The following is a 288,358-nucleotide window of genomic DNA, read 5'->3' on the forward strand; positions in this document are numbered from 1 at the left end:
TCTTGTCTGCCTCAATACTGGCGCCCCTACTTTTCTTTCGGACACATCTCACACCTATTCCCATTTAGACCTCTCTATATGTACTCCCCAACTTGCACGCCGGTTTGAGTGGTATGCACTTTCTGATACATATTCGAGCGACCACTTCCCGTGTGTTATCCATCTCCTGCAGCATACCCCCTCTCCGTGCTCCTCTAGTTGGACCATATCCAAGGCAGACTGGGGGCTCTTCTCTTCCAGGGCGACCTTTCAGGATCAAACCTTCACAAGCTGCGATCGTCAGGTCGCACACCTCACGGAAGTCATTCTCGCTGCTGCTGAATATTCCATCCCTCACCCTACTTCTTCTCCACGTCCCGTACCGGTCCCCTGGTGGACCGCAGCATGTAGAGACGCTTTACGTGCTCGTCGACGTGCTTTAAGCACCTTTAAACGCCACCCTACAGTGGCGAATTGTATCAATTATAAACGATTACGTGCTCAGTGTCGTCGTATTATTAAAGAAAGCAAGAAAGCCAGCTGGGCTGCTTTCACAAGCACCTTCAACAGTTTCACTCCTTCTTCTGTTGTCTGGGGTACCCTGCGCCGGCTATCTGGCACTAAGGTCCACTCACCAGTTTCTGGCTTGACGGTCGCGAATGACGTCCTTGTGGCCCCTGAGGATGTCTCCAATGCCTTCGGCCGCTTTTTCGCAGAGGTTTCGAGCTCCGCTCATTACCACCCTGCCTTCCTCCCCCGCAAACAGGCAGAGGAGGCTAGGCCACCTAACTTCCGCTCCTCGAATCGTGGAAGTTATAATGCCCCATTCACCATGCGGGAACTCGAAAACGCACTTGGCTGATCACGGTCCTCCGCTCCAGGGCCTGATTCTATTCATATTCAGATGCTGAAGAACCTTTCTCCTGCGGGTAAAGGTTTTCTTCTTCGTACTTACAATCGCATCTGGATTGAGGGACATGTTCCCGCATGCTGGCGCGAGTCTATTGTTGTCCCAATTCCTAAGCTGGGGAAGGACAAGCACTTGCCTTCCAGTTATCGACCCATCTCGCTTACCAACTGTGTCTGTAAAGTGATGGAGCGAATGGTTAACTCTCGATTGGTTTGGCTGCTCGAGTCTCGACGCCTACTTACCAATGTACAATGTGGATTTCGTAGGCGCCGCTCTGCTGTTGACCATCTGGTTACCTTGTCGACCTTCATTATGAATAACTTCTTGCGGAAGCGCCCGACCGCGGCTGTGTTCTTTGATTTGGAGAAGGCTTACGACACCTGTTGGAGGGCGGGCATTCTCCGCACCATGCATACATGGGGCCTTCGCGGTCGCCTCCCTCTTTTTATTCGTTCCTTTTTAATGGATCGACAGTTCAGGGTACGTTTGGGTTCTGTCCTGTCAGACACCTTTCGCCAGGAGAATGGGGTGCCACATGGCTCAGTTTTGAGCGTCGCTCTCTTCGCCATCGCGATCAATCCAATAATGGATTGTCTCCCAGCTGATGTATCAGGCTCCCTTTTCGTGGACGATTTTACCATCTATTGCAGCGCGCAGTGTACACGTGTCCTGGAGCGCTGTCTTCAGCGTTCTCTTGACCGTCTTTACTCCTGGAGTGTCGCCAATGGCTTCCGTTTTTCTGCTGAGAAGACGGTCTGTATTAACTTCTGGCGCTACAAAGAGTTTCTCCCACCGTCCTTACGACTCGGTCCCGTTGCTCTCCCAATCGTGGAGACAACAAAATTTTTAGGTCTTACATTTGACAGGAAACTTAGCTGGTCTCCACATGTGTCATATTTGGCTGCCCGTTCTTTAAATGTCCTCCGTGTTCTCAGTGGTATGTCGTGGGGAGCGGATCGAACCGTCCTGCTTCGTCTATATTGGTCAATCGTCCGCTCCAAGCTGGATTATGGGAGCTTCGTATACTCTTCTGCACGGCCATCCATCTTATGCCGCCTCAACTCCATACAACATTGGGGTTTACGACTTGTGATCGGAGCGTTTTATACTAGTCCCGTAGAGAGTCTTCATGCTGACGCTGGCGAATTGCCACTCACCTACCGGCGCGATATACTGCTTTGTCGGTATGCCTGTCGGCTACTGTCAATGCCCGACCACCCGTCTTATCGTTCCTTTTTTGACGACTCTCTCGACCGTCAATACGGGTTGTATGTCTCTGCCCTGCTACCCCCTGGAGTTCGCTTTCGTCGCCTCCTTCAACACCTTAATTTTTCACTCCCTGCAACCTTTCGAGTGGGCGAGAGCCACACGACACCTTGGCTCCAGGCTCAGGTCCGCGTTCACCTTGACCTCAGATTGCTCCCAAAAGAGGTTACCCCCGGTTCGGTCTACCACTCCCGTTTTGTTGAACTTCGTTCGAAGTTCATCACTATGACCTTCATTTATACAGATGGCTCCAAGACCAATGACGGGGTCGGGTGTTCTTTTATTGTCGGGGCACAAAGTTTCAAATACCGGCTCCATGGCCATTGGTCGGTCTTCACAGCTGAGCTCTTTGCCCTCTACCAGGCTGTTCTTTACATCTGCCGCCACCGACATTCTGCTTATGTCATCTGCTCCGATTCCCTGAGCGCCATCCAGAGCCTCAGTGATCCGTATCCGGTTCACCCTTTCGTGCACCAGATCCAACGCTCTCTTCAGCAGCTGGTGGACGTCGGTTCTCCGGTTAGCTTTATGTGGGTCCCTGGCCATGTTGGTATCCCTGGGAACGAAGCTGCAGATGCCGCGGCCAAGGCTGCGGTCCTCCAGCCTCAGACAGCTTCTTGTTGTGTCCCTTCGTCAGATTGTAGCAGGGTTATTTGTCGGCGCATTTTATCGCTGTGGCATGCCGATTGGGCTGCACTTACAGACAACAAGCTTCGGGCATTGAAACCTCTTCCCGCGGCTTGGACGTCCTCCTCCCGCCCTTCTCGGCGGGAGGAGGTTGTTTTGGCCTGGTTACGCATTGGACACTGCCGGTTCAGCCATCGCCATCTGCTGACGGCTGCGCCGGCGCCGTTCTGCCCATGTGGGCAATTGCTGACGGTCCGCCACATTTTAATGTCCTGTCCGGATTTTAACACACTGCGTCTAGATCTTAACCTGCCATGTACTTTAGATGCCATTTTAGCGGATGACCACGAGCAGCTGCTCGTGTTCTTCATTTTATCAATTTGACAAACCTCTCTAAGGACATTTAATGATGCTGTTTTTTAATCCTATGCCTGTCAGTCTGTCTTTTATCGTGTTTTCCCTTTTAGTTGTTGTTTTGAACTTGTGCCTCGCGACGCATTCTTAACATAGTCAGGGCGCTAATGACCATTGAAGTTGTGCGCCCTAAAAAAAAAACTCCTGCTATGTCTTCTTTCACTGCCATTTGCAATATGGTGTCTCTTTACGGGGTAATTCTGCAGGGACCAAAAAATTTTCATCTACAAAAAAAGAGGATATCAAGTCTATTTATGGAGTTACAAACTCTAAAACCTCCTGCAGACCACTTTTTAATGACTTAAAGGTATTGACTATCCCATCACTTTTTGTTGCCCAAAACTCGAACATCATCTTAAGGGAAGCTGTACACTAATATAAAACTTGGCAAATGAAACAGATCGATATCCCCATAGCTAGATGATACCAATTGCATAAAAATGCTGAAAGATGGATTAAAATAAAATGAACTGATGTACCAGGTGGGCATAATTAAAGTTACCCTATTTAACACGGAAACTAATTACTGTACAAGTACCAAACTTGGTCAAATTAATCTCAGGGACATGGAGAAGAGAAATAATGCAGAATCAATGCTGCAATGGTACGCTATGTGATCAAAAGTATCCTGATACCTGGCTGAAAATAACTTACAAGGACATGGCACTCTCCATCGGTAATGCTGGAATTCAATGTGGTTTTGGCCCACCCTTAGCCTTGATGACAGCTTCCACTCTCGCAGGCATATGTTCAATCAGGTGCTGTAAGGTTTCTTGGGGAATGGCAGCCCATTCTTCATGGAGTACTGCACTGAGGACAGGTATCAATGTCAGTTGGTGAGGCCTGGCATGACATCAGCATTCCAAAACACTCCAAAGGTGTTCATAGGATTCAGGTCAGGACTCTGTGCAGGCCAGTCCATTTCAGGGATGTTTTTATTGTGTAACCACTCTACGACAGGCCATTCATTATGAACAGGTGCTCAATCGTGTTGGAAGATGCAATCGCCGTCCCCAAATTGCTCTTCAACAGTGGGAAGCAAGAAGGTGCTCACAACATCAATGTAGGCCTGTGCAGTGATAGTGCCATGCAAAACAACCAGGGGTGCAAGCCCCCTCCATGAAAAACACGACCACACCATAACATCACTGCCTCTAAATTTTACTGTTGGCACTACACACACTGGGAGATGATGTTCACCGGGCATTCGCCATATCCACACCCTGCCATCCGATCACCACATTGTGCACCGTGATTCGACACTCCACACAACATTTTTCCACAGTTCAATCGTCTTATGTTTATGTTCCTTACACCAAGCGAGGCATCGTTTGACATTTACCGGCATGATGTGTGGCTTATGAGCAGCCGCTCGACCATGAAATCTAAGTTTTCTCACCTTCCGCCTAACTGTCATAGCACTTGCAGTGGATCCTGATGCAGTTTGGAACTCCTGTTTGAAGGTCTGGATAGATGTCTGCCTATTACACATTACGACCCTCTTTAACAGTCAACAGACGAGGTCAGCCTGTATGCTTTTGTGCTGTACATGTTCCTTCACATTTCCACTTCACTATGAGATCAGAAACAGTGGACCTAGGAATGTTTAGGAGTGTGGAAATATTGTGTACAGACATATGACACAAGTGGCACCCAATCACATTCATAGTCTGCGAGTTTCATGAAGCGCCCCCGTATGCTCTCTCACAATGTCTAATGACCACTGAGGTTGCTGATACAGAGTACCTGACAGTAGGCGGCAGCACAATGCATCTACTATGAAAAACATATGTTTTTGGAGGTGTCCGGATACTTTTGATTACATAATGTACATCATACCATTACATACCGGTACATTACTGATACAAAATAGCCTCAATATGGTGCCCATCAGTGTTCAGAAGAGTCTGAAATCACAGGCTTGCATTTTGCACAGCAGAACAAACGATGTCTGTAGGTATGCTGGCTCTCTCTCTCTCTCTCGATACACAGTGCTGCAGATCAGGACATGTGTGAATGTTACCCTGGTAAACAGTCATTCAGGTAGATCTACAACCAGAAATCACAGGGAGTGAGAACAAGTGATCATGCTGGCCAAGCATTTGGAAATGATCAGCTGGTAATTCTATAGTTTCCAAATGTGTTTCAGAGAAACAGGTGAACTTAACAAGTGATGCGTGGTGGGAACCCATCTTGCATGAAAACTGTTGAGTTCAATGCGCCTCTCTGCTGTAGAGTAGGTGTGACATGCTGGCGAAGCGTATCACATTAACACTGGCCAATCGCACTACACACCTTTGGTGCTTGAGAGCCAATCTGTTCAAAAAAGAATGGGCCAATGATGAACGTAGCCATGAAGATACACCATACAGTGACACATTCATCATACAGAGGAACTTCATGCACAGTGACTGGAGGTGAAGATCATCACAGTAGGCAATTCTGTGTGTTCACCTCAACCACCAGAGAAAAATGAGCTTCGTCTGTCCATATTATGGTCCACAGCCAGCCTTTGTCAACTTAAATCCTTGCAAGAAAGTGAAGAGTGAAGTCAACAGGTCGTTGTGCATCCCGCGATGCAAGTTGCTGTACGATATGGATCTCGTCAATTTCATCAACCAGTCGTCGGCCTCTTCACGGAGCGACACCTAGTTCTCCAGCTGATACAAACTTCTTCATCATGCTCCGCACAACAGGTGGAGAAAGAGGACCCTTCCATAATCCTTTCAGCCAGCGATATTCTCGAAGTACAGTTGCAGCATTACTATTAGTTTGATAATAGAGCTTCACCAATAATTTCCTACTCCATTTGTCCAAGCTCATGTTGATAGGTCAACAAGTGCACTGTGACTGGTCTAGTGTGCGAGACTATGCATCACGATATGACTGCCCACTGCACATGGTGGCCATAGTTGGAACTAGATAGTAATGCTCGGAGGCATGGAATTCATGCACCTCATACTTTGGACATAAATGCTACCAAGTTTGGTACTCATAAGGTAATTAGTTTGTGTTAAATAGGGGAAGTTTAATTATAACCACCTGATACATACAAGGGTAGTTTGAAAAGTTCTCGGAGCGCAATAAAGAAAAGTATTCAAATCACTGAAACTTTTTTCTTTTTCAATGTAGTCTCCTTGTAGATTAATGTACTTCGTCCAACGATATTCCAGTGCCCTGATCCCATCTCGAAAATGTGTTTCCTCCAGGCCTGCAAAATAGTTGTCAACTGCAGCTATCAGTTCTTCGTTTGAAGTGAATCTTCGTCCGCAAAAAACAATTTTCAGTTTTGGAAAGAGATGGAAGACTCATGGAGCATATCGGATGAATAAGGTGGGTGTGGCAACAACTCATGCCTGTAGAGGTGTCAGTGCTAAGAGACAAGTAACACAGCACGAAATAACCACAAGAAATCAATGTGGGATGTTTGACGAACATATCCATTAGAATAGTGTGGCAAAATCTGGTGTTAATGGACTATGGCAGCAGACGATTTACACGAGTGCCTCTAACAGCACAACATCACCTGCAGTGCCTCCAGCAGGTTAGCACTGATGTTAGCACACTGGACTTGCATTTGGAAGGACGACGGTTCAAAAATGTGTCCTGATTAAGGTTTCCAGTGATTTCCCTGAATTCCTTAAGGCAAATGCCGGGATGGTTCCTTCGAAAGAGCATGGCTGCTTTCCTTCTCCATCCTTCTCTAAGCCAAGCTAGTGATCCATCTCTAATGACCTTGTTGTCAACAGGATGTTAAACACTAATATCCCCCTTGTAACGTTCCCTGGCAAACTCACGTTATTAAAAAAAAAAAAAAAAAAAAAAAAAAAAAAAAAAAAAAACAAGAGTTTATTTGTACCATATACGCCGCTCTGGGCAAGTTGTATACAGGGTGGTCCCGAATTCATGGTACAAACTTTAATGGTAGGTACAGGACATTGTAACAAGGATTTATTGTATAGGAATGTATAGTCGCAGGTGACGCGGTGAGGCGTAAACAGGGGAAAGAGAAATGGAGTGATCGGTTGGTGTCACTGCCGGTAGAGGGCAGTAGATGAACATGATGTATCGCAGTAGGGACAAGCGCCATTCACAATTGTGCTGCCGTAGACGATGGGTGACTTTACGTATGCAGAAAAAGCAGACATGCATTACATGTACGGCCGTGCAAATGGTAACGCCAGAGCTGCGTTACGAATGTATCGCGCGGAGTATCCTAATCGACGAATGCCGGATCATAGAATTTTTCAACGGTTACATCGTCAACTTTGTGAAACAGGTACGTTCGACGTCAACAGACATGACGCTGGTCGATTAAGAGCTGTACGCACTCCAAGACTGGAAGAACGCATCTTGAACATAGTGGCTGATAGACCCGAGTCAAGCACAAGAACTGTTGCGCGTGACGTACATGTGAGTCATCAGACTGTATGCAGAGTGTTAAATGAAAATCGCTTACACCCCTTCCATTTTCAAAAAGTACAAGCATTGAATCCGGCAGATTATCCTCTTCGCGTGAACTTCTGCCAGTGGTTGTTGCAGCAATGTGCGTTGCAGCCGGATTTCGTAGGTCATGTGCTATTTACAGATGAAGCGACATTTTCACGCGAGGGTGTCTTTAATGCGCACAATTCCCATGTGTGGGCAACAGATAATCCACATGCAACGCGTCCACATGCGTATCAACAACGTTTCGGTATTAATGTGTGGGCTGGTATTGTGAACGACTTTTTGATTGGGCCATACTTACTACCCACGCGACTCTGTGGCGACAGCTATCTTATTTTTCTGCAAGAAGTGTTACCAGAACTGCTGCAAGATGTTCCGCTCGCCATTCGTAACCGCATGTGGTTTCAGCACGATGGAGCGCCAGCACACTTCAGCACTGCTGTACGGAATTACCTGAATGCCACGTTTGGTGCTAGATGGATTGGGCGTGGTGGACCAGTCCCTTGGCCACCCCGATCTCCTGATTTCTCTTGCCTCGATTACTTTTTATGGGGACATCTTAAGAGTCTTGTTTATGAGACTCCAGTTGACTCAGATGAGGATCTCGTTGCTCGCATATCTGTAGCTGCTGCAGGTGTGCGTGAAATACCAGGCATCTTTGAACGTGTACGCCAATCGCTGCACCGACGCTGTCAAGCATGTATCGCTCATGGTGGACGCAATTTTGAACACTTACTGTAAACATGACACTTGTCAACAACGATTTCAATAAAATCTTTCGTTTTCCTTTCGGCCGTTATTTCCCCTGTTTACGCCTCACCGCGTCACCTGGGACTATACATTCCTATACAATATATCCTTGTTACAATGTCCTGCACCTACCATTAAAGTTTGTACCATGAATTCGGGACCACCCTGTATATCGTAATTATTGAACAAAAATATTACTGAATGTGGTGTAAAAGACATTTGTTATTCTCCTTATATTTTTTGTTGTAATATTTCTCTGTATTTAGGATAGGAATTTTTCTGTATTTATTATGTGATTGTAAAATGTGTCAGTATTTGCGATAGCAGAGATATGTTGCCAGAAGAGAATAATATCGTCAATTTGCAAAGAAATGTTAATAGTCAGCAATACTATTTAAGCACAATGCATTATGTATTCTTTGGTCTTCTCTGTTCAGAAGTCATTGCGGTAGGACACTGTGAAAGAGTTTTTTACGAATGTGTAGACTTCTTTTGTCTCTGTCTGGACTTAGCCGCCATTAGACGATGCGTTACGAATTAATGTGAGTTGTATTGTTGTTTGATCTAAATATATTAGAGTTTATCAAAAGTGTGAATTATTTATGTAAATTAGCTTGCCCACGTCATCTATAAAATTTCTTTAAGAATTTTTCAGCATTTTTTAGCGGTGTTGCTGGGCTGTGCCGCGACCAACAATAGCAAACCCGTAAATCGGGAACAGATGCATAAAAATCAATGGTGAATTAAGAAATTGTTCTTCTTTTTCAGAGATCCTGTGGCTGATAAAATTTGAATTAATTATACGTTTGTGCATTCGTAGGCGGATAGTTAATGTTAGTTAACATTGAAATTTAAACAGTTTGGTTCTTTAAAATAACTCAAATGCATAGTGAAGTAGGTTTGATCAGTGATAAATGTCGGCTTGGCAATAATTAAAACATTTTCTGCTGATAGAGATAATCTTGTGTTCTATGGCTAGTGCCGGGATAAAATTCAGTAAGAATATTTAACAAAAAAAAACCCACTGCATCTGGAAGGTGTATGCCAAGGCCGAATGATTTAAAGGACTCAATTCTCAACCTAATATTCTTAACCAGTTCATATGAGTTCACATAAATATTATTTTTTCTTTAAATGTACGTAATAATTAAGTAAGTAAAAATTTTTATTACCACACGAAAATAAGAGAGTGGTTCTACAACAAAGTTCGCACGAAAGAAAATTAACTTAAAAGCAAAAGATAAAATTTATTATTCTTCTTTAACGAAATTTCAAATCAATCCCATTCATTACGACGATTTCGTTAAATTGGCGCCCAACGTGGGGCTCGAATATGCAGTGGCCACTAAATACCCGTGAGATAACTAGGGAATTAATATAGTCGAACTTTGTTGCAGAACATTTAATAATTTTTCTATGTATTGTATGTATTGCATAACCAATATTGTGTGGTAATACCTGTGTATGATTTTTTGCATGAGAACACTATGTACCCAGAGGCAAGCTGAAGAAGAGAGCTCAATATTTCGAAAAATTAATTACCTACCACAATATCAGGGGGCAGCTGCACCCAAGATAGATCACCAAAAGGTAAAGCTACAGTGTAGTTGTCCTGTGGGTAGTAAAGTAGCCTCAGTGCAGTGTTCTCGGATCATTAGTGGTGTGCTTGTTGTTAGTACTTTGTTTTAAAATAACAGGACATTTAGGTAGTTAGTGATTGTAGTATATAGTAAGTGTGTATTAGTTAATGTCCATTTCTTGTGTGATTATGTCAGTGAAACCTGAGTGTTAGGATATTTAGTTCAGATTTTATTTCTTTTGTTTACTATGGTTAGATTGCGTAGTCAGAAAGATATCAACAAGGATAATGAGCAACAGTCAGTAAGTAGTGATACCGAGTTGGAAAGTGGGACACAAAGTAATGTTAGTGACGTAGTTCAGGAAGTACAATGTGAAAATCTGGGGGCAGAAGGGCAAGAAATGTTGCCATTGCCACCCAGTGATTCAGTTGATAGCGGAAATACTGTGCCATCTGCAAGCACTGGACACGGACCAGAGAGTGGTGTGATGTCAGAAGTGCAATCATTAAGAGTTATGTTCGAGCGCATGCTCAATTTCCAAGCTGAATTTGTACATATGCAAGCAGAGCGTGACCAGAGATTGGTAGCTGAATTTGCATGCAAACAAGCAGAACGCGATAAAGAACGTGATGCTAAACAAGCAGAGCGTGATAAAGAACGTGATGCTAAACAAGCAGAGCGTGACCGACGCCTGCATGAGAGGGACTTGCAGTTGATGCAAACTTTAGAAGTTATGCAAAGTGAGCTTGTTAGTTTGAAACAAAAATATGAAACCATACCCAAAACAGTGCATGAATTAAGCGAAAGAGTAGACAGTATTCAAGTGGCTAACGCCAATATTGTAGAGGAAATTAGTGTCCTGACTAACAGAGTCGAGCAATTGGGAATTGACACAACTCAAGTAATTGAGGACAAAGTGATCGAACAAGTGCACAAAGTAGAAAATGAAGTCATAAAAGAAATAGATCAGAAAGTGCACGCCGCAATTGAGGCCAGAGATGTGGGCTCAAGTGCGGATGTGCAGGATCTAAAAAAGATAGTGCACAAAGACATTCCGCTGTGGCAGCGGAGTGTGGACCGTCGTCTTGCCGAAATGGAGCTTAGCTTGCGGCATGACGAGGCACAAGCGTATGTCACGCCAGCCAGGTCCAACAATGATAGGCATATAAATACTGCAGTAAAAAATTGCGACTGCGAGACAGAACAGGCAACCAATGTAAGCGAAACAAATAAATGTCATTCCAAAGTAGTGATTGAAGAAAGCTTGATTAGGAACCGACAGTTTCAGATCTTTACAACGGAGAAGAAATCTGTTCACCCTGTAGTGTTTATCAAGGGATTTAGAAACATTTTGCCTAGCGTTTGGAGTCATACCCAGAAAATACGGTTCGTTATGTCCTACATACAAGGAGATGCTGCATTATGGGCAACCGAAGCAGCTGACAGTTGTGATACATATGAGCAATTTGAAAAAGCATTCTTGGCCAAATATTGGTCAACATGTATCCAGGAGGGATTACGGAAGGAGGTATATAATCCAGAGCCGTATTCTCCACGACTAGGCAATTTGCGAAAATATTTCGAGAAGTACATTAATAAGACCCGTTACTGGGACGAACAGATTTCATCCCGGGATTTGATCAGGCTTTTGAAATCACACTTGCCGATACATGTAAAGGAAAAGCTTATACACGTGCCTGAAAATGATATGGAACATTTCTTGTCTGTTCTGGACTCAATTGACCTGATTCAGGAGGACGTTAAGGCAGCCTCTGAACAGGCTAGAAGTAACGGAAATGGTTATAGAAATGGTAGAAATAACACGCCTCCACCAAGTAATGGAAACGGCGGAGGTAATAATAGGAGACAAGAGTATGCACAAAACGGAAATAGAGGTAGAGACCGGAACGGCAATAGTCCGCCGGTGAATAATGACCGGAAAAGGAGGTTCGATGACCGGTATGAGACAGGCCCACCAAGCAATAATAGATGGAAAAATGCCAGGGGGCCGAGCAACATTAATACTTATAATCATGCAAACCGAACTTGGCCGCAGAACCAGAGGCCCAGTCCGGACCGGCAAAACAGTGATAGGTATGACAATAACCGACCGCCACCACAAAATGCGCCAATTGCGCAACCGTGGCGGCCGACGCAACACAACGTGCACATAGTGGAGGTCTGTGACACAGAGCAGCCACGCCCATCCACTAGCAATAATTCAACAAACTAGATGCAGCCGAGATACGCTCTCCATCGTCGGCTGAGGTTTGGAGTGAGAGCAGCCCGACACAGAACAAAACACCGAACAAAATCTGTATCCTTAGGTATAATGACGGGGTACAGATGGGAGATGAATTAATAACTGAACCATCCACGTGCGTAAAGGAGCACAAAGACAAAGTACAAGCGATAATAGAGATCAAAATTAATAATATTGATGTGCAAGCGGTCGTAGATACAGGTGCTACTGTCAGTGTTATGAGTATGGACTTATTCAAAGTACTGGGAAAGGAAAGGCGTATGCTGACTTTTCCCGTGAATAATTGTAAAGTCACTGGAGCCATAAGTGCACAGCGACAAATAATTAAACTCCAAGTGCGGGTAGAGATGTATTTAGGGGATGAAGCCATAGCGTGCTCATTCCTGGTAGTAAAGGGTTTAAAGGTAGCCTGCATTTTGGGGGTAGATTTTTTAAGAGAAAGGGACGCAATAATCGACCTTTCTCGGGGAAAACTAAGCTTGATGAATGCTGGTAGGAGAATAGAATTGTCCATGCTCAGATCTGAAGAGGTACCCGTACCTAATTGTAATGCTATTAACATAAAGTGTAGGAATCAGTCGATACTACATTTAGACAATCATGGTCTAGGACAGAATCTCTATTATCCTGACGTACAAGGTGATCAATTAAAAGCAAATGTGGACGCACTTGTGAACAAAGTATCACAGTCCGAAAATTTGAACTCTATGCAACAGCAGGATTTGGTACAGTTATTATCTAATTATGCAGATGTATTTTCGGAACGACCAGGAATTGTTAAGGGATATCAGTACAATATCGAGGTGAAGCCTCACAAAACTTACTGCCAAGCTTCATACTCCATTCCTTGGTCCAAGAAGGAAATAGTAGCTAAAGAAATAAGAAAACTGATCGAGTGGGGAATAATAGAACCGTCTTTGTCCCCTTATAGTAGTCCTTTGGTGGCGGTAGCAAAAGCAGACGGACAGGTACGGTTAGTACTAGATGCGAGAGACATAAATGAAATTATTGTACCTGTTAGGACTCATCCGGAAAATCTTGATGAGCAAATTCAAAAATTTCATGGAGTGCAATATTTGACATCTATTGATATGAGAAGTTCTTTCTGGCAAATCCTGCTCACACCCGAGTCGAGGAAATATACTGCATTTATATTTGGGGGAAGGAGCTACCAATTTAGGGTACTACCTTTCGGCTTAAATGTAAGTGCAGGAGTTTTCATAACAGCCCTCGACGCGGTTTTAGGTCCGGATTTGCTGCAAAGGGTAACAGTGTATGTAGACGATCTAGTGATTGCCACTGCCACCTGGGAGGAGCACGTAGAACTACTGAGTAAAGTCTTAGAAAGGTTTAAGCAAGCGGGAGTAACAGCGAATCTTGAGAAATCCAAATTTGGACGTAATCAGATTAAATTTCTAGGTCACATAATAACACCACAAGGCATCAAGCCTGACAGCAAAAAACTTGATGTAATTCGTGGGTTTCCTAGCCCGAGAACTAAGAAACAGCTCAAAGCATTTATAGGTCTAGCATCTTTTTTTAGACGGTTTGTTCCCAACCAATTAATGAATAACGAATCTTTATTGAGCCTGTTGCGTAAAAATGCGCACTGGGTGTGGACAGAAGAATGTCAACGCGCATTTGACGCTATGAAAAATGCCTTGGTGAACGCAAACATACTGCGACACCCAGACATGACAAAAGATTTTTGTATAGCGACAGATTCGTGTTCATACGGTCTGGGCGCGTGTTTATTTCAGTGGGACAGGAGCAACGACCCCACAACAATCAATGTAGTCGGATTTGCCAGCCGCACACTAAACAGCTGCGAGAGAGCATATTCCGCTACCGAATTAGAGGCTCTTGCAGTGGTTTGGGCGGTAAAGAAATTTAACTATTACATCTATGGTAAAGAAGTCAAAGTATTCAGTGACCACCAGGCTCTGAGCTATTTAATGACTTGCAAATTATACCATACCCGCTTGCTAAGATGGAGGTTAGCATTACAGGAATATAAAATTAAAATCGTGTACCTAAAAGGACAAGATAATGTTGTAGCAGACGCCTTGTCGAGGCTTCCACTAGGGCAATCCTCAATGTCAAATATTTTGGAACAATCGGAGGAACATCGAATACTATTAGTACAAGATAAGGTACATAGGAGGGACTTTTTACATATGTGTAAAAATATGTCTATATTGCAGGAAACTGATCCGATTTGGCGAGATATCATTAGCAAAATTAAAGAAGGAACCAGTCTTAAAAGTGTTCAGAATTTCAAAATAGTAGATAATATTCTGTATTATAAAACAGGTGTGTCAAATGACCATGGGGTCGTGTGTATACCACAACAGGCTATCCCAGCTGTAGTGTGGCACACGCATTTAGCATGGGGTCACGCTGGGATAGGCAAGACAATAACGATTTTGTCCAAATTCTGTTATTTTAAGGGGATAAGCCAGCAGACTCGCACCATTATCAGGACTTGTCCTCTGTGCCAAAAAGCTAAGTTTCAAAATAGGTCCACAAGGTTTGAACTGCATCCTATAGTGCCTCATCGACCACTTCAGTTAGTATCTATAGACATAGCAGGACCCTACCCACGAGCCAGGGGTGGATTGAAGTACATTTTAGCGGTGTATGACCTTTTCTCTAAATATTTAAAAATATACTGCCTTAAATCAGCCACTGCTCGTGGAATAGTTAAATGGTTAGGGAAGGAATATTTTACACAAGTGGGTAAGCCTGAAGCGATAATATCGGATAATGCTTCCTATTTTACAGGCCATACCTGGAAAAACTATTTACATGAACAAGATATAAAGCATATACTAATTTCCCGTTTTCACCCACAAGCAAGTTTAGTAGAGAGAACATTTGGAGAGTTAAATAAATTTTTCAGGTTATACATTGCATATAAACACACAAGATGGCCAGATCTGATACCTAAGTTTGTAGAAGTTCACAACGCAACCCCGCATGCTTCTACGGGGTATCCACCAAACGAGATTATAATGAATAATAATAGAGTTTTGAATGAGTGGCTGGCACCTTTGCCTAAGGTCCCAGTCATTCCTGAGCCTAAGGAAGAGAAGATAAGAAAAGCAGGGTGCAACCTTACCAGGTGCGCTCAGAAAAGGAAAGAAAAATATAATCGACATGTGACGAATAACCAAAAATTTAGTGTTGGGGACTTGGTACTCTTACGCAATCATCCTAAGTCCTCGGCATCCTTGAAACAGAATAGCAAGTGGCAATTGGTGTACAATGGACCTTTTAGAGTAGTAAGTGTGCCACATGAGTGTAGCTATCTCTTAGCAGATCCCCACTCAGGGAGAGTACGGGGAATGTATCCGCGTAAGGATGTAAAAGAATTCCTACAGTAAAAGACTAATAGTCCTATGTGGACACCATTCTTTTGTAAATAATGAACATTAATGATGTGTGATCTTTAGAGATAATGTACTAGTGTAGAAGTGTTTAGTTATAAGAATATGATTGACTTTCTCATGTGTATGGATATTTGTGTTATGTACTCTTTTAATTTGTGTTATCTAGAACATGCTCTAAATGTTTGCACAGATAATCTGATTAGTGCAATTATTTGTAGTGTTAAGCTGTGACAGAGTTCAATCAAAAAGAACATTTTAGTAATGATTAGTTAGTGTACTACATAATTTTCTATGTGCCCAAATTTGAAATATTTCTTGGCACAATCTTTTCTATTATGTGTATGTATGTAGATATGTGTAGCTGTCAGATTGACAGATTCGAACCCAGAATAATATCAATAATATGAGGCCCTGAGAACTTAATTATCTCACCAATGTTATTAGAGAAAATAATGCACCCAGTAGTGACCCGAGGGCACCACGGGAGGCAAACTTGTTGCAAATTTATGTAATGCAAAGTTACGCACAAAGAAGCTTCAATTGAAGCATGTGCAGATTCAAACAGTAAAAAAGAGCTAGCCAGATACAGTCCAAGTCAATTTTTGCCTACAGAGACTACACTGTAGTTACGTAGGACGTTGATAGTAAAGTGTGACATGAGTTCAAAGGAGTTATTGAACAATATGCCTGAATCCGGCTGGAATGCACAAATAAAATCTACTCGAACACGAATATAGATGACTTTTGGGCAAACTAATACCAAATTTTAATATTTTGTTACCATGTACGCAAATATCACACCTTGGTAAAGAGTTACGAATGTGCTATTACAAAAAAAAAAAAAAAAAAAAATTTGCACAGCGGACATTGTAAATAAAAATAAAGGAACTTAAACAAAAGTGCAGTATTGTGTGGCAGAGACAGACAGTGACTGTTAAACCTGCAGCAATACGTCACGGAGTAGTTGAGTATAAGTAATAAAAAACTGTATCATCGCCGTGTGTGCAAGTGGACAAGGAACTAGCACGACACGAACAGTGAACCGATAACGGACGGTGGATCAAACTTTAACTCTTTGTGTGTCAAGGGACGCTAGGAAAGCGCATTGACTACAGAGATACATTTTGTCCAAAGGTGAAAACTTGCGTGTGACTAATGACAAGTCATGACATGGTGAAAAATATTGTATGCCCATAAAACGTGTTACTGTGCCAACGAAACATTGTGCAAACCAGACTAGTGAAGGCCTACTGAGTAATAACTGCCACTAACTGTGTGCGTTTTTTCCCACAGCAGGAAAAATGCCTATAAGGATAGTACACTGTTTCTGAACTTGTTGCATGTTTCCTGGAGCACTGCAAGAAGACGTCGCACGGGCGAGCGGATATCCAACGCGCATCCGGCTACATCAGCTATGCAGCGGCCGCAGCAGCCCGTAGCAGACTAGACAGACAGCCACGCCCCTCCGCGCCGTAGCTGTCAACGCCGGGGGCGGTGACCTACACGGAGTCAGCGCGCCGCGCCGAGCGCCGCTCAACAATCACTCCGCACCGCTCACCAAATACAGCATTATTGATTTTTTTTTTATGTTCACATAAACTGAATAACATGTCAATGACTTCATTTCGATAAACATTGAACTTTTACTACGTAGGACAAGTGACCTTGTAGTGTATCACAAGAATAATAGTATCACACACAAAAAACTTCAGTCGAACTGTATGTGACTGTGATATTGTATAATTGTGTAACCGTTTGTGACGAACTGCTAATTTAATTCAAATGAATAACTGTTAAAGAGACAATATTGACCATGAACCAACTGGGATGGCTGGGCTCCGGCACAGTTTTGCCCAGGTTTTCTGTTTGCCTACGCCCAAATGGGGGAGCCATGAACTTATATAACCCTGGGACAAAATAAAAGAGCCATTCCGTAAAATATACAAGTGTAAAGAACGTTACTGGCACCATTGTGTCAAAGTGTAAAAACTCTTTGCCAAATACTGCCAGGGGGCAATGTAACGTTCCCTGGCAAACTCACATTATTAAAGAACAAAGAGTTTATTTGTACCATATACGCCGCTCTGGGCAAGTTGTATATATCGTAATTATTGAACAAAAATATTACTGAATGTGGTGTAAAAGACATTTGTTATTCTCCTTATATTTTTTGTTTGTAATATTTCTCTGTATTTAGGATAGGAATTTTTCTGTATTTATTATGTGATTGTAAAATGTGTCAGTATTTGCGATAGCAGAGATATATAAAATGTTGTCGGAAGAGAATAATATCGTCAATTTGCAAAGAAATGTTGATAGTCAGCAATACTATTTAAGCACAATGCATTATGTATTCTTTGGTCTTCTCTGTTCAGAAGTCATTGCGGTAGGACACTGTGAAAGAGTTTTTTACGAATGGGTAGACTTCTTTTGTCTCTGTCTGGACTTAGCCGCCATTAGACGATGCGTTACGAATTAATGTGAGTTGTATTGTTGTTTGATCTAAATATATTAGAGTTTATCAAAAGTGTGAATTATTTATGTAAATTAGCTTGCCCACGTCATCTATAAAATTTCTTTAAGAATTTTTCAGCATTTTTTAGCGGTGTTGCTGGGCTGTGCCGCGACCAACAATAGGCGGCACATTTAAAAAATTATCAAACCCGTAAATCGGGAACAGAAGCATAAAAATCAATAGTGAATTAAGAAATTGTTCTTCTTTTTCAGTGATCCTGTGGCTGATAAAATTTGAATTAATTATACGTTTGTGCATTCGTAGGCGGATAGCTAATGTTAGTTAACATTGAAATTTAAACAGTTTGGTTCTTTCAAAATATCCTAAATGTGTAATGAAGTAGGTTTGATCAGTGATAAATGTCGGCTTGGCAATAATTAAAACATTTTCTGCTAATAGAGGTAATCTTGTGTTCTATGGCTAGTGCCGGGATAAAATTCAGTAAAAATATTTAAAAAAAAACCCACTGCATCTGGAAAGTGTATGCCAAGGCCGAATGATTTAAAGGACTCAATTCTCAACCTAATATTCTTAACCAGTTCATATGAGTTCACGTAAATATTATTTTTTCTTTAAATGTACGTAATTCTTAAGAAAGTAAAAATTTTTATTACCACACGAAAATAAGAGAGTGGTTCTACAACAAAGTTCGCATGAAAGAAAATTAACTTAAAAGCAAAAGATAAAATTTATTATTCTTCTTTAACGAAATTTCAAATCAATTCCATTCATTTCGACGATTTCGTTAAATGCAGAAATGATTAGCATTTCACTCACCTCAGTTCAGCACGTGTCCTGTTGCCTAGCAGACACAGGGCCCGTCACGGGCCTCATAACTTGTACCATGCATAGTGGTATCGCCGCAAATAAGGCGCGAATGGCGTCCAGTGATTTAGCTATCCATGCTGCATTTACCTGGTTCCAAAGTTCATCTATGGTGGCTGCCCCCATCGTTTCATCATACCCCATACATGTTCGACTGGTGACAAGTCTGGTGATCTGGCATTCTAGTGCATCCTGTGACATTAAGAAGGCACGTTTTCGTGCAGCAATATGTGGTCGTGCATTGTCTTGCTGAAAAATAGCGTCTGGGACGTTGTGTAGAAAGGGTACGGCTACAGATCGCAGAATGTCTTCATGTGGGTCACACTGGTCACAGTGCCCTGGACACGTACCAGAAGCGATTTGTGGTCGTACTCAATACCACCACATACCATAAGGTCTTGAGTTGGCGTTTTACGTCTTGTGCGAATACAGTCAGTGTGGTGCCGCTCCCCCTGACTGCGGTGAAGCAAAATTCGGCCATCATTTTCAAACAAACAGAACACTGATCCGTCCGAAAACACTGCCTAGTGCCATTCCTGTCCCCTGTCACGTCGTTCCATACACCATTGCCGCTTTTCTGTACATTCGTCAAAGGCAGGCAGAGAAGTGGACGACGCGCACCTAACCGATACCGTAATATAGGGGGCGGCCTGTCACCCCTGATAGTGTACGATTTTTTACACTTGCACCGCTGCGCCAGAGTCGAGGAGGACGCAGATCTGTCCTGCTATACCATTAGGATGAGGCGTCGATCTTCTCGGAGAGTAGTCTGGTTAGTGCGACCTGACCCAACTCCTCATGTTCTACGGCCTTCCGTGAACCATTCGGCACTCACCCGTTGTGCTGCCAAGACATTTCATCCCACACGAGCAGCAATTTCCCGGATGGATGAATCACATTCTGTCATTCCAATAATGTGTCCTCTTTCAAACTCACCGATCTGATTTGCGCATACATCTGCGAGGCATCCTATACGTCTGCTCAAGTCGCACTGATTCCTTATCTTCGGTTTATAACGAGGAGAGCCGCGGCCACATTTTACTCGTAGTTCGTGTTGTGCCACGATATCGATGTTTACCTTGAACTTGTGGGCCGACATGGTTCAAATGCTAATCATTCCCGCGGAACATGCAACTATACATCTCCTGTCAGTGTGGGCGTCCTGTCTTTAATCGTTCAAGGTGTTTTTGGTGTAATCCCTCGGAGAAAGATCACTGAAGGTGCAGTCATTTTGCCTCGCGTTTGCAGTTTTCTGCTACAGAATCGCTGATTAGTGTCCAGCAGTAATCGGCTAACACAGATGCAGTCAACTTTCCCTTGTATGTCATTTTCATGTTCTAAATTGACTGGTGAAAGCGTTCTCCGTGATCGTCGGTTAAAGCACCACAGTTGTCAGGAAGGCCGGCCGGGGTGGCCGAGCGGTTCTAGGCACTACAGTCTGGAACTGCGCGACCGCTACGGCCGCAGGTTCGAATCCTGCCTCGGGCATGGATATGTGCGATGCCCTTAGGTTAGTTAGGTTTAAGTAGTTCTAAGTTCTAGGGGACTGATGACCTCAGAAGTTAGGTCCCACAGTCCTCAAAGCCATTTCAACCATTAGTTGTCAGGAAATAACTCCAAGTGGGAATCTAGGAAAAGTTACTTTAAGGACGTGTTGCACCCCACTCTACCTGTTTCCATGCCAGTTACAGAAAAACAGTAAAATTTTGTTGGTTTGTGTAAGTTCCGCTGAGAGACGCCAGGCAAGAGCAGTGCAGAAGATTTGACACAAGATTCTTATAGTTTTCTGCCCTCTTGTTTCCTAGAAAGTTTGTTGATCCCTGAACAAAGGCATCACAAGCTAATTTCTCATCAGATGTCAGAGCGATGTTGAAATACTCATTTTTGTACAGTTTGCGTATAAGGGGACCCACTTAAATCATTTTATTTTCGCCTCGCGTGGATATTTCTCACGCAAATAGAGGAATTATTCCCCAGTTTTGTCCATGACCTTGACGAAGTTTTTCATTAGGCCCAATTTTGTATGAAGAGCAGGGAGAATTATGTTCTTGGATCCGACAAGTGCTTCGTGCATAACATTGTGAAGTCCTGGTCCATGTGATTGACGTTTAGGCCAATCTTTGCCAAAGGCACAGGAAGCAACAGAATTTAGTATTGCCAGATCGCCGGAAATCTGCCATTTAAACTTGTCATAGTTCATTAGTAATAACAACTGTTTCGTGTTATATGTTTCTTTCATCTTAGATGCATACCCTATCGGAATCGATAGTATGAAGTTGCCATTATGCAGTAGCACACACTTGAGACTTACTTTGGAGGAGTTTACATCTACATGGATACTCTGCAAATCACATTTAAGTGCCTGGTAGAGGTTTCATCGAACCACATTCACAATAATACTCATTATTCCAATCTCGTACTGCGCGCGGGAAAACGAACACCTACATGTTTCCATGCGAGCACTGATTCCCCTGATGGTCGTTTCTATGTGCGTGGGAGTCAACAAAATATTTTCGCATTCGGAGAAGAAAGTTGGTGATTGATATTTCGTGAGAAGATTCCGCCGCAACGAAAAACGAGTCGATGAACAACTTCCGCTGATCACTTTTATAATCAATACCCATAGCTGCCATGAGTCCCTGTAGATCACTACAAAATGCCATGTTCTTTCCGCTTTCTCAAAATGGAAGGTATGGCATATGGCGGTTACTGAACACAGACATATTTACCGCCCTATCAAGACAATTCTACTGTTGTGATCTTGACGGCAACAGTTCACCTTTACACTTCAGCAATTCTAGATCCCTCAGTAGGTGAATAAGTTTGTGTCATTTTGTGAATTTTGTGTACATTGATCGGTACACAAGTGACAGGGATCTTTAGAAGAACTGTGTTTTGCAGGTGATGGTGCAGCACCAAGTTCATTATCCCCCTCGTCACAATCACAGTCAAGTGGGACCGAACAGGCAGTCCGTCTCCGCGAGGTACTGCAGGCATGGCCAACAGTACGTTAGGATATGCCAAGGAAGACTTTTTTCTTCTTGTACATACCACGTGTTAATGGAGTTGTCATACAAAAGTAACAATCATTCACATGGTTTGATGGTTCTAGCCAGATCGTATATTGTGTTCGAGCATTATGAATTACTTCGAAGAGAGCGGTCTGCCGGCCGGAGTGGCCGAGCGGTTCTAGGCGCTACAGTCTGGAACCGCGCGACCGCTACGGTCGCAGGTTCGAATCCTGCCTCGGTCATGGATGTATGTGATGTCCTTAGGTTAGTTAGGTTTAATTAGTTCTAAGTCCTAGGCGACTGATGACCTCAGAAGTTAAGGCCCGTAGTGCTCAGAGCCATTTGAACCATTTGAAGAGCGGTCTATTGACACACAGTCAACATGGGTTTTGAAAACATCCTTCTTGTAAAACACAACTAGCTCCTTACACACACGAAATGTTGAGTGCTATTAACAAGGGATTAAAAATTGATTCCGTATTTCTAGATTTCCAGAAGGCTTTTGACGCTGTAACACACAAGCGGCTTGTAATGAAACTGCGTGCTTATCGAATCTCGTCTCAGTTATGTGACTGGATTTGTGATTTCCTGTCAGAGAGCTCACAGATCATAGTAATTGTCGGAAAGTCATCGAGGAAAACAAAATTGATTTCTCGCGTTCCCTAAGGTAGTGTCCTCTGTTGTTCCTTATCCATATAAACGATTTAGGAAATAATCTGAGCAGTCATGTTAGGTTGATTGCAGATGGTGATATCGTTTATAGTCTAGTAAAGTCATCAGAAAAGGAAAACAAATTGCAAAACGATTTAGAAAAGATATGTGTTGTACGAAAATTGGCAATTGACCCTAAATAATAAAAAGTTTGAGGACATCCACATAACTGAAAAAAGGAATCCGTTAAACTTGGGTTACAAGGTAAATCAGTCAAATCCAAAGGCCATAAATTCAACTAACTACCTGGGAATTACAATTACGAACAACTTAAACTGGAAAGAACACATAGTGGATAATATTGTGGGGAAGGCTAACCAAAGACTGCGTCTCATTGGCAGAACACATAGAAGATGCGACAGATCTACTAAAGAGACTGCCTACACTACTCTTGTTCATACTCTTTTGGAGTAATGCTGCGCGGTGTGGGGTCCTTACCAGATGGGATTAACGTAGTACATCGAGAAAGTTCAAAGAAGAGCAGCACGTTTTGTATTGTCGCGATATGGGGAGAGTGTGTCACTGGCATGATACATGATTTGGAGTGAACATCATTAAAACAAAGGTGTTCTCCGTTGCAGCGGAATCTTCTCTCGAAGTTTTAATCACCAAATTTCTCCTCCGAATGTGAAAATATTTCGTTGATGCCGACGTACATTGGGAGAAACGATCATCATAATAAAATAACTTAAATCAGAGTTCGCACGGAAAGATATCGGTGTTCGTTATTTCTGCGCGCTATTCGAGACTGGAATAATAGTTATTGTGATGGTGGGTCGCTGAAGCCTCTGCCAGGCTCTTAAGTGTGATTTCCTGAGTATCCATGTAGATGTAGATCACGGGTGTAGCAAAGCCCATGGAAGACGTTTTACGATTCAATCACGAATGAAGACCAGAGACGCAAGATATGCAACACATGAGGGAAACCAGGCCTTGACCTGGCCCCCGATTTCACAGACGAAGTACAGTCTGTACTCCTTAATACATGGCGTTACTGGCATCCTTTTGCGATTTCAGTGTTGTCTGTCTCCAAATGCAGCAAAAACTGTTAGCACTGCTGACGAATTTGCGAGGCATATTGAATCACAGGAATCACAACGACCACAGTGACTAAATACACTTCAGTAACACGTTCTTCCAGAACACCAACAGAACACAGCTTGTTACAGATGGAAACTGCGCTTAAGGCCAGATTCTCATTCAAAATAGTGGAAAATTCGATTTTCATTGCATTTTTTGAAAGGTATATGTGTTTAGAATGTTGGGACGAAAAGGTTTTTTAATTCGCTAGTTACAAAAGTTTGTACAGCCCATTGTTCGGTTGAGTGCCACGGCCGCCGTGGGACGCTCTCAGCCGGAAAAGCCCGGCTCAAGTGGAAAACTTGTACTGTGACGCCAAGTTCACAAAGAGATTTATATAGCAGTGCATGCAAACATATACACCGAAAAAGCTGAAGAACAACGTGTGCAGGCTGCAGAACGTAGCATATCCGGCTCAGCCAGATCGGCTTTTCTCGCCCAAAAGAATGACGGAATTGCTCTCCAGGAACAATTTGAGTTAGAAGAAGGGTTGATATACGGCCCTGGGATTGCAGACTAGACGTTAGTAACGAAAACACTTTTTTTTGGCCAAAGAAATTTTATGGCCGCCCTATTTTGTTAGCCATTTTGAATTCTGAAAATATAACTTCAGATTTGTGTTCAGCGACATCAAAAATATATAATAACATGTAGCTTTTATCCAAATTGAACTAATAATTCATATAAACTTTAAACAGATTTTTCTCGAGGAACAATGTTTCAGAACTTCTTGCAGCATAAAATAAAAACGGCTCAACCTATTAACTTCTACATTTGATCCCCGACAAGTAAATACTTGTCTTCGGAGCCTATACCTATAATATATGACATTTGTTAATATTAACTATTTTTGCAAAGCTATAAAGAGTGAAACGAACCCCCAGAAATCGAACTCAAAGTTCGAGTTAGCACTATATCGTTAAATTTAAGGTTATTTAATTGTGGTTAGGTGTATGCTCCCATGAATTTAATGTTGTACCGACTGATGTTATCCATTTTTGATTTCAGGTAACTCCTGAGGGGCTACACGGCCTGCGTACTTCAAACTCGCAGTCCCTTGATCAAACCGTAATTACGGGCACCATTTTCTTTTTTGTATTGAAAATGTAAAATAAAGTTCAAAGTATGATCAGTCATAATCCCCAAACAAGTCCCTTGTATGTCGTTTTTTCGTCTCAAAAAAAATTCCAAACTTTGCCTATTTTTTGATCATTTGAATGAGAACCTGGCCTTAAATGAAACATGCTCCGTTCCTCCCTTCCTGTACTCATTCCCTTTCTTGTTTCGAGTCCGGGCTAAAAATTGCGACAAAATACACACAGCTCTTGTTTCCTGCAACTTCTTAGTGTCTGCCATCAGCGGTATTTCGAAACCTACATAGGAAGGAACTGACAATGAACGCTAATGAAATATAAATATAAATAAATGCACCGCCCATTTAACTTGGAAACGACGGCTAATCTGAGTGTTTCATTGTCGCCGGCGTGGTCGACACAGGTAGCAAACGTTTATTTCATCCCAGTTACATTTTCACTGCCGGCTAACGTTATCACTGTTTGTCACGATTCTTTGTAAACACTACAACTATATCTTCAAAGTTATCACCAGTAGCTGAAAGCTTCCAAGAAACCTAGCATGCGCCGTTTTTCATCTGCAAACAAAAAGCCAATATGGCTGTTAACTCTTCTGTGACGAGCAAAGATATAATGCACGTACTTGTAGCGTGCATCACTAATGAAAATACCTGCAAGAACACGCTGCAGCAGAGCTGTGTGTTGAATGTTGATACGAATTACAGTATTTAAGAACAAAAACCAGGAGCGCGCTATTGTCTCAAGTAATACGTCAGTAAGAAAGTTGCCAACTATTAGGGTAATCTTAGGTTTTTTCAGATGATGCAGTTACGTGTAATGAAGTGCTGTCTAAAAAAAGGTGCACAAATATTCAGTCAGGTCTTAATCAACACCGTTTACATGGCGCTTCAAAACCGGATTTTGTAAACCGATTTTTGAACACTGCTTCTGTGTGATAATGTAAAGACTTCAAAATCGATTCTGAAAATCTGCTTCTGGTTGCCAGTTTTCCAATTCCGCGATCCATTTTCGCTCCCGTATAAACGTAACCGATTTTGAAACGGGCTTCGATTGGTCAAGCTACGTCTTGTTTTCAGAATATTCGATTAATATGGACTTACTGGTCACTAAAGGATAAGCAGAAACATTAGACTGAGCACGAAGATCTAAGTGAAGAGAAACAACGATTATATTGACTAAATTAGAAACTGGACCCCACATTTATCTGAGCTGGCAAATTCGCTTCAGACCTTTACATGTAAACACGACAGCTAAAAACGGTTTTCGAAATTAGCATGTAAACGTAGTGAATAAAATTTGAAAGTTGTGCACAGATTAGAATGATCAAGACACTGAACCAAACGGACAAACTTGGTTTTCAAACAAAATTAATGAAGTCTTATTCAGAAATACGGTATTGTAGTGGTTGTGTTGTTGAGAAGTACTGTACGATGCAATGTTCTTTAGGACATGCACGCATGTCTGAAGGAACAGGTTACTGCGACGACTACAGCCATTATGAAGTACATGAAATGAATTCGCAGTTACGAATATGGACAACCATCAGCTGTAGAATGGAATGGCGACTATGAAAATTTCTACCAGATTGGGATTCGAACCCGGATTTCTCGGTTATCGCGAGTGGGATAGTGACGATACCATCTTATCATTTCTCAATTTATAACAGTCATATGATTATGGACATTGTAATATGTGTTGTGGTTGCATTCATTTGATTCTACGTATAGCAAAACTTAACTTAAAATAACTGCTAGTCTCTATCCTGCACTAACACAACATCTCATACCTCCGTTTTAGAAATGTCACTTTCCACAATATATAACAGTTTTTCGAATGACTTGATCCTGACAAGGGGAACTCATCATCGCCCCCCCCCCTCCCCCCAACTCAAATTTAGTTGTATGTTGGCCCATTGGATAGCCCGCTAAAACTTGAACACAGATCAAGCACGAAAACAGGAAGAAGGTGTACTGAACCGTGGAAAAAGAAAAAAATTAGAAACAGCGAACGGTCTAAATTTAATATGTGCAATATCTAGCATCGTTCATAGAGGTCGTGTCGCGATTGTGTGGTCAACGCTGTTAGACTGCGATGGCACAGATGCGGGTTCATATTTCGCTCGGTACAAGTATTTTCTTCTTTTTTTTTTCACAAAATTACAAACTTTCCGTCCAGTCATTGACGTCTCTGTTCGCTGTATTCAAGGTTGTGAATGTCTCGCGGCATAATGCCTGTTTGCAACAGCGACGTGTAACGAAGGGACCTCCAGACGTTACGTACCTCCTACACTAATGGCCATTAAAATTGCTACACCAAGAAGAAATGGAGATGATAAACGGGTATTCATTGGACAAACATATTAAACTAGAACTGATATGTGATTACATTTTCACCCAATTTGGGTGCATAGTTCCTGAGAAATCAGTACCCACAACAACCACCTCTGGCCGTAATAACGGCCTCGATACGCCTGGGCATTGAGTAAAACAGAGCTTGGATGGCGTGTGCAGGTACAGCTGCCCATGCAGCTTCAACACGATACCACAGTTCATCAAGAGTAGTGACTGGCGTATTGCGACGAGCCAGTTGCTGGGCCACCATTGACCAGACGTTTTCAATTGGTGAGAGATCTGGAGAATGTGCTGGCCAGGGCAGCAGTCATTTTCTGCATCCAGAAAGGCCTGTACAGGACCTGCAACATGTGGTCGTGCATTATCCTACTGAAATGTAGGGTTTCGCAGGGATCGAATGAAGGGGTGAGCCACACATCTGAAATGTAACATCCGCTGTTCAAAGTGCCGTCAGTGCGAACAAGAGGTGACCGAGACGTGTAACCAGTGGCACCCCATACCATCACGCCGGGTGATACTCCAGTATAGCGATGACGAATACAGGCTTCCAATGTGCGTTCACCGCGATGTCGCCAAACACGGATGCGACCATCATGATGCTGTAAACAGAACCTGGATTCGTTGGAAAAAATGACGTTTTGCCATTCGTGCACCCAGGTTCGTCGTCGAGTACACCATCGCAGACGCCCCTGTCTGTTACGCGGCGTCAAGGGTAACTGCAGCCATGGTCTCCGAACTGATAGTCCGTGCTGCTGCACACGTCGTCGAACTGTCAGTGCAGATGGTTGTTGTCTTGCAAACGTCCCCATCTGTTGACTCAGGGACTGAGACGTGGCTGCACGATCCGTTACGCCATGCGGATAAGATGCCTGTCATCTCGTCTGCTAGTAATACGAGGCCGTTGGGATCCAGCATGGCGTTCCGTATTACTCTCCTGAACCCACCGATTCGGTATTATGCTAAGAGTCATTGGATCTCGACGAACGCGAGCGGCAATGTCGCGATACGATAAACGGCAATCGCGATAGGCTACAATTCGCCCTTTATCAAAGTCGGAAACGTCATGATACGTATTTCTCCTCCTTACACGAGGCATCACAACAACGTTTCACCAGGCAACGCCAGTCAACCGCTGTTTGTGTATGAGAAATCGGTTGGAAACTTTCCTCATGTCAGCACGTTGTAGGTGCCGCCACCGGCGCCAACCTCGTGTGAATGCTCTGAAAAGCTAATCATTTGCATATTACAGCATCTTATTCCTGTCGGTTAAATTTCGCGTCTGTAGCAAGTCATCTTCGTGGTGTAACAATTTTAATGGCTAGTAGTGTATATAAATCTTCTTTTCGTAACAACCTTTCCAATAACTGTAAAACAGAATAAAACGAAATCAATCAAACCCTTCTGATTTTTTAAATGCATATTTATTTATTTGCCATGTAACATTAGGCTATACGAGCATGATACACTGCCATGTCCAAACTTCCATACGTCGCAACCATCTGTCTACAACCTGCACTCGTACACCCACCCATTATGTACATTCCCCTGAGGGGAGCTATCTTAATTGAAGGTCGCCGGTCAGGGTGGCCAGCGGTTCTAGGCGCTACAGTCTGGAACTGCGCGACCTATACAGTCGCAGGTTCGAATCCTGCCTCGGGCATGGATGTGTGTGATGTCCTTAATTTAGTTAGGTTTAAGTAGTTCTAAGTTCTAGGGGACTGATGACCTCAGAAGTTGTCGCATAGTGCTCAGAGCCATTTTTAAATGAAGGTCGCTTGCCCGGTGTCAGCGGATAAATACGATCTTGCATTGCCTGCGCTGTTCATAAGTACGATGCAGTGTTCCGACAAGCTTTTGGAAGTTTGTGTTTGGCTTTCAAGTGTGCTCGGATAGCCTATTGTAAGACGACTGCTAGCAATAAACGTGAAATACGGGTTCGAGTGCTGGTCCAAACAAATTTTCATTGTAGTCATTCCACTATATAGCTGATGGTTGGCCATACTCACAACTGCGAATACATTTCATGTATTTTATAACGGCTGTAGACGCCGCACGGCATCGTCCTACTGAAAAACGCATACACTGCAATATCGTACTTGTCTACTGACACCGGGAAGCGACTTTCAGTTAAAATGTCTACTTCTACAGAAATATACACAATGAACGTACGAGTGCAGGTTTATAGAATTAGAATGTGGCAGTGAGCCGCGCTCGGATATCTTAATGATAGGCAACCGGTTTTGATAAGCAGGAAATCCGGGTTTGAGTCCCGGTCCGACACGAATTTTCATTGTATTCGCTCCATTATACAGCTGATGAGTCATCATACGCACAACTGCAAATACATTCCATGCGTTTCAAAACGGCTGTGGTTGCCACAGGACCTGTTCTTTCGAACACATACGCTTGCTCGAAGAACCACGGCATCGCGCTACTGAGCAACTTACGCACTGCAATATCATAACTTCACATTCAGTTATCAGTGGCGGCTGAGAGCACAGTCCAACAGGGGGGTGAAACTCATATAGGGATTTCCGGTAACACGACGTTGGTTTGGTCCCAGGCCACTTGGAGCGCTGCAAGTTTACCAGTTTATAGTCTCGTGTTCCTATTGGATGACGTAGCCTTCCATAATTGTTTTGGTATCGTAGGAACGTGATCGTGATTTTTCGTTTAAATTGCAGTGTAAGTATGTTGCTATTATTCTGCTTAATTTTTGGATGCATTCGGATTATTTGATGGTGTGATGATTCAGTATTTACTTTTTTACTTTTGTTTCATATAGAACACGAGGTTGTATCGTCACATTACGTTCTGTGGACTCTTGAATATTTGTTCCTGCAAAGAAATACAATTTCCGTTGCTCAGTTTACTTAAAGGGTAAGTATATTTCTTATTTCTGTTCATATTCCCTTGTATTTCAAAGAGAATCCCATGCTAGCAGCTTTTGACGTAGTTGGTATTCAACTTTCCGAATCCTGTAATGGAATATAATAATGGCTCTGATTCATCTTCCTTTTTGTCACAAAGTACTCTTAGTGACGTAATAAGTACCATTTATCGTGCCGTTTACTACATACCAAATATTGGACGTGTTACAATTGATTCGTAATGCCTCGAGTGTGTTCTATTTCCCGTTTTCGACACTAAATATTCTGTCCAGTACATAACACTCTATCCAGGTAAAAAGTGTTTGTTGCTGTTGTATCGACAAAGGTTGTGTTCTCACATAATAAGACATTTGTTTGGAAGTCACACAAAGCAGGTCCTTCAAGCAGTTGGACATTTACACGTATTATTGTGGCAATATCCAATGCAGTAGAAATCTTCTCGCACTTTAATGCTGAACACAATGTAATACAGATTTACAGCTGTAACTGTTACTGATAATGTACGGTTGAATTTGGTATCTACCATGGTATCTAGATGCTGAAATATACTGAAATGGTACAATAAGCAGTGTTTCTACTGCCTGATAGCACTGTTTCACGAAGTAGTGTTGAATATAGAATATAGTGCAACTACGCTCACGCAGTTATATATAGAGTGATGTGCATATCCGTAGTAGAAATGAGAATTTGTTTCGTTTTTTCACTATTTTGTAGCAATACCACATCAGATTACAAGCCATGATAACAGTTATCAATACTTCAGTACAGGATAGCTGCATTTAGACATAAGCTAATATGATTTTTAATAGTGATATTAATTTCACATCGAGTTTTCTTTAACATTAATCAATGTAAACCGTACCTGATCTTTTTTCTCGTTCCTAATTTTTGGTTTGAATAACATTTCAGACACATGAGAATGGATCATACAGGAAGAGAAGAATCCAGTTTGAGATTGAAATTGAAATAATCGTGCAAGTTTCCCGGATGCAGGAGTAGTTATTATGTAAAAACAAATTCCAAACACAAGAATAAAGATTTCTATAAATTTCCAGCTGCATCAAAAAGTGAGACTTTAAAGAAGTGGAAATTGATCTGTAATATACACTCCTGGAAATGGAAAAAAGAACACATTGACACCGGTGTGTCAGACCCACCATACTTGCTCCGGACACTGCGAGAGGGCTGTACAAGCAATGATCACACGCACGGCACAGCGGACACACCAGGAACCGTGGTGTTGGCCGTCGAATGGCGCTAGCTGCGCAGCATTTGTGCACCGCCGCCGTCAGTGTCAGCCAGTTTGCCGTGACATACGGAGCTCCATCGCAGTCTTTAACACTGGTAGCATGCCGCGACAGCGTGGACGTGAACCGTATGTGCAGTTGACGGACTTTGAGCGAGGGCGTATAGTGGGCATGCGGGAGGCCGGGTGGACGTACCGCCGAATTGCTCAACACGTGGGGCGTGAGGTCTCCACAGTACATCGATGTTGTCGCCAGTGGTCGGCAGAAGGTGCACGTGCCCGTCGACCTGGGACCGGACCGCAGCGACGCACGGATGCACGCCAAGACCGTAGGATCCTACGCAGTGCCGTAGGGGACCGCACCGCCACTTCCCAGCAAATTAGGGACACTGTTGCTCCTGGGGTATCGGCGAGGACCATTCGCAACCGTCTCCATGAAGCTGGGCTACGGTCCCGCACACCGTTAGGCCGTCTTCCGCTCACGCCCCAACATCGTGCAGCCCGCCTCCACTGGTGTCGCGACAGGCGTGAATGGAGGGACGAGTGGAGACGTGTCGTCTTCAGCGATGAGAGTCGCTTCTGCCTTGGTGCCAATGATGGTCGTATGCGTGTTTGGCGCCGTGCAGGTGAGCGCCACAATCAGGACTGCATACGACCGAGGCACACAGGACCAACACCCGGCATCATGGTGTGGGGAGCGATCTCCTACACTGGCCGTACACCACTGGTGATCGTCGAGGGGACACTGAATAGTGCACGGTACATCCAAACCGTCATCGAACCCATCGTTCTACCATTCCTAGACCGGCAAGGGAACTTGCTGTTCCAACAGGACAATGCACGTCCGCATGTATCCCGTGCCACCCAACGTGCTCTAGAAGGTGTAAGTCAGCTACCCTGGCCAGCAAGATCTCCGGATCTGTCCCCCATTGAGCATGTTTGGGACTGGATGAAGTGTCGTCTCACGCGGTCTGCACGTCCAGCACGAACGCTGGTCCAACTGAGGCGCCAGGTGGAAATGGCATGGCAAGCCGTTCCACAGGACTACATCCAGCATCTCTACGATCGTCTCCATGGGAGAATAGCAGCCTGCATTGCTGCGAAAGGTGGATATACACTGTACTAGTGCCGACATTGTGCATGCTCTGTTGCCTGTGTCTATGTGCCTGTGGTTCTGTCAGTGTGATCATGTGATGTATCTGACCCCAGGAATGTGTCAATAAAGTTTCCCCTTCCTGGGACAATGAATTCACGGTGTTCTTATTTCAATTTCCAGGAGTGTAGATGAAGGTGTCAACTGTAGTTATTATTATGTGTGTGAGGATCATTTTTATGAAGCAGATTTTGTGAACTTTACTAGACACAGGCTAAATCCTGGTGTTATACCAAAGCACATGGAATTGGTGTTGCATCACCCTCCCCCAACCCAACTGTGTTACACTGGTGGTGGTGGTGGTGGTGGTGGTGGTGGTGGTGGTAGTGGCGGTTTCACCAATCATGTGCAAATATAAGTGTGCACGAGACAGGTCACAATGCAAAATCTACAGTAATTCAACGAAGCTGTCCCCCTTTACAGAGCACAGATGATGGTGAGTACAGCTTTTTATCCTCACCTGTTTATGATGTTGAAAGTAGTCCAGGTTTAATGGGATCTTGCGTTTCTAAACGTGATTTAACTCCAAGAAAACACAAAATGTATAAACTGCATAGAATTACAGTTTCCAGAGTGTGTAAATTGAAAAAACAGCTACAGAATGAGAGGAATAAATTGAAAATTCTAAAAGAGTTGTATGATGACAGGAAATTTCAGTTAATTGAAGAAGAGTTGAATGATGTGACTAAAACTTTTATTAATAGTCAGTTAAGAAATGCCAATATGCAGCCCACAGCAGTATGGTGGTCTATACAAGATAAGGCATTTGCTTTATCTATTTATAACCGTAGTCCCCGGTTGTACAGATATTTGGCCACATACTTCTCCCTTCCATCTGTCAGGCTGCTCAAGGGAGTGCTTTCCCACATACCATTTGATACAGGACTTAATCCAGCTTTATTAAACTTTTTAGCAAGGGAAGTAAGTAATATGCATGAAAATGACAAGTATTGTGCTCTACTTTGTGATGAAGTGTCTCTGGATGATGGTATGTACTATGATGCACACAAACAGCTAATATATTGGTATCAGGACTTCGGTCATTTAGGACGTTCACCTGTAGCTGCTAGTCAAGTATTGGTTTTTATGCTGAAAGGCATTCACAGAACTTGGAAACAAGTTCTAGCATATCACTTTACCACAACCACTTTCCACTACACCCATTTGAAATCACTCATTGTTCACATCATAAGTGAACTACAGAATATTGGGTTCAAAGTGGTTTGTACTGTATGTGACCAGAATGCAACAAACCATAATGTCCTTAAGCAACTGTGTGAAGCAAATTTGTTGAGGCCCAGTATATTTCATTTTGTCGTCAATAATCAACCAATTGTTACCATTTATGACGTACCACATCTGCTCAAAACCACTAGAAACCCTTTGATAGATAATAAAATTCAATTTGAACCTCACAAAGCAGCAAAGTTTGAGTAGATCAGTACATTGTTCTTTTTGGATAAAAAAAAAGGTTCAAAACTCTACCCAAATTAAAATCACAACACTTTAACTTTTCTGATTCCCATGTCAAAATGAAGGTAAAAGTTGCTGCTGCACAAATGAGCCATACTGTTGCAGCTGAAATTGAAACATATGTTTCTACTCACATATTACCATCTGAAGCTATACACACAGCTGAGTTTGTGGAAAAGGTAGATAATCTCTTTGATTCACTCAACAGTAATCAGCAATATCCCAGGGATGGAAAACAATTTAGGTGTGCTTTATCAGAAAATTCGCCACATTTAGAAATGTGGTATAGCATATTGAGGGAAATAGGCAGCTGGCAAATAATAGATTTAAAAACGGGAAGAAACAAGACTAATATGTTTAGCTTCATAAAAGGTTGGCAGATTACATTACAGTCTATTATTTTCTTGTGGAAGACCTTGAAAGTGGTTGGCTTTAAGTACTTAAATTTAAAGGCGTTCAATCAAGATGCTTTAGAAAATTTCTTTTGTTGTATAATACAACATGGTATTGCAAATACAAACCCAACTTGTTTTCAGTTTGTACAACCTCTGAAGACTTGTGTTGTCAATAATATTACTTTCAAAGCCATGAGTGTAAGTTACTGTGAAAATGATGATTACACTCCCTTGAGCAGTTTGTGTCACTTTTTGGCAGCTAGTGGTAGGAGTGAACATTAAAATGAATGTGAGATGAATGACACTGATACACCTGAGCAAATTTATTCTTACTCAGATGGTATCATGGAGTCTATAGAAGATCAACAATCCTTAGCCTATGTAGCAGGCTATGTACTAAAAGCCATAGATGTACCAGATGATTGTGAAACATGTAATACCAGTCTATACTCCTCTGTTGGCAATGGCAAGGAAATCGTTTCTGAAGAAGAGAAATTTGTTAACATCGAGTAGAGATTTAAGTGTCAGGAAGTCGTTTCTGAAAGTATTTGTATGGAGTGTAGCCATGTATGGAAGTGAAACATGGACAATAACTAGTTTGGACAAGAAGAGAATAGAAGCTTTCGAAATGTGGTGCTATAGAAGAATGCTGAAGATGAGGTGGGTAGATCACATAACTAATGAGGAGGTATTGAATAGGATTGGGGAGAAGAGAAGTTTGTGGCACAACTTGACTAGAAGAAGGGATCGGTTGGTAGGACATGTTTTGAGGCATCAAGGAATCACAAATTTAGCATTGGAGGGCAGCGTGGAGGGTAAAAATCGTAGAGGGAGACCAAGAGATGAATACACTAAGCAGATTCAGAAGGATGTAGGTTGCAGTAAGTACTGGGAGATGAAGAAGCTTGCACAGGATAGAGTAGTATGGAGAGCTGCATCAAACCAGTCTCAGGACTGAAGACCACACAACAACAACTCCTCTGTTGTGACTGAAAATCATTTGTTTACCTCATTTAAAGAGAATAGTGAGGAGTATTCTCACAAGAAATATGCAAGTGAAAGAGTCATGATTTTCCTAAGGGCACTCCATGATCAGCTGTATGAGTATCTAAATAGTCATGGTCACACAACAATACTACATGATAACTTTAAAAAAAACATTTGTTCTGTCTCATACAACAATTTGTAACAAACATGACATTGAAGAGAGACTTCTGAAGACAAGTATTCCATTTATAATATACAAGTATGTGAAAGAAAAGAAATTTACAAAGAAGAGGAAATTGTGTATGCAACAACTTAAAAAGAAGTTCAAATCATGTGAAAAGACTTTGTATTTCAGTGTTTATTATGTGTACAATGAGAGTAAGGTCCCTATACATATACAAATGTTGTGTTAAAAGCAGAGAATTACATGTTCTTGTATCAAAATCATGCCTTTGATTTTGTTATGACAAAATCTGGTAATTCAGCAGGAACATAACACTTTCTAGATGTGATGATTGGTCTCTAAAAGTATAATGAATAAAGTGCTGTCAAGGGAAATTTGTGTTAATTTTCAGTAGTGTACCAAACAAAGTTTTCAAAGAGAAAGTAAATAAATAAAAATGTTAAAAATAAATGTTGTACCAGAGTTTTCTTTCATTATTTAAACATGATGGGTGTTGCCAAAATAACAGCCAAGTTGGGGAAAAAAGAAAAAAAAAATGTGTGTAGCAGTTCATTTTCTTTGTATGTCTCATTGGCCAAAACATTTTGGCTACATTCATGTAGTGTCTACCTGCTCTGCTCCCAATTTGTTTTTCAGTTGATGTAAAGTTGTATTTTGTGTGTTTCATAAATTTATTTGAACTGTGCAGAAGTTCAATTGCAGATAACTAAATATCCATAAATAACAATCAACAGAAAAAATAATAAATCGGATTTTGTAGACTTTACAGTACATCCTTGGTTTGTAGCACAGATTTTTTTGTAAATGACCTCTTGGTTATCCTTTAGCTGTGTAGTTATTTATTTGTGTAACCTACTATTCCAATTTCGATCATGTGAGTGGATATAATGTGCTTTAGGATATGTAGAAACGTAAAAATCATTTATATATGCATGCAATGTCAGATGATTTTTTTAGTCTGACATGTGCTAAAGCTCGTTTATTTCCACGTGATAATGGCCACATGGCCAAAATCACAATATTGAGTTTTACAAAAAAATTTCACAGTCAAAAGGTGACGTCGAGATTTACGAAAATTTTCACAATGTAAACTGCAGCTACAAGTAGTTAATGTTTGTTTTTGGTTGAGATTTCTTTTATATATTACTTTGCAAGATCTCAAAAACCTTTATTACTGCACTATGCGGCCCACATTCAAAGCTTAAATGAAAAATATTGTCATCTAATTCGCGTATTTACAAATAAACATAAGAGATTTTCGCGCCATATTTTTTCGTATTGAAGTTCACAGCCAGGCCACAAGTAGCGCTGGTGTCGTTCTGTGTTTCCGTATAATAACGTGGTCTTTGCACTTCTACTATATTGGTGTTCTGTGCAGTCCAACAACCTTCAAAAAGTCAATTTGCATTCAATCCAAATCAACACACTTTATCAACCAAAATATTACTCACATAATCACTAATGTTGACGGGTATGAGGCATTGCTATCTTATGAGACACGGTTTCGTGTAGTACCTTTCTTAAAAAACTGCAAATAGGTAATTGACATGCCTGTGGAAGTGAATATTGTTTCCAATGTTTTGCTGCAAGACAGCAGTATATGTAATAAAATCCGCTGTTCGTTTGTACTGCTTCCGAACGGCGCTCCATGCACATGACACACTGTTTATTGGTGCCGCTGACAGATGGCAGTGCGACACGCTGTCTTAAGAGGCTTGGCATGGCGGTTATCACTGAAACAGTCGGTTTTCGGCTGTATCTTCTTTTTTTACATTGCGAATTTAACCTTACTGTTAACGCTGCTCTACATAAGCGGTTACTAAAATAACCGATTTTCAGTTTTTTAATTGCTCTTATTCCTTGTAACAAACGTAGAAGTCGAGCAAAGGTTGAAATATTTTGATTCTCTCTGTTTCGGATGCATAGAATGAAAATATTAAATAGGCAAATTAGGGAAAATTTATTTTGGCCACTGTTAGTAACTTTATCCTTCAAGTGATGAGTGGTTGAATACACTTAAAATCACCCGTATTCTCCTACTGATTCTACTCAAAAATCGTATTGTAATCTGCGATCACACCACTATTTGGGCATTACGAATAATCAGGGCTAAAGAGTGAAAACTGAGGTAGAATACTTGTTTTTCCTGTTACTTTGTCCGTTTTAAAGCCTACAAGCAGGTAAAGGCATATTATGTAGACACAAGCAGCAGATGCGCTACTTTCTATTTTTATTTTATTGTAGGAATAAATTATTGTTAAGTTTTCGATTTTTACTGTTATCGTAATTTCCTTCGTCCTATACTATCTCATTGAAATGGCAGACAACTCTTTAGTCTTTTAAAGCAAAGAAAACACTCTGCTTCATTGCCACATCACTTTGTAAAAATATTTCCAGACTATCATTGGTGCCATTCCGCAATACAACCAGATTTGCCACCTTGCAGGGTACAAAAATCGGGACAATTACTCAAAGGCTCGGCGGTCGATGGGGGCTATGGACCACTGAGTGCAGAAAAATAAATAAAAACTCGTTTATGCTCATTTGTTATTACACACACACACACACACACACACACATATATATATATATATATGTATATATATATATATATATATATATATATATATATATATGTTTATTATTTTTCCATGCATATTTTTTGTTACTACAAGTCACTTTTGAAAATGAGGCGTCATTTTTGTAGATACTAACAAATTCCGAACTTGTTATATCCATATTAAACGAATTTTGCAATTCTGGTTTTATTAAGTCCGCAGAGAAATGGTTACGGATATTTGTCCATTTCTTGATCATTAAAAAAAGACCCGTTCCATGTAAGAATTTGAGGGTGGTATGCTCAAAGCGCTAGATACAATACCAAATAACATATTTAACTTATGATCTTTTGCGTTTTAAATGTGTATACCCATTTTTTATCTACACTTTGATTGTGATCGATGTGAGTCAATATTTTTTTAAAACATTGTACTTCCTCAAATAGTTCATTGGTTGAAAATCCTTCGTCTGAATCGAATTCTAAAACAGAAGCAGCATCACAAAGTTCTCTAAACCGGCATCCAGCTTTATATGTATTTGGATTTTTTATCCTTATAGCATCAGCTGTTTCGAATGGACGCTCAAAAAATTCAATAATTTTGTTTGGCATCCGTCTTCATGGGAAAAATATGGGATACATTTTTCTGTTTCCTTTATTAGATCTGTATCTGTAGCGATACTGAAGTAAACTTTAAGATGTCCGTCAAGGCTGCAAGATTTAAAAGCCGCCACTGCAATTTCTTCAGCTTTGGGGCCGAGTACATCTGTGGCTATACTTTCATATTTAGTTCTGCCACAGTACTTTTTTTTTGCAATAGCAATATTATGCTGTTACGCTTAACACAGTGATATGTTTCCATTAATTCGGCCAGGGTTGTTATATTAATTTCTGCTGAATTACATTTTGGAAAAAAAATCTGACATTAAGTTAGACGTGCTTCTCGAAAGCTGTTTCCTTTTATATTCATTTCCATTTGCGTGATGCTTAATGTCGCTCAATCTGACGTGAGATGAGGAAAAATCCTTATCGCAAGCATCGTGCGTAAAAAGTTGAAGTGCCTTCGGCTACCCGTGAATTACTTTGTAACCAATCACGACGAAATATTCATAAACGCTTTCCTTTTTTTCTGGGGGGGGGGGGGGAGGGGAATACACTGAGATACTTTTGCAATTTCTCCATCTTGGTTATCATAATTATTGTCGCTTTCAGGATCAATCATTGTGTCAAATTGTTATCTGAAAAACATCACGCTATCCCATGTCAAGCAATGCCATCATAATGTCATCCAGACACCAACAAAATAAAATTAAAAAATATTACATAGTTAAAGAAATGCACATATAAATATATACACGGAAATCCTGGCAATGCAATCCCTAAAACGGTAACTAAACAAACAAAAAAAATAAAACGAAGCTAGATCAATTGACTCACCATTTCCTAGTGTCAAGATTTGTTGTTTTATTACCTAGGTGTAAATGCAAATTACATATTGTCATTTTTAATGCATGGAGCAACTGAGAAGTAGTTCACTATTGCCACTTCAGTTTGCATATTGTCATTTTGTATTTGGAGATAATGAGTGGAGCTGTGAAAGCTAGAAAATGGAGTCCCAAGTGCTGGATTAAGCAAGCGCGGGGCCCATAGCAAATTCTTACTAGGGGCCCTTGGTTTGTTTAGGTCGTGTGGTTTAGGATAGCCCGTCCAGTTAGCCCTGCGGTCTAACGCACGGCTTTCCGGATTGGGAAGGAGCGCCTGGTCCCCGGCACGACTTCGCCCGGCGGACTTGTGTCGAGGTCCGGTGAGCCGGCCAATCTGTGGATGGTTTTCAGGCGGTTTTCCTTCTGCCTCGGCGAATGCGGGATGGTTCCCCTTATTCCGCCTCAGCTAGACTGTGTCGGCGATTGCTGCGCAAACAAGTTCTCCACGTAGGCGTACACCACCATTACTCTACCACGCAAACATAGGGGTTACACTTGTCTGGTGTGAGACGTTTCCTGGGGAGTCCACCGGGGACCGAACCGCACAATAACCCTGGGTTCGGTGTGGGGCGGCAGAGGGGTGAAGTGGACTGCGGTAGTCGTCGTGGGGTTGTGGACCACTGCGGCTGCGGCGGGGACGGAGCCTCTCCGTCGTTTCTAGGTCCCCGGTTAACATACAATACAATGGCTTAGGATACAAAATAAAACACGATTGTTACAAATAAACTTTTGTCGATTTAATTTCTGCAAATTTAGAAATAATACAAGTTAGATCAATGTCTTTGAGCAAATCGTATTTAGTGTTCATTATACTGAGGTCATTTAGACGTTGCCGTCCCATCGCACTTCTATTCAGTTTTAATGCGGCTTAACGTTGAAAAAGAACGCTCTCCACTGCATTTGGTGTTCACTAAAGATAAGTAAATGCGTAAGGCTACTTCTACATTTGGAAAAACGCGATCCCAACGATTTTTCCATTAAACATTTGCAAATTTGTAGTTCCAATGTTTCGTTCTATTTTCTGTCAATGGCGTATCCGTTTTTAGCAGCTCAGCGAACTTTGCCCCTTCGTCGCCTAGTGACTATTCTAAATCATTTGGATAAGCATTCACGATATTCGGGGTTCTTTTCAAGATCTCTTCTGCTGTAAGGCATTTAAAGTCCCGTAATATTCCAAAACCATTACCCAGGTGATGGTATTTTTCCATGTGTTCAGCTAATGCAGCCAGTTCATTGTCAATTATTACAATAAATACCTGAAATTCAAAATGTTCTCCAGGTGTTTGGTTTTCTACAACTTCATCGAGTGTAGTAGACCCACTAAAATGGTCGTACTTTGTTCAAAAATGGTTCAAATGCCCTGAGAACTATGGGTTTTAACATTTGAGGTCATCAGTCCCCTAGAACTTAGAACTACTTAAACCTAACTAACCTAAGGATACCACACACATCCATGCCCGAGGCAGTATTCGAACCTGCGACCGTAGCAGCAACGCGGTTCCGGACCGAAGCGCCTAGAACCCGCTCTGCCAGAGCGGCTGGCATTTATATCTTTAATTCGTGCTTCTAAGCCGGTGTACCTGCCACACGTGTTACTGGCATTGTCATAGCTTTGCTCTCGACAGTCTTTAATATTAATGCTATTCTCTGTTGAAAAATATAGTAAGCTTAGGAGAGTTGTTGAGCAGTATGACCTTCCAAATCCAAAAACTTTACAAATCTTTCCACTGTTCCGGATGGTAAGAGATAGTGTGCTATCAGAGTAAATTGATCTACGTGAGATATATTAGGAGTAAAATTCAGTGACAATCAATAGTATTTGAATCTCTTAATTTCGCAAATAATATGATCCATTATGGCTGATGCAATTAGATGGATAAATTCCTCGCTCGTTGTTTTTGCCAAATATGACGTATGTTCCTTTCCTTTATTTGTATGAACACCTATATGTTGGGGCCAGAAACACATCAAATTTTGCTAGTAATTCTAATGACCCTTGTCTTACAAGTTGAGAATCGACACGTGCGTGCTTGTTTTTTAAAACTAACACGGATATTATCGCTTTTTTATTCGAACTGCTTTCTTCATGTCTCTTCAGCAAAATATATGCATTCTTCTAGTCATCTAATCCGTCTTTCGTAAACCTTGGCGAGACATCAGAATCTGCCATTTTGCAAACAAAACGGAACAGTCGCCCTTCGCTTCTGAATAGTACAATCAATCTCTCATGTAACTTTTATACGTTAGTTTATGTTTATATGTGAAAAACTGTTTTCTACAGAAACTTGGGTTATTTTCCTTCTCACGTATTTTCATTGAAGAGAAAAAACTACTGTTCATATGCTGAACTTTACTACTTCCTTTCATAATCCTTCTCTGTCAAAGTTGTTTGGCCACTCACCAATATCGTTAGAATAAATTTTACTTTCACTTTGTGTTCCACTTCTACAAGATGCAGTAACATCAGAAGTCTGTAATATACACTCCTGGAAATGGAAAAAAGAACACATTGACACCGGTGTGTCAGACCCACCATACTTGCTCCGGACACTGCGAGAGGGCTGTACAAGCAATGATCACACGCACGGCACAGCGGACACACCAGGAACCGCGGTGTTGGCCGTCGAATGGCGCTAGCTGCGCAGCATTTGTGCACCGCCGCCGTCAGTGTCAGCCAGTTTGCCGTGGCATACGGAGCTCCATCGCAGTCTTTAACACTGGTAGCATGCCGCGACAGCGTGGACGTGAACCGTATGTGCACTTGACGGACTTTGAGCGAGTGCGTATAGTGGGCATGCGGGAGGCCGGGTGGACGTACCGCCGAATTGCTCAACATGTGGGGCGTGAGGTCTCCACAGTACATCGATGTTGTCGCCAGTGGTCGGCGGAAGGTGCACGTGCCCGTCGATCTGGGACCGGACCGCAGTGACGCACGGATGCACGCCAAGACCGTAGGATCCTACGCAGTGCCGTAGGGGACCGCACCACCACTTCCCAGCAAATTAGGGACACTGTTGCTCCTGGGGTATCGGCGAGGACCATTCGCAACCGTCTCCATGAAGCTGGGCTACGGTCCCGCACACCGTTAGGCCGTCTTCCGCTCACGCCCCAACATCGTGCAGCCCGCCTGCAGTGGTGTCGCGACAGGCGTGAATGGAGGGACGAATGGAGACGTGTCGTCTTCAGCGATGAGAGTCGCTTCTGCCTTGGTGCCAATGATTGTCGTATGCGTGTTTGGCGCCGTGCAGGTGAGCGCCACAATCAGGACTGCATACGACCGAGGCACATAGGGCCAACACCCGGCATCATGGTGTGGGGAGCGATCTCCTACACTGGCCGTACACCACTGGTGATCGTCGAGGGGACACTGAATAGTGCACGGTACATCCAAACCGTCATCGAACCCATCGTTCTACCATTCCTAGACCGGCAAGGGAACTTGCTGTTCCAACCGGACAATGCACGTCCGCATGTATCCCATGCCACCCAACGTGCTCTAGAAGGTGTAAGTCAACTACCCTGGCCAGCAAGATCTCCGGATCTGTCCCCCATTGAGCATGTTTGGGACTGGATGAAGCGTCGTCTCACGCGGTCTGCACGTCCAGCACGAACGCTGGTCCAACTGAGGCGCCAGGTGGAAATGGCATGGCAAGCCGTTCCACAGGACTACATCCAGCATCTCTACGATCGTCTCCATGGGAGAATAGCAGCCTGCATTGCTGCGAAAGGTGGATATACACTGTACTAGTGCCGACATTGTGCATGCTCTGTTGCCTGTGTCTATGTGCCTGTGGTTCTGTCAGTGTGATCATGTGATGTATCTGACCCCCGGAATGTGTCAATAAAGTTTCCCCTTCCTGGGACAATGAATTCACGGTGTTCTTATTTCAATTTCCAGGAGTGTATTTTCGAGTTCTCTTTGTCTTGAAGACGAGATCTCTGGGCCGATGGCACATTGGCTTGGGGACGATATGGCTGAAATGGGAAGACGTGCCATCTGTTCAATTGCTGTATCAATTGTGGAAAACGTAACTACATCAGAAATGGCTTGAAAATGGCTCTGAGCACTATGGGACTTAACATCTGTGGTCATCAGTCCCCTAGAACTTAGAACTACTTAAACCTAACTAACCCAAGGAAATCACACACATCCATGCCCTAGGTAGGGTTCGAACCTGCGACCGTAGCAGTCTCGCGGTTCCGGACTGAGCGCCTAGAACCGCGAGACCACCACGGCCGGCAATTACATCAGAAAAAGTTGCATATTCTGAAGAGTCTTCTGTGGTATAACTACCATCCTTACAATGGGATGAGAAGTTCCGCCTTATGCAAGGCACCTTTTTTGCTTTTTGTTTCACCCACACATGTTTCAGCACTTTTGTGTTATCGTCAGTGGGTTCTATTTTTATTTTTAACTGTAAATTTGTTGTCAACATATTAACATTTCCGTCGCTTACAACATTATGTAAAAGTTGCATTTATAACTTAATTGGCGAAAAGTAACATACCTTACATTATGTTATTGTCCTCTTGTTTTGGTAGCTGTTCTGCTACACAATATGCCACTTCCTGCAAACAGCAATATACAACATGTCTTCCCGGCTGGGTCGGGAATTTTCTCCGCTCAGGGACTGGGTGTTGTGTTGTCTTCATCATCACTGCATCTCGATCCTCCGCGCAGGTCGCCCAATGTGGCGTCGAATGTAATAAGACCTGCACCAAGGCGGCCGGACCTGCCTTGTAAGAGCCTCCCGGCCAATGACGCCGAGCGCTCATTTCCATTTCCAATGTTTATGACGTCGTATTCTCTGAACTACGCGTCATGTAACGCTATAATTTCGCAAATTCGTTCAGTTCTATATGTGTTTACTGTCCGCAAATTGGGTTATGGATAGAGTTAGAAGTTAAAAAATAATAAATTAAAACGCTATGCCCAATGCTGAAGTTTTCATCTACATTTACTTGATTACTCTACTGTTCACAATAAAATGCCTCCAAGAGGGTTCAATAAACCACCTTCAAGCTTTCTCTCTACCGTTTCACTCTCGAACGGCGCGCGGGAAAAACGATCACTTACATTTTTCTGCGCGAGCCTCGATTTCTTACTTTATCGTGATGATCATTTCTCCCTATGCAGGAGCGAAAATGAAGTTCGCGTTAAACTTTTTCCTTTCATCATTTTGTGGGGAGTATCAGCGACAAAATATTTCGTAAAGATTTGAAATTATGAATAAAATTTGTTGAGTGCGCTCATTCTCAAATATTGGACGAATATAGTATGAGTAATTTACGAACCTGGAGCTATGCTGAGGCATGACATATGCAGGCTGGTTATAATTAAACTTCCACTGGCCGGCCGGGGTGGCCGAGGTGTTCTAGGCGCTACAGTCTGGATCCGCGCGAGCGCTACGGTCGCAGGTTCAGATCCTGCCTCAGGCATGGATGTGTGTGAAGTCCTTAGGTTAGTTAGGTTTAAGTAGTTCTAAGTTCTAAGGGACTGATGACCTCAGAAGTTAAGTCCCATAGTGCACAGGGCCATTTGAACCATTTGAAACTTCCACTGCTTCGGCGTGGTAAGGAATTTGTAACGACGAGCGGAAGAGAAATAACGAATAAACCAGTGAAGCAAACACATTTTAATATCCGAATGACACGGTAACATTTCTTAATTGTGTACAATTTTTACGTTCCAGGTGACAAACGTTCCTCAATGTGACGACTATCTGAATATCATCAGTATGGGCACCATTTCACAGTTGTTCGCAGCGCTTTTCGAACGTTCAGTTCTATATGTGTATACTGTCCGAAAATTGGGTTCTGGACAGAGTTATAATTTAAGAAATAATAAATTAAAACGCTATGCCTAGTGCTGAAGTTTTCATCTACATCTACTTGATCACTCTGCTATTCACAATAAAGTGCCTCCAAGGTGGAAGAAGATTGCCCACTGGTTTAGAGTTGTCACAAGTCTGGGTTTCTCCGGATTTGTCTTCGCATTGACCGCATCCAAGGCTGTCCATCGCGGGGAGGGACTCTTTGAGATATTACCGGACTTGCTTCTGTTGTCGGAGAAATTAGAAGGATTGGAGACAACGCATTAATAAATACTCTTTACTGAAAACTTACTAAATGGTGATAGTTGTGTGCGTAGTTTCGTTCAACGGACATTAAACAAAGCCAGCGCCACGCACACTTAACCGCCCTCATGCATACGTATTTTTTTCGCCACTTGCCGCGAAATATAATTTTGAGACTGTTCACGTGCTTTATTAGTCTGTAACTGGTGCCAGAGACATTTTCGCTTTGTACAATTTCATACTGCGACTAGCATTTACCCGTGACTTCGTCCGCGCATAAAAGACACCGGCGCAGGCGATGATACACAACTTTGCCGTGCTGCCGGCACGTCTGTTTGTTTGCAGCAGGCGACGGTGTCCTATGGTGTGTAGCAGCACATACATTTATGTCAAAACTGCAGTAACTTTGATTCTATCCGGCGCCTCGAAATGAAAGCTGGATCACATTTTAAATTAGACCTGCAAAAATACAACTGAAAATCGCATCCAATTCCATGCATTAATTTTTGTGGTGCGCGTACCAGACATACACACAAAAATTTGAAAAACAATTTTTTCGCTTCGATTGCTGTTATAAAAAACACACTCTATTCAGTTTTATTAAATATCTCCTACGTACAGACATCCTCAAGTTACAATTTTATAGCCTATATGTGTTAATTCACAATGCAGTGGCAACCACTGAGCATATCATTCAAAGAGCACCGGCTTATATGCAGCAAAGCTATGTCCAATACTGAATCATTTTCGCTGCCAATATCTTGAGTATCTAGGTGGACGTCACACCAGATCACCATCCTTTGAAAAATTGTTAGAGGTACTGTTACGGGAACACTTGCTTTGAATTGTAAAGCTGACGATATTTATGTGAGCTACACCATTCTTCAACGCTACGGATTTGTAAATTGGAAATTATTAATTTTTTATTAAAATAATTGTTTAACTAATTAGCTGTGTTCGTGCTTCACGCTTTACCATTAAGAGGATGCAGTGGGGTGGGGTACTGCAACGTGCTAATGCTTAAAACGTACATCACAGATGGTCAGAGCTGCGCACTAACAAAATTATTGCTCAAATTTTGGCGCAAAATCGATTTCAAGGTTGTTATTTCACCAGTGACCTCTTTTCCTCTTTAGGCTGTGACTTCCAGTCGATGACTTTCCATTGTGGTACTAGAAAGACTCAAGTATATACCAGTACTAATGGTGAGCAAATTCTGAGCGCCAAATAAATGTCCACTGTATTTGGAATCATCCAAATAAAAACTACAGTACTTTATGATGATATCAAACACACATAGCTTATTCCTGCATAGTTACATACCAACAAGTGACATACTTTTTTATTGTTTGAACTTCAGGGTATACATGAACAAACAAGGACCTTATCTTCTGCTTCAGTGGTTCCCTCCTTCCAGTCAGAAACTCTGGAATCACTACATAAAATAGATGTCATCCACTTCATAATCTTCTGCTTTGTAAAAGAAGTTGGCCATTGGCCTCCAAGCACCGCTTGTTAGACGTCAGTACCTCTCGGGACTTGTGTCGACTGCCCTTTTTGAATCGCTGTTGCCAATAGAGTTGTGGCGATTCGTGAATGAGTCGTTCATTTGAACGACTCTAAATAAAGAATCGAATGGCAACTTCCGAATCATGCCGAGTCGTGCCGAATGATTACGACCGACCGTCAGATGGCAGTCAAGTGGAGGATGCATCTGAACAAAGGAAGCTCCGAAAGAACAAACGAAGTTCGTGGGCCGTCATATTACTCGACGTGAAAACCAAGCTGACACTTGGCGGTGGCTGACGGGAACGGGCGTAAAGGCGTTTCCCCATTTACTGTCGCTACCATCAGCCACCGCGCCGACGTCAGCTTAGTTTGTGCGAGTAATGCACGAACTAGTGATAACAGAAACGATATACAGCGAGTACACAGCTCCCAATACACACGATTAAAACCAAGAAATCCAAGTATGATGAATAAATACGCACCTCTTATTTGTTGCAGATGCAATGCAAAACACACACACCTTTACACACGAGCAATAGCACTTGGATTATGTATTATATTTCGCGTATCTCGAAAACGGCCCTAACGATTTGGATGAAATTTTGTATTTAGACTGTTTTTTGCTTTTTGAGTTCACCTACATAGTTTTAGTTGTTACTATAAAACAGACGTCCATAGTTAGATACGTTCAAGCCACACAACCAAACTGGCATACCACGTAATTTTGCACCACCTCTCGCACAAATCGACTCCTCGTTCCTGGTATACTGAAATAAAACAATAGATGCAATCAAATCAAGCGTGACCTTTCATCAATTAAGGCATTACATGTATAAATCGAGAATCACACTTGTAACGTCATATGCATATTTACTCATAAATGAACTATTTCTGGTATATCTTATCATGACACAGTTCGATTCTAACGCCATTGACAATTTCAGACATGTCCTGCCATCTGTGAGTAAGATGTCGAACTTTTTGCATTCCGTAAGAATCGTGCCATCGCAGACTCGAATGAATCGTGAAAGAATCGTAGGAATCGATTCGCAATGTGAGATTGAATGGTAGCAATCCAATCGGGAAAAAGAATCGTGTTGCCCAACCCTAGTTGCCAAAATTAACACTCCCACGCTTTTACATTTCTAATTGTTGTGCTGTGTGGCGTTGGTTGCATGCAAAGGGGTTTGATACTTGTCACTAAGAAGCTTTGCTGGCCATCGAGGTTAGCCCCGACGCATGGATTACCCTGTTCTTCATCGAGACGCCAGAAACATTATTAACCCTCTGAACGGAACGTCGGTCTGAGATACCGCCACAGTTGACGTTAACAATGCTGACGGCGCCGCATGGTGCCCGAGGGAGGGAGAAGTTGAGTAATCCTCAGTCGCGTCCCGAATGGCAGCTGGTCAACAGCTCACTGTCGGCGCATTCATTGTTTTCCAATAAGCAGATTTTTTTGTTACATATTGTCAGCTGTGAGACCGCGTGCATTCTTATCCCGGTCTGACAGACCGGGTGTTCCTAAAAGTATCATGTTTTTTCCGGTCTCTCCTACCGCCTGATCCCAAAACTGTCACGTATTAGTCCGTCTGTTTGACCGGTGTTCTCCTCTTCCAAGAGTTTTGTTTTCTCTGTCAGAACATTTCATCAATTTGATTGGAAGTTTTGCTTCTACATTACGGTTCATATTTTTGTATTCATAGCGGAGCAAAACATTGTAACAACTCCCATTTTAAGTTGTAATTTTAATTATTCCGTTATTGATACACGTAATCCAATTTACTATGCAAACTTGTTACAGCCCATCGCGCCTTTCTGTCTGTATGTCAAGGCTTATCTTGTAAACTACTGTAGGGATTTCGATCAAGTGTTCACTAATGAGTAGTCTGACTCACGAGGAAGATCTGTGCCTTTACAATTTGTTATCGTAACGTCAGACAAATCGCTCTCCGTGCGAAGTTAGTTTCAATTTATTTTCACATTCAAAAAAAAAAAAAAAAAAAAAAAAAAGAGAGACATATATTCTTCAAAAAATTTTTTATTTTGTAAAGAAATCAGTGAACCTCCTGTTTCACTGTCCTCCAACGGGCTCAAAAAAAATGGTTCAAATGGCTCTGAGCACTATGGGACTCAACTGCCGAGGTCATAAGTCCCCTAGAACTTAGAACTACTTAAACCTAACTAACCTAAGGACAACACACACATCCATGCCCGAGGCAGGATTCGAACCTGCGACCGTAGCGGTCGCGCGGTTCCAGACTGCAGCGCCAGAACCGCTCGGCCACCAGCGGCCGGCCCAACGGGCTCGGTTAAGCGCATTTTCTGTTGTGACTGAGCCGAAAATACATCACCGCCTGCTTCCGTTCTAAGCACGTAGAACCGCATACGTCTCCAATGACGTTTCTGCGTTGTTTGGAGTCACAGATGGAATCAGCTCTGCTTGTCCCACTTCTTAAAATAGTGTTGCCCGTTCCGCTTCCTCCACGGGTACGATACGTTTTCAGTGATCCAGTCTTCCCTCCTCGGGACTATTGACAGTGCGGATGGCGGAATCCCAAAATCTATCGCTGCATCCTTTAGTTTATATTTCACAGCCTCAGTAACCTGATTCTTCTCTGCGAGAATCAAACCCTCCTACTCTATTGAAGTCTTTTTACAATACTGACATAGGTGCGGTACTGTAGTACATTACCAGGAAACTCCAACAGCCGTTCTTTAAAACATCGAACTCATATGTACAAAACAGCCTCAAATGTTTGTTTACTTTAAAGTGAATTAATGTGTTAAATGTCCGCATTTGAGCATGAAAGCGAGGAAAAGTTTAGAAACGGTTTGAAAATATTCTTGAAAGTCTGTTCGGGTTTGCTGCCGGATCCTAAAATCAACTTGACTTGATATTTCCGCGATCCAACTGGTCACCATCTCCAGGAGAATGCTGCTTCTGCTGATGAGTCCCGCTGACTTTCAAGATTTATTACGTCGGGAAAGTCTACGTAGTCGGTTAGAAAATATGTTCGTAGTTTGTTGGAAATTGCTAAGTGCTCTTATTATCAACTACTGAAAGAGTATAGTAGGTCTGTTCAAAAAATTCCGGGACATTCGTAATCCCGCGCCAATGGTGTGGGGCGAAATGAGGCTGGCATACCTGTACGTGGCTGTGTTTAATGTGTGACTGCCAGAAACCTCGAAAATTGCCCAATTCGCAGACGATACAGGACTTCTGGCAACGCACAGACGACTATCAACAACAATAAATAGACGACAAAAACAAGTTGACTACACAGAAAAATGGGCCAAACTCAACAACATAAAAATAAACCCAGAAAAGACAGTCGCCATCATATTCACACGCCGCCGACCACAAATTCACGACCAAATCGAATTAAACGGCACGCAACTCCCATGGACCACATCAGTAAAGTACCTTGGCGTAAAAATAGACAATAAAATGCTATTCAAGCAACACATAGAACAAAAACGACAACGCATGTCAAGAACGATCCACTCAATTTACCCTCTTCTGGCCAGCAAAGAAATTTACCAAAGAACAAAACTAAACATCTATAAAGCAATAGTCCAACCAATGATGCTCTACCAGCAAAACCAACAGAAAACCACTTCAAACCTTACAAAACAGATGCTTCAAGCTCATCCTTAACGCACCATGGTGGACCAGTACTAATCAAATACACGAAGAACTCAACATGCTGACAGTAGAAAACCAAATCAACACTTCTACAAGAAGACTCTTCGAAAAAATAGAACGGCTCAGACCTACTCGACAGCAATTACAAGAATTGGCAACAGTAGAACCAGCCCATTGGCATAAAATACGTGTTCCGCTATCCATATTACAGTACAATTAAGAACCAAAAAGCAACTCAAAAACTGGCAAGATCACAACAAACAACAACGAAGCAACAACAAGAATATATAAAAATACCAAGACTGTGGGCCTCAAGGACCAAAAAACCGTGCCCAAAGGCTCTCAAATGCAATACAAGGTGCCCCATTTATTCAAATAAATGGTGTCCCGAATAAGTAACCCTACCCCGCACACTTGAGGGACCAACCTCCTCCGGAGGTAGAGCCCTAGCCATGGCACAACACAAAAAAAGTTTTATTCTTGTATGTGCGGTAGTTACTGTTCAGTGCTGTGATGTAAAACGTTGTGTCAGACAGTTTGCGAATATCGGGATGCCGGAGTTGGAGGAGCAACGCGTCTGCATTTGCGTGAAACTCAAGAAAACCTTGACAGAGACACACTAAATGATGCAGAAAGCCTACGGCGATGAGTTCTTAAGCTGTACTCTGTGTTACAAGTGATTCACGCGGTTTAAAAATGTCCGGACGCAGGTTACAGATGACCCTCGTCCAGGACGCCCTTCGGCGTCTATCACCGACTTTACATATACATCGATACTCTGCAAATCACATTTAAGTGCCTGGCAGAGGATTACTTCATCACGAATTCGTGCCACAGGGATAAAATATTAAACAATGGATTTTAATTTTAATGATGAGCACCCTCAGTTGCACCGTTTACCTAGAATTTACCTAGGTTTCAGTCGGGATAAGCCAACCTTCTTCAGAATAATAGTATCTATCGTTTGTCCATAGTGGTCCGTTCCAGTGCAGCACTCTTGCGTGGCTGCCGCATCGCGGTCGTCAAGTGGGGCCGAGGCAGTTTCAGGTACGTTTTACAGTCTGACGATCATTTATGGATTTGTAGTTTTAGCTTGACGATGTTCACTATGGATAAACAGTAGTTACTGTTATTCTGAAGAAGGTTGGGTTATCCCGACTGAAACCTAGGTAAACGGTGCAACTGAGGCTGTTCATTATTAAAATTAATATTTATACAGTTGCTGACAGGGCCGCGAAATGTTGAAGATAATTAAGCAATGGTACTATCGGGAAGTGGTGCGACGCCCGCGATGAAATGTGAGAACGAACCAGCCTGAAATACGGCGAAACAATTCGTGGCTCTTACATCACGATAACGCACCCGCACATTTATCCCTGTTGTTGGATGACTACTGCAGAAAAAACGAAATCACTGTGCTGCCTCATTCTACGAACTCTCAAGACCTGGCCCTGGGGACTTTTCTTTTTATTTCCAAAGTTGAAAACCCCGTTGAAAGGAAGAAGATTTGCAACGATAGGCGAGATAAAAGAAAATTCGCAGACGGCGCTTCGCGCGATCCAGCAAGAGGCGTATCGGATTGATTCCGGAAGTGGAAACGGCGTTATCAGTTGGTGTATCAGTTGTGGAGGAGAGTATTTCGAAGCAGACCATACACAATAAACAAAAGGCAAACGCAGAAAAATTTTGTGGACAAAGTTACGGAATTTTTTGAACAGACCTCGTACTCTGGGTAATTTGCTTCCCGTTTTAACTAAACAATAGTTTTCCCTGCATCTCAATGTTTATGACGTCCGCCCGATAGCTCAATGGTCGCCAACACGGTAGCTCAGCGTGTTCGGACAGAGAGCTGGTTGGTCTCTGTAATAAAAAAAAATAATAAAAAAAACTGAGTGGAAGGACCAACAAACGAATTTGAACGGGTGTGAGGTGACGTCCGCAACGACCAAACACAAAAAAAAAAAAAAAAATGGTCAGCGTGACGGACTGCCGTCCTAAGGGGCCCGGGTTCGATTCCCGGCTGGGTCGGGGATTTTCTCCGCCCAGGGACTGCGTGTTGTGTTGTCTACATCATCATTTCATCCCCACGCGGCGCGTTGGTCGCCCAATGTGGCGTCGAATGTAGTAAGACCTGAAGAAGATTGTTGGCAACACTGCACCACCGACCGAGGTGGCCACGTGGTTCTAGGCGCTGCAGTCCGGAACCGCGCGACTGCTACGACCGCAGGTTCGAATCCTGCCTCGGGCATGGATGTGTGTGATGTCCTTAGGTTAGTTAGGTTTAAGTAGCTCTAAGTTCTAGGGGACTGATGACCTCAGAAGTTAAGTCCCATAGAGCCATTTGAATCGTTTGAATACTGCGCTGACGCGGACTCTTCGAGTATTTGCTGCAATAAATAATTATAAAAAGCGTTGTTATTAAGCTGTTTTTAAGCGTTTACGGTTGTTATAAATAGAATCTAAGTGTTGAGTCATTAGTGGAAGTGTTAGTGAAGTATAAAATAATATTAAACGGGGTAAGAAGCGTATTTTTCTTCTCGCGCCTGTAGCACGAATCCTAGGCCTAATTTCACGCGCGCGAATCGTAAGTAAACAGTGAGTTAAACTTATATGGAATCGTTTTTTTATTCAGTACTCTTTCAATTTATTTATATCTGCCTGAATAGTTCTAGGGTCCTTTGTTTACGTTTTAGTCAGTACTTAAATCAGTTTATACGATTTCTGTTTTTACCATGAGTGAGAAGTGTGTGTCATGCCGTAGGATCGTTAGTTCCGGGGTGTGGTGTGATGCGTGCTGTAGTTTCTTACATTGGGGCGAATGTAGTGGCGTGGGAAATGGGGACATAAATGAGGCTCACCAGTGGTATTGTAGGATCTGCAGTAGAGATAGGAAAATGCTGGAAGGGAAAATTGCAGCTCTTCAAGCTGACCTAGACAAGGCAAGGGAGGATCTAGACAGGTTAAAGAGGGAGAAGGGTGAACAGAGGTGGGAAGTGGCAACAGGTAATAGGGGGAACAGGCAAAGGAGAGCATCAGACAGCTTTGTCATAAATCTTGGAAATAGATTTGACCTGTTGCCTCAGTCAGAATCGGATGAGCCTCATGTAGCTGAAGCTGTAGAAAGGGCACAACAGGCTTTCATGAACTAGAGAAAGGTAGGGAAATTTGTAAAGAGAAAGAAAGTTCTGTTGTTAGGTAGTTCCCATGGTAGAGGTGTTGGCCAACTACTGCAGGAAAATCTAGGGCCAGAGTACCAGGTCACAAACTTTTTCAAGCCTAGTGCTGATCTGGGTCAGGTAACAGAGGATGTAGGTCCTTTATGCAAGGATTTCACATAGAAGGATGCCATGGTTATTGTGGGTGGTCCGGGAAATAGCATTCACAGAGACTCTGAATATTCAATAGAGAGTGACCTGGTGAAGATAGCATCAGCAACGAAGCATACGAGTGTGGGATTTGTGTCCGTGTTGGGACGCCATGATCGGCCGCATTTGAACTCTTCCGTCGGTAGGGTGAACTTGGAGTGGCTGCTAAGGACGGATATAGGTTCCCATATTGGTTTGATTCCTGTGGATGCTATCGATAGGTGGGACTTAGGTGGGACTACACTAGGCATGGCCTTCACCTCAATAGGATAGGGAAAGGAAAACTGTCTGGGTTGATTGCAGAAAACTTAAGGGGGGGGGGGGGGGGGACACTGTCACAAGTGGTAAAATGCCAGTGGTCACAGGTGTCAGAGGGATGCCTTTTTTAGGACAGGGAAGGGGGAAAGAAAACGAGTTTTAAGAGAGACTGGCAGACACACTCAGTTTGAGAAAACAGATGAACAGGAGTCAGATTTTAGCATACAGCCCCCATTTAAACAATGTTTAACAGAAAGTAATCAAAAACTGCCGGTTCATCTTCGTCAAGGCAGTTATAATCCCATTAGTATGCAGTATCAGTTATCTTTATTACACCCGAACATTCCAGGACTCGGAAATAAATTGATGAACCACTCATTTGTATTGATGAAAAGAAGTCATCTAACCAAATTGTCATAATCTGCCTCTCTGAACATCAAGTGACCACTGGGATAGATATGTTAGGCATTTCAGGATTTAATCTAGCTTCCTACTTCTGCAGAGTAGATATGGATGGAGGAGGAGTTGCCACATTTATTAAAAACTGCCATAAATTCAAGAACATTGACATAAATAAATTCTGTTTAGAGCAGCAACTGGAAGCATGTGCAACAGAAGTAGAGAGTTCCATAACAGATCCTATATAATAGTAACTATTTACCGAGCATCTGCAGGAAATTATAATCTATTCATAAATCATCTAGAAGCTCTTTTGGGTTATTTAACATGAAGAAACCAAGAAATTTTGATTGCTGGTGACTTAAATACAGATTTTCTAAAGCAATCTTCCACTAAACGTTTACTGCAGTTAGTAATGTTGTCTTTCAATCTAACTCACACTGTAAACTTTCCAACTAGGATCACTAAATCCTCAAGGACAGCCATTGATAACATTTTTATAGACAAATCAAAGGAACAAAATCATATCATAAAACCTTTAATAAATGGACTATCAGATCATGACATGCAGCTCCTTGTTTTAGATGTAAATTCGAAGCAGATTATCAAGACTGCTAAATCTGAGTATGGGAGAGTAGTCAATCAACCAAAAATTGAGAGTTTTAGAAAACTGCTCAAAGATATGAACTGGAAAAATGTTTAAAGTGCTCCTGGCATGAATGAAAAATATAACACATTCATGAACAATGTCAGTACCATGTTTGAAAACTGTTTTCCTCTAAAAGTTACTCAAATTAAACAGAAGTCTATGATAAAACCATGGATTACACAAGGAATAAAGATTTCCTGTAAGACAAAAAGGAAAATGTATCTGTCGACCAAGAATTGTTCCAATGCTGATGATTTAGCTAAATACAAGGAATACTGTAAAATATTAAAAAAGTAATTCAGACATCTAAACAAATGCACTACGAGAAGAAGATAGCAATGTCAGGGAACAAAATAAAAATAATATGGGATATAGTGACGGAGGAGACTGGTAGAACCAGAAAGGAATGGGAGGAAATAGCATTAAGGGTAGATGACACATTAGTAACCGATGGGCATAGTGGGGCAAATCTATTTAACAAGTACTTTATATCCGTTACTGATAGAATGGGATTGTCAGGATCAGTAAATAATGCCCTTGAATATCTGAAACTAGCCTTTAAAAATAGCTTCAGGTATATGAATATGTCACTCACTTCACCAAAATAAATAACTTCCATAATAAAATCTTTAAAAACAAAGCATTCTAGTGTTTATGATGAAATATCAACAAAGTTAATTAAGACATGTTCTTGTGAGTTTAGTACAATTCTAAGTTACGTGTGTAACCAGTCAATTATAACTGGGACATTTCCTGACTGGCTAAAATATGCAGATATTCAGCCTCTATTCAAGAAAGGGGATAAAGAGACACCATCAAACTATAAAATATGCAGATGTTAAGCCTCTATTCAGGAAAGGGGATAAAGAGATGCCATCAAACTTAAGACCAATTTCGCTTTTGCCAGCATTCTCAAACATTTTAGAAAAAGTAATGTACTGGCAGCTTCTCAACCATCTGACAACAAATAACATATTATCAAGAACACAGTTTGGATTTCTGAAGGGTTCTGATACCGAGAAGGCTATTTACACCTAAAGTGAAAATGTACTTAATTCATTAAATAACAAATTACAAGCAGCAGGTATTTTCTGTGATTTGTAAAGGCATTTGATAGTGTGAACCACAACATCCTTTTAAATAAATTAGAATTCTATGGTGTCATGGGCAGTTCTGCAAAATGGTCCAAGACATACCTGGCTAACAGGAAACAAAGGGTGTCAGTGCAAGGAACTAGTGAATTAAGTCATCAGTCATCATCAGAATGGGAAGAATTTACATGTGGTGTCCCACAAGGACCCATCTTAGGGCCATTGCTTTTTCTTGTGTACGTTAATGATCTCTCATCAGTTACACTGCCAGAAGCAGAGTTCGTTTGGTTTCCAGGTGACACAAGTATTGCAATAAATAGTACGTCGAGTGCAGTTCTAGGAAGCTCTGCTAATGATATTTTCATGGATATTAATAAATGGTTTAAAGCCAACTTACTGACATTAAACTTTGAGAAGACTCACTACATGCGATTCAGAACCTGTAAGAGGTTTCCATATGCATAAATTATGAAGAAGAGCAGATAGAAGAGGTTGACAGTCTTAAATTCCTGGGATTACAAAAATGGTTCAAATGGCTCTGAGCGCTATGGAATTCAACTGCTGAGGTCATTAGTCCCCTAGAACTTAGAACTAGTTAAACGTAACTAACCTAAGAACATCACAAACATCCATGCCCGAGGCAGGATTCGAACCCGCGACCGTAGCGGTCTTACGGTTCCAGACTGCAGCGCCTTTAACCGCACGGCCACTTCGGCCGGCCCTGGGATTACAACTTGATAATAAATTCACTTGGGAGGAGCACACCAATGAACTGCAGAAACGCCTTAACAAATCTGTATTTGCAATTCGAGTGTTAGCAGATATAGGCGAGATAAAAATGAAAAAGCTTGGATACTTTGCCTACTTTCATTCCATAATGTCATATGGTATAATATTTTGGAGTAACTCTACAAGTCAAAAAAAAAGTTTTCAGAGTCCAAAAGCGTGTAATATGTATTATTTGTGGAGTAAATTCACGGACGTCCTGTAGAAACCTCTTCAAAGAACTGGGTATACTAACTATTGCCTCTCAGTATATTTACTCCTTAATGAAATTTGTCCTAAATAATATATCTCTTTTTCCAACAAACAGCTCAGTTCATACATACGATACCAGGAACAAAAATGATCTGCACAAGGACTTAAAAGCACTTACTTTAGTTCAAAACGGGGTCCACTACTCAGGAACTCTCATTTTCAATAATTTGCTAGCATACATAAAAAATTTAGTTACAAATAAAGATCAGTTTAAAAGGAATCTGAAAGACTTACTAGTGGCCAATTGCTTCTACTCCATTGACGAATTTTTTAATAGAAACAAATGATGTATTGTATATACTCATACGATTAGTATTGTTACTTCAGCTTAAAAATGATGTATTGTATATACTCATACTATTAGTATTGTTATTTCAGCAAAAAAATAATAATTTGACATGTTCCACATCCACGAGGATCTCCTCAGCACCGATCTATGGAACGAAAAACTAATCTAATCTAATCTAACCAAGGCGGTTGGACCTGCCCCATAAGGGGCCCCCCGGCCAATGACGCCGAGCGCTCATTTCCATTTCCAATGTTTATGACGTCGTATTCTCCGAACTACACGCCATGTAACGCTATAATTTCGCAAATTCGTTCAGTTCTATATGTGTATACTGTCCGCAAATTGGGTTATGGATAGAGTTAGAAGTTAAAAAATAATAAATTAAAACGCTATGCCCAATGCTGAAGTTTTCATCTACATTTGCTTGATTACTCTGCTGTTCACAATAAAATGCCTCCAAGAGGGTTCAATGAACCACCTTCAAGCTTTCTCTCTACCGTTTCACTCTCGAACGGCGCGCGGGAAAAACGATCACTTACATTTTTGTGTGCGAGCCTCGATTTCTTACTTTATCGTGATGATCATTTCTCCCTATGCAGGTGCGAAAATGAAGTTCGCGTTAAACTTTTTCCTTTCATCATTTTGTGGGGAGTATCAGCGACAAACTATTTCGTAAAGATTTGAAATTATGAATAAAATTTGTTGAGTGCGCTCATTCTCAAATATTGGACGAATATAGTATGAGTAATTTACGAACCTGGAGCTATGCTGAGGCATGAAATATGCAGGCTGGTTATAATTAAACTTCCACTGGCCAGCCGGGGTGGCCGAGCGGTTCTAGGCGCTACAGTCTGGATCCGCGCGAGCGCTACGGTCGCAGGTTCAGATCCTGCCTCAGGCATGGATGTGTGTGAAGTCCTTAGGTTAGTTAGGTTTAAGTAGTTCTAAGTTCTAAGGGACTGATGACCTCAGAAGTTAAGTCCCATAGTGCAGAGGGCCATTTGAACCATTTGAAACTTCCACTGCTTCGGCGTGGTAAGGAATTTGTAACGACGAGCGGAAGAGAAATAACGAATAAACCAGTGAAGCAAACACATTTTAATATCCAAATGACACGGTAACATTTCTTAATTGTGTACAATTTTTACGTTCCAGGTGACGAACGTTCCTCAATGTGACGACTATCTGAATATCATCAGTATGGGCACCATTTCACAGTTGTTCGGAGCGCTTTTCGAACGGTGGGGCATGGAAAGTTCAGCTGCTGTGACGCTGTGTGTCCACCGACCTTAGATCGCACATTGCGTCCATCGTTCTCAGCAATGGTAAGATCGGTATTACAGTATAAAAATTCTTTGTCAAAGTTGATATGTCTAATATTTACAACAAAGAAGTTGATGGTGTAATAGGGCACTTTGTCAAATCTCGTCTGTCGTCAAATAAATTTGATCAAATCTAGGGCCTCGCTGTAGATTTGATCATAAAAGTCGGTTGTCTTCTGTTCACTGCAGTGTGACATGTTACCACGTGGAGCGTTGGCATCGCTGCAGCGTTCTGTCGTCTGCAGTGTGTTTATAAACATGGCCGGTAAATACTATTGGTGTGTAGCGTCAACTACAAAATTAATAGAGATGTATGAAGATGATGAGGCGCTTTACAACGTAAGGCACCCTGAATACAAAAATAGATTAAGAAGATTGGAGAGCTATAAAAATACTGCGGAGGTCATTAGCCATGAGATACGGATTTCGGATACAGATTGTAATTGATTTGTTTATAAAATAAAAATAGTTCTTAATGAACACAAAGTGTATTGAACATTTATTTACCTTCAGAAATTGGCCCTTTAGCGCTTTATAAATTGCTGCACACGTTTCAGGTATTACTTGCGTTGATGTGCACTGTGGTATTCGAGTGCTGTAATGTAAGCTAGAGTAACTCTCTCCTGTAGCAAGGAATCGCAGTGTTACAGTGAGCCTGTCTTGTACAGATATAGCAGTTCTTAAGCGAGTATTGTGCTTTGTGATACGAGGCTACACTTCACTGAGCACATACTGAAATGTATGCTCATACCTTCTTAAGTAATTTATGGTCGACTTCACGTCCTCCTCTACAAGCTCACGTAACAAGTTTTGTTGAATGCTTTTATCGTGTCGTCGTAAAACCCACGGCTTCACCCAGGTTCGTTTCCTTTTTTCCCCCGCTTCTCTTCCACATGTGCACACAGTGCAATTGTGGTACGTGCAACTGCTGCGGTTAATAACAAGTTTTTGTTGTCAGCCATCTTGAACTATGACGAAAACTATGATGACAGTGTAATACCCCTTTTTAGCGCCACGTCAAAGATCTTTGTCAAATAAAATTGACGAATATTTGATCATATCTTTGATCAAATCTTTGGCAAAGAAATTTGATAGTGTAATACCAGCCTAACAGTAACAGCTTCAGCAATTTGTGGCGAAATTGGCCATCGGCCTCTCCCAGAAGCAATTTCCAAGTCGCCGGTTGATTCGAACTTTCGAAACATCTTCGACCCCGGTGGGGAAACGGGATCTGTCCATGTTCCTTTCACGTGTCGATGCTATCGCTGTTTTTCTTTTCTGTTTGATAAAACATTTTTACAAGAAAGCCCTTCCCACCGTGTCCAGACCCATGGTGGTTGCCTGCAACTGTACTGCTCACGCTTGTATTTCAACCCCATATCGCCGTCCCAGTACCGGCCCCTAACGGCAAGTCATGACACTAACAATGCAAATCCTGCAGCGCACAGTGTTTTCTGTCTCAAGTAGCGAAAATTTAGTTCTAATAAAGACACTTGTATAGGCATGGGTATTCAAATACAAAGATATGCAAACAGGCAGAATACGGCGCTGCGATCGCCAACGACTATAGGAGATAACAAGTGTCTGGTGTAGTTGTTAGATCGGTTACTGCTCCTGCAATGGCAGGTTATTAAGATTTACGTGAGTTTAAACGCGCTGTTCTAGTCGGTGCACAAGCGATGGGACACAGTATCTCCGAGGCAGCGATGAAGTGAGGATTTTCCCGTACGACCATTTCACGAGTGTACCATGAATATCAGGAATCCGGTAAAACATCATATCTTCGACGTCGCTGCGGCCGGAAAAAGATCCTCCGAGGATGGCACCAACGAAGACTGAAGAGATCGTTCAACGTGACAGAAGTGCAACCCTTGCGAAAACTGTTGCAGATTTCAATGCTGGGCCATCAACATGTGTCAGCGTGCGAACCATTGAACTAAACATCATCGATATGGGTTTTCGGGGCCGAAGGCCCACTCGTGTACCCTCGATGACTAAACGACACAGAGCTTTACGCCTCGCCTGGGCCGTCAACACTGACACCAGACTGTTTTGACTGGAAACATGTTGCCTCGTCGGACGAGTCTCGTTTCAGATTGCATCGAGCGAGTGGATGTGTACAGGTATGGAGACAACCTCATGAATACATGGACTCTGCGTGTTAAAAATGGAGTGTTGAAGTTGGTGGGGCCTTTGTAATGGTGTGGGGTGTGTGCAGTTGGAGTGACATGGGATCCCTCACACGTCTAGATACGACTCTGATAGGTGACACATACGTAAGCATCCTGTCTGATCACCTGCATCCATTCATGTCCACAGTGCATTCCGACAGACTTGGGCAATTCCAGCAGGACAATGCGACACCCCACGCGTGCAGAATAGCTACAGAGTGGCTCCAGGAACACTCTTCTGAGCTTAAACACTTCCTCTGCTCACCAAAATCCCCAGACATGAACATTATTGAGCATACGTGCTGTTCAGAAGAGATCTCCACACCCTCGTAGTCTTACGGAGTTATGGACAGCCCTGCAGTTCCCTCCAGCACTACTGTAACCATTAGTCGAGTCCATGCTCACTGATGTTGTGGCACTTCTGCGTGCTCGCGGGAGCCCTGCACGATATTAAGGAGGTGTACCAGTTTCTTTGGCTCTTCAATGTATAATGAAACGTCATGCTTGATGCGGCAGATTTATTGCATTAACAGCGAAAATGCAGTAAGCGATACACTTTTTTCCTTTCATCATTTTGTGGAGCGTGTCAGAGTGAAAAAGTTTCATAAAGGTTGTATGAAGTTTGTTGGAAGTTGCTAACTGCTCTCATTCTGAAATACTGGGTGAATATAGTCTCAGTAATTTAGACAGGGGTGAGTTAGGCCGCCTCAAGACATATACAAGGGGCGTTTGAAAAGTCCGTGCAAAAATAAAAACTACTTACGTGTTTCGGGTAAACCTTTTTTATTTTGCGACATAGTCTCCTTGTAGACTTATACACTTCATCCAACGCTGTTGTAATTTGTTGATCCCTTCCGAATAATAGGAATTGCCCAAGTCTGCAAAATAGCTATTAGTTGCTGCAATCAGTTCCTTGTTTGAATAAAATCTTTGTCCTGCCAGCCATTTTTTTCAAATTGGAAAACAAATAGTCTGAGGGAGCAAAGTCTGGAGAATCGGAGGATGTGAAACGAGTTGGAATCCTATTTCCATTAATTTTGCGACCACAACTGCTGAGGTATATGCTGGTGCATTGTCGTGATGGAAAAGGACCTTTTTGCGGTCCAATCGCCGGCGTTATCCTTGCAGCTCGGTTTTCAAACGGTCCAATAACGATGAATTGTATACACCTGTAATAGTTTTACACTTTTCCAGATAGTCGATGAGGTTTATACCTTGCAAGCCTCAAAAGACAGTCGCCATAACCTTTCCGGCCGAAGGAATAGTCTTCGCCTTTTTTGGTGTAGATTCTCCCTTGGTAACCCATTGTTTAGATTGTTGTTTGGTCTCAAGAGTATAGTAATGTATCCATGTTGCATCCACAGTGACGAAACGACGCTTAAAGTCCTGCGGATTCTTCCTGAAGAGCTGCAAACCATCCTTGCAACACTTCACACGATTCCGTTTTTGGTCAAGCGTGAGCAATCGCGGAACCCATCTTGCGGATAGCTTTCTCATGTCCAAATGTTTATGCAAAATATTATGTACCCGTTCATATGAGATGCCCACAACACTAGCAATCTCACGCACCTTAACTCTTCTGTCATCCATCACCATATCATGGATTTTTATTATGATATCTGGAGTCGTAACCTCCACAGGGCGTCCAGTACATTCAGCATCACTTGTGCGCATATGACCACTCCGAAAATTTTGAAACCACTTATAAACTGTTCTGATTGAAGGTGCAGAGTCACTGTAATGTTTATCAAGCTTCTGTTTAGTCTCCTGAGGCGTTTTGCGTTTCATAAAGTATTGTTTAATCACCACACGAAATTCTTTTTCGTGCATTTTTTGACAATCAGTCGACTTCCTTGATTCACACGAATGCCAAACACAAAGATAAAGACCAATATGGCTGAAACTTGGTGTGCGTTATTTCCAAAGATGCTACTAACTAAACATGATCTCGATACGCGCCAGTGGTGTCATCTCTCGGACTGTGCACGGACTTTTCAAACGTCCCTCGTGCACTACACAATTTCTGGTGGCAATGCACATCTTACTGTGTTAAACCTTTCACCCAAAATTATATCTGTTAATTAAGTAGATTATGGCAAGATTTTAAATGTTTAAATTGGGTCAATAATTGTACGAAACAGGCAACTTACAGTTGAGTCCACGCATCGTGCACCGTGTTAACCATTACGAATGTAGATACACTGTTGAGTAAGCAAAGGATTGTCACGGAGTGCTCAATGACAAGATAAATACAGAAACTATTCCTACTACCAAGTGTTAGTGAGCCGCTAATTTTATATAGTACAGTGTTTGCATTTGGTCGGTCACGGCTATCACTTCGAGTTATTGAGTGTACCAAAACACTTATCACTTCTTCCCATTATCGAGATTTTTTCAAGAGACAGGACAAATATTTAGATTTATAGATAATTCCATTTTATAGGTTTGAATTAGCAATAGTCGACTGTACCTCTACAAGTTAATAGTCTATTTTCCTGTGTTAAAACTATGGTTCCGATTGTTGTTATTCTGAACGATTACAACATTCAAACAGCATTTTCCATTAATATTGTTACAAACTATGTTACTTTTACGTAATTAAAGCTTAAAAATCATTACATTTAAAGATTTTGCCACACGAGCGAAAACGCTCTGTTTTTGGCTGACGCTCGGCTGACGTTACTGGCTAGGAGTAAAACGAAGCTGTACGTATGTTACAAAAGTGTTAGTCGAAGTTATCAGTTTCTATGCAGTGTTTCTGCTAATAGTTTAGTTATTTAGTGATGAAAAAATCTTTTACAACTTTTAAGTAACAATGGAATGGAATTTTATGAAGGCCGATAGGAGAAACCTCCCGAAAGTTAATGCGTTTGTCGTCTTTCTCTTCTTCAAGAACAGACGTCAAGAAGACGCCTCGTACATTGCACGTAATGATCACGAAGATCAGAGACGAGAAGTTAGTGCTCATACGAAGGGATATAGACAGTCGTTTTTCCCTCGCTGTATTTGCTAGTGGAACAGGAGGAAATGACTATTAGTGGTACAGGGTACCCTCCGCCACGCACCGTATGGTGGCTTATGGAGTATCTATGAAGTTGCAGATGTATTGCTTAAGAAGTCTTCAACCCACTCACATATCTTGGAATCTATTCCATACGCTCGTATCTTCGTTAACAATGTGTAGCGGCCGGCCGGTGTGGCCGAGCGGCCCTAGGCGCTTCAGTCCGGAACCGCGCTGCTGCTACGGTCGCAGGTTCGAATCCTGCCTCGGGCATGGACGTGTATGATGTCCTTAGGTTAGTTAGGTTTAAGTAGTTCTTAGTTCTAGGGGACTGATGACCTCAGAAGTTAAGTGCCATAGGGCTCAAAGACATTTATTTTTTTTTTAAAAGCTGCCCATACTGTTGCCAGCCAGCACCGAGCATTATGCTAAAAATAATTATGTAACCTCTAGAAACCATTTGAAGACGAACCTGAAAAGGTTCAAAAACCGGTTCAAGGAATAAAACATAATTATAGAAAAAAGTGACTAGTTGCTGTTTTATGTAACTTATTTACATTGAAAAACTTTCCACACACCCTACTAGAATATAGAGAACTAATCTGGGTAAATACTGGGCAATTATCCCCAGAAATCTGTAATCTAAGAGACGAACGGAAAAATAAGTGGACGCTTCTCCATGGTCGTAAGAAGTTAGGTAATACAGATCCGACCATTCCGTTCACTAGCGCGAGCCAACCAACAAAAATATGGAGCTCCCTCGACAAGCAGGGGAATTGCCGATGGTGACGAATACAACTGCGTAACATCGGAACAAACACGACACCACATTTCGCACCACTAACCAAAGAGAAAATTCGTGGATAGCTGGAATGACTTCGAAGACGCAACACCTGCAGGAATCAGGCTGGAGCAAAGGATATCCAACTATGGTGCAAAATGGATATCTTCTCTTCTTTTATATACTACCTTTTTCTGGCTTTCATTATACAGGGTGTATGCAGGCCGCTGTGGCCGAGCGGTTCTAGGCGCTTCAGTCCGGAACCACGCTGCTGTTACGGTCGCAGGTTCGAGTCCTGCCTCGGGCCTTGATGTGATCTCCTTAGGTTCGTTAGGTTTAAGTAGGGGGGACAGATGACCTCAGATGTTAAGTGTCATAGTGCTTGGATCCATTTATTTATACAGGGTGTATCAAAAAGAATCATCCGATTTGGCACATGTATGTTTGTGAAACTAATAAACATACACAATGAATACGGGAAACTAAAAATAATTCCTTTTTGACGCCTTTTCATGGGTGTTCAATATACTCCCTTGAGATGGACGGCATATGTCAATGCAGTATTCAAATTATAGCGAGCATGTCTTCAGTTACAGCATGCATAGCTGCTGTTATGCGATTTCTCAATTCATTCATTGTCGTTGGACTTCTCGCAGTTATACAGTTCACCTTTCCATTCAAACGGAATGTTGCCTCGTCACTTAACACTAAGCGTAGAAAAAAACTGTCATCCTGCATCTTGCCAAGAACGAAATGACAGAACTCCACACGTTGTTGTGTGTCACCTTCACGAAGAGCCTCCAGTAACTGAATTTTGTATGGTTTCCTGTGTAAACGTCGACGCAACACACGCCAGGCGAACATCTGGGGCATGTTGAGCTTCAGAGTCGCACGGCAAATCGATTTCTGCGGACTCCTTGTGAAACTATGGCGGATGTGTTCGACGTCTGTGTCAGACACTCGGGGACGGCACTGCGATTTGCCGTTACTCAAGCAACCTGTTTCTCGGAACTGTTCGTGCCATCGTCTAATGCTCTCTGCTGTAGGAGGATCCACAGCATACCTAGTACGAAAGTCACGCTGACCCGCACTGTGTAAAACGTAGAACACGAAACGCTTTCTCTTGTCCCGACACCTTTTTTACTAGAACTGAAGTGGGCGCTCACTATTGCTACCTAGCGGCAACCGCGAAAAATTCGAAAGTTTGCTCTTTCCAACAGACCTTGTTCACGCACATATCTCAAATAACATAATAGTTATGGTTCAAATGGCTCTGAGCACCATGGGACTTAACATCTGAGGCCATCAGTCCCCTAGAACTTAGAACTACTTAAACCTAACTAACCTAGAGACATCACACACAACGCAGTCGCGCGGTTCCAGACTGAAGCGCCTAGAACCGCTCGGCCACAACGGCCGGCATAATAGTTATGATTTTCTTAAATGGGATCATTCTTTTTGATACACCCTGTTTAATACGGTAAGTCATACGCAAAATAAATAAAAAAATGAATATGGCAAAAATTAACACCTAATTCGGCAAAACACGGCGGATTTGGCGATAAAATAAAACGATTTTTTCTTGCCCCTGCCTGTAAGTGACACTGGAGAGGCTGTCTGTAGCGCGTGGTGGCCGACATTCAGGCGTTCGCTCAGACGCGCTTTTGCGGAATCTCCTAATGGGACATCCAAATACAACCTCACATTTGCGACTGTGATAAAGGTCATTCACTATCTCCATAGGTTGCTACATTTGTATGTCACCCGTCGCTCGCTTGGCAGGAAATTTCACTATGCTTATTGCATCCTTCTCCTGCTCTAGAAACATTCGTACCAGCATTTACACTGGGAACGGCACTGTCCAATAGCCGTTCATAGCCTGGACGGGTTGTAACGTATATTCTACCGCCTCTCTGCCTCACCTTCTATACATAAGTTACGTAGCGCAACTTTACGCTAGCACAGGTAAAGTTCAGTTAATGAAAGGACTAGGCCACAATTCCCAACCATTATTGACTTTATTACCATATAACTCTCTGAGTAAGTTTCATACCTTGGTACTTATTTTTTGAAAATATACATACAGGATCATTGCGCTTCCAGACCTGATCTTAAACAAGGGTAGACAAACATCAGCTCATTTAGCATCAAACTTTTAGGCAAGCTATTAAAATAATAAAAGACTAAAATATATTTTACCAAGCAGTAATATTTAAACAACCACTACCAAAGCAATCAGAATTCAATAAGGCTGGTACTTCAAGTAGAAAAATAACTAGGCCAGAATATAACATTTGGCCTTACTCTCAGCTGGCATCTACCAATGAGCTCACAGAGCATAAAATTTTAAGACAAAGTTTCCCATAACGACATTACTCTAATTAAATATAGAAATCTCTAAAACAAATTCAAGCTGTCAAGTAAATGACTTTAGAGTTAACGTCTGCAATAGTTAAACACAGGATCATTAAACAACATTAAACAACTCGTGGTTTTAAAATTAAGCCACCACTCGCGCAGCTACAAATGCATCAAGAGATAATGGTTATATTAACAGAATCTTCCGTCGGTTCTTGGTAGAACAACATTTTCATTTATTATAATGGTTATAGTTGGAGGAGTATACTTAAAGCATGATTACACAGCTTCCCATTCATTACACATGAACTGCCGCTCTTGGTACGAGCTCTTTCACTCTCCAACAATCAACAGGCCCATCTCCCCCGTCTCCTCAGGCAGGCTGTTGTACACACGGTAGAGAACACAAAGTAACACGACAAGCTTCCAAAACACACAAACAGATGGTGTTAATTCAACAAACCTCAAAAACATCTTCATACGCGCTTCAGGGAATACAGGCCAGACAATTATGACAATTTCAACTATGGCCTGGAAAACGTCAAGCAACAAATTGATCCAGTAAATAAAATAAAAAAATTAACCACACTTGACAAACCATCGAAACACGGGCATTTCACTACTAAGGAAATCGTTCAGGAATGGCAGCTGGCAATACCCATAGCACAGATTGAAGTAGCTGGCGAGAATTTCGAATGAGGCAGCAATACATTAAATTACTTCGTTACCGCAGTTCACGGGCTGAAATTTTGTTCACCTCCTCCCCCCCCCCCCCCACTCCCCCCCACCCCACTCCCAAAAAAAGCTATCCATGGTTCAAATGTCGTCGTGAGCGCAGAAACAAGGCTGTCGACTCAGGGCCCCATCAACCAACGAACGTCAGAATCACCAACGCCAGAACCAACCGTCTCATTTCTACGCGTGGCCAGCTTATACTGCCGCCCAGGTTTCATCCAAACTCAATGGATGCGCGACATACGCCTCCTAGCGGCTCCGTGTTCACTCTCTCTTTCGTGCCTCGCCTCAGGCGCGAGCTATACAGGCAAACATTACACCAGGCGGGGTCGATAACCGCTAGGTCGATGTGCACACACCACGTTACTTTACTGTCTTAGACATAAAACTTGGCCGTCGGCCAGTCGTTCACGTAATGAGGCCAATAAAACCGGTCGGTAATTTCCAGTAATGATTGCCTATCGAACACCTGGGTCCCTAACCAGCGACACATTGTGATCACCGACGTATTATCGGTATCAACCAGGCGATAGCAGAGTCACCTGGCGAGGAATGACTGCTAGTCACACACACGTGGTACCAGCGAGCATGCTGTCCGTGTGTAGAATGGGGAAGGTGCGCCATCTGTCTGATTTGACCGAGGGCAGATTATGATCGCCCGGAGACTCGACTCGAGCATTTCGGGAACTGCACCACTTGTCTGGTCTTCCAGGAGTGCTGTGATGAGTGCCCTCAACACGCGAAACTACATTACTGGCCATTAAAATTTCTACACCACGAATATGACGTGCAAAAGACGCGAAATTTAACCGACAGGAAGACGATGCTGTGATATGCAAATGATTAGCTTTTCAGAGCATTCGCACAAGGCTGGCGCCGGTGGCGACACCTACAACGTGCTGACATGAGGAAAGTTTCCAAAAGGTTTCTCATACACAAACAGCAGTTGCCCGGCGTTGCCTGGTGAAACGTTGTTGTGATGCCTCGTGTAAGGAGGAGAAATGCGTACCATCAAGTTTCCGACTTTGATAAAGGACGGATTGTAGCCTATCCCGATTGCGGTTTATCGTATCGCGACATTGCTGCTCGCGATGGTCGAAATCCAATGATTCTTAGCAGAATATGGAATCGGTGGGTTCAGGAGGGTAATACGGAACGCCGTGCTCTATCCCAACGGCCTCGTATCACTAGCAGTCGAGATGACAGGGATTCGCATGGCTGTAACGGATCGTGCAGCCACGTCTCGATCCCTGCGTCAACAGATGGGGACGTTTGCAAGACAACAACCATCTACACGAACAGTTCGACGACGTTTATCAGCAGCACGAACTATCAGCTCGGAGACCGTGGCTGTGGTTAGCCTTGACGCTGCATCACAGACAGGAGCGCCTGCGATGGTGTACTCGACGACGAACCTGGGTGCACGAATGGCAAAGCGTCATTTTTTCGGATGAATCCAGGTTCTGTTTACAGCATCGTGATGGTCGCATCCGTGTTTGGCGACATCGCGGTGAACGCACATTGGAAGCGTGTATTCATTATCGCCATACTGGCGTATCACATGGCGAGATGGTATGGGGTGCCACTGGTTACACGTCTCGGTCACCTCTTGTTCACATTGACGGCACTTTGAACAGTGGACGATACATTTCAGATGTGTTATAACCCGTGGCTCCATTCGATCCTTGCGAAACCCTACATTTCAACAGGATAATGCATGACCGCATGTTGCAGGTCCTGTACGTGCCTTTCTGGATACAGAAATTGTTCGGCTGCTGCTCTGGCCAGCACATTCTCCAGATCTCTCACCAATTGAAAACGGCTGGTCAATGGTGGCCGAGCAACTGGCTCGTCACAATACGCCAGTCACTACTCTTGATGAACTGTGGTATCGTGTTGAAGCTGCATGGGCAGCTGTACCTGTACACGCCATCCAAGCTCTGTTTGACTCAATGCGCAGGCGTATCAAGGCCGTTATTACGGCCAGAGGTGGTTGTTCTGGGTACAGATTTCGCAGGATCTATGCACCCAAATTGAGTGAAAATGTGCTCACATGTCAGTTCTAAAATAATATATTTGTCCAATGAATACCCATTTATCGTCTGCATTTCTTCTTGGTGTAGCAATTTTAATGGCCAGTAGTGTAAAACCATGTCCAGACGCCGTGGGGTTGCACGGACATCCCTCATTACAGACGCCGGACGTCGTAGGCTGGGCAGGGTGGTAAAACAGGACAGGCGGCGAACTGTGGCAGAACTAACATCAAACTTCAATGTTCGACAGAACGGAAGTGTGTCCGAACAGACAATGCGCCTCCGCAGCTGACGACCCATGTACGGGGTGTTCAGAAAGTCTCTCTGCAGTGCCGTATCACTGTTAGCCGCGCGTGCCGTATGCCGCAGTGAATATATCGAAATGAAACTCATGGAAATACAAGTTATTAATTTATTGAATATTCATTTTTACTTACCAAGTTTCACATTAAATGTTGAAAGTCTCCCCCCTGTTATTGAGTACACAATTCAATTCGTATAATCATGTTTCCAAACGCAACAAAACAGAAGCAGTGAAAGTGGATATTGCAGTTTTCAATTCATCGATGGATTTTGGACGGTTTTTATAGACAGTTGCTTTCGCTGCACTCCAGAAGAAAAAGTCAGGTGGTGTTAGGTCAGCCGATCGTGGAGGCCAAAGTCCCTGTGAAATTATGCGATCACCAAAAACATCAGCAAACAGTGACATTGAAACGCGAGCTGTACGGGGGCTTGCACCATCTTGTTGAAAATAACCGTTCAGTATTTCACTTAACACAAATTCTCCTATGAATGGGTACAGAATATCACTGCAGTATCCGTTGTGCGCTTATTGTTTCGTTGAAAAATATGGGACCCACAATCCGACGTCTAGAAATTGCAATCTAAACTCCTATTTTCACAGAATGAAGTGGTTCGGCTCTGAGCACTATGGGACTTAACAGCGGAGGTCATCAGTCCCCTAGAACTTAGAACTACTTAAACCCAACCAACCTAAGGACATCACACACATCCATGCCCGAGGTATGATTCGAACCTGCGTCCGTAGCGGACGCGCGGTTCCAGACTGTAGCGCCTAGACCCGCTCGGTCACCAAGGCCGGCTCAGAATGAGGTGGTTCCTCATGAACACACAGTGGATTTGCAGTATCCACATACGACAATTTTGCGGGTTCATGTATCCGGCTAAATGAAACTACGCCTCACCAGTGAAAAACGTTTCATTAAGAATATCCCTTCCATTTCGTTGAACGAAATTTTTGAACCATTGACAATAATGCAGTCTCTTCCCATGATCAGTATTTTTCAGTTCTTGCACGACTTTCGCTTTTTATGGGAAAAGTTCCAATTTTTTCCTTACTACTCTGTGGGCCGTTCCGACACTAACATCGATTTCCTGGGCGTGTTTTCTTACTGGCTTGTTCGAACTCGTGTAGTTTATCCTCAGACAAAACGCTAGGACGACCACTTTTCGGTGCATCTGTCACTGAACCCGAGCATCGAAATTTGTTAATCAAGTCTCGCACAGTATCGCGATGGGGGAGTGTTGTCTCCGGGAAAATTGAATTAAAATGTTTGACGAACTGAAACTGTGTATTGTATTTACCACGAGCTTTGAACACTTGTTCGACTACAATCACACGTAATTCAATGGTTAGCACTTTGACTGTGACAAAATCAAAACAAAACAAACGAATAAAGGGACTAAACCTAAACGTTCATGTCAACACGTAACGACAAACACCAACGATACTACTGACGCTGGCTGAGATAAACGAAACAGTGGAATGTTGGGAGAGTCCACTTGAAGGGAAGTCACGCAGGCAGGCGAACAATCATACGGCACTGCGGAGAGGATTTTTGAACACCACGACGTCGGTGACTACGAATGAAATGGACACGTGACTGCCGGCACAGGACATTGACGCAGTAGCAAAGCGTTGCATGGTCTGACGAATTCCGATAACTTCCTCATGGACCCGAGGAGAGGGTGAGAATCCGCCGTCTCCCAGGGGAACAGCTCCTTGACACCCGTACTGCGGGGCGGAGGCAAGCTGGTGGTGGCTCCATTATGCTCTGGGGAACGTTCACGGGGGCATCCATAGGTCCAGTGAAGCTCGTGCAAGGCACCATGGCGCCCAACAAGTATCGTACACTGGTTTCAGACCATGTATATCCCTTCATGACGATCATGTTTCCTGACGGTAGTGACATTTTTCAGCAAGATAATGCGTCATGTCAGAAGGCCAGGAGTGTGACGGAGTGGTTCGAGGAACACAGTGGCGAGTTTCAGTTGATGTGCTGGCGCCAGTACTCGCCAGATCTGAACGCAATCAAACACACCTGCGATGTGATTTAATGTGGCGTCAGAGCTCATCGCCTCCCTCCCCGGAATTTACGGGAATTAGGTGACTCGTGTTTGCAAATGTGGTGCACACTCCCTCCAGCAACCTACGAAGGCCTCCTTACTCCCACGCCACAACGCCATCACTGTTATTCGTACAAAGATAGACATACTGGCTACTAGGTAGGTGGTCCTAATGTTCTGCATGATCAGTGTAGGTGTTTACAACCGTTTGCATCCTTCAACGACGATTTGAAATATGGAATCATATGGTTGCTTTAAGGCCCCTCTACACAGATTAGGTATGAGTTAATCTCACTGTTTATCCGGCCTTGAGTGAACTCATCAGCACTGACGACAAAGCTTTATATTTGTCGCACCCATTTAAATTTTATTAAAGCAGGGAGATACGTAGCTCTAATATAGAACAGTGAATTTAGATCATTTTGAGAGGTTTCTGCTGCATTGTAGTGTTGGGTTTTTGTTGTTGCGCTTGAAAAGAAGGGACAGAGCGAAACCGATTGCCGACACACAACCTACTCCCCTTGAACAGCACCGGGAGGACCACCGAGCATAGAGTCCCCATCCGACGGACGATCACCATCGACATTATCATATGCCGTCACGTCGAGAGACTCTGCAGTGAAGGTTGGAATTTAATCCGGGGCATCGGTGCACAGGTCGGTAAGCGTGGACTTTACCCCACCGTGTCTCCTCTCCTTGCTGGCCGAATACCTGCAGTGAAAGTTTTCCACCACCAGGATTCGAACTGGGTTACTTCTGAGGTGAGTGCCATCGCATGGGTGTGCATTAGCGACCTCTCGAACTGAGTCGAAAGACCAGAAAAACGAAGCTGATCCAAAAAGTGATGGTCAAAACGAAAAGAAGAAGAAGAAAGTGAATGTACAAACTGCAGGTAAAATAAGTGCCATTGACATGAAAGTTAAGAAAAAATGAAATATTTCCAATATTTGTCACACTTAGGTGAAAAGTACTGTGGTTCTGAAGCTGTTGTTGTTGTTGTGGTCTTCAGTCCTGAGACTGGTTTGATGCAGCTCTCCATGCTACTCTATCCTGTGCAAGCTTCTTCATCTCCCCATACCTACTGCAACCTACATCCTTCTGAATCTGCTTAGTGTATTCATCTCTTGGTCTCCCTCTACGATTTTTACCCTCCACGCTGCCCTCCAATACTAAATTTGTGATCCTTTGATGCCTCAGAACATGTCCTACCAACCGATCCCTTCTTCTAGTCAAGTTGTGCCACAAACTTCTCTTCTCCCCAATCCTATTCAATACCTCCTCATTAGTTACGTGATCTACCCATCTGATCTTCAGCATTCTTCTGCAGCACCACATTTCGAAAGCTTCTATTCTCTTCTTGTCCAAACTATTTATTGTCCATGTTTCACTTTCATACATGGCTACACTCCATACAAATACTTTCAGAAATGACTTCCTGACACTTAAATCTATACTCGGTGTTAACAAATTTCTCTTCTTCAGAAACGCTTTCCTTGCCATTGCCAGTCTACATTTTATATCATCTCTACCTCGACCATCATCAGTTATTTTGCTCCCCAAATAGCAAAACTCATTTACTACATTAAGTGTCTCATTTCCTAATCTAATTCCCTCAGAATCACCCGAGTTAACTCGACTACATTCTATTATCTTCGTTTTGCTTTTGTTGATGTTCATCTTATATCCTCCCTTCAAGACACTGTCCATTCTGTTCAACTGCTCTTGCAAGTCCTTTGCTGTCTCTGACAGAATTACAATCTCATCGGCAAACCTGAAAGTTTTTCTTCCTTCTCCATGGATTTTAATCCCTACTCCAAGTTTTTCTTTTGTTGCCTTTACTGCTTGCTCAATATACAGATTCAATAACATCGGGGACAGGCTACAACCCTGTCTCACTCCCTTCCCAACCACTGCTTCCCTTTCATGCCCCTCGACTCTTATAACTGCCATCTGGTTTCTGTACAAATTGTAAATAGCCTTTCGCTCGCTGTATTTTGCCTCTGCCACCTTCAGGATTTGAAAGAGAGTATTCCAGTCAACGTCGTCAAAAGCTTTCTCTAAGTCTACGAATTCTAGAAACGTAGGTTTACCGTTCCTCAATCTTTCTTCTAAGATAAGTCGTAGCGTCACTATTGCCTCACGTGTTCCAATATTTCTACGGAATCCTAACTAATCTTCCCCGAGGTCGGCTTCTAGTTCTGAAGTTACAACTATGAAAATGAAACCAGCAATTATTGATGTGGTTAATAAGATATGAACTACGTAATAAAGAATGGGACTGCAATATCAATCATAAATATGTTGTTCACACAGTTATATGGCACGACTCTAGTTATTTATCTGCTTCGTTTCCAGAACAAGGAATAACAGTCACAACGTTAGTTTCCCTCCTGGAACCGTGAAGATGCATTTTGAGCAAATCTCTTCAGTTAAAATTACCGTCTCCCTTTCCATAGGTCTCTTAGTGCTTTGCACATTCATGAACGTCCTCAGAGTCCTAATATTTGTTGTCCAAGTGTTTGTACAGGACGCAGTTACAGGTCCTTTCGCAGAAGTTCCCAAATAACGCGGATCTTATCTTTAGTACACTCATTTTCAGTTTCTTTTCGGAGTCTAAGACCGGTGAAACAGACCCTTGCTTGCATGCACGACACATTTGCCCGAAGCAAGCAAACCTACCCTCTACAGGATCCGTCTGAAACTTAACTAATGTAAAATATTTGCAGTCCACAAGAGTAATGAAAACATATTCAGTTAAATGAATGATTATTGTTGTTCTATGTAGCAAGCAAAAAATGTATCGCATGTTAATTTCCCAGAATGTTTAGGTGCAGGTACCGGTATTGGTAAGGCAATAAGCGACTGTTGTTGCTGGAAGACAACTTACAGCTATTCTGACATATTTCTACGCTGAAACCGCTTAAAAGCTTAACTGAACACACAATAAATGCGATGTCTTTGACATAAAGTATGTAAAATACAAAATTCGTCATAATCGTAAAGAAAAAGTCACTTAAACTTATATATCATTTACGCCATTATGGAAACCAAAGTTTGTAATCTCGTCCTGCTTCCACCTTTCACAAAAATTTCGCTCCTATTGGTACAAAATATTTTTTGCTCTTGCTTTTGGCGATTTCCTTTCAGCAAAAAATGAATGGATATGTAGGACGGTTGTCCAAGAAAAAATAAGGAGCAGCATCTTGTGTTAGCTTAGGAATTTTCCTATGAATAGTTAGCTTACAACCATTTTTTATTTTCATTTTATTTTCAGTTAACTACATACTTTTCGAGGAAGTGATTAGCGCAAACTGTAGAATTCTTCCCGGGTGTAAACTTTGCGGGACGAATTTTTCGCAACCAGTTCGCCTGAGTGTGTCTTTGAGAAATGCAAATATTCGTTCGTTCCGTAATTTACAATACAACCCGCTACGCAGCAAGTACGTCATAATTTGAAGACCTTTTACTAACAAACTGATATATTCTTTCCAACAGAAAAAAAACGTGCTACTCACGATTCAGCAAGGACTGTTTGTTGACTATTTTCTAAGCGAATGAAATTAAAATTAAAACAATACAGTGAAATTAATGATCTTAGCTGCATATAGGCGCTGATATACGTCAACGGGTATAGTTGAAATTGGGGTCTCGAACCCGGGATCGCCTGCTTACACGGCAGACGCTCTATCCATCTGAGCCACCGAGGACATAGAGGATAGAGCGACTGCAGGGACTTATCTCTGGCACGCCTCCCTTGAGACCCACTTTCCCAACTTATTGTCCCGCACTATATTCGTAGTGCCCCTGCCCAATACGCTCATTGCTCGAGGCTTTACCGATTCCCGTAAGAGTTCGGGCAATGTGTGTACATCCGCACAGAAGATGGTCAAATGGCCGCTGAGCCTTAACTATATATACACTCCTGGAAATGGGAAAAAGAACACATTGACACCGGCGTGTCAGACCCACCATACTTGCTCCAGACACTGCGACAGGGCTGTACAAGCAATGATCACACGCACGGCACAGTGGTCACACCAGGAACCGCGGTGTTGGCCGTCGAATGGCGCTAGCTGCGCAGCATTTGTGCACCGCCGCCGTCAGTGTCAGCCAGTTTGCCGTGGCATACGGAGCTCCATCGCAGTCTTTAACACTGGTAGCATGCCGCGACAGCGTGGACGTGAACCGTATGTGCAGTTGACGGACTTTGAGCGAGTGCGTATAGTGGGCATGCGGGAGGCCGGGTGGACGTACCGCCGAATTGCTCAACACGTGGGGCGTGAGGTCTTCACAGTACATCGATGTTGTCGCCAGTGGTCGGCGGAAGGTGCACGTGCCCGTCGACCTGGGACCGGACCGCAGCGACGCACGGATGCACGCCAAGACCGTAGGATCCTACGCAGTGCCGTAGGGGACCGCACCGCCACTTCCCAGCAAATTAGGGACACTGTTGCTCCTGGGGTATCGGCGAGGACCATTCGCAACCGTCTCCATGAAGCTGGGCTACGGTCCCGCACACCGTTAGGCCGTCTTCTGCTCACGCCCCAACATCGTGCAGCCCGCCTGCAGTGGTGTCGCGACAGGCGTGAATGGAGGGACGAATGGAGACGTGTCGTCTTCAGCGATGAGTGTCGCTTCTGCCTTGGTGCCAATGATGGTCGTATGCGTGTTTGGCGCCGTGCAGGTGAGCGCCACAATCAGGACTGCATACGACCGAGGCACACAGGGCCAACACCCGGCATCATGGTGTGGGGAGCGATCTCCTACACTGGCCGTACACCACTGGTGATCGTCGAGGGGACACTGAATAGTGCACGGTACATCCAAACCGTCATCGAACCCATCGTTCTACCATTCCTAGACCGGCAAGGGAACTTGCTGTTCCAACAGGACAATGCACGTCCGCATGTATCCCGTGCCACCCAACGTGCTCTAGAAGGTGTAAGTCAACTACCCTGGCCAGCAAGATCTCCGGATCTGTCCCCCATTGAGCATGTTTGGGACTGGATGGAGCGTCGTCTCACGCGGTCTGCACGTCCAGCACGAACGCTGGTCCAACTGAGGCGCCAGGTGGAAATGGCATGGCAAGCCGTTCCACAGGACTACATCCAGCATCTCTACGATCGTCTCCATGGGAGAATAGCAGCCTGCATTGCTGCGAAAGGTGGATATACACTGTACTAGTGCCGACATTGTGCATGCTCTGTTGCCTGTGTCTATGTGCCTGTGGTTCTGTCAGTGTGATCATGTGATGTATCTGACCCCAGGAATGTGTCAATAAAGTTTCCCCTTCCTGGGACAATGAATTCACGGTGTTCTTATTTCAATTTCCAGGAGTGTATGAAGATGGTATCTGCCCTTTCGGACATGTCCGAAAAATGGTCTTGTTTGAACATAATATAGGTTGAGGACAAAGCATGCCGAAACAAAGCAGTGATGTCTGCCCACAACTTTTCGCCAGTTAGTGGCAAAGAATTTGCATCGTTGAAAGTAGTCGTAGCAGAGATATCTGCATTGGTTACCATAGCAATAGCTTGCCGGTGTCGATGGTTACGCTCCAGCGGGGCTTGCCGTAGGCACCTCGGTAGAGGACGGCGGTCATCCATCCGATGGCTAGGAAGTCGATCGCCGTGTGTCAGCTTTGCTAGGCGATAATAACGAAGAAAGTCTGCCACCGTGCGGCCTCTTCGCGGGACTTACAGTATTAGGATGTCTCAAAAAGAATCACCCGATTTTTTAAATAAAATCCTAACTATTATGTAATTTGAGGTATGCGCGCGAACAACGTATTGTTGGAAAGAGCAAACTCTCGAGTTTTACACGCACCCTGTATATTTTCGATTAATGCACTTATTCAGCACTGGGCGTCCGTGCTGTTATAGATCTCGTTCCGCCTACCGCCACCTGCTGCCAACATGGGTGTAACATTTTATTCTGTTATTATTTTATCTTTTATCCTAGTTGCTTTTAACCATGTTAACGTTTCTTTGTATCAGAACACTCTGCACATGTATTACCATTGTATTCCAGTCATACGGCCTGAAGGTGTTCTAAACTATACACAAGATGGGTTGCGAGCCAAAATAAACATCTGTTGCGATCGATACAGTTCTACTCAACTATAGTATTATACACCGGTCGCCGTTCACTCTCCACTGGAAGAACACTTTTTAAAATTTTGCCTCGCTTCCCACGGCCGGGTTCCCGGGTTCGATTCCCGGCGGGGTCAGGGATTTTCTCTGCCTCGTGATGACTGGGTGTTGTGTGCTGTCCTTAGGTTAGTTAGGTTTAAGTAGTTCTAAGTTCTAGGGGACTGATGACCATAGATGTTAACTCCCATAGTACTCAGAGCCATTTGAACCATTTTTTAAAATTTTGCATCAGAAAATGAATTGCTTGTTTCAAGAAACATCGATCTGGCATGAGAGACTTTTGACAGTCAGGAAATCCCGATAATTGACATACGTGATGAACTGCGATCATTTAACCGCTCTGCGTCATTTGCATTCAATAGGCGAGTTTCAAAATTCGGTTTTAGGAGTACTGCATGCTCTGATTTAAAGCAACAAAAACTGAACGGGTGTATATGACTGCATATTTGCTTGATCGTCATCTGTTCACTCATTAAGCATTCCTACGCAATGTTGCTAGTGGAGACGCGCTGTGATGCGTTCATGTTAAATTCTTAACAAGGAATTAACGGTTGACCCCTACCAAACGACATATACTATTTTTCATCTGGTGGCTCAAAAATGGTGTTGTGCTCTAAGAACTGCTGGCAGCTGGTATTTGTTGCCAACAACTGAGACAGTTTCGGTCGCAGTGGAAGAAAAACGACCGATAAAACTGTGTCACGTGTTGCTACTACGCGATAACGTGATCTGTTGGTATCATAAACGTTATTATCCAGGAGTTTGTTTGGGAAGCCAGCCCTTACGCACTTATTCTACAGTTCTTGTGCCCTCACATGTTTACCTTTTCCACTCCTTATCCAACAACCGTCAAGAAAAAACCATTACGGACGAAAATTTCAAACCTGGCACGACGACAACTTTCACTCAGAACCTGTTGGTTGATTTCTACTGGTGGTGAACCGGTAGATTACCTAAGCACCGTCAGATTGTTTTAGATTATGTAAAAGAAACATAGTGTTCATCTGCAAGGAGGTTTCGTATCGATGCACGCTGCGGGCTAGGGTGAAAATTTCACTCTGGCAACACACCCCAGGCTATGGCTGAGCCAAGTCTCCGCAATATCCTTTCTTCCCGTTCCAGGAGGAGTAATACTACAATTTCGGAGAAGAGATTCTGTGAGGTTTGGAAGGTTGAGACGAGGTATTGGCGGGAGTAAAGCTGTGCTTGGGTAGCCCAGTCGGTAGAGGACTTGCCCCCGAAGGTCCTGAGTTTTAGATCCGCACACAGTTTTAATCTGACAGGAAGGTTCAAAGTTAAATGTAATTGGATACTTGAAACTGAAAAAGCTCTTTACGATATACGCATTACAAGCAAAATTCTGCAGGACAGAGCTGCATTCAAGAGTTTGATAAGCACCATTTTAAAGCTAAATCATGTGTTACATCAACGAGGAGATGGACAGAAGAACGTAAGAAAAACCACAGTGAGAAGGTGAAGAGAGTTTGGGAGAAGAAGAAACAAAGTGTATCAGCGAAATAAGTTCAACACCAGTTCGTAGCTGGGCATAACAATGTAAGAAAAAAAAATACTGCATATTTTTACTTTTAAATCATAGTGATTTATCAGGAAAATCTGGTCACATAACGAAAAAGTTCTGTAAGATACAATCAAAAAGTTTCCGTTTGCCAAAGTTGGTGCAGCGTATATCCAATCCAGCGCGACTCCGGTGGGGGTATATGATCCAAGACAAAGAGAACGACGCACCACGAAGGCATTATCCGAACGCGACGGAAATCGATAGGTGTGATGCGCATGTACAGACAAACAAATGATTACAATTTCAGAAAACCTGGATGATTCGTTCAAGAGCAAGAGCTTCACAAATTGAGCAGGTCAGTAATGCGTTGGCCCACCTCTGGCCTTTATGCAAGCAGATATTTGGCTTGGCATTGATTAACAGAGTTGTTTACGTCCTCGTTCGAGATATCGCGCCAAATTCTGTCCAACTGGTGCGTTAGATCGTCAAAATCCCCACACAGCTGGACGGCCTGGCCCGTGATACTCCATACGTTCTCAATTGCAGAGAGATCCGGCAACCTTGCAGCTTAGAGAATGGAGTTGGCGAGCACGAAGACAACCAGTAGAAAATCTCGCCGTGTGCTGGCAAGGCGTTATCCTGCTGAAATGTAAGCCAAGGATGACTTGCCATGAAGGGCAACAAAACGGGGCGTAGAATATCGTCTACGTACTGCTGTGCTGTAAGGGTCAAAGTCTTTTTCTCGAATAAATCGTCCAATTTTTTTGAAATTGCATTTATTTGTTGATCTGTGTATGTGCACCACGTCTACCGGCTTCAGCACCAGTTGCATAACTAGTTCAAGGTGCGTAGTTTTTTCCCCGAAACATGACAAGGGCTTAGTGTAGCCTTTGAACGGAAACCTTTTAATAGCCTCTTATATTCTCCTGGCAAAAATAACAATCATAAATTTCTTTAGCAGTCAGTCCGCTCAGATTCGTTGTGTGCCCACGTATACACGTAATACAGCTCTCCTTACACGCGTCAGAAAAGTTTCCATCACAAAAAATGCATCATATATCAAGTGCCTGGCTCGTTTTCTCCAGCAGGGAAGTTTAAATCACTCAAGCCCTCATCAACGAGTGACGTTGTCGGACCATCTACCTGTCACTCATCTGAACTACACTATGTGAACAAAAATCTCCGAACACCTGTCTGAAAATGATTTAAAAGTTCCTGGCGCCCTCCATCGGTAATGCTGAATTCAATATGGTGTTGGCCCACCCTTCGCCTTGATGGCACCGTCCACTCTCCAGGGATACGTTCAATCAGGTGCTGGAAGGTTTCTTGGGGAATAGCAGTCCATTCTTCACGCAATGCTGCACCTAGGAGAGATACCGATGTCGGTCGGTGAAGCCTGGCACGAAGTCGGCGTTCCGTATGGTGTTCTATAGGATTCAGGTCAGGACCCTGTGGAGGCCAGTCCATTACAGGGATGTTATTGCCGCGTAACTACGCCACAGGCCGTGCATTATAAACAGGTGCTCGATCGTGCTGACAGATGTATTCGCCATCCCCGAATTGCTCAACAGTGACAAGCAAAAAGGTGCTTCAAACAGGCTGTACTGTGATAGTGCCAAGCAAAACAACAAGCGGTGCCTGGAAAACACGACCATACCATAACACCACCGCCTCCGAATTTTACTGTTGGCACTACACACGCTGGCAGATGGCGTTCACCGGGCATTCGCCACACCCACACCCTGCCGTCGGATCGCCACATTGTGTACCGTGATTCGTCACTCCACACAACGTTTTTCCGCTGTTCAATCGTCCAATGTTTACGATCCTTACACCGAGAGAGGCGTCGTTTGGCATTTACCGGCGTGATGTGTGGCTTATGAGCAGCCGCTCGACCATGAAATGCATGTTTTCTCACCCTCTGCCTAACTGTCACAGTACTTGCAGAGGATCCTGATGCAGTTTGGAATTCCTGTGTGATGGTCTGGATAGATGTCTGCCTATCATGCCTATCACACATTACGACCCCTCTTCAACTGTCGGCAGTCTCTGTCAGTCAACAGACGAGGTCGGCCTGTACGCTTTCGTGCTGTACGTGTCCTTCCACGTTTCCACTTCACTATCACATCAGAAACAGTGAACCTAGGGATGTTAAGAAGTGTGGAGATCTCGCGTACAGACGTATGACACAAGTGACACCCAATCACCTGACCACGTTCGTAGTCCATGAGTTCCACAGAGCGCCCCATTCTGCTCCCTTACGATCTATAATGACTACTGAGGTCGCTGATATGGAGTACCTGGCAGTAGGTGGCAGCACAATGCACCTAATAAGGAAAACGTATGTTTTTGGGGGTGTCCGGATATTTTTGATCACTTAGTGTATCTTCTTGCCTTTCCCGTCCGTTTCTGTTCGTAATTTTTTTTTTTTCCTCGGCCTTGGCTGAGACTTCATTCTCTTTTTCAGACTTTCTTTTCCACAGCGTTTCTTTTGGGAAGTTCCTTCAGTGGAACTTTTCCGTAACATTGTTTTGCAAGGAGTGGCAATTATCAGGACAGATCCTGAGGCCTTACGACGTTTGTTGCGTTTTACTTTGCTTTCCGTAGGAACAGGGGCAATGTCGTAAGGACTGACAGCCAATGTGGTACACCTGTTTGGTTGACGCTCCCTGAATTAATGTGGCTGGCACGTCAGATGTTCCCGGCGTAGCTGCGAAGGCTTAGGAAGGTAATTCTTTGTCATTTTGCTCTGGTAACGAGCTACATTTTGGTCATTTCGAAAAATGGTTAGTGGTTTATTTGAATGGTGAAGTCATTGCCTTACCTCTTCACTGTAGTATTTTTAAAAAGAGGGCCTGCAACTTTTGTATGCAGTGTGAGTGAAATGAAACAAAGATCACGTGACTACTTCTTGCACTATCAGCTGATCAACATTACAGACGTGAGTGAACCGCTCGCTCGGCGAAAGATCCGTACCAAATACTGGAAAGTTGCGCGACCTATTGACACACAGTCAGCACGAATTCATAAAATCTGTTTCAACTAGCTCTTTATTCGCACGAAGTAATGAGTGCTACCCACAGGCGATCTCAAATTGATTCCGTATTTCTAGATTTCCACAAAACTTTTGACATCGTTTCGCACAAGAGAATTCTAATCAAATTGCGTGCCCATGGAGTTTCGTCTTAGTTGTGCGACTGGATTCGCGATTTTCTCTCACAAAGGTCACAGTACGTACTAATCGACAAAAATTATCGAGTAAAACAGAAGTGATATCTGGCGTTCGTCGAGGAAGTGTTATAGACCCTCTGCTCCTCCCAACCTACACAAGCAATTTAGGAGACAACTTTTGTAGCGTTCTTAGACTGTTTGCAGACGATGCTGTCATTTACTGTCTAGTAAAGTCATCAGAACATCAAAACCATTTGCAAAATGATTCAGGCACGATATCTCTTACGGTGAAAAAAGTGGCAATTGTCTCTCAATAAGGAAATACGTGACGTCGTCTGTTGTTGTAGTAGTCTTCCGTCCAGAGACTGGTTCGACGCAGCTCTCCATGCTACTCTATCCTGTGCAAGCTCCTTCATCTCCCAGTACTTACTGCAACCTTCATCCTTCTGAATCTGCTTAGTGTATTCATATCTTGGTCTCCCTCTACGATTTTTACCCTCCACGTTGCCCTCCAATACTAAATTGGTGATCCCTTGATGCCTCAGAACATGTCCTACCAACCGCTCCCTTCTTCTAGTCAAGTTGTGACACAGATTCCTCTTCTCCCCGATTCTATTCAGTATTTCCTCATTAGTTATGTGATCTAGCCATCTAATCTTTAGCATTCTTCTGTAGCATCACATTTCGAAAGCTCCTATTCTCTTCTTATCTAAATGATTAATCGTTCATGTTTCACACCCATACATGGCTACACTCCATACAAATACTTTCAGAAACGACTTCCTGACACTTAAATCTATACTCGATGTTAACAAATTTCTCTTCTTCAGAAACGCTCTTCTTGCCATTGCTAGTCTACATTTTATATCCTCTCTACTTCGACCATCATCAGTTATTTTGTTCCCCACACAGCAGAACTCATCTACTTCTTTAAGTGTCTCATTTCCTAAACTAATTCCCTTAGCATGACCTGATTTAATCAGACTACATTTCATTATCCTCGTTCTGCTTTTGTTGATGTTCATCTTATATCCTCCTTTCAAGACACTGTCTATCCCGTTCAACTGCTCTTCCAGGTCCTTTGCTGTCTCTGACAGAATTACAATGTTATCGGCAAATCTCAAAGGTTTTATTTCTTCTCCATGGATTTTAATTCCTACATGAATATAAAAAGAAATCTGTTAAACTTCGGTTAAAGATCGACTAAATATCGAGGGATTAAATTACGAATAGCTTAAATTGGAACGATCACACAGGTAATGTTGTGGGGAAGGCAAACCGAAGACTGAGTTTTATTGGCACAACACATGGGAGATGGAACAGGTCTCCTAAAGACTCTGCCTACAATGTGCTTGTCCGTCCTCTGAGTAGTGGTTTACTTACCAAATAGTGTTAACGGAGCATATCGAAAAAGTTCAAAGAAGGGCAGCTCGTTTTTTATTATCGCGAAACAGGGGAAAGAGTGTCACGGATATGATGAACGAGTTGTGGTGGCAATCATTAAAATACTGTCTGCATCTTACATAGGGAGAACTGATCATCACAACGAAATAAGAGAAATCAGAGCTCGCACAGTGTTCATTTTCCCCACGCCCTGTTAGAAATGAAATGAAATGTCGTGTGGCTAGGGCCTCCCGTCGGGTAGACCGTTCGCCTGGTGCCGGTCTTTCGAGTTGACGCCACTTCGGCGACCTGCGCGTCGATGGTGATGAAATGATGATGATTAGGACAACACAACACTCAGTCCCTGAGCGGAGAAAAATCTCCGACCCAGCCGGGAATCGAACCCGGGACCTTAGGATTGACATTTCGTCACGCTGACCACTCAGCTACCGGGGCCGGACGCCCTGTCAGAGAATGGAGCGGCAGAGAAACATTCTGAAGGTGGTTCAAAGAACGCTCTGGAAGGATTGTAAGTGTGAATCGCAGGTTAGTAATGTAACTTACATGTATATGTATATACAACATATATGAATGTATGAATAAGTAAATACTTTACGTTGAAGGGGAGTGGGACGTCAAAAATTTTAAAAATTTTGATTTTTCAAAAATATGCCTATTTTGTAGCGCACATCTTCCTGAATAGTTTGATGTATATTTGAGAAACCGTAAGGCACGTTATTTGGTCTTAAGTGTACCAAGATGCAGCGCGACACACCTTTGCACACCATTCTTGTCATACGTAGGTGTACTGCGCTCTGTAGAATTCGAATGTTTACATTTGCGCCAGAGATTGTCATACGTGAAACAAAGGACTATTGATATAGATACTTTCTCTGCTGCTATCGGCGTGCATTGTTTTCATCGCTGATTTTGTTTGTTCGCTGCTTTGAAAGACTTGGACCGTAGTGTTGTGAATTTCGCAACGATTTTCATTTGGCTGTGTTGTTGTGTGTTCGTTTGTGGCATCTTATCGCACAAGATGCCTAGAAGTCGTTGCTTCAACCGTAAACAACGTCACCAGGACAACAGATCCTCAGTAAAGGGTGCTACAACAACTGATAAACCAGTGGCTCAAGACTTCAACCAAAGATCAATTGCGGGTGGTGAATAACATCATCGCAGGAATTCTCTACCAACTGCTGTAATGGAAGCCATCAAACCTATATTCAGGGACCTAGCAAATGAAAATTTATTTAAGAAATGTCCTCATAGCGGTACTCGAAACCCAAATGAAAGTTTTAACAAACGCGTATGGGAAATATTGCCAAAAACCGTTTTTGTGGGAAAGAATGAAGTTGCTATTGGTGTTTATGATGGTTTGCAAAGCAGGAAATATATTTTAGAGAAAATGGGAACAACACCCGGAGTGAACTGCATCAAAGCTTTGTATGTGAGAGACAGAGAGCGTGTAGTGAAAGCAGATAAATCATTTTCGGAGGTGATAAAATCAAGAAGACTGCGTCATAGGAATGTGAAAAGGAAGAAAACTGAATTAGAAAATGAAAAGGAACCTGCTTATCGTGCTGCCATTTTCCACAAAACACAAATTTTCTGTACTTAGGCACATGTAACATCCAAAATAAATATCCTACTATTTTCAAATTTCGTATGCTTGTTAAACACAAGCTCCTTAAAGCAAAACTCTAGAATTTTCCAAATCTATTAAAAAATATAGTAAAAGTTGAGATAATTAACTGTAAAATTAGATTTTTTTCTGAACACGAAGTTTAAAATGTAACAGCTCATTCTTTTTTCATAAATTAAATAAATTCTAGAGTTTCATACACCTGTAAGTATGGCTTGTACGCTGTGCAAAATTCATGGAATAATCTCTCTTACTTACGAAGAAAGAGTGTACCTATAGCAACAAATGCAGCCAATAGTAAGTGAAAAAATGATGAAATTTCACATGTAAAAAAATTAATTTTGTTATATTTTTGAACTTTCCCTGTTATGAGTGTGAATTCTGAATCCTTCCTGGTCATTCTGAGAAAGTTTCATGAATTTATTAGTAAAAGTATAGACAGTGGAAATTAAAATGTGCTCTCAGTCGGCCCGTTTGACATTCTACCGCCCCCTTAACTGCCTCAACTAACTTTAACAAGCACTACTGCCGACCACGCATTACATTCTGAAACATGACACGTATGTGACATCTTTTAGGCCTATAGTTTTAAGCTTGTGACAGAATTAAGATGAAACTAGACTTTTTAATTATTGATAATCACGTAACGTTAAAATGCGAATAATAATCCGCAAATGTTAATGGCTATATTATTTCCAGCTAATAACCAATAAAAAAATCACACGTGCTGCTTGAGAGTGGAATAGTAAAACTTTAGTTTCGGAAGTGGTGTTCAGCATCTTGTGTAACGCACTAGCCTGAATTTCAGAGTAGTCATTTAGGTGTGGAAGTGGTTCGAATGTGTCCTATGAATTTAGAATACTGCTGCTCTGTGTGGGAGCCTTACCAGATAGGACTGACGAAGTACATCGAAAAAGTTCAAAGAATGGCAGCACGTTTTGTATTACCGCGAAATATGGGAGAGAGTGTCACAGAAATGATACAGGATTTGGGCTGGATATCATTAAAAGAGAGGCGTTTTTCGTTGCGACGGAATCTTCTCACGAAATTCCAATCACCAACTTTCTCCTTCGAATGGGAAAATATTTTGTTGACTCCTACATAGGGAGAAACGATCACCACGGTAAAATAAGTGAAATCAGACGTCGTACGGAAAAAATTCGTTCTTTCCGCTCGCTATACAGAGATGGGAATAACAGGGAATTGTGAAGGTGGTCCGATGAATCTTCTGCCAGGCACTTAAATGTGATTTGCTGAGTATCCATGTAGATGTAGATGTATGAAGATGTACTCCTGCTTCGCAGTGAAGGGTCTGTAGACTCTAGAGGTTATTGGGTTTGTGGGGCGCGGACCAGCACAGACACTGTTGACGAGGCCGTCTATTGCGGCGAAGGAAGACAGCAACCGCATCTCCTTTTTGGAGGTTCCACCAGGAAGCGGTTTGCCACCTACGTTCATCTCGCTTAAGGACAAGATAAGCCACATTTCGGCTCCTGTAGAAACAGACAACCAACCGAAGACTTAACATTTTAAACTTGCTATGGACCATATGTAATGTATTGAGACATAACAAAAAAAAAATATTTCACGACATACAAAATTAGGACGCACGTTTCTGTAGTATTAAAATTTATCATCATCCAGAAAATATGAACTATATTGCAAAATGAGAGAAAATTGCATTGAATGGTCCAGACAAAGAAAACTTGAGAGCAAAAAGCTTCTTACGCATTGCCTTCTTCATAGTAAATTTGCTAAGTCCAATAGAGAAATGGTTGACACAGCAGAGCTAAATATAAGTATCTTAAGAGGTGTAAATAATATCAAACAAAAATCATCAGTCTGCAGTATCATTAAACAAATAAGTAAAAAAACTGCCGATGGCGACGAGGTACAAAGGGTACCACAGCAAGTAAGTCCTTTTAAGAAGCGAAAGCTGTTTTCTTTGTACTGTCCTCTAACGGTCACACAGATTAGTACCAAATATTATTCTTGCCTTACATTTCGTTAGGGCCTTACGTTACCCGTAGGACTAGCAACGTGCTTTGCGAATTATCTCCAAACTCGTTACTATTTGTATGTGTTATCACCATGGTCCCATAAATTATTTCAACTGACTATTTCTTATTTGTCTAACCACGTATTTGTTGTGTTCAGCGTTACAAGATGTTGTAAATTTAGGGTACATGTGACATAAGAAACGGTATATATTACAGTATGAAATGGCAGAATGAAATTAGTTAATAAAAAAAATGCACCCCAACACAGCATTGACTTCCTGCATGCTAACCCAAAACTCTATCCACTGCGCCAACTATACAGCCCGATTTAAATGTGTTGTCAGAGGTTGTTACCACATGTGTTGTTACAGTGTTGCCAGACTGCCACTCCTTAACGTTCTTTTTCTGTCGGATATACTCGCCAGAAGAAATTTTGTGAGACTTTTTTTATCGCTAGCATGTGAGGAGTCGCGCTGGGAAGCCCGAGTGCGCGATATACAGGGTGAAAAGTATTTAAACCGACAAACTCTGGGACGTTTTAGGGCACATCAAAACAAATATTTTTCCCTAATGTCATCTTTTCCTATGAGAATTATTTAAACCGGTGCAGGCCGTATTGCGTACTACATAGCGCACCACAACGGACGAGCTGCACAGCGGGTTTATCAACAGCAATATCCTAATCGCCGTATCCCGCATCATACGACCTTTGCTGCTGTGTAACAACGTCTGCGTGAGACCGGGTCATTTAGCAGATTACCTGGACAGGGACGCCGTCGCACGGTAAGAACGCTGCAATTTAAGGAAGCTGTCTTGCAGCATGTGGAGCGGGACCCTTCAATCAGCACTCGAATCAGATGAACGTAACAACAGTCCTTCGAGAGCAATTGTTACGTCCATTTCACTTACAACGTGTTCACAACCTGGAACCAGTTGATTATACACCCAGAGCACAGTTTTCGCAGTGGTACCTGGAACAGTGTGAAATGCATCTTAAATTTCCATCCTCTGTGTTGTTTACCGATGAAGCAACGTCGGGCGTGATGGAGTCTTCAACAGGCACAATTCGCATGTATGGAGTGAGGATAACCCACATGCCACAGTTACTAGCGCTCATCAAGTGCCCTTCTTCGTTAATGTGTGGGTCGGTGTTGTTGGGGACTGTTTAACTGGGCCGTATCTGCTACCCAGGCCATTAAATGTCAGGCACTCGCCAGAATTGCTGGAAGACGTCCCACTCCCTACAACACAACGCATGTGGTTCCAATATGACGGGGCGCCGGCACATTTCAGCCGTCCTGTGCGTCGATTCCTGGACCGACGGTTCCCAGAAACGTGGACTGGCAGAGGTGGTCCTGTACCGTGGCCTGCTCGATCCCCAGATATGTCCCCTCTGGACTCTTTTGTGTGGGGAGAGATGCGCAACCATGTTTACGCAGCTCCTGTTGCATCAGAAGAGGATCTGCTTGCCCGGACAGTAGCAGCAGCAGGAACAATTCAGGATACTCCTGGGGTTTTTGCCCGTGTCAGACAGAACATGATACGACGGTGTAACCTTTTGTAACGCTGGAAATGCATATCCTCCTGTTTCCATCTATTGTACTACAAATTTTTTTCCTTATTTTGTTACCTGAAGATATGACGTTTCTGTGTCTTTGTATATTGTAATTGTTTTACTATTTGTGTATACTTGCACTTATGTCGATGTATAATTGGTTTGTTTTGTAAATACTATTTGTATTTTTACGCTGGGTCTTGCCTAGGGAAAACTATGCTATCGAACGAATACATCGATAGGTCGTGTGGAGAACCAAAGTGTTTAGGATCTTTGGTAGTGTTAACTCTGCCGCGGGGAGCGTCGGCAGAGCAGAGAGAGTCTGGCTGGAGGAGGGCAGTGGAGCAGGTGTGTTGTGTGAAGCTCCCGCGAGTTGCCGCGCTTTCGGGGTTTGGCAGCATGTAATTGCGCTCGACTTGCTATGATAGTTTCTGACACGGTGTCGCGCACGGGGAGCATTAGCTGGCGCACATCAAGAGCCCGTTTCGCCTGGTGACCGTGTCGAGAAGGAGGCGCGCCGACATCCAGCTTCTGCAACAGCGACGGTCGACAATGAGTGACTGTCGCCACCTCCTCGATCGACGACTTCAAACCTTCAATCAACCAAAAAGGAAGACTGGTAGCACGTAAAGTTTTAGAACTGTATGGCAGACCTCATCTTTTCAAACTATTAAATTTTTCTCACTAAATTACAGCAACGTAGCATGAACCTTTGTTGCTCATTGTCCCAATTGCATTACCAAGCAGGGTCCGTTCCTTTTCCAGAATGAACCCAAGAGTCGTTGAAATTCAAACGCCAGCATTAAAGTAATATCATTCGATTTCATTGCTTTAATTTCGAAGTTCAGTTAAGGTATTCATAGCTGGCTACAATATTTAGATTACACAAGCACGAATTAAGAGTGCGAGTTTTGTTACCGTATTTTAGCTTACCTGTGACTGCAGCTCAGCTTGGTACGTACTAAATTTTACTATTGTTAATTGTTCAGAATCATTTAATTCAAGTTCAAAGTTAAATCTCTTATTTCTAAATTGCGTAGATTCAAGTAGCTTTTGAAATGATTGTTGAGGTAGCCCAAGACTAAGCGTATTTTACTGAATTTCGATGTACTTCAGAAACAAAGCTCACTATTAATTTCAGTCACTAAATTAACTTTCAATTCTCCAGTTTTATTAATTCTTTTGCTAAATTAAGTCAGAGTGTAGCGAAATTTATTACTTCTGACGAACTTTCAGTTTTCACACTACACGTGTCAACCTTCAGTTGCCACGCTTCTAGTGCTAATTATATGTGTAATAACCTTTCTTTTTCAGTTACTATAGTAATTGTCTATAGGACTGGCGACCGTAATTTCCCCCAAATCTCAAATATCTAATTACCGCTAGTTAATTGTTAACGTAACGGCTGCACATTTACTTTCTTTATTAACTTTACCCCTTTTCAAAATTAATTTCCACCAGTTTCATTTGCATTTTTCCTTTCATTTAAATGTAACCCTTTCCTCCCTCTTTACCGACAGATTAGCTTCGGTGACGATTGCTTTTCCCAAATTTCCATTAGGTACACGCGGTTTAATTTTTCAGTGTCATTAAGGTCGATAAGTAAGGTGGAGGTTGCACTTTGTTTACATGTCAATGGAGGTATTTCTGAAAATCTACTGTAATTGAAATTGCGTTGTGTTAATGTGTTGCCTCTTGGTCATAAAAAAATGGAAAAGTGTTTGTTGGTTTAAATAATTTGCAGCCAGAGAAATCTTCCTCTACCGGTTTAAATACTCCTCTAGGAAAAAATGACATTAGGGGAAAATATTTATTTTGATGTCCCCTACAACCTACCAGATTTTGTCGGTTTAAATACTTTTCACCCTGTATATCGGGGCGGTTAGTAGACCCGCCTTTCCCAGGTGGCGGATAGGGGAATGCCTCCTGGATACAGGTGGTACCGAGGAAATGAAATACTCGGGGCGGACCAAAACTGCTACTAGCGTCTGTTCCCACAGTGGGCGGCTACGAAAGACGTCTGCTCCACATGTCAATAGCGGCCTCGACCAACGTCCCGATCTGAAAGTCAGGTTGTACTCGGCAGCATGCCATATATCCAACTACTAAACATCATTATGGTACAACGAGAAAAATCTCATTACCCCAGGGCCCAGTCAATAGACTGGGATCGTCGTGAGCATCGGATTCCAGGAGTTCACGGACATCGTGAGAAGAATCGGAGCTTCTCAAACTCCCTCGTAACCAAACGCAAACACTACATCGGCACACTCAACGTGAACACACTGATGAAGACAGGAAAGATGAAACAACTCACAGACACTCTCGAAAACTTTCAAATCAAAATATGTGCACTGCAAGAAACACGATTCACAGACGAAGACCATTGCAACACGGAGAACTTTAGAAGATACAAAGGAAAACCATCGAGACAACTGAAAAACCTGCGGCTTTTTGGCACAGGATTTGAAGTACACAGGTCCATCACGGACAGCGTAATCGACTTTTCGTCAGCAAACGAAAGAATCAACACTATTTTTGTTTGCGTCCTTGTGTGGAGTATGTTTTCATGTAGTATGTCTGTATTCCTCTCATCATCAATCAACGTGCATGCACCGACTAATGACTACAACAGGAAGAACCCGGACGAAATTATTGACTTCTGGACGACAATGGAAGAAACTATCAGGAAAATTCCTGCACATATAATCAAAATAATACTGGGAGACCTCAACGCTAAACTCGGAAAAGAAAAGGAATACAGACATGCCACAGGAAAACATACTCCACACAAGGACACAAACAGAAATGGAAAACACCTGATAGACTTTTGTAAAAGCCACGACATCACCATTATGTCAACAAAATTTAAGAAACCAACACGGAAACTTACCACATGGAAATTCCCCGGCGGAAAGTAAGAACTACAAATCGACCACGTAATAGTCCAGAAAGACTCACAAAAAGAAATATTGACCATAGATACACGTAAAGGCTACTTTGACTCAGACCACCACCTACTACACAGATCAGGATTCGTCTTTTGCCCAAGAAAAAGCTCCAGAAGAACAAAATTGTTAGACCAGATCCAGAATACCTTACTTTAAACCAGACACAATTATTAGACAAAATTAAAATGGAGAAAACGACAGACTGGACACAACTTTCAGGAAGAATACGAGAGGCCATGAAACCAGCACAAGCACCACGAACACGGAAACACCGTTGGTGGAACCACACATGTGACCAAGCTATGGAGCAACGGATCAGTGCATGGAAAAAATTTAGTAGCCGAAAATCCCCAGAGAATTGGATCAACTCCCTGAAAACACAGAAACAATCAAGCAAAATCATTCGCAGTGAAAATCGATAGTATGATAAACGGCGACTGACGGAGATCGAATCGGACTTCACGAAGAACAATACAAGAAACTTCTACAGAACGTTCAGAGAAAATATGACTGGATATCAACCACCCAACTTGCGCTTCAGAAGACCGGATGGAACCCTAGAAATCAACACCAAAAACAGTTGTGACATTCTGACAAAGTACTTTGAGAAACTCCTCAACACGGATCCGCCTATGGAAGAACTGATGACAGAAACGAGCACGTACAATCCAAATAGTGAACCTCCAACTCTAGAAGAAGTTAAAGAAGTAATCAAGTCACTCAAGAATCGTAGAGAACCAGGAGAAGACGGCATCATCGCGAAAATCTGGAAGCTACAAGACCCAGAACTCACCAAAGACATCCACAGGATCTTGGGAGATTTCTGGGAGACCATGAAAATTCCTGACGATTGGAAAAATGCCCTGATACACCCAACACACCAAAAAGGTGACAAGACTGACCCCGAACAACTACAGAGGAATATCCCAACTACCGGTCACATACAAGATCCTCTCTAAAGCTTTACTGAACAGACTAGAATGTTAGACCGACCACTTGATTGGGGAATACCAAGCAGGCTTCCGTAAAGGGCGGTCTTGTGTGGAACAAATTTTGAACCTGAAAATGATTTTACAACACAAACAGAACCTGGCTTCAAAAAGGCGTACGACTCTATCGACCGGGAAACTCTCTTCAAAATCCTAGCGAAAATCAAAGTAGACAACATAACACGGACTATCAAAGAGCAAACCTTGACCAACACGACCTCCAAAGTAAAGTTCTGTGGGGAACTATCAGAGCCCTTTGAAATTCGTACAGGTGTCCGACCAGGCGGTAGATAACATCTCACCTCTCCTTTTCAATCTAGTGTTAGATAAGGTAATAAAAGAATGAGAAATATCACAACAGGGGATAAACTTAGGAAACCTACAGATTAAATGCCTGGCTTTTGCAGACAATTTGGCGATTGTCACGAAAGGTATAAACGAAACAAAAGAAGCTTCTGAAAAACTACACGAAATCGCTTCCAAACCTGGACTACAGATTTCTTACGAAAAGATACCGTTTATGAGCACAAAGAAACTCTCGTCCCTGAACACAAAGTACGGCACGATTTACAAAACGGCGAACTTCAAATACCTCGGTGAAACACTACAAATGAGCGAACATGACAGGCTCAAACGAAGAAAGAAAAACTAAACTGGACAAGGATTACAAAGTAGTGTGGAATCATTACAACAAGAAGTCTATCTCACAAAAAGCCAAATTACGCCACTACAACACGGTGGTGCTCCCCGAAGCAGCAGAGACCACACTAATCCTAGAACATACACGTATCAGGCAACTAGAAAAAGTAGAACGGAAAACACTTAGGAAAATATTTGGCGCAAACAGATTTTTGACTGGGTAACCAATAGAAACAACAAATGGGTGTCAGAGGTAAAAAACGACCTGAACTAGCTCAACATAACACCAGACACAATCAACGACAGAATAAAATTCAGAATCATCGTTAAGAAAAATAAACTACATGAGATACACTGTGAAAAACGAACAGGCGTAAAATGGACCGAAGAACGCAAACAAGATTAGCCGGAAGATGAAAGAAGTTTGGGCATCCAAAAAGGCAACCAAGATGAAGCCGAAGACACGAAGCCAACTAGAAGCATGGACAGAGGACCGGAAACAGAAACACAGCGAGCGAATGAGGGAAGTTTGGGAGCAAGGAAGGCAGCAAAAGGAATTGGCCATGTAGTTTAGTCCAGCTGCGCTCTTTAAGGGCAAAACATCAATTTTATATATAAGAGCGCAGTTGGACTAAACTACATGGCCAACTCACATGGGAAGTATTGTATTTTATTTTTTTAAATACACTCCTGGAAATGGAAAAAAGAACACATTGACACCGGTGTGTCAGACCCACCATACTTGCTCCGGACACTGCGAGAGGGCTGTACAAGCAATGATCACACGCACGGCACAGCGGACACACCAGGAACCGCGGTGTTGGCCGTCGAATGGCGCTAGCTGCGCAGCATTTGTGCACCGCCGCCGTCAGTGTCAGCCAGTTTACCGTGGCATACGGAGCTCCATCGCAGTCTTTAACACTGGTAGCATGCCGCGACAGCGTGGACGTGAACCGTATGTGCAGTTGACGGACTTTGAGCGAGGGCGTATAGTGGGCATGCGGGAGGCCGGGTGGACGTACCGCCGAATTGCTCAACACGTGGGGCGTGAGGTATCCACAGTACATCGATGTTGTCGCCAGTGGTCGGCGGAAGGTGCACGTGCCCGTCGACCTGGGACCGGACCGCAGCGACGCACGGATGCACGCCAAGACCGTAGGATCCTACGCAGTGCCGTAGGGGACCGCACCGCCACTTCCCAGCAAATTAGGGACACTGTTGCTCCTGGGGTATCGGCGAGGACCATTCGCAACCGTCTCCATGAAGCTGGGCTACGGTCCCGCACACCGTTAGGCCGTCTTCCGCTCACGCCCCAACATCGTGCAGCCCGCCTCCAGTGGTGTCGCGACAGGCGTGAATGGAGGGACGAATGGAGACGTGTCGTCTTCAGCGATGAGAGTCGCTTCTGCCTTGGTGCCAATGATGGTCGTATGCGTGTTTGGCGCCGTGCAGGTGAGCGCCACAGTCAGGACTGCATACGACCGAGGCACACAGGGCCAACACCCGACATCATGGTGTGGGGAGCGATCTCCTACACTGGCCGTACACCACTGGTGATCGTCGAGGGGACACTGAATAGTGCACGGTACATCCAAACCGTCATCGAACCCATCGTTCTACCATTCCTAGACCGGCAAGGGAACTTGCTGTTCCAACAGGACAATGCACGTCCGCATGTATCCCGTGCCACCCAACGTGCTCTAGAAGGTGTACGTCAACTACCCTGGCCAGCAAGATCTCCGGATCTGTCCCCCATTGAGCATGTTTGGGACTGGATGAAGCGTCGTCTCACGCGGTCTGCACGTCCAGCACGAACGCTGGTCCAACTGAGGCGCCAGGTGGAAATGGCATGGCAAGCCGTTCCACAGGACTACATCCAGCATCTCTACAATCGTCTCCATGGGAGAATAGCAGCCTGCATTGCTGCGAAAGGTGGATATACACTGTACTAGTGCCAACATTGTGCATGCTCTGTTGCCTGTGTCTATGTGCCTGTGGTTCTGTCAGTGTGATCATGTGATGTATCTGACCCCAGGAATGTGTCAATAAAGTTTCCCCTTCCAGGGACAATGAATTCACGGTGTTCTTATTTCAATTTCCAGGAGTGTATAATCTGCACCAGATGAAAATGTTAAAATATTTTCGTGCATTACTTCAAGATCATCTCATAAAATCGGTAATTTTTTATATAGAAGCCTGTGGATTGCTGTGTTATAAAGGTCATGCCCAAAAGACGATAGGCACGAGGTTGAGGAAGTTGAAACAAAGTTTGAGAGCCAAGAAACTTTCTGATGGTAAACCATAAGAGCAGGCTGACAGACAAAAAGATTGATGAAGTACAGCAGTATTATGGAATGGCCATTAGAGATAATACTGAAGGATTGTCGAAAATGAAGCATGCAGTATGGGCTACCTTCTCCCACAGACTGTCAACTGATGAAGAACCAGTACACCACATTTGCCCTCCTCGACCTGATTCATGGTGCAATTACCGCAAAGCACAGTAGTCAAACAGTTCATACAGCCATAAACATTCCATCGCAGCTGCAGTCATGGATATCTTAAATCTATTTACAGAGACCTGGGAGACCCTGAATTGCTGAAGAAATGGTCAGACTCAAAACCCCAATGAGTCGTTCAATAATCTTATATGGACTCTCTTACCAAAAATCTTTTTTTGGAATGAAGACACTAAAGTAGGGGGTCAGTGATACTGTTATTTCTTTTAATGATGGCAACATTGATAAGGTGAAAGTGCTACAGCGTATGGGAATTAATCCTGGAGAAAACTACATCAGAGAACTTGAACGAATGGACAGAGTATGCAGCGCAGTTGGCCACTAAGGAGTCCAGAAAGAAGAAAAGAAGAAAAAACTTGGAATAAGATCAAGAAAACCATATTCAGTATGGTGCAGGGTGCTTCTGAGGAACTAAAAATAAAAAATTAAGCATATATTAAGTGAGTCACAGTCTTTTGAAACTTTAGATGCCGTTCCTGAATATTTAAATTTTCTGTTGCATTTTTCCCAAAATCTCAGAAACTACTTCGGGTAGACTATTCAGATTTTCAGGGAGTAATAACATACATATCCTCAGTCTACTGAACTAAAAGTAGAACACAGTGTTTTGTATAATTAAAATTATTTAGGATAACGTGAAAAAAGCACAGAAAATTCTAATTGTGTAATTAAAAAATTGTATTTCCGAAAGCAGTGGTTGAAACGTAATTATTGTAGAATGAGATTTCACTCTGCAGCGAAGTGTGCGCTGATATGAAGTTTGGAAGGTGGGAGACGAGGTACTGGCGGAAGTAAAGCTGTGAGGACGCGGCGTGAGTCGTGCTTGCGTAGCTCAATTGGTAGAGTAATTGCCCGCGAAAGGCAAAGGTCCCGAGTTCGAGTCTCGGTCCGGCACACAGTTTTAATCTGCCAGGAAGTTTCTTAATTATTGTAGTTCAATAGACTCAGAACATGCCAACGGCTTGCCGCAGTGGTAACACCGGTTCCCGTCAGATCACCGAAGTTAAGCGTCGTCGGGCTGGGTTAGCACTTGGATGGGTGACCATCCGGTCTGCCGAGCGCTGTTGGCAAACTGGGTGCACTCAGCCCTTGTGAGGCAAACTGAGGAGCTATTTGCCGGCCGCTGTGGCCGAGCGATTCTAGGCGCTTAATCTGCTGCTACGGTCGAAGGTTCGAATCCTGCCTCGGACATGGATGTGTGTGATGTCCTTAGGTTAGTTACGTTTAAATAGTTCTAAATCTAGGGGACTGTTGACCTCATATGTAAAGTCCAATAGTGCTTAGAGCAGTTTGAACCATTTGAGGAGCTACTTGACTGAGAAGTAGCGGCTCCGGTCTCGTAAACTGACATACGGCCGGGAGAGCGGTGTGCTGATCACATGCCCCTCCATATCCGCATCCAGTGACGCGTAAGGATGATACGGTGGCCCGTCGGTACCGTTGGGCCTTCCAACGCCTATTCTGACGGAGAACATACAGTTTAATGTACTGTAAAAATTTCAAGTCAATGGCTACAGTGTTTCCTGAAATATAAGGAAGCCAAGTCACAAAATTTAACATTGTCAGAAATGGACATTCCAACTTCCCTTAACGCACAGGGACAATTTTCTTTAATAAATAGTAAAGTTCAGGATTTAATCAATTTGCAAATTTTTAGAAAGCTTATAAAACAGGGCCAAATTCATGTTGTATTCTCGCAGGCAGATGTTCAGGAGATTAGATTAAATTAGATTGGTACTTGTTCCATAGATTGCCCCTCCTATGTTACCATCCATAATGCCAATTCCCACACCTTCTACCCCTCTGCAGGTGTGTCCCAGGGCTCTGTCCTCTCCCCTCCCCTCCGCCCCATGTGCATGGCAGATATGCCCCAACCGCCCCCCCCCCCCCTCCAGTACACCTCTTGCAATATGCTGATGGCACCGCATTCCTTGCCCTCGCTCCTACCCTCCAACGGTCCCGCCTTCTCCAGAATCACCTTGACCTTTTTGCTGCATCGTGTAACCAGTGGCTCCTGAAACTCAACCCTTCCAAGACCCAGGCAATCATCGTAGGTCGTACCACTTGCTCCTTCCGGCTCCTGGATTTCTCCCTTACTGTCTGCGCCCGTCCTGTCCGCCTCACCCCCACCCTCACCTACCTTGGCCTCACCATTGACCGTCACCTCACCTGGATCCCTCATCTCCGCTCCATCCAATCCAAAGCCCACAACCGCCTCCGACTCCTCAAACTCCTCTCCGGCCGGACATGGGGGTTGCACCCCTCTACCATCCTCCACACCTACAAATCCTTAATCCGTCCCATCCTCTGTTATGCCAGTCCTGCCTGGATATCTGCGCCCCCCCCCCCCCAAATTCTATAAGTCCCTCCAGATCCATGAGTGTCATGCACTCCGCCTCGCCTTCTGTATACGCCTCCCGTCCCCCACGCGGATCCTCTATGATCTCATTCCTTTCCCCCATCTGCTCCTATTTCTCGAACATATCCGCATCCTCTACACCTCCCGCCGTCTTGAACCCCCTCACCCCCTGGTTGCTCCTCTCCTCTCCGATCCCCGTCCCCTGCCACGTCTTCACCGTTGTGTCCCCCCTACCCTCCATCTGTACACCCTACATCTCCTTTCCCAAGGTGGCTTCCATCAACTCCCCCTTCCGGATGATGCCCTCTCTCCCTTCATTTATCCCTCCTATCAACTCTGATCCTCACTCCCCCTCTTTTCCTCTGTCCTTTTCCCGGGCTCCCTCTCCCCCCCCCCCCACTTCCATCCTCCTTCTTCCCCACCTCCCCTGTCTTTGCCCCCTTCTCTCCCCCGAGTCCTTTTACATTTCCCTCTTCTGCCTCCTCTCATTCCCTCTCGCGTCTGCCCTTCTCCCCCCTTTATTAGTCCTCTCCCTCCTTGTTTCCCCCCCTTTTCGTTTTTTCCTCTCCTCCCTCTTTGTTTTTCCCCCAACTCCAGGTCCCCCCCCCCCCCTCATCTGCCTTGGATCGGGAGTGCCATCTTTGTGCCGCCATTTTCGTGCAGTGTTTTACGGTGTGTTTTTCCAGTGAGTGCTCCGTGTTGTGTCTTTAGGGAAGTGTAGCGAACAGCCATCATACTGTCGCTGGGTGTGCTTTTTTTATCTCTTGCAAACAGAAACCAGACTGTCGCCATGTTTTTTAATTGTGTGTCTATTATGTTACTTGTCTGATTCCTGTGTATTTTAACAACACTGCCAACCCCCTCTTGCTTTCTGTTTTCACTTTCCGCATTTTTATGCCATTTTTACACTTTAAATCACCATTTTATCACCTGTTTTTCCTTGTTTCTTTCTTCTTCCTTTTTTTTAAAAAAAGTCTGTATGCTGTAGAGCAGCGTAGTAAGCTGCTGCCAGCCCGCCCCCTTCGGGGGGAATTGAAAATCAATAAAGAATAAAAAAAGTTCCATAGATCATGAATACGACACTTCGTAATGATGTGGAACGTGTCAGGTTAATAAAAGGTGTCTATATAAGATATTACATTACACAAAATATTACATGACACTAAATATTTTTAATTTTTTTGCGGGGGTTGGGAAATTACCGACTTACTATATCCAAAAATTCATCTAATGAGTAGGAGTTGCCATTAAGAAATTATTTTAATTTCCTTTTAAATGCTATATGGGTATCTGTCGGACTTTTGTGGCAGCATTATTTACCCCCTTCTGAGCCAAAGTTAGATTTAACCTTGAGTAGTGAAGCTCATCGTTTCTCCTAGTGCTATAGCCATGTACACTGCTATTACTTTTAAATTCGTTCGGATTGTTAACAACAGGGTGACACAGACTAAGGGGAATGCTTGTAATGAACAGTGGCAGCCTCGGCAGGTGGCAGCACTGCGGGTTCGTGACGGACAGCGAGTAAACAGTCCGCCATTTCAGTAATACAGATCACTGGAACGGACAACAGCGTGTGTTAGTCATAAAAATGTTTTATAAGAACAATGATAGTTTGGTAGCGGTGTACAGGGAGTTTCGGCGCCTTTATTATTTAGGACGTCATGAACCCGTTCCGTCGAAACACGCGATAACATGTTGCATTAATAACTTTGAAAAGAATGTATCTGCCCTGAAGAAGAAACCAACAGGACGACCAAGAAGTGTGCGTTCTCCAGCGAACATTGATGTTGTACGCGAGTCTGTCTTACGGAGCCCACGGCGTTCATTTCGTAAGCAAGCAGCATTGGTTGGAATGTCCTGAGAGAATATTCGCAGAATTCTTCATCTCGATTTAAAATTTCAACCGTACAAACTACAGATTGTGCAGCAATTGAAGGACAACGATTACCGGTTTCGATTAGGATTCTGTCAACAAATGACGATGAATTTCTAAACAAGTTGTGGATCTCAGATGCACATTTTCATCTCACAGGCTATGTGAATAAACAGAACTACCGTTACTGGACAAACACAAATCCTAATGACGTTCATGAGTCCCCTTTACACGCTGCTACAGTAACAGTGTGGTGTGTTGTTTCATCACATGGGATTATGGGACCGCCGGCCTGTGTGGCCGAGCGGTTCTAGGCGCTTCAATCTGAAACCGCGCGACCGCTACGGCCGCAGATTTTAATCCTGCCTCGGGCACGCATGTGTGTGCTGTCCTCAGGTTAGTTAGGTTTAAGGCCCGTCCACACGCAACGATCTGTCTGCGCAAATTCGTTGCGTGTGGACAGAAGATTTGCACCAACCTGAGGTGTGTGCAAACCTGGAAGTTGGAGTTGGAGGTTTGAGCGAAACCTCGCAAATCTGTGGGTTCAAACCACATCTGCGCAGACAAGTTCGAGCGTGTGGACAGGAGATCGCCGCAAATCTGGCGCGAAACAGCTGTTTGCTCAGTCTAGTGTTTGTGTGCACAGGGCATTAAACTGGCCGATACTCGTCAGTGTTCTCGAGAGTTTGTAAGTGTATTCATTGAAATATGTAGAAACCACCCACGTTTGTGGAAGATTAAAAGTAAAGAATATAGTGACCGAGACAAAAAGACTGCAGCATACAATGCTCTAATTGAGTTATCCAAAGTTCAGAAATCTAGATCTGGTGTAGGAGTAGATCAAGTATACCAGCCAACGTTATGGTATTTTGATCTGCTTGGCTTTCTTACAGGGGAACCTCCCCATCGCACCCCCCTCACATGTACTTATAAGTTGGCACAGTTGATAGGCCTTGAAAAACTGAACACAGGAAGAAGTTGTGTGGAACTATGAAAAAAATAAGCAAAATATACGAACTGAGTAGTTCATGCACAACATAGGCAACATCAAGGAGAACGTGATTTCACGAGTGCCGTGGTCGCGTGGTTAGCGTGAGCAGCTGCGGAGTGAGAGGTCTTTGGTTCAAGTCTCCCTCGAGTGAAAATTTTAATTTTTTATTTTCAGATAATTATTATCTGTCCGTCCGATGCGAGGTAACTGCGCCGTAGTATGGGGACGCTACACCTAAACAAACATCGAAACACACGACGTCAGTCGACTATGGCGCGCGGAAGAGAGAGTATTCCTTCTAACGAGGCTTCGTGGCTGGCAGTTGACTGTTCCCTACTTTGGGCGAGAGTGCATTAAATACGTGAGATGTATACCGTGGGCAATATAAATCCAGCAAATATAGCGGACGGACGGACAGACAATAATCGTCTGAAAATAAAAAATTAAACTCTTCATCCGAGGGAAGACTTGAACCACTGACCTCTAGCTCCGTAGCTGCTCACGCTAACCACGGGACCACGGCGCTCATGAGCTCATGTTATCCTTGATGTTGCATATGCTGCACATGGGCTACTCAGTTTGTATATTTTGCTTATTTTTTTTATAGTTCCACATAACTTCTTCCTATTTTCTCGATTGACCTGTGTTCAGTTTTTCAAGGCCTATCCATTTTGCCAACTTATAACTAAATCTGAGGGGGGTGCGATGGGGAGGTTCCCTTGTTAGTGATCAAGAAACGCCAAGACCAAGCAGGAGTACAACTGAAGATGAAATTGGAGTGTCAATGTTACCGCCAGCCGTTAATGAGGAGAAATTGCCCTTCTCATACAAGTATTTTTTTCTCATAATATGAAGGGTTACAAGCTTTAAGAGATAAATATAAGTTTCGACATCCATCCGCAAATAATTTCGCCAGTCGTTAGGTTCGTCCTGCAACTCTCTCAGTAAATTTACGTGAGAAAACTGCTTTCGCTTTAGCAGCCACTGTCTACACCATTTTGCCCGCTTTCTCTGTTTCCTGCGGTTGGTCTGAATGTTTTTTGCAACACAAGTTGTGAACACAGACCACAACAGAACTTCCTCCATTTCTATATTTGAAAATAACTGAATTAAGTGTTTGACGTTTACGGGGAGCGTAGTCGCTTGCCACTGATATTTCTTTTCTACACCGACAGATGGCGGGCGAGTAGTAGATTGGGGTTTGTGTCGTGTGAACACACCACATTTGCAGCGATCTTTTGCATGTACAGACATCTGCGCCGATGTCTGCGCAGACAGATCGTTGCGTGTGGACCGGGCTTTAAGCAGTTCTAGGGGACTGATGACCTGAGATGTTAAGTTCCATAGTGCTCAGACCCATTTGAACAATTTGATAATCGGATCGCAAATGAACAGGGAAACATAATAACTGTCAATGACGATCGTTACGTGGAGATGTTACGAACTTTCGTTCCACCTGCACTGAACAACTTTCCAAACGTTCAAGAAGTCTCGTTCCAACAGGACGGAACGACATCACACGTTACACGGCAATCAATTGCATACGTGCGAGAACTGTTTGGCAACTGTGTGGTCTCACGATTCGGGAACATTCCCTGGCACCCTAAATCGCCAGATTTATCCGTCCCTGATTTTTTTCTTGTGGAGCTACTTCAAGAGGAAGAGCAAAAACTGTAAGAGGTTAAAGTAAAGCACGATTTCCATTTATTTTGTTGCTACTGACCTGGCGAATCTAATAAAACGATTCCCAGGCGTGTATCTGCAGTAGTTTTCCAGAACATCCAGAGAAGCAAAGACGTAATTTCGTAAAATTTTATAAACTACAAGGCCCAATTTGTTTCTTAAATTGCACGAAGTTTTCAGCAGAAGAAGTAGGGAATTTAATTTTGGAAATATGATGGTAATAATGTTACCTGAAACTGTATGAATGTGTCAGATAATCTGCTTTTATTAATACCATAGCTCACGTGAATTCATGTTAAACTGTAAAAAACAAAACTAGAGAGAATTACTGTATACTGCGAGAAATGAGAATTGGCACTAAACAAAGAAAAGTTTGAGGTCGTCCACATGGGTACTAAAAGAAATCCGATAAATTTAGGGTATACGATAAATCGCAGAAATCCAAGGGCCGTCAATTCGACTAAATACCTAGGAATTACAATTACGAGCAACTTAAATTGGGAACACTACACAGATAATATTGTGGGCAAGGCGGAACAAAGACTGCGGTTTGTTGGCAGAACACAAGGAAGATGCGACAAACCCACTAAAGAGACGGCCTACGTTACACTTGTCCGTCCTCTGCTGTAACATTGCTGCGCGGTGTGGGATCCCTAGCAGGTAGGATCGACGGAGGACATCAAAAAGGGGCAAAGAAGGGCAACTCGTTTCGTGTTATCGCGTAATACGGGTGAGAGTGTGACTGATATTTTTCGCGAGTTGGGGTGGCGGTCATTGAAACAAAGGCGGTTTTCTTTGCGGCGTAACCTTTTTACGAAATTTCAATCCGAATGCGAAAATATTTTGTTGACACCCACCTACGTAAGGAGAGACGATCATCAAAGTAAAATAAGACAAATCTAAGTTCGAACGGAAGGATGTAGGTGTTCCTTTTTCCCACGCGCCATTCGAGTGTGGAATGGTAAAGAAGTAGTATGAAAATGGTTAAAAAATGGTTCAAATGGCTCTGAGCACTATGGGACTTAACTTCTGAGGTCATCAGTCCCCTAGAACTTAGAACTACTTAAACCTAACTAACCTAAGGACATCACACACACCCATGCCCGAGGCAGAATTCGAACCTGCAACCGTAGCGGTCGCGCGGTTCCAGACTGTAGCGCCTAGAACCGTTCGGCCACTTCGGCCGGCGAAAATGGTTCCATGAACCCTCTGCCAGACACTTAAGTGTGAATTGCACAGTAACCATGTAGACGTAGATGTAGAAACTCAGTGTTAAGGAAGCTGTACAGTGTACACACTATTTCACAATACATTCACAATAAATGCTAAAAAATGTCTCCACCGAGTTCAATGTATTTTAGGAAATGACTGAAACAACTCACTAACGGTTGCCAACAATCACATAAACCTTTCTACATTCTTAATGGAAAGTAAACAAATTTACTCGGATAATAATGTTTGCTTCTCTGGATGTACTGGTAAACTATAGCAGATACATGTCTGGGATATGTTTTATTCGATTAACCAGACGAATACCAACAAAATAACCGGAAATAGTGCGTTACTTTAACTTTGTACAGTTTTGCGATGGCTTCATATTAGCTAAGTTGCTAAATTTCAGGCAAAATCTTTTATTAGGCGTAACTCCGTAACTAAACGTTTGCGGACCTATGTTTATATCAACTTTTTCCTTTAGTTTTACTTGTACAATAACGTATTAAAATACACTACTGGCGATTAAAACTGCTACACCACGAAGATGACGTGCTACAGACGCGAAATTTAACCGACAGGAAGAAGATCCTGTGATATGCAAATGATTAGCTTTTCAGAGCATTCACACAAGGTTGGCGCCGGTGGCGAAACCTACAACGTGCTCAGATGAGGAAAGTTTCCTACTGATTTCTCATACACAAACAGCAGTTGACCGGCGTTGCCTGGTGAAACGTTGTTGTGATGCCTCGTGTAAGGAGGAGAAATGCGTACCATCACGTTTGCAACTTTGATAAAGGTCGGGTTATAGCCTATCGCGATTGCGGTTTATCGTATCGCGACATTGCTACTCGCGTCGGTCGAGGTCCAATGACTGTTAGCATAATATGGAATCGGTGGGTTCAGGAGGGTAATACGGAACGCCGTGTTGGATCCCAACGGCCTTGTATCACTAGCAGTCGAGATAACAGGCGTCTTATCCGCACGGCTGTAACGGATCCTGCAGCCACATCTCAATCCCCGAGTCAACAGATGGGGACGTTTGCAAGACAACAACCGTCTGCACGAACAGTTCGACGACGTTTGCAGCAGCACGGACTATCAGCTCGGGAACCATGGCTGCGGTTACCCTTGACGCTGTATCACAGACAGGAGCGCCTCCGATGGTGTACGCAACGACGAACCTGGGTGCAAGAATGGCAAAACGTCATTTTTTCGGATGAATCCAGGTACTGTTTACAGCATCACGATGGTCGCATCCGTGTTTGGCGACATCGCGGTGAATGCACATTTGAAGTGTGTATTCGTCATCGCCATACTGTCGTATCACCTCGCGTGATGGTATGGGGTGCCTTTGGTTACACGTCTCGGTCACCTCTCGTTCGCATTGACGGCACTTTGACGTTACATTTGAGATGTGTTACGACCCGTGGCTCTACGCTTCATTCGATCCCTGCGAAACCCTACATTTCAGCAGGATAATGCACGACCGCATGTTGCAGGTCCTGTACGTGCCTTTCTGGATACGGAAAATGTTCGACTGCTGCCCTGGCCAGGACATTCTCCAGATCTCTCACAAACTGAAAACGTCTGGTCAATGGTGGCCGAGCAACTGGCTCGTCACAATGCGCCAGTCACTGCTCTTGATGAACTGTGGTATCGTGTTGAAGCTGCATGGGCAGCTGTACCTGTACACGCCATCCAAGCTCCGTTTGACTCAATGCCCAGGCGTACCGAGGCTGTTATTAGGGCCAGAGGTGTTCTGGGTACTGATTTCTCAGGATCTATGCACCCAAATTGCGTGAAAATGTAATGACATGTCAGTTCTAGTATAATACACTCCTGGAAATGGAAAAAAGAACACATTGACACCGGTGTGTCAGACCCACCATACTTGCTCCGGACACTGCGAGAGGGCTGTACAAGCAATGATCACACGCACGGCACAGCGGACACACCAGGAACCGCGGTGTTGACCGTCGAATGGCGCTAGCTGCGCAGCATTTGTGCACCGCCGCCGTCAGTGTCAGCCAGTTTGCCGTGGCATACGGAGCTCCATCGCAGTCTTTAACACTGGTAGCATGCCGCGACAGCGTGGACGTGAACCGTATGTGCAGTTGACGGACTTTGAGCGAGGGCGTATAGTGGGCATGCGGGAGGCCGGGTGGACGTACCGCCGAATTGCTCAACACGTGGGACGTGAGGTCTCCACAGTACATCGATGTTGTCGCCAGTGGTCGGCGGAAGGTGCACGTGCCCGTTGACCTGGGACCGGACCGCAGCGACGCACGGATGCACGCCAAGACCGTAGGATCCTACGCAGTGCCGTAGGGGACCGCACCGCCACTTCCCAGCAAATTAGGGACACTGTTGCTCCTGGAGTATCGGCGAGGACCATTCGCAACCGTCTCCATGAAGCTGGGCTACGGTCCCGCACACCGTTAGGCCGTCTTCCGCTCACGTCCCAACATCGTGCAGCCCGCCTCCAGTGGTGTCGCGACAGGCGTGAATGGAGGGACGAATGGAGACGTGTCGTCTTCAGCGATGAGAGTCGCTTCTGCCTTGGTGCCAATGATGGTCGTATGCGTGTTTGGCGCCGTGCAGGTGAGCGCCACAATCAGGACTGCATACGACCGAGGCACACAGGGCCAACGCCCGGCATCATGGTGTGGGGAGCGATCTCCTACACTGGCCGTACACCACTGGTGATCGTCGAGGGGACACTGAATAGTGCACAGTACATCCAAACCGTCATCGAACCCATCGTTCTACCATTCCTAGACCGGCAAGGGAACTTGCTGTTCCAACAGGACAATGCACGTCCGCATGTATCCCGTGCCACCCAACGTGCTCTAGAAGGTGTGAGTCAACTACCCTGGCCATCAAGATCTCCGGATCTGTCCCCCGCCGGCCGAAGTGGCCGTGCGGTTAAAGGCGCTGCAGTCTGGATCCGCAAGACCGCTACGGTCGCAGGTTCGAATCCTGCCTCGGGCATGGATGTTTGTGATGTCCTTAGGTTAGTTAGGTTTAACTAGTTCTAAGTTCTAGGGGACTAATGACCTCAGCAGTTGAGTCCCATAGTACTCAGAGCCATTTGAACCATTTGATCTGTCCCCCATTGAGCATGTTTGGGACTGGATGAAGCGTCGTCTCACGCGGTCTGCACGTCCAGCACGAACGCTGGTCCAACTGAGGCGCCAGGTGGAAATGGCATGGCAAGCCGTTCCACAGGACTACATCCAGCATCTCTACGATCGTCTCCATGGGAGAATAGCAGCCTGCATTGCTGCGAAAGGTGGATATACACTGTACTAGTGCCGACATTGTGCATGCTCTGTTGCCTGTGTCTATGTGCCTGTTGGTCTGTCAGTGTGATCATGTGATGTATCTGACCCCAGGAATGTGTCAATAAAGTTTCCCCTTCCAGGGACAATGAATTCACGGTGTTCTTATTTCAATTTCCAGGAGTGTATATTTGTCCAATGAATACCCGTTTATCATCTGCATTTCTTCTTGGTGTAGCAATTTTAATGGCCAGCCGGGCGCGGTGGTCTAGCGGTTCTAGGCGCTCAGTCAGGAACCGCGCGACTGCTACGGTCGCAGGTTCGAATCCTGCCTCGGGCATGGACGTGTGTGATGTCCTTAGGTGAGTTAGGTTTAAGTAGTTCTAAGTTCTAGGGGACTTATGACCACAGATGTTGAGTCCCATAGTGCTCAGAGCCATTTGAACCATTTTTTAATGGCCAGTAGTGTATTTGCATATCTTCGCGAATGACCCTGCGTACGTCGAAAAATTTAGTACTTCTACACCACTGCTCCGATATTGGCTCGACGTGTAAGCGCGAGAGCGAAAATCGCTTTAGGAAGCTGGACGTTAATGTGGAGGATGTAGTGGGAAGTGTAGGCGACGGCGGAGGTTGCTGCAGGAAGCGGTTTGTCGCTCGACCAGGACAGGACAGGAGGCGCCAGGGTAGAGGAGACAGGCTAGCAGTGCTCGCCGGAGGCGCCACCATGGAAGATCCCGCCTGCTGCAGCCCGCTGCGGATCTACTTCGAGCGCCGGGAGGTGGAGCGCTTGCTCGAGAAGAGCCGGCGAGCCTACCTGCGGCTCAAGTCGCAGGACGTCAAGACCATCCTGCTAGGTAGGGCCTCTGCTTTCATCCACAGTTGCGAATGGCTCGGGTCCAACTGGAAGCTGCCGTGTCTAACAACCCTACCATAACAAAGGTCCAATACTAATTATGGTTGTAGTGCTGCTCACGCTGCTAAATACTGCCTTTTTGGGGCAACAACGAAGTTATTATGTGGCAGGTGCCATTAGAGCACAGTTAATAAAGTCATTTCATGTAATAATGGATAAACTAGGTACTCATCTTTTCGTGTTTCCCACGCTGGTCTCGTTGTGAACTCATGGCTCAATCGTCAAAAATCTAGGTAGTGATGATTCCAACCTCGGATGCAAAGAGGCCTACGTGTTATTCTGCGATATTCAAAAGTTTTAGAGATGTGTTTCATAAACCAGTCCTGAAGATTAAACTTTTGCAAGTTAGGACAATGGTGATGTAAAAAAGTAATCAGCACTCCGAATTTAAGTTACACTACTTTTTTATTACTTTTGTTGCAATATCACGTAACTCGTTCCAAAACATCACTTCACTGTATGAAACATACTAGAAAATATCTTCCTCACTGTTAAAGTTCACATTTCATAAACTGACTACAATTTGCGTCTTTTTAACATGACGACCAAAGCTTGACTCTCTAATAACCGCTTACGCGCCCAAAAATCAGTTACAAGTACGTCAATGATCATAGTGACAAAAGAAAGAATACACATAAGAACAACATCATTGCAATATATACATATCGATGTATGGAAGTACCTGTACATTAATGAAATCAGATCTGTATGTTGTCCAGAAATACGTTAACTATTTTACAGAAACACAGTAGAATATTGCTGGTATCGAGAGGTTGAGGTGAGGTGCCGCAATGGTTACGTAATTCAAGTACCATTACACGCGGTACACCCCGTTTCACGTGACCGTAGCCTGGCGCACCACAAACTAACGAGGACAGGTCCCCAGAGGCGAGATCGACTTTTAAAATTATCTGTACGGTAATCTAGGTTAAGATCTCAGGTATCACATACTGCAGCCATTCGCCCTAGGGAGCCAACTTGTGGAAAAAACTCAGAATTTTTTTTATATACTTGACATCGTTAAAAGTTGCAGTATATAGTCTGGTTGCGTGGTATAATAGGCATGATAATAGCTTAACAGCTTCACGTGCGGAAGATTGTGGGTGTGAATCTCGTGAGGTGCACATTTTTTGTTATTTTTAAATCTTTATCGAAGTTACTTTAATCATCATTTTTATTCAGTTAATTGGTTTTAAATGTATTTTTTTGTTTCTATTCATTTGCCACATTATTTTAATCACTGTACGAACTTTATCATTTATATCAAAATCGGAATTTTTTTGACTATAAACGAAATTATATTTATATATTGTTGTTGTTGTTGTTGTTGTGATTCAAAAAATGGTGGAAATGGCTCTGAGCACTATGGAACTTAACATCTAAGGCCATCAGTCACCTAGAACTTAGAACTACTTAAACCTAACTAACCTAAGGACATCACACACACCCATGCCCGAGGCAGGATTCCAACCTGCGACCGTAGCGGTCGCGCGGTTCCAGACTGAAGCGCCTAGAACCGCTCGGTCATAACAGCCGGCGCGATAAGAGGGGACATAAAAACATAATGAGGGGACACAGTGGGGCTTAAAACATACATGTACATGGAGGCGTTCATTGTGCAACACTTTAAAAAAGTCCACATAAATTTAAAACACAGTTGGCGATTTTTAGCATGCAAAAAACGCTGAAGTCACAAGCACGAGTTGTTGTGGTCTTCAGTCCTGAGACTGGTTTGATGCAGCTCTCCATGCTACTCTATCCTGTGCAAGCTTCTTCATCTCCCAGTACCTACTGCAACCTACATCCTTCTGAATCTGCTTAGTGTATTCATCTCTTGGTCTCCCCCTACGATTTTTACCCTCCACGCTGCCCTCCAATACTAAACTGGTAATCCCCTGATGCCTCAGAACATGTCCTACCAACCGGTCCCTTCTTCTAGTCAAGTTGTGCCACAAACTCCTCACCAATTCTGTTCAATACCTCCCCATTAGTTATGTGACCTACCCATCTAATCATCAGCATTCTTCTGTAGCACCACATTTCGAAAGCTTCTATTCTCTTCTTGTCCAAACTATTTATCGTTAATGTTTCGCTTCCATACATGGCTACACTCCATACAAATACTTTCAGAAACGACTTCCTGACACTTAAATCTATACTCGATGTTAACTAATTTCTCTTCTTCAGAAACGCTTTCCTTGCCATTGCCAGTTTACATTTTATATCCTCTCTACTTCAACCACATCAGTTATTTTGCTCCCCAAATAGCAGAACTCCTTTACTACTTTAAGTGTCTCATTTCCTAATCTAATTCCCTCAGCATCATATATTATAATATTCAATTGATTGAAAATTCCAATCTATCAGTTAAAAAACGAAAGACGAAATAATGTATTTATATCTGTGCAGTGGTGTGAAAAACGTATTTTTGTTACCAGATGTGCCTTTTTCTTGCATGGTAGTCGTCATATAAATTTAAGTGAAAGGTTTAGACGAAAAAACATGGTGCAAAACAAAAGAAATTAAATCGGAATCATTACATGAAATTAATTAAAAACACATGAACATAGATTTCAAGTAGAGAAAAAAAATCATAGGAAGAAAAATGAGAGCAAATGAAGAAGTTGACGCTGTGATTAAAATTACGTGACACAGGAACTGAATTAAAAATTACATTTGAAACAATTAGTTGATAAAAAAATGATGATCAAACTCATTTTGATAAAGATTTAAAATTAAAAAAAAATACTACACTTGACGCGATTCAAATCCACCACATCCTACATGCCAAACTGATTTCCTATCCATTACACCACACAACCATACTGCATAACGTAATTTTTAACGCTGTTGAGTGTCACACAAAATTGCGATACATATTAGTTTTCGTCAATTACTCGCAAGCGAGGGCCCACAAGGGTGAATGGCTGCGGTGTGTTATACCTGGGATCTTAATCTACATCACTCTATAGATGGCTTGAAAACGTTGACCGCACCGCTGGGGACCTCTCCTTGTAAGAATGGGAGAAACCTGCCGGTGAAATCCGATACCGGTATTGTACAAAAAGACAGTATCGGTTGCAAAGTTATTTTTAATACAAATAACGCGTTTCGTCTCGTTAATGCTTCCTCGTGCTATGTAAGAGAGAAACAAGGATGTAATTACACAAAATTGCAAGAAAAGGGGCATGGTTCTTAGCTGCCCTAAACTTTTAAAAATTATTTAAAAAACTTTAAAAAATGAATTAACACTACGAAAGCTGTCAAAGTTTTACATAACACTGGCTGGTAGGGCGGTTTGTGAAAACGGTGGTAAAGAACCATCAAAAGGAAGACAACTCATACATTTATCCCCGTTATTATCCTTCCTAGTTTATACACTTGGTTTTGTCCCTGTGTGTCTTGTTCGACGCTTCTTCCTTTAGATGATTTGTTACCATCGTTTTCACTAACATCCCCACCAGCCGGTGATAAGCAATGCACGGATATCCTTTCGTGAGTGCTAATTTGCTTTTTTAAATTTTTTTAAAAATAGTTTTTAAAGTTTTATCGCCAATTTACAATAATATACGTTAACATGTAATTTTATATAGTTACATCCTTGGTTTTCCTTTTCTTTCACAAAATTTCAGTAATCCTAAACATGGAGAAACGCGTTAACTGTATTAAAAATAACTCAGAAACCGAGACTGTCTCTTAACAGAATTATGGGAACCGGTTGCTGTACCATTCAGCCCACCATGGAATGGAATAAGACTCCGGTATTTTAGTTCTGAAGAATCGGTATTTGTTTGGTCTCTATCATAACAAATATTTTTATTTTAAATACGGATCACTTTGTTGTCCATCTGTGTATCGGTCCGACTTTTCAAATCCCTTTTTCTCAGGAACGCGTTGACGTATCGTGTTGAAATTTGTGGCACATACTAAAGGTCAATGATCCTTCGGTGGGTATAATAAACATTAGATTCTAAGTCAATGCAATCAAAAGATACGACCTTTTATGTCACATATTTTGATTGCCGCAAAATCAGTCATCCAAACCTACCTACCTAGAATCATGATATTTGCGAGGAAGCAAGGCCTCACGGTAAAACTGAAGTAAAAATCCGAAAATGGTTAATTTGTAACTAAACACACGAAAGAAAATTATTTTGTCATTTGTTAGCAGACTATATCCCTGTCTGTCCATCTCTTAAGATCCCTTCTTAAGGTCTGTGGCAATGTAAAAAAGTGAAGCTTCTAAGTCGATGAAATCAAAAGGTACTGTAATTTAAGTCACATATTTTGATACAAATTGACTCATTAAAACCTACAGCGTACTTCCCCTTGACGCCGAATCATGAAATTTGGCAAGAAGGAAGGTTCCACAGTACCAGTAAAGGAAAATATCCGAAAATGGTTCATTTGTAATTATATCCCACGAAAAATACATTCTTTTGTCATTTGTTATTTGACTTCAGCCTTTAAATTAAAACATTCCTGAAAGTCTAGGATTCAAATGGTTCAAATAGCTGTAAGCACTATGGGACTTAACATCTGCGGTCATCAGTTCCCTAGACTTAGAACTATTTAAACCTAACTAACCTAAAGACATCACACACATCCATGCCCGAGGCAGAATTCGAACCTGCGCGGTTCCGGACTGAATCGCCTAGAACCGCTCGGCCACAGCGGCCGGCGTCTAGGATTCCCTGGAATGGATATCTTGCCAATATCAATGTCGGTAACAGGCAAAAATCATCGAGATACTTGATTCCTGGAATGTACTAATTGTCTACATACAGAATTAAGTTTGCGCTTCAATGCGCGAGTGCTACTCGCATCTCGCCAGTTTTTCACTGGTAACTGGGTAAAACCCATGTATCAGTCAGTAGCGCTATAATTTTTGGTTTTCAAATAAACTTTACTTTTTAAAAACATGTTTGGTATCATCTTTGAATGATAATGTTTCTGATGAAAGGAGACAGCTTACATATCAATACATCGCAGTACGATATTTGTGATCAGACAATAAATAACGACCAATAGATTAATTCATTATTGAAATAGTAACTATTGTTATATAAATTTTCTTGGTAAATGTTATATTTTGCATACTATCTAAATTTATCATATGAATTTTTTGAAAGAATGTTCTTGGTTTTGTCAGTGCAAAATGAATGATTTTCAAATTTCCATTAAAAAGTAAAGATATATTTGAATAAAAACGGATATTCCATTCGAAATAATTTAAGAAAAAGAACGCCACAAATTTTATGTGGTGCTTATTATTGGTCTGTCATTTCTATGAACCAATAAAAGAGAAAGTTATGGCAACATTAACAATTTAACAAATTAACAGTTCATAATATGTACATATAAGGAGAAAATTTCGAAAAGCGAAATTTGCAGTTCTCAATTTTCGGTTCGTCCATCACTAATAAGGCGCAATTTTAGAAACTGCAGTTGCCTTTAACGTCTTATTTGGTTGAAGTTTGATTAACTCGGCTAGGAGATCCCGTAAATAATCGTCTTTTTTTTTTTTTTTTAAAAAAAGTATGGTAGCATTTTTATCTCTTCACCTACAAAGTTAAATCCACTAGCACACGTTTCAGGATCTTTTGGAAACTTACTACAGATAACATTAGTACCTTTAGCCTTCTAATTTCACACACAGACACAGCACAATTCGGCATTACTAATGCAAACAGAACGAATAAGCTCAATAGAATACAAAAATGAACAGCAACAACACAATAGTTACTCGCTTAAACATGTTAGAGCGCGCGCTAACTGACACACAGCAATCGGATCCTGACACACAGCAATCGGATCTTGTATTTTTTACACTCACTCCGGTCGCATTAATGTTACCACCACCTATGTGTGACGTCAACGTGAAATAACCACTCACAGGCGGTAGGTAGCAGCACTAGCAATGTGGGTAAAGCGTGTAAGGGGGACGGGGAAAACAGTGCTGTCCTTACCGTAATGTGGAAATGGAGCAATTGTCACTGAAGCGCCAAAGAAACTTGTATAGGCATGTGTAGTCAAATGCAGAGATATACCCGCCAGGTTAGCCGAGGGCGCTAACGCACTGTTTCCTGTACTCGGGTAAGCGCGCCGGCCCTGGATCGAATCCGCCCGGCGGCTTAACGACGGAGGCCGGTGTGCCGGCCAGCCTGGATGTGGTTTTTAGGCGGTTTTCCACATGCCACTAGGTGAATACCAGGCTCAGTTACATGGCTCGCAGACATCTGAACACATTCGCACTTTTCCATGAATTACACTAGACACAGACAGTTGGGGTACACTAATTCTGTCCCGGTGGGTACGGGGTGGAGGCAGGAAGGGCATCTGGACACCCCTTCAATTAACTTTGCCAAATCCGATTACCCATGCTGACCCTGCGTCATTGCGGGAAAAAGGCACAAGCAAAAGAAAGAAAAGAAAGAAAGATTCAAATACACAGATATGTAGACAGGCAGAATACGGCGCTGCAGACGGCCACACCTATATACGACAACAAGTGTCCGGCACAGTTGTTAGATCGGTTACTGCTGGTACAAGGGTAGGCTATCAAAGTGTGAGTGAGTTTGAGCCTGTGGTTACAGTCGGCGCACAAGCGATGGGACACAACATCTCCCAAGTACTGACGAGGTGGGGATTTTCGTGTACGACCGTTTCACGAGTGTACCGTAAATATCAGGTATCCGGTAAAACATCAAAACTCCGATATTGGTGCGCCCGGAAAAAGATCCTGCAAGGACGGGACCAACGACGACTGAAGAGAATCGCTCAATGTGACAGAAGTGCAACCCTTCCCCAAATTGCTGTACATTTCAATAGTGGGCCAGCAACAAGCGTCAGCGTGCGAATCATCCAACAAATCATCGATATGGGCTTTCGGAGCCGAAGCCCCTTGATGGCTGCACGGCACAAAGCTTTATGCCTCGCCTGGACCAATCAACACCGACATTGGACTGTTGATGACTGGAAACATGCTGCCTGGTCGGGCGAGCCTTGTTTCAAATTGTATCGAGCGTATGGACGTATACCGGCATGTCCGCAGCTCGTGGTCTCGCGGTAGCGTTCTCGCTTCCCGAGCACGGGGTCCCGGGTTCGCTTCCCGGCGGGGTCAGGGATTTTCTATGCCTCGTGATGACTGGGTGTTGTGTGATGTCCTTAGCTTAGTAAGGTTTAAGTAGTTCTAAGTTCTAGGGGACTGATGACCATAGATGTTAAGTCCCATAGTGCTCAGAGCCATTTGAACCATTTGTACCGGCATGAAGACGACCTCATGAATCCATGGACCCTGCATGTCTGCAGGAGACTGTTCAAGCTGGTGAAGGCCCTACAATGGTGTGGGACGTGTGCAGTTGGAGTGATATGGAACCCATGATACGGTCTATACATGAGTCTGACAGGTGACACGTATGTAAGCATCCTGTCCGATCACCTGCATCCATTCATGTCCAGTGTGCATTCCGAGGAATTTGGGCAATTACAGCAGGAGAATGCGACAGCCCACACGTCCATAATTGCTACAGAGTGGCTCCAGAACACTCTTCTGAGTTTAAACTCTTCCCCTGGCCACCAAACTCGCCAGACATGAACATTATTGAGCATATCTGGGATGCCTTGCAACGTCCTGTTCAGAAGAGATCTCCATCTCGTCGCACTCTTACAGATTTATGGACAGTTCTGCAGGATTCATGGTGTCACCTCCCTCCAGCAGTATTCTAGTCCATACCACGTCATATTGCGGCACTTCTGCGTGCTGCGGGAGTGCTACACGATATCAGACACGTGTACCAGTTTCTTTGGCTCTTCTATGTAGAAGCGCCTGTGTTTATGCGTTGTGAGTCGCTGGCATTTAAAACTGGCCTTTTGCAGATACGACCTGGGTGATTGCAGGGAGCGCGTGAGCAGTCCATCGAAGTTACATCTGCTCGAGTGAGCTAGCAATAAATTACTTACTCATGGACCTCTTACAACCTTGAAGTCTTGTATCGTTGTTGCGTTATTAAGTGACATTTAATGATAATGACGATGTATTTGTGACAAATTTTCAATGCCCCTTACACTGAAATGGCATACTGCAAATTATGAAACAAGTGTGTTTAATCCTTAATACTCTTTATTACACGTTTTTGGTCCAGGAAAACCTTAGGTTGGCTTGATGAGCTACCCACAACATAATCGCATATGACATAACGCAATGAAGTCGCCTGTAACTAACAACATTCGCGTTGCAAATAGAGATTTGCTTAGGCGCACAACATAAACGTGTCATGCCCCTCGTCTGTCTCTAGTTTCCAGAAAAACACCCCCCCCCCCACCTCCATTTATGCAAAAAAAAAAAAAAAATCCCTGCCTCTTGCTGATCCTAAATTAAAATTAAACGCCAGAGCTTTTGTAGTACGCTCCGAAGAATACACCATGTTATACTGCAGGCGTGTACACGTTTAGGGGAACATTACTATCGATGGGCCACCTAAAGAAAATGTCCAATAAAATTCTCGGAAATTGTAATAAATGTTTTCAGTGTAACTTGAACATCATCTTTTGTATTTCACACACTGGACACAGAAGTCCTAAATATTCTCCGTTAATGAAATATTTGAAAAATAAAAACATGTCATTGCCCGAATAAAATGGAGTGGCTTCCTTCAGTGGTCCATTTTTCCATGAACGGATTACAGTGTAATAGCTTTTAAATACTACATAAATAAGTGCCAGTACCTTTCTTATTTTTTTTATTTTGAGGAGTACATTAAGGTTCTCTTCGCGGATGAGCCCCAGATTATCTTGCAAGATGTCATCAGACATCTTTTGACTTTTCGAAAAGCCACTACGTCTAATGTTCTCAGTGTATAAACAAGTCCCAGGGAACATTGGAAAAGAAGACTAGTTTCGTCAATTGGTTAGTTAATATCGACCAGTTGAACCGCGTTAATGGAAACACCAGACAGGAATGCGAGTTAGGAACATTCCACCGAGTTCAGTGACGTGTGTCAAAGTCAACTTTATTACGCAAGTAAGCTACCATGTGCACAAGACACCAAAGGCAACATATGTCTCTTCTCATATATGTAATCAGGAGGAGAGATTCAATTAATCAGGAAGAGGGATTCCCTTAATGATCTTAGTAACATTTACTTCAGATTCCGCAAAAAACTGACTGGAGCTCCATCGACCGTTTTATCAACAATTACCCCGCAGAAAATACACAAAATAAGAATATCAAGCCACGCGCCTCGGAATAAACAGAACATACAAAACTAAATTATTAGCCACTACGCTTCCTCCTGTCCAGGACATGGATTTATCAAAACAGACAAGATATGATATCTGGAAGCTATAATCGTCATATTTTGACTTTAAACTGAAGCAACACAATATGTAAGGGACAAATACCTTCCAGGCACATTAAATTAACATACCCCAAACAGTATATACCGGTTCCTTCCCTTTCCTGTAGGTTTGGATTCCTGACGGTGCTCCTCTTTCACCCAGTCCTCGAATACGGATCGTACCTGTTCGTTCAACCCGGAGAAACAAACATCATCATCCCAGGTCGTACCTGCAACAGGTCAGTATTAGGCACCAGCGACTCACAACGCATAAACACAGGCGCTTCTACACTGAAGAGCCAAAGAAACTGGTACACCTGCCTAATATCGTGTAGCACCCCCGCAGACACACAGAAGTGCCGCAATATCACGTGGTATCGACTCGATTTATGTCTGAAGTACTGCTGGAGGGAACTGACACCATGAATCCTGCAGGACTGTCCATAGATTTGTAAGAGTACGAGGAGGTGGAGATCTCTTCTGAACAGGACGTTGCAAAGCATCCCAGATAGGATCAATAATGATCACGTCTGGGGAGTTTGGTGGCCAGTGGAAGTGTTTAAACTCAGAAGAGTGTTCGTGGAATTCTGGATCTATGGGGTGTAGCGCTGTCCTGCTGGAATCGCCCAAGCCCGTCGGAATGCACAACGGACATCAGTGGATGCAGGTGATCAGACAGGATGCCTACGTACGAGTCTCCTGTCAGAGTAACATCTAGACGTATCAGGAGTCCCATATCACTCCAACTGCACATGCCCCACACCATTACAGAACCTCCACCAGCTTGAACAGTTCCCTGCTTCATCCAGTATCAATTTACAAGTCCAGTTCCGTAGGACCAAATTGAGGAGCAAATCCTCAAGGTCATGGAACGTGTCAGTACATCAAATTACAACATAAAAGTAATAACATAAAATAAAATGTTTATGAACCCAAAAAAAGACAAGCCATAAGTTTTTCCAATTCATCTGTGGCATACAGCAATCCAGTGCTTAACAATATTGGTTGAAAACAGTCTTGGTTGCAATTTTAATTTTTTTTATTTTTCAACTACGCGTTTCACCTTATTTAGGCATCCTCAGGTTGATTTTAATTTGGTATTTCTAAGAACGATCCTTTAGACAGTGGAGCCAAAGGGCATCTTCGAATACATCAGGCCAACATCGCCTTCGTTAAACTCAGTAAAAAATTTCTAGATGGTCGTGAGTGACTCCAAGACCTGCATAACGCGTTCCCGTTCACAGGAGCGAGTAATAGAATAAGATGGGGCCCAGGTAGTAAGCATTGCAGGACTTGAAGTCACTCACGCCCATCTAGAGAGTTTTTACTGAATTTAACGAAGGCGATGTTGGCCTGATGTATTCGACGATGCCCTTTGGTTACACTGTCTCAAGCATCGTTCTTAGAAATACCAAATTAAGATCAATCTGAAGATACCTAAATAAGGTGAAATGCGTAGTTGAAAAATAAAAAACTAAAATTGCAACCAAGACTGTTTTCAACCAATACTGACAAGCCTTAAGCTTCTGCAGATGCAATCAACGATATAACACAGGAATCAGATTAAATTTTCAAGGAACTCTTCGACAGAATGGAAGGAGTGGCCCATGAGGAAACTTTTCATTTTAAATTTGAACTTGAGTGGATTACTGCTAAGATTTTTGGATTCTTGTTGTAGCTTACTGAAAATGGATGCAGCAATATGCTGCATGCCTTTCTGCACAAGTCAAGGAAGTACGATCCAAATGCAGATTGGATGGTTCATACGGCTCTGACCACTGTGGGACTTAACATCTGTGGTCATCAGTCCCCTAGAACTTAGAACTACTTAAACCTAACTAACCTAAGGACATCACACACATCCATGCCCGAGGCAGGATTCGAACCTGCGACCGTAGCAGTCGCGCGGTTCCGGACTGCGCGCCTAGAACCGCTAGACCACCGCGGCCTGCTGCATATTGAATTTCTGCCTTGTATTAACTGAGTGAAAATTGTTAATTCTTGGGAATAAGCTGTTATTGTTAACATGAAACGACAGTAAAGAATATATATATGTATATATATATATTTATTTATTTATTCATTTATTTATTTATTGAGAATCAGAAGCAAACGTCAGAATACCCAGAGTAACGAACAGGGATCGAAAAAAGGTTCGCGAACTTACACCACCTATTGCCGTGTACAGGTACAGCTGCCCATGCAGCTTCAACACGATACCACAGTTCATCAAGAGTAGTGACTGCCGTATTGTGACGAGCCAGTTGCTCGGCCACCATAGATCAGACGTATTCAATTGGTGAGAGATCTGGAGAATGTGCTGGCCAGAGCAGCAGTCGAACATTTTCTGTATCCAGAAAGGCCCGTACAGGACCTGCAACATGCAGTCGAGCATTATCCTGCTGAAGTGTAGGGTTTCGCAGGGATCGAATGAAGGGTAGAGCCACGGGTCGTAACACATCTGAAATGTAACGTCAACTGTCCAAAGTGCCGTCAATACGAGCAAGAGGTGACCGAGACGTGTAACCAGTGGAACCCCATACCATCACGGCGGGTGATACGCCAGTATGGCGATGACGAATACACGCTTCCAATGTGCGTTCTCCGCGATGTCGCCAAACACGGATGCGACCATCATGATGCTGTAAACAGACCCTGGATGCATCCGAAAAAATGACGTTTTGCTATTCGTGCACCCAGGTTCGTCATTGCGTACACCATCGGAGGCGCTCCTGTCTGTGATGCAGCGTCAAGGGTAATCGCAGCCGGGGTCTCCGAGCTGATAGTCCACGCTGCTGGAAACGTCGTCGAACTGTTCGTGCAGATGGTTTTTGTCTTGCAAACGTCCCCATCTGTTGACTAAGGGATCGAGATGTGGCTGCACGATCCGTTACAGCCATGCGGATAAGATGCCTGGCATCTCGACTGCTAGTGATACGAGGCCGTTGGGATCCAGCACAGCGTTCCGTATTACCCTCCTGAACCCACCGATTCCATATTCTGCTAAGAGTCATCGGATCTTGACCAACGCGAGCAGCAATGTCGCGATATGGTAAACCGGAATCAGGATAGGCTACAATCCGACCTTTATCAAAGTCGGAAACGTGATGGTACGCATTTCTCCTCCTTACACGAGGCATCACAACAACGTTTCACCAGGCAACGCCGGTCAACTGCTGTTTGTGTATGAGAAATCGGTTGGGAACTTTCGTCATGTCAGCACGTTATAGGTGTCGCCACCGGCGCCAACCTTGTGTGAACTCTCTGAAAAGCTAATCATTTGCATATCACAGCATCTTCTTCCTGTCGGTTAAATTTCGCGTCCGTAGCACGTCATCTTCGTGGTGCAGCAATTTATATGGCCAGTAGTGTGATACCGTACGTAGTAAGCGAATGAAAATAAGCAAAGCAGACTGCCTTTCTTGCCGAACTATCACTTACTTCGGATACCGCTCGAACAGTAAAAATGGCACCAGTAAGCTTTTCAACAAGGTCCAGAACGTGAGCTTTCCACGACAGTTTACTATCTACCTGAACACCTAGAAATCTTAACTGTTCATTTTCACTAATCATATTCCCATACTGTGAAATGAAAACGTTGGGTTTTTTGAATTGTGTTAGAAACTGTAAAAAGTGAGTCTTACTGTCATTTAGCATTAGTTTATTTTGTACAAGCCGTGAACTTACGTCTTGAACTGCACTATTTGAAACAGTGCAGTGATGAACACAACATCCTTTACTACCAAACTAGTGTCATCAGAGAACAGAAATATTAGAGAGTTACCCATAATACTAGATAGCATATCATTCATATAAATAAGGAACAGGAGTGGCCCCATCACAGATCCCTGGAGCACTCCCCATTTAACTGTGCCCTACTCAGACCACACGTCACAGCCATTCTCACTGTCAGCACTGTGGAGAATGGCCTTTTGCTGTCTGTTATTAAAGTAAGAGGTGAGCCAGTTGTAAGTTACTCCCCGTATTCTATGATAGTGCAATTTATGGAGCAATATTTTGTGATCAACCCAATCAAACGCCTTACTTAAATAAAAAAGATGCCCAGCGTTCGAAACCCTTTGTTCAATCCACCAGTACCTCACAAAGAGAATATAACATTTTCGTTTGTTAAACCAGTTCTAAAACCGAACTGTTCATTTGATATCAAATTATGTGAAATAAAATGATCAATTATCCTTACATACACAGCCTTTTCAAAAACTTTAGCAAACACTGATGGCATGGAAATAAGTCAAAAATTGTCTACATTATCCCTTTCTCCATTTTTATAAAGCTGCTTTACTACTGAGTACTTTAATCCTTCAGGAAACTGACCATTCTTAAAGGAAAAATTACAAGTATGGCTAAATACAGGGCTAACATGTGCAGCACAGTACTTTAATATTCTTCCAGACACTCCATCATAACCATGAGAGTCCTTAGTCTTCACCGATTTAATTATTGACTCAATCTCCCCCTTGTCGGTATCACAGAGGAGTATTTCAGACATCAATCTCGTAAAGGCATTTGGAAAGAGATACGATTCCCCGTAGAAACTAATTTTTTATTTAATTCACCAGCAATGCCCAGAAAGTGATTGTTAAATACTGTACATACATCATATCTGACTGATCAGTAACAGAAACACTTTTACTACGAACTGACTTTATATCGTCGACCTTGTAGTGCTCACCAGACACTCCCTTCTTGACTGACCATATGGTTTTAATTTTATCCTGTGAATTAGCTATTCTATTTGCGTACCACATGCTCTTTGTCTTCCTAATAACATTTTTAAGCAGCTTGCAATGTCTGTAATGAGCTACTGTAGCTCGAACGTGATTACTTCTAATATTTTGATATAATTCCCACTTTGTTCTACGTGATATCCTTATCCCACTAGTCAGCCACTCAGGTTGCCTTCTACTGCTAGAACTTTGTAATGGAAAGCAACTTTCAAGGAGCATGAGAAATGTGTTAAGGAAAGCATTATACTTGACATGTCATCGGCACTGTAAACATGCTGTCAGTCTTGTTGCTTAACGATGTTTAAAAGACTTTCTATTGCCGTTGGATTAGCTTTTCTACATAACACATCAAAAAAAGTTTTGCATCACCCCGGTTCCCAAAACTCTGGAAGATAGACGTTGACTATGGATATTGTATCACGGACATAATCCTTTTGATTATTCAGAGTTGTCATTAAACCCGCCTACAGATTAAACAAACATGCATGAGCAGCGCCTATTAGACGGAGGGGGTCCGACAGCCGATCAGTTCCAGTCATTCCACCAGGAAGGAGGTGCATGGCTGGTGTTGTCTGTAGTTCAACCATGCCTAGGTAGTCAATACCGTGGTTCGGTCGCGTCCACATTGTTACTTTGTGCCAGAGAGGGCTTCTACAAAGGAAGTGTCCAGGCGTCTCGGAGTGAACCAAAGCGATGTTGTTCAGACATGGAAGAGGAACTGTCGATGACATGCCTCGCTCAGGCCGCACGAGGGCTACTACTGCAGTGGATGACCGCTACCTACGGATTATGGCTCGGAGAAACCTTGACAGCAACGCCACCGTGTTGAATAACGCTTTTCGTGCAGCCACAGGTTGTCGTGTTACGACTCAAACTGTTCGCAATGGGCTGCATAATGCGCAACTATGACGAGGTTCATCTTTGCAACCACGACACCGTGCAGCGCGGTACAGATGGGCCCAACAATGTGCCGAATGGACCACCCAGGATTGGCATCACGTTCTCTTCACCGATGAGTGTCGCATCTGCCTTCAACCAGACAATCATAGTAGACGTGTTTGTGGGCAACCCGGTCAGGCTGAACGCCTCAGACACACTGACCAGCGAGTGCATCAAGGTGGAGGTTCCGCGCTGCTCTGGGGTGGCATTATGTGGGGCCAACGTACACTGCTGGTAGTCATGGAAGGCGTCGTAACGGCTGTACGATACGTGAATGCCATCCTCCAGCCGACAGTGCAACCATATTGGCAGCATATTGGCGAGGCGTTCATCTTCATGAACGACAGTTTGCTCCCACCCCATCGTGCTCATCTTGTGAATGACTTCCTTCAGGATAACGACATTGCACGACTAGACTGGTCAGCATGTTCTCCCGACATGAACCCTATCGAAGATGCCTGGGATAGATTGAAAAGGGCTGTTTATGGACGACGTGACCCACCAACCACTCTGAGGGATCTATGCCGAATCGCCGTTGAGGAGTGGGACAATCTGGACCAACAGTGCCTTGATGAACTTGTGGACAGTATGCCACGACGATTACGGGCATGCATCAATGCAAGAGGACGTGCTATTGGGTATTAGAGGTACTGGTGCGTACAGCAATCTGGACCACCACCTCTGAAGGTCTCGCTGTATGGTGGTACAACGCGCAATGTGTGGTTTTCATTAGAAATAAAAAGGGTGGAAATGATGTTTATGTTAACCTCTATTCCAATTTTCTGTACAGGCTCCGGAACTCTCGAAACCGAGGTGATGCAAAACTTTTTTTGATGTGTGAAGATCGTAATTATATATAACATTTTTTTGAGTACAAAAGCCTCTTAGTCTTAAAATTTGTGCATCATGGTCTAATAGGCTATTCAGTGTTGTTTTTTTTTAACCAAGAACTGAGCAGAAATGCTCTGATAAAAACAATTGAAAGTTTAGTTTCACTAAATTCAACTGCCCCTGCACAACATTCAAATACGTATTCAGCGCACTGCCGTGATACACCTGCGGACTCAGGACGGAATACTGTGGTTTACGCACATGGGCAATCCCCCACTCCGCAAAGAACTCCTTGAAAAACAGCCAGCTAATCTGAATCCCGGTAAAGGAAGCCTCTGAATTATCAAATTATTTAAGTGGGGCTCCAATATACCAATAATTTCAGAGTTAACATCTATAAGCAGTTCACTAACTTTATCTCTAATACCTCTTATATTTTGATGAAATATGCTAATTCCTTCTTTACTTGGAATCATGACGTCCTCTGAAGGCGATTCCTTAGTTAGAGGGACTTCCTTTACGCATGTATACTTATCAGCTGACTTCAGTCTAAAGAAGGTGCAGCTCTAACACCAAGTACTATAGGAATTTTTCCATGAGCGATCCCACCACCACCGACTACACTGTCACCTATAAGCTTTGCCAGCCTCTCCTTCCCGCACCTATCGAGGTGCAGGCCTTGCCTAGTGAAACGCGATCTATCGATAGACTCGACTGGTATCCCTGTGATATGAGCCATGCCCTCCGCCATCAGTATCTTCTCCAACCCTATGTTAAACGCGCATAACAGCAGCATTAGGTCGCGTCCTACGTAAACGACAGAAGTGACGATGGCCCCGCATAGCCGCTGGTCACTGATTAACCGATTCCAATCTATAGCGACGCCATCAATCGCTTGCTCGAGAGCTTGGAGTAAGTCTGAACCTGTCGCGAACATTTTTAAACGCACTGAGTCCAAAACGTCCTCTGTTACACGCAGAGCGTTATCGACAGCTCGTAAGTATATCACCACCTAAGCTGTATCTGTAAGATCTGTTGCTTCATCGAGCAACGAAATCCTCAGCCTTTTTTACACTGAAGCGCCAAAGAAACTGGTATAGGCATGCATATTCAAATACAGAGATATGTAAACAGGCGGAATACGACACTGTGGTCGACAACGCCTATAAAAGACAAGAAGTGTCTGACGCAGTTGTCAGATCGACTACTGCTGGTTATTTAAGTGAGTTTGAACATGGTGTTATAGTCGGCGCACGAGCGATGGGACAAAGCATCTCCGAAGTAGCGACGAAGTGGGGATTTTCCCGCACGGCCATCTCGCGAGTGTACCGTTCGTATAGGCAATCCGGCAAAACATCAGATCTCCGACGTCGCTGAGGCAGGAAAAAGATCCTGCAAGAACGGGACCAACGACGACTGAAGAGACCCGTTCAATGTGACAGAAGTGCAACCCTTCCGCAAATTGCTGCAGATTTCAATGCTGGGCCATCAGCTAGCGTCAGCGTGCGAACGATTCAACGAAACGTCATCGATATGGGCTTTCGGAGCCGAAGGCCCACTCGTGTACCCTTGCTGATTGCACGACACTAAGCTTTACGTCTCGACTGGGTCCGTCAACACCGACAATGGACTGTTGAATGCTGGAAACATGTTGCCTGGATGGACGAGTCTCGTTTCAAATTGTATCGAGCGGATGGACTTGTACGGTTATGGAGACAACCTGATAAATCCATGACCCCTGCATGTTAGCAGGGGACTGTTCAAGCTGGTGGAGGCTCTGTAATGGTGTGGGGTGTGTGCAGTGGGAGTGATATGGGATCCCTGATACGACTAGATACGACTCTGAAAGGTTACACGTACGTAAGCATGTTGTCTGATCACCTACATCCATTCGTGTCCATTGTGCATTCCAACGGACTTCGGCAATTCCAGTAGGACAATGCGACACCCCATACGTCCATAATTGCTACAGAATAGCTCCAGCAACACTCTTATGACTTTAAACACTTCCGCTGGCCACCAAACTCCCCAGACATGAACATTATTGAGCATATCTCGGACGCCTTGCAACGTGCTGTTCAGAAGAGACCTCCACCTCCTCGTACTCTTACTGATTCATGGACAAACCAGCAGAATTCATGGTGGCAGTTCCCTCCAATACTATTTCAGACATAAGTCGAGTCCATGTCACGTCGTGGTCGTGTTGTGGCTTGTCTGCGTGCTCGCTGGGTCAAAAAAAAAAGTTCAAATGTGTGTAAAATCTTATGGGACTTAACTGCTAAGGTCATCAGTTTCTAAGCTTGCACACTAATCAACCTAAATTATCCTAAGGCCAAACACACACACCCATGCCCGAGGGAGGACTCGAACCTCCGCCAGGACCAGCCGCACAGCCCATGACTCGCTGGGTCCTGCACGATGTTAGGCAGTATTACCAGTTTCTTTGGCTCTTCAGCGTATTAACTGCCTATGCACATCCCCGGCCATAACATTTGTACGTCGTGTCACTGTTTGTTTGGAAAGGTCGTGAGACACGTAAGTTCTGCAGCATCTTTGAGGCAGTCTTTTACAAACTCCTCTTCGCAAAATCGTTTCCCTGATCTTGCTATTCGTAACACAGTTTGAAACTTACTCGCAGTGCAAATGTACTGTGACTGTCAGTCTGGAAAACTGAAGACAGTACTTTATGAAGTAAAACAGATACAAATGTTACACAAGATACAAAGAGTTCAAGAGGTATCAGTTATTATGACTTACCTTAAAAATTTGTTGGTGTGCTGATCCATTTTCTTAAGCATATTTAATTTGGCTTGCTGTTCTTCACTGTTCAGTACACTACACTCATCTTTATTAAATGATTTGTGGTGTCGTTCAATCGTGAACTTGCGCTGTCCGCATGTCCTTCAGCGGCACAGTAAACATTGAGTTTTCATCTACTGCTGTAAAGAAGAATTGACGTTCCCACTCGTGTTTAAATGACTGAGAAACAGATTTCTCGTTCTTCGAATTTTTGTCTTACTCGCCATTTCTTAGTGCGAAATGATAATTAAATCAAGACCCTACGCTGTCAAGACCCCAACGGGGGCAGATGAAAATGTGTGCTCCGACCAGGGCTCCAACCCGGGATCTCCTGCTTACATGGCAAGCGCTCTGTCCATCTGAGACACCGAAGGCACAGAGGATAATGCTACTGCAGGGATTTATCCCACATTCCCAACTTAATGTCCACACACTACATTCGTAGTGCCCCTGCCCATGAACCATGGACCTTGCCGTTGGTGGGGAGGCTTGCGTGCCTCAGCGATACAGATGGCCGTACCGTAGGTGCAACCACAACGGAGGGGTATCTGTTGAGAGGCCAGACAAACATGTGGTTCCTGAAGAGGGACAGCAGCCTTTTCAGTAGTTGCAGGGGCAACAGTCTGGATGATTGACTGATCTGGCCTTGTAACATTAACCAAAACGGCCTTGCTGTGCTGGTACTGCGAACGGCTGAAAGCAAGGGGAAACTACAGCCGTAATTTTTTCCGAGGAAATGCAGCTTTACTGTATGATTAAATGATGATGGCGTCCTTTTGGGTAAAATATTCCGGAGGTAAAATAGTCCCCCATTCGGATCTCCGGGCGGGGACTACTCAAGAGGACGTCGTTATCAGGAGAAAGAAAACTGGCGTTCTACGGATCGGAGCGTGGAATGTCAGATCCCTTAATCGCGCAGGTAGGTTAGAAAATTTAAAAAGGGAAATTGATAGGTTAAAGTTAGATATAGTGGGAATTAGTGAAGTTCGGTGGCAGGAGGAACAAGACTTTTGGTCAGGTGATTACAGGGTTATAAATACAAAATCAAATAGGGGTAATGCAGAAGTAGGTTTAATAATGAATAAAAAAATAGGAGTGCGGGTTAGCTACTACAAACAGCATAGTGAACGCATTATTGTGGCCAAGATAGATACGAAGCCCACACCTACTACAGTAGTACAAGTTTATATGCCAACTAGCTCTACAGATGATGAAGAAATAGATGAAATGTATGACGAGATAAAAGAAATTATTCATGTAGTGAAGGGAGACGAAAATTTAATAGTCATGGGTGACTGGAATTCGTCAGTAGGAAAAGGGAGAGAAGGAAACATAGTAGGTGAATATGGATTGGGGGGAAGAAATGAAAGGGGAAGCCGCCTTGTAGAATTTTGCACAGCGCATGACTTAATCATAGCTAACACTTGGTTCAAGAATCATAAAAGAAGGCTGTATACCTGGAAGAATCCTGGAGATACTAAAAGGTATCAGATAGATTATATAATGGTAAGACAGAGATTTAGGAACCATGTTTTAAATTGTAAGACATTTCCAGGGGCAGATGTGGACTCTGACCACAATCTATTGGTTATGAACTGCAGATTGAAACTGAACGAACTGCAAAAAGGTGGGAATTTAAGGAATGGGACCTGGATAAACTGAAAGAACCAGAGGTTGTAGAGAGTTCCAGGGAGAGCATTGACAGGAATGGGGGAAAGAAATACAGTAGAAGAAGAATGGGTAGCTCTGAGGGATGAAGTAGTGAAGGCAGCAGACGATCAAGTAGGTAAAAAGAGGAGGGCTAATAGAAATCCTTGGGTAACAGAAGAAATATTTAATTGATGAAAGGAGAAAATATAAAAGTGCAGTAAATGAAGCAGGCAAAAAGGAATACAAACGTCTCAAAAATGAAATCGACAGGAAGTGCAAAATGGCTAAGCAGGGATGGCTAGAGGACATATGTAAGGATGTAGAGGCTTGTCTCACTAGGGGTAAGATAGATACCGCCTACAGGAAAATTAAAGAGACCTTTGGAGAGAAGAGAACCACTTGTATGAATATCAAGTATATAGGGGGTTTATACAAGGGCGATGTGCTTCAGGACAATATTATGGAAATGGAAGAGGATGTAGATGAAGATGAAATGGGAGATAAGATACTGCGTGAAGAGTTTGACAGAGCACTGAAAGACCTGAGTCGAAACAAGGCCCCGAGAGTAGACAACATTCCATTAGAACTACTGATGGCCTTGGGAGAGCCAGTCCTGACAAAACTCTACCATCTGGTGAGCAAGATGTATGAGACAAGCGAAATACCCTCAGACTTCAAGAAGAATATAATAATTCCAATCCCAAAGAAAGCAGGTGTTGACAGATGTGAAAATTACCGAACAGTCAGTTTAATAAGTCACAGCTGCAAAATACTAACGCGAATTCTTTACAGACGAATGGAAAAACTGGTAGAAGCGGATCTCGGGGAAGATCAGTTTGGATTCCGTAGAAATGTTGGAACACGTGTGGCAATACTAACCTTACGACTTATCTTAGAAAAAAGATTAAGAAAAGGCAAACCGACGTTTCTAGCATTTGTAGACTTAGAGAAAGCTTTTGACAATGTTAACTGGAAAGGGAAGCAGTGGTTGGGAAAGGAGTGAGACAGGGTTGTAGCCTCTCCCCGATGATATTCAATCTGTATATTGAGCAAGCAGTAAAGGAAACAAAAGAAAAATTCGGAGTAGGTATTAAAATTCATGTAGAAGAAGTAAAAACTTTGAGGTTCGCCGATGACATTGTAATTCTGTCAGAGACAGCAAAGGACTTGGAAGAGCAGTTGAATGGAATGGACAGTATCTTGAAAGGAGGATATAAGAGGAACATCAACAAAAGCAAAACGAGGATAATGAAATGTAGTCAAATTAAATCGGGTGATGCTGAGGGAATTAGAGAAGGAAATGAGACACTTAAAGTAGTAAAGGAGTTTTGCTATTTAGGGAGTAAAATAACTGACGATGGTCGAAGTAGAGAGGATATAAAATGTAGACTGGCAATGGCAAGGAAATCGTTTCTGAAGAAGAGAAATTTGTTAACGTCGAGTATAGATTTAAGTGTCAGGAAGTCATTTCTGAAAGTATTTGTATGGAGTGTAGCCATGTATGGAAGTGAAACATGGACGATAACTAGTTTGGACAAGAAGAGAATAGAAGCTTTCGAAATGTGGTGCTACAGAAGAATGCTGCAGATAAGGTGGGTAGATCACGTAACTAATGAGGAGGTATTATGAATAGGATTGGGGAGAAGAGAAGTTTGTGGCACAACTTGACTAGAAGAAGGGATCGGTTGGTAGGACATGTTTTGAGGCATCAAGGGATCACAAATTTAGCATTGGAGGGCATCGTGGAGGGTAAAAATCGTAGAGGGAGACCAAGAGATGAATACACTAAGCAGATTCAGAAGGATGTAGGTTGCAGTAGGTACTAGGAGGTGAAGAAGCTTGCACAGGATAGAGCAGCATGGAGAGCTGCATCAAACCAGTCTCAGGACTGAAGACCACAACAACAACAACCTGCCCATTACACTCATTACTCGTAGCAGACAATCTTACCGAGTCCTGTAAGAGTTCGGACAATGCGTGTGTATTCAGCACAGAAGAAGAATGTCAATGGCCGGTTAGCCTGAAGATGGTATCTGCTCTTTCGGATATGTCCGAAAGTACAGATACCATCTTCATATTTGTTAGTGCGTCTCACATAAAGTTACAGCTGCCAGAGCGAAGCCAGACTGGATGTGTTTCTGTCCTGGTACCCCGTAAACAAGGAAGCGGAACCGTCGCCGCTTCTTTCGTATACAGGTTTATTCTTCGTTCATCATAAGAATAAACCTGATGTAAACAAACAAACGTGATCACCGATCAGCAGCCGTAGCGCTCGTACACTGCTGTTGTTCCGCTCTTGGAAATAGGTCCAACTTATTTATTAGATATGTTATTACTATGTCGTGAAAATGAAACTTTGAGACATTCTGATGTATTAACAACCCTCAACGTTTTCTTAATCACACTTTAGCTACGTAATTTTGATTTCAAAAATCGTATATTGTCGCAGTCTCTATCAACGCTACGTGTGCTCTGATTGTCTCGCTGTTCATACTTACCGCGAAAATGGGTTGACACTGCTTCCTGTTTCGTAGTGAAACACAAGCGCGGAAAACGTTATTGTTAATGTTTTTCACAAGACTACAGGGAAAAATCAGCTTTGACAAATTTCGAGAAATACTATGTAACGAAAATAAGGGAGAGAATTGACGGGCTCGGCAGTAAAAAATGGTAAGGGACAAATCAGTAGTTTCGAGAAAAAGCACCACTGAAGTGTCTACAGTCAAATATGAAACCGTTTGCGTGCAACTCATTCCACGCAACGAGTGGCACAACCTAATGTTGTCGTGTAAACTAGGCTTAACAGACAGAGAGCAGTATGTTGTCCTGAATGGGGAGACTTCAGCAGAAACAAGCGTAACATCAGGTGTGCCCCAGGGCAGCGTAATAGGTCCTCTGCTTTTTACGATTTACATAAACGATCTGGTTGATGGTATTGACAGCGGCAGGACACTGTTTGCCGATGACGCTGTAGTCTATAGGAAAGTAGTATCACACGAAAGTTGTGAACAAATCAATGAGAATTTGCAGAAAACAAATGCGTGGTGTAATGACTGGCAGTTATCTCTCAATATTAGCAAGTGTAACCTACTGCGTATAACAAGGCGAAAATCCCCATTAAAGTACGGGTACAAAATAAATGATCAGTCTTTGGAAGCGGTAACATCAGTCAAGTATCTTGATGTGACTATTCGAAATGATCTCAAATGTACGATCAGATTACCCAAGTAAAGGGGAGGGCGAACTCTAGATTACGGTTAATTGGTAGAATCCTGAAGCGATCCAGTCCTTCAACAAAGGAAATAGCTTACAATACGTTAGTTCGTCCAGTCATATCATTCGTCTGTATGGGACCCTTACCAGTTGGGTCTGATTCACGAGGTTGATAAGGTCCAAAGAAGAGCGGCAAGCAAGATTCGTGACTGGTACATTTAGCCATCCCGAGAGCGTTACATATCTCATAGAAGGTTTGAAGTGGGACACACTTGCAGATAGACGGCGCGCTAAACGGAAGGGGCTGCTCCAGAACCCGATCTAGGCCGAAGAAGAAGAGCATGTATTATTACCACCAACTTTCCAATCGCGCAATTATCACCATTCAAAGATAAGGGAAATTAGAGCTCTAATCTAAAAGCCGTAAATTCAACTAAATACCTAGGTATTACAATTACGAACAACTTAAATTGGAAGGAACACACAGAAAATGTTGTGGGGAAGGCTAACCAAAGACTGCGTTTTGTTGGCAGGACACTTAGAAAATGTAACAGATCTACGAAGGAGACTGCCTACACTACGCTTGTCCTTCCTCTTTTAGAATAGTGCTGCGCGGTGTGGGATCCTTACCAGATAAGACTGGCGGAGTACATCGAAAAATTCGAAGAAGGGCAACACGTTTTGTGTTATCGCGAAATATGGGAGATTGTGTCACTGAAATAGTACAGGATTTGGGCTGGACATCATTAAAAGAAAGGCGTTTTTAGTTGCGTCGGAATCTTCTCACGAAATTCCAATTACCAACTTTCTCCTCCGAGTTTTGTTGACGCCGACCTACATAGGGAGGAACGATCACCACGATAAAATAAGGAAAGTCAGAGCTCGTACGGAAAGATATAGGTGTTCTTTCTTTTGGCGCTGTACGAGATTGGAATAATAGAGAATTGTGAAGGTGGTTCGATGAACCCTCTGCCAGGCACTTAAATGTGATTTGAACAGTCTCCACAGTGACAACAGAAAAGTTTTCAAACATGGAAACTGACATTACGAAAAGGCGAATGAAACTATTTGGTCGTCTCAACAGACTAGCATAAAAGCGATTGACAAAAAGGATAATAAATTATGTAACATCACATAAGAACTCAAAATCTCGCCTGAACGAAGTTCGAAAGGATCTCAGCAATCCAAACATAAGACCAACCGACATTTTGGAAAGAGACACCTTCAGACGCAAAGTGGGAAGTTACATCAGAGCAACCAAAACAAAGCAGTAGGACCAATGTCATCGGAAGAACGTAAGCAAGGCTTCTGGGAAAGCCTGAAAGCATACTGGAAGAACAAGAAGAACCTAAGGAAATGCTGATTGAGTCATTCGCTTAACGTCTTAATTTATTGGGGGAATTCGATAATAGTGATGATAATAATTATTACAATTAGAATAATGATTTGGTGGAAATAGCGTGTTTCACAGACGTATCGCACGCAAGCATTCTTCGCGAGTTCCAGCAGGCTTGATCTGTCATACGAAAGCCCTTGGAGAATAGACTGATCATAATTAAGGACGGAGAGTATTGGTGAGCCTACGACTTTCTTTGTAAGTCACAGAGCAAAAAAGTACTTTGATTATAAACTTAAAACCACGGGAAGGGCGTTGTAATACGATCGAAACGTTGGTTTTAGGTTTTACAATTAACTTATTTTATACTATGACGCTGTACAACACCCGAAAGAATTTGGTCATCATGACACCAGCCGCGGAACTCTTACGTAGTTATGTCTAAACGAATTTTTATATACATATATTTCTGTGATGACTGAACTGATGCGGACACCTTCTTACAAACTGCAGTTCTGTTTTCCTTCCATCACTTAGGTGATGGTCCAGAATTATCCCCAAGTTCTTTGAACAAGAAGAAAAGATTATTTCTGTGCTGTTCAGGATTGAAGTGATGCTCTGAACTGAGGGATGATAAGTCTTTTGTGAGCGACAGAGATTGCTTACGTTTTAGGTAAGTTTCAACCCACGTTCTGTGTCCATTATGATAAAGCAAGTAAGTCAGCATTTACGCACTGGATAGATGAGCGTACATTTCTTAGGCTCGCAATTAGATATAACTGAAGGTCATCGGTGTTGAAATTATATTTTCAATGGAAGATAGCAGTCGACAAATCATTAACTTATAATGAGAAAAGTAACGCTTACTGTACTGATCCTTGTGGGCCGCTGATGCTCAATTCCTCCGTTGTGAGCTCTCCATTCCGATCATTAGACACTGTTGGAGGTATGTAAGCTATGAGTGGACCATAGTATCCATATTTTCACCAGTATCAGTTCTCGCCGTTCATTATGGTACATGTTATTTATTATACGAATGAACCACTAAATTTGCAATTCTATTTTAAAAGCAGCTTTCTTGCTCATTAAATAGGCTCAACTATCAACTAATGACCTTCATTCTAGAAGTCAGAAAATAATCAGTGCCATTAAAGCAATTTAAATAAATTTACTTACTAATAATCATCGTGGTGCTAATCTTTTCATATTTTCTCTTTCCTGCGTCTGTAATTGTACTGAATCGATCTTGTTGTGGCTTTGGAGGCAGTATTCTGGCTTCGAATCAGTGCTGTTTTAGGCGTTATTCAGAAAAGTTACTTCAATAGTTTTGACCAAACTGCTGTCCTATAACGGTAAGTTCGCTTCGCTTTTGCATTCTCGTTTACTTGTAATCTGAGTCGCAAAATAAATTAATTTAGAATCAGATAGAGAAGCTTCCACTTTGTACTCGCAATGCCTTTTTGCATAACAGTGAATGTGTGTGTCTGCTCAAATTGCGAAAACGAATGCTGGCATAACTAATTATTTAGGCAGTGACATTGTTTCAGATTCGTAGTAATTTGCATCTCAGTTATGAAAATTACCGCGTAATTTTATTTAAAATTGAATGTGAGATACCCCATTTCAGATTCGTATCAGAATTCATTGCCTTATTTCCGAAGTGTTAGAGATACAGTCATATAGTCATTGTGGCTGAGGTCATTGGGCTGTGCAGGTATTAGAGAACGACTTTCGTAAATCATCTCCTGATTCTGTTATAATTACCGGATTGTAAGAGAGAGTATGTTGGTCGAAGGTGACTGTTCCTTTACTGCACTATCTGACATCACAGGCGAAGCACTCTTGAAGAGGAGGAGTTGCGTTATTCAAAATCTTAAACATGGCTGCTAAACAGCAACTGTGTAAATCTGTAGAGGTTGAAAAATCAGCCAATCATGGCAGACGAGTAGAGCTATTAATGCCAGATATAAGGAGCACCTTGTGATTGCCTTATCATTTTAAATCATTCACTAATCGAGCAGTCGCTCGGCAACAGCTACAGTTAGCAAATAATGTTGCGAGAATGTAAAAGGTGAACGACCTGTGACGTAACGCGTTTATTGTCGAAGCGCCGTCAGACATGCAGTGAGTTACTGACTTTGAAAACCGCGGCGCGAAAAACGGACAGAAGAAGAACACTTTTACACATTCTTTTGATGTACGAGATATTCTCGATGAACAGTTACTCAGTTACTCATTTTTCTCTTGTTTCTTGTAACTTGTGTCGGACGCACTTGTCTTGCCGCCGTATTATTATTGTTAAAAATAATATTGGCTTTGCTCTGAGCACTATGGGACTTAACATCTGTGGTCATCAGTCCCCTAGAACTTAGAACTACTTAAACCTAACTAACCTAAGGACAGCACACAACACCCAGCCATCACGAGGCAGAGAAAATCCCTGACCCCGCCGGGAATCGAACCCGGGAACCCGGGCGTGGGAAGCGAGAACGCTACCGCACGACCACGAGATGCGGGCTAAAAATAATATTATTTTAGTGTAAAGTAAAAGTGCAATACTAAAAGTGCAATACTACATAGGAGTAGATTTATTGTGCGACGTGTATGTGAAAACGTCAAAGGAATTATTTTCATTACGAGAAGAGAAGTGCCAGTCAAAACGGCATCCATGTTAAATCCTTCATTGCAGTGTAAGTTCACCTATTAATTGCCATAAATTCAGAGTTAAATGGAACTGGTGTATGGACTATTTATTTAGTATAGAATCTATGTCTCATTCCTTCACGAAGTTATTTAATTTGCTTTATGTTTCTGCCAAATAGAGAGTTCACAGTCACGAATTCTTTCGTCGAAATCGGACGGAAGTTGCATGCGACGAAATATTTTCTCCGCGCCATATTCTACTGGTAAATGCATGATAAACTACGGTCCCTTAGGAAATTCATGTTGAGCTATCCAAAAATAACTATATTTTGAATACGCATTTACTCTCCTCTGCAATGCAACTTCCGACTGATCAGACGATCGAACAAGAAACAGCCGCACACGATCGGCGTTCGCAAATATATTTCCACCGCTGATTATAGCTATATGTTACAGCACAAAAGTAAACATATTGTTATAATTAGCGACTACGAACGGGGACATTTATAACTGTATGTTTATGTATACAGATTACGTGAACATATCGTTATAACCTGTTGCGTAAGAAAGGGGGAAATGTGCAGAATTCTTCATTTGCTGAACATTTACGTATTTCAGACAGTTCTTCGAGGGAATTAGAAGAGACCGTAGTTTTACGTAAGGAAATAAAAGTCTGGAAATTGGATTTATTAGAAGAACTTGAAATTTATAATTATCATGCTAAGGGAGATGGAAACATTTTGGACGATCATTTACAATCGCGAGTTAGCACTCCCTTGATGGATTTAATCCGCTGCTCACGGGCATATATACGTATATACGATCTCCGCCAATGTCTGAACACATGGCATTTTCTTCAAAACTTTTTTTTTTGTTTTGACCGGTGAGCTCCTGAGATTTCATATCACTGGGTTTCATTCCTCGTGGCCTATCGATACATGTTATCACAGTTGATATTCCAGAAATGGTTAAACGGAATATTCTCTTTTTTATGTTGTGATGTAACTTTATGCATTTATTATGTCCTCCACCTTTTTGGCAACAGAAAGAAAACTTTGTATCTCTTATCTTGTGCACAGTAAAGCTACGCGCAGTATCACTGTTGTTGTTGTTGTTGTGGTCCTCAGTCCTGAGACTGGTTTGATGCAGCTCTCCATGCTACTCTATCCTGTGCAAGCTTTTTCATCTCCCAGTACCTACTGCAACCTACATCCTTCTGAATCTGCTTAGTGTATTCATCTCTTGGTCTCCCTCTACGATTTTTACCCTCCACGCTGCCCTCCAATACTAAATTGGTGATCCCTTGATGCCTCAGAACATGTCCTACCAACCGATCCCTTCTTCTGGTCAAGTTGTGCCACAAACTTCTCTTCTCCCCAATCCTATTCAATACTTCCTCATTAGTTATGTGATCTACCCATCTAATCTTCAGCATTCTTCTGTAGCACCACATTTCGAAAGCTTCTATTCTCTTCTTGTCCAAACTATTTATCGTCCATGTTTCACTTCCATACATGGCTACACTCCATACGAACACTTTCAGAAATGACTTCCTGACACTTAAATCAATACTGGATGTTAAGAAATTTCTCTTCTTCAGAAACGCTTTCCTTGCCATTGCCAGCCTACATTTTATATCCTCTCTACTTCGACCATCATCAGTTATTTTGCTCCCCAAATAGCAAAACTCCTTTACTACTTTAAGTGCCTCATTTCCTAATCTAACTCCCTCAGCATCACCCGACTTAATTAGACTACATTCCATTATCCTTGTTTTGCTTTTGTTGATGTTCATCTTATATCCTCCTTTCAAGACACTGTCCATTCCATTCAACTGCTCTTCCAAGTCCTTTGCTGTCTCTGACAGAATTACAATGTCATCGGCGAACCTCAAAGTTTTTATTTCTTCTCCATGAATTTTAATACCTACTCCGAATTTTTCTTTTGTTTCCCTTACTGCTTGCTCAATATACAGATTGAACAACATCGGGGAGAGGCTACAACCCTGTCTTACTCCCTTCCCAACAACTGCTTCCCTTTCATGTCCCTCGACTCTTATAACTGCCATCTGGTTTCTGTACAAATTGTAAATAGCCTTTCGCTCCCTGTATTTTACCCCTGCCACCTTTAGAATTTGAAAGAGAGTATTCCAGTCCACATTGTCAAAAGCTTTCTCTAAGTCTACAAATGCTAGAAACGTAGGTTTGCCTTTCCTTAATCTTTCTTCTAAGATAAGTCGTAAGGTCAGTATTGCCTCACGTGTTCCAGTGTTTCTACGGAATCCAAACTGATCTTCCCCGAGGTTGGCTTCTACTAGTTTTTCCATTCGTCTGTAAAGAATTCGTGTTAGTATTTTGCAGCTGTGACTTATTAAGCTGATAGTTCGGTAATTTTCACATCTGTCAGCACCTGCTTTCTTTGGGATTGGAATTATTATATTCTTCTTGAAGTCTGAGGGTATTTCGCCTGTTTCATACATCTTGCTCACCAGATGGTGGAGTTTTGTCAGGACTGGCTCTCCCACGGCCGTCAGTAGTTCCAATGGAATATTGTCTACTCCGGGGGCCTTGTTTAGACTCAGGTCTTTCAGTGCTCTGTCAAACTCTTCACGCAGTATCGTATCTCCCATTTCATCTTCATCTACATCCTCTTCCATTTCCATAATATTGTCCTCAAGTACATCGCCCTTGTATAGACCCTCTATATACTCCTTCCACCTTTCTGCTTTCCCTTCTTTGCTTAGAACTGGGTTTCCATCTGAGCTCTTGATATTCATACAAGTGTTTCTCCTTTCTCCAAAGGTCTCTTTAATTTTCCTGTAGGCGGTATCTATCTTACCCCTAGTGAGATAGGCCTCTACATCCTTACATTTGTCCTCTAGCCATCCCTGCTTAGCCATTTTGCACTTCCTGTCGATCTCATTTTTGAGACGTTTGTATTCCTTTTTGCCTGTTTCACTTACTGCATTTTTATATTTTCTCCTTTCATCAATCAAATTCAATATTTCTTCTGTTACCCAAGGATTTCTACTAGCCCTCGTCTTTTTGCCTACTTGATCCTCTGCTGCCTTCACTACTTCATCCCTCAAAGCTACCCATTCTTCTTCTACTGTATTTATTTCCCCCATTCCTGTCAATTGCTCCCTTATGCTCTCCCTGAATCTCTGTACAACCTCTGGTTCTTTTAGTTTATCCAGGTCCCATCTCCTTAAATTCCCACCTTTTTGCAGTTTCTTCAGTTTTAATCTACAGGTCATAACCAATAGATTGTGGTCAGAGTCCATATCTGCCCCTGGAAATGTCTTACAATTTAAAACCTGGTTCCTAAATCTCTGTCTTACCATTATATAATCTATCTGATACCTTTTAGTATCTCCAGTATCACTATGCTACATAAATGTACTAAAAAAAAGTGGCTCTGGGCACTATGGGACTTAACTTCTGAGGTCATCAGTCCCCTAGACTTAGAACTACTTAAACCTAACTAACCTAAGGACATCACACACACCCATGCCCGAGGCAGGATTCGAACCTGCGACCGGAGCGGTCGCGCGGTTCCAGATTGTAGCGCCTAGAACCTCTCGGCCACTCTGGCCGGCTAAATGTATTACAAATGTTATATTTAATGTATACCTCTAAAATTGTTGCGTTTGTTAGTGACTTTCTATAAGAAATTGTCATGTAGATTTAATGTAAAATTATGCTACTTAACACAGTCAAGACGCAGTGCTTGCGCCCACGCATATGCGCCCACTACTTTTCCATTTTTCCTATCGCTCAAGCTTCCGTAGTGTTAAGCGGAAGTTTTTTCTTGTTAGGGATGTTGTAGCTTATATTTTCTCTTCTTTCCCCCATGCATTTGTACCGATGATCTTTTGTAAACAGAACTCTACCTTCTGCACGCTGTATTTATGTACAATATTACTCTGTCAGCATACGTATTAATAATTTTATCCCATAATTTATACCTGTAAATATATTGCATTTTTATTAGCTTTGTAGAGGAAATTTCATACTTAGTTTATTGTAAAATGCTGCTGTTCAACCTAACCAAGACGCAGTTCTTACGCGCAGGTATTTAGCGCCCTCTGCAGTCAATTTTTCCTGGGCGCTTGAGCCTGTGTATTTGTAGCAGTTGGTCTTAGACTATACATGTAACTTATGCAAATCTTTTATCCTGCGACACCTATTACAATTTCATGTTGACAAGAGCCTCTATCTGTGGACATTTACTAACGAGTATTTATTCTGAAGTACGATATATGTAGTCTGCACTATCTTAAGGCATGGCTTGCAATAATTCTCGTTTTATTTGCAGACAACCTTGTAGGTGGGGCAACCACAGCTATGAGTATTCATCCTGGGTATTAATAATCGCTTCAGCTGTATTTAGTCCTTTATTACCGTTTTCGTGGTGTTAAAGCCACATATTTAGGTGACATTTGTACAACAATAAATCTAGAAGGAATAACAACCCAGACACGTACACTGGTATGGTAAATAGTTTTAAGATTTTAAAAATATTAAAAACTTTTACATGAAAATATGAAAATGTTGTTACTCACATTAGAGCGGAAAAACTCGGAATCTTTTTTCCCCAACAGTCGTTGTCTGTCAAATACAAGACACCGCTAAAAGACAGTATATCATGCATTAAAAACTTCCGAATTCCAGTATATTGCATGGGTCCCAAACAAATCGTATCATAGTGATCTATTGGTAAGAAGAAAACAAATGAATACAATTAAAACATGATTTTGGGCGAGAATGCCGGCCGTTGTGACCGAGCGGTTCTAGGCGCTTCAGCCTGGAACCGCGCTGCAGCTGCGGTCGCAGGTTCGAATCCTGCCTCGGGCATGGGTGTGTGTGATGTCCTTAGGTCAGTTAGGTTTAAGTAGTTCTAAGTCTAGGGGACTGATGACCTCAGATGTTAAGTCCCATGTGCTTAGAGCCATTTGAACCAATTTGGGCCAGAATGAAAAACCAAGAAGTGGTTGCCACACAGTGGAGGAATGCTCTACCTAGACAAAATCGTCAAGTAGATAGCTACTGGCGGTAAAGCAGAACCTGAGAAATGCACTTACCGCTTCTCCAGTCTGTATGGAACCGCGTACAGGGGTCGCGGCCGCGTGCTCGGTCATACTGACGGCAAGAAAGTAAACAGCTTGCCTGCGGACGCCTCGCGCATGCGCTGATGAAGCGCGGGCTCGACCGAATGATTGGTGGCCTTTTGGGGATTACACGAATGGTGAATGAAAACAAGGAATATTGGGATACAAAGTACAGAAACTTTTTTAAGCATCTTTAGAATATCGATATACACTACTGGCGGTTAAAATTGCTACACCACGAATATGACGTGCTACAGACGTGAAATTTAACCGACAGGAAGAAGATGCTGTGATATCCAAATGATTAGCTTTTCAGAGCATTCACACAATGTTGGCGCCGGTGGCGACACCTATAACGTGCTGACATGAGGAAAGTTTCCAACCGATTTCTCATACACAAACAGCAGTTGACCGGCGTTGCCTGGTGAAACGTTGTTACGATGCCTCGTGTAAGGAGGAGAAATGCGTACCGTCACGTTTCCGACTTTGATAAAGGTCGGATTGTAGCCTATCGCGATTGCGGTTTATCGCATCGCGACATTGCTGCTCGCGTTGGTCGAGATCCAATGACTGTTAGCAGAATATGGAATCGGTGGGTTCAGAAGGGTAATATGGAACGCCGTGCTCGATTCCAACGGCCTCGTATCACTAGCAGTCGAGATGACAGGCATCTTATCCGTATGGCTATAACGGCTCGTGCAGCCACGTCTCGATCCCTGAGTCAACAGATGGGGGAAGTTTGCAAGACAACAACCATCTGCACGAACAGTTCGACGACGTTTGCAGCAGCATGGACTATCAGCTCGGAGACCGTGGCTGGGGTTACCCTTGACACTGCATCACAGACAGGAGCGCCTGCGATGGTGTACTCGACAACGAACCTGGGTGCACGAATGGCAAAACGTCATTTTTTCGGATGAATCCAGGTTCTGTTTACAGCATCGTGATGGTCGCATCCGTGTTTGGCGACATCGCGGTGAACGCACATTGGAAGCGTGTATTCGTCATCGCCATACTGGCGTATCATCCAGCGTGATGGTATGGGGTGCCATTGGTTACACGTCTCGGTCACCTCTTGTTCGCATTGACGGCACTTTCAACAGTGGACGTTACATTTCAGATGTGTTACGACCCGTGGCTCTACCCTTCGTTCGATCCCTGCGAAACCCTACATTTCAGCAGGATAATGCACGACCGTATGTTGCAGGTCCTGTACGGGCCTTTCTGGATACAGAAAATGTTCGACTGCTGGCCTGGCCAGCACATTCTCCAGATCTCTCACCAACTGAAAACGCCTGGTCAATGGTGGCCGAGCAACTGGCTCGTCACAATACGCCAGTCACTACTCTTGATGAACTGTGGTATCGTGTTGAAGCTGCACGGGCAGATGTACCTGTACACGGCATCCAAGCTCTGTTTGACTCAATGCCCAGGCGTTATTACTGCCAGAGGTGGTTGTTCTGGGCACTGATTTCTCAGGATCTATGCAGCCAAATTGCGTGAAAATGCAATCACATGTCAGTTCTAGTATGATAAATTAGTCCAATGAATACCCGTTTTTCGTCTGCATTTCTTCTTGGTGTAGGAATTTTAATGGCCAGTAGTGTAATAGTGGCAGTGAGATTTTCGTTAATAACGCCTCTAAGTTATGTTAAAAATAGAGTGTAAAAGAGGAACATCACATGCATATTTGGTAGGGCAGCGATACAGATGTGCCGGCCGAGTCCACTGAACGAACATCTTAAAACTTTTACAAAAATTTTGAATGTAAAAATGCTTTAAAAATTCTCCAAGACTGTAGTGAATTTTGATACTTAGTAATAGTCGATAAAATTTAAGGAAATTTAAAAAACCTTAAAGACATGCTTGTAAGGAAGACGTGGGAAACCTAAGACAATAAGGCGGATGCATAGGGGGTGGGGTGGTGAGGTGAGGAAAGTAGAAAGGCCGAAGAGGAACAAAGGGGACTGGATGACGATAGTATTACGTCTAGTTACTTAGGCAGTCGATATCTGCCAAAATGCTACGATGTCTCGTTTGTCTATTCAGCGTTTGGTGTGCAAAACGACTAATGGCTCTCATAATGTCCACCTCCTCCATGATGCTTCAAGTGTGGCCCTTGTTTTCTCGATGTAAAATTCTTAAGTTACTAGTGACATCGGTAACGGAATGCCTCTGCTCACGAGGGTGGGTACTCAAGGCAGATTTCAAGCTAGAAACCCTAAGATGTTCTTAAAACCTGGTGCTAAAGCTTCTGTCGGTTTCACAGATGTACCGCATGGGGCAATCATTGCAAGTAATGCAATACAACCCGGTTGCACAATATTTGGAACAAGTGACGTGTTCTTTGTGCCTATACTTTGTGGCAACATTACTGGGAATGAAGAAAGTCGGTTCAATATTTTTTGACCTCAACCGTCTGTCGATCCTTTCGGAAATACTGCCGAAATACGGAATTTTATGATACGTGATACTGGCGGCCTTCCAACTATCGCTAAGGATGCTATTCGTTGCGTTGGTTTTTCTTATCTTTCTCAGGATACCCCGATTATATCTTTCTGAGGATACCCAGATTAATACCATTGACAAACTCACTGTCATAGCCGTTTTTTTTAATCCGGAACTCTCTATCAAAGGCTTTCTTTGACAACGGGACACTAAGGTGCCTACACAAAAACGACCTGAAAGCCGACATTTTGTACTTAATAGGTGTATCCACTGCGGCAAGGCTGTTGCCATATAAAGACAAGGTATCACACAAATAAAATAACACAGTTATAAAATAATGCAACAATTGACACCATGAAAATATGGTACTTCAGCAATAAAATGATGCAAAATAACAAACAATGAAAAGTAAAGTAATGGAAATGTAAATATCACTGAAAGAGATCAAAAAATGCGCAAAAGTTAAAAATGCAAAAATAAAATACCACGAAAATAAAATCCGTTCAAAAATAAAATAAAGCAAAAAAAAGTGGAATAGCTGCAAAATAGTGTAATGCAATAGTAAAGAGAGAAGAAAATGCAGTAACTGGGAAGTAAATAAAACGAAAAGGAAATAAGTACTAAAATAAAATGAAGGTGAAACAAGGTGAAAGATAAATAACACGAAAATATGGTAATGAGAACATGTAATGACGCGAAAACAAAATACGGCAATATCAGAATATCGCAAAAACAACACAAAAATAAATATGACGAAAGTAATATAATGTGAAAGTTATAAACGAGAAAATAAGAAACCGGTATGGCAAAAATAAAATACCATGAAAAATAATCGCCCAGGTAAAATAACGAGAAAATACAATATCACGAAAAACTAACATGTAAGTACTGAAACGGGAAAATAAAATTTCAGGAAACTAAAATAATGCGACAGTAAAATACGCGAAAAGAGAATAATATAAAAGTGAAACTGGGTCAAAATAAAATAATGCGAAATTAAAGTAATGGGAGAATATAATGACACAAAAGTGAAGTACCACAGAAATAAAATAAAGCGAAAATTAATGCCACAATTATAAAAAACATGACCCCAGTAATCAAAAGAAGCGAAAATAAAATTTCGTAAACAAACTGAAGCGAAAATATAGCTGAAATTAAAAACCCAAAAATAAAATACCGTGAAAAGAAAATCCCACGCACAATAAAATAAAGCGAAAGTAAAATAACACGAATCAGTAATAGCTGGAAAACAATATAATGATACGGTAAAAAAAGACGAAAATGCAATAATTGGGAAATAAATTAATGCGGCAATAAAATAACACGAAAAGAAAAAAAGGCGAAAATAATATGAATGTGAAACTTGGAAAAACATAAAGATATTAATGGGAGAATATAATGATGCGTAAAGGAAATACTGTGGTAGTAAACTAACGCGAAAATATAATACCGCGAAAATATAACACCGCGAAAATTAGGAATGGAAAAGTAAAATGGCGCTAAAGTTAAAAACAAGAAATTAAGATACAAAAAAAAAAAAACCTAAAAATAACGTATTGTGAAAGTAAAATAAGGCGAAAATACAATACCACGAAAATAAAGTAATAGAAAAAGTGGAAAAAATAACAGGAGTGTAAATAATGCGACAGTAAATTAACGTGAATGTATGATACTGCAAAAATAAAGTAGTTTGGTAATAAAATAAAGCTAAGGTAAATTAAAGGGTAAGTGAAATGACATAAAACTGAAATAAAGTGGACATAAACTTGTGGCGGCAGCACCGTCCAACGCACAAAGGGCTGAACTACGGCACTGTCGACACAAGTAGGGGCAGCTGTACCGTTATGCGGAATTTCGGCAACGGTGCGTCGCACACCGGACCGCACGGGAACAAAGCTGCGACCAGTGCGAGCTAGTCGACGCGACGCGACACACGTCTCCCCAGTTCTTCCGCTGCGGACCACGTGCGTCGAGTCAACGTGACTCCGCCGTAAATGCGTACGCGCGGTCGTAAACGCAGTCGCCGTTAAATTGTCTTTCGCTTCTTCGCGGACGTTACGGCGCCTCCGGTCGCGCCAAGAGCAGAACATTCTGTGACGCGGCCTTTTGTCTCGCTCGGTCCACGCGGTCGCGCCACGGCTCGTCACTGGAGTGTACACCCTCCGGGATCGGTGACCGAGCCGTGCCGCCAGTGCAACGCGCCTATGTAGACGGACATTAGCGAAGTATATTATTTGTCATTTATTGTAACGGCAGGAAAAATAAATGTGTCCTGTCCAGAAACCGCTTTAGTCAATTATTGCCACAAAGCCTCTCCCACGAGCATAGTGCGTGGGCGCGGCGATAAATGCCGGTTCACTGCACATGAGCGACTGTAAGCGGAGATACAACACGTTCCCGCTTCACTGGCGACCCCGACGTGATCTGAGGCTAAAAAAACACGTGGTGACAAATGTTTGTCGGTACGAGAGACGTGGAACCGCGAGTAGGCTTGCGCGCATACGCCCGCGCCGAACAGTGCTCCGTAGTAAATTTTTTTTTAACTAACTTTTTTTTGTATTGTTTTTGTGTGCGTATATTTTGATCGCGGACTGCTTAGTGTTACTTTTTTTTTTTTTTCGTGTGTTTCCCTTGTGTTATTTTCACTGTGTACTTTCCTCTTGTACGAGGATTCGACTCTGAACTAAGATGGCGACACTAGAGGAGTTGCAAAAGACCGTCGAGGAACTGCTCGCACGCAACACGAGGCTAGAGAGTGAGCTACAGGCACGGACTACACGCGCGGACGCCGTCGCTAACTTGGCCGACAGGGTGCACGACGCGCTGACAACGGCGCCTAGCACCGCGGCTGCGGCAGCTTACGACTCCGTCCCCCCACCTCCGTGGCGGCCAGCGCCTCCCGCACCCGCATCGGATGCCGACCTGCACCAGCTAGTGCAAAACTTGACCGCGCAGGTGGCAGCTCTCTCGACGCAAGTCGACCGGTTGGCGCGCTCGCAGCAAGAGGGCAGCACGCGCCGCAGTGGCAGCAGACCGGGCGACAGGCGGCGTGGTTCGCGCAGGTGGCAACGCAGCAACAGCCGCTCCAACGGTACCCCGCCGACGTCACACCACGCACAAAGCGGCTACTGCTGGTACCACGCCCGCTTCGGCAACGAAGCAACCAGGTGCCGCGCTCCTTGCTCGCACCCAAACGCCAGCTGCGACCGGACCTAGGCGCACCCGGCTGCAATATGATATCGAAGTGTCTGTTTGTTGCGGAACGGGGGGCAGGCGTGAGGTACCTCGTCGACACGGGTTCGGACCTCTCGATCTTCCCCCGTTCTATGTTACGAGACCGCAGGCGGGCCGAGGCACTCTGCCTTACAGCGGCGAACAACTCCACTATTAAAACTTACGGCACACACAGCCGCAATATAGATCTGGGCCTACGGCGCACGTTCTCGTGGACTTTTACCGTGGCCGACGTCAATGAGCCGATCCTGGGTGCAGACTTTCTCGGCCACTACGGGCTACTAGCCGACATCGCAAACGGCCAGCTCATCGACGCCACAACTAATTTAAAGATAGCGGGACAGCGCCGGCAGGCTGCATACTACAGCGTTAAACCCGTGAAGTGCCCCGGAGCGTACGCTGACATTCTGGAACAATTCCCCGACCTCACCCGCCCAGCCGGTGCACCGAGAGACATCAAACATTCGACGGTGCACCACATAATAACCACACCCGGACCCCCCACATCGTGTCGCCCACGTCGACTCGCGCCGGACAGACTCGCAGCAGCAAAGGCAGAGTTCGAGGCCATGCTGCGGCAAGGCATCGTGCGACCATCGAGCAGCCCATGGTCATCGGCGTTGCATTTAGTGCCCAAAAAAGACAATTCGTGGCGCCCGTGTGGGGACTATCGCGCCCTTAATTCGCGAACAGTGCCGGACCGATACCCAGTCCCACACCTTCAAGACTTCAGCTACGCCTTGGCGGGCTGCGCGGTGTTCAGCAAGATTGACTGCGCAAAGGCGTACACCCAAATTCCAGTGGCGCCCGAAGACATCGAAAAAACAGCCATCGTAACGCCCTTTGGGCTTTTCGAAAGCCTGTTTATGACTATCGGTCTTCGGAATGCTGCCCAGACTTGGCAGCGGTTCCTGGACGGCGTCTTGCGAGGCTTGCCACTTTGCTTCGCCTACCTCGACGACATCTTGGTGTATTCCAAGTCGCCCGAACTCCACCGCCGCCACTTAACGACCGTCTTTCAGCGCCTGAGTGAAGCCGACATCGTCATTAACCCCGCTAAATGCGAGTTTGGCGTGACGGAAATTGAGTTCCTCGGCCATTTAATTACGCCCACCGGATCGACACCGCTACCGGAGAAAGTGAAGGCAATACAGAACATGCCGCGTCCGCAGACGCACAAAGAATTACGACGTTACCTCGGCATGTTGAACTTTTATCGTCGACACCTGCCCAACGCCGCAGCAGTGCAAGAGCCGCTGACTAAGGCGTTACAAGGTCCTACCTCAAAAGGAAAGACCCTCGTGAATTGGACAGACGCAATGGAGCAGAGCTTCACAGACTCAAAAAGGAATCTCGTGGAAGCGACGCTGCTCGCGCACCCGGTACATGACGCGGACTTAGCTGTAGTCGTGGACGCCAGCCAGGCCGCCATCGGCGCGGCGTTACAACAGCGCGTCGGCGGGAGTTGGCAGCCTCTCGGTTTTTTCTCTAAAAAGCTTTCCGATTCGCAACGTGCTTGGAGCGCTTATGACCGAGAGTTGCTTACGGTGTACGCGGCGGTGAAATACTTCCGACCGTCCATAGAAGCCCGACAGTTCATCATTTTCACCGATCACAAACCCATTACCCACGCGTTCGAGAACAACCACACTAAGTGTTCACCGCGCCAACTCCAGCAATTAGAGTACGTGTCGCAATTCACGACTGACATTCGACACATTTCGGGGATAGACAATATCGTCGCCGATTGTTTGTCCCGAGTGTGTGCCGTTATTTCACCCCCTGTGAACTTTGAGGACGTGGCCCAAGTACAGGAGAGTGACGAAGAACTGCACCGCTTCCGTCACGACACTTCCAGCGGCCTGCAACTGGAGCTGGTGCCTGTCCCCGGCTCCGCACGGAAGATTTGGTGTGACACCTCAACCGGCACGCACCGACCGTTCCTCCCGGGGAAATTCCGGCGCAGTGCCTTCGACCGTGTCCACGGACTGTCACACCCCGGCACCAACACCACTGCGACGCTCGTGGCTGCGCGTTTCGTCTGGCCCGGGCTTCGGAAGGACTGTCGCGAATGGGCGCGCACTTGCACCGCATGTCAGCGCACCAAAGTCGGGAGGCACACCCACGCACCCGTGGGCACCTTCCCGGACGCGACACGCCGATTTGCACACGTCCACGTGGACCTCGTCGGCCCGCTTCCTCTCTCACAAGGCAAGCGGTACCTCCTAACTATGGTGGACCGCTTCACTCGCTGGCCGGAAGCAACGCCCGTCGCGGACGTCACAGCCGAGACCGTCGCCGCCGCATTCGTCGACACCTGGGTGGCACGCTTCGGATGTCCCAGTCACGTGACAACTGATCGCGGCCGCCAGTTTGACTGCGCGTTGTTCACGCACGTCGCCAGACTGTGTGGCACCCGGTTACACAGGACAACCAGCTACCATCCGGCGTCGAATGGCATGGTCGAACGGTTCCACAGGACTCTCAAAGCTGCTCTAACCTGCCACGACACCTCATGGCCAGAGGCGCTTCCACTGGTGCTGCTCGGCCTGCGAGTCACGCCGAAGGAGGAGATCGGCGCGTCACCTGCCGACCTTGTTTACGGGCAATCTCTGACAATCCCGGGGGATTTTGTCGAAGATGCAGGACTCCCACACGACGCCGTGGCACCCACTCTGGCGGAACGTCTGCGCAGTCACATGGCCGGCCTCCGAGCGCACGCACCGACGCGGCACGGCACCGGGAAGATATTCGTCCACGCCGACCTGCAGCGCTGCACGCACGTCATGTTGCGTACCGACGCAGTACGGCCACCTCTCCGACCACCCTACAGTGGACCGCACCGCGTGATCGCCCGATGAGACAAAACGCTGGTCCTCGAGTGCAACGGAAAGCCGTCGACAGTGTCAGTCGACCGCGTCAAACCAGCCTACGTCTTGCCCGCTCCATCAGCCACGCATTTCTTCGACCCGGCAGAAGATCTGATCACGGACGACACGCCCTCTGCCAGCGGTCAGACGGAACCTGCACCCGGAGCCGCCGGTGACGCACAGCTGCAGCCTGCTGTCATCGCGCCGCCACGTGCGCCTCCCTCCACCACGCCCAGGCAGCTGGTACGGCCGCCCGGACCGCGCCCACCACAGGCGCACCGGTCGCCCCCACCACAGCCGCCAGCGGACTACGTCACGCGCGCCGGCCGCCGCGTCCGATTCAAACGGCCGTGCTGCGTCGCCAGCGCGCCACGACACCCAAACCGGCAATCACGCGCCCGAGCCGCCGAACGCCGTCAGAATTCGGCGCCCACGAGCCGCCGTCCGCTGTAGCGACCCGACCTCCAGCTGCAAGTGCCTTCGGCCGGTAACTCCAGTCGAGCGTTCGTCACAGCTCCTGGACCCGCGTTCGCGTCTTTTGCCTCCGCCGCGTCGGGCGTTGAGGCCGGATCGGCACCCGCGCCAGCTTACCTCATTTGCTTCTCCGTCGAGCTCCGGACATCGCGCACCACACCGCCCGGCTTGTCCGTAGTAGCTCCCGGACCCGCGTTCGAGTTCCGACGGTACCGCACTCGCGCAAGCGCCTTCGAGACGTCACCACCCATGACCTGCAACGCACGCCTTCGCGCGCATCACTACGGACAGTCGCAGCCAGTGCCTGCTGCCGCTGTCACTAGCCGTCAGCGCGAGGACACGCCCACGGCACGCTCGCCGGTCCGGCGCGCTGACGTCACGGGCCGCCGCCCTTCCGACGCCGACCGACCCCCGCCAAAGCTGCCGCACTGCCATCACGCAGTGCGCGAACTTTAAACACATGCGCGCCGCCGAACGATCGGCGCGTTTTCGCAGCTACGGAGCTCCTCTCTCCAAGGGGGGATCTGTGTGGCGGCAGCACCGTCCAACGCACAAAGGGCTGAACTACGGCACTGTCGACACAAGTAGGGGCAGCTGTACCGTTATGCGGAATTTCGGCAACGGTGCGTCGCACACCGGACCGCACGGGAACAAAGCTGCCACCAGTGCGAGCTAGTCGACGCGACGCGACACACGTCTCCCCAGTTCTTCCGCTGCGGACCACGTGCGTCGAGTCAACGTGACTCCGCCGTAAATGCGTACGCGCGGTCGTAAACGCAGTCGCCGTTAAATTGTCTTTCGCTTCTTCGCGGACGCTACGGCGCCTCCGGTCGCGCCAAGAGCAGAACATTCTGTGACGCGGCCTTTTGTCTCGCTCGGTCCACGCGGTCGCGCCACGGCTCGTCACTGGAGTGTACACCCTCCGGGATCGGTGACCGAGCCGTGCCGCCAGTGCAATGCGCCTATGTAGACGGACATTAGCGAAGTATATTATTTGTCATTTATTGTAACGGCAGGAAAAATAAATGTGTCCTGTCCAGAAACCGCTTTAGTCAATTATTGCCACAAAGCCTCTCCCATGAGCATAGTGCGTGGGCGCGGCGATAAATGCCGGTTCACTGCACATGAGCGACTGTAAGCGGAGATACAACACGTTCCCGCTTCAAACTAATTCGAATACGTAATACAACGAAAATAAAATACTTACCATTTAGCACGATATTTAATCAAACCAAACAGCAGTTTCACTGCAATATTTTTTTATTTCAGAACTCACTTCTGCCATCTTTCTCCTAAAAAGCAAAATTAGGACGTGGGAACAGGTTAGGTTAAGAGTTTCATACAGTTTTGCGGACAAACAATTATTTACTCCATTATACTTTAGTCACTGTTTATAGCTTTGATGATAATGCCTTCATCGAGACAAGACGTAAATCTTTGAATAAAAGCATGAATTCGCTCTGAACAAGCAAACACTTCAAAACACACAAACTTTCAGTGAAGTTGACACTCACTTATTCCACATATGTCATGATCTAGTGGGGCCATTACCTTCCTCTCAAGGATCCACATATCTCTTAAGAATAACGAACACATACGTACATTTCCACTGAAGGACGTTTCTGCAGATACGTTATCAGTACTGTACTGTCTTATCATCACGGATTCCATGTTTTGGAGTCCCAGAAATCATTGGTACCAACAGAGAATGTCAGTTTAGTTATGGCATCGCAATATTGAGGCAAAGTTAAGATCCCAACTTTCAGATGACTGGACTGACAATTTACCAATAGCTTTATGGGTCCATCTACTCATGTGATACTAGAATATAACACCACCACTGTAAAAATTGTTGGATGTGAGGTCTGCCAGTTATGTATAAATCACTTACTACATGAGAATTAGACTTCAAGTTCATTTTCTTTGACCCTACGCAAGTGGATTGTGATATTTCAACTTTATTTTCAACTCAAAGCAGTACATGGGCAATTAAACAAAAAAATGTTCATCGTTATGGTACAGCATCTGTTTGATCCATCCAGAACTTATGACCTCTTCAGACATATTCATAAGATACAAAGCTCTAAACTACCTGCAGTGTACCACATGTGACACATTGATGCCCTGAAAAGTTGAAACACCTTACGGTCAGAATACTGTCTCCAATGACAAGCTCAAACCAACCCTCCTGCTGAAGATTATGGATTCTAGTGAATAGTGTTTTATTCAACTCATAACATACAATTTCTAATCATATGATTAGTGTACAGGAGACACATCAAAAAATGCATAACACAACTTAGGCCTAATTGGTACAAAGAATATTAACATTAATATAAACTTTTATTTTTCTTTCCTCCCTTTTGTGAAGGACAACTACATTTACACACAAGACTATGTAAATTTATCCTGCTCAAATGTTCAGTTCATCCTTGATGAAATCATCAACAGTGTAGTAGCAGCGTTTGACAAGTATATCATATAGCTTTGTTTTCAGTGTCTCTAGGTTCATACTCAGAACATTTTAGCTTGTTATGAATTTTCATTGCCATATACTGAGGAGACTGCGCATATATGTTTAAGCTATGAGTGGGAAGCATAAAATTGTCTTTGTTCTCGTGCTATACGTGTGATTGAAACAGTTTTTCTCGAATAACTCTTAATTGCTGTGTAGAAATATGATAAGGAGGGAGCTGTTAACTGTTGTTTTTCAAATAGTGGGCGAAATGATGTCCTTGGATGGGCAATACACATGTTCCTTATTATTCTATTCTGTAACTTTAGTATGCGCAATATATTGCTTGAATTTCCCTAAAAATAATACCATACCTTACAACTGATTGAAAGTAGCTGTGGTATGCAATTTTACTTGTATTCATGTCTGTTGTGCCAGCAAATATTTGCATAGCAAATGCAAAGCTACGTAATTTGTTTAACAGGTAGTCCACATGTTTATTCCAATTTAAATTTTTATCTAGGTTTAACCCTAAAAACTTCACAGAATCCACATCTTCTATGTCCTGATTTTTATGAGTTATTTTAATTTCTTGGGACTTTGACTGTTTTGTTCTAAATTGGACAATGTGGGTTTTGGGGATGTTCAATCTTAATCCATTCGATTGAAACCATGTTTCTAGTTTGTTCATTGTGTTTATTATGTAGAGAGGGATGTTTTCTGGCTCCTGGTTTTCAATTAATACAGATGTGTCATCTGCAAATAAAATTGATGGAGCATTTACATTGTTCAGTAAATCATTAACATAGAACAAAAACAAAATAGGTCCTAGAATCGAGCCTTGAGGGACACCTTGGGCTACTGTTTTCCATTTTGAATAGTAATTTGCTGCGTTTGATAAGACAATCGCTCCTTGTTTCCTATTTGATAAGTATGAAGCCAATTTAGAACATTACCCTTGATCCCAAACTTGTCAAGCTTATAGATAAACAGTGCATGATTTACAGAGTCAAAGGTTTTTGTGAGATCACAAAAGATTCCTGCAACTTTGTTATGGTTGTCTAATGATGTACTGACTTGTCGATAAACTTGTTAATTGCATCAATAGTACTTTTGCCACGCTGGAAACCAAATTGGTTTTTCGTAATAGTATCATATTTCTCCATAAAATTTAGATTCTGCATAGCAGCAGCATTTTCAAAGATTTTTGATAGGACTGGAAGGAGGGAGATGGGACGATAATTCCCCATATCCTCTCTTGACACTTTTTGGAGCAACGGTTTTACTTCTGCATACTTCAGCACCTCTGGGAAGCTTCCTTGTTCAAAGGATTGGTTTATAATTTTAGGTAGTGGGTATCCTATTAATTTACACACAAATTTAAGGACGTTTGCTGGTATTCCATCCCAACCTGCAGAATTTTTGTTTTTTAGTTTTAATATAATGTTTCCTACATCTATTGTTGAAACTGTTTTGAATTTTGTGAAGCATTCAGAATTATGATTTAGTCCAAAGGGACATACATTGTTCTCATAATTTGCAACATTAACCTCTGGTTTTACTACATTAATGAAGAGTTCATTGAAGCATTCTGAAATTTGAGCCAGATTTACAATGATCTCATCTTCAAGCTTAATTGTACTAATTACATGTCTAGAGGCTTTGATACCCAATTCGTGTTTTACAACTGACCACACTGCCTTCGATTTATTGTCATGTTTTAAGATTAATTTATTATTTGTCATTTGCTTTGCTGCTTTGACAACTTTCTTAAATGTACCTTTGTATTGTTTAACATATTCAATAAATTCAATTTTTTTATTATGTCTTAGTTCCTTATGTAGCTGCCTTTTCTTAGCACTGGAGATTTTTATACCTTTAGTGATCCATTTTAATTTTGTAATTTTATTAAAATAAGTTTTTTGTGGAAACATATCATTGAAAACACTTAGAAAATCGCTTAGAAATGCTTCAAAATTTGCTGTGCATGAAATATTTTTATCAAAGTGTCATTCTGTCTCCTTCAGCTTATCATGGAATAGAGTCAACGTTTCTTGGTTGAAGATCCTTCTTACATAAGCTTTTTTACATGGGACTTCTCTACCTGCTCTGGGTAGCTCAATGAATAATGCTGAATGATCAGATATTCCTAGATCTAGACAGAATTTATATCCATCTTCAATTACGTAATTTGTTAAAATATTGTCAATGTATGTAGCTGACTGAGCATTTTTCTCTTGTAGATTCAGAAAAATTTAATTTGAAGCCATATTTTTTTATTAAGTATGTAAATTTTGATACCTCACATGTTTCATTCAACACGTTGATGTTGAAATCAGCAGCAACTACAATTTTGTTCCTCTTTTCTTTACTGACGTATTCTAACAAACTCTGACATTCACGTAGGAAATGCTCAGTTGTCACCTTCCCTAGGATTCTATAAATTGATTTTATAACAACATTTAAGTCCTTTAACTCAACACAGCAACCCTCAAAAATACACTCTTCATGAAAACAATTAAAGTCACATCATCCATGGTAATCTAAATCAGAATGAATGAGTATGCATGAACACCCTCGTTACTTATTTATCCTACAAAAGCTGGTAGCTTCCTTGAAGTTTTCAATTTTATTTAAGATTTTTGTGGTATCACTACTAAGCCAGTGTTCATTTAAACAAATTACTTTAACATTTAGAAATTCAGATAAATAGCTTGTAGCTCATCTAACTTAGAGCTTTAGTCACATGAGTATTCAGCACTTAACTAATTTATATTACAATGCATTATATAGTTACTAGCAAAATTATCAATTTTATTTTTTAAAGACCTAATATTTAATAATGAGCCATCCTCACAAAAGCGTAGGTCTGGATTCTTCTGTAGCAGGCCATCAGCTTGCTCACTTGGCTTGTACATTTCTTCGTCACTTTGATATTGTGTACTTACATCCATAGTTATATTCTTGATGGCGTTGGATCTGGATGGTGCTGAAGTGATTTCCATGGTGCCAGCCATAAAAAATCACTACTCCTCTCTGGAGCTTTCCTCGTTCTGGAAGACACGCGTACAGCAGCTTGTTTGTCTTCCAGTATTTTTGGAGCTTGCAATATTTGTGCTTCATTTCTTTTTGGTTTGAACCATTTCGTAATTTGAGTGTTGAATGTTACTTTCTGGCCTATTAGTTTTAAACCATTTAGTGATTTGACTCTGATTGGCGGCTATATTGTTCGCTGCATGAAAAGAACGCTTTGTTACTTGCGATCGATTTCCACTTGTCCTGGGTACTTCACTGCACCGCGAAATACGAGTAAAAATTTTTTCCGTAAGTACCTCCTTTCCTAATACATTCAAATGAAGACCGTGAACTGTATGGAGCCTTCGCTCCAAACTGTTTATGTCAATAACGTCTGCATTTACGAAGTGAGTACATATTTCACTGAAACTCTTGTTTGTGGCATGAATTTCACTGTTTACACAGGACCACCTCGGTAAATCGTGACGATGCGGGATATTTACAACGAGTACATTCGTTTGAGATAAATTACTGAGGCATTTTCTCAATTCTGTGCTAGCCTTGAACGAGTCATTTCTATATACGTCATTTGATCCTCCCAGCAATACAACAGAGTCATCCTTACACAAACTATTTACTTCACGTAATTTTGTAAGGTTTTTCAGTTCACTTAATGGATTTACACACGTATTCTTTGTACTACCGAAATTTACTTTTTTTCGCGGGTATACACGAATTACTTTTACACTCGCCGCCATCTTGTCTAGATCGTCCACATCAGCTTCAAGTAACAAGTGGCTCCAATCTTCAAACTTTCGCAGTGTGATGAACCATTCCAGTGACCTACACATTCTGGCCTCACAGAAGTACATTAACATTATCAGTGAGACGAGAGTAGTGGCTGTAACTGATGCAGTGAAGTATAAATGCTGTTAGAAATACTAATACAAAACTTCCTGGCAGATGAAACCAGTGTGCTGGATCGAAACTCGAACTCGGGACCTCTAGTGACTGAGCTACTCGAGCATGACGCACCATTACTTCCGCCAGTACCTAATCTCCCACATTCCAAATTTCACAGAAGCTCTCCTGTGAAACTTGCGGAACTAGTCCCCCTGGAAGAAAGGATATTGTGGAGAAATGGCATAGCCACAGCCTGGTGGATGTTTCCAGAGTGAAATTTTCATTCTCCAGTGCAATGTGAGCTGATATGAAACTTCCTAGCTGATTGAAACTGTGTGCTGGACTGAGACTCGAATCAAGGACCTTTGCCTTTTGCGGGCAAGTGCTCTATTGACTGATGGGCCACAAGCTGTGGTTGGGTAGCTCAGTTTGTAGAGAATTTGCCCATGAAAGGCAAAGATCCTGAGTTCGAGTCTCAGTCCAGCACACTGCTGTAATCTGACAAGAAGTTTCGTGTCAGCACACATTCGACAGCAAAGTCAAAATTTTGAATACTAATACACATTGGACTAGCTAGTCTTTTGTTTCCCGTTAATATGTCCTCTGCAGCACTGTTGTTAAAATACATGTGCATTAATTATACACTATGTGATCAAAAGCATCCGGACACCTCTCAAAACATACTTTTTTCATATTAGGTGCATTGTGCTGCCACATACTGCCCGGTACTCCATATCAGCGATCTCAGTAGTCATTAGACATCGTGAGAGAGCAGAATGGGGCACTCTGCAGAACTCACAGACATTGAATGTGGTAAGGTGACTGGGTGACACTTGTGTCATATGTGTATGTGAGATTTTCTCACTCCTAAACATCCCTAGTTCCACTGTTTCTGAAGTGATACTCAAGTGGAAACGTGAAGGGACACGCACAGCACAAAAGCGTACAGACCGACCTCATTTGTTGACTGACAAAAGACCGCCAACAGTTGAAGAGGGCCGTAATGTGTAATAGGCAGACATCCATCCAGATCATCACACAGGAATTCCAAACTGCATCAGGATCCATTGCAAGTACTATGACAGTTAGGCAGGAGGTGAGAAAACTTGGATTTCATGGTCGAGCGGCTGCTCATAAGCCACACACGACGCCGATAAATGCCAAATGATGCCTTACCTGGTGTAAGGAGCATAAACATTGGACGATTGAACAGTGGAAAAATGTTGTGCGGAGTGACAAATCACGGTACACAATGTAGCAAGCCGATGGCAGGGTGCGGGTACGGCAAATGCCCGGTGAACATCTGCCAGCATGTGCAATGCCAAAAGCAAAATTCGGAGGAGGTGGTGTTATGGTGTGGTAGTGTTTTTCAAAGAGGGGGCTTGCACCCCTTGTTGTTTTGCCTGGGACTATCACAGTAGAGGCCTTCATTGATGTTTTAAGCATCTTCTTGCTTTCACCGTTGAAGAGCAATTCAGGGATGGCGACTGCATCTTTCAACACGATCGAGCACCTGTTCATAATGCACGGCATGTGGCGGAGTGATTACATGACAATAACATCCCTGTAATGGACTGGCCTGCACAGGGTCCCGACCTGAACCCTATAGAACACCTTTGGGACGTTTTGGAATGCTAACTTCATGCCAGACCTCCCCGACTGACATCAATACCTTTCCTCAGTGCAGCGCTCCGTGAAGAATGGGCTGCCATTCCGCAAGAAACCTTCCAGCACCTGATTGAACTTATGCCTGCAAGAGTGGAAGCTGTCATCGAGGCTAAGGGTGGGCCAACACTATATTGAATTCCATCATTACCGATGGAGGTTGCCACAAGTCATTTTCAGCCAGGTGTTTTGACACTTTTGATCACATAGTGTAATTTTGTGTTGTTGTTCTGTAGTTCAGAGTAACAATAATTGTGATGAACAAAATAGTTGTGAAATTATGATGTTATCAGAGATAAAGTACAGATAGTGAAGAGTTATGTACAACGTGTATAGAAAGCAGACTAGCTGTAACTGCCCAAGAAAATGAAAGGGACACCATAGCTAAGAAGAGAGTGAGACGACGTTGTGATCCCAGGTTATAAAGTCCATATTTAGAGCAAGCAGTAAAGAGAACCGCGACAAAATCTGGAAAGTGAATTTAAGTTCAGGAAGAAGAAATGGGATCTTTCAGATTTGCTGATGGTATTGTAATTCTGTTAAATATGGCAGAGGACTTTGAAGAGCAGCTGAACAGAAAGGAAAATAATTTGAAAAAAAGAAATAAGATGACTCTGACAGAAGTAAAACAAGGGTAATGGAAAGTAGTTGAATTCAGTGAGGTGATGTTGTAAGAATTAGAGTCGGAAATCAGATGAAAAAGTTAGTAGATGAATTATATTACTTGGGCAGCAAAATAACTAACAACAGCCAAAGTAGCGAAGATATACGAGGGCATGCCAGAAAGTAATTCCTCCAAATTTTTTATTATGATCTAAATATCAGTTGAGGTATTATAGACATGCATATTACTTGGTTGACTTTGCCACTTTACTGACCCAGGTTGCAACTCTCTGCTGCTAGAGGGCTCCAAATTGTAGTGGGTAACACGATGCTGTGTAACGTAACTATGTCGGTGCATGAGAAACAGCGTGCTGTAATCAAAAGTGTCAGTTTGAAGAGCTTGTCCTCACACTGAGCACAATCTCCTTCAGCATGACTCTGACAGATAATTTAATCAGTACTGTGACACCTGCAACGATCTAACACCTCTGGTCCACTGCCATTCATTATCCTTCATACAGTCCTAACTTGACCCCATCCGATTTTTGTCTGTTTCCAGGACTTAATGAGCACCTTTGAGGACTACACTTTGATGTGATGAAGCACTGCAAGCAAAGGTGATGTTGTGGCTCCAACAACAAAGTCGAACATTCTACAGTGACTGTTTCAGCAAACTGGACTCTTGTTGGGAGAAATGTGTCTGTTACCATGTGACAATGCTGAGAAATAAATATGCAGACACGAAGAATAAATGTGTAGAATGTTAACAAAGTTTGTTTTATTTAAAAAGCTTTAAGAGTTTTCACATAAAAATTCAGAGGCATGCTCTCATAAAATGCAGACTGACAATAGCAAGTACAGCATTTCTGATAAAAAGAAATCTGTTAGCACAGAATATAAATGTAGGAGTTAAGCAGTCTCTTCCGAAGGTACCTGTCACAGTGTAACCACAGGCAGAAATGAAATGTGGACGGTTAGCAATGCTGGCAAGTAGAGAACACAGGTAGAAGGTTCTTAAATACATTGCTACAAGAGTGTTGAAGATCAGATCAGTAGATTGAATTACTAATAATGAAACGCTGAAATGAATTGTGGGAAAACGAAATTTATGACACAACCTGACCAAAAGAATAGATCAGTTAATGGGGCACATCCTAAGGCATTAAGGGGCCATTAATATGGCAACAGAGAGAAGTGTGAGGTGTAAAATTTATAGGTGGAGAGCAATGTTCCAATGACTACAGGTTGTAGTAGTTTATGTGGAGATAATGAGACTTGAACAGGTTAGGATAGTTTGGAGAGCTGTGTCATACTAGTTTCCAGATTGAACACAACGAAGTTGAGCTTATTAACATTAAATATTGCCATAATGAGTTTTTCACTCTGCAGCAGAGTGTGCGCTGATATGAAACTTCCTGGCAGATTAAAACTGTGTGCCCGACCGAGACTCGAACTCGGGACCTTTGCCTTTCGCGGGCAAGTGCTCTACCAACTGAGTTACCGAAGCACGACTCACACCCGGTACTCACAGCTTTACTTCTGCCAGTACCTCGTCTCCTGCCTTCCAAACTTTACAGAAGCTCTCCTGCGAACCTTGCAGAACTAGCACTCCTGAAAGAAAGGATATTGCGGAGACATGGCTTAGCCACAGCCTGGGGGATGTTTCCAGAATGAGTTTTTCACTCTGCAGCGGAGTGTGCGCTGATATGAAACTTCCTGGCAGATTAAAACTGTGTGCCCGACCGAGACTCGAACTCGGGACCTTTGTCTTTCGCGGGCAAGTGCTCTAGAGGTACTGGCAGAAGTAAAGCTGTGAGTACCGGGCGTGAGTCGTGCTTCGGTAGCTCAGTTGGTAGAGCACTTGCCCGCGAAAGGCAAAGGTCCCGAGTTCGAGTCTCGGTCGGGCACACAGTTTTAATCTGCCAGGAAGTTTCATTAAATATTGTTTTCTGTGACACCATATGTCTTGGTCCAGCACACAGTTTTAATTTGCCACCAAGTTTCACCTCAGCACACAATCTGCTGCAGAGTAAAGATTTCATTCTGGAAACTTGGTAAATGTTTTTATATCATAATAAGTCATCAGCTGACCTAATTTGACTTAATCGCCACTACTGCAACAAGGCTACTCAAACATTTAAAATAACTCCCCATTTTCATGAGCATTCATGTAATATTCATGTAATATTCCATAGCACATTCTTTAGTTTCTATCCTTCCATTGATTTTCTCATTTTGATTGTATTTGCCCCGTCTTTTATTGCTTTAAAAAGCGGTAATCTCCATATGTTTCGAACCCTACTTAAATGGCACCCAGATTTTGGTAACCGCAATTTTTGTATTAATTGCAGGTTGTGGATCCTCGGGAAAATCGACATTTATGAAGCAGGTCAGGATCATTGAAGAAGGTGCTTTTCAAGAGGCTGAACGAATGACATACAAACCAATAATTTGCCAAAACATTATCTCAGAAGCTCAGAAACTGATAATGGCAATGGAGCTGTATGGATTTCCTTATGAATTAGAGACAACAGAGGTAACTACCTAAAGAACACAGACACTGAGTACATTGTGTGCGTGTGTGTGTGTGGTGTGTGTGTGTGTGTGTGTGTGTGTGTGTGTGTGTGAGAGAGAGAGAGAGAGATAGAGAGAGAGAGAGAGAGAGAGAGAGAGAGAGAGAGAGAGAGTGATAAGAGAGAGAAGAGAGATTTATCTCCAGATAATGTCCGAATAACCTGAATAATTGTATGGTACATAACTTATTTAGTTACTTATTGAGTTCGGCTTTTATTTACCCATGGATAGTTTGCAAAACTTATCAAAGATATAAAGTTAATTGAAAAAGGAAACAATTTAAAAAAAATACGAATTCATGCATACAGTAATATTATCTTCTGTAGGTCCACATTAACATGTTGTGTTCTTAATTTTGATATGTTGTGTACAGTGTTTTATCAAACATATTTACAGTTTATCTTTACACTAATCATTTACATCACATGTCTGCTCACTCCAACAATGAATAAGATGTTGAACACAGGCAAGTGTCAAGAAGTAAGAATTACCTGTCATAAATTGTGGGCATATGATTTAACAGGAAGAGTCATTAAACAATGGCATTTTTCTGTAGAATGACACATAAAAAAAGTTAAGTATATTTCCAATTTACCCACCAATCATAGGGTGACCAACTCTCCCGTATATCCTGGGATCTCCTGTATTTAGAGACATTTTTTCATAATCTCCCGGCTCCCGTATTTTCAGGCTCAGTGGACATTTATCTCCCGTTTTTAAGTTTATTTTCCTTATCACGTACCAGTATGTAAAAATATTTTTCAATCATTTAAATTTTGCACGCACTGTCAGTATTCATTCGTAGACAGCAGAGTCAACTGATCCTATATCGACCTTTGACCATAGATGTCGACATTATGTCTATCAAATATCTTTGGAATGATCAACCGCCGCTTGGCGGGAAAGTCACCCAGAATCAGAACTTTCCCAAAATCTACCCTTATTCCTAGACTATCCAGTCCTTTTCCTTCACCCTTCTTCCTTCCTCTTGAACCTTTCTGTCTGAAGAAGGAGCCACTGGCTCCGGAAGCTTGCCAATCACAACAGTCTTTTATGTATGTTTTCTGCCATTGCTTGGTGGGTAGATTGTTTTATCTATCCAATTAAATAATAAAATGCACTTAGCTTTTCATTCTTATTCACTCATGCACAGTGTTTTAGCATTTATCTCCATCTTGTACATTACCCCGTCTTCCACCTTTAAGCTCTCAGATTTTGAAGTTTCGTCCGGTGCGGTCCCCAACAATCAGGCTTTCCTTCTCATCCTGTGCAGTAAGTCTCCCCTGACCCAGGACTCTGGCTGTCTTTTCCGAACTCTACCCTCTTCCTAAAGCTCTCCAGTTCCTTTCCCTCCACCCCTCTTCCTTTCACTTCAACCCTTCTGTTGGGAAAAGGAGCCACTGGCTATAAAATGTTCCATAAGTAAAACTTTTTTTAATATGTGTGTTCTCCTGCTGCATGTGGTCAGTATGATATTTTAGCTATCCAATTACATTACACTGTCAAAAATTGGTTATTTTCGTTGTTACAGACAGTTTATAGAGACACTTGCCACATGAGGATGAGCTACGTCCTATTGAAAAATGGCATCGCAGTATTGTCACATGAAAGGTTATACATAAGACATCCACAACCATACCATTGCACATTCAGATTTTCATCAATCACTACCAGCTGTGACCTGAAGTTACACCTGATGATGCAAGGAGCAATGTTACTGTGCCTCTCCAATATATGGGAAGCATGGGACTTCCAGGGCACCACCATACTTGCTGGCGACGGTCATACAATGTAGTATACAACTGCAGTTCATCAGTGAACTCAATGTGACACCATTCATCAACAGTTCGTACTTCCCAGTGACTGCACCACTTCAAATGCAGCCATTTGTGACATGGTGTTAATCACAGCCAACATGTGGGACACTAATTCCCTAGTCTGGCTGATGCTAATCTCTGACAGTGTGAGATGACACAGAATATTGCAGGGAGTCTGTTATTTGTTATGTTACATCATGCAGATGTGAAAGGGTTACGATGTGCTCGTACACAATACACAAGACCCCCCCCCCCCTTGTTGTGGTCATATATCATGCATTGGAATCTTGAGGATGAGTATGCCTGTCCTGACATTCCCACACACTCCAACATCAAGGCATTGTCTCATCCGAATACCCCAGAAATTTGGATATTAAATGATTTTACCAACTGTCCAAATAGGAATCCACAATGAGATCCAGTTCAGGCTCTGTCAAGTGCCGATAATGCTATATCACATTTGTGGCATCTCTATGTCCTTCACAGTGACTGTTCGATATGTGACACTGTTCACAGCCCATATGCACCATACCAGGTGTGGAAAACACATTGGTCATGAACAACACGGAAGCACTCTGTTGTCTGTTCTACCTGTCACAACTACAATACACACATCAAAAAAAGTTTTGCATCATCTCGATTCTGAGAGTTCTGGAACCTGTACAGAAAATTGGAATAGATATCAACATAAACATCATTTCCGCCCTTTCTATTGCTCATGAAAACCACACATTGCATGTTGCACCACCATACAGTGAGACCTTCAGAGGTGGTGGTCCAGATTGCTGTACAGACAGGTACCTCTAACAGCCAGTAGCATGTCCTCTTGCATTGGTGCATGCCTGTATTCATTGTGACATACTATCTACAAGTTCATCATAGGTCCAGATTGACCCACTCCTTGACAGCGATTTGGCATAGATCCTTCAGAGTGGTTGGGTCACATCATACATAAACAGCCCTTTTCATTTTATCCCGGGCATGTTCGATATGGTTCATGCCTGGGGAACATGCTGGCCACTCTAGTTGAGTGATGTCATTATCCCGAAGGAAGTCATTCACAAGATGTGGACGATGGGGATGTGAATTGTCATCCATGGAGATGAATGCCTAGCTAATATGCTGCCAATATGGTTGCAGGATGGCATAGACGTATTGTAGCGGCGCCCTCCATGACCACCAGCGACGCACGTCGGCCCCACATAATGCCACCCCAAAACAGCAGAGAGCCTCCACCTTGCTGCACTCGCTGGACAGTATGTCTAAGGTGTTCATCCTGACTGGGTTGCCACCAAACACGTCTCCGACGATAGTCTGGTTGAAGGCATATGTGACACTCATTGGTGAAGAGAACGTGATGCCAATCCTGAGAGGTCCATTCGGCATGTTGTTGGGCACATCTGTACCGCACTGCATGGTGCCGTGGTTGCAGAGATGGACCTTGTCATGGATGTCGGGAGTGAAGTTGCGCATCGTGCAGTGTATTGCACACAGTCTGAGTCTTAACGTGATGTCCTGTTGCTACATGAAAAGTGTTATTCAACACGGTGGTGTTGCTGTCAGGGTTCCTCCAATCCATAATCCATAGGTAGCAGCTATCCACTGCAGTAGTAGCCTTTGGGCGGCTAGAGCGAGGCATGTCATCGACAGTTCCTGTCTCTCTGTATCTTATTCATGTCCGAACAACATTGCTTTGGTTCACTCTGAGACGCCTGGAGACTTCCCTTGTTGAGGGCCCTTCCTGGCACAAAGTAACAATGTGGACACGATCGAACCGTGGTATTGATGGTCTAGATGTGGTTGAACTACAGACAACACGAGCATTGTACCTTCTTCCTGGTGGAATGACTGGAACTGATCGCCCATTGGACCCTCTCTGTCTAATAAGTGCTGCTAATGCACAGTTGCTTACTTCTTTGGGCGGTTTTAGTTACGTCTCTGAACAGTAAAAGGGACTGCGTCTGTGATACAATATCCACAGCCAATGTCTGTCTTCACGAGTTCTGGGAACCGGGGTGATGCAATTTTTTTTTTATATGTGTAATTCACTGAGTCATCAAAGACACAATTAGTATTTGTGAGTATCACTACATTGCCATCTATGGTGTTTTTAAGGCAAAGTCAAACCACATGGTGGTACAGCAAAATTTACTTCAAAGGAGGTAGCCTACAATGCTGTAGTTATAAAGTTGTAATTATCACATCGAAAAAAAAAATTCATAATTAATGTTTAGTTTTTTTCTAGAGATGTGTGTAAATTATCCACACCACAGTACTATCAGGCACTGATTGAGTGGCAAAACAAAGTGACACAGCACGTTAATAAAGTGAAGCATGATACATTAATTCGTTATCAGCAGCAGTGGAAATGTACCAAGCTATTTCTGTTTGAACCAGTTAGCTAAAGGAGTCTTCTGTATTGACATACGCAGCTGCAACATTTTCACTGCTATCAAGGACTTCTATACGATAGTTTCTATTGTGAGGGTGGGTGCGGGGGGTGGGGAGCTGAACCTGTGGGTATGGAGTATTTTTAACATTTTGAAAGCTGAATGGTAACTTGTTAGTAGCCACAAAAAAAGTGTTGTTCTGGTCCTGTGAAAAACTCTTCATAATACTGACTTTTAAATCATTTTCTGGAAAGAAAAACACCCGACTACACTATATTTTTTCTTTCCCTGAGAGCCAGGGGGAGGTCACGGCCTCCCCTCTCCCGAGCATGGGTGCCCTTGACTGCTACCGAAAGTGAATTACCGTGCAATGCTCCACTTTATTAATATCATGTGCCATTTTCTTTTGGTACAATACCAGAAAAACTGAAAATATCTGAGGTAACCACATTTTCTTTAAGAAATACGACAATCATAAAAGAAAATTTCAGTCTGATATCTTTTCTACCTTTGTTCTTAAAGACAATAGGAAAGGCTATCATCAATAAGGCCATAAATTTACTGAGCAAATCAAAATTTAATTTTTGAATAACATAATGGTTTTTAACAAACAAATTCATGAGTGTACCAGCTGCTCAATTCCTTGTTGAACTGATCTGTGGCATGGAAGAAAAGGACATATTATCCTATCTCAGCCTTGAAAAAGCTTTTAAATGGGTCAGTATTACAATATTGCCAGATAAATTGTGGAATCCTGGACTTAGAAGTACTACCTGTGAACTGATAAAATATCTCTGCTTTTTTATATCAGGTGTTGTCAGGCACATTTCTCTGCTTTTTCTGCAGTTATTTGCAATTTTGTTTTTGTATTGTGTAGCTGGGCTCAGCCCAAACAATTACAGCTCATCACGTCTTTCACATAACTTCCATTGTCAACAGAAAGCATACAGAGTAGGTTTGTTTCTCATTACAAACAAAATCATATTTTACATGCCCATTCAATAGAGTGCTCACAATTTAGTCTACTGCTATATCTGGATTAGCAATACGTATTAATAGGAACAGTAAAACACGAAGAATAAACATCAATCCAGCAGCGACTCAGTAGCGCTGCATGCTTTGTGGTAGCAGTCAGTGTGGGCCAGGATGGTGCTGGAATACTGCTGCTGGTTATTCTTCATGTCTTACTGTCTGTTAGTACAAAGTGATAAAATGAATATTGCACTAGACAAATCTGAGACTGCTCTATCAAAAGGGCACATGAAATACTCTTCAAAAAACATTTTGTTTGTAACAGGAAACAAATGGATGTTTTCCATCATTAAAGACCTAATGACCAGTATTTGTTTCAGCTGACTCCAGCTAAAAAATACAAAAACAAAATTGCAAATAACTGCAGAAGCAGCAGAAAAAATGTGCCTGATGACTCTTAGGAGAGACATCATTTAATATACTTTATGAAATACTGTTTTTTAGTTCTAAATAGTTCTATACACAGATCATATGTCTATTGTTTGTGTACATGAAGCATACAATGAATTAAAATTTTGTAATGAGTTCCATCTCAGTGTACACACCCACCAAATATCAGTTGTAGACATGAAGAGGCAAAATGACAATTAATGGTGTGGACGTATGCATAGTTACCGGGGTGAAAACAGAATTGAATGTAACATTTCTTGGAATACTGATTCGTAAAAACATGAGATGAGATTCATTGACAGAGGTGCTGTGTGGCGTGGAGTCAAGTCCTTGGTAATTTTCTAGATGTTTGTGGCACCAGACAGACTAGTCAAAAAATTCCCATAAATTAGAGGCCGGTGGTTTTGGGCGCAGAGCTGGTGCACAAAAGCATGTCAGATGTGTTCCACTGGGTCCATAACGTGCAAATTTGATGGCTGGCATCAACATGAGTTAATTATCATGCTTCTCACACCACTGAATAATGATTATGCCATTATGCTGTCATGACACAGATAGTTATCTCGCTCGAAGATGCCATTGCTTTTGCAGTAGCAGGCAAACAGCTAACTGGTATCATTTGTCCCGAGATGCTCATTCCCAGGAGCCGGGCCATGAAAGTCTGCCCCTTGTCAAAGTCACTCGTGTCAAAGGAATTTTCATTTAGTTACTAGAATGGTTCCTAAGGGAGGGCAGTTTTTGCCATGGGGTTATTATCACTTATGGTGACATGTCAGTTCCACCTAAAATATGTTTATCTTAAGTTGCTGGTGATTGCAGTCACTCCCATCCATTTCCTCACATTTGTTTAGTACAGCAAAGACTTGTAACACCTGCAGACCAGTGCAATAGTTTCATTTCCATTCAATGTAACATTTCTTTATTTTCTGCAACTGTTGCCCAACATAGCCTTATGCATGCTCCATGTTGGTGGCATGCCTATAAAGCTTTCCCTTAAACTGGTTGATTTATATCAGTGCCTGTCGACAGCTTAGGGTCTTTATTTAATTATCATTTCATTCTAAGAGAGTTGCATGGTCACCGATGGTATTCGTTCTTTCGGACATGTCCTAAAGAACAGATACCATCTTGAAACTTCCTGGCAGATTAAAACTGTGTGCCCGACCGAGACTCGAACTCGGGACCTTTGCCTTTCGCGGGCAAGTGCTCTACCATCTGAGCTACCAAAGCACGACTCACACGCGGTACTCACAGCTTTACTTCTGCCAGTACCTCGTCTCCTACCTTCCAAACTTTACAGAAGCTCTCCTGCGAACCTTGCAGAACTAGCACTCCTGAAAGAAAGGATATTGCGGAGACATGGCTTAGGCACAGCCTGGGGGATGTTTCCAGAATGAGATTTTCACTCTGCAGCGGAGTGTGCGCTGATATGAAACTTCCTGGCGGATTAAAACTGTGTGCCCAACTGAGACTCGAACTCGGGAACTTTGCCTTTCGTGGGCAAGTGCTCTACCATCTGAGCTACCGAAGCACGACTCACACCCGGTACTCACAGCTTTACTTCTGCCAGTACCTCATCTCCTACCTTCCAAACTTTAAAGATGCTCTCCTACGAACCTTGCAGAACTAGCACTCCTGAAAGAAAGGATATTGCGGAACATGGCTTAGCCACAGCCTGGGGGATGTTTCCAGAATGAGATTTTCACTCTGCAGCGGAGTGTGCGCTGATATGAAACTAGTTCTGCAAGGTTCGCAGGAGAGCTTCTGTAAAGTTTGGAAGGTAGGAGACGAGGTACTGGCAGAAGTAAAGCTGTGAGTACCGGGCGTGAGTCGTGCTTCGGTAGCTCAGATGGTAGACCACTTGCCAGCGAAAGGCAAAGGTCCCGATTTCGAGTCTCGGTCGGGCACACAGTTTTAATCTGCCAGGAAGTTTCATATCAGCGCACACTCCGCTGCAGAGTGAAAATCTCATTCTGGAAACATGCCCCAGGCTGTGGCTAAGCCATGTCTCCGCAATATCCTTTCTTTCAGGAGTGCTAGTTCTGCAAGGTTCGCAGGAGAGCTTCTGTAAAGTTTGGAAGGTAGGAGACGAGGTACTGGCAGAAGTAAAGCTGTGAGTACAGGGCGTGAGTCGTGCTTCGGTAGCTCAGATGGTAGAGCACTTGCCCGCGAAAGGCAAAGGTCCCGAGTTCGAGTCTCGGTCAGGCACACAGTTTTAATCTGCCAGGAAGTTTCATATCAGCGCACACTCCGCTGCAGAGTGAAAATCTCTTTCTAGATACCATCTTCTTATGGTTGGGATATTTTTTCTTGTCACTCAGCTCTCTACTGACTTTGTGCCATTTCATCTGTGCTCCAGTGTCTGGGAATGTATCTCTGCCCAAAATTATAAATGAGCTGAGGTAGTTAATAGTCTTAGTTTGCTGGATGGCTGGTTTTCTCTGATAATGGCACCACTAACCTAAAATCCACATTCTATATACTCAGTCTACTTGATGTTTCAGTTGGCGCTGTTATTGCTTAAATTGTTTTTCTACCTCAGCATCTGAATGTCAAGATCGCAGCACATTCTCCTGGTGAAAAGTGCACTGTTGGCAATAACATCATCTGACATGGAATGAATAGAATGAGTGAGAACCCAGATGACCAGTACTGTTGTTTGATGTATAGAAGAGCTGTGCTAGTTACAAAGTCCTGTTGGATATTAAGTATTTGTAATTTTCTCTTTCTAAGAAAGAAAAAAAGAAAGAAACAACAACAATAAAATCAACTTCAATAGAAGAAATGAACAGAGATAGAATAAGAAACTTCCTGGCAGATTAAAACTGTGTGCCAGACCGAGACCCGAACTCGTGACCTTTGCCTTTCGCAGGCAAGTGCTCTACCACCTGAGCTACCCAAGCATGGCTCCCACTCAGTTCTCACAACTTTACTTCTACCAGTACCTCGTCTCCTACCTCCCAAACATTACAGAAGCCCTCCTGCAAACCTTGCAGACCTAGCACTCCTGAAAGAAAGGATACTGCGGAGACATGGCTTAGCCACAGCCTAGGGGATTTTTCCAGAATGAGATTTTCACTCTGCAGTGGAGTGTGCGCTGATATGAAACTACCGGGCAGATTAAATCTGTGTGCTGGACCGAGACTCGAACTCGGGGCAAGTGCTCTACCATCTAAGCTACCCAAGCACGACTCACACCACGTCCTCACAGCTTTACTTCTGCCAGTACCTCATCTCCTACCTTCCAAACTTTACAGAAGCTCTCCTGTGAACCTTGCAGAACTAGCACTCCTGAAAGAAAGGATATTGCAGAGACATGGTTTAACCAGAGCCTAGGGGATGTTTCCAGAATGAGATTTACTCTACAGCAGAGTGTGCACTGATATGAAACTTCCTGGCAGATTAAAACTGTGTGTCAGACCGAGACTCGAACTCGGGTCCTTTGCCTTTCACGGGCAAGTGCTCAACCATCTGAGGTACCCAAGCACGACTCCCGCCCCATCGTCACAATTTTAATCTGCCAGGAACTTTCATATCAGCGTACACTCTGCTGCAGAGTGAAAATCTCATTCTGGAGAGATAGAATAATTATATAAATTACATATAATTTAAAGAATTGTATGTCATATTCAAAACATTACAATATATCTGTTGATTCTAATACACTGACAGAAGAAAACTGCAACACCAAAAAATTAATTAATGTAAAGTAACTAAATTATAGGAATAAATTTGTCTATGTAACATATTTACGTGTTTAATATTGCAAGACGGCAGACTAATGTAAGTGTGAGGTAATCCATTGAAACTGTGAACTGCTGTTACATTAATAACTAGTGTAACCACCAGAACGTTGAATGCAGACATGCATGCATTGTGCTGTACAGGTGCTGGGTGTCAGTTTGTGGGCTGGAGTTCCAGGCCTGCTCCACTTGGTCAGGAAGGCAGGGATGGTTAATGCTGGGTGTGAATACTGCTCTGGAGTTGTCAACCGATGATGTACCTGCTCCATTGGTGACAGATCTGCTGATCGAGCATTCCGAGGCAACATATCAATATTCTGTAGAGCATATTGGGTTACAACAGTGGTACGTGGGGAGTGTTATCCTGTTGGAACAAATCTGTAGTCTGGGTGCACGAGATAATCAAGAAAGTGCACCTGCTGTGGTACGCAATCGCACCTCGGACCGTAACTCCAGCTGTAGCTCCAGTGTGTCTAGCACACGGACAGGTTGGCTGCAAGCCCTCAACTGACCTCCTTTTAACCAACACACAGCCATCAGTGGCACCGATGCAGAACCGACTTTCATCGGAAAACACAACAGACCTCCACCTCGTCCTCCAATGAGCTCTCGTTTGGCACCACTGAAGTCGCGAATGGTGGTGGATTGGGGTCAGTGGGTTGCACATTACAGGGCACCTGGCTCAGAATTTTCCTCAAAGTAACCAATTTGTAACAGTTCATTGTGTCACTGTCGTGCCAACTGCTGCGCAGATTGCTGCTGCAGATACAGTATGATGCACCAGAGCCGTATGCTGAATGTGAGGGTTTTCCATCTCGGTAGTGCCACGTGGCCATCCAGAGCCCAGTCTTCTTGCGACTGTACATTCTTCTGACCACCGCTGCCAGCAGTTGTGTACAGTGGCTACATTCTGTAAGTCTCTCTGCAGTACCACAGAAGAAGAACATCCAACTTCTCATAGTTTTATTTCACAACCTTGTTCGAAGCGGTGTCGGTAACGGTGCCTTTGTCACCTTAATGCCAATCCTGACTAACACAAACTCACTGTGTCCAACCTCAGAGGTAACTAAAACTTATGGACTGTTACAACAAGTATTTAAGGCAAACGTGATTTGCATCCTCAGGCAACTGGTGCAAAATTCAAATAGTCATCACCTTTCAGATATATAAATAACCCTAGCAACTTTCATTTATGTTGCACAACTCCTTCTTTGTGTTGCGATTTTTTTCTCTCATGGTATCAGCTTGTGCAGCATATTCAAAATAATTTTGTATTAAATAAAACTTCGTTATTATCATCATTATCATTATTATTTACTTCATTACTCTGACGTCTACAGACCATGATAAGCTTCTAACCTTTATGATTGATGTTCTCAGATTTTATTGTTTTTGTTACCCTGATGTTTTTCATCAAGCACGCCACTCATCTGACAATTTGGCGCCACTTGTTCATTTCTCTTCTGAAGATGTTGTGATGGTGCAAATCTTCTGATTCACCAATTTTGTCTAGATCTTTTTTTGACATTTATCTATCACAGCATTCTTTGTTTTCAGTTTTGAGTTAAAGGTGCATTTAGTTCACTTTGAATCATTCATTCTTCTTATGTGCTCATAAAACTGAACTCTTTACTTCATTGTTGTTGTTGGAAATCATTCTCTGAAAAATGTTAATAACAAAAGTGATGTATCCGATAATATACAGTTAATGTTAAAAAGTAAAAAAAAGAGTAATAACAGTTTTGTGCAGATAACATCACAATCAATTTATTTATTTAGTATTCTGATGAAGTAATGTCTCTAATTTTAAGTAAAATATTTACAGGAATGTGCAAGAAGAATCATGGACATTAACGTAGGAAATGTGACTGAAATGAATGATGAAGTTTTGGCAGCTATCAAAGAGGTCTGGAATGACGCGAATGTACAAATTTGCTACGATCGTCGAGATGAGCTATACCTCCTGGATTCCACAAAATAGTAAGAAGAACTAAGTTTACTTATTAATAATGATATTTTGAACCTTCTAAATTAATGTAGGTCTAACAGACTTGACTACAGAAATTAAAAATCTCTCTTCATGAAATTCTCAATTTTTTAAATTATAATGAAATTGTATGGATAAAAAACTCACTCTCTATTATCCTGGTCTTTAATGTATTAATCAGCTACTTGGACAAGGCTATGACTTCCTAAAAATTGTGCCCCAAAATGAGGCCCATTCTGTCAGATATTTTGCCCACCACACCTAGAATAGCTTTCTGTCGACATCTCAATCTCCACAGTATCCTTGTCTGACTGTGTGCTCCTTCTTCTCCCATCCCCCTACCCAATGGCTCCTACTCCTGTGACTTGCCCTATGCACCCTTCTTCCATCAACTATACCAGCCCTGTAAGTGTCAAAACATATACTACCAAAGGGAGAGCCACCTGTGAAACAACAACACATATTGTGTATCAGCTGCTATGTAAACACTGTTCAACCCTTTGCATCGGCATGACCATCGGCAAGTTCTCAATGAGGATGAACGGGCATAGGCAGATGGTGTCCACTGGCAACACAAAATATCCTGTTGCAGAGCGTGACAATTGTGACCTCGGTACCCGTTTCACCACACATGCCATCTGGATTCTTCCCCCGATACGTTTCTCAGATCTCCACAGGTGAGAATTGGCACTACAACAAATCCTCAGTTCTCCCCACCCACCTTGCCTTAATTTATGTTAATATCTCCACCATCAGCATTTCTTCACAGTGTCTATTCTTTTCTTCAACCCCTTTTAGTTTTCTATATCTTTCATTTTCTGACCTGTCTAGTTTTCGCTGTTCCCGCCCATCTCTGTCACATACAATGCACTTAGCTTTCTGCTCTTATTAACTCATGCATGATGTTTTGGTAGTAATCTCTATCTTGTGTATTGCCTTCTCTTCCTTCTTTAAGCTCTCAGGCTTTCAAATCTCATTTGGTGCAGTCTCCAGTAATCATCCTTTCCTTCTCATCACGTCCAGTAAGTCACTTTTACCTGGGGTTCTGGGTGACTTTTCTGAACTCTCCATCTTTCCCTGAACCTCACCAGTTATTTTCCTTCATCCATCTTCCTTCCCCTTCAACCCTTCTGCCAGAATAAGGAGCCGCTGGCTCTGAAGCCTTGCAAATTTAAATACCTTTATATGTGTGTTCGCCTGCTGAGGCCTCGTGAGTAGGTTTTTATCCATCCAATTACATTACGAGGTGCATTCAAGTTCTAAGGCCTCCGATTTCTTTTCTAATTAACTACTCACCCGAAATCGATGAAACTGGTGTTACTTCTTGACGTAATCGCCCTGCAGACGTACACATTTTTCACAACGCTGACGCCATGATTCCATGGCAGCAGCAAAGGCTTCTTTAGGAGTCTGTTTTGACCACTGGAAAATCGCTGAGGCAATAGCAGCATGGCTGGTGAATGTGCGGCCATGGAGAGTGTCTTTCATTGTTGGAAAAAGCCAAAAGTCACTAGAAGCCAGGTCAGGTGAGTAGGGAGCATGAGGAATCACTTCAAAGTTGTTATCACGAAGAAACTGTTGCGTAACATTAGCTCGATGTGCGGGTGCATTGTCTTGGTGAAACAGTACACGCGTAGCCCTTCCTGGACGTTTTTGTTGCAGTGTAGGAAGGAATTTGTTCTTCAAAACATTTTCGCAGTATGCACCTGTTACCATAGTGCCCTTTGGAACACAATGGGTAAGGATTATGCCCTCGCTGTCCCAGAACATGGGCACCATCATTTTTTCAGCACTGGCGGTTACCCGAAATTTTTTTGGTGGCGGTGAATCTGTGTGCTTCCATTGAGCTGCCTGGCGCTTTGTTTCTGGATTGAAAAATGGCATCCACATCTCATCCATTGTCACAACCGATGAAAAGAAAGTCCCATACGTGCTGTCGTTGCGCGTCAACATTGCTCGGCAACATGCCGCGTGGTCGTCCGTCAGCATTCGTGGCACCCACCTGGATGACACTTTTCGGATTTTCAGGTCGTCATGCAGGATTGTGTGCACAGAACCCACAGAAATGCCAACTCTGGAGGCGATCTGGTCAACAGTCATTCGGCGATCCCCCAAAACAATTCTCTCCACTTTCTCGATCGTGTCTTCAGACCGGCTTGTGCGAGCCCGAGGTTGTTTCGGTTTGTTGTCACACGATGTTCTGCCTTCATTAAACTGTCACACCAACGAACGCACTTTCAACACATCCATAACTTCATCACCACATGTCTCCTTCAACTGTCGATGAATTTCAATTGGTTTCACACCACGCAAATTCGGAAAACTAATGATTGCACACTGTTCAAGTAAGGAAAACGTCATCATTTTAAGTATTTAAAACAGTTCTCATTCTCGCCGCTGGCAGTAAAATTCCATCTGCCGTATGGTGCTGCCATCTCTGGGAAATATTGACAATTAACGCGGCCTCATTTTAAAACAATGCGCATGTTTCTATCTCTTTCCAGTCCGGAGAAAAAAAATCGGACGCCTTAGCACTTGAATGCACTTCGTATATCTACATACAATTCCGTACTCCTTAGAGGAAACAAAAGGATTAATTACTGAAATGTAAGCCAGCCATGGTGGCCAAGCGGTTCTAGGCGCTTCAGTCCAGAACCGCGCACTGCTATGGTCGCAGGTTCAAATCCTGCCTCGGGCATGGGTGTTGTGTGACGTCCTTAGGTTAGTTAGGTATAAGTAGTTCTGAGTACTAGAGGACTGATGACCTCAAATGTTAAGTCCCATAGTGCTCAGAGCCATTTGAACCGTTTTTGAACCGAAATGTAGGGTTCAAGAAATATATAATGTCAAGCCTTCTATGTTACTGGCCATCACATTCTAGCAGCTTCTCCATAGTGATGGGATCTACAGAATTCAACTGAGAAATGAATGATGATGTGTGACTGAAAAAGAATAACATTAAAAGTACATTTCTTGTACAGATAGATGTTTGGAGATCAAGGACAACATATTAAAGTCCCTCCCATCGAACATCAGCTATTTATTAGAGTAATGCTACTATTTACCAATAATTATTTTCAGGAGGTAAAATTCCATGTACTGCTGTCAGATACTTTTGAAAGAACAAACAAACCAACTAATATGTTTTCACCAAATGGCATTTTGTATAGTAATGTCTACAGTCAAACTGAATGAGTGGAGAAGAGCAGTCTGACAGCTAACAAGTGACGTAGAGCCTACCTCCTGATACTAGTGTCTCTGGAGACTTGAGCTCAGAGATATCCTAGTGTCCCCAACCCCTATTTTCCCCTCTGTTGGTAGAATTAAATTATTTACTCCATTTCTTTATTATCTTTTTCCTCTCCATATTTGCCTCTGTCTCTCTCCCTTCTTTGGTTCTCCCCCGCTCTCCCCACCTCTGCTCCACTTTCTTCCTAGTTTTTTTACCGAGCGAGGTGGCGCAATGGTTAGCACACTGGACTCGCATTTGGGAGGACGACGGTTCAATCCCACATCCGGCCATCCTGATTTAGGTTTTCCGTGATTTCCCTAAATCGCTCCATTCAAATGCCGGGATAGTTCCTTTGAAAGGGCACGGCTGGCTTCCTTCCCCATCCTTCCCTAATCTGATGAGACCGATGACCTCGCAGTTCGGTCTCTTCCCCGAAACAAACCAACCCGACCTAGTGTTTAATTGCACCATTCATTCCACTCACCATTTGTCTTCCTCTTAACCGATCTTTAATTCTCAATCTGTCTTTCAATCTTCTCCGGCCCAAAACCTCGCACAGTTTCGTTTAGCAGTGTTTCCACTGACCTGTGGTCAGGTCTGCTCTCAGCCAGTCTGGTGGTTCGATTCTATTGGGTGGACAGCCTCCTGGTGGTTGTGCCAACACAAATGCTGTACAGAAATTACAGCAGAGCTGCTATAAGATCTACATCTACATATACATCTACTTACCCCATAAGCCACTGTACAGTACATGGTGGAGGGTACAGCATACAACTACTTAGTCATTTCCATTCCTGTTCCACTCACAAACAAAGTGAGGGAAAAATGACTGTCTATACTCCTCTTGTGGTCCTTAAGCAAATGTACATTGGTGGCAGTAGGATCATTCTGCAATCAAGTGCCTAAATTTTTTTAATAGTGTTCCTTGAAAATAAACAATGTCATATCTCCAGGGATTCCCATTTGAGTTCCCAAAGCATCTCCATAACACTTTTTTGTTGATCAGACCTACTGGTAACAATTTCAGCCTCTGAATTGCAGTGATGTCTTCCTTTAATCTTACATAGTGAGGATCCCAAACACTTCAGCAGTACTCATAAATGGGTCACACCAGTGTTCTCTACACAGTCTCCTTAACAGATGACCCACACTTTCCTTGAAATCTACCAATAAACCATTCACCTACCCCACTAAAATTCTTAGTTGTTCATTCCATTTCATATCATTTTGCAGTGTTATGCCTAAATATTTAATTGACCCAACTGTGTCAAGCAGTACACTACTGACGCTGTGTTCAGACACTGTGAGGTTGTTTTTTCAACTCATCTGCATTAACTTACACTTTTCTACATTTACAGCTAGTTGCCATTCATCACACCAACTAGAAATTTGTGACAAAATAATTTAATTGGATAGTAAAAGATCTACTTACCAAGCAGTGGCAGAAAACACACATAAAAGAGGGTTGCGACTAGGCAAGTGTTTGGAGCCAGTGGCTCCTTCTTCAGGCAGAAGGGTTGAAGGGGCAGGAAGAGGAGTGAAGGAAAAGAACTGGAGAGGTCTAAGAAAAGGGATAGATTTCAGGAAAGTCACTCAGAACCACGGGTCAGCGGAGACCACACGGGATGAGAAGGAAAGACTGATTGTTGGGGACTGCATTGGACAAGATTTGAATACCTGAGAGATTAAAGATGGAAGACAAGGTAAAATGCAAGACAGAGATTACTGCTTAAACATCATGCATGAATTAATAAGAGTGAAAAAATTTGGAAATTTGTGGTAAGGACTATGGGACCAAACTGTTGAGGTCATTGGTCCCTAGGCTTACACACTACTTTATCTAACTTAAACAAACTTACGCTAAAGAGAACACATACACCCATGCCCAAGGGAGGACTCAAACCTTCCACGAGGGGAGCCACAGACCGCACAGCTACCCCATGCGGCAAGAGTGAAAAGCTAAGTGCATTGTACATATAGGTGGGAGGGAGGGGAGGAGGTATGAAAACTAGATGGGTAAGACAAAAGATGAAAATTAAAATGGAATGAAGAAAATAGTAGTTACTGTGAAGAAAAGCTCAGATGGAAGAAATTAATGTAAATTAAGGCAAGGTGGGTGGCAAGAACCAAGGGCATGTTGTAGCATTAGTTCCCACCAGCGGAGTTCTGAGAAACTGGTGTCTGGGGGAAGAATCCAGGTGGTGTGTGTGGTGAAACAGGTATGGAGGTCACAATTCTCATGTTGTAGAGCATGCTCTGCAACAGGATATTGTGTGTTCCAGTATACACCCTCTGCCTATGCCCATTCATCCTAATTGATAATTTGGTGTTAGTCATGCCGATGTAAAATGCTGAACAGTGTTTACATGACAGCTGGTATGTGACACGTTTCATTTCACAGGTGTGAAATTTTGTCTTACATCAACTTATACTCACCTACAGTCACTCAACGATGACACCTCCCCATACACCACAGTATCAGCAGCAAATAACTGCAGATTTCTGCCCACCATGCTTACGAGATCTTATGTTTATTTCAATAATGGCAATCCTATTACACTTTCCCATGGCACTCTGACGAACACTCACCATCGAGAACAATGTACAGGATCCTATTACTTAAAGTTTTTGAACCACTCATATATCTGGGAACCTATTCTGTATGGTCATACCTTCCTTAACATTCTGCAGTGGGCCACCACATCAAACACTTTTCGAAAATCTAGTAATATGGGACCTGCCAGTTGCCCTTCATCCATAGTTTGCAGAATATCATGTGAAAAGTGGGCAGGTTGATTTTCACCTAAGTAATGCTTTCTAAAAACATACTGATTTGTGGACAGGTACATTTCCATCCCAAGGAACTTAGACTGAGAATATGTTCAAGAATTCAGCAGCAAACTGATGTTAAGTGTATCAGTTTGTAATTATATCAGTCTGTTCTTTTACCCATCTTACACACAAGTATCACCTGCACTTTTTTCCTGTCACTTCGGGCTTTGTGCTGGCTGAGAGATCTAATTTAAATGCAAGCTAGGTAAAGGTCCAATACCATAGAGTACTCTTTGTAGAAACAAACTGGGATTCCATCCAGACTTGGCAACTTATTTGTTTTCAACTCTTTCAGTTGCTTCTCTGTGCCAGGGATGCTTAATACTATGTCCTCCACACAAGAGTCTGTGCAAGGGTTAAGCAACGATATGTTTGTATGATCCTCCTGTGTGAACAAGTTCTTAAATGTGAAATTTAAAAATTCTGCTTCTTTTGCTACCTTCAATGGCCACTGCAGATTGGTCAGTGAGTTACTGGATAAAAGCCTTTAACATTTTCAGCAAGTTGACATTGTTTTTTCTTTTGTTTCCTGTCCAATCCCTTGCTCCCATAAAATACCATTTAGTGCTCCAGTTGTGAACTTACCAGCATTTATTTTTGAATTAATTTCCTTACCTTGTTTACTGTCTTGTCTGATTTTTACTCCTAGCTATAGTAGAATGCACTCCAAAGGAACTATCTGAATGGGATGGAGATCAGTAAATATGATGTACAGGACCATATGAACAAATGAATATGATTTCAGAAAAATTGGGTGGCTTATTCAGAAGAAAAAGCTTTACAAATTGGGCAAGTCAGTAATGTGTTGATCCACCTTTGGCTCTCAGTTAAGCAGTTGTTTGGCTTGGTATTGCATGACAGCATTGTTAGGTGTTCTCCTGAGGGATATTATGTAAAATTCAGTCCAATCGGCATATTACATCACCAGAATCCTGAGCTGTCAGGAGGGCGCTGCCCCTGATGCTCCAAACATGCTCAGTTGGGGAGAGATACGGTGACACTGCTGGCCACGGTAGGATTTGGAAAGCATGAGGTCAAGCAGTAGGAAACTCCTGCTATATGCAGTTGACCATTATGTGTCTGAAATGTAAGCCCGGGATAGCTTGCCATGAAGGGCAACAAAACAGGGCATAGAATATCATCAATATACCACTGTACTGTAAGGGTGCTGTGAACGACAACCAAAGGAGTCCTGTTATGAAAAGAAGTGGCAGCTCAGACCATCACTCACGGTTGTCAGTCTGTATGGCAAGCAACAGTCTGGTCGGCACCCCACTGCTGTCTCACGACTTGTCTTCAGGCTGGAATCTCATTGCTTGTAGTAGGATTGTCTTCAGTGATAAGCCCTGCTTCGAATTGAGCCCCAGTGACTAGTGGAGAGGTGTCTGGAGATACCTCAGACAACAGTGAGGTACCAACCTGACTGTCACCCACCACATGGCTCAGCAACCAGAAGTCATGGTCTGGGGTGCCATTTCTTTTCATAGCACGACTTCTTTGGTTGTCGCCGGCCGGGGTGGCCGAGCGGCTATAGACGCTACAGCCTGGAACCGCGCGACCGATACAGTCGCAGGTGCAAATCCTGCCTCGGGCGTGGATGTGTGTGACGTCCTTAGGTTAGTTAGATCTAAGTAGTTCTAAGTTCTAGGGGCTGATGACCTCAGAAGTTAAGTCCCATAGTGCTCGGAGCCATTTGAACCATTTTTTTGCTTTGGTTGTCATCCATGGCACCCTTACAGCACAGCGCTATGTCAACAATATTCTATATCCAATTTTGTTTCCCCTCATGGAAAGCTGTCATGGGCTTTCATTCAACAACATAATGGCCACCTGCACATGATGAGACATTTTACTGCTTGTCTTTGTGTTTGCCAATCCCTTCCTTGGCCGATAGGGTCACTGGATCTCTCCCCAATTGAGAATGTTTGAAGCATTGTGGGCAGGGTCCTTCAAATAGCTTGAGATTTTTATGCTCTGACCCACCAGCTGGACTTAATTTAGAACAGTATCCCTCATGAGAACATCCAACAACTCTATCAATCAGTGCCAAACTGTATAAGGACCAGAGGTTGACCAACACGTTATTCAATTGCTCATTTATATAACTCCTTCATGGTGTATGTCTACACCCTCCCCTCCCTCCCTCCCTCCCCCCTCCCATGCGCGCACACACACACACACACACACACACACACACACACACACACACACACACACACACACACACACACACACACCTTTTTTTTAGTGTATTACATAACAGGTAATTTGAAGACCAGAGTTTATGCCAGTTTAACAACTTGGAGCTCTGCCTTTTTTCAGCTACATGGAGAGGCTCGACATTATAGGGGCTGCCGGTTACATCCCTACAGTGCAGGACGTTGTGAGATCCCGGAGCCCCACAACCAGCATCGTCGAGTACAGGGTGCCTGTCAAGAACTATGACAGGAAGCTCTGGTAAGCAGATATGTCGAGCCCTGATTTTCACTGTGGATGTTGCATTTTCAGTAGCATATTTTATTCATTCACACTAGTACACACTACTGGAGAATTCTGACAACACCTGGCAGTGTAAGTGGTTAGGAAGGACAGGATGAGAGAGACCCACATATTGTGAGGATAAAGGGAGATAAAGTGTTTCGGTTGGTAAAGGAAGTCTAGTGTCTGACATCTGAGGTTGAAGGTAGTGGACCTCCTACCACAGAAATATCATCACTGTAGGATGTAGCACAGGTTGCACGCTTGCAACATTTGTCCTACTAGGAGTTTTACTACGATGCAGATAAGAAGTACAGCTCAAGGATAAAAAATAATAAACATTGTTTGACATAAAATACACTCATCTGCTTAACTTTAAGTGAGGTTGTTAAAGTCCTACATACTGATCTAATCAAACACAGTGAAATGAACTATCTACGAGGGTCACTCCAAAAGAAATGCACACTATTTTTTTTTTAAATCCATCTTTTATTCTTCATGTTTAAAAGTTTTACAGTGGGCAGATACATCATTTGGAAATAATATTCTCATTGAAACTTCCTGGCAGATTAAAACTGTGTGCCCGACCAAGACTCGAACTCGGGACCTTTGCCTTTGGTGGGCAAGTGCTCTACCAACTGAGCTACCGAAGAAACTCACGCCCGGTAATCACAGCTTTACTTCTGCCAGTACCTCATCTCCTACCTTCCAAACTTTACAGAAGCTCTCCTGCGAACCTTGCAGAACTAGCACTCCTGAAAGAAAGGATACTGTGGAGACGTGGCTTAGCCACAGCCTGGGGGATGTTTCCAGAATGAGATTTTCACTTTGCAGAGGAGTGTGCGCTGATATGAAACTTGCCCGCGAAAGGCAAAGGTCCCGAGTTCGAGTTTCGGTCGGGCACACAGTTTTAATCTGCCAGGAAGTTTCATATCAGCGCACACTCCGCTGCAGAGTGAAAATCTCATCCTGGAATATTTTCATTTCTCTACATAATTTCCATCCCTCTCAACTGCCTTACACCATCTTGGAACCAGTGCCTGTATACCGGCACATGGTAAAATTCTGGACCAACCTGTTGGAGCCACTGTTTGGCAGCTTGCACAAGGGAGTCATCTTCTTCAAACTTGTTCCACGAAGAGAGTCTTTCACTTTGCCAAAGGGATGATAGTCACATGGAGCCAGGTCAGGACTGTAAGGTGGGTGTTTCAGTATTGTCCATCCGAGTTTTGTGATCGCTTCCACGGTTTTTTAACTGACATGTGGCCGTGCATTGTCGTGCAACAGCAAAACATCCTGCTTTTGCCAATATGGTCAAACACGGCTTAGTTGAGCTTGAAGTTTCTTCAGTGCCATCACATATGTATCAGAATTTATAGTGGTTCCACTTGGCATTATGTCCACAAGCAAGAGTCCTTCAGAATCGAAAAACACCATAGCCATAACCTTTCCAGCAGAAGGTGTGGTTTTGAATTGTTTTTTTCTTGGGTGAGTTTTCATGATACCACTCCATTGATTGCCTCTTCATCTCTGGTGAAAAATGATGGAGCCATGTTTCATCACCTGTCATAATTCTTCCAAGAAATTCATCTCCACCATTCTCGTACTGTTCCAAAAGTTTGCTGCATACCATTTTTCTTTTGTTTCTTTGTGAGCCACAGTCAATATCCTGGGAACCCATCTGGCACAAACCTTTTTCAACACCAACACTTTCAGTATTCGGCGACCACTTCCTTCCCCTATCCCAACGTAGCGTGACAATTTGGTGACAATTCGTTCACTGTGATGCGTCTGTCAGCAGTCACGAATTCGTTAACTCTCTGCACACTGTCTGGAGTGTGTGCAGTACGAGGCCTGCCGCTGCGAGGACAATCCTCAATATTGCCGTGCCCACTTTCATCACGTAACCAACTTGCCCACTGACTAATTGTACTGCGATCGACAGCATCTCCATACACCTTTTTCAACCTCTTGTGGATGTTTCCAGTGTCTCATTTTCACAACACAGGAATTCTATGAACGAATGTCAAGTGTAGCAGCCATCTTGAAGACATGCTGTGACGGCGCCACTCACAGGAACAGGTTGAACTAAGTTTGAAAACAAGCGGGAAGGATGTATCTACACACTGTAAAACTTTCACTCGTGCAGAATGAAAACTGTATTTTTACAAAAATAGTGTGCATTTCTTTTGGAGTGACCCTTGTAATCTATGGAGTTCTGTCTGGACTGCTGTCTTTCACACTTTTTAAGTTGAGTATTGAATCTGAATTTCTATAGACACTGGGCATTTAGCTATCTGACAATCACTCATAAATATCAGCTTGCTGCTACGGTGCAACTGCCAGTACTGTCGGCAGTGATAACTGTAGACTGTGTGATGAAACAGGACTTCTCAAATAACAGTATAACTAGAAATGACTGTGCTCGTCACAATAACAGTGGAGGAATCCTGACACATCAGCCCTGGTTTCTCTCGCAAATAAGTCTGAAGATAACTGAAACCAAGAACATTTAACTTTTCTCAGAATTAAATGGATATGAAGGCCACACGTGTAAGCAAATCTCAGGAAACTGTAACGTGGTACATATTCACACAGCTGCCAAAATCAAATGTCTGTCCTCTACAAAAGTCAGGGGATAGTAATGTGCACATATACAGATGGCAGTACTTTTTTGTGCACAAGGTACAAAAGGGCAGTGCATTGGTGGAGTTGTCATTTGTACTCAGTGATCCATTTGAGAAGGTTTGTGGTGTTATTATAGTCACATGGTGGTATTTAACAGCCTCTGAATGGGGAATTCTAGTTGGAGCTAGATGCATGGAACATAACATTTTGGAAATCGTCAGGAAATTCAGTGTTCTGAGACCCACAGTGTCAAGAATGTGCTGATAATATCACATTTCAGGCACTATCTCTCATCAAGTGGCCGACAGCCTTCATTTAATGACTGAGGGCAGCAGTGTTTGTGTAGTGTTGTCAGTGCAAGTTCAGCCATTGTGTCTTTTCCAACGTAGCCATTGCATCGAAATATAACAATGTTTAACATTAACTGAATTTTGTGTTAGTGCTTGGCAGTACACAATAATAATGTTAATTAGGAAAACATGTCCTAATGTTGTTCAGCAAAATTATGTTTATCTGGTAATGAAGTGGCTTTTGGTTTCTTAGCACATTTTCAGTTGTCACCTGATGATGGCATAAGAATCTGAAAGACAGATCATGATCAAATAAACATGATTTTTCGAAACATTAGCAAGTGTTTTCCTATTTAATATTACAACAAGATTTAATGGTTTATTCAAAAATTAGATCAGCAGGTGATTTACCTGGCAAATAACCAAATCACATCCTCATAGAGACAAAAAAATTGTTAATCAATAGTAGATCCAAAAAAACTTACTTAGTCAGGTAATGAGCCACTCTAATAGCCAAGTGCATGTGTCACTCAGACTGAGGGAGGTGAACCAGGTCTGGACTGAATATGCCTCACGGATTACAGGTGAGAACTGGTGTACCAGCCAGCCTCGATGTGATTTTTACGGGGTTTGTTTGGTAAGTAATGAGTGTGCCCTCTGTTTTGACTCTGCAGGTGGTAACTGTGCTGATTTTAGAGATGAACAGTGTTTGCAACATTCCCTCTGGGGTACAACCCTAGCAACCAAGTATACGTACACCTGTCGAACAGCTTTAATCCATTTCAAATGGATCACATTGTGTGTCTGCGGGAAACTGGACGGATGTACCGACAGATTGATCCATACTTCAGGCTCAGTGTATCGGTGGTGTGTCACTGCATTAGACAGTGGCCTCTGAACATTCCACAGAGCAGGTTCTACATATCCACACGGTACATATGCACGGCGAGATTGACACAATGTGAGAGCAGCAGAGGCTGACTGAACATCGTCCAGGGATGAATATGGACACGTCTTGCACCTGCTTTGTCAACAGGAACAATTAGGAACTGTGTGCTTGCAGAAGAAGTACAATCGTGTGGCTCTGGCCAGGCTAACACTGACACCACAACACCAACACACACAGCTACTCTGGCCTGGTGAAAGACTTGACTGGAGAGTGGAATGGCGACCTGTCATTTTCAGCTAAAGCATAGTTACTAAACACAGCCTTCCTAAATGCCTTCACAAAATAAGATGAAGTAAATATTCCAGAATCTGAATCAAGAAAAGCTGCCAACATGAGTAACATAGAAGTAAATATCCTCGGAGTAGTGAAGCAACTTAAATCACTTAATAAAAGCAAGTCTTCTGGTCCAGGCTGTATACCAATTAGGTTCCTATCAGAGTATGCTGATGCAACAGCTCCGTACTTAACAATCGTATACAAACGTTCGCTGAAAAATCTGTACGCAAAGACTTGAAAGTTGCACAGGTCACACCAGTATTCAAGAAAGGTAGTGGGAGCAATCCACTAAATTACAGGCTCATATCATTAACGTTGACATGCAGCATGATTTTGGAACATATATTGTGGTCGAACATTGTGAATCACCTCAAAGAAAACAGCCTATTGACTCACAGTCAACACAGATTTAGAAAACATCATTCTTGTGAAACACAACTAGCTCTTTACTGGCATGAAATGTCGAGTGCTACTAACACGGGATTTCAGATTGGTTCCATATTTCTGGATTTTCGGAAGGCTTATGACACTGTACCACACAAGCGGCTTGCAGTGAAATTGCGTGCTTATTGAATATCGTCTCAGTTACGTGACTGGATTCGTGATTTCCTGTCAGAGAGGTCACCATTCATGGTAATTGACAAAAGCGACCGAGTAAGAGAGAATTGATTTCTGGCATTCCCCGTGGTAGTGTTAAGGCCCTTTGCTGTTCCTTATCTACACTCCTGGAAATGGAAAAAAGAACACATTGACACCGGTGTGTCAGACCCACCATACTTGCTCCGGACACTGCGAGAGGGCTGTACAAGCAATGATCACACGCACGGCACAGCGGACACACCAGGAACCGCGGTGTTGGCCGTCGAATGGCGCTAGCTGCGCAGCATTTGTGCACCGCCGCCATCAGTGTCAGCCAGTTTGCTGTGGCATACGGAGCTCCATCGCAGTCTTTAACACTGGTAGCATGCCGCGACAGCGTGGATGTGAACCATATGTGCAGTTGACGGACTTTGAGCGAGGGCGTATAGTGGGCATGCGGGAGGCCGGGTGGACGTACCGCCGAATTGCTCAACACGTGGGGCGTGAGGTCTCCACAGTACATCGATGTTGTCGCCAGTGGTGGGCGGAAGGTGGACATGCCCGTCAACCTGGGACCGGACCGCAACGACGCACGGATGCACGCCAAGACCGTAGGATCCTACGCAGTGCCGTAGGGGACCGCACCGCCACTTCCCAGCAAATTAGGGACACTGTTGCTCCTGGGGTATCGGCGAGGGCCATTCGCAACCGTCTCCATGAAGCTGGGCTACGGTCCCGCACACCGTTAGGCCGTCTTCCACTCACGCCCCAACATCATGCAGCCCGCCTCCAGTGGTGTCGCGACAGGCGGGAATGGAGGGACGAATGGAGACGTGTCGTCTTCAGCGATGAGAGTCGCTTCTGCCTTGGTGCCAATGATGGTCGTATGCGTGTTTGGCGCCGTGCAGGTGAGCGCCACAATCAGGACTGCATACGACCGAGGCACACAGGGCCAACACCCGGCATCATGGTGTGGGGAGCGATCTCCTACACTGGCCGTACACCACTGGTGATCGTCGAGGGGACACTGAATAGTGCACGGTACATCCAAACCGTCATCGAACCCATCGTTCTACCATTCCTAGACCGGCAAGGGAAGTTGCTGTTCCAACAGGACAATGCACGTCCGCATGTATCCCGTGCCACCCAACGTGCTCTAGAAGGTGTAAGTCAACTACCCTGGCCAGCAAGATCTCCGGATCTGTCCCCCATTGAGCATGTTTGGGACTGGATGAAGCGTCGTCTCACGCGGTCTGCACGTCCAGCACGAACGCTGGTCCAACTGAGGCGCCAGGTGGAAATGGCATGGCAAGCCGTTCCACAGGACTACATCCAGCATCTCTACGATCGTCTCCTTGGGAGAATAGCAGCCTGCATTGCTGCGAAAGGTGGATATACACTGTACTAGTGCCGACATTGTGCATGCTCTGTTGCCTGTGTCTATGTGCCTGTGGTTCTGTCAGTGTGATCATGTGATGTATCTGACCCCAGGAATGTGTCAATAAAGTTTCCCCTTCCTGGAACAATGAATTCATGGTGTTCTTATTTCAATTTCCAGGAGTGTATATAAAGGATTTGGGAGACAATTTGAGCAGCCCTCTTAGGTTGTTTGCAGGTGATGCTGTCATTTATTGTCTAACAAAGTCATCAGAATATCAAAACAAATTGCAATATGATTTAGAAACTATATCTGCATGGCGCAAAAATTGGCCATTGACCCTATATAATAAAAAGTGTGAGGTGATCCACATAAGTGCTAAAAGGAATCTGTTAAACTTCACTTACTTGATAAATCAGTCCAATATAAAGGCTGTACATTCAACTAAATACCTAGGAATTACAGTTCTGAGCAACATAAATTGGAAGGAACACATAGAAAATGCTGTGGGGAAGGCTAACCAAAGACTCCATTTTATTGGCAGGACACTTAGAAAATGTAATAGATCTACTAAGGAGACTGCCTACACTACGCTTGTCCATCCTCTTTTGGTATACTGTTGCATGTTGTAGGTTCCTTACCAGATAGGATTGATGGAGTACATCAAAAAAGTTTAAAGAAGGGCAGCACATTTTGTACTGTCACTGAAATGACACAGGATTTGGGGTGGACATCATTGAAACAAAGGTGTTTTGCTGCAACAGAATCTTCTCATGAAATTCCAATTACCAAATTTCTCCTCTGGATGCAAAAATATTTTGTTGACACTGACCTACATAGGGAGAAATGATCAACATGATAAAATAAGTGAAATCAGAGCTCATACAGAAAGATACGGGTGTTCGTTCTTTCTACATGCTATACGAGATTGGAACAATAGAGAATTGTAAAGGTAGTTCAATGAACCCTCTGCCAGGCACTTAAATGTGATTTTCAGAGTATTGATGCAAATGTAGATGTAGGTTCTGTCTGCATGTGAGTGGTGGCTGTACACATTTGGGGTGTAGACCTGGTGAGCGGTGTATTCCAGAGCATATTTATCCGTGACATACAGGTCCCATTCCAGGCTTCATAGTGTGGGGTGCCACCAATTATAAATCACAGCCACATTTGATATTTCTGTATGATGAAGTAACTAGTGCCCGCTACATTGCCCACACTGTTATTCCCGTGCTACTTCCATTTCTTCGACAATGCATCCACACACAACTGCTGCAGTGCAAAGTGCCCTAGCCAGCAAGATCGCCGCTTCTCCAGTCAAGTGAACATGTATGGGACATGCTGAAATAGAAACTTATGCATTTTCTGGGTGCTGAAAGAACCATTGCCAAATTACACTGGAAGTCGCAAGATGCTTGGGATAATCTATATCCCAGGATACTATTTGACACCTCTGTCGTTGTTTTCATGTGAGAATATGCACCAGCATTGTTGGTAGGGGTCTACAATGTGTATTGATGTAACTGTTTGGGCATTCTTTATTGTGGCAAGTATTTCATTAGGTCTGAATTTGTTTTACCTTATACACCTACAGTGATGAACTACCTTTCACGTCACTTGTCAGTTAAATGTTTTTGTTCCTGAGAGTGTTGCATTCTTTTCCGGCATTGAAATTTATAACATGGTTATTTGTACAGGCTTTCTGTTCCTATAATCAGTAACACGATTAATCAGCCCACTTTTACATTTCAGCATTGTCGATGTGGGAGGACAGAGAACAGAACGACCCAAATGGCTTCACTGTTTTGAAAACTGTGCCGCATTTATATTTATATCGGCCATAAGCGAATACAACCAACTGGATGAACGTGGACAGGTGAGTAAGGGAGGAGGATATCCATATTATTAATCATGTCAGAAACATCACATATGAGTTTTATAAGCAAATCAACTGTAAACTAACACAATTTCAAGCCATGTACAGTTTTATCTGCTCCACTTGGCTGTAATGTGCAGTGTTACTTTTTCTCTGTATGTAATCATAGGTGTTCACCCACTTGAAATGTAATTTCACACAAAGATTTTTTTTTTTAAATTTGTAATTTTATTGGTCTTTTGTTAGAAATGTTACAGCCATTATAATTGCTTATTTAGGTTAGTGGAGAGACTTAAATATTAAGTATGCAACTACATTCCTAGAAAAAAGAGCAGTTATTACAATTTCAGAAAATATTAATGATTTACTCAAGAGAAAGAGCTTCAATAATGTGTTGGTTGATCTCTGGCCCTTATGCAAACAGTTATGGCTTTAACTGACTGACAGAATTATTGGATATCCTCCTGAGGGATATTTGCCAAATAATGTCCAACTGGCACATTAGATTGTCAAAATCCTGATATGGTTGGAGGCCACTGTCCATAATGCTCCAAATATTTTCAGTTGGGGAGAGATCCAGCAACTTTGCTGATCGAGGTAGGGTTTGGCGAGCACGAAGCCAAGCGGTAGAAGCTCTCGCCGTGTGTGGATGGGCATAATCTTGGTGAAATGTAAGCCCAGGATGGCTTGCCACAAAGGGCAACAAAATGGGATGTAGAATATCACTGCTATACTGCTGTGCTCTAAGGGTGTCGAGGAAGACAACCGAACGTATCCTGCTACGAAAATAAATGACACCCAGACCATCCCTCCTCATTCACCACTATCCAGGGCATACCCAGACATGTCTTCACTCTGGGATCTCATTGTCTTCAGGGATGAGTCCAGCTTAAAATGGAGCCCTGATGACGAGCAAAGATATATCTGGAGATGCTCCGGACAGTGATGGGATACCAACCTGACTGTCGCTGTCATACGGCCCAGTAACTGGGAGCGGTGGTCTGGGGTGCCATTTCTTTTCATAGCAGGACTTTTTTAGTTGTTATCCATGACACCTTCACATCACAGCACTATATCAACAATATTCTGCATGTCATTTTGTTGCCCTTCATGGCAAGCCACTTCGAGCTTTCATTCAGGAAGACAATACCCGCCCACATGTGGTGAAATTTTCAATTGCTTGTCTTCATGCTTGCCAAACCCTACCTTGGCCAGCAAAGTTGTTGGATCTCTCCCCAGTTGAGAATGTTTGGAGCATTATGGGCAGGACACTCTGAGCAACTTGGGATCCAATCCACCAGTTGGGCTTAATTTGGCACAATGTTCTGCAGGAGGACATCCAGCAACTCTATGAATCAGTTCCAAGCTGAATAACTGCTTGCATAAGGGCTGGAGGCTGACCAACAAATTACTGACTTGCTCAATTTGTGAAGCTCTTTCTCTTCAGTAAATCATTCATTTTTTCTGAAATTGTAATCATTTGTTTGTCTGCACATGTACATCACGCCTACTGATTTCTGTCGCATTTGAAAAATTTCTTTGTGATGCATTGTTTTGTATTTTTTTCCTTAAAGTGTGTTTTATTCATACGTGATATTAAAATGTCACTTTTGATGCATCAGAAATTCATATCTACATCTTGCAGGTAACATGCTATTAAACTGTTAATTTTGAGATTGGTCTGACTGGTTAGTGTTTCACAATTTTTGGCAATGTATTACACATTTAATTGAGGTTTTCCCATGGTTTATTTTAATCTGGAGGATATTTAGAACATCCTTATCAGATGTGACTGAGATCTGAATCAACTTCTGGACCACTAGATGTCGGAGAGCCTGTCACTTCAGCCCTATAAACCAACCTCCTTTGATTACCTGATGTTACATGCCTTCTTTGAAGATTCTTCTAGCTGTACCACCATTTTATTAGAATACTGAATCAAAACTAAACTCCTTTCCCTGCTGTATCACTTTCCACTGTTATTTCCATTTTGATTAGCCTCTTTTCTTAAAACATGAAAAAAGTCAGAAATGATTTACGTATACCACAGCCTTGGACATCATTTCTTGCAATGCTCTTTAACAACAAACAACTAAATGTGGCCCGCATTTATATTGCATCTTTATTTAAAACAAAACACCTTTTAAAGCAATGAATATTTAAATTACACAAGAACCAAGTCATTCCTCTCAGTACCAAACTAATACCAAGGTTGTTTCTAAAACAATTGCAAATATTTATAGTATAGACCAATCCAGATAAAGCATTCCATGTAACATGTGTCCAGTTTCTATTGTTATGAAAGATACAGCTGTTAGAATGGAACCCAAACAAACACTCAAAGGTGATAAGCAAAGGTGAACGGTTAAATTTAAAGTTGGGCTTAACAAATTCCATCTCTGGCTTTTAAATTCTCTTAACAACATCACATATTATTCTTCTCAGGTCATTATGGTATACTTTTATAAAGGCAGCACATAATCCTATCAATTTGTCTCTCATGTTACTTTCTCTGTGTGGACTTTGCCTTTTAACAAGCCCCACAGACAAAAATCCAAAGAGGAAAGATCTGGGGATTTTGATGGCTGAGAAATGTGACTATTTCTGCAAATTCATCTTCCAGGAAATGTTATGTTTAGATGATGTGTCACCTGATCTCTAGAATTTTCAGTGACCCCGTCATGCTGGAAGAACATACCCATGCTTGTAGTGACAGGAACCTCTTCCAGTAATGCTGAAAGCTTGTTTTCAAGAAAGTGTACATAATGGGATCCATGAGATGATGTGGTACAACAAACACAATCAGCTGATTGCCTATCATATCACGTCGCACGCTTTCAGAGCGATGCTCTTTTTCCACTGTAGGCTGGTGGGTTAGTATAGAAAATGTAACTTTGGGGGGTGTTCAATAAGTGACACAATGCATTTTTTTCTGAAAGCATTTTAGTTTTATTAAGGATTCCAATACACCATATTCTTCCCCACTCCAGCGACTACACAATCTTATTTTTCAACATAATCTCCATTCAATGCAGAGTTTACACCACCCTACTGGAAGTGTTTGCACGCCCCTGTGGTACCACTCTATTGGTCTACATCAGAGCCAACATCATGCTGCATCAATAATCTATCCATTATCTATGAACTGCTTCCCACAGAGTGCATCAATCATTGGGCCAGGAAGAAGGGAGTCAGAAGGTGTGGGATCCAGCCTATAGGGTGGATGAGGATGAACGAAGTTTTGTGAGCTACTCTCATTTGCGCAGACATGTGTCATGCCTTATGCTGTCGTGGAGGAGGATGAGTTTGTTTACATTTTGGGGGTGAAAGTCATTTCTTAGAGTTTCTGAGCGTAGCACAATAGACTTCAGAGTTGATTGTTGCGCTATAAGGGAGAATATGAAACAGAATAACCCCTTCAGAGACCCAGAAGACAACTACCTTGACTTTACTGGCTGTGGATATGGCTTTGAACTTTTTCTTTGGAGGAAAAATGGTACGGTGCCTCTCCACAGACCGCGGTTTCGTTTCTGGTTCAAAATGATGAACCCACATTTTTTTTTACAAAAAATTGGCACACTCAGCCTCATAATACACAAGAAATTCTGCACAGATGGTCCTCCATTGCTCTTTATGACATTGTGTTAGGTGGTAAGGAACCCAGCGGGAACACACACTTGAGTACTCCAACTGGTGGATGAGTGTGTGAGCACTACCAACAGAGACATCTAGATAAGCAGAGCGAGGTGTTTGAGGGACCTGTCAATCACCTCGAATGAGACTGCCCGTATGTTTCAACACTGCAGGACTCACAGCTGTATGCAGCTGGATGGCACACAAGATATCAGACATTTTTGTGCAACCTCATTGTGATGTTGACAGATGCTTCCTCAGTGACTTATCGAGCTCAATTCTCTACCTGGTCTCTGTAGACATTCTGCAAGTGTTTATGAACATCTGTGATGATTTGGTTTTCTGCCGAAAGACACTCAATGAAAGCTCTCTGTTGGTGAAGTTGAAAATACGTGCTTCAGTTGTGATTTTGTTTTATTATAAACACGACTGATTTCAGGAAAATTATATTCCCATCTTCAGGTTTACAAATTTAGTAGTCAGCTGCAATGTAGTCACAAACCATGGACACCAGACTGCACTGTTCCGTAGTGTGTATTAGTAAATTTGTTCACCTGAAGATGTGAATATAATATTTTTGAAATCAGTCAAGTTTGTAATAAAACAAAGTCACAAGTGAAGTGGGTATTTTCCATATCACCATGCAACTGAGTTGCGGATGTTTTGTGAACAAAATCTTGCTCAGAACACACCTCTGTTACAGCACTATTTTGACGGCTAAGCATAGTGCCGTCACGTATCGGAATTTTGTACAACTGTAGAGGCTGATGCAGGAATATTTCACGATGTCCCACAACAAATTCTGCAATTTTTCAAGTAAAATTGGCCAATGAAAAAAATGTGTTGCATTACTTATTGAATGCACCTTGTAGGTACCCTGCTACAGTTACAATGGAATGGGGAGTTGACCAGCAAGGCAGTGGGTTCAGGGAGCAGGGTGGATAAATCATATAATTGGTTTATAGTATGTCGTTTATTCAGTGTGTAAGATGCAGCCAGTAGTGTAAATATCACCTTGCTGTGATCACCAGTCAGGGATTGGAGAACGGAGAGGGTGCTGACCTCAGCACGTGGCCTTCAAAGACGCAGCCAACTCCCTCGGCATCACCTCACCGAGCAGACGGTAGCAGAATGGAGCCACACTGTCAGCACTCTGCCAGGTGAAGAAACACAGTGTCTGGCTGTGGGTGGGGGGCACACTCGGCTACGGCAGTCTCCACAGAATTCTGTCGTGGTGGCCGGTACAGATGTGGAGCTCAGTGGAGTAACGTGTGATTACACAGAGATGAACTGTGACATGTGAGCAATTGGCATAAAAACATACAAATCAGTTAAAGAAAACAAAAAAGTCTGTTCAGATCGTAAAATCTACACGAGCGAAGCAGCAAGCACTAAGCTAATATCTCTCTCTATATAAGGAACTGTTCTGAGTGGTCTACCCATTCATTATTGCCCAGCCCGAACTGCTACGGATAGACATTTGAAATCTGGAGAGGGTATTAACTGTATACTGTAGGCATCATGTAAGAAGGGATTGTCCAAAATTCTTCTCCTAAACAAGGAATGAAAGGTTTTTTGAGAATATGTTGTTGTGAAGGCAATTTTGGAGCCAGAACTACAAAGACCGGTGTTTGGTTTCTCTGACAGAAATTAAAAAAAAAGAAATACGTATTTCAGCATTTTTGGAAATTCAACCCCTAAGTGGGTGAAACAGTGAAGGAGGCAAGTTGAGGACCTGCAACCAGCCTGACTGCATGTTAGACACACTGTTAAGGAAATTATTATTAAAGAACTACTAAAGCATTTTTAAAGTTATGTGTATGAAATTTGGTATTTGACTCTTCATTAGAAATAAAGAAACAAGTGTTGGGGAATGATAGTTTTCTTATAGACACATCACCACAAGAAGGTAGGATTAACAAAAAGCTCTAACTGCAACTACAAAATCACCAGAAGGTTTAGAAGGTGTTGCAATTTGTGAACTAAATCAAATACAGCTATTTAACAGTCACCATGACACATTGGCTTTGTTAGAATTGCATAGAAAGAGAAACTGCTCTGTAATATGTTATTTTTCAGTAGGCCTAATATCCACCAATGGAAAAAAAAACTGCAACACTAACAAGGGGTTGTGAGAAATAAAGAAAATGTTTCTACATCCAAAAGATGATACCTATTCTAATTTCAAACCAGTCGCATAAGAGTAGCACTAGTAGTAGGATGTAGATCAGGTGTCCTTTAAATACATGCTGTAATGGTCATGAGTGTTAATTGCCTATTAGATTGGACTGATGAATTGATGTTTGTCAAGAATGCCTCTAAGGTAACAAAGATGCCACTGTCAACATCTGCAGTAGGACTACAAGAAGCTGGATGTTCCTTCTGTGATATTGCAGAAAGCCTTCGCAGGAATGTAGCCGCCATATACAATTGGTGGCATTGGTGGTCATGGTAATGCACGGTTGCAAGAACACCACACTCCACATAGCCATGTGGCGCTAATGAGAAAGAAGACGATTGTGTTCAGCACATGGCTCTGGAATATCAAACTGAATCTGCAATGGCAATTTGAGCAGCAGCTGGCTTCACAGTGACACACTGAACTATTACAAATCGGTTACTTCGTGGGCAGCTCTGAGGCAGATACCCGGTAGCAAGTATTCCACTGACCCCAAACCACTACCATTTGTGACTTCAGTGGTGTCAAGCAAGAGCTGATTGGAGGGCAGGTTGCAAGCCTGTTAAAAAGCTGACTCTGCCTCGCTGCCAGTGATGGCTATATGTCGGTTAGAAGAAGGCCAGTTGGGGGTCTGCAACCAGCCTGACTGCATGCTAAACACACTGGATCTACACCTGGAGTTACGGTCTGCAGCGCAATTTTGTATGACGAGAGCACTCTCACGGTTATCCGATGCACCCTGAGTGCAAATTTGTGCATCAGTTTGGCGATTCGACCTGGTGTGCTGCCATTTGTCAACAACAGTCCAGGGAGTGTTTTCCAACAGGATAACTCTTCCAGATGAGATTTTCACTCTGCAGCGGAGTGTGCGCTGATATGAAACTTCCTGGCAGATTAAAACTGTGTGCCCGACCGAGACTCAAACTCGGGACCTTTGCCTTTAGCGGGCAAGTGCTCTACCACCTGAGCTACCCGAGCAGCTCAGGTAGTTCAGTCGGTAGAGCACTTGCCCGCGAAAGGCAAAGGTCCCGAGTTCGAGTCTCGGTCCGGCACACAGTTTTAATCTGCCAGGAAGTTTCAGGATAACTCTTGCCCATATACTGCTGCTGAAACCCAATATGCTCTTCAGAGTGTCAACATATTGCCTCGGCCTGGTCGATCACCAGACCTGTCTCCAGTCGAGCACATACGGTACATCATTGGACAACAACTCTAGCATCATCCACAAACAGCATTAACTGTCCCTGTATTGACTGACCAAATGCAACAGGCATGGGACTCCACCTCACAAACTGACAACCGGCACCTGTACAACACAATATGTCCATGTTTCCATGCTTCATTCAACATTTTGCCAGTTACACCAGTTTTTAATGTATTAGCATTTCGTGGTTTATCTCACACTTACGTTAACCTGTGATCTTGTGATGTTAATCACTTAAATATGTTGCCTTAACAAATGTGTATCTGAAATTTCATTACACTACATTCTTTTTGTTGCTGCAGTTTTTTTCCATCAGTGTATAAAAGGAACTGTCCTGATTGATCTGCTGACACATCATGAGCCAGCCCAAACTGCTAAGGATAGAAACTTGAAATTTGGTGTTGATCTCATACTGTAGCCATTGTTTAAGAAAGGACTTTTTGAAATGCCACTACTAATAAATAGGGGATGAAAGGTTTTATTGAAAATATGTCACTAATAAGGCAATTTTGAAACTATATCTACAAAGATTGGTATTTGTTTCTCAGACAAAAACAAAAACCATGTGTTTCAGGGTTTTTGGAAATTCGGCTCCTAAGTGGGTAAAACAGTGAATGAAAGTGCTTTTTTGTCTTCTTTTTTTAAGTAAATGATTATTAAAGATCTACTAAAGTATTTTGAAAGCTACAGCTATGAAAATTGGAATTTGACTTCTTGTTTGGAAGTAAAGATGTATGTAGTAGGGGATGAAAGTTTCAATGGAAATATCAACTGATGAATGCAAAAGGCAGGATTAACAAGATTAACAAAAATCTCTTACTGCAGCTACCAGAATCACTTTTTGGTGAGAAATACATGTGGAAAAGACCATGCTTCCATGGCATTAATTAGCATGAAAGGTTTAGAAGGTGTTATAATTTGTGGACTAAATCAAAGAAAGCTATTTATCAGTCACCATGATTGACTGGCTTTGTCAGAATTGCATAGAAAAAGAAATGGCTTTTTAATATATTAATTTTCCTGTAGGCCTAATATATGTATATAAAATTATTTTTCTTACAATTACTATGCAAATGCCAGTGAAGCAGCAGTTGTTAAGGTAGTGTATATACACAAAGTAAAGTAGAAGTAATTCTCATTATTGCCAATGCAGGTAGATGAGCACTAGTCATAATTTGTTGTTAATAAACTTTACTGAAGAATACTTCAGTGGCTGCCTGTGTCTATTAATGTATAACTTGCTTTGTTGTTCCTCATCCCTGAAGATACTCTTTAATCACTGGATTTACGGAACACAATATGCCAGTGAACATGTGTATTAATAGATTGTGTTGTGTATGAAAAGAGTGACAACATCAGTTGTTGGTCACATTCATCATTACTGCTTTCAAGAATTGAACTTGAATTACAGCTTTTTCAAGTTACTGCTCTGTTTAAATATCACAGTGTGCGTCTTTCAGCATCTTTAACATGTACACTCTCTTTTGCACATCCTTAGCAGTTATTCTGTTTTGTGCAACTCTCTTCAAGATTTTAATGTGAGTTTGCTGACTTTTTTGCTCACCCTTTTTTGTTTAATTACAATCCTTAGCAGTTCAACTAAATTTAGTTCTCAGTGGTGGGGAAGTAAGGTACAAAAGAAAATCCCTTTTCTTTTAAAATCATTTCCACAGTGTGAAGAAGCCTATATTTGTTTGCCATGACAACTTCTAGCAGTTCTCACTTGGTTGTGAGATCTGTGATTGAGATACTGCTACTCTCATCTACATTTACATCTACAGCTGCTGGCTACACTGCAAATCATACCTAAGTCCCTAGCAATTGATTCATTGAACCACATTCATACTAATTTTCTATTCTCAACTACAATAGTAATTTTTCTTTGCTGGAAATAAGGTTAGGAGCTTCATTTCCTTGAACTGCATGATATGGACCACCATCCAGTACACTGTTGTGTTTATGTAGAAGATTTGCAATAAATCTTACTTGCAATTACTTAATGTAATTTGTTCTGTTTATCTCATCAGCTTTCTTGTGAGCTGTTTCTGTTTCTCCCCGTTCAGAAGTAATGAACATTGTAAAGAATCTTTCTGCTGTAAGATCATGGCATTTGTGGCAATTTATTTGGAGGGGTTAGCATTCCAACTTATTTAACAACTAAGTGAGCTAGTCTCAAGCTCAGGGTCCGATTTCACAAGTGGTGTGGAAGAAGAAGGGAGATTAACAACAACCTCACAAAAAAGGCATGGATCCCTGGCCTGGGTAACAGTACCATGTAACTATCCCTTGTCATGGTTAGAGTGAAGTCCTCAATAACAGTTAAGGTGGAGAGTAATATCATTGGTATGACAGAACTGGCAGAAGAGGCAAAACTGCTCTTAGGATTAACATAAAAGTTAGAAACTAAAATCCAGACACGTCTGTTCCTGGATAAGGTGGTGTTCGGTCAGCATCCGTAGCCCATGTCTGCAATTCACAATTGAGTATCTGGCAGAGGGTTCATCAAACCAGCTTTTACTGGAGCATAGGAGTGATCGAGGGTTCTCTGCTGGAGGTTGGTGACTGAGTGGGTGAAGAAGGCAGCCAGTCAGTTGACAGAACACTTTATTGATGAGATTTTCACTCTGCAGTATAGTGTGCGCTGATATGAAACTTCCTGGCAGATTAAAACTGTGTGTCGGACTGAGACTCGAACTCGGGACCTTTGCCTTTCACGGGCAAGTGCTCTACCAACTGATCTACCCAAACACGACTCAAGCCCCATCCTCACAGCTTTACTTCTGCTAGTACCTCACCTCCTACCTTCCAAACTTAACGGAAGCTCTCATGTGAATCTTGCAGAACTGTCACTCCTGAAAGAAAGGATATTGCGAAGACATGGCTTAGCCACAGCCTGGGGGATGTTTCCAGAATGAGATTTTCACTCTACAGTGGTGTGCGCTGATATGAAACTTCCTGGCAGATTAAAACTGTGTGCTGGACTGAGAAGGAAGGTAGGAGACGAGGTACAGGCAGAAGTAAAGCTGTGAGGACGGGCGTGAGTCGTGCTTGGGTAGCTTAGTTGGTAGAGCACTTGCCCGTGAAAGGCAAAGGTCCCGAGTTCGAGTCTCTGTCCGGCACACAGTTTTAATCTTCCAGGAAGTTTCATATCAGTGCACACTCTGCTGCAGAGCAAAAATCTCATTCTGGAAACATCCCCCAGGCTGTGGCTAAGCCATGTCTCCGCAATATCCTTTCTTTCAGGAGTGCTAGTTCTGCAAGGTTCACAGGAGAGCTTCTGTTAAGTTTGGAGGGTAGGAGATGAGGTACTGGCAGAAGTAAAACTGTGAGGATGGGGCCTGAGTTGTGCTTGAGTAGCTCAGTTGGGAGAGCACTTGCCCACTAAAGGCAAAGGTCCCGAGTTCGAGTCTCGGTCCGGCACGCAGTTTTAATCTGCCAGGAAGTTACACTTTATTGATGGTCACAAACAGGCACAGTTCATCATATCTGTAACTGGCAGACTGCAGGTAATTGGAGGTGATTTGGACCCCAGAACACTGGTTCAGGTGTGCTGACACAGGTGATTCCTGTGGATGGTAGCAGTGGTCTCACTACAACAGTGTGCAGGTGGATGGTAGCTGATGGCTGTGGGGTAGCGTTGTGGCAGTAGGCCATATCCCTGGGCCCAGATTGGACACTCGGGCAGTGGTTGCAGATTCGTGGCATGGCAGAGGCAGAGTTACAGATACATCTATGACCGACACGGACTGTGCATCGTCAGGCAGCCCAGCTGTCACGACTTGCTGACAGGCTGGTCGTGCCCAGTTTAAATCCTACTTCCATCTGCTGACTGTCGTGAAAGCCTCCTCCCCCTGTATTGAGGCTGCATCAAAATGTCTGGAGTGGGGCTGACAGTACTGTGTAGTGTAATAGGTAGGTCAGTCACTCACACAACGGGGGTCCACGTGACATCCCTCGTGCAGAAGTGCCAGTTGTGGAATTCACGTCTTCTAATGCCGATGAGCTGGTAGCGTATTGGTCGGTAAATGGCCTGATTTTGGTTGCTGAGCTGTGGTCCTGGCTGCTGGTGTTTGAGCCACCACTTGCACAAAACACCAGCCTATAATTAATTTATAAGAGCAACATGACATAGACAGCATAGTGACTACAATTACTGAAGTTAATAAATCAGTCGAGGAGGCTACGACAGTGTTTCTGCTAGAAAGAGCAGATAAACAGTTGTTAGGAGACTCCTGTATATAAGATCAATATCCTTAACATCAATTTGTTGCAGAATTCTTGAACATATTCTGAGTTCACATATAGTAAATTACCTAGAGGCCAAAAGTTTATGTCCACGAATCAGCACAATTTAAGGAAGCATTGCTTGTGTGACACTCAGCTTGCCCTTTTCTCACATGATATACTGTGAACTATAGATGAAGGGCAACAGGCAGTTTCCATATTCCTAGATATCCGAAAAGCATTTGATATGGTGCCCCGTTGCAGGTGGTTAATGAAGATATGAGCATACAGAATAGGTCCCCAGATATGTGAGTGGCTAGGAGACATATGAAGTAACAGGACCCAATACATTGCTCTCAATGGCACTTGCTCATCAGAGACAAGGGTATCATCAGGAGTTCCCCATGATAGGACTACTATTATTTTCTTTATACATAAATGATCTGGTGAACAGGGTGAGAAGCAATCTGCAGTTGTTTGCTGATGATACTGTGGTGTACAGGTAGATGCTGAAGATGAGTGACTGCAGGATGATGCAAGATGACTTAGACAAAATTTCTAATTGGTGTGATGAATGGCAGCTGGCTCTAAATGTTGAAAAATGTAAGTTAAAGTGGACAAGTAGGAAAGACAAATCCATAACGCTCAGGTCCAGTGCTAGTAGTGCTCTGATAGAACACAGTCACATAGTTTACATTTCTGGGAATAACATTACAAAGTGATATGAAGTGGAACAAGCATTATGATAGGGAAGGTAAATGGTTGACTTTAGTTTATTGGGAGAATTTTAGGAAAGTGTGGTTCATCTCTAACGGAGACCACTTGTAGGACACTGGTGCAACCTATTCTCGAGTATCGCCCAAGGGTCTAGGGTCTTCTTCAGGTCAGATTAAAGGAAGAAAATATACATTTCGTGTAAGGACCACGGAGGTAAGATACAATAAACCGGCACTCATACTGAGGCATACAGACAGTTGTTTTTCCTTTGATCTGTCTGTGAGTGGAACTGGAAAGGAAATGACTAGTAGTGGTACAGAGTCTGCCATGCACTATACAGTGGCTTGCAGGTATGTATGTAGATGTACTACAACACTCAGGAAAACTACTGAGGATGTGTCAAATCCAGGCCACGTAGCATTGTTGGCCTATTGTATTCCAAAGGTAGACCAGTGCACTAGCACGCAAGTGTTCATAATGTTTTGGCTCATCAGACAACTGTAACAGGTATTTGAGAAGCTAGCTGCTGATACTGAAAAACATACAATAATCATTTTGATCAGTCTTTCCTTCTCATCCTGTCCAGTGTCTCCCCTGACTCAGGGTTCTGGGTAACTTTCCCAAACTTTAGTCTTTTCCTAAACCCCACCAGTTCTTTTTCCTTCACCCCTCTTCCTTCCTCTTCGACCCTTCTGCTAGAAGGGGAAATCGGTGGCTTCGGAAGCTCTCAAACTGTGATACCTTTTATACGTGTGTTCTCCTGCTGGCTGTTGGGGGAGCAGATTTTTTTTATCTACCCAATTAAATCATATAATCATACTAACTGCAATGTTTCTCCAAAATAGAATCGTCTCAGTGTGAGCCTGGCGCTATTCAGTGTGCTGCTCACCTGCTCGGCATTCAGATACGCTTCTGTCATTGTCTTTCTGAACAAAATAGACATTTTTGATGAGAAGATAATGAAATATGATCTGTGCAATTACTTCCCAGAGTTCACTGGTAAGTACCTGACTAGAAGACAATGTATCACTTTTATTGTACACAGGTATGTGGATAAGTAAGTAGCTAACATCCATATACCACACTTTTTTAAAAATTTCATGTCTGTTAGTTTCTGGAATCAGTAATGGAATGATCTTCTGTGAAAAAACTCATTCAAATATTTTTGATATAACTGATAAAAGGGTTCTACATCAAAAGTTTTCTCATCTGTCTTTGTTTCCCATTGTATGTATTAGTTTTATCACTTTGCTGTCTTGTACCATTCTGCCACACCACCCCCTGTCCTATTTGGTAAGAGTCTCTCACACATTTGAACAATACTCTATGATGGGTTGTATAAGCATTTTGAAAGCCATCCCTGGTTGCATTTCCTTAGTATTCTACCAATGAACCAAAGTCTGTGACCTCCTTTACCTACAACAGTATTTATGTAATCTTTCCATTTCAAACAATGGAAACAACAGGTAGGAGTATCAACAATGTAGGAAAAGATAGATTTCTACTTACCATAAAGAAGGCACGTCAAGTTGCAGACAGGCACAATTAAAAGACACTTACATGTAGCTTTCAGCACACAAATGACCGCCAACTCCAGGATCGTTTATTGTACGATTATATGATAGCGGAACGAGCACTGGTAGCAGTTACTTCTGTAAAGTATCTGTACATGCGTACAGAATGATTTGAAGTGGAATGATCATATAAAATTAATTGTTGGTAAGATGGGTGCCAGGTTGAGATTCATTGGGAGAGTCCTTAGAAAATGTAGTCCATCAACAAAGGAGGTGGCTTACAAAACACTTGTTCGACCTATACTTGAGTATTGCTCATCAGTGTGGGATCCATACCAGGTCAGGTTGACAGAGGAGATAGAGAAGATCCAAAGAAGAGTAGCGTGTTCATCCCAGGGTTATTTGGTAAGCGTGATAGCGTTACGGAGATGTTTAGCAAACTCGAGTGGCAGACTCTGCAAGAGAGGCGCTCTGCATCGCAGTGTAGCTGGCTGTCGAGGTTTCGAGAGGGTGTGTTTCTGGATGAGGTATCAAATATATTGCTTCCCCCTACTTATACCTCCAGAGGAGATCACGAATGTAAAATTAGAGAGATTCGAGCACGTACAGAGGCTTTCCAGTAGACGTTCTTCCCGTGAACCATTCGCGACTGGAACAGGAAAGGGAGGTAATGACAGTGGCACGTAAAGTGCTCTCCGCCACACACTATTGGGTGGCTTGCGGAGTATAAATGTAGATGTAGACATCGGACCGGAATGCAACATGACATGGGATGCAAACAGCAATCTGGATATGGTGAGGAAGAGGAAAGGGAAGGGCATGGGGAAGGGGTTAGAAGTGTACGGGTGGGGAGAGAGACGAACGCTGTCTAGTGGAGTGTGCAGGGACTAGACTCCAACAGGTGCAGTGTCCGGAGGTTGTGGGGCAGGTAGGTGGGGAAAAGAGGTACAAAAAATTTGAGGAGCAGGAAAAGATAGGTGGATGCATTGACACAGGGCTGCAAATATACAGGATGGGAGCTGAGAATGGGGAGGAGGTGATAGGACGTAGGGGTGGAAACTGTTGGGTGGAGGGTGTGGGGACAGTATGTTACTGTAGGTTGAGGCCAGGATAATTATGATAGCAGAAAATGTGTCGTAAGGATAACTCTCATCTGCACAGTTCAGAAAAGCTGGTGGTGGAGGGAAGGATCCAGATGGCCCAGGTAGTGCCATGCGAGTGCCTGTGGCTGTTCCATAGATTTGGTACCTTCCTATGTCAACCTTTTCCTGGGCCATATAGAGGAGACTTTCGTAATATGATCCAGGTTCACTGTGATATCTTCACGATCCGGACCCTGGACCGAGATACCTTATCTTTGTTCCTTCACAACCTCAACACCTTCCCTCGCATCTACTTGATGTGGTCCTCCGCAACCCAGTGTGCTACCATCTCAGATGTTGCTCTCCTCCTCTCTGACGGCTCCATCTGGACCTCGGTCCACATTAAACCCGCCAGTCACCAACAGTACCTGCCCAGTACCTGCATTTTGACAGCTGTCATCCCTTTCAGACCAAACAATCCTTCCCATATAGCCTGCCTACCCAGGAATGGCATATGTGCAGTGACAAAAACTTTCTTGCCCAGTAAGCTGAGGATCTCATCAAGGCCTTCACAGACAGGCACTATCCCACAGACCTAGTCTGCAAGCAGATCTCCTGTGCCTTTTCTCCTCACAACCCCAATCCTCCCACCACTCTCAAAAACCAGCCACTAAGGAGTGTCCCCTTCATCACCCAGTACAACCCCGGACTGGAACAACTGAACCACACCCTTCACCAGGGCTTTGATTACCTTCGACATGCCTGAAACGAGGGACATCCTACCCGAGATACAGGGCGTTTCAAAAAGAAAGAGCAGATTTCAAACATTTATTTCTCAAAAACTACAAATGATAGAAACACAATTCCAACGGTCCTTCACTCAATATGAGTACCAAATGTTACACAACAAATATCAAAACTGTACCTCAATATGAGCACCATTTGTTACACGACAAATATCAAACCGGTATCTCATTTCTTGCCACACACGACGCAACTGGTCTTTAGTTACCGAATTCACGGCCGCAACAATTCGATGTCGTACCTCTTGAAGAGTAGCGGGCATAGGTGGGACATAAACACAGTCCTTTATGTACCCCCACAAATAAAAATCGCAGGGAGTAAGGTCTGGTGACCTGGGAGGCCACAGACGATGACATTGATCTTGTGCTCCTGCTCTTCCAATCCACCGTCCTGGAATGGTGTTATTTAGGTACCGTCGTACAGGTTCAGAGAAGTGTGGTGGGGCGCCATCTTGCATGAAGATGAAGTGATTTGAATCTTCCTGAAGTTGAGGAAATAGCCAGTTTTCTAACATGTCCAGGTAAATGGTTCCTGTGATAGTTTTCTCCATGAAAAAGAAAGGTCCATAAACTTTGTTTACCGAAATTGCACAAAAGACGTTAACCTTTGGTGAGTCTCTTTCATGTTGAATAACGTCCCTCGGAGTTTCACTCGCCCAAATTCGTACGTTATGCCGATTAACTTTACCAGAAATGTGAAACGTTGATTCATCTGAAAAAATTAATCGTTCGGCAAAATTGTCCTCTTCCATGTCCTGTAGAATTGCAGTTGAAAATTCGAACCTTTTGTTGTGGTCGTCAGGACGCAATGCTTGCAATAACTGCAGTTTGTACGGCTTCATGTGCAGACGGTTACTCAGAACGCGCCATACCGTTGTTTTAGACATGTTTAGTTCGTGACTTGCCCGTGCCGTGGATTTTCTAGGGCTCCTTTCGTAAGCTGCACGGACACGCTCGACATTTTCATCCGATGTGCGTGGACGACCCGTGCTTTTTCGCTTGCAGATGCAACCATCTTCTACGAATCTGTGATGCCACTCATAAATTTGCTTATGACGAGGCGGCTGTTTGTTGAATTGACAGCGGAATGCACGTTGCACACCAACAATGGACTCTAACTTTGCAAATTGCAGCACACAAAATGATCGTTCCTGTGGTGTCGTCGCCATTTTCCTACAAACAAACGCCAGCGCCACTGCGGATTTGCATGGAACTTCTGCGCGGACCATTGAAAAACTTTGAACCTTTCTCTGACAAGAAACGTTTGAATTGTGTTTCTATCATTTGTAGTTTTTGAGAAATAAATGTTTGAAATCTGCTCTTTCTTTTTGAAACGCCCTGTACTTCTAACCCCTCCTAAAGTCATATTCCGTCACCCACCCAACCTCAACAGTATCCCTGTGCCACTCCCAATCGTGACCCCCTGCCACAAGGATCGTACCCCCGTGGAAGACCCGAGTAGAAAGCCTGCCCAATCCACCCACCCAGCACTTTCTATTCCAGTCCTGTCACAGGTTTATTCTACCCACCTGTGAAAGCAAACATGTTATTTACCAGCTTTGCTGCAATCACTGCACAGCTTTTTATATTGGTATGACTATGAAACAGCTGCCCACCAGGACGAACTGGCACCAAACTGTGCCCAAGAGCAAAACACAGAGTCCGCCAGGAAAATGTATTCACTCTTTGTCGGGCTCTATCGAGACATCGATATTGTCATTCGATTTGAGTTGTGAGTGTATTGTAATATGGTCTTTGGCTCAACAGATGTTAGTACTTTCATCTCGTTATTGAGAAACGAGATGGCTGGAGCACACTTGACACTGAAGCAACAAAAATGTATTGTGAAGTGGTTTTTCAAGTCTGAAAATGAAGTTGATGTGCAACATCAATGGAGGAGGGAGTTTGAAACAGAACTGCCAACCCGCCTAATAATTAAATACGTCACTGACGAGTTTGAATTGCATGGAATGATTTATGATATTCACAAAGGAAGATCAGGAAGACAGTGTACAGCTACAAGTCCAGCTTCGTTGGCACTTGTGGCGGAAATGTTTGTTAATTCTTCACAGAAGTCTGCTAGGCAATGTGCATTTGAAGTGGGGGTTAGCAGTACAAGAGTACGAAGAATTCTGAAAGCTGCAAAGAGGAAACTTTACATTCCACATTTACTGCACGCTATTAATGATGACAATCCTGATCACCAAATGCAGTTTTGCGAATGGTATCAGCAAATGGTAACTGGTGACGAGCAATTTGTGTCGAAGGTAGTGGCGAGTGGCGAGGCACAATTTAAACTTAATGGAACCGTGAATCGGCATAACAGTGTGTACTGGGCTCTGGAAAATCTGCATGTTTATGTGGATAAAACTGTCAATGTACTAGAGGTGGATATGTGATTAGGACTATCATCTAGGTGCTTAGTAGGACCCTTTTTCTTTCATGCGACTGTTACTGGATAAATGTACCTGGAAGTGTTACGCACATCAATTTTGCGACGTATACATGCACTTTATGGAACTGATGAAGAGGTCTTCTACCAACTGGAGGGGCACCACCACACTACCACCTAGCTGTACGATCTTCCCTGGATGACAATTTCCCCGGGCGTTGGATTGGACAAAGAGGGCCCATTGAGTTCTCTCCACAGTCAACAGAACTAACACCTATGGACTTTTAATTGTGGGGAACTGTGAAAGATAATGTCTATCGATGTAAGCCATGCATGCTGGAGGAAATTTTCCAGCAGATTACAGCAACATGTGCAGCGATCTCCGCTGCAACATTGACTGATGTAGTTGTAGCAACCGCTCATTGTTCTGTTACGTGTATAGCCACCAACAGTGAAAATTTTGAACATTTAAGCTAACCATGTCCTAAACTGAAGGTTGTACAACATGTGTAATCAATTATTAAATGTAAAATAAACACATAAGTAATACTTTTTGTTCCTTAAAAATGTGTATACATTTTTCTGGCGGACTCTGTAGATCAGCCTATGGCTCAATATGCAGCTGAACGTAACACACTTGATTTCAATGACTGCTTCACTACTGGAGCCATCTGGATTCTTCCCTCCACCACCAGCTTTTCTGAACTGCACAGATGGAAGTTGTCCTTACTACACATTCTCTGCTCCCGTAATTATCCTAGTCTCAACCTACAATAACATACTGTCTCCACACCCTCCACCCACCATTTTCCACCCCCTATGTCCTATCATCTCATCCCCATTGTGTGTGTGTGTGTTTTTTTACTGATGAAGGCTATGGCCAAAAGCTTTTAATCATGCCTATCTGCAACTTGATGTGTCTTCATTATGGTAAGTAGCAATCTATCTTGTCCTGTACTGTTAATCTTCCCATTTCATATACCCATATACTGTTATACTCAAGCATTTACATGAGTTGATGAATTCCAATTGTGACTCACTGATATTGTAGTCACAGGATACTACATCATTGTGTTTTATATAATGCAAAATTTCACATTTCTGAACATTTAATGCAAGTTGCCAAGCTTTTCACCACTCTGAAATATTATTGCAGTTTTCTCAGATGGTACTTCATGCAGATAACTGCATCATCTGTAAAAAGTCCAAAGTTACTCTTAATATTGTTTGCAAGGTCAACAAAAAACATGAAAGTGGAAGTTACTTTCTGAATAGCCATTGCACATCAATGCTTTAAATCAGTGCCTCAAATTTATTGGAAGGTCAGGGTGTTCATACGAAGAGCAAGTGTCTTAAAATAAGGAGTGTTTATCATCTTCTGCGCACTTCATTAACTTCTAAGAGCAGTGTGGCAGTTACATATGCTTCTATTTAGATCTAAGAATGGAAACTGCAGGTTGAAATATCAACAAATCTAAGTGCCCACCAGTCTTTTTGTCATGCCTGTCAGCAACTCAACATGTCAGTTTTGTGGTGAGTAGCAATCTATTTAGATATAAACTGATAAGATTACACTGTCCGAAGAAAACAGTCTAGATCACATTTTTAATTTAACCTTGATAGTTTTGGCCAAACTGGGCCATATTCAGATCTAAAACTAAAACACAGGAGTAGAGTTGCTACCAATGGCATCAGCTTATTTGCATGACACACACTGTGAAGGTTCTAAACTGGTTCAAGCCTCATGTTGTGGTTCTAGGTAGTGCATTACTTCACTGCCTCCTAATTGAAAACTTTTTGGATATTCAATAATGGGCACAACACCAGTGTTTTTGATTTCACTTGGTTACACATTTACTAATTTTGAATTGACTTGTTGGATAAGGCCAGTTTCCTAAAACTTCTATTCATATATCAAGAATCCCAGGCTAGACTCCACAATCAGGAAATTTTAGTGGCAGTACTTGTCATAAACTTCATTCCACAAATGACAGTGTAAACAAAATAGTAAGATAAACATGGTACTCTGTGTAGGTCACGACAGACATTCATGCAAGTGTAAATGTTTACACTTGTATCAATGAAAATATTTCACTAACACTTATTGTTAAAATAAAAATTCCAGGAGACTGTTACTTGTTCCACAGCAGATGTTGGACAGACTTTTGTATCTCATACTGCAAAACTTGATCTAAATAAACACAAACTTGCATTGAAACATTAACTAAGTATTTTCCAGGATCTAACTTTACAAATTGTTGATACTGACATGGAGATATTAAAACAATGATTGTGATATGCATACTCATTTCATAGTTGTCGCTCCTCTGTGAGCTTGCTTGGGCTCTTTTTGTGCACAGACAGCTCTTGTGAGATTGCTCTACGTGGAGTGAGGATTTTTGGTTTGGAAGGGATATTTATAAAGTGGTGTAAGGGAGGTTTTACAATTTTGGAAAACACGTATTGAGTTCTAAAACTGTAAGATTGAGATCTACTATAGTAGATGAGTTATGTTTACCAAGAATGACTTGGTCCACATAAGGAACTATTTTGTATGTCTACACTCGGAATTACCTAATTACAAGTATAGTTTGCATACCTGAAGTAATAATAAATTATGCAAATTTCTAGTTAGTGTTTAACTGGTTGCCGGCCGGAGTGGCCGAGCGGTTCTAGGCGCTACAGTCTAGAATTGCGCAACTGCTATGGTCGCAGGATCGAATCCTGCCTCGGACATGGATGTGTGTGATGTCCTTAGGTTAGTTAGGTTTAAGTAGTTCTAAGTTCTAGGGGACTGATTACCACAGCAGTTAAGTCCCATAGTTCTCAGAGCCATTTAAACCATTTTAACTGGTTAATGATAGGTGTCATTTGGTCCTCCAAATAAATTATGGCAACCAGACAATGATGGTGAACTTGGGAATTGGACAGGTGCAATAGCATAAAAGACGATAGTAATTATGGGTGTGTCTGGAATTCAATAGTATCTGTTAAATTAATTAGTTTTTGGAAAATTAAAGTATGTGCTGTTAAGTCTGGAGTCATAACTTTCTAATAGTTTGTATCAGTATGTCCAAAACTACTATTCCATGGGGTAATGGTAACTGAAAATATTTCTTACTTTTAATCAATATGGTTTTCAGTAAAACTAAACACATTACTGTAATCAGCACACTGAAAAATACCATCCAAATAATGCATTAGCATGAAATGTTGTCTAACAATATCTTGACGGATTTGGGTGTACACTACATATACTGAAACAGATAACTAGACTTGAAAAGGAAAAGAAGGAAAAAAATATAAATATAGTTATTAATAGGAGAGCAACAATAGCAGCTTGCTCTGTTTCAACATCAGGTCATGTCAAAAGTCCTAATTTAGTCAGAACAGTTTATCTCTGTTAAATAAATAAACACCCATGACTTACCCAGCTTTTTTTCACACATTTATAAGAATACATCACGTCATCTTCCACAACAAAACTCTGTCTTTCTGGTAAACCTGCAGATAATTTATGGTAAATATTTTGCAGGACCCAAACAGGATGCAGAAGCAGCAAAGAACTTTATTGCAGATAAGTTCCAGGAGTGCTGTGAAAGGGAAAGGAATGATGACAACAACGGTGTTTACATACGCTACACCTGTGCGACAGGTGAGAAAAATCTCTATCCTTCAATATGACACTAACTGGAATATATGAGGTGCACAATGGAGTAATGGTATGTTATAAGAGGGCACAGAGAAAACAATGATGTAGTTATGAAATGTGTGTAGAAAAGGACATCACAATGTTAACACATGCTTTTCTTCAAGTGCTAGAGAACAGCAGTAGAATTTGTGATGGAGGTGTAACGAGGATAAATGGGAGGATGTATTGCCCAGGTCACCTGCTCGCTTCTCACCGGGTGCAATTCTGAGGAAGGGGATGAGAGTGGGGGAGGGGGGGAGGTGAGCTCGTGATACCACCTCCTCAATTAACATTTTAGTGGAAGAGTTTAACAATAGTGGAAATTCCTGGTTGGAGCAACACATAAATTAAGGGAATGGCAACCACTCACCTATAACAGATAGATGCATGGAGCACAGTGACACATAACAGGAAACAGCATTCACATTAGCTTTTGAGCACTAGTTCTTTTTTCCATCAGTAATACACACATTCACACACAAAGCCACAGACACCCAAAAGCACATTTGTGTGTGTGTGTGTGTGTGTGTGTGTGAGTGAAGGTGTGTAGTATTGCTGGAGAAGTGAGCTAGTGCTTCAAAGCTACTGCGAATGCTGAGATTTCTGTTATGTGGTACTGTGTTACCCACACGGATTTCCTCTAGGTGAGTGAGTGTTTAAATGCTCCTAGACATCAGTTTCCAGATTTCACAGTTAACTTCCTAATCTTCAGAAAATAATGTAGCATGAAAACTAAAGTGTCTACAAATGGTAAGGAATTCTAGATAATGTGATCAAAAGCATCTGACACCTGGCTGAAAATGACTACATGTTCTTGGCACCCTCCATAAGTAATTCTGGAATTCAGTATGGTGCTGGCCCACCCTTAGCCTTGATGGCAACTTTCGCTCTTTCAGGCATATGTTGCTGGAAGGTTTCTTGGGGAATAGCAGCCCATTCTTCACAGTGTGCTGCACAGAGGAGAGGTATCAATGTCGGTCGGTGAGGCCTGGCACGAATTCGGCATTCCAATATATCCCAAAGGGGATCTACAGGATTTAGGTCAGGACTCTATGCAGGCCAGTTCATTATAAGGATTTATGTAATGAATCCGCCACAGTCCATGCATTATGAACAGGTGCTCAGCTGTGTTGAAAGATGCAATCAACATCCCAGAATTCCTCTTCATCAGTGGCAAGCAAGAACGTGCTTAAAACATCAATGTAGGCCTGTGCTGTGATAGTGCCACGCAAAACAACAAGGAGTGCAAGCCCCCTCCATGAAATTACGACCACACCAATCACCACAGCATCAGGATTTACTGTTGGCACTACACATGCTGGCAGATGATGTTCACCGGACATTCCCCATGCACCCGCGCCATCAGACTGCCACATTGTGTACCATGATTCGTCACACCACACAATGTTTTTCCACTGTTCAATCGTCCAACTTTACACTTCTTACACCAAGCAAGGCATCGTCTGGCATTTACCGGCATGATGTGTGGCTTATGAGCAGCCGCTCAACCATGAAATCCAAGTTTTCTCACCTCCCACCTATCTGTCATAGTACTTGCAGTGGATCCTGATGCAGTTTAGAATTCCTGTGTGATGGTCTGGATAGATGTCTGCCTATTACACATTATGACCTTCTTCAACTGTCAGTGGTCTCTGTCAGTCAACAGACGAGGTCGGCCTGTAAGCTTTTGTGCTGTAAGTGTCCCTTCACGTCTCTGCTTCACTGTCACACTGGAAACAGTGGACCTACAGATGTTTAGCAGTGTGGGAATTTCACATACCGACGTATGACACAAGTGACACCCAATCACCTGACTACGTTTGAAGTCCACGAGTTCCGTGGAGTGCCCCATTCTGCTCTCTCACGATGGCTAATAACTACAGAGGTCGCTGATATGCAGTAGGTGGCAGCAAAATGCACCTAATATGAAAAATGTATGTGTTTGGGAGTGTCCTGATACATTTGATCACATAGTGTATGTTTAACACACAACACTTTTCAGCTGCTCAAGTGAGGGCCAGCCCGGGTGGATGGGATTCCAGTCTGTCAACTAATATTTCGAAAGGGTAAACGTACACACACAGAGACAGATAGTATCTGCTGTTAACAATAAATTTGACACAATTCGTCAGTCCACATGTGCAGTTTGATCACAATAATCTGACCCATTTTATTGGTATTACCAATGATGGAGAAAATTTATGCTAGTCGGAAGAGTGCTGCCTAGATTTCCGCTTGTGCCAGCCCAGCTTTTGTTGGCACATAAGTTCATAGCAGTTTTCCATAAGTTTAATAAACACAACATACATACATAACACAGAATTTAGTCATCAATAATACATTCTCCTTCACTATTTACAACTGTCCGTCAATGCTGGGGTAACTTACGAATTCCGCGACTATAGAAATCACACGGTTTGAAGGTGAACAACTTGTAGAGTGCTGTTCGCAGCACATATCCATCCAGAAGAGTGTTTGATGTAGAGTAAAAATCTCAGACCACAATATCAGGTGAATAACGTGGGTGTGGAATGATTTCCCAACCCAACTCCCATACAGTGTTTTTGTCAGTCTAGCAGATGGCAAATGGGCATTATCGTGCAGTAACATTACCTCACGCAGTCTTCCCAATCATTGTTCTTGGATTGCATCTACAAGATGTGTGAATTGTTGACAGTAAATGTCAGCAGTGACAGTCATAACTCAGGGAAGCAATTCATAGCATACCACACTGTTATTGTTCCACTAGATGCATCTTTCGTGGATGTGCGCAGGTTTTCATACGGGTAGTTTCTGCTTTGTTTGGGCTCAGCCATTCCTTTATTTCCCTTATGTTAACATAAAGATGCTATTTCTCATCACCAATAATGACACAGGATAGGAATGGTGGTGTTGTTCATGAGCCAGCAGAGATGCACATATGACCATCCACTGATTTTTGTGATTTTGGGTTACAGCATGTGGTACTCACACACACAATTTCTCAACTTTTCTCTTCGCATGCAAATGTCACACAATGGTGGAATGATCACAGTTCATCACATTGCCAGTTCTCGGGTACACTGACATGGATCATTATGCATCAATACATTCAAACAATCTTCATCAAACCCAGTGTACAGTCACAATGTCAAAACAGTCCTCCTTAAATAAGAAAACCATTTTCTTGTCATGCTCTGTCCAATGGTATTATCCTCATACATGGTGCCTCAACTGCTGCCATCCCTCTATTGAACCCAAACAGAAGAATATGTCTGAAATGTTCCGATTTCTCCACTTGGCACTCGGTTTTCTAGCATCCGCAGCTGTGCTCACTATTGCGAAAGGACAAAATGTAAATTCATATAGTAGCAGTGAACTGCAAATAAAAATGGCAAATGATAAATAAACCCATAGCAACCAGGATACCGACATACAAAACAAAAACACTACAAACTTATGCACTAACCTGATATAAGCACAAAACATAGGTAAGAGTGCCAGCACTGCAGAAAGCAGTCAGTGTTGCTATTCCTTCAGTGTTCCCTCTCTCTTCAATTGTCCTCATGGAGAGCAAGGCATGTCCCCCACCACTCCTGACAATGTTGCACGAAGTGTCAGTTTATTGCGGCCAAACAGTGAAACTGGCACACCATAGGAAGCTGAGTATCGGAAGACAGACAGATGGGTCTCCCACCAGGGCTGGTGCTGGGAAGGGGATGGGGTGGGGGGTGGTGGGGAGATAAACAGGAAGAATGACCTCCCAAACAAAGACGGAAATTTATTTAGCAGCTTATGAAGTACATCTATGGAGTAAGTCCAAGTACATATAACTGAAAGAAACACCATTCCCTTCAGTGACACATTTGAATAGCCATTATCTGCACACATGTAATACTAAACCTCATACTTAATAAATTACTGGTACTGCTGAGTGCACATTTCAATGCCAGAATACAAGCAGGAAACCAATCTTACCACAGCCTAGCACAACTGCTTTGATCCAGATATCTCTTCAGACAGTTCAAGATTTGACTGTACAAAACCCTGATCCAGCCTGTTGTTCTATATGACTCTGAGACCTGGAGTATCTGGAAACAGGACTTCCATAGAAGATCTTCGGTCCAGTTCTGGATGCAGATACAGAGGAATGGAGGATCAGATACAACCGAGAGCTTGAGGAACTATACCAGCAGCCCAACATAGCAGGAACTGTCAAAGCCAAATGAATGCAGTGGGCCAGCCATGTGGCCCGGATGGAGGATCACAGATGGCCTCGGAAGCTCCTGGATTTCACACCTACAGGAAAGAGACCGCCTGGGAGACCCAAGAAGTGTTGGAGGGATGGACTCCATGAAGATTTAATCCAAGTGTCAATAGATGTGGACGGGTGGTGGATAGCAGCAATGGACAGAAGACAGTGGAGGAGGAAACTTGTAGATGCGTGCAGTCCACTGGGCCTGATCATGTAGTAGTAGTAGTAGTAGTAGTAGTAGTATTGTATTGTATTTTATGTTATGTTAACTGGGGACCTAGAAACGATGGAGAGGCTCCATCTCCGCTGCAGCCGCGATGGTCAACTTCACCCCTCCACTGTCCCACACTGAACCCAGGGTATTGTGCGGTTCGGCCCCCAGTGGACTCCCCAGGAAACGTCTCACACCAGATGAGTGTAACCCCTATTGTTGCGTGGTAGAGTAATGGTGGTGTACGAGTACGTGGAGAACTTGTTTGTGCAGCAATCGCCGACATAATGTAACTGAGGCGGAATAAGGGGAACCAGCCCGCATTCGCCTAGGCAAATGGAAAACCGCCTAAAGACCATCCACAGACTGGGCAGTTCACCGGACCTCGACACAAGTCCACCGAGCGGATTCGTGCCAGGGACCAGGCACTCCATCCCGCCCAGAAAGCCGTGCAGTCTAACGCACGGCCAACCGGGCGGGCTTAGTAGTAGTAAGTTGTAACACTGTCAAAGTTGTGAGAGTATGTAGCTACTAAGATTCTTAAATCTACTGCATGGTGTATGTACTTTACAAATTTTTTGAAGAATCCCTTTCAAATGCTATTTTTTTTTTTTTTTTTTAAATTTAATTACAAGGTGTACAACTTTGCTTCCACCGTTTGCCGATAGGTGGCAACAACGGTAAGTAGCGGTTGAAAGAAACGGATCACAGACATCAGGAAGTTAGCTTGGACCTTGGTCAACATAACCTCATTCGAACATTAGTCAATTTGTGTCTGCATCATTAAGCTGTTCTTGTTTGAAAATGTCAATTTATGAGCCTAATGCTCGTCATTTGTGGGAGGTGTTACTGTTTTGTTTCAATATGAAGAAAACAGTGGCTGAGTCTCATTGAATGCTCTCAAGTACGTATTATAAGGACGATATTAGTGAAAGAACGTGTTGTGAGCAGTTTCAACGCTTCAAGAATGGTGATTTTAACGTCGTAGACTGGCATATTGGTGGAAGAGAGAATGTTTTCGAAGATGCAGAATTGGAGACATTCCTGAGTGAAGACTCGTGTCAAACTCCAGAAGAATTGGCACAATTAGTGAAAGTGACACAGCAAGCCATTTAAAAACGTCTCAAGGCTATGGTCATGATTCAGAAAGAAGAACTTGGGTCTTATGTGAGCTGAAACCAAGGGACATTGGACGGCATTTGTGTGTTCGTGAACAGTTGCTACAGAGGCAAAAACGGAAGGGATTTCTGCCTCGCAATGTGACCGGGGATGAAAAATGGGTTCATTACAACCCTAAACACAAAAAACCATGCGGATATTCTGGCCATGCTTCCACATTGACATCCAAACCGAATATTCACAACTCCAAGATTATGCTCTGCATTTGGTGGGACCAGCTCGACGTCGTATACTATGAGGTTAAAACCAAGTGAAACCATCACAGGTGCTCGTTATCACATGCAATTAATGCGTTTGAGCAGAGCATTAAAAGATAAATGGCCGTAATACGGTGAGAGACATGATAAAGTGATTTTGCAGCACGGCAACGCTAGACCCCACGTTGCAAAAAAGGTCATAACATACTTGAAAACGTTAAAATGGAAAGTCCTACCCTTCCCGCTGTATTCTCCAGACATTGCTCCCTCTTATCACCTGTTTAGATCAATGGCGCTTGGCCTGGCTGACCAACACTTCCGATCTCATGAAGAAGTCACAAATTGGATCGATTCGTGGATCGCTTCAATAGATGAACAATTGTTTTGACACGGTGTGACCTTCCTTTCTCTCTTTGCTCCGTTTCTTTCACTGATCTTTCCTCTTCTTTCTTCCTTCTTCGTACCATGGCTATATCTCAGTGGTTTAAATGCAGAAATGTTGTGAGAAGGGGGCACATGTGTGTGGTGGTTCACGATATCGTAGTGCTGTGAGGGAGCGTCACTCGTGCCTCTGGTTTGAGAATACTGATGACTTAAGTACGAATATTTCTGAAAAGAAGAACAAGTATGTGCTCTCTTTTCTTTTAAAACTATAAATAGTAGTGGAGCTAGTACCATCTGTCATTCTGCTGAACTGAATGAGCGCGACACCATTGATGAAGTTTCAACCTCAAAAGAAGTTTATTAATACCAATTAGCTGAAATTAAAAAGACTCGTCCAATCCAGAAGTCACTCACAGTTAGAGTAATTAGTTTCTGATGTGTGTGTAGTGGCCATTGATATTTAAAAGTTCGTTTCAGTAATTGTATCACAGTCCGTTTATGAGTTGCTAAGCGATGTATCAACAAGCTGACTATGCAATGATTAATACTTGTCGTATCCCGACAGTAAATCGCTTCTCGCTTGTTTTAAGCATCAAAACGATTACTATGCCGCTAATATAAGTCTTTGATAGTTATTATCAAGCTGATGTCCGTAAATTTTGGTTAATGTTACTGAATCGTACACGCGACAATAATGCCCGATATCCAGCTGTGTATCTTGAACTCCGCGCCGATATTTGAGAATTCGCGCGCATTTTGTTTGCACCAAAGTCGGGCTGTGGTTCCCTAGAATAATTTTTAAATCAACTCTGGGCTGTAAATTAACAATTCTATGCCCATTCATGAAAGTTATTTGTTACCGGTATGTCAAAGGCTCTGAGCACTATGGGACTTAACATCTGTGGTCATCAGTCCCCTAGAACTTAGAACTACTTAAACCTAACTAACCTAAGGACATCACACACATCCATGCCTGAGGCAGGATTCGAACCTGCGACCGTAGCAGTCGCACGGTTCCGGACTGAGCGCCTAGAACCGCTAGACCACCACGGCCGGCCTCCGGTATGTCATAACATGTTTATATCTGTCTCATTAAAACTCGTTACCTATTAAATGTTGTACATAATTAAATTCTTTACTTTGTAAATAATCAATAAAATTTAGAAATGAGTGACATGTATAAAAAAAATCTCAAGTTAATATGACGTCATGGGTCACTATTGGTTTCTACTTCCCTACACTCACTGACTCATGTGATGCAAAGTAGATCCGACTATATAGGACATACTCATGTAATGTTACAATGGGATTTGTACCCTGCCCAAAAGATTGGAGAAAGTAGTGGCCAGTGATAGAAAATATTTTGAATGATACATGTGTAACCAAGGTGTTTCATTAAAGCCTCAAATGTTGGGGGAAAAACAGCGGAAGCAAAGTTGTACACCTTGTAGAATTTCTTGAAACTTATGCTAAAACCGTGTACTAAGCTCTGATGTAAATAAATTACTATTACACTGAAACATTTAATATATTTTATTTTTATTAATATCAAAATCATATGCTCTGTTTTTTTCTCACACAAACTATTTTTCTTCTCCCTCTTGAGGATACTGCTTATAGTATTATTTTGAATGTCTCATAAACCAGAATATTTGATAACGTGCCAACCCCTCTGTTATCTCACCTCACTTCCACCAGTATTGAGTGTATCAAAAAGGACTTTACAACTCTGAAAACTTACATTGATTTACTCATTTAACTTACAGACGTGGTTTTTGTGTCATTTCAATAGCAAAATACCTTTTTTACCTCACACCTGAACAGGTTCAATGTGACTTCCATTGACTTCCATCTTAATTTGATTTATTGCCAAACTTGATGCAGCATGTCAGGTGTGACTAGTTCAGTTACGAGACAGATTCTGGCTCTGATCTCTGTTAGAGAAGCTGGTAAGGGGTGAACAAACATGGTATCCTTGATGCCTCCCCAAAAGAAAACACGTGTCAGTTCTGGTGAATTTAGAGGGCCATGAAATTGGCTCACCTCAGTCCAACCACTCACATGATAACCTTCTTGTTGAACATCCCTGACCAAAATAAACAACAAATAGACATTTAGGAAATCCCTGGTTTTTGAGAGGTAGTATGGCAGTGCACCATCTCGCATATACTGCATGCTGTGATCTTGGTCATCATTGTCAATGTGAGGGATTAAAAAGTTTACCAGCACATCTGAGCACACCATTCGGTTGATACTTTTCACCTGGAAAAAGAAAGGTTCATAAACCTTGCTCTTCCTCAGTTACAAAACCCATTCACTTTTGGGCAATCACATTCATATATCCAGAGAGCTTTATGGATTTTCACTGCCTCAAATCCTACGGTTGTGTTCATTAACATTGCCACTTAAGTGAAAAGTCAGCAGATCACTAAAGGTAACAGTTCCAAGGAAATCTTCATCTTCATCTGACCAATGTAACATATCCACACAAAAGTCAGTGCCTTTTAGTTCTTGTACCATTGTAAACCTGTACTGTTCGAGATGCAACAGTGTTCTTAACACATACAAAACAGTCACCTGTGGGACATCTAGCTCTTCAGATGTAGGCTGGTTTTGTAGGGCTATTCACAAAGCTTCATCTCACTTGCTCTACATCTTCAGACACTCATGTATGACATGAGGATCTGATGTGTCTTACAGAAATTCCAGTTTCAATAAAACACTTATGCCACCCATAAAGGTAGAGAGCCTGCCTGGGACTGGTAAAGGCAGCCATCTTTGCTGCATCTGGAGCTAACACTTGTGGTGGCATAATTTTGCACTAGTGTACCACAAGAGTAAAAAAAAGCACTGCGTCTTCAGGCCACGAGTGGCCTACTGGGACCTTCCGACCGCCGTGTCATCCTCAGGGAGGATGCGGATAGGAGGGGCGTGGGGTCAGCACACCGCTCTCCCGGTCATTATGATGGTATTCTTGACCGGAGCCGCTACTATTCAGTCAAGTAGCTCCTGAATTGGCATCACGAGGCTGAGTGCACCCCAAAAAATGGCAACAGTGCATGGTGGCCTGGAGGGTCACCCATCCAAGTGCTGACCATGCCCAACAGCGCTTAACTTCGGTGATCTCACGGGAACCGGTGTAGCCACTGTGGCAAGGCAGTTGCCCATGTGAGTCAAAACTTGAACTATTTTCTTACAGAATGATGGCAAGATGTTGTAAAAATAAGTTTGTATGAATTTTCAAACCTGTGGAGTTTTAGTTTTGACATACCCTGTACTTTTGCTTCTTTCTCCCCCATGCTCCCCCCACTGTCTTTCTTTCCCTCTTTCCTTTTCATATTATTGTTACATTTCATCCTGGATTTTCCATTGTTTAATTTAATTAGTAATTATATCACATGAAAAAACTTCTTTTGCATTTGTTGCCAGACTGCATGTTGTCCGTATGTCAGCTATGACACTTTCTTCTCAGGAATGGATACATGTATCAAGTTGAAAATTATATCAGACACTACAATTTCTGGTCCCTTGGTGGCGTAAAACTGTTAGGCTTCTAAGTGAATGCAATCAAAAGATACAGCCATTTATGTCACATTTTTATACTTGTAAACTAACTCATTAAAACCTGTAGGGTACTTCCCATTGATCTATAATCATGAAATTTGTCAAGAAGCAGGTTTTCACAGTACAAGTGAAGGAAAAAACAAAAAATTGTGAATTTGTGATTATAATACATGAAAAAATATTTATTTTGTCACTTGCTACCTGACTTCAAGCTTAAAATTATAACATTCTCAAAAGTCTTGGAATTCCTGATACTTTGCCGGTATCAGCGTCAATAAAAGGCAAAAATGATTGAGATTCTTGGTTTCCAGGATGGATGAATTGTCTGTATTGATAATTAAGTTTTTATGGAACCGTCAGACCATGAGACTTACTTGCACATGCCAATTTTCCATTATGAGTATAGCACTCCATCTCTATCACAGATGTACTGTATGTCTTCACACTGTCCATCATTATTAGTGTTAATTTCTGTTGAACAATGTCTCTGTTCCTTAGCAATTGTCAAGCAGTGCATGTCAGTATAGATATGGATTATTTATGATCTTACAGCTTCTTAACAAACATTGCGATGTAGATAACAGAACTTTCCAGTCCCTCAATCTAAATATTGGGATAATTTGTAGAAAGAGTAGATAATGAGGCATGTGTTTAATTTTTCTTTGGATTGGTATGAATTACCAATTTCTTGCCGTATGTTAGACAGGAGTTTGTTGAATGTCTTTCCACTACAGCACGTAACTCCACTCTGGACCATAAGCAAGGAATCAAAGCCTGTGTGAAAATTATTTTTGTGCTTTGTTTTGTGACTCTGTATACCACAGTTCAGTTGAAACTGATTTTTGTTATTAACATCTAGAAAGGTCGCTGTTGCTTGTTTGAAGTTGCACAATATGAATCTTTGCGAGATTAAGAGTCAAGTGGTGAGCTATGAACTACCTCTTGGCCTGTTCAGTTGTTATGTGAGCTGTGTCTGCTAGCGCCATGTCCACCTCCACGGCTTCACATTCTGAATTTGCCTGCAGTCGTCTGTTGAGACCACATGCAGTTTCTGCAGGTCATTCCTATGAAAAAAAAATTCGAGATTAATTATTAAGTAAACCATCAGCCATTCAAAAAAATTAAATAGTAATGTTCAACTCCAGATTATCTGCACTTTCTCTAGGCGTTGACCAGTCAACCTGTACATAAGTAACTGAATTTATGTTATCAGTTTGTGTTATTTTCACTTTTCTCCATTTTTCAGATACAAAAAATATTGAGGCAGTATTCTTGACTGTCGTAGATTTCATCATAAAGAAGATGTTGGAAGCATACCATGTCTTCTAACAATATTGACAATTGCAATGTATTGTTCTGTTGGCTTCCTGGCAAGAGCTATAGATGGCAACAATTTGTTCTCAAAACGTTTCTGAAATTATAAATCCATATTATATGGCATTTTTATTAATTAGGAAAATCTAGGAGCAAATTTATTGTGTGTCCATGTAGGAACTGTAAATTTTAAGGATGATAATCAGTTTTACGAATTACTGTGATAAAGAAAAAATATATGCTGACTGTTATATAAAATGCTTTCAGAATTACAAACTTTTTATTTTAATTATTCATATACTGTGTGCTCATGTAATGATTATGAGATCAAAAAGAACAATCATTCTACAAAAGCAGGTAAGTTGAACACTCAACATATTCTAGCCTACCTTCCTGATCACACTGCTTACTTGCACCCTGGACCTCAGATGTTATAGTTTTTCTAATTGTTTCTGTCTTTCCTCCCCCAATCTCAAGGATATACAACCAGCTTTGACTTCTCTGCTGTGATTCATTTTTCTGTTCAAGTTTCCATTGCTTCTTTGCAGCTGAATGCTGCCTCCTCTTTCATGCTTCTCTCTGTCTGATCAGTGTTTTCTCTGTCCCTATTCCATGTACTGTGTTCTCTGACACTTAAAGTTTCAGCTGCTTGACACATTCACTGATTCCGCATGCATGGCAATACTTGAAGCAACTGCTTCACTTCTTCCTGCAGCTAATTAATTTCTGGCTTGTTTTAAATGTGAAAGTGACATTAGTGAAGCTCTCAGGTATCCTTTCAGAAAGAATCACTTAAAGTTGCAATATTTTCACCAAGTACTTGATCAATGCCCTCAAATATTGATGTAGAATGTCAGAAGACCTCGCTATTGGCTGTCATTCGAGGATCCCAACAGCACATTAAACCTCAAACTAATTATAAATAAGACACTGACAGCAGTAAAAAGCTACAAATTTGGACATTTTTTGAAGGGATAATTGATGGATCTGTTAACAACATTCTTGAAAATTATTTAGTGAAATATGAAGTAGTTGCTTTTGCAGAATCTAAGTATGTCACTTTCTTTGAGGGAATTTTCAGTGGGCCCCACAAATTAAAATATTTATTTTGGATATGCTCAAATTTATAATTGACACACTTTCACTGACCCATCATTTGTAACTAAGCCAACTGCATCACTTAATTCAAGAAATAATTTATTTTTATTTGGGAATCAAACCTATCATGCTGAATCTAACGATTATTGAATGCAGAATGGTTCAAAACATTTCAAACTGTAATGAGCATAAACAACACAATATTAATACAGTTGTTCTAAGGATAGCACATGGTTTTCCACTGGTTTCTGTATTTCACAGTGTATAAATCAGATGCAGTTTGCCATTACCTTCACCTTACTGCCTGAGGCTGAGGGCTTTAGATTTTAAATTATGTGGTCTTTCATATGTTGAAGAAACATTACAGGGAACACCTGAAAATTAGTCATGTTGCAAAAATTTGAGAGATCACATTGTTGTTATTGTGGTCTTCAGTTCTATAACTGGTCTACTGTAGCTCTCCACAACAGTCTAGTCTGTGCACACCTTTTCAACACTGTACAACCACAGCAAACCCCACATCCATTAGAACCTGCTTACTGTACAATTTCTATCTCAGAAACTTTCTTCCATTAGCAAACTGATGATTTCTCAACATCTCAGGATGTGTCCTGTTGACCAGTTGCTTCTTTTAGTTTTGTTGCGCCACAATTTTTTTCCCCCCCAACTCATTTCATCACCTGATCATTAGTTATTCAGTCTACCCATCTAATCTTCAGCATTCTTCTATAGATGTATATTTTAGAAGCTTTTATTCTCTTCTTGTCCAAACTGTTTATTACACAATATGTATTCACACCTGCAAATATGGACAACTGTCAGCTGTATAACAGAATGACGACTATGAAAATTTTTGCCGTTCTGGGACTCACACCCAGATTTCCCACATATTGCCTTCTATTAGGCTATCCGAGCACACCCTACAGCCAGACCCAAATTTCCATATGTCATCAACCACCTTTCTACACCCTGCACTCGTACACCCATTACACATATTCCCGTACGAGGAGACATTTTAATTGAAAGTTGCTCGCTCAGTTTTGGCAGATAAATACGAAATTGCAATGCTCGTGTTGTTCAGGTAATGTTGCATTGTACTTGTGAACAAAATAGGTGCTGCACAATATTGTAAACTGTCTACTTCCCATGTGTCACTTCTCTACAAGGCTACACCCCAAACTAATACCTTCAGAAAAGACTTCCTAGCACTTCAGTTTATACAGTGCTAACAAATTTCCCTGGTTGAGAAACGCTTTTCTTGTTATTGCCAGTCTGCAATTCATATCCTCTCTACCAGGCTGTAGAACTGTCTCACCAAGCTCATGCTGCCCCACGGGCAGGTGCAGATTTGGTACGCGACCCGTCAGGCGCTCCTACTGTATTACGTGACTACACAGTGCACTCTGTTGGGTGCACACTTGACAATTGGCATCATAGAATTTATTAATGCTTCACACTTTGCAGTGAACGTAGCGCTGTAACAATGACATCTCGAAATAACCTGTTGCCCTTTCCCTTTCCTTAGGAAGAACAATTTTCATTTGTTGACAAAGATGAATTCCCTCCACAGTCAGTCTGCCATGGAATGCTTACTACAATGAAGAAGTACATCCAGTGTCACTGTGTGTCCCTTCGTGCTGTGCAGTTTGATGACATTGAGAGCAATGCGAGAAAGCGACCTGTTTCCACACTGAAGAGCCAAGTACAGCAACAGATAATTCTGAGGCAGAAGAAAGTTGTAATGTAGACTTTCTGTGTTCTTCATATACACCAATTTTAATTTTTGCACACATTTTGTGTAAATAATTTTAGACAGTTGATGAGGAGGAGCAGTCAACTGATGGGGCATTACGAGCAAGCTACAAAGTTGAACACATCAGTACAAGAAGAGGTGTGCCATTATCAGTGGGGGCCTGTTCAAATCCTGTTTGCTGGTAGTCGAACAGTGCTTGACACCGTGAGATGTAAGGAAATCTGAAGGAGTGTGCCTCTCCAAGGAAACAGTTTCTGGTAGAATCCGAGACTTGGATGCAAATCTGAAAAATCACTTGAAGGGGAAGGATCCGACTTTGGTTGCTTATTCATTAGCACCTGATGAAACCACCGATGTAACAGACTGTGCACAGTTTGTAATATTCGTGCAGGTTGTTGACTCTGAACTACAGGTTTATGAGGAACTATTAGATGTTACACCTATGGGTCTTGATATATTTGAGGTGGTATATGAATCCATTGAAAACGTGTTTTCCATGGGACAGGGCTCTGTTCTGTGGCGACAGATGGAGCTCTGCAGGGAGTCAGATATGTTGATGTTGTTGTGGTCTTCAGTCCAGAGACTGGTTTGATGCAGCTCTCCATGCTACTCTATCCTGTGCAAGCTTCTTCATCTCCCAGTACCTACTGCAACCTACATCATTCTGAATCTGCTTAGTGTATTCATCTCTTGGTCTCCCTCTACGATTTTTACACTCCACACTGCCCTCCAATTCTAAATTTGTGATCCCTTGATGCCTCAAAACATGTCCTACCAACCGATCCCTTCTTCTAGTCAAGTTGTGCCACAAACTTCTCTTCTCCCCACTCCTATTCAATACCTCCTCATTAGTTACGTGATCTACCCACCTTATTTTCAGCACTCTTCTGTAGCACCACATTTTGAAAGCTTCTATTCTCTTCTTGTCCAAACTAGTTATCGTCCATGTTTCACTTCCATACATGGCTACACTCCATACAAATACTTTCAGAAACGACTTCCTGACACTTAAATCTATACTCGATGTTAACAAATTTCTCTTCTTCAGAAACGATTTCCTTGCCATTGCCAGTCTACATTTTATATCCTCTCTACCTCATCCATCACCAGTTATTTTACTCCCTAAATAGCAAAACTCCTTTACTACTTTAAGTGTCTCATTTCCTAATCTAATTCCCTCAGCATCACCCGATTTAATTTCACTACATTCCATTATCCTCGTTTTGCTTTTGTTGATGTCCATCTTATATCCTCCCTTCAAGACACTGTCCATTCTGTTCAACAGCTCTTCCAAGTCCTTTCCTGTCTCTGACAGAATTACAATGTCATCGGCGAACCTCAAAGTTTTTACTTCTTCTCCATGAATTTTAATACCTACTCCGAATTTTTCTTTTGTTTCCTTTACTGCTTGCTCAATATACAGATTGAATAACATCAGGGAGAGGCTACAACCCTGTCTCACTCCTTTCCCAACCACTGCTTCCCTTTCATTCCCCTCGACTCTTATAACTGCCATCTGGTTTCTGTACAAATTGTAAATAGCCTTTCGCTCCCTGAATTTTACCCATGCCACCTTCAGAATTTGAAAGAGAGTAGTCCAGTTAGCATTGTCAAAAGCTTTCTCTAAGTCTACAAATGCTAGAAATGTAGGTTTGCCTTTTCTTAATCTTTCTTCTAAGATAAGTCGTAAGGTTAGTATTGCCTCACGTGTTCCAACATTTCTACAGAATCCAAACTGATCTTCCCAGAGGTCAGCTTCTACCAGTTTTTCCATTCGTCTATAAAGAATTCGTGTTAGTATTTTGCAGCTGTGACTTATTAAACTGGTAGTTCGGTAATTTTCACATCTGTCAACACCTGCTTTCTTTGGGATTGGAATTACACTCCTGGAAATTGAAATAAGAACACCGTGAATTCATTGTCCCAGGAAGGGGAAACTTTATTGACACATTCCTGGGGTCAGATACATCACATGATCACACTGACAGAACCACAGGCACATAGACACAGGCAACAGAGCATGCACAATGTCGGCACTAGTACAGTGTATATCCACCTTTCGCAGCAATGCAGGCTGCTATTCTCCCATGGAGACGATCGTAGAGATGCTGGATGTAGTCCTGTGGAACGGCTTGCCATGCCATTTCCACCTGGCGCCTCAGTTGGACCAGCGTTCGTGCTGGACGTGCAGACCGCGTGAGACGACGCTTCATCCAGTCCCAAACATGCTCAATGGGGGACAGATCCGGAGATCTTGCTTGCCAGGGTAGTTGACCTACACCGTCTAGAGCACGTTGGGTGGCACGGGATACATGCGGACGTGCATTGTCCTGTTGGAACAGCAAGTTCCCTTTCCGGTCTAGGAATGGTAGAACGATGGGTTCGATGACGGTTTGGATGTACCGTGCACTATTCAGTGTCCCCTCGACGATCACCAGTGGTGTACGGCCATTGTAGGAGATCGCTCCCCACACCATGATGCCGGGTGTTGGCCCTGTGTGCCTCGGTCGTATGCAGTCCTGATTGTGGCGCCATCATTGGCACCAAGGCAGAAGCGACTCTCATCGCTGAAGACGACACGTCTCCATTCGTCCCTCCATTCACGCCTGTCGCGACACCACTGGAGGCGGGCTGCACGATGTTGGGGCGTAAGCGGAAGACGGCCTAACGGTGTGCGGGACCGTAGCACAGCTTCATGGAGACGGTTGCGAATGGTCCTCGCCGATACCCCAGGAGCAATAGTGTCCCTAATTTGCTGGGAAGTGGCGGTGCAGTCCCCTACGGCACTGCGTAGGATCCTACGGTCTTGGCGTGCATCCGTGCGTCGCTGCGGTCTGGTCCCAGGTCGACGGGCACGTGCACCTTCTGCCGACCACTGGCGACAACATCGATGTACTGTGGAGACCTCACGCCCCACGTGTTGAGCAATTCGGCGGTACGTCCACCCGGCCTCCCGCATGCCCACTATACGCCCTCGCTCAAAGTCCGCCAACTGCACATACGGTTCACGTCCACGCTGTCGCGGCATGCTACCAGTGTTAAAGACTGCGATGGAGCTCCATATGCCACGGCAAACTGGCTGACACTGACGGGGGCGGTGCACAAAAGCTGCGCAGCTAGCGCCATTTGACGGCCAACACCGCGGTTCCTGGTGTGTCCGCTGTGCCGTGCGTGTGATCATTGCTTGTACAGCCCTCTCGCAGTGTCCGGAGCAAGTATGGTGGGTCTGACACACCGGTGTCAATGTGTTCTTTTTTCCATTTCCAGGAGTGTATTATATTCCTCTTGAAGTCTGAGGGTATTTCGCCTGTCTCATACATCTTGCTCACCAGATGGTAGAGTTTTGTCATGACTGGCTCTCCCAGGCCATCAGTAGTTCTAATGGAATGTTGTCTACTCCCAGGGTCTTGTTTCGACACAGGTCTTTCAGTGAGTCAGATATAGAGTTGCAATATCATTGACATCACTCAAAATTTTATTTCTACCTCTGAACATTAACCCTGCTTCCAAATTTCTCCTGGGTGTCCCTTAGTGTTTGCTCAGGGTACAGATTAAATAACATCTGAGAGAGGCCACAATTGTGTCTCTACTGCTTAATACTGAAGTGACAGAAGTCACGGGACAGCGATTTACACATATACAGGTGGTGGTGGTACCATGTACACGAGGTATAAAAGGGGAGCGCATTGGCGGAGCTGTCACTTGTACTCCGGTGATTCACATGAAAAGGTTTCCGACACGATTACAGCTGCATGACAGGAATTAAGAATTTGAATGTGGAATGGCACTTGCAGCTAGATGCACGAACATTCCATTTTGGAAATTGTTAGGGAATTCAATATTCTGAGAGCCACAGTGTCGAGAGTGTGCCGAGAATATCAGACTTCGAGCAATACCTCTCACTGTGAACAATGCAGTGGCTAATGGCCTGTACTTAACAACCGAGAGTGGTTGTTAATGGAAACAGACGAGCAACACTGCACAGAATTATTGCAGAAATGAATGTGGGATGTACGAGGTATGTCCACAGAGTAAGTTCCATTTGGTTATATAAAACACACGTACAGATACATAAAAAATATTTATTGTACAAAAATCTACAACTGTTAAACTACTTTTCTACTTAGCTTATAAAATTTTGTAAGCACTTGTCATAGCATGGTACAAGTTGCCACCTGTGTACTCAACCATGTGGTGACATGTTCTTTCAACTCATCATCATCATCGAAGTGTTGACCACCGAGGACAGATTTTAGGTGTAAGAAGAAACAAAGTCACTAGGAGTGAGGTCTGGGCTTTACGGAGGATGATCAAACGTGTCCCAGTGAAATTCCCGTAAGAGTTGTTTGGTCACATTCACTTTGTGAGGTCGGGCATTATCGTGGAAAAAAACAACACTTTTTGACAGCAATTCTCGGCACTTGTTCTCTATTGCACAAGTGCAATTTCTTAATGGTCTCGCAGTAACCGTGAGCACTGATTGTTTGGCATCGTGGCAAGAAATCAATCAGCGAAATGCCTTTTCTGTCCCAAAAAACGTTGCACATGACTTTTTGAGGTGTCAAGATTTGCTTAGGCTTAACCTTCATTGGGGATGAAGTGTTCCTCCACTCTATCGATTGCCGTTTTGTTTCAGGGGTGTCGTATGATAGCCAAGTTTTATTCCCTGTCACTAACCGAGAAAGAAAACCATCACCTTCTTCATTGTAGCGTGTCAGAAACTGAAGTGCACTGCCCGTCCATAGTTTTTTTTTGTGTTCAGTAAGAATTTTGGGTACCCAGCATGAGCAAAGTCTTCAAAATTTCAGATTTTCAGTAACAATTTCATGAATTAGTGATCGTGAGATTTGCGGAACTTCCATAGCAAGGGCACTAAGTGTAAACTTACAGTTGTGCTTAATCTTCCCTTCAATTGTGTGAACCAGTTCATCAGTAACTACAGACAGGCATCCACTTCGTTCTTCATGCACTTTGTCCTTCGTGCGCTTGATCATGTCCTTTATTGAACAGTCTGATCCATCTTCTAATCATTTAATCACTCATAGCATTTTGTCCGTAAACCTTGCAGATTTGCCGATGAATTGCCTTTGGTTTAACTTTCTTTGCATTTAGAAAACGAATCACAGATCTGATTTCACACGCGGCAGCATTTTCAATTATGGCTGACATTATAAAGAAGCACTACAAAGCACATGTTGGCAACAGCGATCTGAAAATGGTGTACATGTCTTCTCCTCGAGTCAGAGTAACTGCCGCACATGCTTGCGGAACTTCCATAGCAAGGGCACTAAGAGTAAACTTACAGTGGTGCTTAATCTTCTCTTCAATTGTGTGATCCAGTTCACAGCTGCCACGGATAGAAATAGAAACAGAACTTACCTTGTGGACGACCCTCATATGATGAATATATCGGTTAGGAAAGTTCAGCAAAATCTGGAAATAATGGGCTACGGCAGTAAATGATCGATGCCGAGTGCCATTGCTAACATTACAACATTGCCTGCAGTGCCTCTCTTGGGCTCATGACCATGTTAGTTGACCATAGGTGACAGGAAGACTGTGACCTGGTCAGGTGAGTCCCAATTTCAGTTGATAAGGGCTGATGGCAGGGTTCAAGTGTGGTGCAGACCCTATGAAGCCACAGACCTAGGTTGCCAATAGGGCACTGTGCAAGATGGTGGTGGCTCCATTAAGGGTGGGCTGTGTTTACGTGGAATGGACTGAGGCCTCTGATCCAAATGGACTGATCACCGACTGGAGATGGTTGAATTCGAATACATGGAGACCATTTTCAGCCATTAACAGACTTCACATTCCCAAACAACGATGCACCATATGATCGTGCCACAACTGTTTGCAATTGGTTTGAAGAACATTCTGAACAGTTCTAGCAAATGAAATTAATACAACTATAAAAGTTCTTAGAAACATAAGTTCATAAGATGCTGATAGAGTTTCAACAGGATTGTAAAGCATTCTTCCAATTAAATAAGTCATGCCCTGTGCAATTCATCACCAGCACACACGGTTTTTCCAGACCTTAAAATGTGTACCAGTAGAACAAAAGCACTGTACTGGTTACTCAGCCCTAAATATGGCATTGTTCTACCAAGAAGTAACAGAAAAGTCTACATAAGATTAAAATATACAACAGTTAAACATCTTTTTTTATCCTTCTAAGTCTTTGTCTACTACCATCCACGTCACACATGAGTCCCTCTCATACTGGGGTTGCGTAACCTGCTTTCACTCTTTAACTTTCCTCAATCCACCCTCCTTCCTCCACAAGGAAGGAGCTGTTTGTTCAGAAATGTAGGTAGATGGTAAGTCACTTTTACTTTTATGTGTGTATTGGCAGTACTATGCATTTCACCTCCTGAAACGAAACTTTAATTCTAATTTATTAGTTTCCTACATCTACATGACTTCTCTGCAGTTCACAAGGAAGTGCTTGCCAGATGGTTCACTGAACCACTTTCAGTCTCTCTCTATCATTCCACTCTTGAGTAGCACCTGGAAAAAATGAACACTTAAATCTTTCTGTGTGAGCTCTGACTTTGATGGCCATTTCTCCCTATGTAGGTGGGAGTCAACAATAGATTTCATGTCTCAAAGAGAAAGTCAGTGGTACAATGTAAAGTCAAGTGCAAGCACACCATCAGGAATGAAAGAGAAAAGATGGCCGTGACAAGATGTCAGCCAATCCCACGCTGCCCGAACCATCTCCAGGATGACAACGCGACAGCAGTGGCCACTATGTGAAGAAGACATAAGTGCCGTGACCAATTGGCAATGGCCCAGTTGAATAGAAGCTTCAAGATTAGCAACTTGGATAGAAGCAACTCTAGCTATTTCTTTTGTACTCTCTATGTAGCACAGACTTGGAATTGTTTATACTGAAGGAGATTCATTATTTTGTATATCACCCTTTGCTTGCAACACATCTGTGTAGTAGCAAACTTAAGTATTGTATCTTTTTATTTTGTAATAAAACTCATTAACTGAATTGTTCATCTAGCAAACAGTACATAGGATCCCTAGACTTCACATATTTGACAACGAGCATGGAGACATAATAATCAGTAACTGAAATTTCATGAAAACCTCTTGCAACAACAAGAAATGCTTGCATTTTAATGATTGCTGACCCAACTAGCATAACATATCTGTGATGCTCTCTTCCCTTTTTCACAATAATACAAAACGAGTGCCATTCTTTGAACTTTTTTTATGTTCCCTGTCAATCCTATCTGGTAAAGATCCCATACTATGCACCAATACTCCACTTGTTTTTTCCACTTCGCCTGCCTGCCAATCAGTGCCTCCTCCATGTGGTGAGTAGCAATCTATTGTTTTCAGAAAGAGACAGAGAGAGGATATAAAATGCAAATTCTCAATAGGAATAAATGCCTCAACAAAAGTTATTATCTAATATAAATTTAAGTATTAAGAAAATAATAGAGGGAAACATTCCACGTGGGAAAAATATGTCTAAAAAGAAAGATGATGAAACTTACCAAACAAAAGCGCTGGCAGGTCGATAGACACAAAAACAAACACAAACATACACACAAAATTCTAGCTTTCGCAACCAATGGTTGCCTCGTCAGGAAAGAGGGAAGGAGAAGGAAAGACAAAAGGATATGGGTTTTAAGGGAGAGGGTAAGGAGTCATTCCAATCCCGGGAGCGGAAAGACTTACCTTAGGGGGAAAAAAGGACAGGTATACACTCGCACACACACACATATCCATCCACACATACACAGACACAAGCAGACATTTGTAAAGGCAAAGAGTTTGGGCAGAGATGTCAGTCGGGGCAGATGTACAGAGGCAAAGATGAAGTTGAAAGACAGGTGAGGTATGAGCGGCGGCAAATTGAAATTAGAAATTAGCGGAGATTGAGGCCTGGCGGATAGCGAGAAGAAAGGATATGCTGAAGGGCAAGTTCCCATCTCCGGAGTTCTGACAGGTTGGTGTTAGTGGGAAGTATCCAGATAACCCGGACGGTGTAACACTGTGCCAAGATGTGCTGGCCGTGCACCAAGGCATGTTTAGCCACAGGGTGATCCTCATTACCAACAAACACTGTCTGCCTGTGTCCATTCATGCGAATGGACAGTTTGTTGCTGGTCATTCCCACATAGAACGCTTCACAGTGTAGGCAGGTCAGTTGGTAAATCACGTGGGTGCTTTCACACGTGGCTCTGCCTTTGATTGTGTACACCTTCCGGGTTACAGGACTGGAGTAGGTGGTGGTGGGAGGGTGCATGGGACAGGTTTTGCATCGGGGGCGGTTACAAGGATAGGAGCCAGAGGGTAGGGAAGGTGGTTTGGGGATTTCATAGGGATGAACTAACAGGTTACGAAGGTTAGGTGGACGGCGGAAAGACACTCTTGGCGGAGTGGGGAGGATTTCATGAAGGATGGATCTCATTTCAGGGCAGGATTTGAGGAAGTCGTATCCCTGCTGGAGAGCCACATTCAGAGTCTGGTCCAGTCCCGGAAAGTATCCTGTCACAAGTGGGGCACTTTTGTGGTTCTTCTGTGGGGGATTCTGGGTTTGAGGGGACGAGGAAGTGGCTCTGGTTATTTGGTTCTGTACCAGGTTGGGAGGGTAGTTGCGGGATGCGAAAGCTGTTTTCAGGTTGTTGGTGTAATGATTCAGGGATTCCGGACTGGAGCAGATTCGTTTGCCACGAAGACTTAGGCTGTAGGGAAGGGAACGTTTGATGTGGAATGGGTGGCAGCTGTCATAATGGAGGTACTGCTGCTTGTTGGTGGGTTTGATGTGGACGGACGTGTGAAGTTGGCCATTGGACAGGTGGAGGTCAACGTCAAGGAAAGTGGCATGGGATTTGGAGTAGGACCAGGTGAATCTGATGGAACCAAAGGAGTTGAGGTTGGAGAGGAAATTCTGGAGTTCTTCTTCACTGTGAGTCCAGATCATGAAGATGTCATCAATAAATCTGTACCAAACTTTGGGTTGGCAGACTTGGGTAACCAAGAAGGCTTCCTCTAAGCGACCCATGAATAGGTTGGCGTACGAGGGGGCCATCCTGGTACCCATGGCTGTTCCCTTTAATTGTTGGTATGTCTGGCCTTCAAAAGTGAAGAAGTTGTGGGTCAGGATGAAGCTGGCTAAGGTAATGAGGAAAGAGGTTTTAGGTAGGGTGGCAGGTGATCGGCGTGAAAGGAAATGCTCCATCGCAGCGAGGCCCTGGACGTGCGGAATATTTGTGTATAAGGACGTGGCATCAATGGTTACAAGGATGGTTTCCGGGGGTAACAGATTGGGTAAGGATTCCAGGCGTTCAAGGAAGTGGTTGGTGTCCTTGATGAAGGATGGGAGACTGCATGTAATGGGTTGAAGGTGTTGATCTACGTAGGCAGAGATACGTTCTGTGGGGGCTTGGTAACCAGCTACAATGGGGCGGCCGGGATGATTGGGTTTGTGGATTTTAGGAAGAAGGTAGAAGGTAGGGGTGCGGGGTGTCGGTGGGGACAGGAGGTTGATGGAGTCAGGTGAAAGGTTTTGCAGGGGGCCTAAGGTTCTGAGGATTCCTTGAAGCTCTGCCTGGACATCGGGAATGGGGTTACCTTGGCAAACTTTGTATGTGGTGTTGTCTGAAAGCTGACGCAGTCCCTCAGCCACATACTCCCGACGATCAAGTACCACGGTCGTGGAACCCTTGTCCGCTGGAAGAATGACGATGGATCGGTCAGCCTTCAGATCACGGATAGCCTGGGCTTCAGCAGTGGTGATGTTGGGTGTAGGATTAAGGTTTTTTAAGAAGGATTGAGATGCAAGGCTGGAGGTCAGAAATTCCTGGAAGGTTTGGAGAGGGTGATTTTGAGGAAGAGGAGGTGGGTCCCGCTGTGACGGAGGACGGAACTGTTCCAGGCAGGGTTCAATTTGGATGGTGTCTTGAGGAGTCGGATCATTAGGAGTAGGATTAGGATCATTTTTCTTCGTGGCAAAGTGATTGGCACGAATTCATAACGAACTAATCCTTCCAGGTCGAAGAAAACTACCAGTATGGCCTTGACGTTTGACCTGACCTCACAAGCTTTTCTTGGTCTTGGAGAATCTTTCTCGAAAATCGTGAAGAAGACTGAATCTTGGTTTACACTCGTACTCTCTGCTGGAAGTATCCTAAAATCCACAAACCCAATCATCCCGGCCGCCACATTGTAGCTGGTTACCAAGCCCCCACAGAACATATCTCTGCCTACGTAGATCAACATCTTAAACCCATTACATTCAGACTCCCATCCTTCATCAAAGACACCAACCACTTTCTCGAATGCCTGGAATCCTTACCCAGTCTGTTATCCCCAGAAACCATCCTTGTAACCATTGATGCCACTTCCTTTTACACTAATATTCCGCACGTCCAGGGCCTCGCTGCGATGGAGCATTTCCTTTCACGCCGATCACCTGCCACCCTACCTAAAACCTCTTTCCTCATCACCTTAGCCAGCTTCATCCTGACCCACAACTTCTTCACTTCGAGGGCCAGACGTACCAACAATTAAAGGGAACAGCCATGGGTACCAGGATGGCCCCCTCGTACACCAACCTATTCATGGGTCGCTTAGAGGAAGCCTTCTTGGTTACCCAGGCCTGCCAACCCAAAGTTTGATACAGATTTATTGATGACATATTCATTATATGGACTCACAGTGAAGAAGAACTCCAGAATTTCCTCTCCAACCTCAACTCCTTTGGTTCCATCAGATTCACCTGGTCCTACTCCAAATCCCATGCCACTTTCCTTGACGTTGACCTCCACCTGTCCAATGGCCAGCTTCAGACGTCCGTCCACACCAAACCCACCAACAAGCAACAGTACCTCCATTATGACAGCTGCCACCCATTCCACATCAAACGGTCCCTTCCCTACAGCTTAGGTCTTCATGGCAAACGAATCTGCTCCAATCCGGAATCCCTGAACCATTACACCAACAACCTGAAAACAGCTTTCGCATCCCGCAACTACCCTCCCAACCTGGTACAGAAGCAACTAACCAGAGCCACTTCCTCATCCCCTCAAACCCAGAACCTCCTATAGAAGAACCACAAAAGTGCCCCACTTGTGACAGGATACTTTCCGGACTGGATCAGACTCTGAATTTGGCTCTCCATCAGGGATATGACTTCCTCAAATCCTGCCCTGAAATGAGATCCATCCTTCACGAAATCCTCCCCACTCCACCAAGAGTGTCTTTCCATTGTCCACCTAACCTTCATAACCTCTTAGTTCATCCCTACAAAATCCCCAAACCACCTTCCCTACCCTCTGGCTCCTATCCTTGTAACCGCCCCCAGTGTAAAACCTGTCCCATGCACCCTCCCACCACCACCTACTCCAGTCCTGTAACCTGGAAGGTGTACACGATCAAAGGCAGAGCCACGTGTGAAAGCACCCACGTGATTTACCAACTGCCCTGCCTACACCGTGAAGCTTTCTATGTGGGATTGACCAGCAACAAACTGTCCATTCGCATTAATGGACACAGGCAGACAGTGTTTGTTGATAATGAGGAACACCCTGTGGCTAAACATGCCTCAGTGCACAGCCAGCACATCTTGGCACAGTGTTACACCATCCGGGTTATCTGGATACTTCCCACTAACACCAACCTGTCAGAACTCCAGAGATGGGAACTTGCCCTTCAGTATATCCTCTCTTCTCGTTATCCGCCAAGCCTCAACCTCCGCTAATTTCATGTTGCCGCTGCTCATACCTCACCTGTCTTTCAACAATATCTTTGCATCTATACTTCTGCCTCGACTGACATATCTGCCGAATCTCTTTGCCTTTTCAAATGTCTGCTTGTGTCTGTGTATGTGCGGATGGATATGTGTGTGTGTGCGCGAGTGTATACCTGTCCTTTCCCCCCCCCCCCCCCCCCTAAGGTAAGTCTTTCTGCTCCTGGGATTGGAATGACTCCTTACCCTCTCCCTTCAAACCCACATCCTTTCGTCTTTCCCTCTCCTTCCCTCTTTCCTGATGAAGCAACCATTGGTTGCGAAAGCTAGAATTTTGTGCGTATGATTGTGTTTGTTTCTGTGTTTATTGACCTGCCAGCACTTTCGTATGGTAAGTCACATCATCTTTGTTTTTAGATATATTTTTCCTGTGTGGAATGTTTCTCTCTATTATATTCCTTTATATATACAGGATGGAGAAAAATTGTCATGAAATTTTAACCCTGGATAGCTGATGCCAGCAGGAACAATAATTACTAATGTGGTGTAGGTCGACAATGAACAATTTTTAAACTACGAAAACTTGGCGCCACACACTCTGATCGGCCTTGGGGTTGCCCTGTTGCTGTTTGTCGGTTGACGGGCAGTGCTATGGTTGTTGGTTCACACATGCAAATGTCCATTGCCCTCTCACTGCCCCAGCATGATAAGCATACGTCTCAAATAGGTCTTGCTGTTTGTCTCCACCTCATGTCAGAGGCAGTTACATGTAAGCTTTGGTTTGGAGAACGCACGTGATTTAGTCATACAGTAAGCATGGCGGCACAGTATTTGTTTGAAGAAAAGTGAGATATGGTTTTAGTTTATGGACTAGCAGACAGTAAGGCGCACAAAGCTCGACGGTTGTATGAGGAACGGCACCCAGCAAGACGCCACCCACACTGACTAATGTTTACAGCAATTCACTGGCTCCTTGGCGAACCAGGCTCATTAGCGGGATACTGTGGTGATGCTATAAGACCTCGAACGTGACTGAATGCTGCATTTGAGGAGACTGTTCTCAAGTGCTTTGAGAAAGCACCTATGACATGTACTCCTGTGGTTGGACATGCATCTGTTAGTCTGAGAGGTTTTGAGGAATGACAGCCAGCATCCATTTAGTTTCCACCCTGTCCAAGACTTAAATCCTGTGGCAGACTATGAATACAGGCTAGGATTTTGCTGGTGGTTTCTACAACGTGCTGCACGAGATCCCGACTTCCCCTGCCATTGTGTCGTTTACCGACAAGTGCACCTTCCATTGGGATGGCCTTTACAAAACTTGAAATGTTGGTTGATGCGCAAGAGAAAATTCTCATGTCACACATGTTCACAGACACCAGGAACAATTTTCGCTCAACATTTGAGCAGGCACTGTGGGCGACCAACTGATTCGCCCAATCCTTCTACCACCTCATCTTACTGGTACAAATTACCTTCACTTTTTGCAAGAAACTCTACCTGGCCTGCTGGCAGATGTTCCCCTGGACGTACGGCTTCGCATGTTGTTGCAGCGTGATGGGGCACCCACATGTAACAGTCGTGCTGTGTGCAGATATTTAAATGATCTCTTCAATGGCCGGGTAATTGGCAGAGGTGATCGTAGGACGTGGTCCCCGCGATCACCAGACCTCACCCCGCCGGACTTTTTCCTGTCGGAATTCTTCAAGGTTCTAGTTCACCCACCCGGATGCGAACCACCTAGAAACGAAGAGAAATTAATGGGTCGCATTCAAAATGCTGCCAGTCACTTCAGGGCAATGACAGGAATCTTTGAAAGAGTTTGACAAAACACCGTTCAATGTTACAAAGCTTGTCGCCTCAGAGGATCACCCGTTCGAGCTCCTGCTTTAAGTAAACAATGTACTAGCTACAAAGAAAGGCCTTCTTTGGTGCTGAAACAATATGTAAAAGACTTTGTGCACGTGAACTAACAGCCGTTCATGTGTTTGTTCCCGGTACATCTTATCGTGAAACTACAGTGGATGTGTCAGGAGCCGGCAGATTCTACCCCAGGCACCCAGAGTGGAAGTCTGGTGCACTACCACTGAGAGTGCAGGCCGCCTTGGAAACATCGCAATCTCTGGCAGGCAAAGCATTCGCGGTCATGCGTTGTCCAGAGCATCCAGCAACAGGGTGATCCCGCAGCCAATCGGAACCCGAGGCACCAAGTTGTAGTTTAAAAATTGTGCATTGTCAACCTACACAACATTAGTAATTTTGGTTCCTACTGGCATCAGCTATCCAGGGTTAAAATTTCGTGACACAATTTTTCTCACCCTGTATAGAGAGAGTAAAAGTGGTCCTATCACAGTTCCCTGGAGTGCTTCTGACAATACCCTCGCCTCTGATGATGAACACTGGCCATCGAAAACAACATACTGGATTCTGTGACATGAGAAATCCTCAGGCCAGTAGCATATTGTTTGACCAATGATGATTAGTTGCATCAATTTTCAAAATGCGTAATACCAATAATTAAGTCATTTCACATTATTTTGTTGAAGTATAATGTTTTTAAAAGTGTGATGGATTTCTTATGAAGAGTACATTTTTAAATGCAAAATATTAAAGAAATTGCCTCTGAATTTGAAAAAAATGTTTTTACTCTTGAAAAAAGTGTATGCAAAAATTTATGATCAGTGTAATATGAAAGCATCATATACGTAGTGAGTATTATTAAAATTTTCAAAGTGAATCTTTATTTTGCTATAGTTGTGAATAATCATAGCGTGAATAAAAAACAGTAACAACACGACGTTTGTAAGTAAAGTGCCACAGCACTCACAGATTGCAGTCGCATAACTTCAATCCGAATGACAATTTTGTGTCTTGCAACTTAAGTGTTTCTGTTAATCTAGCCCAACAGCCACAATAGCAGGAAGCTAATGCCATTCTATAGCTGCATTTATAAAACTCTAGGTATGACTGGTACTAAAGTGGCATATTTCTCATCTTCTGGACAAAACCACACTTACTAATGCTATTATAAAGGGTTTTTGTCAACAGTATTCTAATAGATATTTGTTTTAGCTGAGGTAAGAAATGTTGGTCAGTTTGAACGTAAGTTAACGTTTGCGGTCACAGGTCCTGGACCGGAATTGCATTCTAAGACTTCCTGTCGTGCGTGCGGACAAAAGGTACTTCCCATTAAATCATCGAGGGGAGAGCAACGATCCGTGGGGAATTGTGTCGGAGGTGACTGTGGATGACAGCAGCACCATAGTCACACTGAGAAGCATCATACAGGTCAGTAAGCCACTGCTCTAGAATGTAACAGCTTTTAGCTCCACTTTAGAGCTCTCCTATATAGTTTGATGCAACAAGAAGTAATTGTTCTAACTTCTTATCACATAATCATCTGCTGCAGCGGCACAACACACGGTATTATTTATGGGTGTAAAACAATGGTAATAATGAAAATTAGATAAAAAGTGAAGTAAAAGGATCTTAGATGTACGGTACAATAGTTTATAATGTTAAATGTAATTTGTCAATCCAGTCAACAACATCCAGGATCAGTGTTGGGAAATGATTTTCATTGCCTCAGTATGATGTTAAAGGACACTCCTGTATAGTATGATGGATGCTTTGGGGTAGTTTTCTGCAAGAGCAGGGGTTGTGCAGTTTTTACACTATTTGGGGGGGTGGGAGGGGGAGGAGTAGGAGTAGGAGTAGTAGTAGTAGTAGTAGTAGAGTTCTCGCATACTACACAGTTTGTGTCATGCCTTCCACTTACGCCAAAGCAAATTGAAGCTTGTTAGTTGAAAGTGCATATTGAAGTTAGGTTTTTGCTCTTGGTGTTTGTAATCTCCCCCTCGCACAGTTTGGTGATGCCGCTACTATTGTCGATGGTGAAGTCTCTTTTTTTTTCAAAAGTAAAAGAGGAGTAAGATTTACAGTAAACTTTTTCCTTATCTTCTTTTCTTGTTGTTGGCTCCAGTTCCTCATGCCTAGGGGCTGACTCTTGAAGCTGAAATTTTTTGTATTTTAGGTTCTCCTGGTTCCAACTGGAGTAGTTAACTTTGAAGAATGCCTATAGAATTTTATTATTTTCATGATAATTTATTCCATTACAATTTTCTATATCACACTGTCGTTCAAATATTCACATTAACAATACAAAAACACATCCGGCCGCATCAGAGGCTTACCCACCACTACTTCACTCTGCAGTAATAACGGTATTTCAAAGGGCTTACAATCTTTCTTGGCAAATGAATTTCTAGTAGTATGTATTATTATTTATAAATGAATCCAGAAATAAAAATAGTAAACAGTGCCAAATTGTGTAATTAATAATAAAAATTTTAAGTATATCAAATATTTTTTAATTTCAAATGTTTATAAAAAAAAATAATTTTAACTGTGCATACAGTGCTAGTACATATTGATTGTAGCAAAGAAAATAAAGTAATTTCTTTTTATAGATTTTAGCTTGAAATATAACACATCATGTACAAAATCATATGAATTTTTTTCAGAAAAACAGCTGAGATGATGATAACCTGTTCAAAATTTGAATATATTTCTGGTATCAACTACTTCTGTTAAGGAAAAGTAATACTAGAGGAGTGCCTTTACATGGTGCTTACTGGATGTGTTTTGCCACCATTTATGGTTTGTTTCAAATCCTTCATCAAGGTGTTCTGCAGTGTCTTTATTGCTGGGTGGCTCGATTTTACCATGTTAGTTGTAGCACTTTGGATACTGCCATGAATGGGGAGCTCAGGGTCGACCAGTATCTTCTTATGTGTATTTGGGAATTCCTGCTTTCTGAGTTCAAGTGCAGACATATGGTTAATAGTTTGGAGCCAGTAAATCTGTGTAGCTTTTTAGACATACTATGGTCGTACGCATCACTGTATTGAGTTGTGTATCGAGTTTCCAGTATGGTTACTGTTCTGCCACACAGTAGCAACTTTTATTGGAGTTATCACTAATTTATGTTATTGGAGAAAGGCATCATTGATTTTAACAAGAGTACTTATTGAATCATACTTGTAGTGGATTAACATGTGGTATATGGATACATCTAACAACATCCACCCTTTTTATCCTAGAAATACATGGACGTGGTGTTTGTTGTTGTTGTTGCTGCACTATCCAGTCACAGGATTAGTTTGATGCAGCTACCAACTGTTGTCTGTCCTGTGCAAATAATTTCTGCAGTCTACATTGAACTTAACCTGCTTTATTGTATTAATCAATTGGTCTCCTCATACTATTTTTACACCCCACCTCCACCTCCAGCTTCTTACATTTACAAACTGTGTATTCCTTGGTATCTCGGGATGTATCCTGCCAACCTCTCTCGTTTAGCCAAGTTCTACCATAAAGCTCTTTTCTTCCCAGTTTGCATACTGCTGCATTAGTCACTATCAACTTGCCACATCTTCAGACTACTTTTGTGGTACAACCCTTAAAAAGCTTGGTTTTTTTTCTTGTCTTTAATATTTATAGTCCAGTTTTTATTTCCATACAAGACCACACTGGAGAGAGTTTCAGTGAAGACTTCCTAACAACTTAAATTTATAGTTGATGTTAACATAAATCTGTTTTTTAGAAAACATTTCATTGCTACTGGCCGTCTACTTCTATTTCATCTCTCTTTCAGCAATTGTCAGTTGTTTTGTTGCCAAACTAGTAGAACTCAACTACTACTTTTAGTGCTTCATTACATACCTGATCCCTTACCGTCATGAGACGTAATCTGGCAACACTATTACAGAAACCTCTCTCACATTTTTTATTTTAAATTTGTAAATATCTGTTCTCTAACCTGCTTTCTAGACATTATATGTTCCCTACAATGGTTTCTAAAGGCATTAGCCATCTCTGACATCATTACAATGTTATTGGTAAACAACCAATGACAGCATTCTACAGTCATGACAGCATTCTACAGAATATGTGTATGTGTGAAGTGTCCCCCCCTCCCCCCCCCCCCCCCCTCCCGCTGAAGTTGGTGTGTGCAGTGCTAGTGATGATGTCTACCAGACAAGGATGCTGAGCAAGCTGATGAGCAGAAGCAGCTCCAGTATTGATCTGACGGCACTCATTCAAAGATTACACTCCAGCCTTCTCTCTCTCTCTCTCTCTCTCTCTCTCTCTCTCTCTCTCTCTGCGAGGCCTTCAGAAATTGGGTGAAAGGGAACATGAAAACATTGGGACTGCACTGCAAAATTATTGCAGGTGTACAACCACTTCAGTGAGCCAGCGGACGTGTACTACATGACGCAGCGGGGCAATGAGGTGGAGCGCGTGGGCACCGTGCAGGCGGGGCGGCCCCTCAACCTGCCACTCTACGCCATCTACACACCCACCAACGAGGTCTTCTTCAGCGTCAAGGGGTGAGCACGGCATCTGTGTGTACTTAAGCTCACATGAGTGAAGTGTGAAAATAGTAACTGAATCTTTGTTGCCTCCAAGAACATCTTCACGATTAGGAGATAAAATGGTGAGCATGGAAACATGCCTATGTCTGGATACAACTTTGTTTCAGTATATTTGTAGAATATAAAAACTAAGGTCTCCCACATTTTAGATGTATGACAACTGTTTATTTTTTATCATAGTTACTTGATTTTAAAAGCTGAAGAATCCTCTACTTTTCCACATAATCTCCATAACCTCTTTGTCAGAGCAGAACTGCCATCCAGACAAGTGTTCTTCCATCTTAGGGATGATGTGGTTTCAATCAAAGTTTTTCAAGAGATTGACACTTGATCATGTAGTGTAACATAGCATTCTTGGGAATAATCTGTTCCATAAGTGCCTTCAGGACAACTAAAGATTATCGTGACATTTAATAACTTACTAAGAAGTACGCAATTGGGAACCATTCGCTGTCCATGTTTCAGTCTGTAGTTTGTGCAAATGCAATTCACACACACATCTGTGTGTGTGTGTTTGTGTGTGTGTGTGTGTGTGTGTGTGTGTGTGTGTGTGTGTGTGTGTGTGTGTTTTTGAGTGATCTGTTTTCAGCAAAGCCCTTGAGGGCCGAAAGCTTATAATGTGACAGTCTTTTTTGCTGTGCCTAATCTGTGATTCAGCATCTCCGCTATATGGTGAGTAGCAAGTTCCTTTTTCATAACATTGTTAAAAACCACAGAATAGTGTTAATGAATGAGTAAAATTCATTGAGTAGCTCTGAATAGTTAATACTTTCTTTCTGTACCACCCTCAAGGAAACAAAGTCCGCAGAAAAAAGTAGTTCATGCATATCTGTGGGGTAGAGTAGCCAGACCACAAGGATACTCAAGAAAGGTGACCATATATTCACATGATCTGTTAAAGGTAACACTCATTGTAAGGGTGACAGATCCATTGTGACTATTGCATACCACACATACTTGTATAAAGTGCTTTACGTCATAACAGGTGACACATGGGTCACGGAGAATGCTTACAGCCTTGATCAGCATTCCTCTTCTCTGGTTCCAAACTGCCGTTCTGAATTCTTTCATTGTTTCAAAGTGCCCATAATCATTTATTGTTGTCCCAGCTGTCAGTCGACCAACAGTACTCCCTTCTGGTCCCAAAACACGGTTACCGTGACTTTACCGGTAGACTGGCTGTTTGAATTTTTGAAGCTTGGGTGAAAAGGGTTGCCAGCACACTCATGACTGTTGTTTTGCCTCACTGTGCAAAGAAATACTCAGGTTTCATCACCTGTGAGAATTAAGTCTAAGAAGTTGTTCTTTTAGTCTGCATAACATCAAAGAAATTCATGGAAAGAATCAACTCATTGCTGTTTGTAGTCTTCTGTCAGCATATGCAGTACCCATTTCGTGTATGCATTCTAATATTGGTGCAGCAGACATGAACATTGCTGTAATCTTTACTTGTATAATATTCTCATAATTCTCTAGAGTATCCATTCTTAATAAAAGTAAACTTTAAATGATTAATGGAAAATCTCATATAAAGATGTGACGCCCACCCGAAGATCTTCCAAAAACCTCATTCCTTATCACACTTACCAACTTCATCCTCACCCATAATTACTTCACTTTTGAAGGCCAGACCTACAAACAAATCAGGGGAACGGCCATGGGAACCAGGATGGCTCCGTCCTATGCCAACCTCTTCATGGGCCGCATGGAGGAGGCTTTCCTGAAGACCCAACAGCTGCTTCCCCTGGCCTGGTATAGGTTTATAGATGACATCTTTGTGGTCTGGACTCATGGTGAAGAAACACTCCTTAATTTCCTCCATAACCTCAACTCCTTTTCGAATCTGAATTTCACCTGGTCCTTCTCCAAAACCCAAGCCACCTTCCTGGATGTTGACCTTCATCTTGTTGAAGCTCACATCCACACCTCTGTCCATATCAAACCCACAAACAAACAACAGTACCTTCACTTTGATAGCTGCCATCCATTCCACATCAAACGCTCCCTTCCCTACAGCCCAGGTATTCGTGGCAAACGTATCTGCTCCAGTGACGAATCCCTAAACAATTACACCAATAACCTAGCCAGTGCTTTCCTCTCCGGCAACTATCCTGCAGACCTTGTCCACAAACAGATCCCCCAAGCAGTACATTCCTCCCTGTCCAACAACAATGTTCCTATCCCCAGACCACACAGAAGCATCCCCCTTGTCACCCAATATTATCCTGGCCTCGAAAACATCAACAAATTACTCCGCCATGGATATGACTTTCTCAAGTCAATCCCTGAAATGAGATCATCCCTTGACAAAATTCAACCCACACCACCCCGAGTTGCCTTTCGTCACCCCCCTAACCTCTGTGACATCCTTGTTAAACCCTACAATATTCCCAGACAACCTTCTCTACCCAGCCGTTCCTACCCCTGTAACCGACCCCGCTGCAAAACCTGCCCCATGCATCCCCCCACAACCACCTGCTCCAGCCCTGCTACTGGTAAAACATACACAATTCAAGGCAGGGCCACGTGTGAAACTACACATGTCATTTATCAACTGACATGCCTGCACTGCGCAGCCTTTTACATCGGTATGACAACAACTAAACTGGCTGAGCGCATGAATGGACACAGACGAACTGTCCGCCTAGGAGATGTCCAATACCCAGTAGCGGAGCATGCCCTCCAGCATAATTCTATGGACCTAGGAACCTGCTACACTGTATGTGCCATTTGGCTTCTCCCACCCAACACCAGTCCCTCTTAAATGCAGAGATGGGAACTTGCACTCCAACACATCCTTTCATCCCGCCATCCCCCTGGACTGAACCTACATTAAACAACCTCACTCCCATTTACTCTTTAGTCTTCTCCTCTTTCCCTTTCCTCTTTAGCCACTCACACATCTTTTCATCCTACATAGTTGTGTTTATCTTTATACTATATACCTCTTTACTTCTGTATGCATCCTCTTTGGTTTGAAGCTGGCACAGTACTTACAGTAGAATATCTTTGGCTTCCCTCTGACAACCATGCCTCCATCCTTGCTACCCTCTCTGTTTTCCTTTCCCTGGGTTGTGAGTAACTGAATCTACTTTCCCTTCTTCCCTTTCTTTCCCCTCTCTCCTTCCTGATGAAGGAACATTTGTTCCGAAAGCTAGGAACGTAAATTTTTGGTTCTGTTTTTTGTGTATCTATTGGCTGTACTGAGCTGAGGTAAGTACTGGCCAGCCCTTCTATCTCTTTGTTAAAAGTAAACTTTGTCTATAGTCAATGGAATTACAGATTTTGTCACAAGAACATCACATCCAGTCATTATCAGATGTCTATCCCTCAATTACTTGAAAACAAATATCACTGGCACAGAATTCTTGGCACTTTGTACCTTGATAACGGATACCTATATGCACTTCAGACCTGTGTGAATAAACACAGTGCTGAATAATGGATCGTGGATCCCTTATATGACAATGCGCTGTCAAATAGAATCTTTGGAAAAAAGAAAGCACTTTGTCTGCAGGAGCACAGAAACACACAATAAATAACACCAGTCTGCATGATATCAGATGACTGAAAATAAATATATGTGCTTGATGGACTTATTCATGCTGATTTCAAAACTGTTCTCAGTCTCTTTCTATTACATATAGTTTTTTTCATAATATATTAGGACAGCAAGCTGTGTACACAAAAATGCTCTGCTTTTTGTATGAGTGTGGTACCTGGCCAAAGGCAAAACTTTTTACTGTAAAGATGCAGTCAGATTGAAGACTTTTGTATCTGTAACTAAAACCATCTTGCATAAACTACTTATAGGAACACACAGAAATATTATTTCTGTTGCTACAAACACAACTTCATGTAACAGTTTTTAAGGGCTCTTCCACAAGATGGATTATGTTTTCAGTACCTTTCCTTTGAGATTTCCTTTAATCTTTCAAGAAACATTGAATGCTGGAATTTTTGTTTGTCCTCTAATTCACAAATTGTTGAAAGATCACAAATTTGAGAATACCATTAATTTTAGTGAAAAAGATACATGGACTGCCTTCATATCTCTTACTGAAACATCCTATGGAATAAAAAAACATACAAGTTACAAGAACATTGTCAGAACCACATTTAAAAATTTCAGGATGCTTAGTTGTAATAAGAGTGTAAAATTCCACAGCCTATAGCTGCATCAGCTATTTATTTACAGGACAGTTACCACAGCAATGATGAATCAGAGAATGATCTCGCTCATGCCTTCTGTTCTGTTCACTGTTGTCAAATCACTCTGCTACTTCAGGTTCCAGTTGCAGACAAATCTTGTGGTACCTGACAGTAGTGATTTGTTTTTATTGTTTCTGTGTGTGGTGTGTTTCTTTTACATGACAGAATGTTTTATATTAGTTAAAAAAGTGCACAGGAAAGTGCTGAGACTGTTACTAATCTGCTGAGCACTTTCCTGTGATTTAATGGGCAGCAACTGAATGTATCTGGAATAGAAGAGCCTGGCTTTTAGTGCAGCAAGCATATTGTGTGCACAGACAAACTGAATCCACATCGCCCCCTCACATGTTCAACTGTCAATCACTCTGTTGTTGTGATCGAGGTGTACACTCTCGTATTGAATTCTTCCTTGAATGTCTGTGACACGGTAGTGGAGCCTGAGGAGGAAGTGTCCAGCAAAACAGTGAGGAGATGAGGAAGAGGTACCAGGGAAGAAGGAATAAACGTTTGATGAGCAATTGACAGGGACAGTAAAGATAAAGGTTCTTCAAGGAAACAACAGAAAGGAATCTTCAAAAATGAAATGTTACTAATAGAACTACTTGTAGTGTTCTTAGTATATGCCAAAAGATAAAACATTAATTAGAAAACAGAAATCCTGACTGAAATATTAAGTTAATACCTGTGACTCAATTACTTAAATCTTTAAAATATGAGAGCTTATTTTCTGATGACTCCTGACATGATAGAACAAAATTAAAGCAATTCTCAGAACCAGCATTGCTAATTAATTCTAGAACATCTGTTTTTGAGAAATCATCTGAAAAAATTTAAACATGCAGGCTTGTCTAATTTGGCACCAAGTTTTCATTATTTGTTTTTGACATACTTAGCATTTCTGTTGCTGATGTATGAACATACTGCAAGATTCCAGACTTGGGTAAACAGAAAATTTCTGCACATCACCCTGTATCATCAACCAAAATTTCCTTTTGTATTTGGTGACTTCACCAACTCTCAACTAAACTGACACTTTCCAACCTACTCTAGACATAAAGTTACACTACAAATCAGTCTGTCACGACAATGTAAGTTATGTGTTCAAGACAAAATCATTAATAATAATAATTAAACTGGGACAGTGCAGAAATACAGTGCATATTAATGAAATAAATGCATGTAAGTAGTAAAAAGAGTGGGGAAGCCACACAGTGTGAGTAATTAATTTGTATCATAGTCATTACAGTCAGGATTGTATGTCAGACTAAATCATTAACAACATTTTAACATAAAAGGTGCACAGGTTAACGGCATGAAAATGTGTCTAGTTAACAGCTGTTCGTTGGCTATCACACACTATCCTCCTGTTGGCTGCCTTCAACTAGACACGGAGATGCATTGACAACATTTTCCTTATACTGCAACAATTGCAGGATGTGGAAGGCAATTTGTTAATTTTTGCTGAAATTTCGAGTGTTGCTTGAATGTGTGAGCAGCACTACACTGTGGCTGAAGTTTTCACAAGAACAGTTGGTGATAAGAAATGAAAAGTAAAATTACACACTCCAAACAGCAAGCGTTCAATCTTCCTCTTTGCCCATTCCGTCCTATTGGGATTTTGAGATGCTTGCAGTGTGTAACAGCTGAGCAAGACATATAACTATCCTACTGGAGTCTACCTGTAACAGTAGATGAAACATTTCCGGTTTTATTTTCATGTCAACTCAGTCACACACTCGACTGAATTTGACTGAAAAGGACATCAGCCTGTGTTCATGTGGTGCTGTACTGCTTATTCTCATTGTGTCCGGGGCAGGCCGTGTGTGATGAAAATTTGACACCCACTGATTTTATGAGTATATTACAAAATGGGGCACTTCAGAGACTGTGAGGCTCCCTACAATGACCTCGCAACAATAGAGAAGTGATTAAACATGAACGAAATGAGTACGAGCGTTAGCAATAGTCGGTCAGTTTCTGCTCCAGTAAATCCTAGCAACATTAGAGTATATGTAAGGAGGTGGGTGGGGAGGGGGAGATAGGTTTCTGGAGGAGTGACATCTGCACACAGATTGGATTGGGGTCTACATGTGAGAGGGATAGTGCGCAAGGCAAACGAGGTCCTCTTCTGAGTAAGGAGAATTTTGAACAATTTTCAGAAAGGTGAAGCAAGAGGCAGGCTGTATCTTGGTAAGGCCTAATCTGTAGTGTTGGACCCAAACCAGTCATAATGTGATTACAGGCCTGGAGGGCAGTAATGTCTGTGCAGGAGAATTTTGAGCAGTACAGTAGTGTCAGGGCCACCTTAAATAAGCTGGCGTGGAACTCCGAAAGCTGAGTGGAAGAGCCCTAAGAGAAGTCGTAAACACCCAGCCTGGGACACCTCAGTGTGAAACTGGATGTATTGTAGGATTAGAGGAAATTCAGTGATTTTATGTATAACTGTAGTCTGTATATTGCCACAGCAGCATGGAAGCTTCATTGAAATTTAATGTAATAATAATAATAATAATAATCATTACAGGTACACTGTCTCAGTAATACCATTTGTGTGGAAGGAACTGCAGAATGGAGATCCGGGAAAAACCCGGGAATTTTTTCATCCGGGAGAAAACCAGTAAAAACCCAAGAATGTTTTAGAATTCCGGGATTTTTTTGTTTGTTTTAGTTTTCTGTTAAATTTGTCATTTTGACTGGTAAGAAATAATATTCAAACAAAAGATATTACTGTATCCCGCTACTGCAGAATAATACTGCAGCAATAAAACATGAATGAGAGAAAAAAACTAAAATAAAATGTAAGTTGCAAAGGAAATGTGCCATGGATAACAACAAAACAGTGCTCCTGCCAGCAGCAAAATGTGTCGGAGGCTTTGGGAAGACTATGCAATGCTTCATAACAACAAATTGCCTCCGATGAGTGTGACGTCACAACTGTTTACATTAGATTCATGTGAGCAGTTGCATGTGGGCCCATGCGCATGCGCAGTTGCATCGCATGTGTGTAGTACCTTTTCCCGCTTCTGGCTACTGAAGTGTGTGTGTGTTAGCTATACAAGCAGTAGCAGCAAGATGCTGTTCGGAAAAATTTTACTGTTGCGCGCAAGCTGCCATATTCACTAGGAGCGAATCAGGGTATCTGCCCTGGGCGGCAATTTCAGTCAAGCATTAATCGCCTTGCAGAACAATGAAGTTATTTTTGTCTGTTTGCTAAAGAAAAGTGGTTTTTATTAATCTTTTCCGCTGAGGCAGTCAATTTATTTGTAACGAAATGCTTAATTCCACACTAATAGCTAATTTCAACTGTTCTCTGCATTTTGAAAGAGCATGTTTTCGTCTTCTTGCAAGTATGGCATTATGCCATAATAAAGAACAAAAAATGAAATAATACAGTACTGGTATTCCAAGAAAATTTACAACCGAATCTGGACGTACGAATGCACACTTTAAACCAAATTATGCACGTTACTATGTTTCACGAAATTCCGATGCTCTTGGAATATCCTCTGATGTCTTGTTTCTTTTATGACGTAACGTAAGATCTTTTAATGTTTTACATGTATGAACATACGGGCTTCTTGCGTCATCGTAGCTGCACAAGCAGTGTGACGCCTGTAATTTGCGTCTCTGGCAACTGCTGAAACGAACCTCTTTCTAACAGGTCACGGAAAAATATTGCGAATGATTGACTGAAAAGTGTTACTTTCAAAGTAAATTTCCTTTTACCCAAGATGAACTATGTGCGATGAATTTCTTTAATCACAGAGCATTTGACTATCATTTAAAAATCAACTCTTTGAGGATGACCATTTAGAAAAATTTTGAGCCCAGAAGATCATACATTTATGTCGTTATTAATAATTTTACTGGCTCATTTGTGTGATGTATCTTAAAATGTAACAAGTGCAAAGAAGATCAATGTTATACGTGAAAGTTAAGCTTCTCTTGCAGCTTATTAATCGTTGATACCAATATTGTATGTGAAAGCTTTGCTTTTCTTGTGTCAACACTATGTATATTAATTTAAACCATCAATTTTCCTGTTTGTGTATGCGCTACTTAACAGTGATAATGCTGTTGGCTGATGACATGATGCGTCCTTTGCTTTGAATATCCACTGTATCGGCTGGCGAGATCACATGACATGAACTACGACTGGCTTACAAAAGCGCGTTGCAATCTCTATAAATTGATAAGTTTTACAGTTTCGAGGAAAAGTATACTGTCACTTAACACGGAAAAAGTGTATTTTCACGCGGGAGAAAGTGTATTTTTAACCGGGAAATCTGGGAATTTTTTTCCTTGTCCTCGTATACACCCTGCAATACAAATGCTGCAAATGCCGGATCATCAAATGGCACATAAACTATGCTGATTCAAATGACACTATATGGCTCCAGAGACATTTTCAGGTCTCAGACATGTGTGATGTACGTATGCAGACTGAAGCAACGAATGAAAATTTGGCAGATGCACTAACCGGTATGCCACACTGGCACAGTAGCTTTGCACAACTGCACCGACTGTCCTAGTGCACCTCCCTCCTCTGCCAAATTCCCATTTACACCTCAGCCCACTTGGTATTGCTCCTAAGCTCAAACAGCACGCAAGGGCTCTCCAACTGTTTTGGAATAGCACCTCGGCAGAATCCAGGCCTCGGTACAAATTTTCATTTTTTGCTTCAGTCTGCACATGTGCAGAATATGCTAATTCGGTTGGGAAGGTGTGCATGTTTGTATGTAGGGGAATATGCTAGTAAAGTTCCCGGTTTTAAATAACTTTCGATGACTCAGCTCTTCTGCTGTTCAGTGGGTTCTTATTTTCATTCCTTAAATTAATTTCTTTTCTCTCTCTCTCTCTCTCTCTCTCTCTCTCTCTCTCTCTCTCTCTCTCTCTCTCTCTTTCTCTTTTTTTTCCTCCAGTAAGTGGAACATACTTTATCTTCTGTCTCTGACAAGATGCAATTGAATTGAAATAAAGTTTCCAAGAAAAAACACCCTGTTAATTGCTGTTATTATAAACACCACATAAAATATTCATTTATAGTTAATTATTTATCCAAGTCATCACTTATTGTATAACAAAGAGATTGCATGGCAATCATATTTTAGTAATTTTTTTATGCATGGTGTATAGTACGTGAAGTTCAGAACTCGGATATTAATTTTCCAAAAAAATTTGATGTAGCTCTAAAAATTCTTGAGAAAATCAACTTCGAAATTTTCCAAGTAGCTGTATTCAGTAATGCATGGTCAGTTTGTTGACTGGCCATGTGACTGTGGTAAAATGCTCGTCTGCAACATGGATGATCTGGGTTGATTCGTGGCTCATGCAAATTTTTAAACAATGGTGCATGTTCTATGAGCATTTTTGTGAAGTGCAAAATACATAAAATGAAAACAATTAATTTGTAATGCCTTTTTTATTGAAAGAACATTTATTATCAGTCTTTTAGTAAAAGATCAGTAATTAAGAATTTATATTTTGTGTGGGATATGTAATTAGAGATAAGAAGAAAGGCATTTTTCATAAAAAATGACAATCAGATTTGTGTTAATTAGTATATACTTGATGAATTTGTACTTAAATGACATGGATATTAGATCTGAATGGAAAACACAAAAAATTACTTACTGAAACGAGACACGAACCAGAATTACCAATCTCAAGCACCAAAGACCTTTTTTTTCCCCCTCTCATTTTTAAATTTTTTGTCTTCCCCCCCCCCCCCCCCCCCCCCCCCCTCCACTGATTTTTACATATTTTATGCTTCACAGAAATGTTTGCAGAACATTCATTGTTGTTTAAAAATTTGTATTGGCCAGGAATGGAATCCTGAGCCACCTAAGGAACCGTGTGGTGTGCCAACAAAATCTGCTGTGAGTCACCGAATTGAAGGTGCTCAGAATAGTTTGTAGTCGATTTTTCTAGAATTTTTGAGTGTGTCACCAAAATGCTTTTACTGATATTTGAGCTCTGAACTTCATGTACCACTACTATGAAAAATACAAAAATCTGATTGTCATGCCGTCTCCTTGAAAGAAATTGATCAGAACACCATTGAATTGGACCAGTATCGAATTGGGGAGAAAGAGAATTTGGAACAACTTGATGAAAAAATAGTTCTGGTTAGTAGGAAACATCCTAAGGCATCATGGAGTAGTTAATTGAGTAATGGAGGGTAAAAGCTGTAGACACTCCTCTCTGCAGCATCCACAGAATACAACCGGTGCAACATGACGTGCAATAATAATTTCTGTAATTTCAAGGGTTTCTCAATTTTCTCATAGGAATAAGCCAAATGACCCCTCGAGAATAAGTATCTGCTAAGCTTTGTCATTTTCAGGGGAACTGCTGTTTTTAAATTTCTTTCTTCCCTGGGTCATAGATGTGGGATGTCTCTCACACTAAAGCGCACCACAATTTGAACTGGTGCTAATTTACAGATTGTGGGAGAACTGGAGCAGGTGTACTTCGAGCAGACGAGCCGGCACACGGTGGCGAGCTCCTGCTACAACATCTACCTGCGGCCGGCCGTCATGCTCAAGAACCTGCTCCCTGTGGACATCGTCTGCTGCCTCGCGGGCACTGCCAAGGAGACGCGGCTCGAGCCGGGCCACCGTGCACAGGTGGCTACTGCCGAGCCGGGCAGCTCCGTCATCATCATCAGGGTCAGTGGCTGACTTGCGACATTGCAACTTTTGTCTATTAGTGTGGATGCGATTGATTCGTTGCCTCATCTTCAGGTGCTAAAGCCAAAGTGTTGTCGATGTAACCCTCGTTCTCTCTCACCGTTCTTACAATTTGATTGTGATTTGTCTGGTTTATTCCACTGATGTCACTTTACAATACAGGTCCCTAGGACTTGCCTGTTGGTTATTGTCCCTGGATCTTTTTATGAAGCTGTTACGTCAAATAATGGATCCAATTAATTTAGTTTTTCTTCTGTGTATCTCGTTATAATCAAATACTAACAAAGAGATAGAGGGGCTGGCCAGTACTTACCTCAGCTCAGTACAGCCGATAGATAACACAAAACAAAATAGAAGATTTTCTTTCTTAGCTTTCAGAACAAATGTTCCTTCATCAGGGAGGAGAGAGGGGAAGGATGGGAAGAAGGGAAAGTGGATTCGGTTACTCACAACCAAGGTTATGAAGCAACAGGGAAAGGTAAACAGGGAGGGTAGCAAGGATGGAGGCATGGTTGTGAGAGGGACGCCAAAGATATTCTACTGTTAAGTACTGTGCCATCTTCAAAGCAAAGAGGATGCATACAGAAGTAAAGAGGTATATAGTATAAAGATAAACACAACTATGTAGGATGGAAAGATGCGTGAATGGCTAAAGAGGAGAGGGAAAAAGAAGAAGACTGAAGAGTAAATGGGAGTGAGGTCGGTTAACATAGGTTCAGTCCAGCGGGATGGTGGGATGAAAGGATGTGTTGGAGTGCAAGTTCCCATCTCAGCAGTTCCGAGGGACTGGTGTTGGGTGGGAGAAGCCAAATGGCACGTACGTTGTAGCAGGTTCCTAGGTCCCTAGAGTTATGCTGGAGGGCATGCTCCGCTACTGGGTATCGGGCATCTCCTAGGCGGACAGTTCGTCTGTGCCCGTTCGTGCGCTCAGCCAGTTTTGTTGTCGTCATACCGATGTAAAAGGCTGTGCATTGTAGGCATGTCAGCTGGGGATAGAGAAGCAATTAAAATCGCTCAAAAGAGAAAAGGCCGCTGGACCTGATGGGATACCAGTTCTATTTTACATAGAGTACGCGAAGGAACTTGTCCCCCTTCTTGCAGCGGTGTACCGTAGGTCTCTAGAAGAGCGTAGCATTCCAAAGGATTGGAAAAGGGCACAGGTCATCCCCATTTTCAAGAAGGGATGTCGAACAGATGTGCAGAACTATAGACCTATATCTCTAACGTCGATCAGTTGTAGAATTTTAGAACACGTATTATGTTCGAGTATAATGACTTTCCTGGAGACTAGAAATCTACTCTGTAGGAATAAGCGTGAGTTTAGAAAAAGACAATTGTGTGAAACCCAGCTTGCGCTATTCGTCCACGAGACTCAGAGGGCCATAGACATGGGTACCCAGGTAGATGCCATGTTTGTTGACTTCCGCAAGGCGTTCGATACAGTTCCCCATAGTCGTTTAATGAACAAAGTAAGAGCATATGGACTATCAGACCAATTGTGTCATTGGATTGAGTAGTTCCTAGATAACAGGACGCAGCATGTCATTCTCAATGGAGAGAAGTCTTCCGAAGTAAGAGTGATTTCAGGTGTGCCGCAGGGGAAGTGTCGTAGGACCGTTGCTATTCACAATATACATAAATGACCTTGTGGATGACATCGGAAGTTCACTGAGGCTTTTTGCAGATGATGCTGTGGTGTATTGAGAGGTTGTAACAATGGAAAATTGTGCTGAAATGCAGGAGGATCTGCAGCGAATTGACGCATGGTGCAGGGAATGGCAATTGAATCTCAATGTATGCAAGTGTAATGTGCTGCGAATACATAGAAAGAAAGATCCCTTATCATTTAGCTACAATATAGCAGGTCAGCAACTGGAAGCAGTTAATTCCATAAATTATCTGGGAGTACGCATTAGGAGTGATTTAAAATGGAATGATCACGTAAAGTTGATCATCGGTAAAGCAGATGCCAGACAGATTCATTGGAAGAATCCTAAGGAAATGCAATCCGAAAACAAAGGAAGTAGGTTACAGTATGCTTGTTTGCCCACTGCTTGAATAATGCTCAGCGGTGTGGGATCCGTACCAGATAGGGTTGATAGAAGAGATAGAAAAGATCCAACGGAGAGCAGCGCACTTCATTATAGGATCATTTAGTAATCGCAAAAGCGTTACGGAGATGATAGATAAACTCCAGTGGAAGACTCTGCAGGAGAGACACTCAGTAGCTCGGTACGGGCTTTTGTTGAAGTTTCGAGAACATACCTTTACCGAGGAGTCAAGCAGTATAATGCTCCTCCTATGTATATCTCACGAAGAGACCATGAGGATAAAATCAGAGAGATTAGAGCCCACACTGAAGCATACAGACAATCCTTCTTTCCGTCCCCAGGGGGTCCACAACTCCTTTGTGGATACATGTGTAGCGAGCATGTGACCCCGAGCTAATGTGGCCTTCCTTCCTTTCCAGGCTGCATACCTTCCCTTTCCGCATCCTTCCCTATCCCCCGTCTTTGCCCCCCGTCCCCTCACCTCTGGCTCTTTCCTTCCCTTTCTACCCCTCTGGGAGTATGGTTTGTGCCTCCGTCCGGAGACGGACGCTCGTCAATGTACCGCATTCTTCACCTTCCTTGCTTGTATGTCTTGATCCTTCCTTTGTCCTTCTCTTTTCCTTACCTCTTCTCTTTACCCTTTTCTCCGCTGCGGCGTTTGAGACCTCTCTTCTTTCCTTTCCCTTTCCCTTTCCCTTTCTCTTTCTTCCTCCCTGTGCGTGTCTGAAGGCCGAACCACGCACTTCCATGCGTAGCCGGTGACGGGGTAACACATAATTCCCCACCCCGGGTAGACAGGTAGGACACGTACGTACCCCCTGGTAATGGCCAGGCCCAGGGAGGGGTGATTACCCGAGCTGATACCTTCCGAAAGTGCCGATTGGTCCCTCCGTCTGTTTGTCGGGAGGTGTGACCTGAGGTGTGAACAATCATCTAAGGCGGGAGTGCCCTCAGAGAGGGCCCCCACAAGGGAGGAGCGCGCCATCGGAGACACCGGTAATCATGGGGGATTCTTCTGCAATGGTTTCCTCACCTTCCACTATGTCTGCTCACAAACGTAAGTTCACTGGGTCTCAGCCACAGTCAGTTCTTCCATCGTTGCCACAGTTCCTTGTTGTTTCTCGGTCTGACGAAGGTCACGACTTCTCCACGGTCAACTCTTTCATTATTCAGAAAGGTGTCGACGCAATTGCAGGTCCTGTAAAGTCTTGTTCCAGATTATGGAATGGCACCTTGTTGTTAGAAACAGACAGTGCCCTCCAGGCACAAAAATTGCTGCGTACTTCACTGCTCCACACTTTCCCTGTCCGGGTTGAAGCGCATTGCACTTTAAATTCCTCGCATGGAGTCGTTTATACACGCTCCCCCGATGGATTGTCTGACGAAAAAATTCAGCACTACCTGTCTGACCAGGGCGTGACGGCTGTTCATAGAGTTATGAAAAGGGTTGACATGAACCTCATTCCAACCTGCACTGTCTTCTTGACATTTGACAAAGTTCAACTCCCATAGAAAATCAAAGCAGGCAATGAGATAATTTCCGTTTGCCCTTACGTCCCGAACCCTATGCGTTGCTATCGGTGTCAGCGGTTCAATCACACCAGCCAGTCCTGTTCCAATCCGGCCAAATGTGTTACATGTAGCAAGGATGCCCATGAGGGTGCTTGTCCACCTCCATCCCCTCGCTGCATCAACTGTATGGGTGACCACACTGCTTCCTCTCGACATTGCCCCGTTTTTGAGGACGAAAAGCTCATCCAGGAAATCAGAGTGAAGGAAAAGGTGTCACCTTTGCTGTTCGAAAATTATTCGCCAGTCGACAGCCCACCGTGCCTCAGACAGGAAAATACAGCACTGTCCTTGCTTCTCCTCGGCCAACAAAGGAGGCGGCCACGCAGACTTGTGAACTCACCTTTAGTGCCACAGTCGTCAGATCGGCCAGCGCAAAGATCGCCCATTCAACCTTCCCACTTTCGCCTGCCCACTCTCTGGCTCACCCTTCATCGGATTCTGCTAAATCTCGAGCCCAAAAGTCAGACACCAAGACTTCGAAAAAAGAGCATACTCGTGAAGATTTTTTACATACCCCAACTTCACAACCATCGGTTCCTCCTTCATCTAAACATCATATTTCCAAGAAGGCTAATAAGAAACCCAGTTCATCTCCTTCTCCGCCAAGGCGTGTCCCATCTACAACACCACCTGGCGGAAATCGCCCTCGGCCGTCTTCTGTGTCGCCGAGGCACACTGCTGGCGGCTGATCAACCGGCCGATCGCTGGTAGCAGGAGCTGCTCCTGAACAAACTATGGATCAGGATCTTCTGCCTTCGGCTGAATGCCACTCCATGCTGTCGATCGCAAGCTCTGAGCAGTCGTTGAGTTGACAGCACCCTTGGTCACGTTCCTCCATTTTCTGTTCACCCTATGTCCATTATCCACTGGAATATCCGTGGCATTCGAGCCAATCGGGATGAATTGTTGATCCTCTTACGATCCTACTCGCTGGTCATCTTTTGTCTTCAGGAAACAAAGCTGCGTCCCCATGACTGCTTTGTTCTCTCTCAATTTCAGTCCGTCTGATATGATCTCCCCTCTGTTAAAGGCACTCCAGCCCATGGAGGACTCACGATTCTTCTCCATGATACTCTCCATTATCACCCCATCCACTTAAACACTTCCTTCCAAGCTGTCGCGGTCCATCTTTCCCTTACTGGATACAAGTTCTCTCTTTGTACAGTATACATTCCATCGTCCACACCAATGGCACGAGCTGATCTCCTTCATCTTCTTGGTCAGCTTCCACCCCCCTATTTGCTGGTTGGGGACTTCAATGCCCACCACCCACTTTGGGGATCTCCACATCCTTGTCCACGTGGCTCACTATTGCTAGACGTCTTCCACCAAGCGGATCTAGTTTGCCTCAACACTGGGGTCCCCACATTTTTGTCTGCCTCCACAACAAATTTATCTCATTTGGACCTTGCGGTCGATACTGTTCCGCTAGCTCGGCGCTTCGAATGGTTCGCCCTTGATGATACACACTAGAGTGACCACTTTCCATGTGTCCTTAGGCTGCAGCCTCAACTGCCATATATGCGGCCGTGACGCTGGAAGTATGCCCAAGCCGATTGGACACTTTTTTCGTCTCTAGCGACATTCGATGACCGTCGCTTTCCCAGCGTCGACGATGAGGCCACACATATTACCGACGTTATTCTTACAGCTGCGGAACGTTCAATACCACGCACCTCTGAATCGCCCCGGCGCCCCCCAGTTCCTTGGTGGAACGAGGCATGCCGTGACGCAATACGTGAGTGGCGACGTGCTCTTCGCATTTTCCGCCACCATCCTACTTTGACCAACTGTATCCGCTATAAGCAGTTCCGTGCGTGATGCCGTCGCGTCATCCGCGATAGCAAGAAGGCAAGCTGGAAATTCTTAATTAGCTCATTTAACACCTTCACTCCCTCCTTGGAAGTTTGGAGTCGGCTTCGACGGTTCTCAGGCGCGCCTAGGTTCTCCCCGGTCTCTGGGCTCACTGTCGCGCATGATACATTAGTGGGCCCCGTCGCAATTTCTAACTCGTTGGGTCAGCACTTTGCTGAGATTTCGAGCCCTTCAAATTACCCACCAGCGTTTCTCCCGAAGAAACGTGCAGCGGAAGTGCAACATCTTGCTTTCTCCTCTCAAAATCGCGAAAGCTACAATACTGTTTTCTCCATGCGGGAACTCCAACATGCCCTCTCTTCTTCTCGCTCCTCCGCTCCAGGACCGGATGGTATTCACGTCCAAATGTTGCTGCATTTATCAATCCATAGTCTGCATTACCTCCTTCGCCTTTATAATCGAATTTGGACCGACAGTACTTTTCCCAGACAATGGCGGGAAGCTATCGTCGTTCCCGTTCCGAAACCTGGAAAGGACAAACATCTCCCCTCTAGCTATCGCCCCATTTCTCTCACGAGTAGTGTCTGTAAGGTTTTGGAGCGTATGGTGAATTACCGTTTAGCTTGGTGGCTGGAATCCCGCAGTCTTTTAACACCTGCCCAATGCGGATTCCGAAAGCATCGTTCTGCAGTTGACCATCTTGTTGCTCTCTCCACTTATATCATGAACGATTTTCTCCGGAAACGCCAAACGGTAGCAATATTTTTTGATCTGGAGAGAGCATACGATACCTGTTGGAGGACAGGCATCCTCCGCACACTGTTCTCTTGGGGCTTTCGAGGCCGGCTGCCCCTTTTTCTTCGCGAATTTATGGCTGAGCGCACATTTAGGGTGCGGGTGAACACTACTCTCTCCCGTACTTTCTCCCAAGAAAACGGGGTACCCCAGGGCTCCGTGCTGAGTGTTGCACTGTTTGCCATCGCCATAAATCCAATTATGGATTGTGTCCTTCCTGATGTCTCGGGCTCCCTCTTTGTGGACGATTTTGCGATCTACTACAGCTCTCAACGGACCAGCCTTCTTGAACGACGTCTTCAAGGATGTCTCGATCGCCTCCACTCTTGGAGCATCGTAACCGGCTTCCGTTTTTCTCCCAGTAAGACCGTTTGTGTTAATTTTTGGCGACGAAAGGAGTTTCTTCCACCCTCCTTACATCTAGGACCTGTCAACATTCCGTTTTCAGACGTCGCTAAATTCTTGGGTCTTATGCTTGACAGAAAACTGTGCTGGTCCTCCCACATTTCCTATCTTTCGGCTCGCTGTCTGCGATCCCTCAACACCCTCCGTGTCCTGAATGGTACCTCCTGGGGAGTGGACTGAGTGGTCCTTCTCCACCTCTATCGTGCCTTAGTGCACTCGAAATTGGACTATGGAAGCATAGTCTACTCCTCTGCTCGGCCGTCTATTCTTCGGCGTCTCGACTCTATCCACCACCGTGGATTACGTTTAGTGTCTGGAGCTTTTTACACTAGCCCTGTGGAAAGCCTTTATGCTGAGACTGCTGAACCTCCGCTGTCCAATCGGTGAGCAGTCCTTCTGAGTTGTTATGCTAGCCATCTGTCTTCCACGCCTGCTAATCCAGCCGATGACATTTTTTTCGATGCCTCCTTTGATGTAGGGTATGCAGGCCACCCCTCCTCCCTACTACCACCGGGAGTCCGCTTCCGTCAACTGCTCCATTCTCTTTCCTTCCGCTTTCCTCAAACCTTCTTGACAACTTGGGGTACAGCGCGGCCTTGGCTCCGTCCCCGGATCTGCCTGCTCCGCGACCTTTGTTGATTTCCCAAGGATGGTACCCCTTCACTTGTTTATCATCGGGCATTTGCTGCTCTATGTGCACAAATGACGGACGCCACCGGCGTTAGGTGTAAGTAGTGCCTATATTGTTGGCAACACCCCAAATCACTTTCGGCTTCCCGACCAGTGTTCGGTTTATACTGCGGAGCTTTACGCTGTTCTCCAGGCTGTCCACTACATCCGCCGCCATCAGCGGATACAGTACGTAATCTGCTCAGATTCTCTCAGCTCTCTCCTAAGTCTCCAAGCTCTTTACCCTGTGCACCCTCTGGTCCACCGGATTCAGGACTGTCTGCGCTTGCTCCACCTGGGGGGGCGTCTCAGTGGCGTTCCTCTGGCTCCCGGGACACGTTGGTATCTGTGGCCGATATTGCAGCCAAGGCTGCAGTCTCTCTTCTTCGGCCAGCTATTCGATCGATTCCCTTCGCCGATCTACGGAGCGTTTTATGTCGTCATGTTGTTCAAGTATGGCACGCGCTTTGGTCGACACTTCCCCATAATAAATTGCGGGACGTGAAAGCTCTTCCTTGTGCTTGGACCTCTTCCTCCCGAACGCGTCGTCGGGAGGAGGTAATTTTAACTAGACTTCGGATAGGGCACTGTCTTTTCAGCCATCGACATCTTTTAAGCGGCGATCCTCCCCCACTCTCTCCCCACTGCTCTCAGCTGTGGATGGTAAGACACCTTTTAATTGAGTGCCCCTATTTTAATCCGTTACGCTCCCATCTACAGCTATCGCCTGATATTTCGTCGATTTTAGCAGATGACACGCGCTCAGCCAATCGCATTCTCGAGTTTATTATTCCCAGTGAAATGACGTCAGTCATTTGAAGCTTTTTTTGGGGACAACCAACCCCTTTCTGTAGTGGACTTTTAAGCCTTCCTTTTGCTTTTAGTTTCTCCAATTTTATTACTTTCGTTCCCATTGCTGCTGGTTTCCATTTTCGGTTTTTTACTGTTTCCTAAGTCACGGACCGGGCGCTAATGACCATAGCAGTTTTGCGTCCTAAAACCAAAACAAAAAAAAAAAAAAAATCCTTCTTTCCACGAACAATACGAGACTGGAATAGAAGGGAGAACTGATAGAGGTACTCAGGGTACCCTCCGCCACACACCGTCAGGTGGCTTGCGGAGTATGGATGTAGATGTAGATGTATATGTAGATGATAAATGACACGTATTGTTTCACATGTGGCCCTGCCTTGAATTGTGTATGTTTTACCAGTAGCGGGGCTGGAGTAGGTGGTTGTGGGGGGATGCATGGGGCAGGTTTTGCAGTGGGGTCGGTTACAGGGGTAGGAACCGCTGGGTGGAGAATCACTATCTTTTTGCAGGGGCGTTCTTCTGATTGGGGAGAAAGCACTTACATTATTCCACACGGTTCTGTCTTAAGACCAATAATATGTAACCTTCCATCTAATATCCAACAAGCAGAACTAATTGCATCTTAGGTGCTACAGGTATTTTAATCAACACAAACTTATGTAGAGCAACAGAATAATGTTCTTAATATGAATATGATAGAGGGAAACTTTCCACGTGGGAAAAATATATCTTCTTAAAATTCAGTTCTGCATGTCTAGAGGTATTACACTAATTATAAGAGTAACACATAGTGAGGATATAATAATTAGGATGGAAACCACAAAAGTTCAGGTGCTCATATTGGTGAGAACTTCAACAGCAAAAAATGTGTGTTTGAATTTCTAAAACTATTCAGTTAAGGCATATTTGCAGTTTGCATCATCAGAAATCTTGGGGAGAGATAAAAGAGTAAGTTAACTTTTTTTTCAGTAATGTCTTTTGAACAGTGTTCTCATCTTCAGGAAAGAAAGTTTTGATGGCTCAAAAATCTGCAATAATAATATTATGTGGTGCTCACCAGCAATCAACTTCTTGATATTTGTTCAAGAAGTTAGGTATTTTGTCTGTCTCATGAAGTTTGTTGAAAATAACTCCATTCAGTTCAGAAGGAACAGTTGTGTACATAATTCCAGAAGAAAAATTACATTCATTATTCCATAACCTAGGTTGGCTTTTTAACCAGGGAAGGTGTGCAGTATAGTACCAACCAAAATTTTTCATCACATACCGAATGATAAAATACTTCTGCCAAACAGGAGTGTTAAATTTGAAAACTGAAAAAGTTTCTCTTTGATAACTATTTTTATTCCATAGCACAATTTCTGTTTACATTATATGTAAAACATTGGGCATAGAAATTACTTATTTACATCTATATAAAAAAAACTTCTTGCAAATACTTGGCATGTTGCCATATTTACATATGAATGTAAAGTGACCCATTCCACGTCATTACACTCAATTCCACAAACGATTCATCGAATATGAAACTAATTAATTGTTCATGAACAATTTTTTAATTTGTTCATGGGATTTTCTTTCAGTCAGAGAGATTTTTGTTGATCTTCTCTATATACTCATCTCATTTACTTGTAATGTTTTCCTTTTCCCTCAGATTACATCTTCACAGTCATAATTTAAAGTGCTCGATATACAGTAGATGTCCTGCAGAATTTCTTTATTGTTTCTATGTTAGCTGGTTGTTTGATAAAAATTACTCTCATTTCTGAAGGCTTGTTTGGCCATTTCAGTTCTCCCTTTAATGTCCAACATATTTCTGTTGTTATCTGTTTCTGCTCTTCCCAAGTAACAAAATTTGTTTACTTTCATTAATATTAGTATCTCAAGATTTGCTCTTATTTATTTATACTATTTATTTATACTATTTTATACTATTTCTGAAGGTGGCAGGGGTAAAATACAGGGAGCAAAAGGCTATTTACAATTTGTACAGCAACCAGATGGCAGTTACAAGAATCGAGGGGCATGAAAGGGAAGCAGTGGTTGGGAAGGGAGTGAGACAGGGCTGTAGCCTCTTCCCGATGCTATTCAATCTGTATATTGAGCAAGCAGTAAAGGAAACAAAGGAAAAATTTGGAGTAGGTATTAAAATCCATGGAGAAGAAATAAAAACTTTGAGGTTCACCAATGACATTGTAATTCTGTCAGAGACAGAAAAGGACTTGGAAGAGCAGTTGAAGGGAATGGATAGTGTCTTGAAGGGGGGATATAGAATGAGCATCAACCAAGGCAAAACAAAGGATAATGGAATGTAGTCGAATTAAGTCGGGTGATGCTGAGGGAATTAGATTAGGAAATGAGACACTTAAATTAGTAAAGGAGTTTTGCTATTTGGGGAGAAAAATAACTGATGATGATTGAAGTAGAGAGGATATAAAATATAGACTGGCATTGGCAAGGAAAGCGTTTCTGAAGAAGAGAAATTTGTTAACATCGAGTATAGATTTAAGTGTCAGGAAGTCGTTTCTGAAAGTATTTGTATGGAGTGTAGCCATGGATGGAAGTGAAACGTGGACGATAAACAGTTTGGACAAGAAGAGAATAGAAGCTTTCGAAATGTGGTACCACAGAAGAACGCTGAAGATTAGATGGGTAGATCACATAACTAATGAGGAGGTACTCAATTGAATTGGGGAGAAGAGAAGTTTGTGGCACAACTAGACTAGAAGAAGGGATCGGTTGGTAGGACATGTTCTGAGGTATCAAGGGATCACCAATTTAGTATTGGAGGGCAGCGTGGAAGGTAAAAATCGTAGAGGGAGACCAAGAGATGAATACACCAAGCAGATTCAGAAGGATGTGGGTTGCGGTAGGTACTGGGAGATGAAGAGGCTTGTACAGGATAGAGTAGCATGGAGAGCTGCATCAAACCAGTATCAGGACTGAAGACCACAACAACAACAACAGCAACAACAACAACAACAACAACTATTATTTTAGTCTTGAATGTGTTCATTCCCATTTTTGGTTGTCCAAGGCATCAGACATAATGTTTAACATATACTACACTACTGGCCATTAAAACTGCAACACCAAGAAGAAATGCAGATGATAAATGGGTATTGATTGAACAAATATATTGTACTAGAACTGACATGTGATTACATTATCATGCATTTTGGGTGATAGATCCTGAGCAATCAGTACCCAGAACCACCTCCTCAAGTCGTAATAACAGCCTTGATACGCCTGGGCATTGAGTCAAACAAAGCTTGGATGGCATGTACAGGTACAGCTGCCCATGTAACTTCAACACGATACCACAGTTCATCAAGAGTAGTGATTGGTGTATTGTGATGAGCCAGTTGCCTGGCCACCATTGACCAGATGTTTTCAATTGGTGAAAGTTTTCAATTGGTGAAAGATCTGGAGAATGTGCTGGCCAAGGCAGCAGTCTAATATTATCTGTATCCAGAAAGGCCAGTACAGAACCTGCAACATGTGGTCATGTGGTCAACTGAAATGTAACATCCACTGTTCAAAGTGCCGTCAATGCGAACAAGAGGTGACAGAGATGTGTAACCAATGACACCCCATACCATCATGCTGGGTGATACGCCAGTATGGCGATGACGAATACATGCTTCCAATGTGCGTTCACTGCGATGTTGCCTAACACGGATGCAACCATCATGATGCTGTAAACAAAACCTGGGTTCATCTGAAAAAATGATGTTTTGCCATTCGTGCACCCAGCTTCGTCATTGAGTACACCATCGGAGGCACTCCTGTCCATGATGCAGCATCAAGGGAAACCGCAGTCATGGTCTCCGAGCTGATAGTCCATGCTGCTGCAAACGTCGTTGAACTATTCGTGCAGGTGGTTGTTGTCTTGCAAATGTCCCCATCTGTTGACTCGGGGATCGAGACGTGGCTGCACAATCTGTTACAGCCATATGGATAAGATGCCTGTCATCTCAACTGCTAATGATAAGAGGCCATTGGGATCCAGTACGGTGTTCCATATTACCCTCCTGAACCCACCGATTCCATATTCTGCTTACAGTCATTGGATGTTGACCAACGTGAGCAGCAATGTCGCGACATGATAAAGCGCAATCGCGATAGGCTACAATCCGACCTTTATCAAAGTCGGAAACGTGATGGTACGCATTTCTCCTCCTTGCACGAGGCATCATGATGATGTTTCACCAGGCAACACCGCTCAACTGCTGTTTGTGTATGAGAAATTGGTTGGAAACTTTCCTCATGTCAGCACGTTGTAGGCGTCGCCACCAGCGGCAACCTTGTGTGAATTCTCTGAAAAGCTAATCATTTGCATGTCACAGCATCTTCTTCCTGTGAGTTAAATTTCGCGTCTGTGGCAAGTCATCTTCATGGTGTAGAAATTTTAATGGCAAGTAGTGTATTATATCAGCAGCAAATGAAATACAAAGTTTTTGTCTACCATTAATTCTCATTCCTTTGTTGCCACCTTGTGTGGTTTTTATTGCACTTATTATGAATAAATTAGTTAAATATGGAGAATGAACAGTCCTGTCAGACATCTCTTCTTATTCTCCTGTCTATCTTAATCCCAGTCATATCTATTTCTGTACTCTTAATTTCTGTTTGGACTGAGAATCATTCTTTTATCTCTCCAGTGTATTCAGATTTTAATCAGTTCTCCAAACAGTGCATCAATGAATAAGACATATTTGTTACTTATTTCTTCTTTCTAAAATCATTTGCACTGCTGCTATAGCTTCTTTGGTTGCTTTTCCTTTCCTAAGTCCGAGTTGGTCATGTCCTAAACGTTAGTCAGTCCAAGCTTTTAACAGACCGGGGTAGACTTTCTGAAGCATGGAGAGTAATGTGAACAATACCTGGCATTTCCTTTCTTTGTTACGGTAATAGTTTCATGTTTTGTTAACCCTGTTGATAATCTGCTATCATCATAGCAGATACACAAATTTGTGCAGTTGTTCTTTCATCCAATCTCATTCCACTAAAGTCAGGGTTTTTGCTGTCTTGAGGTATGCTTTTATTTTATGCCAGATGGAATATCCACATCTTCCAGCTGTTCTTTCTGTAAAGTTACTTTTACTACGAACAAGACCAGGCTGCGTACTCTGGACACAATCTGGTTTATTGGCCCGGCTACAACTCGTAGTCAGCTTATAACTCAGAAGACAGCTTAGTCATTTCACAAGAACGTCTTGATTTCTGTTAACAGATTCTTCACTTTTCTTTGGTCTACATTCTCAGATCTGCATTGACGAAAACCATGTAACTTCACCAGGGAGGAGCTCCTTGGCACAACGCACAGCGCCACAGTTTCTGAATGACTACTTGCGGTAATGTAAGCTCGTTGAAAGGGTGTCTTTTTACCACTGCAGGACACTCCAGGAGCACCTCAAACATAAAAATTCAACCCCAGCAAACCCAGACCATATCAATACCTTAATTGACAATAATACTGCCACTTAAACTTAGCCAAATGCCAATTATGAATGATTAGTCAGTTATAGTACCGGTAACTGCTGAGGTTACATATGTTTCACAAAACCTCTGAAATATTAACCAATATATCCTTACCCTTACACCAACTGTTTACGTATTTGTTTTAAATTTTTAAAAGCAACAGATACTTCTCCAGATATGACTGTACTTTAGCCAGAAAATGATTTCAGAATCCATGCAAGTTAGTAAAACAAAACAAAACAAACCATTATTGCACTTAAGGGAATTTGTATTTTGTCCGTCCTGCCCTGTACCGAGGTTAAATCACTAGAATTTGACATTTTGTTGTGGTTGAACCTCAATTGTTTGCTGTTTTTCTTTGGTTGTTTCTGAAAATTTTCTGAAAATTTCTGGGCAGATTAAAACTGCATGCCAGATGAGGATTCAAACCTGGGACCTTCGCCCTCTATGGGCAAGTGCTCACCCAATTGATCTATCAGAACATGACTCGTGACCAACCCCCTTAGTTTCCCTTCTAAGAAAGTTGTATGACATAGCTGCTTTGGGTGGTGAAATAATTCAACAGCTGCACTTGAAAATTTGTGACAAGACCGGGACTCGAACCCAGATTCATGGCTTCTCATGAATGCTTTCCTCGACTGCCTCGGGCCATCCAGACATGCTTCTTGTCCAACTCAAATTCCCAAGTGCTGATCACTACTGATGGAACACCATTAGTTTTCCCAATTACTCACAGCTTCACTGTAGTCCTGCAATGGGACAAATGATGGTGTACATCCACATTGAAATAGTCGTATGTCCGTTGAGGCGTATCTGTGCAATTATATGTGTGGTATATTTTCATTCAGACGTGTCTGGAAGATCAGACACCATACATGTAATTGCACAGCTTTACTGCTGCCAGTGCCTCCCCCATACCTTCCAAACATTGCAAAAGTGCTGCTGCATTCGCCATGAGACAAGCACTCCTTCTCTGGCACACAGTTTTAAACTACCAGAAGGTTTTAGATTGCACACTCTCCACTAATGAGTGAAAATTCATTCTGAAAACAATTCTGTAGTCTGTGGCTGACCCATTTTTCCACAATACTGTTTCTTCTAGGGGTACTATTCCCACAAGGTATTCAGGAGAACTTCCGTGAAGTTTGGAAGGTAGGAGATGAAGTACTCACAGAAGTAGAGCTGTGGGAGCAGGCCTAGCATTCAGCTGTGAAAGGAAAAGGCTTCAGGTTTCGAATTACGGTCCAGCACTCAACTTCAGTCTGCCAGGGAGTTTCAAATTCGTGTATGTGCTGCTGCAGATGGAAAAGTCATTCTGGTATACACCTTGGGACAACTGGGAAAAACCTGGGAATTTTTTCTTCCAGGACAAACCCAGGAAAAATGTGGAAGTTTTTCAGAATGCTGTGAATTTTTCATTGTTCTAGTTTTCAGTTAAATTTTCATAATTTCCCTGGCAGTAACTGATACTCTGATTTTACTTTAGCCAGCTACTGCAGAATAATACTGCAGTAATAAAACAAATGAGAGAATAGTGCTAAAATAAAACTTTAGCTACAAAGAAAGTGTAACATTTGCAGGAACAAATTACAGTGTACACACAAGCATCTGCTGACAGAAAAATGTGCCAAAGACTATGCAATGCTTCGTAACAACAAAAGTGCTTTCGATGGGTCTTTCTTGTGGCCTCATTTCAGTGAGCATGATTTAACAAACATTTACATTTGTAACAGGTCACAGGAAAATACTGTGAATGATGGTCTGAGAAGCATTACTTTCAAACTAAATTTCCTTTTACACAAGATGAATTATGTTGTGCTTGAGAATGTGCCATGAATTTCTTACATTGTGAAGCGTTAGACTGTCTTCAAACTTAACACTGACAACTAGACACTCAGAAAAATTTTGGGCCCAAAATATCAGTCATTTATGCCATTACTTAAAATTTTATTATCATATAAGTGCTAAGAAGGACCACATTTCAAGATTATATTGTAATCTGATAGATAAAAAAATCTACCCGCCAAGTGGGAACAGCAAAAAAGTTTTTGATGAGCAATGTTATAAGTGGTAGCTTAGCTTTTCTTGTAGCTATACTCATGCATATTAATTTAAACCATTAACTTTTCTTATTTGTGTGTTTGAGCTACTTAACAGTGGTGCTGTTATTGGCTCACTACATCACACATCCTGTGTTCTGAATATCTGGTATCATTGGCTGGTAAGATCATGTGATGTGGACTGTGACTGGATTACAAAAGTGCATCTCAAGCTAGATTCAAGTCTTTGGAAGCTATCATGCATGCTGTATTTGGTGGAATTGTGTTTATACTTTTCAGAATTGACGATATGCAGTGTAAATGTTGCCGTGCACCTAAGATCTTTGCAAACTGCCCTTTTTTTGCTGTGTTTAGTTTCTTAAAGTGTGAGGAAATTCTATGCAGGTGTGTAAAACCATCACTAGTCAAAGGATTCATAAATTTTACAGCTCTAAGGAAAAGCATATTGTCACTTAACATAGAAACATCTGAGAGAAAGCTTATTTTTAACCGGGAAATCTGTGAAAAATATATACTACGTGATCAAAAGTATCCAGACACCCCCCAAAACATAAGTTTTTCTTGTTAGGTTCATTGTGCTGCCATGTACTGCCAGGTACTCCATATCAGCAACCTCGATAGTCATTAGACATCGTGAGAGAACAGAATGGAGCACTCACAAACTTTGAACGTAGTCAGGTTATTGGTGTCACTTGCGTCATATGTCTGTATGAGAGATTTCCACACTACTAAACAGCCAAAGGTCCACTGTCTCCAATGTGATAGTGATGTGGAAATGTGAAGGGACACATACAGCACAAAAGCGTACAGGCCGACCATGTCTATTGACTTGTCAGAGATCACCAACAGTTGAAGAAGGTCGTAATGTGTAATAGGCAGACATCTATTCAGACCATCACACAGACATTCCAAACTGCATCAGGATCCACTGCAAGTAGTATGACAGTTAGGCGGGAGGTGAGAAAACTTGGTTTTCATTGTCGAGCGGCTGCGCATAAGCCGCATATCACACTGGTAAATGCCAAACGACACCTCACTCAGTGTAAGGAGCATAAACATTGGACGATTGAATGGTGGAAAAACGTGCAGGGTGACGATACACAGTACACAATGTGGCAATCCGATGGCAGGGTGTGAGTATGGTGAATACCCAGTGAATGTCACCTGCCAGCGTGTGAACTGCCAACAGTAAAATTTGGAGGCACTGGTGGTGTGATGTAGTCGTGTTTTTCACGAAGGGGGCTTGCGCCCCTTGTTGTTTTGCATGGCAGAATCACAGCACAGGCCTACATTGATGTTTTAAGCACCTTCATACTTCCCACTGTTGAAGAGTAATTCGGGGATGGCGATTGCATCTTTCAACACGATCGAGCACCTATTCGTAATGTCTGGCCTGTGGTGGAGTGGTTACATGACAATAACATCCATGTAATGGACTGGCCTGCGCAGAGTCCTGACCTGAATCCTCTAGAACACCTTTGGGATGTTTTGTAATGCCAACTTCATGCCAGGCCTCACCGACTGACATCGATATCTCTCTTTAGTGCAGCACTCAGTGAAGAATGGGATGCCATTCTCCAAGAAACCTTCCAGCTCCTGATCGAACCTATGCCTGCGAGAGTGGAAGCTGTCATCAAGGCTAAGTGAAGGCCAACACCATATTGAATTCCAGCATTACTGATGGAGGACGTCATGAACTTGTAAGACTTTTCCACCCAGGTGTGTGGATACTTTTGATCACATAATGTAGGATTTTTATTTCTTGTCCGCGTATACACCCTGCCTTAGTGTCTGTCTCTTCTGCTGCTCAGCAGTATCACTAGTTTGTTTGTTTGCAGATACCAGACTACCTCGAGAAGGAGTGGATGGCCAAGCACGAAGTTCAGGGAAATCCACCAGAGTTTGCCGTGTGGACGTTCGATTCGTACGACAGTGTCCAGAAGGTGTCGATGGACCTCGGCATCCACACCATGCACAAGAATGCGTCCCTCGTCATGTCCTTGTACTGTCCATTTTGGATGCTCAACAAGACAGGCATGATGCTCTCCTACTGGGTGAGTGCAAGCCGCAGCCGTCTGGTGCTAGTATGTGAAAGTTGATTACCTGTTCAGTTTCTGCACTTGCCGACCCAAATCCCAAATATTTCTCTTACTTTGTTTTACTGCTCTCTGGTTTCTGTTGCACTCAGCCATTCTACATTTACTGTTATGGAGCTCCTATCTATGTGGCCGGAAGACATCGTGTATCTGTTGTTTAGCCCTTACCTGCCCCCCCCCCCCCCCCCCCCCCCCAATAAATAAATGTGACATGAAATTATTTGGTGAGTTTTCATTTCTGTGGATGTAGGAGTCATTATGTTGTTTGATGTCACTCTACACTCTAATGTCGTGTGGTACCAAACATTGTCAGTAGGAAGTTCATCGAAATTTATGAGTGGAAAAATTCAACACGGTTTGTGTGTTATGTGCTTATTTTGAGACTGAAAATCTGAATGGTGGCCCACTGTTCTCCGTTAACAAGGTATTTTATGGAACTGATTAATACAAACTAAAACACTGTTGCGAAGATTGTCGAGGAAATGTTCAAGAAAGAAAAGAGAGCTGGAAAAACAGTAAAGATTAAAACACTGTTGAAAAAACATTGTATGGATAAGCGGATTATCAATATAGGTTTGTTCGCAGAGGAGGTGATTCATCATCGTGTTAATGATTATTTTCATGAAATGAACATTTGACACACTCAAAGTTATTGCCCATACTTAAGGAACTGTGACTTTTTCAAGGTAGTCACACGTCATTTTTCACTGTTGTACACTATGTAGGCTTTGTCTTTGAACATATCTGTGACCATAGCTGTTGATGGAGAGGGCAATGTAGCTTATTTTTAAGGCAGCATGAATATCAATAAAGTGTTGTGGCTTGATGAAATTTGGTACAGTGTTGCTCACATTGACAAGCAGAGCTGGACAGCCAACACAATTAAAGGAACAATTGCAGTGTCTTATGATGAAGGGATCAGACTTATTTTTGTTCATGCATGCACCTTAAAAGGTTTTCTCTCAGTCCCCTGTTTTTAAATCAAAGAATACAGGAGATTATCACAAAGAAAGAAACGAGGTGCATTTATAAAGTGATTTCATAGAATTACTAGTACCAAATCTGGGAAAATTATCAATAGTTGTCCTAGATAATAATCCTTACCATTCAGTTGTTGTCGACAAGACACCTGACATGGTAAAATCGAAAGGGGGAAACAAGTGTTTGGCTTCAGTGTCGTAACATCAGTGTAAGTGAAAACTTAAAAAAAAGTGGAGCTTATGAATTTAATCTCTCTCCATAAGCCACAGTTCTCCATATATGAAGTCAACAAACTGGCAAAACCATCATTATGCTACCACTGCCATTCCAACCAAGTGGTGTTAATATGGGCCCTTATTATTTATATTGCCAGGAATAATAATAATAATTATAATAATAATTTAACCTTATCTGCAGTTGAAGCAGTCACAAAACAAGCTATTAGGAATGTCACTCTGGAGTCTGGAAGAAAGCGATCATACATACACAGAGTGCCATGGAAAGAGCATGGTAGAATGAAGTTGTTTTGGAATATTCAGTAGAGGAGATGATTATTTCATTAAATAAAAGAAGTGACATTGACACTTAAAGCGTATGTCGTAGCGACGAGTGTGATGCAGTGAGTTTTTCTACTATCATCAGAGAGATGTGGCACAGATGGATTGAGCTGACTGTTTGGAGTGTGCAGTTGGCAATTGTAAGTAGCTATATAATAAAAGCGTATTGTTGTAAGCTGTGAAATTCTTCTGTATTCTGACATAGTTGTGTGTCAGTCCTACATGAGAATACAGCATGTTTGAGATTCTTTTTTCGGAACTTAGTAAAATTATGTGCTGCATTCCATATGGAAGCTTGCTCTGCTTGATACACTTATGACCCTTGAATTTATATCAGCCATACAAGTGTTGTGTCACAGCAGGACACATTGCAAGAATCCGTGGCAATTTTTTTATCCTGGTGTAGTTTTTAGCTATTCTACGTCAGTACATGCAATGAAACAGTTGGGCAAACAAGGACGCAACTTGCAGTGACTTGTTTGTCCCACCATTGCCTCAGTTACTGGTCTCATTAGTTTTCGTAATTGTCATCAGATGTATGGTCACATATATATTCTGTGACTGATGTTTTATACACTCCTGGAAATTGAAATAAGAACACCGTGAATTCATTGTCCCAGGAAGGGGAAACTTTATTGACACATTCCTGGGGTCAGATACATCACATGATCACACTGACAGAACCACAGGCACATAGACACAGGCAACAGAGCATGCACAATGTCGGCACTAGTACAGTGTATATCCACCTTTCGCAGCAATGCAGGCTGCTATTCTCCCATGGAGACGATCGTAGAGATGCTGGATGTAGTCCTGTGGAACGGCTTGCCATGCCATTTCCACCTGGCGCCTCAGTTGGACCAGCGTTCGTGCTGGACGTGCAGACCGCGTGAGACGACGCTTCATCCAGTCCCAAACATGCTCAATGGGGGACAGATCCGGAGATCTTGCTGGCCAGGGTAGTTGACTTACACCTTCTAGAGCACGTTGGGTGGCACGGGATACATGCGGACGTGCATTGTCCTGTTGGAACAGCAAGTTCCCTTGCCGGTCTAGGAATGGTAGAACGATGGGTTCGATGACGGTTTGGATGTACCGTGCACTATTCAGTGTCCCCTCGACGATCACCAGTGGTGTACGGCCAGTGTAGGAGATCGCTCCCCACACCATGATGCCGGGTGTTGGCCCTGTGTGCCTCGGTCGTATGCAGTCCTGATTGTGGCGCTCACCTGCACGGCGCCAAACACGCATACGACCATCATTGGCACCAAGGCAGAAGCGACTCTCATCGCTGAAGACGACACGTCTCCATTCGTCCCTCCATTCACGCCTGTCGCGACACCACTGGAGGCGGGCTGCACGATGTTGGGGCGTGAGCGGAAGACGGCCTAACGGTGTGCGGGACCGTAGCCCAGCTTCATGGAGACGGTTGCGAATGGTCCTCGCCGATACCTCAAGAGCAACAGTGTCCCTAATTTGCTGGGAAGTGGCGGTGTGGTCCCCTACGGCACTGCGTAGGATCCTACGGTCTTGGCGTGCATCCGTGCGTCGCTGCGGTCCGGTCCCTGGTCGACGGGCACGTGCACCTTCCGCCGACCACTGGCGACAACAGCGATGTACTGTGGAGACCTCACGCCCCACATGTTGAGCAATTCGGCGGTACGTCCACCCGGCCTCCCGCATGCCCACTATACGCCCTCGCTCAAAGTCCGTCAACTGCACATACGGTTCACGTCCACGCTGTCGCGGCATGCTACCAGTGTTAAAGACTGCGATGGAGCTCCGTATGCCACTGCAAACTGGCTGACACTGACGGCGGCGGTGCACAAATGCTGCGCAGCTAGCGCCATTCGACGGCCAACACCGCGGTTCCTGGTGTGTCCGCTGTGCCGTGCGTGTGATCATTGCTTGTACAGCCCTCTCGCAGTGTCCGGAGCAAGTATGGTGGGTCTGACACACCGGTGTCAATGTGTTCTTTTTTCCATTTCCAGGAGTGTATTTGAAAATGATAACATAGCTCTTTGTAACCGATAATGTAACCCCCCCCCCCCCCTTTTTTTCCCCCAAGAAAAATTATGTGTACTGTGACTATGGCTTCACTATTGTAGTATCAAATAAAAATTTAATGTTTGAAATTTTAATAAGAAGGCATTATCAGCAGCTAATTCCAGATGAAGTTTATCTCAGTAATTGAGTCTCTAGATACATTACTTTTTACAATATAATTGGAGCAATCCTGAAGCCCCATTTTTTGTATCACTTATTTTTTCCCCCCAATAATGTTTGTCCTATTTAAAGTATTTTTTACCACAATGATAAACTCACATAATCTTATTTGTTGTTGTGCTAGAAATACTTACCAAGCGGATCATAAAAATTAACAACAAATTAATTACAAACCTAGCGATCTGCTTCTCGTAACAAAACTGTAAGAGTGGTCAGTTAGTACTTGATACTGGACCATTGTCCATCATATTTAATTGAAATTATCCATGCCACGAAACTCCATCAGAGGTCCAGTTTGGGTTAGATGAAATGTGATGTGTTCTTAAGATTTTGTTCATGGCATTTTCACAGGTAACTTGAGCATAGTTGGCGTAATGTATGGGCTTTATTTCATCAAAATTGGATAATGGAAAGAAAGATATGATAATTTAATGTTTTAGGGCCTGCTCAGCATAGTAGTTCAGATGCTGACTTCAATGATGGAGTAATACATCAAACAACCTCAGTGGCAGAAATTTATGTCAGTGACAGAATTACATGCCACAGTCTTATCTTCACGAATATAAACTAGCATTGAATTTACTTGTTTAATTGGGTAGGTAAAAAGTCTACTCACCAAGCGGTGACAGAACACACACATAGGATTGTTGTGATTGGTAGGCTTTCGGAGCCAGTGGCTCCTTCGTCAGGCAGCAGGATTGAAGGGGAAGGAAGAAGGGTGAAGGGAAAGGACTGGAGAGCTCTAGGAAAAGGGGTAGATTTTGGGAAAGTCACCCAGAACCACAGGTCAGGGGAGGCTTACCATACGGAATGAGAAGGAAAGACTGATTGTTGGGGACTGCATTGGATGAGATTTGAAAATGTGAGAGCTTAAAGGTGGAAGACAGGGTAATATGTGAGACAGAGATTACTACTAAAACATCATGCATGAGTTAGTCAGAGTAAGAAGCTAAGTGCATTGTATGTAACAGAGGTGTGACGGGGCGAAGCAAAATAGATGGGAAAGAGAATGAAAGATGTAGGAAATTAAAACAGAGTGAAGCAAAGAGTAGTTACAGGGAAGAACAGCTGAGACAGAAGAAATTAATGTAAATTAGGGTCAGATGGGTGGTGAGAACCAAGGACATGTCATAATGCTAGATCCCACCTGGGGAGTTTTGAGAAACTGGTGTCTCGTGGAAGAATCCAGATGGTGAGGATCGTGAAACAGGCGCCGAGGTCACGAATGTCATGTTGTAGAACATGCTCTGCAAAAGAATATTTACCATCTATTTTTCACCGCCCCCTCTGTTATGTACAATGCACTTAGCTTCTCACTCTTATTAACTCGTGCACGATGTTTTAGTAGTAATCTCTGTCTTGCATATTCCACTGTCTTCCACCTTTAAGCTGTCAGGTTCTCAAATCTCATCCGATGCAGTACCCAACAATCAGTCTTTGCTTCTGATCCTGCAGCGTAAGGCTCCCCTGTCCCGCGGTTCTGGGTGACTTCCCCAAAATCTACCCCTATTCCTAGACCTCTCCTGTCCTTTGCCTTCACCCTTCTTCCTTCCCCCTCAACCCTTCTGCCTGAAGAAGGAGCCACTGGCTCTGAAAGCTTGCCAATCACAACAGTCTTTTAATTGCCTGTTCTGCCATCGCTTGGTGAGTTGATTTTTTATCTATTCAGCTAAATAATTTTATCAATAATTGATTGAATTTACTTGGCTAAATACATATACATTTACTGGCTTTGCTTTGTGTACTAAAAAATGAAAAAAATTGCTTTGCTGCTTTTGGTCTGTTTCATTTCTGTTTGACTTCTCATATAGGAAAACAAATTTATTGAGTAACTGACCCCATAAGGGCCCCAATTTTACTGATTGATGTATGCAGCCATAAAAAATGGAGGTACGCAAAGACCGTTATTTAATTTTGGTGGAAAAGCTGTTGCAAACATAACCATAACCATTTCAGTTGTGGGGTTGCCGAGAATTACAGCGTGGCGGGACTAAACGGGAGCACCCCTCAAATCAACAAAATGAACGAGGAAGGACAGACACGAACAACGACAGACAGTGGAGCAAGACCTAATGAACAACATTACACAAATAGAAACAGGGTCACAAGCGAAACCTCACGAATCCACAACGTTTACTCGTACACAGAAAACAAGTAAACAAGCTGTCTGTAGGCGAGATGTTGATAGTCTAATGTGAATATCAGACTGCCTGCTGAGGGAGAGGCAGGCGCTTAAATACCAGATACAGTACGTTGCTATTAGCTGCTGGGACCACATGCTCCACTGTGGTGCTCTCACATTATACGCAGGCCAGGGGCGCGCGCGCAGCCATGGCTTACAATGTGATGGCTGGAGAGACCTCTAGTGGTAATTGAGGTCTGTGCCATCTGGCACAGACTCTAAACTTGAAGCTCAGCACCAGATCCCTCCCCCATGAAACTTGCACGGTGCTGAGGCAGTCGGTAGATAGGAGAACCCCAGGCTTGTCAACCACCACCGGCTGGGAGGAAGGGACATCCGAGGTGTCCGTGACGGCCGACCCAGAGGCCAGGGCGGCGGAGGGAGCGGCCGATCCACCTAAGGGTGGAGTGGGCCGGCAGCAGGCCCTCTGCGGGGAGGCAGCAACCGAGGACAGTGGCGGCGACTTGAGGACCACGTCTGTAATTGGAGGAGGTAGTGGAGGAGGCGGCAGCGGAGAGGGTCCCGTGGGGGCATGTGGGTGGAGCTGGTTATGATGGCAGCACTCCAACCCTTTCACCGTCTGCAGCGATGTCACATGTTGCCCATGGGCCGTGACAACCATGGCAGGCATCCAACCCGTCTTGCTCACATACACGTGGACCCACGCGGCCACTCTTGGGGTGTAACGCTGAATGGGCTGGAAGTGGGGGAGTGGAAGGGGGACGGCATCAACAAATGGAGCAGGGTCCACTGCTCTCGCCCATTGAGGGGCTCTGCCAGACTGCAGTCGTCAATTGGCATGGTGCGATAGGTGCTCAAAAACAGGGTGAGGGCTGATGTGGTTGGTGAGGTGTCGGCCGCCTTCGTCAACTGTTGTTTAAATGTGTGGACAAGCTTTTCCACCGCGCCACTTGAGGAAGGGTGGAAAGGCGGGCTAAAGGATGTGTTTGATACCGTTGGTGTGACACAAGTCGTGGAAGGAAGATGCTGTGAATGAGGGGCCATTATTGGAGACCAATGTGTGAGGCAGACCCTCTATGGCAAGAACCTGGGCAAGGGGCGTGAGGGGGGGCTTGCCTGGTAATGCGCACACACAGTGCACCTGCGGACCAGATGGTCAATATCGCCGTCAATGCCAGGCCAATACATGTGCCGGCGAGCCAAAACTTTCATACGGGACATACCCCAGTGCCTGCGGTGTAACAAACTGAGCACTTGATGCCGCAAATCCAGAGGGATGACCACCCGATGGACATCAGACTCCGTGCCCAATAGAAGGACATCATCGACCATGGAGAGCCTGTGGGATAGGTGACACGAGGGGCTGCAATTGGTTTGCATCCAATGGGTAATGTAGGAGGGCCACCCATGGACCACATAGCAGAGAACCTGCCGCAAGATAGGATCGTGGCGGGTAGCCACAGCAATGTGAGCAGCCATAAGAGGCAGACTGTCCAGCGCATCACGGCAGGGAGAATCAATGTGAAAGCAGAGGATCTCCTGTTGGTCAAACGCAGGATCGGGGCCTGCTGGGAGACGTGACAAAGCGTACACGATAGCACGGTGGGCTTATACCGGATGGTGTAAGCGTAATTTCATAAAAATAACGCCCAGTGCTGGAGACGTTTAGCCATCCAATCTGGAAGGTGACCGTGGGGTCCAAAAAGCGTAACTAAGGGTTTATGATCCATCAAGAGGGTGAACTTTGCCCCAAAGAGATAGGTGTGAAATTTTTGGATGGCAAGCACGATCGCCAGGACCTCCTTTTCAATCTGGGGGTAGTTCCATTGTGCTGGAGTCAACATCTTAAACGAATAAGCGATGGGTTGTTCGGAGCCATCGGCATTTCGATATGCGAGGACATCCCCAATACCGTATGCCAATGAATCAGCCACCACAACCGAGGGGCATTCCAGAAAGAAGGGAGTGAGGCAAGGGGCGGACTTCAGCATCATCCTTAAACGTAGAAAAGCCTGGTCACTGGAAGGAGACCAATCAAAAGGCACCCCATTGCGATGCAAGTGATTGTGGGGTTGAGCAACGGAGGCAGTCTGGGGTAAGAACTTTAAGTAATAAGTAACCTTGCCTAAAAAGCCCTGGAGTTCAGATAAGTCCTTGGGACGAGGAAGGGCCTCAGTGGCCATGACATTACAACCCGAAGGGCGAATCCCATCTTTGCTAAGCCAGTGGCTTAAGTATTTCACTTCCAGTTGAAAAAAACAGCACTTATCCAGCCAACAGCGTAAACCTGCAGAGTGCAGAGTGTGAAATAAGGTGCTTAGGTTTTGCTAATGTTGCTGGCGGGAATGCGCGGTGACCAAGTTGTCATCCAGATAATTCACGCTGGCAGGGATAGGCTGCGTGAGCTGCCCAAGGAACCGCTGCAAAATGGCCGGTGCCAAGGAGACACCAAATGGAAGGCACTTCTACTTGTACAATCCGAAAGGTGTATTGATAACCAAGATGTTCTGGGAATTGGCATCCAAGGGTAACTGGCGGTATGCCTCAGCCAGGTTGATCTTGGAAAAGTACTCTCCCCCGGCAAGCTTGGTGAGAAGATCTTCCTGTCGTGGAATGGGGTAAGTGTAGACTAGTGACTGAGTATTGACAGTAGCACCGAAGTCCCCACACAGGTGAAGGGACCCATTGGGTTTCCGTATGACCACCAATGGTGTCACCCAGGTGCTGTATGTCACAGGCCTCAGAATGCCAGCGACCTGTAGCCAATCAAGTTCCTGCTTGACTGCCAGGCTTAAGGCCACTGGAAGGGCTCGGGCATGGAAAGCGAGGCTTCGTATCTGTCCAAAGTGTGATGTGCACCTGAAAATCGGAAGCACATCTGGGATCTGTTGCAAACAATGATGCAAAAATGGAGCACAGATCTTCCAAGTTCTGAAAAGGAACAGCAGTGGAAGTGACCTTAACTTCATCAGAAATTGAAAAGCCAAACAGCTGAAATGCATCCAGGCCAAAAATATTCGAAGCCGACGGATGGTCGACAACGAATAGGGTAAGGAGCCAGGGAACACGTTTGTACGTTGCCTGGACGACGAACTGCCCACGACGGGGAATGGAACCATCTCTGTAGGTGACCAAACGCTGAGAGGGAGGTGACAACTCTTGAGGGCCCAGGCGGGGATATGTCGCCATATTAATCAGTGTTGACCTGATAACTGACATCCTCAGTGAAAAGGCAGAGTGGGACTACCGATTACAGAGCATGGAAAGTATCGTGAGGCCCAGGAGGGGTAGGAGTGGAGCGAGCTGAGCGACTATGACGAACTGATCACATGTGGCCCGCCTTGTTACACGGTGTGCACGTTTTCCAGTGGTAGGGACAGTCAGCTCAAGAATGTGTGGTAAAGTACTGTAGGCAAGATGGAAGTGGGCTGCGTGATCAGTGACAGGGGGCGACTGGAGATGCAATGTCATAGAGACGTCGGACAAAGAGGAGTCCCGATGGCGCTCGCCTCTGTCGGCCGGGCCACGTCGACGTCGTGGGGGTGGAACCTGCCGAGACACAGCGGTCGCCACCACGTGCGGCCACATCATAAGATGCTCATTAGCCGCCTGAGCAATTTCAAAGGAGTGTGCACTGCGGAGAATCTCTTTTGAGGAGGGTTTATTGAGTTTCAGTGCCGCAGTGTGGACCTCAGGATTGGGAGCCAGCTGAACCTCCACATCCCGGATCAGGGAGTCCACATATGAAGCCTTACACTGCTGATTCATCATCATCATCTTGGACAGTTCCAGCCACTGGCTGGGTCTGTCGGGAACACAAGCCTTTCCATCGTGTTCTGTCTTTCCACCATTCCCCCTCTTCCCTCTTCCACCTTCGTCCAGTTCTCTCCTCTCCTCTTCTCATCACACATTCCTTCAATCCCTTCACCCATCTATCTCTTGGTCTTCCTCTGGGCCTCTTTCCCTCCAGTTGCAGATCAAACATCCTCTTTGGAATTCTTCCCTCATCCACTCTCTTCATGTGTCCATACCACTGCAGTCTTGATTTTTCTATCCTGTCCTGTACTGGTTCCTCCTTTAGTCTTTCCCTCACATACACATTTCGCAATCTGTCTCGTCTTGTTACACTCAACCTGCTCCTCTGGAACTTCATTTCACTAGCCTGTATTCTACTTTTGTCACTTTTGTGCATTACACATGTCTCACTTTTGTATGCCAATATGGGGACAAAGTAGGTTCGGTATATAATTCCCTTGGATTTCTGTGGCACCTCCTTGCTCCAAATAAGCCCCCTAATGCATTTGTAGAACTGCCCTGCTTTTCTGCACCTTTCATTTATTTCCATTGCATTTCCCCCTTTACTTTCAATCATGCTTCCCAGGTACTTGAAGTTCTCTACCACTTGTAGTTTTTTCCCCTCCACAAGTTATATCCACATTTGGCCTATTCTTCTTCCTTGTTGTGACAATTATTTCACTTTTCTTTGCAGAGAAAAGCATCTCATATTGTGCTGCCGTTGCCTCCCACACATCTAACTGCTCTTGCACCTCCTTCTCGCAATTTCCCCATAACATCAGGTCATCGGCAAAAAGCACTGCTTTCATTTTATGATCTCCAATTCCATCTGATACTTGCTGTAGGATTTCATCCATAACAATAATAAACAATAAAGGCGAAAGTGCACTTCCCTGTCGCAGCCCATTTTCCAGCTTGAACCATGCAGTACGTTCCCTCCCCACTTTCACACAACTCTCACTTCCCTCATACATTTTTCTGACTTTTCGTGTTATCTCTTCATCTATCCCTTTTGCGTTCAGCACATCCCAGAGCTTGTCCCTACAGATACTGTCATACGCCTTCTCAATATCTAAAAAGGCCATGATTAAGTCCTTCCCGTACTCATAGTGCCTTTCCTGCAGTTGGCTTACCGCAAATATGAGGTCCGTTGTTGATCTTCCCGGTCTGAAACCGTACTGCTCCTCTTGCAGTCTACTTTCAATACTGCTTTCTTATTCTCTTCTCCAGGATCTTTTCATAGATTTTTCCACAGTGGCATAGCAGGGTGATTCCTCTGTAGTTCTCACATCTCCTTTTATCCCCTTTCTTGAAGATCGGGACTATAATTCCTTTCTTCCAATCCTCAGGAATTCTGTTCTCCTTCCACACCACCCTCAGCACTCTGTATAGCCACTGGGTTCCTACTTCTCCTGCTGCTCGTATCATATCCACTGTTACTTCGTCCCAACCTGGTGCCTTGCCCCCTTTCATCCTCTTTATGGCTTCTTCCACTTCATTCCAAGTTAGATCATCAATTTCCCCACTATTATAATCGTCTGCTGCCTTAGGCTCTCCATCGCTGTTAGTTACCCGCTTGGTGGCATTCAACAGATCTTCAAAGTACTCCTTCCAAATCTTTTTGAGCTCATGCATTTCCTCCACAACTCTTCCATTATTATCCATGATCCTCAGGCACTCGCTTCTGTCGTTCCTCTTATTTCTTACAATGGTGTAAAGTACTTTTTTGTTCGCTTCACTGTCCTCTTCTAACATTCTTGTCCATTTTTCCATCCACTTCTTCTTTCCACTCTTACTATGGTCTGTGCCGCTTTCTGGCTTTCCTTATATTTTACCCTAGCTCCCTCTGTTTGGGTCTGGAACCATTCTCTGAAGGCTTTGTTCTTTCAAAGTACTGCCTCTTTACATATGTTGTTCCACCATGGGGTTTCCTTACTTCTCCTCTTTGTGCTAGTTCTTCCGCACACAGTCTCAGCTGCCTCAACTAGAGCCCTCTTAAAATCTCCCCATTCTTCTTCCACTGTTCTCTGATCTTCCTTTGGCAGCTTCTTCCTGATCAGTGTCTGGTACTGGGTCCTCCGTTCATCCTCTTTCAGCATCCATGTCTTCAACCTTTTCTCCTGTATATCTGTTGCCCTCCTATCTTTTTTCTCTCTCAGGGTGGCTACCAACAGCCGATGGTCACTGTCTAAGGCCTCAGATGGAATGACCTTAACATCTGTGAGGCTGCTCATCATCTACCTATCCACTAGTACATAGCCTACTACTGAATTTTGGGACCAGTCTCCACTGTACCAAGTTATTTTGTGGCTACTTCTCTTCTTGTACCAGGAATTTGCGATCGCCAGCCCATTCCTCTTGCAGACTTCCAGTAACAATTTTCCTTCTCTATTTCGGTTCCCCCAGCCCTCTGGTCCCATTATCTCCTCGAATCCTTTCCTGTCTGTGCCAACATGTGCATTGAGGTCCCCTATTATAATCTGATTACCTCCATTTAGCTGCTTTTGCATGTCATCTTCAAATTCCTCCTTCTCCTTTTTTGTACACCCCACCTGTGGGGCATATGCTTGAATGATTTCAATGCTTTTTCCTTTCACTCGTACTCTGGCTTTTATCATTCGATCATTGATACCTTCCACCTCCTCCTGCAGACCCTCTCTGACCACTATTGCCACTCCATTTCTTCCCCTCTCATTCCCTATCCAGTACAGTTTACATCCTTTACTTAGTGGTTTTTCACCAACTCCTCTCCACCTAGTCTCAGCAAGTCCCAAGATGTCCAATTTCCTCCTTTCCATCATTTCTACAATTTCTTCTAACTTCCCAGTTAGAGTCCTTACGTTTAAGGTGCCCAGTCATAAACCATCTCGTAATCCTTTTCCATTGCTTGGTCAGTTTCCTTTAAATCCGTTCCATGATCCGAGGCATGTTCCCTTTTTAAAAGCAGTTGATTTATCCACTACTGGCTTGCTAGGCCTATCGCAGCTTCACCAGAGCCCCGTTAGCCGTCACGTTTCAGGGTTCCCATAGGGCCTTCCCAGCTACCGTAGTGGTCCTGGGGCACACAAAGTCCCCGCTGTACATCGCCTCTATAGGCAGTCCCCTACTTTGTACCGTTGCCCATCTCCCACGACTTGGATGAGGGGTTGGACTTATGGGAGACTACACTGCTTATTGGTGCATGTAAAATCACATTGACAGCTGAGACCCTGCAAGGGAATGATATGATTGACCAGGCTGTTTATGATACTGGTGGAGCTCCAGCCGAGAGGCGACCACATGGTAGCATTGGGAATAATAGTTTGTCAGCAAAAGGCAGATCTCCTGGAAAGACTGCGCCACAGGATCAGACAATGGTGCCAACTTGCGGAGAAGAAAAGAACGTGTCTGGGGAGGCCGGAGACAAAAACAACCACCACTGCAAGGAGTCATCCGTGACTTGATAAGCTGTGAAACGTTGTTTCAGCTGATGTAAGTATGTTTCCCAGTCTTTTTTAGTGTCGTTAAATGGGGGGGGGGGGGGGGGAGGGGGGGAATGACGGCGGACGTGGGAAAACATCGGTCACCCGAGGACTCAGAAGCTGTTGTGCCCCGGGCATCGACTTTGTCCATTAGCAACTGCAGTGACTGTTGTAAGATGTCTAACTGGAGCTGCTACTGCTGCATGAGCTGCTGCTGTTGCTCCAGAAGTCAGACCAACTTCGCTTCCATGCTAACAACTACCACCGTTTACCTCATCGCCAAAATGTTGTAGCCAGGGCCGGATTAGACGTGGGGTTGCCGAGAACGAAAGCGCAGCAGGACCAAATGGGAGCAGCCTGTGAAAAAACAAAAAGAATGGGGAAGGATGGACACAAATGATGACGGACGACCAAGCAAGACCTAATGAACAACAACAGACAAATAGCAACGGGGTCGTAAGCGAAACCTCAAGAGTCCACAACGTTCACTCGTACAGGGAAACCAAGTAAACACGATGTCCGTAGGTGAGATGTCGATAGACTAAAATGAATATCAGACTGCCTGTTGAGTGAGAGGCAGGTGCTTAAACACCTGATAGAGTACATTGCTATTGGCCGCTGGGATCACGTGCTCCACCTTGGCGCCCTCACATTATATGCAGGCCAGGAGTGCATTCGCAGCTGCGGCTTAAGATGCGACGGCTGGAGAGACCTCTAGTGGTAATCGAGGTCCATATCATCTGGCGTGGATTTGAAATCTGTGGCACTTGCTAACAGAAAAGCACTGGTGTATATCTAACAAAATTAATAAATTTCCAACTGAGGAGTCAGTTATGTCTACTAAGGTGTTTTGAGCTGGGAACCTCGGTGTCTTTAAGCTTTGCCAAACTCTCTTCTCCCAGCCTTTACTATTTCTCTGCTTAAAAAGGATGTTCAGTACCTTTGAAAACTGGTAGTTTTACACCTTTAAATATGTTTCATTCTGCTACTGCTGCTACCTCATTGTAGAACTTCTCTATCTGTATTACGAACAGTCTCAGTTCAGTGATCATTTCCGTGTCCGGTTAAATGTTTGTATACTATTTGTTCTGTTGTGTTGAGTAAGTTATTTTGATTAATGTGTTGCATATTGTTCTTGTTTTCATTTTTTTGTAACTGTGGTGCCTAAGAAATTATCGCTATGCTGTGTGCAGTTTTTTTTTGTGCCAGAGTACACGAGTTGACATTGCCTGTTTGTGCTGTCCACAGAAGTCACGTAAAACAGAGAAAAACGAGTCATCCGGCAGCCCTCTCAAGGTACCGCACTATTCTTGTCTCAAGTATCTAGTTTCACCACACTCTGTGTTCCATTAGATGTCCTGTGCTCGAACTGCTAGTCGTATGTATTTTTTCGCATGCACTCATTGTGTTAATTGTACAGATCCTGTACTTGCTTTGCATGAGAAAGCTCAGATATATTTGCTGTGGAAGCTGTCAATTTGGTGTGACTAGTACTTACTATAACATCACAGTGTGGTCAGTACTAACAAACATGTGGCGTTAATCAAAAAGATGGTGCTGAACCCTGTTGACATGGAATGACCAATTTGACAAAAGAATCATGGGAGTGAAAGTGGCCCAAATGTATTGTTAGGGTTGCAGAGTAGCAGTAGCTGATCTGCCTCGTATAATAAACATCCACATACTGAGGAATTATGAATACACATAAGCAAAGTGTTCCCACAAGTTTCACTTGTAATAGATACTGAAGCAGATAAGAAATAGAACTTTCTGGAACTGATTGTACAATAAAAAAGCTCATAAATTCACAATGTACAGAAAACATCTGAACATGAGAACTGGCATTTAAACTAGTGTATGTGATGCACAACTGAAGAGTCCCACATATTAAAGAGAACATCAGTCAGTAAACACATATAGATAGGAATTAATCGAAGTTAGATTTGACTGTTACAGTTCGTGTGCTACATGGCAGCCATTATATGAGCAGGGGTGGGCAAAACAGCCGACTTGCCTGCTGTCGAGCAGCCGCGTTGTAACCTACATGAACCTACTGCACCGGCAGAGAAGCTCAGGAGAAGTTGGTTTCATCTGAATCTCACTGGGAAATAATGTCAGAATGATGTGTGTATCCCCAGCACATTTGACAACTACTGTTTAGTTTAGCAGTCGCATCAAGTTTTACAGAGGTAAGATACCTGAGTGAACCCTCACAAATTGCAACGTATTCTGAAAAACAGGGCTAAATATAGTTTTTGTTATGAGGAGGTATTGAATAGAATTGGGGAAAAGAGGAGTTTGTGGCACAACTTGACAAGAAGAAGGGACTGGCTGGTAGGACATGTTCTGAGGCATCAAGGGATCACAAATTTAGCATTGGAGGGCAGCGTAGTGCGTAAAAATCGTAGAGGGAGACCAAGAGATGAATACACAAGCAGATTCAGAAGGATGTAGGCTGCAGTAGGTACTGGTAGATGAAGCAGCTTGCACAGGATAGAGTAGCATGGAGAGCTGCATCAAACCAGTCTCAGGACTGAAGACAAACGACTCTGCAGAGATCAACGTGGGAGGTATGACAAATGTATCAGTTAGGACAGTGCATTCAAATTTGGCATTAATGGGCTATGACCACAGACAACCGATGCGAGTGCCTTTGCAGATAACACAACGTCACCAGCAGTGCTTCTCCTGGGCTCGTATACATTTCAGTTGTACCTTAGAGGACTGGAAAACCAGGTGAGTCCCAATTACAGCTGGTAA

The 288,358-nt window shown here is 43.1% G+C and overlaps 1 protein-coding gene and 2 pseudogenes across 2 annotated transcripts; 2 read left to right on the forward strand and 1 right to left on the reverse strand.

Annotated features, from left to right (window-relative positions):
* The first annotated feature begins 98,155 nt into the window (after positions 1-98,155).
* LOC124552852 lies at positions 98,156-98,272 on the forward strand (annotated as a pseudogene).
* An 11,056-nt stretch (positions 98,273-109,328) lies between these two features.
* LOC124552669 (guanine nucleotide-binding protein subunit alpha-11-like) lies at positions 109,329-222,977 on the forward strand. 2 transcript variants are annotated; one of them, XM_047126992.1, is made up of 8 exons: positions 109,329-109,461; positions 162,146-162,330; positions 173,566-173,720; positions 182,114-182,248; positions 190,122-190,245; positions 203,048-203,201; positions 211,529-211,648; positions 222,700-222,977. In XM_047126992.1, exons 1-8 carry the CDS (start codon positions 109,332-109,334, stop codon positions 222,780-222,782), a joined length of 1,086 nt encoding a protein of 361 aa, XP_046982948.1. In that variant the 5' UTR covers positions 109,329-109,331; the 3' UTR covers positions 222,783-222,977. The 2 variants fall into 2 exon arrangements, with proteins under 2 accessions (XP_046982948.1, XP_046982949.1); XM_047126993.1 differs by lacking the exon at positions 203,048-203,201.
* Positions 220,937-221,054, reverse strand: LOC124552757 (annotated as a pseudogene).
* Positions 222,978-288,358: the final 65,381 nt, after the last annotated feature.

The sequence above is a fragment of the Schistocerca americana genome, chromosome 10, assembly GCF_021461395.2.
Source record: "Schistocerca americana isolate TAMUIC-IGC-003095 chromosome 10, iqSchAmer2.1, whole genome shotgun sequence".
NCBI lineage: Eukaryota > Metazoa > Arthropoda > Insecta > Orthoptera > Acrididae > Schistocerca > Schistocerca americana.

Coding starts and splice junctions, on each gene's coding strand:
- LOC124552669 (XM_047126992.1), top strand. CDS start 109,332: ATGGAAGATCCCGCCTGCTGCAGCCCGCTGCGGATCTACTTCGAGCGC. Junction 173,721..182,113: donor CTCCTGGATTCCACAAAATA/GTAAGAAGAACT, acceptor GCCTTTTTTCAG/CTACATGGAGAGGCTCGACA. Junction 190,246..203,047: donor AACTGGATGAACGTGGACAG/GTGAGTAAGGGA, acceptor TCTCCAAAATAG/AATCGTCTCAGTGTGAGCCT.